The following is a 282,236-nucleotide window of genomic DNA, read 5'->3' as shown; positions in this document are numbered from 1 at the left end:
GCAAGCTCCTAACATATATAGTCTCCGGAAATATTTTACCTATCGCAATACACACATAAAATAACCACTTATGTACACAAAGACGCCATGATTTTCAGTGTTGATAAAGTAAACGGTTCTACGGTTTTTTGTTCTAATGTAATCATCGAATTATGTGTGATATAAAACATTAATCAACGATAATAATAACTCAATTATGTAATTAATAATCTAAAATACAAAGCCATATTTATCAAAATAATCATTGGGTAAAAGTTATAGGTTTTTGTGTCGCCTACAAAGGATGGTAGACAAAGTTTAATCTTGATTACTTTGTTCGTCCGCGACTCACTTTCATTTCCCAACAATAACTTAAGAATGGAATGGCTTGTTAAAGTCTTAAACCTTGGTATGCTCATTGGTCATGGTCAGTAGACGATCGCTATTGATTTCGCGGTTAGTAGAAACAAGGTCAAGGTCATAGTGAAAATTACTAAAACATGGGTGCTCCTGACCGGAGATACACCCAATTCGGCGGGTTCTAGTTTATACCATGCAACAAAATTGATAATTGTATTCTGTTTTGCTAAGAATCATTTATTATATAAGAATGCCTCATGTTAGATAAAATGTAAATTACATCTGTATATAGAGATAAATTGGCAGTAAACGATAACAATCTATAACACGACACAGTGTGTTTGTTTTTTAAACAGAAAATATAGCAACTGTAAATTAAATGGAACTTTCAATTAATGTTCTTATTCCTATAAACGTTAAACAGTATCAGTTTTCGTGCCTATTTCATATTTATGTTTTTGTATGCGTCACATACTAAAGCATCATGGAATTTGGTTTTCATTTAAATGATATCAATATAGGTTGAAATGTGTTAACGCTTTGAACACATGATAAAACCTATTTCAATCTATTTAAGTGCGCGTTTTTTGCTCGTTTTGATATACATTTGTATTTACAGTAAACTGTTTGGGTGCGGTGATACGCTTATCAACCGACTTAAGTCCCGGTAGTTTCTTACTTAAGTTTTCACTGACTGTGCAAAGCATGTCATCTTAATATTTGCTGTGTTACGTTTCTTGTTAACAATATGCCTGAATTTGCCTTTAAGCAAGATAAACATAATAGCTTGGCTTCTAACTATTGACGTGTCTCTAAAAGGTCTAATCTTTTCGTTTTTCATGTATACATGTGATTTATCATGGACTGGATTTTCGATTCCCAATATCTTGTTTTTGTTACACATAATACAAACATATTTCAGATTCCAATGCGCCGCCTTATCGTCCGACATCATCATTTCGTTAAGACGAAACAAAAATCCTTTTTTTTCTTTTAATAGTATCGTTGTTGAAATTTAACCTTTAGTTTGTTTCGCACATATATTTGTAGTATAACTACATGAACAACTAGGGCAACATTTCTGAAAATATATTTCGTAGTAGGGGTTAATATGCAAAACCCGAATTGAAGCCGGATGTTTGCGACACGCTTTCTTTCTAATTTGACCTTGTTTTTCATCGAGTTGAGCCATATTCACACTGGTCCTTAAAACCATGCTGAAAATATTGTGACCGAGTTTCAAAAAGATAGGATAAGCATTTGAGAACGCAATTGTTTTTCTTGATTTGATCTAGTGACCTAGTTTTAGACCCGAGATGACCCTTACTCGCTCTTGTCCTAAAATCATTCTGAGAAATAGTCTGACTGTGATTCGTAAAGATTGTTGAAGTACTGTTGAACCTATGGAAGGAATAAGAACTCAACTCAAAGCAAAATCTGTATTTCCCCCATGGCTGGAGATATTCATCATATATACAAACATTGATAGACATAGAACACATATGCAATACTAATACAGTTCAAAATCAAATCATATTGGTGTCAATATATTTATAAAAAATATTGTAGGATATAGCTTCATATCGAAGTATAGATAAAAAGGTTATGCAAATAACATGCTCAAATAAAATAAGTCTGTTTGACCTCCATGATGGTGTAGTCATATGCAGCTTTGATGCAGAAATCTTGTTGAAACGAAATACTAGTAGCGAGTTAAAGCATACGTAATAATAGTTATGTAAGAAAGACATATGAACATGAATTAATTGATAAGTTAAATCCAAAAATTGCTTAACAGTTCTATATGTATATGTCAGTATGTTGAATGTTACTAATATTTTGAAAAGTATTTGTTTCAGCAGCGTGTAATAAATTTAAAAAAAAAATTAAAAAAAAATCGACGTGATGATCTGTTTCCAGTAGTGGCTCGATTGGATTTGTAAAGTTTGCTATTTCGATTAGTGTAGTTTTACATTCACATAGAACATGTGTGAGTTCTTCCAGGTATATCCCATCACATTTAATGCAAGTTCTGGTCGCAAGCACAGCTGACCTACCCCATTAATTTGCTATAATTCTAAGAGTCTCCCTGAATACACATTTTCTGATAAACAGAGTATATTATAGAAGGCGAGACTACAGGATGAAGAATTCGAAACACTATGAAGTCACAGTCATTTACGGTGCGATTTTCCCAGCAAGTTCTAACAATTTGACTGAGTTTTTAACAATCCTTTTTCCATGTCGTTTTGAGTTAAGTAATTAAAAGGATGCTTAAGGTACCCATTAAGTATAAATTGCAAATTGTACTTTGAGAGTATTCTGCATATGTCTGGGATAAAACCAAGTTTAACAGAGGTCTTTTCTTCTAAATACATACAATATTTTCTGATGAAAATCTCTTTCGTTATACAATGTTAAGACAAATTAAAAAAAAATATACAAAAACACATCAGTTTGCGTTTATCGATCTGGCTACATAGGCGGTTAGGTCCGAGCATAGATTCCGACATACCAGATCTGATTTGCAAGAAAAAGCCTTGCACTTTCTTTGCCACAAGTGTTGAAATAGATCGACTGTGTTTGTGCCATTTACGTTATGTTGTTCCATAATTCAGAGCAGAGCCGTAAAGTGTTATCGTGACTATTATCTTCTGATATAAGCTGCATGAAACGAGAGGACATACTCCATAAGGGTAAACACCTTGCCCCGAACGTGTTTTAAGTTTGAAACCTGCAGTAGATGAGTGACCTTCTGTATTTCTTCCGGTGTGAAGGGAAGTGCAAAAATGGAAAGAGCCTCGATTTCCGCTATTTACGTTAAGAAAGTTATTTAGGTCGGCCTCGGTGATTGAGGGTATCTTGACTGTTTGAACGGCTAAAAACGTTGGAATAGTGGTGCATAAATCCTTTTGTAACCTTTTCGTTAATTTATGACAATTTGTTATAGATAATCTCTGAGCAGACGTTTGACTTTTGGGGATTTTATGACCGAACGAGTTTCCAGAACAGTTTGTAGTCCAGCTCTGCCGTTTTGTTAAGCTCGTCTTAAGTATGAATTTTCGTGAGCTTCAATAGCTTCAAGATGCATTTTTTCTAAACGCAGTTTTCGCTTGCTTGTAGTGTGTATATAATGGCGGATCTTGTCTTAATATTTGACATAGTTTGGATCCAAGATGACCAATGTTCTAACCGCGTTTCATGAAGAGTTCATAAACACTTTATGCGCATTGTTTCTGTATTTGACATACTGACTTAGTTTATGACCCGATATGACCCATATTCACACTGGTCAATAAATATTCCGACTGAGTTTCTTGAAGATAGGATGTGCACTGTTAATTTCAAGACATGAATAAGGAACCTAAACACAAAAATGTTTTCCTATTATTTGACCTTTTTCTGACCAGATATGATCCATATTAACACTTGCAAAAACAGAAACATTAACAAAAATTGCTAACGACACCCGAACGCCCACCATCCTGGGTTTTGTCAATCTCTAAATATAAACTCAGACTAAGACATCAACATCAACAAACAATTTGGTAAATAGTACAAAATTTGAGGTGATCAACATGTAGGAATATATATTTGACAAATTCAATGAAAAAACGCAAGCAAATGCCTTTATTTGTTAAATTAGTTTGAAGAGTTATTTAATCATTATATAAATGGTATATAATATTAATCGGTTTCATACTCATTCCACAAATAAAGTAAGTCTTATAAATACAATAAGAAACTTGACTTAAAACAATGTTTACAATATTATATTATTTTTGAGTAATTTTACACCCCAGAATAATGTGCTTAATATTCATAATATGTTTGTATTCCAAATATTTTAAAGACTGCCTGAATATCACTCCAAAACGTTGAAAATGCCTTATGTAATAACTTTTATTTAAAACTGTTTGACTTTATTGTCCACGATGGATTTATGGGCTGTGCAAATACCAAGAGTTCCGGCAAATATACTCTTGTAATCGTCTTTCACAATAACCATGGATATTTGGCTTTTCATAGAATTGTTCAATATATATCTGATATATCTGCTTATTCGTCATGTTTTCGAGAGATTTGTTTTGTAACCTAATTTAAAGTTTTGTTACCTATATTGAAACGAAAAATCAATTTATAGCATGGTTTCTTTGACCTGTTTAAACTGATGTTATCATAAAATTATAATAATTGAATATTTTGGGAAAGTTTCATATCAGTCTGACGTCAGGAATTTGGAAACGCTGGTAAATTATGTTACATTTTTATTGAAAATAAAGAATTATTGCAAAGAAAAGGCCAGTTATAAAAAGATAAGTTTACAAATTAAAGTGAAACATTTTTGCGCTTATAAATAAACCCATATTTCATTTAAAGATCCTTAAGAAATATTAAATAATACAGGAGGATTGTAAGGAAAAACCTTCAGTTTTACGGTATGTGAATCACAGAATACAGTGAAGATCAGGTTCAATATGTCATACTTTATGACTTAATCATATTTAAACAGCGTCGCATTCTAATGGCCAAAAGTGTTGTCCGGTCTACAAAAACTACAATATCCAAAGGTCTTGTTCGGTCTACAAAAACTACAATATCTGTTTGGTTTTATATCGCACACTCATAAATTTGGTATCGATGGAAAGGGGACATTAATATGCATTCAATGAAAGAAGAATTTTGGAATTTGAGCAAGTACTGCCGGTACAGTAATGTATTGAAAATTGGCAATGAGGATTTGCAAGGCACAAATGAAACATATACCGGACACGACTTTTGGCCATTAGTATATTTTCCGGAGGCTTCCTTTTATGTTATGCTTTCCAGTGGTTTATAGACTTTTATCAGTAAGATAAAATTACAATCTCACTGTGACCGACTTACTGTTTTAAATGAGCGCGCTCAAAGCTTTGACAAAATTTTAATGACGTCATTGTTTGATGTCATCAAGAATTAAGCGCGCTTTTGTCATTTAAAACAATCAGCATAATTTTGAAGCATTGACTAACAGATAATATTTACACTAGTGGTGGTGGCACTCGATGAAATAAAAGAGTTATCCCACTAAAACAGACATTTATGTTTATAAAATAAAGTCAATGGGCCACACATTTCAAAATCACCAATAGTAAATTCTTTCATCGTTTCAGTATGCCGTTTAATGTCTTCAAAATCTGTAATCGGTTCCACAGTGCACCTACCAAGCCAACACTTCACCGTGTGAGAGCAGTTCTCCACCCTCTCCACAAGCTCCCTCAAGGACCGCGCGGACATAGTAACCCTGATCAGGACAACACTGGTGACAGAGGGTGGAAAGAGTAGTGAGTGATTACCGAGGATTGCCTCATCGATCCTCAAATATTTTAAATGATTCAGCTTGGGAAGTTTCTGACAAAAAAAGCTAATGTTTGTAAGATTACATATGATGAAAATCTCCAATTTCTCCCATTCTTGTTCCAACGATTGTAAAACACTACTTTCAACCTTTTCAGAAACATGATTTAACTCCAATGAAACTAATACCTTCGTATTGAACACGATATTCGATGTTTCAGGACCATGAATTTCCAAACATTGTAGATGTCTGCACGCAGAAAGGTCATACTGTCCAGCATGGTTCCATATTTCAACAATGGCAAGATTGTCCGTTGAGCTGTTGAACACGTCTTGGATATCCTCCTCGCTTATTTCAACCTGATGTCCTTCAATACGAATATGACGTATCTGAGACCTGTTCATCGATATCAAGGCCATAACCGTTGAAATATTGGAAGTCCCATGATCAATGTAAGGGTAAAATAGCGACAGTTGAATATTTTCTACATTGTTGGCTTTGGCCTCAGTATAACCAGAAACAATTGTGCGTTGTACTTCGAGATTCACATCGAGCGCACCGTTATCAAAATTCCAGTTACGATGTTCCAGTATACCATTTGACATCATGGCGGACATATCATGTGCAACTTCATTGTTTAGACCGCACATGTAGATAAAATGCTGCGAGACATCAGGCATTTTCATTGACCAGTATTTCAGAGGGCTGTAATCTTCAGCTAAGTACTCCTGTACTGCTTCATGATAATATTGCTTTATTACACTTTGAATCTCTTTTGGATGGTGAGCAACGTAAACTGCAGCAAGGAATTCCTGCACAGTCTTGTGGATGAATGAGAAACTCGATGATTTTTTTATCAAAGATTGAGACTTTGTTTCTCGCAAGATACCCGATTTCAGAACGAACAGGAGCTCTTCTTGTGTCAAGCAGTCAATTTTTTGAAACACCAGGGATGTTTTTCGGTTACTCAAAAACAGCTTCTCAAAGGCAAGTTGTGCCAGCTTCAGGACAATAATGTAGTATTTTTGTACATGTTCTTTTTGCATGAAACATTGGAGAAAAGACTTGCTTTCGGGCGAAACACGAAGCATAGGCAACTCTTTTCTTGCAAACATCATTTCCATCATATATGCGTATATGTCACACAAAGAAAGTGATTCCTGTATTCCCTCAAACAACAGACAAACTAGCAACATTGCTTTGATAGGTACCGAGAGTAGATGCGCGAATTTCCTTCTGACAACAACTTGGACGAAATCAAGATATGTTCTCTTTTCTGCTACTCTTTCATTAAGGCAAGCCAGCGTTTTCTGAACCAACAGCCCGGTATTAGCTATTCCCTGTATTTCGAAGTATTTGCCTATTTTGGTGTCCTTTACACGATTTCGGGACAATCGCCAGGGTCTCGATGTTATTATTACAGTTACATCTAACATGGGCGATAAATGAGGGATAGCTTTGTCTTCTACCGAACATGAACACTTTGTTTCAAAAGGATGCGACCATTCATCTAGCCCATCCGCTATGATCACGCACTTTCGGTTTGACAAAACACGCCGCATAGTGGAGTAGCCTGTGGCCCTCTCTTCTGGCTCGTAAATTGTGTTGATCAGCTGATCTCGAATCATGTCTGACAGTCGGCAAGTTTCACAGCTTTCTCTCAGATTAAGGTGAAACATAAACTCGATGCTTTTTAGAGTGTCTTCATCTTGAAGAAGATCATACATGGGCTTTGCCAATAATTTACGAAATTCCTCCTCATTAGACTCTACATAAAATTTATCATCATAAGACAATGAAATCAAAAATTTGTCATATTCTCCTTGAACATTTTTTAGTAAGGGATCGTTCAATAGTCGCCTTTCAGAAGAATTCTTCTTTTCTTCACCCTGATCTAAACTCTTTCCTCCATTGTCTCTAATCGAGACAGAGACATGTGTAGCCCATTTTAGGGTGGACATAGCCGAAAATGACGATTTTCCCATCCCGGCCTCACCGATGACGAAAACTGTACCTGTCAATCCCTCATCGTTACAGAAAATCTGTTTGTAAGAGGAAATAGGAGAACCACTTTGTTGTTGATCGTCTCCAACCCTTCTGTGGTCTTTCTTCACGATCTTCGGAGGGACGTAAAACCTGTCAAGTCTTTCGTCCTTGTCCGACAGCAGGGGCGATATGGGCGCGCTGTTGAGCTGCTTTTGATAGTACTTGACCAGCCGTTGACGTAGATCTGTGGATATATATTACAAATATCATGCATGTATACTCTCGTTACATATTACCATTGCACTGGAAGTAAATGTCGATAAATGTTACATATTATTACAATTGTATCTAGTATCCTCATTAGCTGTAACGAACGGAAATATACCAGGCAAAAAATCTTTTCGTCACAATGCGGGTTTAAAGTAAAATAGTTTTTAATCGGTTTTAGCGTCGCCTGCCGACTGTGTTCTCTTTCACATTGCAGTGAATCGTATTGTAGGAAATTACAAAAGTTGTATGCTGGGTATTTCTAGTTACAACTAAAAAATCTGTTTTCTTCATACAACATTTACATTACTATAAATCAGGCAAATCTTGAATTGTGACAGTAGTACAACAGTAGACAATACGCTTACATCTGCACATTTCCAGATAATCAGAAATTTCCGATGCACTCAGTTGTAACGAACACCACTTGTATACTAGTACGTAACCACAACCACACTGTTGCCTTATACTTATTTTACACAGAAACCAGAGTCCATGGTTAATTCTTTTCATTTATTGATTTTATTCTAAAAAGAACAAAATTCGGTATTATATCTTCCTTTATTATTCAGATTAACCGTGAAGAACGATTTTATTAGAAATACATTCGTTCAATTTAAAACCATTTTAAGAGGAAAACTAAATTCACCAAAACATTCCTAATATTTCCATATATTCGTTATATTCTAATTGTCATGAATAAGATGATCTAATCTGATATACGTACCAATAAAATGAATAACAATCCGTTTAATATAAATAGTTTACATATGTAACCCATTTTTGATTTTTAGTGATACTAGTTTCCGACAATTACCTTCTGATTGTTCTGCCTCTGACGGAGAAGAAACTTCTTTTTTTAACTGCAAGGACTCCTCCAACTCTGGTTTCTCGACTAGAACAACAGCTCTGCTCTTTGCCACTGCGTTTTCAATCTCAAGTTTCACTCTCATCTTGGCAGTTGTCATTGCGTCTTCTAATTGACGCTTCCCGGTTTCGAGGGCTGTCTGGCACTCGGACACTTTTTGCTCCAGTCGACGAGTTCCGGTTTCGATAACCGCTTTGCCCTTAGACAACGTTTCATCTATTTCACATTTGCCAGTTTCAATGTCAGTTTTACCCTGCGACACCACGCCTTCTATCTCTTGCTTCTCTGTTTCCGCAATCTCCGCTAACTCACGTTTGCAAGTTTCAATGTAAATTTTACCCTGTGACACCATGTCTTCTATCTCTTGCTTTTCTGTTTCCGCAATCTCCCCTAACCCACGTTTGCAAGTTTCAATGTCAATTTTACCCTGTGACACCATGTCTTCTATCTCTTGCTTCTCTGTTTCCGCAATCTCCGCTAACTCACGTTTGCAAGTTTCAATGTCATTTTTACCCTGCCTCACCGGGTCTTCTAGCGCTTTCTTCCCTGTTTCCACAGACTCGGTGAACTCACGTATACCAGTTTCAATGGCAGTTTTACCCTGCGACGCCACGCATTCTAGCGCTTTCTTCCCTGTTTCCACAGACTCGGCTAACTCACGTTTACCAGTTTCAATGACAGTTTTACCATTTGACACCACGGCTTCTAGAGCTTTCTTCCCTGCTGCCACAGACTCCACTAACTCACGCTTGCCAACTTCTATTATCGCATTCGCAACGTCTTCGTCCGAAATTGAAAGGGAGCCTTTTTCAAGCTGCAACCATTCAAATTATTTGTCTATCAAATGTTATAATTGTAAACGAACGATGTTCATTGACTGACAGTTGGTACATGTATGGATTTGAGAATTATAGTAAAACAAATCTCTAATGTAAAACCATTTCCTTAACTATTTATTACGTAAAATAAATACCTTTAACAATTTGTGATATAGAACGACGGGTGCTCAGCAAATAAGTGGAAAAGTGATATTATTTCTTCAAACAAATGTACTGAAACCTTTACATCATGTTGATCAGTATATTTTTTATGTTATGAGCAACAAAACTATTTAGTCATATGTATGTTCAGAAGTAGAAGACGTTTTCTATGGAAACGTCACTTAACGTAATCAGGCCTAAATTGTCAATCTGCCTTGTGTCTTATTGCCTTAGCATCTTAAAGATCTATCTGACATACAATATCCTCATGTTCATCGTCAATAATATCGCACAAAAAGTTCCATAATAAAGTCCACTTTAACACAATTTTTTCAAACCGTGATGCGACAGTCCTTGCCAAAAAATCCTTGATTTGCATTGACGTAATAATCGTCCATGGTCGACTGCGTGGTTTGTCACTTACATGATCTCTGCTCAACGCTCATTTTCAGACTGTGCTCGAAACAAAATGGCTGCCAAACAGTTATATGAGGTCGAAAATAGACTTGACGTCATGAACATCCTCTCAAGGATTTGCACTTTAAAACTGCTGGCGAGCTTGATGAGCTAAGCGTGATACATATATCAATGGCACGCTATGTTACATCCAATCAGACATAATACCAGTTGTCAGTTGGCAATTTAGGCCGGGTTACTTTGAGAAGCGTTGTCATATAGATTGCATTCCAATTACTTACATACCTAAGACAATAAGTTTTGTTACATAAGTGCGCTTTCTGATTAACATATCGTAACATGGTCAGTGTCTTTTGTTTATGTTTGAAGAAATGAGAGCACTTTTCCGCGTATTTTAACATTCGTCGTTTATTCATGCATATGCTAAAATATTTGTTTTAATACATATGTAATCATGTATATGACTGATTTGTTTTCATATAACAAAGACAGACACAGGAACGTGACATATGACCCCGAAAGGCCTCGTCGGCCAGTTAGCCATTAGTATTTTGGCCAACATATGGACAGGTAGCCTTTAGTATCTATCATATTTTCATGACGACCTTCCCGTGAAATTTGGAAATATAAATTCTGGTATCTATAATCAATTAGGTGTCATCCGCTGTAGTGTTTAAACTCCTTACAAAGTATGAAGTTCATAAGCCTAAGTGTTCATCGGTTATAGACCTCACATTTTAACCCACTGACTTCCTACTCAATAGGGGGCATGTGCTGGTTATGACCAACATTCCTACCAAGTTTGAGGTCCGTGAGGCCAAACGTTCTTAAGTTTTTGATCGTTGTTTTTTCATCTCAGGTTAACCACCATCTTGACCTTTGACCAACTAACCTCAAAATCATTCATCTGCTGGTTATGACTTACCTGCCTACCAAGTTTGAAGTTTCTAGGCCCGAGCATTTTTTGAGTCAATGTCACAATGACCGTGACCCACTGACCTCAAAATCAAAAGGGTTCATCTACTAGTCATCAACAACCTGTCTATCAATTTTGAGGTCCATGGGGACGGAGAGTAGAACTGACATACATACGGTCCGATTATTATATGCTGCTCATCGGGAAACCATTTTTCTAACTGTTTTAAAGACCAAATTAAGCTCTTTCTGACAAAGAGCATCAAATACATTTACCTGTTTCAGTTGAAGGACAGCTTGCTGGGCATCGTTGTCACTAACCAGAAATGTAGAGTCTGTCAGAAGTAAGTTCAGAGTGGCGAAGTAGTCAGCTAGATCTGTGTCTGTCACCTTGAGATCTGGGGAATGGCGAATATTGCGGCCTATTTCACGAGCCTAAAATCAAGCTGCTTTTAAATACTCTAAAGTAAGATGATTCCATTATAGAATACATGTATTGCCACATTTTCAAGATTTTATTATAAATGTTGAAATAAATAGTAATTACATTTCTTTAAAATTGGTTCTGCTTACATTTTTGACGATTCGGTTTCAAGGCGCACAATATACAGTGTGTGTATACCACAATGATACAAAGGGCAGTTTATGGCGCTTAAAGAGCCCTTCATTCGTTTCAATACCGGAGTTTGATTAGGCAATTAGTTGACTCAAACACTTCAACAAACCTGTTTCCTAACTATAAATGTTTTGACAGTGCTCCATCGGGCGGCGGTTTTGTAAAAGGTTTGTGGAAGTGTTTTCAGAAACTAAACTCAATCAAACTCTGGTAAAAGACCGATGGCTGGGCTCTGTAAGTGGCGTAGACTGTGCTAGATTTCATTAAAAATGGTAAAGAATTTGTAAAGTTATATTGCTTTAAGTCTTCATTCAGAGAAAAATATTGCCTCCCGACGTAGCATTTATGACATAATTTATCACGTGGTATACACACACGCTGATATAGGTTGATAATAATAATTATGATAATACTTTTAAATGCATTATCACGTTTTACCCATTCGAATTTAATGATAAAAAATCATATAATTTGTGAACAGATAAAAAATATAGCGAGAATTTCGCGCTTTTTTAACTTGGGAATTCTTGGCATCACTATTTTAATTCATCAACCAATATTGTGCCTCTTTAAATATATATTATTAAAATACTCGCCAGGGAGCGCTGCTACAATTGCATGCCATATTAACATGACAGTCGTTAAACATACTTGTATTAATGAATTACCTTAGTTAATACGGTTGACTTGCTGGAGATATTGAATGACAAACTCCTTTGGAACTCGCTGCAGTTAATCATAACGCTAATGATGCCATTGAAGTCTGTCTCCTTGAATGAAGTGACCTCTTTGTAGCCGTCGGGTGGCATAAAACATTTAGTTACTTGCCAATGGTTCGTACTCCATTGGTCGGCTTTGGTATTTTTCCAGGACGGTCCACCATATCTGTGAACAGCGCATATTTTATCCCGAAAATCATCGCATACCTGTGTAGGGCAACATCGGGGCATCTTCAATGGAGAATCGTGATACTTGCAGTTTCGGGGATGTGAGCACAGTCCATTTGTAGGACATCGCAACAGATTCTCTGTCAGACAAAGCTTGCATGTTGTTCCAGCAGTTAATTTCCTGGACTGGAGGACTGAAGAGTGAATCTTTTGCTGGAGGCGACATGAATCCCCTTCGACAAGGCCTCGTAGACCGGCCTTGGTGATCCTGAGGGTGAGGGCACCTTTGAGCCAGTTCTGGTTCTCTTTCTCCTTTAAAATGTCTTTGTATGAAGCCATTTGCGGCTAGGCTGCGCGTTGAAATGCTAGTGACGTTAACCTGACGTCATACTGTCCGACATTGGAGACTCACGGTATTTAACTGAAAAATCATACGAAAAAGTCAAAAATACGAGTACTGTGTTTTTTTCTGTTGTTGAAACAAACTATTGAGATATGTTTAAAAAGATTAATATATTAAATTATTTCAACAAAAAAACTGAGTTTAGTTCTGTTAGCAAACTATCGCATCTTTTAAAAGCAGCCAAACTGCAAAATAACAACTTAGATTTTTCTTATAAAAAGTTTAACGTAATACGGGGAATGCCAAGTTTTTTTAGAATGAAAATGCTACATTAACTGTGTGTACTTAAGAAACAAATATATCTGAAAATGGATCTTTTGATATACATTAAAGCCAAAAGCTGAAATAAACTATTTTTCGGTATTGTTGTTTTTGTGGAATTTAGCCGATTTTGTCTTAGATAAAATAGTGTTACCAGTTATCTATAAATAGATTTATACAACTGGCTATCTACTTATAATTGGCGAATTTCACTTAGTAAGTGGTAACACGAATAATAACCAGTTAATATGTTAAGTGGAATTCGCGAATCATAATTAGATAACCAGTTAACTGCGAGAAGCCAAAAATGCTTGTTTTTTGCTTTCAATTGCTGAGGCAAATAGGCTATTCGAAAACAGTATGTTATGTCCTGGTACAGTTTACCACAACACTGCCTCTTTCAGATAAGCGAAATCTGGTACGTTGGAATGTTAAGTGTTGTTTAAATCATATCCACTTTCAGCGCAAATTATACTCGACAGCGCCACAACTACTCCACAGCGCCACAACTACTCCGCAGCGCTTTTGTTTTGATAACATTCTCAGTGTAAATTATCTCAAATACGTTTCTAAAAATGTTTGCTCATATAACTTTCAGTCTCTTTAACCTTTGGTTTAACTAAATGTGTACTATAATGTATTGCATTGTACTAAATTCGTGATTGAATTAAAACAGTATTTTGTTGTCTAAAGATTATTTTAATTTCGAGATGGTATTTATTTCGTAACTTAAACCAACCTTCTTAAACCCCCGTCAAGAACGACAAACAGCTATTCTTGTCATGATTATTACGACTAAATTAGTAGTAAAATAATATAAGGCTCAAACCTCAAGTGACATTGACATTAAAATGAATAGAAAAAAACAGATTTTAGCTCACCTGAGCACTTCGTGGTAAAAGGTGAGCATTTCGGTGCGATCGACCTTTATCAGTTGTTCGTCTGTCGTCCGTCGTCCACGATTAGTTAGTTACCTACTTAGCTACCATTTTTAAACCAATTTTTTCGAACGTTAACACAATCTTTACGGTCACCAGATCTCGATTATCTGTTCGATTATGTGACAAACCGGTCCAGTAGATCCAGCTTTATTGGCCTTGATTTATAAACAAAATCCATATTTAACATCGTTACCGCTATTCCCTCAATTTATATACCAGTCATTATCATATATGAATGAATATATGGGACCATTTAAGGGATGAATTGCGGGCTTGAAGTTATTATCGGGGTATGAACGCAATTGGGCAGGTCAAAGTGTGTGGAGTCCGAAGAACACATATTAATTGTCCTTGAATTTATCGACAAGATTGCTATCTAATATTGTTTACACTCTAGCACCATTTCGTCACCAATGCTAAAAACATCTTTAACATCATAAAAATAAAAGGCCATAATTTCTCGGCCAAGTTCGATCATGGGTCAAATCTGAGCAGTAGGTCAAGAGTAAATGCCCTAAGTTTATAGAACAATTTCATATTGACATTGTTACCACCCTAGCACCTATAGTGCTATCCCAATCATATTCAAAAGTAAATGTATGTCCCTAAGATCTCAGTCGAGTTGGATGATGGGCCAAATCCTATTAGTTGGTCACTTAATGTTTGCACTTTATATTTGCAATTCAGATAAAACTATGACTTAAGCGTTAGTTAAAGCTCACATGAATCAGCTCTCTACCGCTATGAAACGACCACAGAAATAACTAGCTGCATAGAAGTGAAAATCGCTGTTATCGTTCACCTCTTTGTTGCACTTAAACTTCATGAAAACGGAAGTAGAGTTAGGTTTCATCTATCGATACGCATTTGATGACTCATATCTATAATGATGCAATATTAAAATTTGAATAATAAAAACATAAATACCTTGATAAGAACTATTACTAAAGTAAACGAATCCATTTACCTAAAAGATAGCTAAACTTCAGCGAACACGTTTTATACTAGAATCAACTGTCTGACCTGATCGCCATTATGTTGGTTTACCAAACATCGTGCCAGAAATCTGCCACGCTCTATTTTTTACTATTTACATGCAACGGAATCAGGCAAGAGATGCTCAAGTTAGAAGAACTATTTTCATTTACTATGACGTATCTTAAGAACCCAGTTTACCTTTAAAATGAAAAAAATAGATTTAATTTTATTCCGAGTAACAATTTCAACAACTTCGAACGCCATCTTTCCACTTGTCAAAATTTGTTATTCGGAATACATCGGACTGGTCCTTGACCTTGCGCCAAAACAAATACTTCTTTTTCTACTTTGTATGTGTTTGTTGCATATTTTTATGCTATACTTATAAATCGATAAAACACACTAAAATCGCTCACGGACGCATTTCCGACGTTCAAACCCAAGGCTCTCTTTTTCGACATGCTTGTCTTTTGTGTAAGCAAGCATGTACACAATCACGTGACATTGATGCTGTTTCTAAATTAAGAATCGCATGACTTGTCAGATTGTAAGATGGCCTAGATAGTATACAAAAATTGCATGTTTCCCCAATTACAACGGAGTGTATGAGTATGAAATTTATTGTGAACATACGAGGTATTGCATTTCGTTGAAAGAACATTTGTTAACAGGTTTGTAAATAAATTTGGAAGTATTACAATTTCCATGTGCGAATTTATTGTTATAAAAAGCGACAATTATAGTTATGGGAGCATTACTTACATACACGATTACTTCATTTCAGCCATAGATAGTCAGATTTTGTTTCTACGCAGTAATAACCACTGAAATTGGATTCTATACAGTTATAGCTTTAATCACGGCCACTAAACGCCAGCTCCAACACTTAACGGTGATGTAGACAATATGAGCTATCCACGATTCCGTGGTGCAGCTGTGCCTTTTGTTTGGACCAGAAAATGATTTATATTTTATTTTATCATTTTTAAAGGATATGTTTCGAATGTCCAAGAATGTGGTACCGTGTAACACTTTTACTGCAGGTTGGCAACGATTTCGTTTCTATGCGAACTGTGCTGTCTGGAGCTTTTCTCCCGAATCGGACTTGTTCTCATTTTGACGCGTGTAGAAGTAAACACATTATTTCAATTTCGGACAGCATTTTTGGACGCCGTCACCTAACCCAGTTATTTGCAATTTACGTCAGGATAATCTTCCAGGGGAAGTAAGATATTAAAGGTTAATTGCAACCTACCAGAAGCGTGAAATGAAAAGATCACAACATGGTGGACAGTATGTTTTAGATCTTACAACTGTACGTCTTCTTATATGCATATATAAAAGATTTATTGATTATTTTACAAATAGCAAGAAGAAGTTGTATACTGCATTTGTGGACTTCACTAATGCATTTTACTATGTTATCCAGGATAATATATGTCACACACTCAATAAACTTGATGTTAAAGGTAGAATGCTAGATTTCATTCGCTCAATGTATTTAAAAGTTAATTAAGTTTAGAGTCAAATAATTGTAAGTGATAGTTTTACATGCTTTCTTTGTGTTCGTCAAGGTGACTCATTGTCTCTATTTTATTTTCAATGTCTTTAAATGATAAAGAAAAATATTTTATGACATATAATATGGCGTGACAAACGTTGCAATATTGTATAAAAAATATTCGTTCAAAAAAACACAAAATAATTGTTGTTAAAAAAATAATGATTCAATCCTTGAATCATTAGTTTTTAATAACAATTATTTTTTTACAACAATTATTTTTTGACCACAATTATTTTTCAACAACAATTATTTTTTTACAACAATTATTTTTAAGAACAATTATTTTTCACGCTGCAAAAAAATAATGATTCAACTGAATGCAGAAACCAATAAATGTTGAAAAGTTTTCTTGGAATCTTACCTTCACAAAGCTTGGTTTTGAAGTGTACAATTTTGGTACTGAAATAAGACAAGTTTAGTTTAATTACACACTTTGTTACGAATGTGTGCCAGTTAGAGGGTACACAAAACTTACCGGTATAGAACTTTAATTCACTGCACCTATAGGCCTTCGGATCTGGTTATGTACTGTTTGCAAACGGAATATCCAATCATAAAACAGTTTACCATTTCTACAGAATGTCACAGAATCGTGTTCGGATAGGTTAATAAGTGCTAAAAGCAAATGCTGTAACAAATTTATGATACAGAGTTTTTATTCCAAAATTCAGTTATGTTTTGTCACAATCCCCGTGTACAGGAAGCACATGTATAATCTATAAAACTTTTGATGCTACATGTATATATTAAAATTATTTTTAAATAGGGAAACAATAAATGCATTGCATATTGACACATTGAAAAGGCGAAAAAGACAAAAATTGGATGTGTTCACTTAAATCATAAATGAAATGAAAACAGAGAAAGATGGGCATATTATAATACTTTAAAACTCTGAAGCGTAAAAAGAATGGATTGACACTCTGTTGAAATTAGACACATGATTTAACTGCCTTACCATTATTACGAGGCATTAATTTAAATGTATGAAACAGTTAAAAAGTCTAGTTTTAGTAACATGATGTCATATTACAGAAAGCTGGTATGATACATTTCTGAAACTAATGTTGAACATTTATAGAAGGCTCATGCTAATTTCTATTACATGTAAGTATGCGTTGAAGTGTTTCAAATATACAGGCCGATTTGTAGAACTTTTCATATGCCCCTCATATACTGAAAAGGAGAGTAAACTAGATATAAGGTAAAAAAAGTTCTGTCACATGTAGTTTTAAAACCATTGTGATAAATATAGCATTTTGAGCATCATAGTTCATCTTTAAAATTGTCCATATTTAAAAGTTTGTGTTGTATATTGTATTACCGGTACATGTATTTAAAAAAAATCACTTGGGATACATGTATCATGCTACGTCTATGAAATGCAGACATACGTTTTCTAGTGAGTGTTGACTGGTGATCTAGGTCTTCTCTGTTTAAAATGGGATTCAATACAGTAGTCTTTGAAAACACACACTGGTGTAAAACAATTCCACCTCAAAATAATTTCATAAATATTACTAATTATTGGCACTGAATGGGATATGGGGGGACAATGTTTTCTTTTAAAACACACACTGTTGGAAAACAATTCAACTTCAAAGTATTTGTATAAATATTGGGCAACGATACATACTCATTTCTATGCACTAGACATCAGAACATTTTAAGGGTTATGCAGGATTGACAATAATACTCGAATGAAACTGTAGTATATTTTTAGCTCACCTGGCACAAAGTGCCAAGGTGAGCTTTTGGGATAGTGCTGCTAAATAGTCTATAGGTGACCTTCTACAAAAATGATGATGATATCTCAAAAAGCATAACTGCCAGGGGGTGGGGCTAGTTTTGCTAATATATGCTTTGTAAGATACTTTAACAATCCTCTTCTCAGAGTTCACTGTTCAGATTTGAATGATGCGGACCATGATTACAAGGTGATCATTAAGGGCTATCATAGCCCTCTTGTTTTATATGTTCTAGATAGCTATAGATTAGAAAGGAAAAATTCTATTATTCTCACAGTACCTTTGGAATTTTACATGTTGATGCAAAGTATTGATATAAATGTCTTTTGAAATACATCTGCATATATTGAATATATCTCAAAGGTTGAGTATATAATAAAGGTTTTAGACCCATAATAAACTTTTTCGAACATCGACAAACATCGGAACTCTTCGGCATTTTCACGTATTTTCCGGAAGTAAGCCGAAATAACAACATGGCTGTTCGAACATCGGCAATGTTCGGACAGCCATGATGTTATTTCGACTAGCATCTGGATATTTTCGGCAATGATTTAGTAGCCATAATATCACACTTAAGACCGCTCAGCACGAATTGCATGAAAATGTTGTAGTTTTCTCTCGCTTATAGCAGAACTGAAAAACGATACTGAAGAAGCTGTATAAGACAACCATTGAAAATAAGACGGACATCTTTTTCATGCTGCAGCTGGTTAAACAAAAGCATAAAGCTCCATTTTGAGGTTTCTGCATTCTTACGACTTATACTTAGCAATCATTTGTCTTCAGTTAGCATTGTATTCTATTTAATATGGCTGAATAAAACAGATTATGACAGTAAAGCCATATGTTTGACTATTTAGTTCATTTTTCCAGTAGTATGTGTACTAGTTGTTTTCCGTCTCGGCCAATGAAATCCGCGTTTACAAACGGGCTTTATGTATCCCATGATTCAAATTGTTGAATCATTATTTTTTTGCAGCGTGAAAATAATTGTTCTTAAAAAATAATTGTGGTAAAAAAATAATTGTTGTAAAAAAATAATTGTTGTAAAAAAATAATTGTTGTTGAAAAATAATTGTGGTCAAAAAATAATTGTTGTAAAAAAATAATTGTCATTAAAAAATAATGATTCAAGGATTGAATCATTATTTTTTTAACAACAATTATTTTGTGTTTTTTTGAACGAATATTTTTTATACAATATTGCAACGTTTGTCACGCCATAAGATAAGTATTATGATAATTATAAATTGTGTTCAAACTATTTGTATTGATGCATACTGATGATTTTGTGGAAATGGCAGACTCTGAAGCTCGTTAGCATGAAGTCTTGCTATTACTTAAGAAATATTGTAGTAGATGGAAGTTAATTGTCAAATCACATAACACAAAGGTGATGGTTATTTAGAAGGGGGTAAATGAAGAAGAAATATGAACTTTGAATGCAAGTGTCAGAAATAATTTATTGATGATATCTTGGGACTGTGTTTACACCGGGAGGCTCTTTCACTAAAATGTCTGATACATTATCTGGTCAAGTATTGTCGACTATCTTTAAACTTAAGCAGTGCTTGTCTAAACTTCCTGCATTGTCTGTTAAACACAGATAAGATGATTTTGACAAACTTATATACCATGTCTTAAGTTATGGCTCTGAAGTATGGGATCTTTTTGATAGTCCACAAAGAGAAAAAGTTCATATACGTTTTGTAAAGAATTACTAGGGATAAAAACTCAAACACAGAATAACTTTGTTTATTATGAGCTATGTGGAACGTCATTGTTTCGCAAACGTGTTGTACATGCTATTAGACATTGACTGAAAATGATGAGTATGTAAACTATCAAATTTGTAAGAATAATGTATGATAAAATGTGTGTAGAATAAGAATGAATTGTAAATCGTGTGTATACATGGTTTGAAGTGTAACGTGCGAAGTCAAAGACTCAACAGATCCATTCAGAAAAAAGCCCTGATGGGGTTTGCTGGTCTTTATATACAGTAAATTCTCAATTCGTACAGCGCATAGGCTTTGCTAATTTGCATAGTGCCAACCAAGCTAATATACGTACTATGAACGTACTTCCGTCTATTACGGAATGTTTTACTATGAACGCACATCCGCCGCCTACAGCGGACCGTTACACTAATCCGAAGCCTACAGAGGACCGTTTCACTATGAATGCACATCCGCCGCCTACAGCGGACCGTTACAATATTATGAACGCACATCCACCGCCTACAGCGGGCCGTAACATTACTTTCCCCTCAGAGCAGACTTGTCCCGAGTCTTGGTCTAGAATATTTGTGGGTAAGGCAACTCCGGCAGTTGTCAACATCCCACCGCTGCCACCATTTGAAACGTGCGAAGTCAAAGACGCAACAGATCCCTTCAGAAAAGTATGTTTTACTGCTTGTGAACACATGGGCATATTGCGTAATGTATTTGAAATAATCTCTACAAACTCTATATCATCCATGTCCTCAAAAATATGGGCGGGATGAAACGGTACATGGGAAAGTTTATTAAATGTTTATTAAAAGAGTTGTTGTCGAAGTTCTTGTATGACCTAAAATTACCCTTTGTATCATTTATGTCTCACATTGTTCTCTTATATTAGTTGCTATGAGGATGTGAAAGTCGCTAAGGCCGCATTTAAAGTTGACAGTTATACACATGAAAGACTTTGCATTGGTAAGGATAACATCAATAAATGTTGGTCTGCAGTTTTTCATAAAACATGTAGGTTCAGATGTAATATTTTCCAGGGTAATGTTATCACAGATGTTAAAGGAGGTTTACATTTATCTCTTTTCAGTAAGTCATAATATAAATCTCCTATGTAGATGATATGTTCAAAAGTTATCAGTATTTTGTCTAAACACTAAGAGGTAATTTTCAAAGTCTGTATCTGACATCGACGGTTTGCGATACAAGCACAGAATACCTCATTTACGCCACTGGAGTGAAAACTCGTAGCACAGGCACTCAAGTTGATCTTTTTCCAGGTCCATGCGGCGTTTCAAAGGGAGATCAGCTCGAGTAATGGTCATCTGTCCACCGCCATGGAAGTTGCCATATCGTCTTTCTAGCGTGTATCCGTCTGCAGTGAAAAGGTTGTTGTTGAAATTCTCATCCAGATTGGTTTCGGCAATTACTTTTCTAGGGTTTGGAATAAAAATGAGTCTGGAAACGCAATGATTATATTCAGGCCATATGGCACATAGAGGACATGTAAAAAAGAGTATCATGGATTTATCTTTAATGCTGATTTAAGATCGTGATCCTTGAGTTTAGAACCGCTTTTAAGAATCCAGTGATGACAGGTAGAGCAAAATAAAACTTGATGACATTTACGTACATTGTTATGGCAATCACTGCAATTTTTCATAGAATTATTAGCAGAAGGGTCAGGATTTAGTGAAACGTCGCCGCTGCAAACAAATATTTTGGGCGTATTCCTACGTCCCCTGTATAGGTAAGGCGTACTTTAGAAATAATCTAGCCATTCTATGGACAAACGTTAAATATGTAAGAGGCAGGTTACTCATACGTCGAGATAAGTTGGCATGAAGGTGTACCGTATTCAGAAATATCAGACATATGTCTGACGAAGGAGTAGCTTATTGAATGTGTTTCTACCGTACAGCTACCGTATTATTAGTGTTTTGCCAGCGTTCTGCGGTCATGTGAGTAGCTCCTCTTCAATACCACCCGTCACCACAAAAATGGAAGGTCCAATGAGGCTTCGACAAGAATACCAACTAGTCTTTTGTTCTCCAACATCATTATGAAATTATCGAATTGACATTACACCAGATCTGTGCAAATAGGATGAGGAGTAGAAGAAGTCAACGATGGCGGAAGGTCTCGGTCATATCGAGGATGACGGCACTGTGGCCTGTACGACCAGCTTCTCCGAAACGAGGACCAATCAACTTTCAAGAATTTTATGCGGATGTACCCCCAAGATGTTCGGCGAACTGTTTACCGGAGTGGGGCTCATGACCATCAGGCAATACACCTGGTACATTGAGCCCCTGGAGCCAGGCACAAAGCTTGCTCTGGTATTGATTCACCGTGCCTCTGGGAGCAAGTTTGTCTCAATGAAGTTCAGTTGCAGCGTCCCTCACGCCGGGCACTCCTCGTCCGTATCTGTCAAGCCATCATCGATGAATACATGGACGAGTAAAGTATTTGCCCCACAACTTCTGATGGTTAACAGTTGAAGTTTAAGAAAAGTGTAACTTTCCCCATACATGTGGGACATTTGATGGAAAGCACGTTACAGGGCAATGTCCCCTAAAGACTGGGTCCATGTACTCTATAAAGGATTATACCTCTTTGTTCTGATGCATCAGACCCTTAGATTTACAATGTCTCTGAGCTGAGGGAACGCGCTTGAGATTGTACCATAGGTTTCCCTGACCCCAAGCCTCTTCCCAGCGACTACCAGGACATGCCCTACTTTTTCATCGGCGACGATGCCTTCGCCCTCAAACCGAACATGATGATCATTTTACACTGACATGGACCTAGCAATATTCTTGGCCCTCGTCTTCTTCTCGATCTTGTCATCGGCTGGCGGCAGGGGCTGTAGGCAACTGATATAGCAACCGAGTCAACCGAAGAGACACGGGCAGGCACGGAAACAATCATCGGAAGCAGGGGATGGAGGGCGTGTTGACTGCGGCCGGTTTGTGGCATAGCATTGCTGTCTTCTATGTTATCTTGGATACAATGTGGATGTAGATAGCTTGATGACTACTGTATGATTGTGGTTCTATAGAGACTGACACCGTATGTATGCAGAACGTCATGCGATCGTCGGCAACACGCCAAGTGTAAAAAACACACTGTGTAAACATTCATTTAAGAGTTTAAAATCGAGAGGAGTTTGATGAAGCACCTGGCAATGTGCATGTAGGTGGATAACCCAAATTATTTAGGGGGTCATTATGTCAATATATGTCAAAGATCAATCATACATCTCCTGTTATGGTTCAGTATTTGAACGTCACAGTCATTGTCATTTGTTTATTTTTTCAATGTACATGTCATTTAAACTAGAATTACCATTGGTTACTTTTACAACCTTGAACGTACATAAAACAGCTTCGTCGAGCAATGGAAGGTGATTTGCTTGGAGCAAATTCTTCTGGAATTTCACGGAAGCCATGCGACTGAAGTCCGACCCTTTGGACATACTTATAGACTCCAGACCTAACATAGTTAAGAGAATTATGTCGACCACGTCTGCTCCATATTCACCATAGTCAATCATATTGTTACCTAGACACTCTTTGCGCTAGTTGCAAGATTATGCTAATTAAGTATATTGGTTTCCCAAGTGCTTCTCTATGAGATTTCCAAAATATTAACATTCAAATGTTATTGACTTTGTTGTTTTCTATATGGGAGATTATAGAATGGTATTGTTTAACACGTTGGCTTCGGGCGACTCCCAATTAGCTGGTTATGGCAGCCAGCACTGGTGATCGTCCCGATGCCGACTTATACATCAATATAGATAACAATTCAATTTCTTATGAAATTATATTTGCTATAAGCTTATATGTAAATATCACGATGTGTATCGCTCGTCAAAACTTATCAAGTATGTGTATTCATGATACTACACATTAACAGCACAAAGATATCAATTCAACAACCAAAATCGAATAACAAGTATTATTATGAAATTATTATATCATACACTTTCACATTCTATAGTATATAATCATATTAACACAAAAAGAATAATGGAGTGAGTACGTGCATCAAAGGATGGCCGAATTAAATGTTACATTACAAACTGTTTACTTTAAATACAATGTGGATATGTATAACAGCATTACATTAAATAAACCTCTTGATAAAAAAAAAAACAATTAATAAATTATCGTAAAAATCTGAAGTAAAGGCCCATGATTCCTGCGAATTGTAAAGAAATGTAGAGAGTTGTAGTTCTTCTTGAATGAATAACAGTTTTGGGAACAATGATGCAAAACAGATTTAGTGAGTTTTCTGATTCATATTTTTCAAACATTTAGACATCAACACAATGCTGCCTATCAATCCTTTACAAAATAATATTCGTGATAAGGACTTGGACATACCTTATTTGCAGTTACAAGTGTTATACCGGGAACATGTTTTGCAATTACGCTTGCATATTTATACAGAGGGAAGGGGGGGGGGGGGCGTAACTTGCAACAAACAAAGGGGGTTGGGTAAAAAATATCGTTTGAAGAATATGCCTTTCGCCACATACTGGACGCATACATTGTTCCAGAATCGGTACTTTTTTAAAATAAAACCGACATATTGATAACAACCGAACATATTGCTCACTCAATGATTGCAGAAAAGTAAAATACGTCACCTCCCTGTTTATAGCGGGTTTTAAGCAATATTAATACATAGACATATAATCTACGACGTTTTATATAAATAGTAGGATCTGGTCGTCCCAGGTTGTTGTAAAGCAGTGAAGGCAAAAAAAACCCCCAACCTACAGCATGTTTGCTAGTTGTTTAAATGATTCTGCACACGGCTGCAACTGTTGCAACAATAATGAGCGCCATGGACGCGACCAGACTTCCGGCTCCACCCATGTGAATCTGTGGGTCGTAGAAGATACTTCCGGTAAACATTGGGAACCGGAAACGTATGATCTGCTTGCTTCCCTGAGTGAATACCTTAGGGAAACCGTCCGCCATGTCGACGATTTGGTTGTCTTTTGTAATCTGAAGTATTGCGATTTACCGGTTAAGCATTAATTAATATATATACACATGAATCTAACTAAAGGGCGATGATTGCCTGAAAATACACGAGAATGTGGTCGTGTAATGTGGGTGAAACCGGAGCACCCAGAGATAACCCAGCTGTCCGGCATGGTGACCTCAAACCAGGCTAAAATACACTGCGCTAACCACTACGCTAACCACTGCGCTAATCACTGCGCCAACCACTACGCTAACCACTGCGCCAACCACTACGCTAACCACTGCGCTAACCACTACGCTAACCACTGCGCTAACCACTACGCTAACCACTGCGCTAACCACTGCGCTAACCACTGCGCCAACCACTACGCTAACCACTGCGCCAACCACTACGCTAACCACTGCGCTAACCACTACGCTAACCACTACGCTAACCACTGCGCTAACCACTGCGCCAACCACTACGCTAACCACTGCGCCAACCACTACGCCAACCACTGCGCTAACCACTGCGCTAACCACTGCGACAACCACTACGCTAACCACTGCGCCAACCACTACGCTAACCACTGCGCCAACCACTGCGCTAACCACTGCGCCAACCACTGCGCTAACCACTGCGCCAACCGGAAAACGTTAATTTACATTAGCGGTACGTCTTCACTTGAGTGGCATGAACATGCTTCATTTTTTATTTGCTTTTCTTTCGCATCAACACTTCATGCAAATAAATCATTTATTCATACAAATACATTTTTTTGTCAATTTTAACCAAATGCTATTGCTTGACAAAAAAGTAGTTTGGTGATGCATATTCTCTTTCTAAGATAAGACGGGGTGTTGTTGACGCAATTCTATCGAAATTGATACAGGTATATTGAAAGTGCATTGAAGTATACCTGCATTAAACATACTGCAAATTTAATGCGAAAAGAACCACTGTGCTATTGAGTGATCAGAGCGAGTCGTCAATAATGGATGCAGTAACCATGTAACCGTACATACAGCTGAAGTAAACAACAACCATTCAATTGATTAGCAATTATTCCATGTTGAATATACCTGTCAGGCACGTAATATCTGATGTAAAAACTTCTGGTAAGCAAATTCTTCCACGAGTCAACGTGATCATGTTATTTACCAACCAGAGGCGTAGCCAGACTTTACAGAATGTTACGCACGAAAGGGGGCGGGTGTGGGAGGGGGAATATCCCTGTAGCTGGTTGGGGGTTCGGGGGGTTCGAGGTTCGAGGTCGCCGACTTTGAAGTTAGGCTCAGTAAGCTATCTAACACAGAAAAGCAATACTTCCTTTTATTCTGATATTATTTTTTAGCTAAGCCCTCAACTTTGATGCCATTTTTGGCAATATTTATTTTTTCATTTTTCAAATTGATGTTACGCACATGCGTAAATGCGTAACGCTGGCTACGCCGCTGCCAACTACAATTATGTTAAACTTCATTCGGACAATTATGCCATTCACTTTTTAAAGAAAACAATTACTGCATTTTGGACTATAACAAAAAGCACGGTCACTTAACAAACCCAGGTCAAGATTTACTTTCCAGCAACAAATATTTCTTAGACACCACACTGTAACAAAAAAGCTAGTGAAAACGGTTGGCTATAATTTCGACCATTTCAGTTTCGATTATAATCATGGTCCGACAAACATTTCACCTACCTTGTTTGACAAATATACGTCAGCGTTACCAACAGAAAGCTTGTCGGGTTTGCCAGACTCACTCGTTTTTTCGCCTTTATCATTTTTCCCCTTAATGACGATGTCAAAATCTAGAAACGCTCCAGTCTCGCTCTGCTGGCACGCATTCGTTCCATCGCAGAACGTCCATCCATTCACCTTCGTGTTGAATTTGACGTCGCCTATAGGTGGATGGTAATAGTGCTAATATCGCATATTAAACTAACGAAACCTGACTTGCATTTAATGCGATACACTATAAAAAAAAACTCATTTGAAGGTTGAGTTGTTTATAATAAATTCGTAAACATTGAAAAACAGCAATGATTTCAAGAATTATACATTCGGGCGAATGTTCAGAAATTTTTTAAATTTACCATCGTTGTTAGCTTCCATTTATTTACATCTCTGGAAGTTTAATGGATACACGTGTGATCTACAGAAATTTATAACAAGATTTGAGAAAACCGTTTGAGCTGTATCTATTTTATGGAAATGTATGACATCATAACGTATTTCAACTTATAAAGTAAACAATGATGACGTAAAGACCGTCGTTAACTTAAACAAAGTTCTGACCAATCGGACCATTGGTGCATATTCAAACTTTCAAACTGTGATGCTACCCTAAGAGCGATTCCTAAATCATTTAATATCAATAGCGAATGTTAAGAGGGGGTTCTCGAAACGTCAAATATCAGTGGTAATGCAAAACAGGATGAGACTGAGTGGTGCAAAGAAAATAGGTGAGCAGATAGATGTCGGGTGTGTTTTATGGGAAAGGTGTGAGCCGTGCAGAGAAAGGAAATACCTTAGACTGCGGGTTCTGTGGCGATATTAAAGGGACGAATAAACGTGAAGGTGAAGCAGGGGGCTCGTTCTTTGAAAAGTTACAGAGTGAGGACAGTGGATGTTGATAAAAGACAGGTTGATAGGCTGCTTAGCAGATGTTTGATATCTAAAAGTGCGTAGAAGAGTACCATAAGCAATCAAATTATTTTGTGTATAGCGATTTGTTATTCTATGTTAGTTCAAATGAGTGGTTGTGAAACATACCCTCTTTCACTGAACTAGTTTCGTCGCCAACTGTTACGTTTCCATCTTCATTAAAGAAGTACATTTCGATCTGAAATGTCGCCGAGTTTGACAGCGTTGCGGTAAAGGTAACCTTCTTGGTTCCAATTTCCGTATCCGGGTAGTCGACATCGGTAACGGCCCTGAAGACAGTAAAGCTCTTGATTACTTGTGTGTTTTAGCGGAGTAATTGGAAGGACGGTTTAGGTCATAGTTTGTTTTTAATCTAATAATAAAGATGGTGGGAAACCATATTTGTACGGGTACAATCATTATTATTATTATTATTATTATCGCATCATTAACGCTGTAGTATCCTTTAAATCAGTCTAAATTGCACGGTGAACAGCAAAATTGCATCTTTTATTATGCAATTACTACCTGTTACGCCTTCTACCACTATCTTTATCTTTTTAACCATTGATGCGCATCGTTCCGTTCAGTATAACTTACGAGAAGGTAAAATCTTGGCTGGCAAAGTTGTTGAATTTGTGGCTATTGTCCTTAATGTCAGAACCGTCCGCCAGCTTCTCTTTCAGATTGTCAAACTCAACAGTCACTGAACTGTCATCTAAATGCAAGAAAATGATACTTTTTCTTCAGCGTGTGTAAGTTCATATATATGTGCAAGATGCGTAATAACAACTGTTTTATGGATATAAGAATGGGTTTGTCAGAGTATACATCGTTTTAATTAAATGTTATAGCAACAATGTCTTAAAGGCCTAGTTTAAGGAATGTTTGGCATGATAATCCCCTGCTGTGCATCTCCTGCTAATTGCACAGGTGTCACAGTAGGGGCCAATTTCCTGTGTATTCGTTTATTGGCTCAGGGCCATTTAGGATCCATTTTTATAATAAAACTAATAAAATACAAAACTGCACAGCAGGATACTCAGATTGGTGATCTGATAAGACAATTAGGCACTAAGATTAAGATCAATTAACAGAGGTTGTGTAAAAATACACAGTTTGGGGGGTGGGGGTCACTTATAGAAGGCTTAAACTAGGCCTTGAAGCATATTTGTTCACGTAGGCGCGCTGTGGTTTGCGCACACGTTCCTCACAGTGGCGTCCCGGGTTCGAGTTCCATTATAGTCCTGCGTATGTGGGTTTTGTTGGTGGTCACTATGCCGGACAAAACATATCAAGTACCATCCAGGTACTCCGGTTCCTACTACAACACAGGAACCACATACTCTCGCAACATTGAAACAAGTTAATACAAAACATACGATCACACTCGTTGTAAAATAAATATGTTAAACCATAGCCGGTCATAACCAAGCTGTCGTATACTTCTTGTGGTGTAGGATTCACACGAGTCCCATATTGACAACGGAGTTGCTTATTGTGCCATTATAGTATATTCTAGTATAATTTACTGAAACCAATTGCCCATACTGTAATGTGTGCGATACAGTTCAACGAATCAACCGCCCTTAAAGGCCTAGTTTAAGGAATATTTGGCATGACAATCCTCTGCTGTGCATCTCCTGCTAATTGACACCACGCCGATTACGGTAAGACTACGCCTACAGTGTCACGTGACCCCTGAGTAAGGGTCCTCCGACATGAACACAGAAGCAGATGATAATTATACAGAATTATCAGATAAAAATGCATGGAACATGGTAAAACAGCAATAAAAGCAAGAAAAAAAAATAATTTAGTTAATTATTGTTCATAATTGAATTCAATGTATGATTTAGGTAAAATAAATGTCCGAACTTTAAAATAATTAATTTCTAAATAACACCTGAATTTTGTTACGATAGAAAGGCAGAAACAAACTTAAAAGCAAATGTATATGCTTCGGATTTAAAACTTTACGCACAAGGAGACAAATTTCAAAATAAAAATAAGATATCGTCAATAATATACACTAATACTCATACTGATGTTTCTTGTTTTAAGACTAACGGTAAAGATACGTATATTATGAACGGTCCCTTTTAGAATTTGGAGGGTTGAAACAGTCTACTGAAAAGTCACTTTGTTTTCAAACAAATGCCAAAAAATGCATAATTTGAGCAGCATTCAGGGAAAATGTCAGTATTGTGAATATCCTTAAATGTCTTTACTATCTCTCAGTTATAAGAAACATATTTTGTGTTAAATATATAGAAAACAGAGTAATTACACTACTGAGTACTGTTGATAAGTGCAGATTGTCGGTGGTCATGGTGGATAGCAACAGGCACCTGATAATCCCCGCCTAATATTGACGCTGATTGGTTAGTCGGGTATCGGCCGGCCAGTTTGACTGACAGGCCGCGCTATGTTAATTGCACTGATGACACCGTAGGGACCAATTTCCTGTTTACTTGTTTATTGGCTCAGGGCCATTTAGGGTCCATTTCTTTAATAAGACCTCCAAACCTGCACAGCAGTATATTCACATCGGAGATTTGATAAAACAATTAGGCAATTAGATTAAGATCAATACACATACATTGTGCACAATACACGTTTTTGTTTGATTGTTGTTGTTTTTTGTGTGTTTTTTTTGTTGTTGTTGTTTTGTTGTTTGTTTGTTATTGTTGTTTTTTTTTTTTTGTTTTTTTGTGTGTGTTTTTTTTTTTTTTTTTTTTTTTTGGGGGGGGGGGGTCACTTACAGAAGGATTAAACTAGGAAGGCCTAGTTTAAGGAATGTTTGGCATGACAATCGCCTGCTGTGCATCTCCTGCTAATTGCTCTGATGTAACAGTAGGAACAGTAGGGGCCAATTTCCTGTTTTTTGTTTATTGACTTAGGGCCATTTAGGGTCCATTTCTATAATAAAACCTCCAAAACTGCACAGCAGGATACTAAGATCAGAGATCTGATAAGACAATTAGGCAATTAGATTAAGATCAATACACAGAGGTTGTGTACAATGCACGGTATGGGGGCAAGGGGGGGGGGGTCACTTATAAGAAGGATTAAACTAGACCTTTAAGGAGTGTCTGGCATGATATTTTTATACTGTGCATCCCTTGTTTATTGCCTGTGTCGAAGCAGGGGTCAATTTCCTGTGTATTTGTTAATTGGCTCAGGGCCATTTAGAGTTGACACTTTTAGAGTAATCTCATTGTCTCACTAATACAAAACCGATTCTTGTTTATACATTATGCATAGCCAGTGTATTTATTAATTATAGAGATGGGAAATAAATGATAAACATATAAGAGTAATGATTATTATAATAGTTAAATAAGTGATGTATTTCAATCCGCTTTAAATGCATGGTCACCATTATAATATCCAAAGCTTAAATCATATTAATGAGCTGTTATATGTAACCTATAGAATTACTGTTATTATTAATTAATTTTATTATCATGTGAAAAGGTAAGCAATAAAACTACTAGAGAAGATCATTTGTTCATTTATATAAAAATAAAATCCAGAACTGCACAGCAGGACACTTGGATCTGAAATCTGAGAGACAGCAGACAGCAATAAAGCTTAAGACCAATACACATAAGTTGCGTGCTATACACGGAATTGTGGCGCAGGGGTCACTTATAGAAGGCTTAAACTGGGCCTTTAAAATATATTATCTCACCTTTAGTGAGGGTGATCTTGCCAGACCTTCCGAGGACCTTGGTGGTCACTCCAGATTGGCTCACCTCTACGTCCTCCCCACTTCCGGTCATGACCATGGTGACCACGAGTAGCGCAGTATATGTCCACATGGTATATCCTTTTTGTTGTTATGCACGGGATAAGCAAGATATGCGAATTAAGTAGCGAACTTAACTAGTTTAACCTTGAAGCAGTTTCACCCGCCGTTCCGATCGAAAGCGCGATATATGGCTGTCGGGCGTACAGTGTTTAAATATTCAAGCAGCTGACGCATTCAACAGGCCAAGCGAGGTAATATAATCACTATAAAAGTATCTTTTTCAGGTGATGTGAAACATATTAAATATGGAGAAGTAGATCAAAAATAAATTACTTTGCTTTAAGTAAATAAAGTGATTTTCTTTTTTAAGTTGGTAACGCATCTTTCATTTTTATTAGGCTTATTTACGAAACCAGAGATATACAACTGGCTGCTGATATTGTTTTAAATTTTACATGGTTTTAAGTGTTCTTTATTTGAAGCATTAAACTTCAAGATCGTCCCATGATCAGCAACAAATGCTATACATAGAACTATGTTGATTTGATTAATTAGTTCAGCTATTTATAGTGCACTACTATTTGCTATCAGATTGGGACATATCTTTTTTTCAAGTACGTCACTACTTAAAAAAACTATACGATGGCAACCCTATGAGATTACTTCCAAGTTAAACGCGAAAATCCTCACAACAGGAATATCATATTGAAGGCCTAGTTTAATTGTTTTATAAGTGACCCCCCCAAAAAAAAAACAAAAAACAACAACAACAACAATCTAATCTAATTTAATCTAATTGCCTTATCAGATCTCTGATCTGAATATACTGCTGTGCAGTTTTTTTTAAAGAAATGGTCTTTAAATGGCCCTGAGCCAATTAACAAATAAACAGGAAATTGGCCCCTACTGTGACATCAGTGCAAATAGCAGGAGATGCACAGCAGGGAATTGTCATGCCAAACATTCCTTAAACTAGGCCTTTAAACGATAATAACCTATAAACGACGTGAAACAATTATATTATTACTTGTCCTCGGGTCAACAAGGTTATACTGTTTACACCCGCTGCAAGCAGTCACTTGAAGAGGGCAATTGTAAACCACTTTTATTCCCCACATAAATTAAATTTCAACATAACATAATAAAGCATCTTGCCATAACCACATTATCTTTATCATTAGAGCTTCAACGCCCATATTCAATATGAATAATATTGCATTAAGATTGAGATCATCTATTAACTATCATAAAAGGGTTCTAAATAGTGAATGAAGTAAGATATGTAAATAGTTGGCATGAATCTATCTCAATCCATATACATGTATTATTTATGCAGTTTAAAGATTTTCAAGTACGTGCAACATGTCGCAATAAGATTTAAAATGCATACCCACTAGCGGGTTTAGAAGGAGAGGAGGGGGTTCTAAAATCGTTCAAGTTAAGGTTTTATGTCAATATCGGATTGTGTTTTTTTTTAAAACGCTCAAATATGTCAAAAGCCTGTTCCCTAAGTTAAAACGCCTCATCGAACGTCAAATCATGCTTCGCCATTTCTACATCTTCTATGTAATTACTTTAACCATTTACTGTTAGGTTAGTCAATAAAGTGAACGTTGACTACAACATTTAATATCCCAAACATGAATGATCATTTCATTACAGTTGATTCTTAAATTTAGTGGTCTATTTGACCAGTATCTTGGGTAATCGGGACTAGGGGTTAACCTTGAGTTGCCGTTAGTATTTCATATGTCAATTGAAAAATGCAAGAACTTGTCCCCCCCCCCCCCCCCACCCCTTGGCATGTCCTGGCATCTTTACGCAACGACTGACTCCATTGACTTCGCCCCAAGAAGATGATATTTTGTCCAATAATGTCATTTTCTTTTTCAAATACGCAGTACATGTATATCTATTTTAGTAAATCATCTGTCAGCCGATCTTACGTCTGTATTGGGAGTATGTTTGTTATTAGTCCAAGTAAGATTAAATAAATAATTGCAGTTCATATCAGGTTAAATGTAATTCAAATTAATATGAGACATAAAAGAAGAAGGAGAAGGATTAATTAAATTGGCAAAGAAACTTATACCTTAATGAAATCGCCCCCCCCCCCCATCACCCCACCCCTAATATCGTCCAAAATGGCTTTTTATGTCGATATCGGAGAAAAGTAATACAATATGCTCAAAATGGACCAATTCCGGCTCGAATGGTAAAAATGTCTAAGGAGAGTACCCAAAAAGCCCCCTACCAACATTTAGAACCATATAAATTTTGGTTCTGAGGGAGGGGCGCAGGTCAAAAGGTTGCGCCCCCCCACCCCCTCTAACGCCAAATTGCTAGAGTCACCCCTGGAAATAGGTTTATATCATTATTTTTTTATTTATTTTTTATTTTTATATACTTAAGTTATTCTATCATTGATATACTAATAGACGTATTAATTATTTATGTTGACAAATAATAGTGTAATGTATCCTTTTGCATTATGTAACCTTCAAGTAGATTAATATTAAATTACCTCCCTTATTCTAAATTTTACCATTTTACTTTTTTTTTATTGAAGAATGCTTATCCGAAGATATAGATATTTTGCATCGAGTCTCATCTTACAAACTTTTAAAGCATCCTTATATTAAAGGTACAGTACCTAGTTTTTGTAAGTTTTGGTTCATTATACAAGAAATTTCTCACAAATGTTAACTTGATTTGCAAATCTATTATTGTATTTAATATTATCAATATCAGTTGAATAATATGAGTTAGAGTATGACACAGACTTTATTGGACAAACTTACCATCCGTGGTTAAGTGGAACGTAAGGTTGTTTGTCCTGATAGTTCGGTGGTCAGCTTCTGTGTGCCTTCCAGTGTAAGGGTTGTTGCTGTCTTTTACCACAGGTTCCACCTCCCAGCCAATCATATTGTAGTGTGTGTAGGCTAGAACCAGCCGCCCGGTTAGCTCAGTTGGTTAGAGCTCCGTGCTAGTGTTCTGGCGGTCATAGGTTGGCGCCCCACACCGTGCCCACTTTTCTTCAAGGTTTACCTAACTGGTGGCAGCGTTAAATGACAGGAATGCCTCCGGCGGCTTTGTAGGTTAATTGAGGTAGAGTGTAGTGTGTGTGCTAAAACCAGCCTCCCTGTTAGCTCATTTGGTTAAAGCTCCGTGCTAGTGTTCCGACATTCTTGAGTTATGATTGTTTAAATGAATATTTGCATTTGTTTCAGATCTTTCCGTGACATCAATTAGGAAGGAACACCAAGCAGTAGATGAAAACGACCATGCCAATATGAATACTGTGTTTGACTGCCATGAATGTGAAAATAGCTTCACAAAAGCAGTCTATCTGAAGAAGCATGTTGATAGATGCCACTCCGGGATAAGGCGATTCAGCTGCCTCACATGTTCAATGGCCTTTCAGACAGCTCATAATCTAAGACGACACATGTACAGTCTTCATTCTAAAACAAAAGATGAGTTCCAGTGTACAGAATGTCCGTACGTTTGCCATGACAAGCACACCCTGAAACAACACTCAATAGTCCACAAAACTGATAGGCCTTTTACATGTGAATTATGCAATACATTTTACAAGTCCAAGTATGCTTTAAACACACATGAGAAGCTTCACTCTACATTGCGGGAGTTCACTTGCAATGATTGTGGGAAGGGTTTTTACTCGGCTAGTAAGTTAAAGCGACACAGTAGCTCACATACTAGTGAGAGAACTTATCCATGTCCAATTTGTAGCAAGTCATTTAAGACCAAGGAATATGCTGACAGGCACAGCAAGCGACATAATATACAGAACACCTCTCTAGCAAGAAATGAGGAACAGAGTAGAAGTGAAATGAACTGTGTGGAAATATGTGACTATGGGCAAGAATACACATCTCAGCCTACAACTGACAAAGAACAGTCCACTTCAGGTGTAGAACAGTCCTCTTTAGGTGAAGAACAGTCCATTACAGGCTTAGAATAGTTACCGTCAGGCATGGAACAGTCCATTACAGGCATACAATAGTCACCTTCAGGCATGGTACAGTACATAACAAGGAAAAGTAGCAGCCAATCTAGCGAAAATAGAGGAGTGTATAGGAGCAAGCGTATCTGGTAACCAGGGCAGGGATTAATGATGTATATACATGTATGGGAGCAAGCGTATCTGGTAACAAGGGCAGGGATTAATGGTGTGTATACATGTAGTGGAGCAAGCGTATCTGGTAACCAGGGCAGGGATTAATGGTGTATATACATCTATGGGCGCAAGCTTATCTGGTAACCAGGGCAGGGATTAATGGTGTATATACATGTATGGGAGCAAGCGTATCTGGTAACTAGGGCAGCGATTAATGGTGTATATATATATATATGTATGTATGGGAGCAAGCGTATCTATCTGGTAACAAGGGCAGGGATTAAAGGTGTATGCATGTGTTCTTATGTATGGGAGCAAGCGTATTTGGTAACTAGGGCAGGATAAATGATTTATATACATGTATGGGAGCTAGCGTATGTGGTAACTAGGGAAGGGATACATGGTGTATATACATGTATGGGAGCAAGCTTATCTGGTATTCGGGAAGGGATTAATGGTATATATACATGTATGGGAGCTAGCGTATGTGGTAACTAGGGAAGGGATACATGGTGTATATACATGTATGGGAGCAAGCTTATCTGGTATTCGGGAAGGGATTAATGGTATATATACATGTATGGGAGCTAGCGTATGTGGTATTTGGGAAGGGATTAATGGTGTTAATGGAATGTTGTAATCAGGGCAGGGACTTTTTCCCATATGTCAACATTAATACAGCATTACAGTATTAGCATTAATCCTGTAGCTGCAAATGTATGTTTGTATTTAATTTCTTACTTCATTATGTACATGTACAATCCAGTTCATTGGTAGCAATATCAGTCTGAGATGGTAAAACATTTAGTAAACGTATGTAGTTTATTATATAAAACAATGGTTTTCACTATCTCACACTGTTAATGCCACCTAAGGTTGTGGTAATGAGAACAGATTCGTGTGAACATTTTAAGTTCGCTCTCTTTTGGAAATACGCTTTGTCAAATTTTCTGATATTTTCTTGTTTGTTACACGTTTTCAAAGTTAACAAGCTTTTAAAAATTCAGTAAATACAACTTAACAATAATATTAATGTTTTTCTTTTTTCATCATGTGACTTGCGTTTCAAGTGTGACAATGTTGTTAATTATTTGATGTGATATTATTATTATATCTTAAATTTGTTAAATTAACTGTTGTTGATATATGAAATCTACAAATTCTTTAATATGTATTTATTAACATTTTCTTTAACTAAGTAACTTATCAATAAATTGTACATTATTGTTGTCAAAAGAACCCCATTAAATGAAAGACAAACAGTAAAGCTTTTAAAAGTTGTTGTTTCCCCCCCCCCCCCGCACCACTCCCCCGTTTGTAATCCGTCATGTGGCGTGTATCAATCATTCTTTTTGAAAATGAATAAAAATGTGTATCTATGTAAAGTCGAGTTCAAGATACATGTACCCAACAAATGGAACTGAGACTGTCTAACTTGTAGTAATCATATTTCACCAAAAGTGTAAAGTTAACAGATAACTATTTCTGAAACGTATACCCCTAGCACCAAATGCTGAAATATCCTATGTTGGTTGTTTGTTTGGTTGGGCGGTTTGTTTAAAAAAAATGTGGAGTTAAATACTTCCACGGTTTCAGAGAAATTCTTCTGCATCTAGGGACACATTACCATAAAGTGTACAAGTGCCAATACTTTGCGTTTGTGTCAATTGATTTGTGCAAGAGTCATAGCCCTTTAACTACATTTTCGCTTCGTATCTGTACAGGGTTTGGTGGAGGCAGGAGCGAATTACGGTATTTCCTAAGGTTGTGTGAGATTAGTCTGAAACTTGGTACACATGATCACACTGAAATGTAGTAGTGGTTCAAGTGTTTCTGTCAGATTCGGCGAGATTGTTTAGGCGTTCCATGTAAATGCCTTTTGAGTGCACTCTCTTGCTAAACAGTGTGAGCCATAGTTTCAGATGGATAGTTCTAAAATATAGTACAAATGACCACCATGTAGTAAACAAGTGCGTAACAATGGGATAGTTTTGCTCTGACCTTTATCAGTACCTGTTGGCCTACTTTCTTACTTGGAAGCTAGCATTTGAATTTTTACCATGTATTCATTTTTTTTAGTCAGGAGATCTTCGAGGCCTTTGAATCATGCGTTAGTTTTCCGAAACTTTTATAGTTCGAGTTAATTGATGTCTTACAACGCCGGTTTTAAAACGAGATTATCCTTATTTACGTTTCAGTTGTGACAGTATCAGAAATGGTGAAAGCATGATAAGACATTCATAGTTGACAAAGTGACGTTTGCACAGCGCAATAATTATTTTATTGTTTACAGTTCGGGGCAAAACGCTTTCATTCTTGCTGTAATGGTTACAGAGTTATCTCGACGCGAACTTTGTATTTCTTGAAAACCATTCGCATTTTTCGTTACTTGGAAACAAGTGCAATGAATTGAATGAAATTTTAAACAATGAACATTTCACTTTGAATGTAAACCCATCTGTTCTTTCTTGCAACGTTGCACTCTTGTTGAAAAGTAATCTCCCCCTGTACTCAAACAATATCCAGAAAAGTTTTTTACAAAGCATAACTTGGACACTTCTGAATGGTAGAACATTTATACATAGCAATGTCAGACGCGTAGTTGCCTATATGCGGCTGAATCCACACGATTCTGACAAAATGATTTTAAACAAAACCCAGCCAAAATCACAGTTTGCGTACTTGACTACATGATCCTAAAACTGTCCATTTTCCGGTACTAAATAAAGCACATCAGAACGCCCAGATTGCACTATGGTTTTCAAATGTTCACAATTATGAATCTACATTAATAGAGGGCTAGCTACGCTACTGAATGTGGGGTTGTGTAAAAGTTATAACTATTTGGATTATTGCCTTGAAGTCATCTCCCTTCATACTTTGCCCTTAATGAAACACATGTTGTTCAAAGGTAATTTATAATGTTGCGTAGTTATCTCTCCTAAATCCTTTAACTCTTTCAAATACGTGTGGTATTCAAGTAAACATTTTCCTTCATTTTATCTTCCTTGCCTTTTATCTATACACTGTGCAAATTCTTACGTAACATGTCTTCAAACATGCTTCCGTTAAAGGGACAAGACACCAGATGGTTCCAAAATCCCGGCAAAAACAGTATTTAGTTTTTATTAGGTTGTGACATTTTTTTCCATGCAGTTATATATATCATCTGGTGTCTAGTCCTTTTAAGGGGGTAATCAGTTTTGGATTGTATACCGTATGTATATATCAGACCTCTACTGTAGAATAGAGCGGGCGTACCTGTTGACGTACCAGAAAAATCATCGATTGTCAACACAAAAAAGCAAACACCAAGTATATGCTACCTTTAACTACTGGCACTTCTTTACCAAGTAAGCCTTTGGGGAAAACGGACTGAAATAGACCCTTTGAAACTATTTTTAATTGTTTGCATTCGTCAGAATCGATCTACGCAAAATCATGAAAAGAAAAAAAGATAAAACCTCAAGTGTCCTTGGCCGCCAGAAAAATGCGAACACAAAAATGCAAAAATGGGTTAGAAGGACACACACAAAAACCTTTTTAAAAGTTTTATATATGTTTAAGGTTAACTGTTTCGCAACGGCAATACATGCATTCGTGCAGGCAAATAAAACCTCAAGTGTCCTTGGCCGCCAGAAAAATGCGAACACAAATATGCAAAAGTGGGTAAGAAGGACAAACATAAAAAGCTTTAAAAAAGTTGTATGTATATTTAAGGTTAACTATTTTGCAACGGCAATAAATGCATTCGTGCAGGCATACTGCATTCTTTATCATTCGTGAGGACATATGCAGACCGTGGATCAAAAGCGTTCTATTTTTTTACGCTGAAATGTAACAAGATTAGGAATTGTTTAAGTGACACACTGATATACATAAATGGCTTTGTGGTATTTGATTCCATTTTTAGGGACTCATGTAAAATGCACGTTTATTTTGTATGACGAAATAAAATGTGGCAAATCATTAGGAGTGTTAATACTAAGATGCTGACGAGTGGAACCCTTCAACAAATGTTGATACATGCTCAACTATTGTATTTGAAGTCCACGATTTTGAATAGCGTTTGTTTCGCTATTCAACAAAATGCTAAAGGTAAAGTTATCCTTATGTTTATGCATGAGTCTTTGTGGGCGTGAGGTCTTGTTGTCAGTTGTCTATTTTTTTCCTTTACTGTACCGGCTTTTATTTTTTTCGGTATCAAACAGGAAATTTTCGTCGTTTACTGGGAGTTCGAGCCAACAAAGTTCGACTGCATCACCGAAACAAATCCGGAAAATGCAAACGGATTTCAAAAATTTCTGAAAATTATTCTTATATATGTACAATTTCCTAAACTCCTTATTATATAAAAATAAATGTTTCAAATGCTGTTTGTTTCACCCGAAAATTATTGTACCTCAAAAATAAAATTAAACTTTTATTTGAAACGTTTTTTTCTTTTCTTTTTTTCGCCCACTTTGGTGTTGAGAACTGTACTTAAACTATATGAAATGAAATATTGAACGTACAGTTTCTGATCATTATGGCTCTAGATAGCATTCTGATAGAGAGTATACAAAATCATAACCTTGACATTATATCCTTGGCTTGCCTTTATTTACAAACATTCAAATGAGGTCAGTATATCGCTGTATTAAGAAATGACTCTTATCTCTGTAGTAAAAGTTTCCATTCATGAAGTGCCCCTTGATCGTAATTTATTGCGCTTAAATAGATCAAATATTCAGGATGGCGCCGGTTGCGAAACTGTAGTTTGTTTAATCAATGTACATCGTAATGGAGCTAGCTGGCACCGGTTTCCTGAAGAGACACATGTCATGCAGGCATTTGGTTATGTAATAATTGTAAATTAATTAACAATCGAGTGCCATAATGCTTTTATCGCTTCTAGACATCATTCGGCTCTTATTACCATTGGAGGCAAACGAACCAGATTGAGGCGCACAAGGCCTGATCGGCCATCATTCCACCGGGACTGATCCCCTTTTCTCTTCTTTCTGTTGTGAAACGTTTTGATGTCGCTCATCGTTGTAACGCAACCATATGTTTGGGGCTAATTTATTCTCTTTTACGTTACAACTCCTTCAAAGATGAAGGTAAATCCCCAGACCCTTTAGGCTTTTTATTCCTGTCTAAACTGCAAGGGTGATTCAAGCCATAATGCAGCCAATAGACGCGGCCATTCCTTAACAACGCGTACACTTCAATCTCCAATGCATATTTATCGAGAGTCGAACTCTAATGCAAACAATGGAAGTTCTTATCTCCACCTGATATCAACCCTTCCCGGCGTTCAGTATTTCATCATCCTGTTTATTTACCATAACCATTTCTGTCTCGGTAATTCAAACCGTGTGTGGCTTCCACCGAGTTATATCCTTGATACTAATATACATACATATCGCCATAGTGTTTTAAAGTCCTATATGTTTATAGAGGTTAATTAAATTGACATATTTAACACGCGTTGTCACACACACACACCAACAGTATCACTATTTTACTATTAATTACACTGTAATTTCCAGACAAGGTGTAGGTAGTTGTGTTTATAATTAAACTGGTGTACTTCGGTTTGAATAAGTCGTGATATATTTTGGTGTTGTAAGTATGGATATTATTGAAGACAACAGAACTGCGCTTTTCGAAGAGGGGAAAGAAGATGCTCTACCCACGTAAGTTCTTTCTTGTTATTTTCACTGTTTCTGAAAATGCTGCTGCTGCAGTATAAAAAAATGAGGTTAAACGATCGCATTGGAGGTATGGTTGAGTACTGAAATGATGAATATTAGATTATTCGTCTGATAAGATATGGCAAGAACCCCTGATGCCACTATCCTGCAAGGCGGTTACTCAAACATTAATTGATAATTGATTTTTGTATGATTTTGTATTCTGTGTTTGACGTGAAATGAAATTGTTTGTCTTCCGATGCCTATTAAGCCGGAAGATTGTGTCTTTAAACAAGGTCATAGTTAAAGATACCCTCTTATTCACAAATAAGATGTATCACCATCAATACAATTGTTTTAATTTACCGAACATGGTGAATACATATAGAAAACAATGGTTCTTATGAAGGATACCGTGTTTAATTCGAAAAAAGGTGCAGAAAACACGCTATTTCTACCTTATGAGACTATAGTTGGTCACTGTATTTTTTTTAGCACTCAACAATCATTTAATATTTGTGCATTTTCAGCTATGAAATACACGGTAATGATCTTGTTATTAGTAATCAATATTTTCCCAAAATGCATTTTTTTGTAAGTAGTTAAAGGTGAATCACTCAAAAAATTGTGTTTGTTATACATGTGTATGTATTGATTTTAAAGACGAGTGTCACTTTAAATGTTTGTCTGATAGGCCTAGAAGAGCGTGCCTTCATACAAAGTCATAGTTAAACGTTTGTCTGATAGGCCTAGAAGAGCGTGCCTTCATACAAAGTCATAGTTAAATGTTTGTCTGATAGGCCTAGAAGAGCGTGCGTTCAAACAAGGTCATAGTTAAATGTTTGTCTGATAGGCCTAAAAGAGCGTGCCTTCATACAAAGTCATAGTTAAACGTTTGTCTGATAGGCCTAAAAGAGCGTGCCTTCATACAAAGTCATAGTTAAACGTTTGTCTGATAGCCCCAGAAGAGCGTGCCTTCATACAAAGTCATAGTTAAACGTTTGTCTGATAGGCCTAAAAGAGCGTGCCTTCATACAAAGTCATAGTTAAACGTTTGTCTGATAGGCCTAGAGAGCGTGCCTTCATATAAAGTCATAGTTAAACGTTTGTCTGATAGGCCTAGAAGAGCGTGCCTTCATACAAAGTCATAGTTAAACGTTTGTCTGATAGGCCTAGATGAGCGTGCCTTCAAACAAAGTCATAGTTAAACGTTTGTCTGATAGGCCTAGAAGAGCGTGCCTTCAAACAAGGTCATAGTTAAATGTTTGTCTGATAGGCCTAGAAGAGCGTGCCTTCATACAAAGTCATAGTTAAACGTTTGTCTGATAGGCCTAGAGAGCGTGCCTTCATACAAAGTCATAGTTAAACGTTTGTCTGATAGGCCCAGAAGAGCGTGTCTTCATACAAAGTCATAGTTAAACGTTTGTCTGATAGGCCTAGAAGAGCGTGCCTTCATACAAAGTCATAGTTAAACGTTTGTCTGATAGGCCCAGAAGAGCGTGCCTTCATACAAAGTCATAATTAAATGTTTGTCTGATAGGCCTAGAAGAGCGTGCCTTCAAACAAGGTCTAAATTGAATGTTTGTCTCAAAGGCCTAGAAGAGTGTGCGTTCAAACAAGATCATGGTTTCTCTTTTGGGATTAACTTTATTTGTAGTTTTGTTTTGCATTAATGGACCTTTAGTTTTAATACGACATGTTTTGCATTAATGGACCTATATTTTTAATACGACAGTACTTAAAAGAGCAATATTGTATGTTCACAGGCATATTCAAGACTAATTCATGACATTGGTTTGACTGAAATGCCTTGGCAGGCATTTATGCAAGCTGATCCGAGGTAGAACTTATTAGTCACGTCTATATTCATGACCTTTCATAAAATCAGTGAAGTATTTGCAGGCAGCAGATAAGTACATGCTGATCCGTCTACATCGAATACAAAAATATTTTAATCATTCTGCCGTTTCATCTTACATGTAAGCAATCGATTCAAGTACAAAACTAACCTTGCCTTGGCCTGTTTTTGTCTTATTATATATTTACATGTTTTACAAATCGTATCTTAAAACAAATATTTCTTCTTCACTCCATATATAGACCAGACTTGAGTGTTTTATGTATGTGTCCTTTATATAGGACTTTCACCGAGTTTCAGCAGCGTTTTATCAAGGCCAAAGTTTCAGAAGTGCTTATCAAGGCCAAAGTTTCAGAAGTGCTTTATTAAGGCTCCATTAGATTTAAAGTCAGGATCAGAAAACACGAACTTTAATGCTATTTATTTTCTCACATTGAATAGATCAAATGTAGATAAGAGGCGACATATTAATCTTATGTCTGCCATGATTAAAAACTACTGGTTGGAGACCAGTATCCGACGGGAAGCAGATGCCGGCAGTTGACATTTTGTATTTATGTTTTTCATGGCAGTTGAAGTGCATGGCAATTTATAATAAATAATCATACGAAATTTGACCCCTAATTTGCGTAACTACAAGTATTATTTCCGTCAATACCATTCCCAAAGAGAAAATCTTTTCAATCTTGAACACCTGTCAAAATTGCCGAATTCTGCTTTCCAACCAGTATTTTGAAAGAAGATTGCTTCATAAGTAACTTTCATGGTACGTATGGTTGTTTTAAGGTGTTTCTTATGAGCTTGATAATAATACATGTAATGATAATAAAAAGACCGGATTTTTTTTAAAGATTGTTTTTTAAATAACCATACTATGTTTCATCCAAGCAAGTTTGGACATTGCTCGAATTTGTTTGTTTAGATCCAACGGGCGCGTAAAGCTGCACAACGCCCGCCTCAAATCCATCCAAGACGACCACCTTTACCATATCGCCCTCTCAACCGGAAGTGACGATCTCAGGCGCCTCTTCGGAGATGTCAAGGTATTAACACTGTAATTCAAGCTTAATTGACGTATCAGATTAAGTGGTTTTGATTTATAGACTATGGAAGAACGGCAGGGGCGTAGCTGCCCATACGCGAGTACGCGGCTGAATCCACATGATCCTGACAAAAATCAGCCATCCGCCGAGTTAAGGGTTTATTTGTTGATATATGATCCTATAACTGGCCATTTTCCAGTACTAAATAAAGCAACACAGAACGCCCAGAATGCCCGAGATTGGACCATTCTTTTCAAAACTTTCCGGAAGGGGGGGGGCATGCCCTCAAACCCGCTACGACAATTATGAACCCACATGAATAGAGGGCTAGCTATGCCCCTGAATGGTATCTTTTTCCTTTTAATGAAATATGCCATGGCTTCCGTGAACGACATTAAAGACAGGGCGACCCATCAATCACTTAATACATCTGCCCTAGCACCCAAACAACCATGGTGGTTACTTTGTGTATATTTCCTTTTCAGGTCGTGTGTTTTGGCGGCCAAGCGACACGGATGGAAAAGTTTGCGCGGTTTATCGCGCGTGAATTTGATGTCAGCGACACGGTTCATAACTTCGCTGCCGGCACGGACCGCTATGCCGTGTACAAGGCCGGACCAGTTCTCTCCGTCAGCGTTAGTAATTACGGTCGCTGCGTCCGTCTTAATCTTTAGTTTGGCTTGTGCCAAGATGCATTTCACAAAGCAAGTATCCATTGGCGAAATTTACGAGAAACATGTTCGCGCCCATTCTTTTAACGTTTGTTTTAATACATGTCCTTGTTGATAAATAACAGAAGTGCTAGCAACATAGTTTTGCCGTGTCAAATTACGCTTTTCATGACATATCATACTTGGTATTTTATTTAGTATTATTATATTTTTGTTTACTTAAATTCAATGTTATGTCAACCCTCTCAGTATAGATAATTCCATATGGTCAACAGTGTTCCAAGCGTTGCGATATAGGTCTCATATGTCAAAGGAAATGACGTCACCTTCTTTACTTCATATTTGACACGTATCGACTAGCACTGTTTATCTCCCCTCTCTCATTGCAGCACGGTATCGGCATCCCCTCACTGTCCATCGTCTTTCAAGAGATCGTAAAACTCATCTACTATGCTGGTTGTGAAAACGTCACGTTCTTTCGCATTGGCACGTGCGGTGGTATAGGTATGATGACGTCATTTCCGCAATGATTCTATTTTTTTAACTTAGATATTTAAAAAAAAAGACAAAACCTTTTGCATTATGATTTTACTTTTTCTATTTTTCAATGGCTACTCAAAGATTTGCAATACTAAACATAAAAAAAACCAAACACAAACATATAATTTTATAGTTATTATAGTTTTTTTTTTTGTTTTTTTTTTCTAAAATACTTACGTTTAATTCTGCCTATTTTCTATGTACATAATTGAATCGTGAATCATATCTTATGTTGTTACTATATATGTTTGAAAATCATTTGTAACTTATATATCGAATTATGTTAACTCACTCTTAAAGGTGACCTATAGGCCCATGGGGCCGGGTGTACTCTCACTGTATAAATTATGTTATTTATTTGTATGATACACATGTCAATATAATAAACAATCTACTACTACTACTACAATCTACTACTATAATCAAATAGTAATATGTAGTAGAATGATAATAATGTGATTATCATAATCTAACCTTCTGTTCGTATAATTACTCCCCGACAGGACAAATAGAGCGTTTATTTATAATTATATGCAATTATAATTGTCCATGGAGATTTTAATCCTGCTTCTTTATTTCTCTGTATCGGAAAAAAAGTGTTATTTCTCATATATATTCTCGAGGTCCCGCTGTGAGCGAAATTCACAAGTTGTATGCTTGGTGCAAGTATAATGTGCAGTGTCATTACGGATTAAGATCCAGTCATTGCATGTAGTTGAACTATTTTGAGGTGTGTAAAAACAACTATGGATACTAACAAAATGTGCGAGCAATATCCGCGACTGGATGGATTTGAATATTCTGCAGATAAATACTTTGAAGAAGCTGGTATATTTCATTTAACGGGCAAAAACCTCAAGAAAACAGGTGCGAGTTTTATTCCTGATTTTGACACAATAATGAGTTCCTACACAGTATGTATTTATTTCTAGGACATTCGTTTCAATGATCAATTATGACACGTGTATCAAGTAGGTATGTTCAAACGTATCGTCGTTGTATATCACATACATACTGTACATATGTGTATGTTCAACAGTTTCAGATTATTGGCAATATCCGGCTCACAGGGCCCGTAACTCTGGTTGTTATGCCTTTTGGATTTTTGTTTTCTTTTCGACTGAAACAATAACCACAAAGACTCGCATTGGAATCTGTTTGTAAACAAATAATGATTATGATATGTTTTACATTTCAGGCTTGGAGCCTGGCACGGTGGTCATCAGCCAGAAGGTTGTCAACGGCGCATTGGAACCAGTCTATAAGCAGGTGGGCTCTGCTTCAAAGCAATGACGTGAATGATTTGTTACTAGATGCCTAAAATGAAATTTATACTTTAAAATTAAACTTCACTTAAGCCAAAAATACATTTGGTTCCAGATACCCGACTCTACCTACCGTGTTTATAGTCAGTTGGTATTTTTTTTAAAGTGCGTATAAACCTTTTAAGCTTTTTATAGAAGATTACTTGATCACCATTCTCTAATGATGCCAATAAGATTCTTACATAAGGCATAATGAAGAAAATGAAAATAAAAATAAAAACCTTCCTACCCTACCTGTTTTTGAAATGGATGTACTAGTAACCCTAACCAAACCATTTATCAGAGTACAAGTTGAACTACAGCATACACTGATAGTGTCTTGATTATAACCACGGTGAAACGTCATTTTTATTTTATGTAAAACCTTGTGTAATATTTACGATTTTTTACGCGTTTCTTTTCTCTATCAAAAGAGTTGTATAATATATAATCTATTCCATACACACGGTTTTTAAGAATCACCCTTTTCTATATGTACATTTAGTACCACTGTCACGTCCCCATTGGCGACTTCAAATTGTGTGAACAACATTTTATTTTGCCAGTATATCCTCGGGCGTGCGGTTGAACGGCCGGCGAAAGTGGACAGCGACCTTATCCGCCAACTGTACGCCTGTAGCCAAAACGACGACAAGTTCAAAACCGTGCTAGGCACCACCCTGTGTGCCGATGATTTCTATGAAGGTAATTTATACACGTTGTGTATAGGTTAAAGGTTCTCACTCACGTTTTGTAGGGTCGGAAATCGTTTTATTTATTTGTATCGTGTAAAATATGAGCAATTGTGTGTAATGCTGTGAACACATCTACAAAGGTTTAACTTAGCTCTTATGTTAATGATTATTGAAAAGAAGATGCTCTATTTCGCTGAAACAGTGTTAGTAACCTTATTGAAAACACAATCATTTGGGGCTTTGATTTATAAAATAATGTTTAAATGTGTATCCGGCAGTTAATTTGCTGTTTGATCTATGTCCATTAAAGTTAAGTATTTTAACAAATAACCCAATAATAAAACCTAACATTTTATAAAACCATTTTGAAATTTAAAAGTATTTCAACCGATCTTCAACCTTGAAACTAAATACGTAGTTAGAAACCGTTTTAATAAGAATTTACTCGAAGCCCGTTTTCTCATAAATTTGTACATATAATCTTTAATTCTTGTCATTTGCAAAACTGAATTTATATCGTAATAATTTCAATCACATATATTCACTAGGCGAACATAATTTTAGTTTGTTTCTACTAGGTCAGGGCCACCACATTGACGTGAGTTAATGATTTTGAAGTTGTTGTTTTAAGAATAGTATTTATTTCTAATTCTTTTTACACCACCAGGTCAGGGACGGATGGACGGGGCGTTCTGTGAACACGAGGAGGAGGAAAAGTTTCTATGGTTACGGGAGCTAGCGGACCGTGGGGTGACCAACATGGAAATGGAGTCCCTTGGCTTCACGGCTCTCTGTGACCGCGCAAACATACCGGGTAAGTTGCACGGCCCTCTATGATCAGGCCAATATACCGGGTAAACTTATCAACTCTACGTGACCGCGCCAACATACCGGGTAAGCTTCACGGACCAAAATAACGGGTAATCTTCAAGGCCCTCTTCGACCGGGCCAACATACCGGGTAAGCTTTACGGACCACAAATAACGGGTAATCTTCAAGGCCCTCTTTGACTGGGCCAACATACCGGGTAAGCTTCACGAACCAAAATAACGGGTAATCTTCAAGGCCCTCTTCGACCGGGCCAACATACCGGGTAAGCTTCACGAACCAAAATAACGGGTAATCTTCCAAGGCCCTCTTTGACCGGGCCAACATACCGGGTAAGCTTCACGAACCAAAATAACGGGTAATCTTCAAGGCCCTCTTCAACCGGGCCAACATACCGGGTAAGCTTCACGAACCACAAATAACGTGTAATCTTCAAGGCCCTGTTCGACCGGGCCAACATACCGGGTAAGCTTCACGAACCAAAATAACGGGTAATCTTCCAAGGCCCTCTTTGACCGGGCCAACATACCGGGTAAGCTTCACGAACCAAAATAACGGGTAATCTTCAAGGCCCTCTTCGACCGGGCCAACATACCGGGTAAGCTTCACGAACCAAAATAACAGATAATCTTCAAGGCCCTCTTCGACCGGGCCAACATACCGGGTAAGCTTCACGAACCAAATTAACGGGTAATCTTCCAAGGCCCTCTTCGAACGGCCTCCGTGACGGGGCAAGCATACCGAGTGATATTCACGGCGCACTGCGGCTGGGCCAACAGACCAGGTAATTTTCACGGATCTGTATTACTGGGCCAACATACCAGCTAGGCTTGACGGTCCGCATTGTCCGGGCCTGCAAACCCAAATCTCTTCACGGCCCTTTGTGACTGAAGCAGCATTCCGGGTAAGCATAACGGACCTCTGTGACCAGTCAAACATATTGGTTAAGCTTCACGGCCAAATTTGACCCCGCCATCATACAGGGTAAGCTTCATGACCTATGTGACCAGGCCAACATACGGGTAAACTTAACATCCCTCTGTGACCGCGCTAGCGTACCGGGAAGGCTTCACCGTCCTCTTTGACCGAGCAGACATGCCGGGCAAGCTTAGCGGCCTTATCTGACCCCAAGCATACCGGGTAAGGCTGGAGAAGGAACGTACATGTTTAGAAACATTAATTATCGGACAACCAAAACAGTATTTCTATTCTATTCTCTATTAATAAAGTGGTTAGCTGTTTGCCTGTCAAATAATTGATAAATAATGTTACAATTAGCTGTAAATTCATTCTTCTCCCTAATTTGAGCAATTATAGCCATGTTACCGTTTCCTAAGGACAAGGGTGTTGTGATGTTTCCTTGTAATATATTTAAAAACCAACGTCGCCGTTTGATGTGACGATAAATACATCGATCCAAGGACGTGCTTTTTTAAGTTGATATATCGGACAAATGAAAATCAATATCACCCATTATGATATCAATAATGCTAACCATCCAACCCTCGTCAATCCGTCTGTTCAGGGGCTGTATGCTGTGTAACGCTGCTCGACCGGTGCGAGGGAGACGGGATCACCACTAACCTGCAGCTGTTACACGAGTGGCAGACCTACCCACAGATTCTCGTGGCTCGTTACATCCGGAACCGCCTTGGTCTCTAGCCGCATCACTTCCTCGCTGATCTACTTTGTCCGTGCCTGTCGATCAAGCACTGCATAGGCGTGTCACTCTTCACGCGGACCGATACATACCTCGTGTGCGCACCGCTAAATGCCTCTTGTGGTGATTAAATTAAACATTCTTGTACAAAGATTTGAAGAGTTCACTAGTTTGCCAAATTCAACGCACTGGCGTTTATTTTGCCAAAATATTGTGTTTTGCCATTGATGTGGGTTAATTTTGAGATATAATATGTTGAAAAGACATGTGTTATATAGAACAAAGTGTTTATGCATTTCTTGTATTCAGTGCAGCTTGCATTCGTTCAATACGTTCCGTGCCATTCTTTTTCTGCCCGTCGCTCGGCGGTCGTGATTGGTCAATTATTTGCTGTGATTTGTTTTGATAGACTTTTGAATAATTAACCTAAATTTCGTGTTAAATTATGACGTCATATCCTTACATATATATTTTTTCGTCATGACTATCAACCGTTTTAATGACTACAAGAACATCTTCAAACATCCCCGGTATTCTGTAACCTTCTCATCATCATTATTTATTTACCGTAGGGTGATAAACTGGCATAACCGCACTTTCCAATCAAGTGCATTATTGGGGGAGACTTTTTTAGGAATTGAAGCATTTACTTTTCAGATTTCGTTGCAAGTAGATAAGGTCCTTATAGATGTTGAACCTCTCTGTTGTATTAATAGTTAAGGAAAAACAGATATGTGTAAGGTGCTATCATTTTTTACGACTAACAAGTGTTGTTTTTATATGTATACAAGAAATATACGTCAGTATTACTTTGTGTTAAAAATAACCACGTCCTGACCATTGTATGCATAATTTGTACATAGATTGCTAAGATTTTGATCATAATAAACATACAACTCAAATAATTTGTTTGGTTTATTGTATCTGCACGTGTTTGATAATGTAATGTATGAATCGTTGTGTAGATGAAGTGTTACATATTACATATAGTGTTACTGATACCACACCCCAGGGTCAAGTGTATGCAATTAGATTGCATAACCCGTCTGGTACTTGCATAACCTGTCTAGTGCGGTGTAGTATATAACGGTCGATTTGACTGCTAGTCAGGGAGCTTTTGTCGAAGAGAGCTTTTTGGGCGGGAAGCCTTTTAGCAAGGAGGACGTTAATATCGCTCGGTGTTAGGATCCGGCTGGGAGCGTGACGCTGTTTAGAACATTTAATAAAGCTACTTGAACGGAGCGGGCGTTGTGTTTGAACTATACAACATAAAGTCGCAGTCCCTTCAAAAATAATAAAATGATGTGGTCGTTCGCCCAACATTTCCGAATGAGGCTTTCGCATAATTTGCGTTTTTACTATTTCTTTAAAGAATATTAATAAACCAGTTGTTAGTATTTGTTTTATTACCGTTTCCGCAAGTTTTACAATATGTCTGGTCGTCTGCATTGCCGATTCCAATTTTTAGCTCGAAGAATAAGGAGGCTTTATTACTCGCCCCGGCGTCGGCGTTCGGTTCAAGTTCAGTTATAGAGCAAGTTGGCATTTGCACTTATAACTCAAATACCTTATATTCAATAGAATAACTCTGCAAAATATATTCTTTTTAACATTCAAAAAATCCTTTTTCATCTACATGGTCAGCCTTTTATAAAACCCTTCTTCACCTTTGTCGTCAGCAACATTCCTCTATTATATACAATCAGTTAACTGGTCAGCAATTGTGTACGTGCCGCTTTACAAAGCATTTCTATACCAAATGGTTTTCTGGATTCCAGATCATTTTAAAGCTGCACTCTCACAGATATACCATTTTAACAACTTTTTTTATTTTTTTGTCTTGGAAAGTGCAAATTTTTGCGTAAATATCTGCAAACCAATGATATAAGATTGTTGACAATAAATCCGATCGTAGATTTTCACATTTTTGTTCGAAAATTAATGTTTTATGGCTTAAACCGTAAGTAACGGTTTAAGAAAAAATGCATAAATCATAAATTTTTGAACTTAAATTTAAAAATATGCTACTTTATTTTTTGTCAGCAGTCTTTAATCACTGGTTTCCATGGGTTTTCGCAAAAAAATGCACTTGCTTAGACAAAAAAATAAAAAAGTTGTCAAAACGTTCAATCTGTGAGAGTGCAGCTTTAAGTGGTTATTATACAGCTTCCGGTTAAAAAATAGCAGTGTTTCGGGTGGGGGCGGGGAAGCACCTCCATAGGCAACTCGACCCTTATTACCACTATCGACGTTTTCGGTTGCCATGGAGACCAACAATATAGAATAATCAATAAGATTATATGATAACAAACAAACATTAGCTCAATGAACGTGCTATTTTTCTATATAAATAATGAGCATTACAATAAATTGCTGACTTGAAAATAAAAAGCATGTAGTTTTGAATTGGTTACTTACGGGGAAAAATATTTACAAAAGCCGTTTATATTCATTCAGAACTCACAATTGCAAAAAGTAAGATATATCTGATCTGAACTACTTTTCCCGGCTTTGTAACTATCCGCATGTGCACGGCTCCGGTAGTAGACATACCACTGTAAAATGGTTAGTTCTTTGACTATAATAATGTTAATACAGAATAATAATAATATGTAGTATACATGCATTTTAAACATAAAAATAGTAAGTAGCATTAATCATATGTACATAAGAATTATAGCATGACATAGTAATGTGTAGCTGGTACCACTACCGACGTTTTCGGTTGCCATGGAGACCAACAAGATAGAAGACTATACTAATGTTAATACAGAATAATAATGATATGTAGTATTAATCATATGTACATAAGAATTATAGCATGACATAGTAATGTGTAGCTGGTAAGAAAATGTTATTATTTTTTACTATAGGCTGCTAGAATTAAATGTATTTGTGAAGAAGTGCTAAGACGAGAAACTGAATTTACCATGTTATTTAAAGTACCAGTAGATTTTGCTGACATTATCAAACAGTTATGTACAAAGACAAGGTTGATTCTATGATTAGGACAATCCCTACCTACATGCAACCATCCAAACCTCTGCAGGGCCATTGTCCTGACAATTAATGAAGTAAACAAAAGCGTAACACTAATTATTACCCCCCCCCCCCCCCCCCCCCACACACACACACTACCCATCAGATGATAGGCCAAGCCGAGAGCAGCATTTATAAGAAGGGCAACCTCTGTCCTCCCTCTATCCATCAGATGATAGGCCTAGCTGGAGCAGCATTCCAAAGAAGGACAACCTCTGTCCTCTATCTACCCATCAGGTGATAGGCCGAGAAGTAGCAGCATTCCAAGGAAGGACAACCTATATTCTCCCTTTACCCATCAGATGATAGGCCAAGCCGGAACAGCATTCCAAAGAAGGACAACCTCTATCCTCCCGTCAGACCTTCTACCCATCAGGTGATTAGCCAAGCCAGAGCAGAATTCCAAAAAAGGACAACCTCTATCCTCCAGACAGCCTTCTACCCATCAGGTGATAGGCAAATCCGGAGCAGCACTCAAGGCAGGCCAACCTCTATCCTCCCTCTACCCATCAGGTGATAGGCAGAGCCGGGGCAGCATTCCGAGGAAGGACAACCTCTATCCCCCTTCTACCCATCAGGTGATAGGCAAAGCCGGGGCAGCACTCCAATGCAGGACAACCTCTAACCTCCCTCTACCCATCAGGTGATAGGCAAAGCCGGAGCAGCACTCCAAGGCAGGACAACCTCTATCCTCCCTCTACCCATCAGGTGATAGGCAAAGCCGGAGCAGCACTCCAAGGCAGGACAACATCTATCCTCCCTCTACCCATCAGGTGAAAGGCAAAGCCGGAGCAGCACTCCAAGGCTGGACAACATCTAACCTCCCTCTACCCATCAGGTGATAGGCAAAGCCGGTGCAGCACTCCAAGGCAGGACAACCTCTATCCTCCCTCTACCCATCAGGTGATAAGCAAAGCCGGAGCAGCATTCCAAGGCAGGACAACATCTAACCTCCCTCTACCCATCAGGTGATAGGCAAAGCCGGAGCAGCACTCCAAGGCAGGACAACCTCTATCCCCCTTCTACCCATCAGATGATAGGCAAAGCCGGGGCAGCACTCCAAGGCAAGACAACATCTAACCTCCCTCTACCCATCAGGTGATAGGCAAAGCCGGAGCAGCATTCCAAGGCAGGACAACCTCTATCCCCCTTCTACCCATCAGATGATAGGCAAAGCCGGGGCAGCACTCCAAGGCAGGACAACCACTAACCTCCCTCTACCCATCAGGTGATAGGCAAAGCCGGAGCAGCACTCCAAGGCAGGACAACCTATATCCTCCTTCTACCCATCAGGTGATAGGCAAAGCCGGAGCAGCACTCCAAGGCAGGACAACATCTAACCTCCCTCTACCCATCAGGTGATAGGCAAAGCCGGAGCAGCACTCCAAGGCAGGACAACCTCTATCCTCCCTCTACCCATCAGGTGATAGGCAAAGCCGGAGCAGCATTCCAATGCAGGACAACATCTAACCTCCCTCTACCCATCAGGTGATAGGCAAAGCCGGAGCAGCACTCCAAGGCAGGACAACCTCTATCCCCCTTCTACCTATCAGGTGATAGGCAAAGCCGGGGCAGCATTCCAAGGCAGGACAACATCTAACCTCCCTCTACCCATCAGGTGATAGGCAAAGCCGGAGCAGCACTCCAAGGCAGGACAGCCTCTATCCTCCTTCTACCCTTCAGGTGATAGGCAGAGCCGGAGCAGCACTCCAAGGCAGGACAACATCTAACCTCCCTCTACCCATCAGATGATAGGCAAAGCCGGAGCAGCACTCCAAGGCAGGACAACCTCTATCCCCCTTCTACCCATCAGGTGATAGGCAAAGCCGGGGCAGCACTCCAAGGCAGGACAACATCTAACCTCCCTCTACCCATCAGGTGATAGGCAAAGCCGGAGCAGCATTCCAAGGCAGGACAACTTCTATCCTCCCTCTACCCATCAGGTGATAGGCAGAGCCGGAGCAGCACTCCAAGGCAGGACAACCTCTAACCTCCCTCTACCCATCAGGTGATAGGCAAAGCCGGGGCAGCATTCCAAGGCAGGACAACATCTAACCTCCCTCTTCCCATCAGGTGATAGGCAAAGCCGGAGCAGCAGTCCAAGGCAGGACAACCTCTATCCCCCTTCTACCCATCAGGTGATAGGCAGAGCCGGAGCAGCACTCCAAGGCAGGACAACATCTATCCTCCCTCTACCCATCAGGTGATAGGCAAAGCCGGAGCAGCACTCCAAGGCAGGACAACATCTATCCTCCCTCTACCCATCAGGTGATAGGCAGAGCCGGGGCAGCACTCCAAGGCAGGACAACCTCTAACCCCCCTCTACCCATCAGGTGATAGGCAGAGCCGGGGCAGCACTTCAAGGCAGAGCCGGGGCAGAATTCCGAGGAAGGACAACCTCTATCCTCTCTAAGTGCCGAAGTGAGCTTAATTTAGGGAAACCCTTGCCCTGGTAACTATGAATGAGTAGGTGGGCCTCTGCTGGGTCATAAGGGTGAAATAAGTGAATAAACTAAGCATTCAGGCAAATGTACATGTGAAAAAGTTGACGAGATTGACAGGCCTATGAATCACGGTGATTATTGATAAGACTGATGGCGTGACGTTTGTGGATATTACTGCCAGTACCAGTGTTTCAAATAAAAGGGAAGCTATTCCATCTAAACATATAAACCCCGGGAAGTAATGCACCTTCAAATTAGACCTTTCCCCTACTGAAGCAAAGTAACCGTTTGGGGTCTTACCTCTATTTGTTGTTGTTTTTCAACCCGGAATAACCTCCTTCAGAAGCGATTTAAAATTTGCACGCATAAAAGGTCAAAGTTGCAATTTTAGTATTTTCCAGACTTGCATTAGCCTTTTATGGTTTCTGTTATTCATAAAAACAGGCATTTAACCAGTTCAATCTCAATTCACAACTTTTCCATTTGTAGAGGACATAAATTTTAGATTATAATAGAGACTGTGTTAATTGATTTATTTGATATTAATATATCTTCTGACATGATAATTGTCATAGTTAGAACTGTTTGCTTTGCTCTGGATTCTACCTATTAACCTTTTCCACCAGTAACAAATTATATGTTTCATGATATCACTTCTTGCTTTAGCATATTAAAATTAACATCCTCTATTACAATATTGCTTGTGACATTCATATGGATTTATCAGTTGCATAAAATAATGAGAATTTCTTTCGCTTTGATTTAAATCAAATTATGAAAATGTTATTAAAAGTTCTTTCTTGTATTGCGATTCAAGAGAAATTGTTTCTCGGTGTGATGCCATTAAATACAGTAGCATGTCAATTTTTGTCGACTCGTACACATGCTGTTTAAATCTTTACATATATGTCTTAGTACGACTACTACGAGAATATACGAACTCTTATTACAAACAAATTTGTGAATGTGCTTTCTTGATACTTGATATGCTATAATTACTGTACATGCTATTATTATTAGTAGTAGTAATATCATAATATGCACATCTTTACAAAGAGAAACACATAGCTATAAACCTGTACAAATAGTGACGATATGTTGTTCGACGTCTTAAAGTGATTTTGTCTTTGCGTACAAGAACATTCATTACTTGGTGTGCCAGTAGATGTGTCCTTTCCGTAGGGCTTGTAATGTTTGTTTATTGCATGGCTTATCTTGTTACGTACATGCTTACACTGCCTAAAATACTTTCCTACAGGAAGGCTCAGGTAACTACTGCTTTAAACCGGCCACAAAATCCGAATTACCAGATAAAATGTACCTCAAATGTCAAGTTGGATCATGCATCATAGTACTTGTATCAATTTAATTTTTATACCTACAGATAACTTGTTATAAACCATGGCCCTCGGGATCTTTTTTCTCATAACCCCATACTTATGTCAAACTCGAACAATTTTTACTTTCTCCTTACTCCAATGTGTATTCTTTCTCCCACTTACACTCTTTCTCATGCAACCGATTGGCTTATTTTCGGGGAGTCCCACTGGTTACCGTAACTTGATGGTTTTACATAAGTATTGATATAGGTACATACAGAATACGAGAAGGCCTATTTTATTTACTACAGCAATCCTTTAATGGACTCCAACACATTTGAATTTTTCACTTGGTTAGCTTTAGTTCTCCTATGTTGTGGTGATGTCCATCCTAATCCATGACCTGTCAATTTAGGCAACACGACAATACACTCAGAAGTTATGGAAACTATCTACAGCCAAGTGTCTCTACTTTACAATAACGTTCAGAGCTTTTACCATTAAAAAGACATTTTTACATCACAAGTAACTATAAGAAAATCCCAGCCTCCTTGGACGCATAACAACTTTAGAGCACTCTTTCGTTGACGCAAACGAGCATATGTCAAAGCAAAATCTACACACATTCAGACTGACTGGGCTCCATACAAACACATTAAAGCTCTCCAATTTAAAAAGGGATTGTCCGATCGATCCCAATTCACAAACAGCTTTTCTGCATATTTCATGCCAATTTTGAGTGTTTTTCATTGAAAAATAGAACCAACACAACAACAAAATGAGTTTTAGTCTTTATTCAATAGCATTTTCCATCAAATACAGTAAGATAATAGAAAATGTTAGGACGTCCTAAATTTGAAACATTTAAAGTAACACCTATTGAAAATCAAAGTAAGAAATACCAAAAATGTTAGGACTACCTAACAAATTTGAACCATTCAAAGTAAAAATGATTGAAAATCAAAAATATGAAATACCAAAGTGTTAGGACGTCCTAACAAATTTGAAACATTCAAAGTAAAAAGTATTGAAAATCAAAAATATGAAATACCAAAATGTTAGGACGTCCTAACAAATTTGAAACATTCAAAGTAAAAAGTATTGAAAATCAAAAAAATGAAATACCAAAGTGTTAGGACGTCCTAACAAATTTGAAACATTCAAAGTAAAAAGTATTGAAAATCAAAAATATGAAATACCAAAGTGTTAGGACGTCCTAACAAATTTGAAACATTCAAAGTAAAAAGTATTGAAAATCAAAAATATGAAATACCAAAATGTTAGGACGTCCTAACAAATTTGAAACATTCAAAGTTGAAAATATTGAAAATCAATGATATGAAATCACAAAATGTTAGGACGTCCTAACAAATTTGAATATTCTTAGTTAAAGGTATTGAAAAATCAAAAATATCCAAAAATGTTAGGACGTCCTAACAAATTTGAAACATTCAAAGTTAAAGATATGGAAAATCAAAGATATGAAATCACAAAATGTTAGGACGTCCTAACAAATTTGAAACATTCATAGTTAAAAGTATTGAAAACTAAAAATATGAAATCACAAAATGTTAGGACGTCCTAACAAATTTGAAACATTCAAAGTTAAAAATATTGAAAAACAAAAATATGAAATCCCAAAATGTTAGGACGTTCTAACAAAGTTCAAACGTCCAAAATTAAACGTTTTGAAAAAACAAAAATATGAAATCACAAAATGTTAGGACGTCCTAATAAATTTAAAACATAAAGTTTAAAGTATTGAATATCAAAAGTATGAAATGTTAGGTTGTCCTAACAATTTTCAAAATGATTGCATATCTTAACTATGAATTCTCAAAATGTTAGGATATGTCCTAACAAATTTGAAACCGCTAAATTTCAAAACTCTTAAAAATAATCTGTATTCAAATGTAGTAAATGTTTTGTCGTCTGAATAGATTTGAAATAGAAAAACAATAACTTAAATTTAAAAATGAATAGACACAATTTTAGGTCAAAGAAAATAATTTGAAGCATTTAATTTAAAGCTATTAACTTTAATCAAAATGTGAATTGCCAATATGTTAAGTCACCCTAACGAATTTGAAATGGTCAAATTCCATAACAATTACAAACCAAAATAAATGAAATCACAAAATGCTATGTAGTTCTAACAAAACTTATGACTGAATATCAAAACTATGAATTTTTGTCTTCCCCAACAAATTTGAAATGGTCAAAAATCACAATGTTAAATCACAAAATGGTCGTCCGATCCAAATTCAAATCGATTGAAGATATATATCCACTAACTGTAAGGTCTTAATCTCAAACTTTTCAATATCAGTATTTAAATGTACCAAATATTTTGTTGTCAAAACAAATTTGAAATGAACAAGTTTTAAACTAAAATAACAATGTCATTGCATTACAAATAACATTCAAAACTATTCTTAATCAGTAATTAAATATACTTAATGTTTCGTTGTCCAAACAAATTTGAAATAGACAAAGTTTAAACTAAAATCAAAAGATGAATTCACAAAATATTTGGTCGTCCAACGAATTTGAAATGGCCAATATGAAAATATATAAAACTGAATATATTATTAAATTATGTTCTTCTAGTAGGTGAATCAGATATATATTATATAGAGGTACACCTCTAAACTGTGACATGGATGTCTCTTGATGGTGAACCATCATGTAAAGTTCAGTCAGGACGGATGCACTAAACACTCACTTGTAAAGGCAAGCTTGCACATTTACAGAATCGCCATTAAGACAGCTTTGTTAAGCTTACCACAAGCAGACTCGACAAAAATTCAAAACTTATTTGTGAGGCAATGTGATGGGAAAAAAGTTCCCCCAACAGATTTAAAGTGACCAAATTCAAAATGTGAATGAATGAAAAGTTCACTGGAATAAATTTGAAAAGGTCAAATTTGATTATGCAAAATGTTTGGAAATAGAAAACTTAAACTGAAGCTATCACTGGAAGCGATTAATCCCCCCACCACAGCACCTTATTCAAATAACGATCATCATTGTGAGTGATGTATGCTTCTTGAATGACCTATGTCTTCGAGAAGGCATAAATTAAGTGTATGAAATGTCCAGTCAATAACATTTATAACAAGCAAATTCGTTGAATTGATATCCCCCGCCTGATTGGGCTTAGTCAAGGAATGGAAATCAATTGTTGATGAAATATATATATATATATATATATATATATATATATATATATATATATATATATATATATATATATATATATATATATATATATATATATATATATATGAGTTTGAGTTTGATTGCAACTGTTTGAAATATAAAAAAACCTGATAATGCACCAGTCAATTGTAACCACGCCCCGTCACCCCCACCCACAGGTCCGGGGAATAGCGGGGACTTTGACTTTCACTCTTGCCAATCCCAGGTAAAATCCCCGCCCTTCGGGGACAAACTATTGGTGAAGTCCCCACCAAATGCCCCCGAATCCCCCGCTTTCTCCAGCATACCCCAGACCTGGGGGTGGGGGTAGGGGGTAGGGGGCGTGGTTACAATTGACTGGTGCATTAGATTGTAACTATTACTGTTTAACCGGATTCTAACGCCGGTAAACTACTACGTAGAGGCCGCCAGCGTGATGAATCGGGAGTACATGACCACAATTAAATATTTTTATTCGAACGCCGATGATCATCCTATAGTAAGACAACAAATAACAGCGATTAGTGTACGAACAATGAGCTTTTCTCACGGTTTCACAAATATATTTTACAACCCCGATTTGTTTTCTGCGACAAATCGTAATTGAAATCGCACCAATGTCCAGTTCATTTGGACTTATTAGGATATACAAACGAACAATGCCGATTAAGTTACGATTGTACTAACATTGATTTTAAAAACTGCCGCGGCTTCCCTCGATTTACCATAATTACCATGCACAGCTATAGGAACCATGTAAAAGAAACATCATTTGTTACAGGTTAGAATGATGTTACTGTTTTTGTTATCTTTTAGCGTAACTTGGAATTACAAAAAAACAATATTACCTTTTTTTACAAAGTTTTTACTGTATTTAAAAACATGGCGTCGTTTTTTTTTATTTAAAACACGATGTACGTCTAATAACAGGAATTAAAATAAACAACTCGGCGTTCCTTATGCAGTGAAAAAAGCTGCATTACCTAACAGAGCGTCTCGCTCCCACCAGGCGCCAGTTACACCATTCAAATCAGAATGATTTTCTCCTTATTTACCTGGAAGAAACCAGCAGTTTCTCGCCACACGGATTCCGGCCCTTCCACAATAACAACATGGTCCCACCCGTAAAACTCCAGGAAGTCGAGGATGAAAAAAGTCATGTCTGTATAGATGGCGGTAGTGCGCGCAAACGTCCGGAAGTGATCGTGGTTGTTGAGGACGCTTGAGGAGCAGGAGTAACTGATCATTGGTTTGTCCCACTTGGCGGCCAGCAGCCCCGCGGGGAGACAGACGGAGTCGCACGCTGGGCCTGTGGGTGGTTCATACATAGAGGCTTGGGTTAACGTACACCATTTTAGCATAACAGTATTTTATATGCACACCATAAACACGCGGGCTTTCATCATGTAAATAGCAATACCAGTAGTTCCAGTTTTACAAATGAACCGACTTTCAAGACCAAGAAGCAACAATGACGTAGGAATAAATTCGAAACTGTGAGAAATAAACAAACATATAATAATACCTGATGATTGGGATACAATTCATAGCCAATTAACATTAAAAATATGACCTTAATATACCTTTATAAACGATTTAAGGGTTTCTGAAAATATTGCTGAAAGTTTCTGGTAAGATTTTTTTAAAGTTCAAACACAACGTGCTTCATTATTATGAAGCACGTGTTTAAACTTAAAAGAATCTTATGCATGCTTTTAATTGGAAGATTATTTAAGGAATGAATTGCGGGGTTGATGTCATTATCGGGGTATGAACGCAATTGGGTTGGTCAATGTGTGTGGAGTCCGAAGGACTCCACGCGTACTTTGACCAACCCAATTGCGTTCATATCCCCGATAATAACATCAACCCCGCAATTCATTCCTTATATTTAGACCAATAGATCATTATTTCATTCAAGAATTGTTAAAAATTACTTCATTTCGTTTAAGAAAACCTTTCAGTAATCCGTTCTTACCCATTCTGTAAATAGAACAAGCCGACTATAACCGGAAACATTTTTTTCAAATGACGTCACAATAACGCGGGAAAAGATCAACCACTTGAAATCACTTTGAAACGTAAAATTGAAACACTTTTGGTACCATTATATTTAAAATATAATAAACTAACACTTTTAAAAATGTTGATTTATATTTTACGGGACCTGCAGACACAATACAACCAATAACAAGATCAATAGCTTTCATGTATATTGTTATGCAATGAATTACGATCCGAACATATCCGAAGATGTTGCGTTCATCGATTGATGAACGCAATTGCCGAAAGGCAGTTCATTTAAGGAATGGAAGTTGAGGTGTAAATATATGGAGATAATCGTCTTCGAAAAAATTCAAATACGAAATTCATATTCATAATTCATATTAAAACGATTGTTATCTATATAAAACAGTCTACATTTGTTTTTGTTTTTATCAAAAATATTCATTTTATAACCGCGGATATCTGGCAAGACCAGTCGCATGACACACATCTTTGTAACTGGAATGTAAACTGTGTCTGAGTTAGCAAGACATATTTTACTTGAAATGCCGTCATCTTTTTTATTCTCAAGTCGTTTGTGTGTTTTTTTCTATTAAAGAACACTACTTGTCTATTCAGTTTCTTGACAGATTTTCCATCCACCTAGAACACAATTAAAAACAATGTCGCTTTTTTGTGTTTGTGTCAGTTGGTAAAAAGAACTTAATCTATTTTAACAGCCCTCCTGAGCAATGATACATTTGCACAACAGAAGATTGTAAATCACCGCTATCTTGATGCTTCCATTACGGCGTGCAGTTCTTCAAAGACTGCTGTCAGTAAATAACTTTAAATTACAAGAAATATATTTACGTTGTTTAGAAAACCCTTAAAGCCTTGATGGATATCTTAACACACTGGTCGTAAATACATTTTAATCGCACCGACAAAGGCAGGTTCATTTTTTTCTGAGTAGTTTTCAGTTGGGAGTACAAGTATGTCGTCGATCATGGTCATTCAGATTTTTATGTTAAACGTGCGCAATTTGCATTAAAGAAGTAGTCCATCTGCTCGATAATACTTACTTTAAATACAGTAGCGATTGAAATTAGGTTATTTACCACCACGAAAGTTCCGTGCTAACCAAAGGATGGCTGTCAAAATGATGAGTCAACTTGGGAGGGGAGATGAGGATTTTTGTTGCATTAAGAGTAAAAAAAAAGTCGATTATACAATTATATACTTAGCGCCACTACTTATTAGACTAGTCTCAGACAGTTTTAGATGCATGAGATATGTATTCCAACTGTATAAACTTTAGTTATCAACATATTTTCTGATAAATCGGTTCTTCTAATGTTGACAGTGTTGCATGGCCAGTTTACATGTGAAATAGACAGACCTCCAAGCCTAAACCTTCAACATCCCCCGCCACCATTCGTCACCACCCGTGGCTGATTGCAGAAGGTCAGGCTTAACAAGGGATTGCTCAAGGAAGGCCTGTTGTAAACCATGCTATCAGATTGCTAACTTTTTTAGCTGTGTGAAGTTAGCTAAACATACGACATTTGACATTGGACATTCAAAAGTGAAAGTCGTGCTAGCACGACATTGGACATTCAAAATCGAATGTTGTGCTGGCACGACATTGGACATTGGACATTCAAAAGTGAAAGTCGTGCTAGCACGACATTGGACATTGGACATTCAAAATCGAATGTTGTGCTGGCACGACATTGGACATTGGACATTCTAAAACGATTGTCGTGCCGGCACGACATTGGACATTGGACATTCATAACCGAATGTTGTGCTGGCACGACATTGGACATTGGACATTCAAAAGTGAAAGTCGTGCTAGCACGACATTGGACATTCAAAATCAAATGTTGTGCTGGCACGACATTGGACATTGGACATTCAAAAGTGAAAGTCATGCTAGCACGACATTGGACATTGGACATTCAAAATAGAATGTTGTGCTGGCACGACATTGGACATTGGACATTCAAAAGTGAAAGTCGTGCTAGCACGACATTGGACATTCAAAATCGAATGTTGTGCTGGCACGACATTGGACATTGGATATTCTAAAACGATTGTCGTGCCGGCACGACATTGAACATTGGACATTCATAACCGAATGTTGTGCTGGCACGACATTGGACATTGGACATTCAAAAGTGAAAGTCGTGCTAGCACGACATTGGACATCGAATGTTGTGCTGGCACGACATTGGACATTGGACATTCAAAAGTGAAAGTCGTGCTAGCACGACATTGGACATCGAATGTTGTGCTGGCACGACATTGGACATTGGACATTCAAAATCGAATGTTGTGCTGGCACGACATTGGACATTGGACATTCAAAAGTGAAAGTCGTGCTAGCACGACATTGGACATTCAAAATCGAATGTTGTGCTAGCAGTTAGCACATTCAAATCAATGTATGACATGTTTTATGAATGAATGTTTTTTTACCGACTTTAAATTAATTTTGATGGCATGCAATATTCGGATTTTTTGTTTGTTTGAGATATTGTCTTGAAATTATTTGAAAAGGGTCAGAGATCACAAATCAATGAACCATTATAAAAGTTATTAACACCAAGAGAGCATTGTCATGACGATTCCATCGCAATATTTGAAACTTTAGCATGATTCAGATATATATGATGTCACATATGCAGAGAAAGATTCAAATGAATATACTTATGAATGGTCGTGGATTATATGTAGACAAACAGTGATAATGCTTTCAAAATGGCATATTTTTAATAAGCTTAATTGTTTACACACCACTGCTACACATCTAGTACCATTTATAAAGGAAGTGAAGATAATTATATCCACAGTATATAATGACATATGGAAAATATAGACATGCATTGATGATTCCTACAAGTATAAATGTAATCGTCCGTACATATTTTTTATCTGGTTTTACGTAAACACAAAAAAATATTGTCAAGGAGTCGATAAAGTAACCTATTCCTGCCTGTCGACTTGTTTTTTTATCGACTCAGTCGAACATGCTACGTCGTCTTCATTTGGTAAAGTTTATATGAAATAATTGTGTTCGATAAACCTTTTTGATATTTATAAGTCGACAGAATTACACAAAGCGTTTTATAATCAATCGCATCGACATTAAAGAATTCAAAATGACGCCTTCATCATATACGACATAAGTTCTTATAGGTTTTACAGAATATACAATTTATACATGTAAAATGTGACACCAGAGCCATTGGAAATGGCATCTCGGACAGAACTGACAATGGTTGAAAGGGTTGAAAGGAAACAAAGCGCAAATAATTATATAAACCCACCAAATTAGTGCACTTCAGTATGTGTTTATCTACAGAGCTTTAGAATAATTATATTACATTAATGAATGTGTCTGCCTTTACATGGGAATATGTATGTATATCAATCGAAAGGATTGTTTTAATACAACTCTCAATAACAATGTTGCGGACTTTCAAATACAAGTTTCTTTGTTAGATATGTGTTAGGTACCTCAAATGTATAATATTGTCGGACATGGATGTGACTTAAGGCAACATACACACAGCTAAACTTGTCAATGCATAAACCATTGGCGATAATGCTACATTTTGATGCATGGGGATCCCATATAATTTTGGTATTATTTTAAAGGGTACTCCTGACACATAATTAATGAGTAAAAATGGCCTATGTCCAACAATTATTATTTATATACTGGTTGTCGTTTCATTATATTTTTTCTCTTAATATTTACCACTTCCATTGGATGCCTAAATAATATTTGGTCACTATGAATAGACAGATATACGTTATTATAAACCATATTTTAAAAAATAAAAGCCAAGTTGAATGTCGTTATTTAACACAATAATTTGAATGGACAAATTAGAATTGCAGCCTTATCACCAGTCCAAGATTTCGGATATATATATTTCTGCCACCTCAGAAAAGTAGATTCAAACATTTGTCCATGCGTGAAATTCTTATCTTCCCAACGGGCAAAGATAAACAAGTACCCGTATGGAACTCTTTTTTATTGCCTTCACTTTGCTGCACCCAGAACTATTTTAAAGAACGATTTGACTATTAACATAATCTGAATCACTGCGCGAATATCTATGACAACCAGGAATTGTCATATATCTATGCGCACATTATTTTCACTACGCACAAAAAAGTTCCAGCGATAAAATACATTTTTACATTATTTTGTTTAACTGCGGTGAGAGAGAAAAACATCTACCATAGTCGCTCGTGTAAGATAGGTTCATACCAACCCTCGCACAGGGTGATCTGCGGAAACAAAACCTCACTCACTCACTCACTCACTCACTCACTCACTCACTCACTCACTCACTCACTCACTCACTCACTCACTCACTCACTCACTCACTCACTCACTCACTCACTCACTCACTCACTCACTCACTCACTCACTCACTCACTCACTCACTCACTCACTCACTCACTCACTCACTCACTCACTCACTCACTCACTCACTCACTCACTCACTCACTCACTCACTCACTCACTCACTCACTCACTCACTCACTCACTCACTCACTCACTCACTCACTCACTCACTCACTCACTCACTCACTCACTCACTCACTCACTCACTCACTCACTCACTCACTCACTCACTCACTCACTCACTCACTCACTCACTCACTCACTCACTCACTCACTCACTCACTCACTCACTCACTCACTCACTCACTCACTCACTCACTCACTCACTCACTCACTCACTCACTCACTCACTCACTCACTCACTCACTCACTCACTCACTCACTCACTCACTCACTCACTCACTCACTCACTCACTCACTCACTCACTCACTCACTCACTCACTCACTCACTCACTCACTCACTCACTCACTCACTCACTCACTCACTCACTCACTCACTCACTCACTCACTCACTCACAAGAGTTCTAATGCTGCTGCTGTAATATAAAAAATTGAGTTTAAACAATCGCATTGGAGGTATGGTTTAGTACTGAAATGATGAATATTCGATTCTTCGTCAGAATAGATATGGCCAGAACGTCTGATGCCACTGTCCTGCAAGGCGATTAGTCAAACATTAATTGATAATTGATTTTTGTATGATTTGGTATTCTGTGTTTGACGTGAAATGAAATTGTTTGTCTTCCAATGTCTATTAAGCCGAAAGATTGTGTCTTTAAAGAGGGTCAAATAAGATGTATAAGTTGTACCACCATCAATACAATTGTTTTAATTTACCGAAAATGATGAATACATATCGAAAACAATGTTAACTAGGATACCGTTTTTAAAAGGTGCAGAAAACACGCTATTTCTACCTTATGAGACTAAAGTTGGTCACTGTAATTTTTTTAGCACTCACGGAATCATTTAATATTTGTGCATTTTCAGCTATGAAATACATGGTAATAATATTGTTATTAGTAATCACTATTTTCCATAAATGCTTCATTTTGTAAGTAGTGGTAAATCACTCAAGATTAATCACTCAAAAAATTGTGCTATACATGTGTATGTATTGATTTTAAAGATGAGTTTCACTTTCAATGTTTGTCTGATAGGCCTAGAAAAGTGTGCGTTCAAAAGTCATAGTTGAACGTTTGTCTGATAGGCCTAGAAAAGTGTGCCTTTAAACAAGGTCATAGTTAAACGTTTGTCTGATAGGCCTAGAAGAGTGTGCCTTCGAAAGTCATAGTTGAACGTTTGTCTGATAGGCCTAGAAAAGTGTGCCTTCAAAAGTCATATTTGAACGTTTGTCTGATAGGCCTAGAAGAGTGTGCCTTCAAAAGTCATATTCGAACGTTTGTCTGATAGGTCTAGAAGAGTGTGCCTTCAAAAGTCATAGTTGAACGTTTGTCTGACAGGCCTAGAAGAGTGTGCCTTCAAAAGTCATATTTGAACGTTTGTCTGATAGGCCTAGAAGAGTGTGCCTTCAAAAGTCATAGTTGAACGTTTGTCTGATAGGCCTAGAAGAGTGTGCCTTCAAAAGTCATAGTTGAACGTTTGTCTGATAGGCCTAGAAGAGTGTGCCTTCAAAAGTCATATTTGAACGTTTGTCTGATAGGCCTAGAAGAGTGTGCCTTCAAACAAGGTCATAGTTAAACGTTTGTTTGATAGGCCTAGAAGAATGTGCCGTTATACAAAGTCATAAGTGAACGTTTGCCTGATAGGCCTAGAAGAGTGTGCCTTCAAACAAGGTCATAGTTAAACGTTTGTTTGATAGGCAAAGAAGAGAGTGCCTTCAAACAAGGTCATAGTTGAACGTTTTTCTGATAGGCCTAGAAGATTGTGCCATTATACAAAGTCATAGTTGAACGTTTGTCTGATAGGCCTAGAAGAGTATGCCGTTATACAAAGTCATAGTTGAACGTTTGCCTGATAGGCCTAGAAGAGCGTGCCTTCAAAAAGACATAGTTAAACGTTTGCCTGATAGACCTAAAAGAGTGTGCCTTCAAAAGTCATAGTTGAACGTTTGTCTGATAGGCCTAGAAGAGTGTGCCTTCAAACAAGGTCAAAGTTAAACGTTTGTCTGATAGGCCTAGAAGAATGTGCCTTCAAACAATGTCAAAGATAAACGTTTGTTTGATAGGCCTAGAAGAATGTGCCTTCAAACAAGGTCAAAGTTAAATGTGTGTCTGATAGGCCTAGAGGAGCGTGCCTTCAAACAAGGTAAAAGTTGAATGTTTGTCTGATATGCCTAGAAGAGTGTGCCTTCAAACAAGGTCAAAGTCGAATATTTGTCTGATAGGCCTAGAAGATTGTGCCTTCAAACAAGGTCAAAGTTGAGTGTTTGTCTGATAGGCCTAAAAGAGCGTGCCTTCAAACAATGTCAAAGTCGAATGTTTGTCTGATAGGCCTAGAAGAGCGTGCCTTCAAAAAGTCATAGTTAAACGTTTGTCTGATAGGCCTAGAAGTGTGTGCCTTTAAACAAGGTCAAAGTTGAATGTTTTTCTGATATGCCTAGAAGAGTGTGCCTTTAATCAAGGTCAAAGTTGAATGTTTGCCTGATAGGCCTAGAAGAGTGTGCCTTCAAGAAGTCATAGTTAAACGTTTGTCTGATAGGCCTAGAAGAGTTTGCCTTCAAGACGTCATAGTTAAATTTTTGCCTGATAGGGCTAGAAGAGTGTGCCTTCAAGAAGTCATAGTTAAATGTTTGCCTGAGAGGCCTAGAAGAGTGTGCCTTTAAACAAGGTCAAAGTTGAATGTTTGTCTGATAGGCCTAGAAGAGTGTGCCTTTAAACAAGGTCAAAGTTGAATGATTGCCTGATAGGCCTAGAAGAGTGCGCCTTCAAGAAGTCATAGTTAAACGTTTGTCTGATACGCCTAGAAGAGTGTGCCTTCAAGACGTCATAGTTATATTTTTGCCTGATAGGGCTAGAAGAGTGTGCCTTCAAGAAGTCATAGTTAAATGTTTGCCTGAGAGGCCTAGAAGAGTGTGCCTTTAAACAAGGTCAAAGTTGAATGTTTGTCTGATAGGCCTAGAAGAATGTGCCTTCAAAAAGTCATGTTAAACATTTGCCTGACAGGCCTAGAAGAGTGTTCCTTTAAACAAGGTCATATTGAACGTTTGTCTGATAGGCCTAGAAGAATGTGCCTTCAAACAAGGTCAAAGTTGAACGTTTGTCTGATAGGCCTAGAAGAATGTGGCTTCAAACAATGTCAATGTTGACGTTTGCTGAAAGGCCTAGAAGAGTGTGCCTTTAAACAAGGTCAAAGTTGAATGTTTGTCTGATAGGCCTAGAAGAGCGTGCCTTCAAATACGGTCAAAATTGAATGTTTGTCTGATAGGCCTAGATGAATATACCTTCAAACAAGGTCAAAGTTGAATGTTTGTCTGATAGGCCTAGTAGAGCGTGCCTTCAAACACGGTCAAAGTTGAATGTTTTTCTGATAGGCTTAGAAAGGTGTGCCTTCAAAAAGTCATAGTTGAACGTTTGTCTGATAGGCCTAGAAGAGTGTGCCTTCAATCACGGTCAAAGTAAAACGTTTGTCTGATAGGCCTAGAAGAGTGTGCCTTCAAAAAGTCATAGTTGAACGTTTGTCTGATAGGCCTAGAAGAGTGTGCCTTTAAACAAGGTCAAAGTTGAATGTTTGCCTGATAGGCCTGGAAGAGTGTGCCTTCAAGAAGTCATAGTTAAACGTTTGTCTGATAGGCCTAGAAAAGTGTGCCTTCAAAAGTCATAGTTGAGGTTTGATTGATAGGTCTAGAAGAGTGTGCCTTCAAAAGTCATAGTTGAACGTTTGTCTGATAGGCCTAGAAGAGTGTGCCTTCAAAAGTCAAAGTTGAACGTTTGTCTGATAGGCCTAGAAGAGTGTGCCTTCAAAAGTCATAGTTGAACGTTTGTCTGATAGGCCTAGAAGAGTGTGCCTTTAAACAAGGTCAAAGTTGAACGTTTGTCTGATAGGCCTAGAAGAGTGTGCCTTCAAAAGTCATAGTTGAACGTTTGTCTGATAGGCCTAGAATAGTGTGCCGTTATACAAAGTCATAGTTGAACGTTTGCCTGATAGACCTTAAAGAGTGTGCCTTCAAAAGTCATAGTTGAACGTTTGTCTGATAGGCCTAGAAGAGTGTGCCTTCAAAAGTCATAGTTGAACGTTTGTCTGATAGGCCTAGAAGAGTGTGCCTTCAAAAGTCATATTTGAACGTTTGTCTGATAGGCCTAGAAGAGTGTGCCTTCAAACAAGGTCATAGTTAAACGTTTGTTTGATAGGCCTAGAAGAATGTGCCGTTATACAAAGTCATAAGTGAACGTTTGCCTGATAGGCCTAGAAGAGTGTGCCTTCAAACAAGGTCATAGTTAAACGTTTGTTTGATAGGCAAAGAAGAGAGTGCCTTCAAACAAGGTCATAGTTGAACGTTTTTCTGATAGGCCTAGAAGATTGTGCCATTATACAAAGTCATAGTTGAACGTTTGTCTGATAGGCCTAGAAGAGTATGCCGTTATACAAAGTCATAGTTGAACGTTTGCCTGATAGGCCTAGAAGAGCGTGCCTTCAAAAAGACATAGTTAAACGTTTGCCTGATAGACCTAAAAGAGTGTGCCTTCAAAAGTCATAGTTGAACGTTTGTCTGATAGGCCTAGAAGAGTGTGCCTTCAAACAAGGTCAAAGTTAAACGTTTGTCTGATAGGCCTAGAAGAATGTGCCTTCAAACAATGTCAAAGATAAACGTTTGTTTGATAGGCCTAGAAGAATGTGCCTTCAAACAAGGTCAAAGTTAAATGTGTGTCTGATAGGCCTAGAGGAGCGTGCCTTCAAACAAGGTAAAAGTTGAATGTTTGTCTGATAGGCCTAGAAGAGTGTGCCTTCAAACAAGGTCAAAGTCGAATATTTGTCTGATAGGCCTAGAAGATTGTGCCTTCAAACAAGGTCAAAGTTGAGTGTTTGTCTGATAGGCCTAAAAGAGCGTGCCTTCAAACAATGTCAAAGTCGAATGTTTGTCTGATAGGCCTAGAAGAGCGTGCCTTCAAAAAGTCATAGTTAAACGTTTGTCTGATAGGCCTAGAAGTGTGTGCCTTTAAACAAGGTCAAAGTTGAATGTTTTTCTGATATGCCTAGAAGAGTGTGCCTTTAATCAAGGTCAAAGTTGAATGTTTGCCTGATAGGCCTAGAAGAGTGTGCCTTCAAGAAGTCATAGTTAAACGTTTGTCTGATAGGCCTAGAAGAGTTTGCCTTCAAGACGTCATAGTTAAATTTTTGCCTGATAGGGCTAGAAGAGTGTGCCTTCAAGAAGTCATAGTTAAATGTTTGCCTGAGAGGCCTAGAAGAGTGTGCCTTTAAACAAGGTCAAAGTTGAATGTTTGTCTGATAGGCCTAGAAGAGTGTGCCTTTAAACAAGGTCAAAGTTGAATGTTTGCCTGATAGGCCTAGAAGAGTGCGCCTTCAAGAAGTCATAGTTAAACGTTTGTCTGATACGCCTAGAAGAGTGTGCCTTCAAGACGTCATAGTTAAATTTTTGCCTGATAGGGCTAGAAGAGTGTGCCTTCAAGAAGTCATAGTTAAATGTTTGCCTGAGAGGCCTAGAAGAGTGTGCCTTTAAACAAGGTCAAAGTTGAATGTTTGTCTGATAGGCCTAGAAGAATGTGCCTTCAAAAAGTCATGTTAAACATTTGCCTGACAGGCCTAGAAGAGTGTTCCTTTAAACAAGGTCATATTGAACGTTTGTCTGATAGGCCTAGAAGAATGTGCCTTCAAACAAGGTCAAAGTTGAACGTTTGTCTGATAGGCCTAGAAGAATGTGGCTTCAAACAATGTCAATGTTGACGTTTGCTGAAAGGCCTAGAAGAGTGTGCCTTTAAACAAGGTCAAAGTTGAATGTTTGTCTGATAGGCCTAGAAGAGCGTGCCTTCAAATACGGTCAAAATTGAATGTTTGTCTGATAGGCCTAGATGAATATACCTTCAAACAAGGTCAAAGTTGAATGTTTGTCTGATAGGCCTAGTAGAGCGTGCCTTCAAACACGGTCAAAGTTGAATGTTTTTCTGATAGGCTTAGAAAGGTGTGCCTTCAAAAAGTCATAGTTGAACGTTTGTCTGATAGGCCTAGAAGAGTGTGCCTTCAATCACGGTCAAAGTAAAACGTTTGTCTGATAGGCCTAGAAGAGTGTGCCTTCAAAACGTCATAGTTGAACGTTTGTCTGATAGGCCTAGAAGAGTGTGCCTTTAAACAAGGTCAAAGTTGAATGTTTGCCTGATAGGCCTGGAAGAGTGTGCCTTCAAGAAGTCATAGTTAAACGTTTGTCTGATAGGCCTAGAAAAGTGTGCCTTCAAAAGTCATAGTTGAGGTTTGATTGATAGGTCTAGAAGAGTGTGCCTTCAAAAGTCATAGTTGAACGTTTGTCTGATAGGCCTAGAAGAGTGTGCCTTCAAAAGTCAAAGTTGAACGTTTGTCTGATAGGCCTAGAAGAGTGTGCCTTCAAAAGTCATAGTTGAACGTTTGTCTGATAGGCCTAGAAGAGTGTGCCTTTAAACAAGGTCAAAGTTGAACGTTTGTCTGATAGGCCTAGAAGAGTGTGCCTTCAAAAGTCATAGTTGAACGTTTGTCTGATAGGCCTAGAATAGTGTGCCGTTATACAAAGTCATAGTTGAACGTTTGCCTGATAGACCTTAAAGAGTGTGCCTTCAAAAGTCATAGTTGAACGTTTGTCTGATAGGCCTAGAAGAGTGTGCCTTCAAACAAAGTCAAAGTTAAACATTTGTCTGATAGGCCTAGAAGAATGTGCCTTCAAACAATGTCAAAGATAAACGTTTGTCTGATAGGCCTAGAAGAATGTGCCTTCAAACAAGGTCAAAGTCGAATGTTTGTCTGATAGGCCTAGAAGAGTGTGCCTTCAAACAAGGTCAAAGTTAAACGTTTGTCTGATAGGCCTAGAAGAATATGCCTTCAAACAAGTTCAAAGTTAAACGTTTGTCTGATAGGCCTAGAAAAGTGTGCCTTTCAACACGGTCAAAGTTGAATGTTTGTTTGATAGGCTTAAAAGAGCGTGCCTTCAAACAAGATAAAAGTTGAATGTTTGTCTGATAGGCCTAGAAGAGTGTGCATTCAAACAAGGTCAAAGTTGAATGTTTGCCTGATAGGCCTAGAAGAGTGTGCCTTCAAGAAGTCATAGTTAAACGTTTGTCTGATAGGCCTAGAAGAGTTTGCCTTCAAGACGTCATAGTTAAATTTTTGCCTGATAGGGCTAGAAGAGTGTGCCTTCAAGAAGTCATAGTTAAATGTTTGCCTGAGAGGCCTAGAAGAGTGTGCCTTTAAACAAGGTCAAAGTTGAATGTTTGTCTGATAGGCCTAGAAGAGTGTGCCTTTAAACAAGGTCAAAGTTGAATGATTGCCTGATAGGCCTAGAAGAGTGCGCCTTCAAGAAGTCATAGTTAAACGTTTGTCTGATACGCCTAGAAGAGTGTGCCTTCAAGACGTCATAGTTATATTTTTGCCTGATAGGGCTAGAAGAGTGTGCCTTCAAGAAGTCATAGTTAAATGTTTGCCTGAGAGGCCTAGAAGAGTGTGCCTTTAAACAAGGTCAAAGTTGAATGTTTGTCTGATAGGCCTAGAAGAATGTGCCTTCAAAAAGTCATGTTAAACATTTGCCTGACAGGCCTAGAAGAGTGTTCCTTTAAACAAGGTCATATTGAACGTTTGTCTGATAGGCCTAGAAGAATGTGCCTTCAAACAAGGTCAAAGTTGAACGTTTGTCTGATAGGCCTAGAAGAATGTGGCTTCAAACAATGTCAATGTTGACGTTTGCTGAAAGGCCTAGAAGAGTGTGCCTTTAAACAAGGTCAAAGTTGAACGTTTGCCTAATAGGCCTAGAAGAGTGTGCCTTTAAACAAGGTCAAAGGTGAATGTTTGTCTGATAGGCCTAGAAGAGTGTGCCTTTAAACAAGGTCAAAGTTGAACGTTTGTCTGATAGGCCTAGAAGAGTGTGCCTTCAAGAAGTCATAGTTAAACGTTTGCCCGATAGGCCTAGAAGAGTGTGCCTTCAAACAAAGTCAAAATTGAACGTTTGCCTAATAGGCCTAGAAGAGTGTGCCTTCAAGAAGTCATAGTTAAATGTTTGCCTGATAGGCCTAGAAGAGTGTGCCTTTAAACAAGGTCAAAGTTGAATGTTTGTCTGATAGGCCTAGAAGAATGTGCCTTCAAAAAGTCGTAGTTAAACGTTTGCCTGATAGGCCTAGAAGAGTGTGCCTTTAAACAAGGTCAAAGTTGAACGTTTGTCTGATAGGCCTAGACGAGTGTGCCTTTAAACATGGTCCAAGTCGAATGTTTGTCTGATAGGCCTAGAAGAGCGTGCCTTCAAAAAGTCATAGTTAAACGTTTGTCTGATAGGCCTAGAAGAGTGTGCCTTTAAACAAGGTCAAAGTTGAATGTTTGTCTGATAGTCCTAGAAGAGTGTGCCTTTAAACAAGGTCAAAGTTGAACGTTTGTTTGATAGGCCTAGAAGGGTGTGCCTTCAAACAAGGTCATAGTTGAACGTTTGTCTGATAGGCCTAGAAGAGTGTGCCGTCAAAAAGTCATAGTTGAACGTTTCTCTGATAGGCCTAGAAGAGTGTGCCTTCAATCACGGTCAAAGTAAAACGTTTGTCTGATAGGCCTAGAAGAGTGTGCCTTCAAAAAGTCATAGTTGAACGTTTGTCTGATAGGCCTAGAAGAGTGTGCCTTTAAACAAGGTCAAAGTTGAATGTTTGCCTGATAGGCCTGGAAGAGTGTGCCTTCAAGAAGTCATAGTTAAACGTTTGTCTGATAGGCCTAGAAGAGTGTGCCTTCAAGACGTCATAGTTAAATTTTCGCCTGATAGAGCTAGAAGAGTGTGCCTTCAAGAAGTCATAGTTAAATGTTTGCCTGATAGGCCTAGAAGAGTGTGCCTTTAAACAAGGTCAAAATTGAATGTTTGTCTGATAGACCTAGAAGAGTGTTCCTTTAAACAAGGTCATAGTTGAACGTTTGTCTGATAGGCCTAGAAGAGTGTGCCTTCAAAAAGTCATAGTTAAACGTTTGCCTGATAGGCCTAGAAGAGTGTGCCTTTAAACAAGGTCAAAGGTTAATGTTTGTCTGATAGGCCTAGAAGATTGTGCCTTTAAACTAGGTCAAAGGTTAATGTTTGTCTGATAGGCTTAGAAGATTGTGCCTTCAAACAATGGAAGTTCTTATCTCCACCTAATATCAATCCTCCTCGGCGTTCAGTATTTCATCACCCTGTTTATTTACCATAACCATTTCTGTCTCGGTAATTCAAACCGTGTGTTGCTTCCACCGAGTTATATCCTTGATACTAATATACATACATATCGCCATAGTGCTTTAAAGTCCTATATATTTATAGAGGTTAATTAAATTGGCATATTTAACACGCGTTGTTAAACACACACCAACAGTATCACTATTTAACTATTAATTACACTGTAATTTCCAGACAAGGTGTAGGTAGTTGTGTTTATAATTAAACTGGTGTACTTCGATTTGAATAAGTCGTGATATATGTTGGTGTTGTAAGTATGGATATTATTGAAGACAACAAAACTGCTGTTTTCGAAGAGGGGAAAGAAGATGCTCTACCCACGTAAGCTCTTTCTTGTTACATTTAGTGTTTCTGAAAATGCTGCTGCTGTAGTATAAAAAATTGAGGTTAAACAATCGCATTGGAGGTATAGTTTAGTACTGAAATGATGAATATTAGATTATTCGTCAAATTAGATATGACAAGAACCCCTGATGCCACTATCCTGCAAGGCGATTAGTCAAACATTAATTGATAATTGATTTTTGTATGATTTGGTATGCTGTGTTTGACGTGAAATGAAATTGTTTGTCTTCCGATGTCTATTAAGCCGGAAGATTGTGTTTTAAAAGAGGGTCAAATAAGATGTATAAGTTGTACCACCATCAATACAATTGTTTTAATTTACCGAAAATGATGAATACATATCGAAAACAATGTTAACTAGGATACCGTGTTTAAAAGGTGCAGAAAACACGCTATTACTACCTTATGAGACTAAATGTGGTCACTGTAAATTTTTTAGCACTCGCGGAATCATTTAATATTTGTGCATTTTCAGCTATGAAATACATGGTAATAATATTGTTATTAGTAATCACTATTTTCCATAAATGCTTCATTTTGTAAGTAGTGGTAAATCACTCAAGGTTAATCATTCAAAAAATTGTGTTATACATGTGTATGTATTGATTTTAAAGATGAGTGTCACTTTCAATGTTTGTCTGATAGGCCTAGAAAAGTGTGCCTTCAAAAGTCATAGTTGAGGTTTGATTGATAGGTCTAGAAGAGTGTGCCTTCAAAAGTCATAGTTGAACGTTTGTCTGATAGGCCTAGAAGAGTGTGCCTTCAAAAGTCAAAGTTGAACGTTTGTCTGATAGGCCTAGAAGAGTGTGCCTTCAAAAGTCATAGTTGAACGTTTGTCTGATAGGCCTAGAAGAGTGTGCCTTTAAACAAGGTCAAAGTTGAACGTTTGTCTGATAGGCCTAGAAGAGTGTGCCTTCAAAAGTCATAGTTGAACGTTTGTCTGATAGGCCTAGAATAGTGTGCCGTTATACAAAGTCATAGTTGAACGTTTGCCTGATAGACCTTAAAGAGTGTGCCTTCAAAAGTCATAGTTGAACGTTTGTCTGATAGGCCTAGAAGAGTGTGCCTTCAAACAAAGTCAAAGTTAAACGTTTGTCTGATAGGCCTAGAAGAATGTGCCTTCAAACAATGTCAAAGATAAACGTTTGTCTGATAGGCCTGGAAGAATGTGCTTTCAAACAAGGTCAAAGTCGAATGTTTGTCTGATAGGCCTAGAAGAGTGTATCTTCAAACAAGGTCAAAGTTGAATGTTTGTCTGATAGGCCTAGAAGAATGTGCCTTCAAACAAGGTCAAAGTCGAATGTTTGTCTGATAGGCCTAGAAGAGTGTGCCTTCAAATAAGGTCAAAGTTGAATGTTTGTCTGATAGGCCTAGAAGAGTGTGCCTTCAAACAAGGTCAGAGTTGAATGTTTGTCTGATAGGCCTAGAAGAATGTGCCTTCAAACAAGGTCAAAGTTGAATGTTTGTCTGATAGGCCTAGAAGAGTGTGCCTTCAAACAAGGTCAAAGTTAAACGTTTGTCTGATAGGCCTAGAAGAATATGCCTTCAAACAAGTTCAAAGTTAAACGTTTGTCTGATAGGCCTAGAAAAGTGTGCCTTTCAACACGGTCAAAGTTGAATGTTTGTTTGATAGGCTTAAAAGAGCGTGCCTTCAAACAAGATAAAAGTTGAATGTTTGTCTGATAGGCCTAGAAGAGTGTGCATTCAAACAAGGTCAAAGTTGAATGTTTGTCTGATAGGCCTAGAAGAGTGTGCCTTCAAGAAGTCATAGTTAAATGTTTGCCTGATAGGCCTAGAAGAGTGTGCCTTTAAACAAGGTCAAAGTTGAACGTTTGCCTGATAGGCCTAGAAGAATGTGCCTTCAAACAAGGTCAAAGTTGAATGTTTATCTGATAGGCCTAGAAGAGTGTGCCTTTAAACAAGGTCAAAGTTGAACGTTTGCCTGATAGGCCTAGAAGAGTGTGCCTTTAAACAAGGTCAAAGTTGAATGTTTGTCTGATAGGCCTAGAAGAGTGTGCCTTTAAACAAGGCCAAAGTTGAACGTTTGTCTGATAGGCCTAGAAGAGTGCGCCTTTAAACAAGGTCAAAGTTGAACGTTTGTCTGATAGGCCTAGAAGAGTGTGCCTTCAAGAAGTCATAGCTAAACGTTTGCCTGATAGGCCTAGAAGAGTGTGCCTTCAAACAAAGTCAAAATTGAACGTTTGTCTGATAGGCCTAAAAGAGTGTGCCTTCAAGAAGTCATAGTTAAACGTTGGTTTGATAGGCCTAGAAGAGTGTGCCTTTAAACAAGGTCAAAGTTTAATGTTTGTCTGATAGGCCTAGAAGAATGTGCCTTCAAACAAGGTCAAAGTTGAACGTTTGTCTCTTTTGCCTAGAGGAATGTGCCTTCAAACAAGGTCAAAGTTGAACGTTTGCCTGATAGGCCTAGAAGAGTGTGCCTTTAAACAAGGTCAAAGATGAATGTTTGTCTGATAGGCCTAGAAGAGCGTGCCTGCAAACACGGTCAAAGTTGAATGTTTTTCTGATAGGCCTAGAAGAGTGTGCCTTCAAAAAGTCATAGTTGAACGTTTGTCTAATAGGCCTAGAAGAGTGTGCCTTCAAACACGGTCAAAGTTGAATGTTTGTCTGATAGGCCTGGAAGAGTGTGCCTTCAAAAGTCATAGTTGAACGTTTCTCTGATAGGCCTAGAAGAGTGTGCCTTCATACAAGGTCATAGTTGAACGTTTGTCTGATAGGCCTAGAAGAGTGTGCAATTATAAAAAGTCATAGTTGAACGCTTGTCTGATAGGCCTAGAAGAGCGTGCCTTCAAACAAGGTCAAAGTTGAATGTTTGTCTGATAGGCCTAGAAGGGTGTGCCTTCAAACAAGGTCATAGTTGAACGTTTGTCTGATAGGCCTAGAAGAGTGTGCCGTCAAAAAGTCATAGTTAAACGTTTGCCTGATAGGCCTAGAAGAGTGTGCCTTTAAACAAGGTCAAAGTTGAACGTTTGTCTGACAGGCCTAGAAGAGTGTGCCTTCAAAAAGTCATAGTTAAACGTTTGCCTGATAGGCCTAGAAGAGTGTGCCTTTAAACAAGGTCAAAGTTGAATGTTTGTCTGAAAGGCCTAGAAGAATATGCATTCAAACAAGGTCGAGGTTGAATGTTTGTCTGATAGGCCTAGAAGAGTGTGCCTTTAAGCAAGGTCAAAGTTTAATGTTTGTCTGATATGCCTAGAAGAATGTGCCTTCAAACAAGGTCCAAGTTAAACGTTGGTTTGATAGGCCTAGAAGAGTGTGCCTTTAAACAAGGTCAAAGTTAAACGTTTGTCTGATAGGCCTAGAAGAGTGTGCCTTTAAACACGGTCAAAGTTGATCGTTTGCCTGATAGGCCTAGAAGAATGTGCCTACAAACAAGGTCAAAGTTGAATGTTTGTCTTATAGGCCTAGAAGAGTGTGCCTTTAAACAAGGTCAAAGTTGAACGTTTGCCTAATAGGCCTAGAAGAGTGTGCCTTTAAACAAGGTCAAAGGTGAATGTTTGTCTGATAGGCCTAGAAGAGTGTGCCTTTAAACAAGGTCAAAGTTGAACGTTTGTCTGATAGGCCTAGAAGAGTGTGCCTTCAAGAAGTCATAGTTAAACGTTTGCCCGATAGGCCTAGAAGAGTGTGCCTTCAAACAAAGTCAAAATTGAACGTTTGCCTGATAGGCCTAGAAGAGTGTGCCTTCAAGAAGTCATAGTTAAATGTTTGCCTGATAGGCCTAGAAGAGTGTGCCTTTAAACAAGGTCAAAGTTGAATGTTTGTCTGATAGGCCTAGAAGAGCGTGCCTTCAAAAAGTCGTAGTTAAACGTTTGCCTGATAGGCCTAGAAGAGTGTGCCTTCAAACAAGGTCAAAGTTGAACGTTTGTCTGATAGGCCTAGACGAGTGTGCCTTTAAACATGGTCCAAGTCGAATGTTTGTTTGATAGGCCTAGAAGAGCGTGCCTTCAAAAAGTCATAGTTAAACGTTTGTCTGATAGGCCTAGAAGAGTGTGCCTTTAAACAAGGTCAAAGTTGAATGTTTGTCTGATAGGCCTAGAAGAGTGTGCCTTTAAACAAGGTCAAAGTTGAACGTTTGTCTGATAGGCCTAGAAGAGTGTGCCTTCAAACAAGGTCAAAGTTGAACGTTTGCCTGATAGGCCTAGAAGAGTGTGCCTTCAAACAAGTTCAAAGTTGAATGTTTGTCTGATAGGCCTAGAAGAGTGTGCCTTTAAACAAGGTCAAAGGTGAATGTTTGTCTGAGAAGCCTAGAAGAGTGTGCCTTCAAACACGGTCAAAGTTGAATGTTTGCCTGATAGGCCTAGAAGAGTGTGCCGTCAAAAAGTCATAGTTAAACGTTTGCCTGATAGGCCTAGAAGAGTGTGCCTTTAAACAAGGTCAAAGTTGAACGTTTGTCTGACAGGCCTAGAAGAGTGTGCCTTCAAAAATTCATAGTTAAACGTTTGCCTGATAGGCCTAGAAGAGTGTGCCTTTAAACAAGGTCAAAGTTGAATGTTTGTCTGAAAGGCCTAGAAGAATATGCCTTCAAACAAGGTCGAGGTTGAATGTTTGTCTGATAGGCCTAGAAGAGTGTGCCTTTAAGCAAGGTCAAAGTTTAATGTTTGTCTGATATGCCTAGAAGAATGTGCCTTCAAACAAGGTCCAAGTTAAACGTTGGTTTGATAGGCCTAGAAGAGTGTGCCTTTAAACAAGGTCAAAGTTAAACGTTTGTCTGATAGGCCTAGAAGAGTGTGCCTTTAAACACGGTCAAAGTTGATCGTTTGCCTGATAGGCCTAGAAGAATGTGCCTACAAACAAGGTCAAAGTTGAATGTTTGTCTTATAGGCCTAGAAGAGTGTGCCTTTAAACAAGGTCAAAGTTGAACGTTTGCCTAATAGGCCTAGAAGAGTGTGCCTTTAAACAAGGTCAAAGGTGAATGTTTGTCTGATAGGCCTAGAAGAGTGTGCCTTTAAACAAGGTCAAAGTTGAACGTTTGTCTGATAGGCCTAGAAGAGTGTGCCTTCAAGAAGTCATAGTTAAACGTTTGCCCGATAGGCCTAGAAGAGTGTGCCTTCAAACAAAGTCAAAATTGAACGTTTGCCTGATAGGCCTAGAAGAGTGTGCCTTCAAGAAGTCATAGTTAAATGTTTGCCTGATAGGCCTAGAAGAGTGTGCCTTTAAACAAGGTCAAAGTTGAATGTTTGTCTGATAGGCCTAGAAGAGCGTGCCTTCAAAAAGTCGTAGTTAAACGTTTGCCTGATAGGCCTAGAAGAGTGTGCCTTCAAACAAGGTCAAAGTTGAACGTTTGTCTGATAGGCCTAGACGAGTGTGCCTTTAAACATGGTCCAAGTCGAATGTTTGTCTGATAGGCCTAGAAGAGCGTGCCTTCAAAAAGTCATAGTTAAACGTTTGTCTGATAGGCCTAGAAGAGTGTGCCTTTAAACAAGGTCAAAGTTGAATGTTTGTCTGATAGGCCTAGAAGAGTGTGCCTTTAAACAAGGTCAAAGTTGAACGTTTGTCTGATAGGCCTAGAAGAGTGTGCCTTCAAACAAGGTCAAAGTTGAACGTTTGCCTGATAGGCCTAGAAGAGTGTGCCTTCAAACAAGTTCAAAGTTGAATGTTTGTCTGATAGGCCTAGAAGAGTGTGCCTTTAAACAAGGTCAAAGGTGAATGTTTGTCTGATAAGCCTAGAAGAGTGTGCCTTCAAACACGGTCAAAGTTGAATGTTTGCCTGATAGGCCTAGAAGAGCGTGCCTTCAAACACGGTCAAAGTTGAATGTTTGTCTGATAGGCCTAGAAGAGTGTGCCTTCAAACACGGTCAAAGTTGAATGTTTGCCTGATAGGCCTAGAAGAGTGTGCCTTCAAACACGGTCAAAGTTGAATGTTTGCCTGATATGCCTAGAAGATAGAAGAGTGTGCGTTCAAACACGATAATAGTTTGTCTTTTGGGATTAACTATATTTGTAGTTTTGTTTTGCATAAATGGACCTATAGTTTTAATACGACAGTACTTAAAAGAGCAATATTGTATGTTCACAGGCATATTCAAGACATATTCATGAGATTGGTTTGACTGATATGGTTTTTGGCAGGCATTTCTGCAAGCTGATCCGAGGTAGAACTAACTCACGTGTATATTCATGACCTTGCATATAATCAGTCAAGTATTCGCTGGCAGCAGATAAGTACATGCGGATCCGTTTACATCGAATACAAAAATATCTTAATTATTCTGCCGTTATATCTTACAGGTAATCAATCGATTCAAGTACAAAACTAACCTTGCCTTGGCCTGTTTTTGTCTTAATATATATTTACATGTTAAACAAATCGTATCTTAAAACAAATATTTCTTCTTAACTCCATATATAGACCAGACTTGAGTGCTTTATATATGTGTCCTTATTTTAGGACTTTCACCTAGTTTCAGAAGTGCTTTATTAAGGCTCCATTAGATTTAAAGTCAGTATCAGAAAACACGAACTTTAATGCTATTTATTTTATAACATTGAATATATCAAATGTAGATAAGAAGCGACATATTAATCTTATGTCTGCCATGATTGAAAACTACTGGTTGGAGAGCAGTATCCGGCGGGAAGCAGATGCCGGCAGTTGACTTTTTTTTATTTATGTTTTTCATGGCAATTGAAGTGCATGGCAATTTATAATAAATAATCATACGAAATTGACCCCTAGTTTGCGTAACTACAAGTATTATTTCCGTCAATACCATTCCTAAAGAGAAAATCTTTCCAATCTTGAACACCTGTCAAAATTTCCGGATTCTGCTCTCCAACCAATATTTTGAAAGAAGATTGCTTCATAAGTAACCTTCATGGTACGTATGGTTGTTTTAAGGTATTGCTTATGAACTTGATAATAATACATGTAATGATAATATAAAATACCGGATATTTTTTAAATAACCGTACTATGTTTCATCCAATCAAGTCTGGACATTGCTCGAATTTGTTTGTTTAGATCCAACGGGCGCGTAAAGCTGCACAACGCCCGCCTCAAATCCATCCAAGACGACCACCTTTACCATATCGCCCTCTCAACCGGAAGTGACGATCTCAGGCGCCTCTTCGGAGATGTCAAGGTATTAACACTGTAATTCAAGCTTGATAGACGTATCATATTCTGTGGTTTTAATTCATAGACTATGGAAGAACGGCAGGGGCGTAGCTGCCCATACGCGAGTACGCGGCTGAATCCACATGATCCTGACAAAAATCAGCCATCCGCCGAGTTAAGGGTTTATTTGTTGATATATGATCCTATAACTGGCTAATTTCCAGTACTAAACTAGAACTGTAAGCCATAGGCTAACGAATACCCCCCACCCCTCCATGTCTAGGTTGTTTGCCCTGGAGTTAGGCCGGACAAAGCTAATTTTGCCTACAATGGGAGATAACTCCAGTCAGGGTCATGTGACCTGTACCAAATTCACAGAGGCGAAAGTTTACAACATGGCCATTAATTTCTGAAAGTTTGATAAAGATTTGTTGAATAATAACAAAGATGAATCCCGGACAGGGCTTATTTTGCCTACTTTAACACATCAAGGGGAGATAACTCCAGCCAGGGTCATGTGACCTGTACCAAATTCACAGAGGCGAAAGTTTACAACATGGCCATTAATTTCTGAAAGTTTGATAAAGATTTGTTGAATAATAACAAAGATGAATCCCGGACAGGGCTTATTTTGCCTACTTTAACACATCAAGGGGAGATAACTCTGGTCAGGGTCATGTGACCCGTACCAATTTCACAGAGGCGCAAGTTTACATCATGGCCATTAATATCTGAAAGTTTGAAAAAAATTTGTTCAATAACGACAAAGATGAATCCCGGACAAAAAAAAAACGGACGGACAGACGGACAGACAGACAGACAGACGGACAGACGGACAACCCGATTCCAGTATACCCCCCCCCAAACTTTGTTTTGGGGGGTATAATAAAGCAACACAGAACGCCCAGAATGCACGAGATTGCACCATTGTTGTCAAAACTTTCCGGGAGGGGGTGCATGCCCCCAAACACCTTACAACAATTATGAACCAACACGAATAGAGGGCTAGCTGTGTCCCTGAATGGTATCTATTTCCTTTTAATGAAATATGCCACGACATACGTGAACAACATTAAAGACAGGGCGACCCCGCAGTCACTTAATACATTTGACCTAGCACCCAAACAATCATGGTGGTTACTTCGTATATATTCTCATTCAGGTTGTGTGTTTTGGCGGCCAAGCGACACGAATGGAAAAGTTTGCGTGGTTTATCGCGCGTGAATTCGATGTCAGCGACACGGTTCATAACTTCGCTGCCGGCACGGACCGTTATGCCGTGTACAAGGCCGGACCAGTTCTCTCCGTCAGCGTAAGTATTACGGTCGCTGCGTCCGTCTTAATCTCTAGTTGAGATTGTGCCAAGATGCATTTCACAAAGCAAGTATCCATTTGCGACAAACATGTTTACGCCCATTCTATTAAAGTTTGTTTTAATACATGCCATTGTAGATAGATAGCAGAAGTGTTAGCAACATGTTATTGCCGTGTTAAATAACGCTTTTCATGACATATCATACTTGGTATTTTATTTAGTATTTTTTATAACATTTGTTTTCTAAAATACAATGCATTTTTCAACCCTCTCAGTATAGATAATTCCATATGGACAATAGTATTCCAAGCGTTGTTATATAGGTGTCATATGTCAGAGGAAAAGACGTCACATTCTGTAGTTTAACTGTGACACGTATCAACTTGCACTGTTTATCTCCCCTCTCTCATTGCAGCACGGTATCGGCATCCCCTCACTGTCCATCGTCTTTCAAGAGATTGTGAAGCTGATCTACTATGCTGGTTGTGAAAACGTCACATTCTTTCGCATTGGCACGTGCGGTGGTATAGGTAAGATGACGACATTTCCGGAATGATTCTATACTTCTACCTAGATAGTTTAACACAGTCAAAACCTTTTGCATAATGGGTATTCATTAACAACAACTACTCAAAGATTTTCAATACTAAACTAAAACACACACACACACGCACGCACGCACGCACGCACGCACACACGCATGCACACACATTCAAATAATTCGTACATTAATATATCTATGAATTAATAGTGTTGATAATGTTGTTATCATAATCTAATGCACCAGTCGATTGTAACCACGCCCCCACGCAGGTCCGGAGAATAGCGGGGACTTTTACTTTCGGTCTAGCCAAGCCCGGGTAAAATCCCCGCCCTGCGGTCACGAACTGCTGGTAATATCCCCGTCAAATACCCCCGCACCCGAGGGACCCTAGGTAAAGTATATTCCTCGCTATTTTTGGCGCGAAGACAAAACCACCGCATTCACCCGGCACTGCGGCCCACCTGGAAGGTAAAAAACGGCCCATTTCCCCGACTATCTTCGGTATACCCCCGGATCTCGGGGGGGGGGGTCGTAGTTACAATTAACTGGTGCATTATCATGAGCTAGCCTTCTGTCCATATAATTACTCCCCGACAGGTCAAATCGAGCGTTTATTTATAATTATAATCAGATGGTATTATAGGATCTTAATCCCGCTTCGGTATTTTTCTGTAGCGGTTGTGTTATATCTTATATATATTCTCGAGGTCCCGCTGTGAGCGAAATTCACAAAATGTACTGCACGTATATAATGTACAGTGTCAATACGGATCCAGTCATTGCATGAAGTTGAACTATTTTGATTTTAATGTGTGTAGAAACAACTATGGATACTAACAAAATGTGTGAACAATATCCGCGTCTGGATGGATTTGAATATTCTGCAGATAAATATTTTGAAGAAGCTGGTATGTTTCATTTAACGGGCAAAAACCTCAAGAAAACCGGTGCGAGTTTGTTTTTCAACACAATAATGAGTTCCTACATAGTATGTATTTATTCCTAGGATATTCGTTTTAACGATCAATTATTACATGTGTATGAAGAAAAGTAAGTTCATACGTCTTGTGGTTGTAGAAGACATTTTTTCCGCCTTAACACCTTACATTTTGGCCATAACTAAACAACCCTTAAATTAAAATCAACACGATACACATTTAAAATCAACACGATACACATTTAAAATCAACACGATACACATTTTGCCATGGACAAGTTTCTGCATATAGATTTCTGCATATTATGTGTATGTGTAACAAGTCCCACAACTCTGGTTGTAATACCTATTGAATTCTTTTTCTTTTCGACTGAAATAAAAACAACCACAAAGTCTCTCAATGGGATCTGATTGTTCTCTGTAAACAAATGTGGATTATGATTTGCCACTATTTATTTCACATTTCAGGATTGGAGCCCGGCACGGTGGTCATCAGCGAGAAGGTTGTCAACGGCGTACTGGAACCAGTCTATAAACAGGTGGGCTCGCCCGTCACTCAAAACCGAAACTTATTTGGTATAAAGTGTTGGCATGGGGGTTTGGAATTTATCTAAAAGTTCTTGTCCGAAATGCTGCATTTTCGGTGTATTTTATAACTTTTTTTCTACATTAAAGTAAAAACTAATCTTTGACGGTTTTAGAGACGGATCCGCTAGTGAACTACAACATCTAGCTGATTGTGTAAGACCTTGTTTAAAGCTGCACTCTCACAGATTGAACGTTTTGACAACTTTTAAAAAAAGCCAATTTTTGCGAAAATGCATTAAAACCAGTTATATAAGACTGCTGACAAAACATTAGATCGCAGATTTTTACATTAAGTTCAAAATGTTTTATACATTTTTCTTAAACCATTAACATCAGTTTATGCCATAAATCATTATCATTATTTTTCGAACGGAAACATGAAAATCTGCGATCTGATCTTTTGTCAGCGGTCTTTTATCGTTGGTTTTCAGATATTTACGAAAAAACTTTGCTCTTTCCGAGACAAAAAATAAAAAAGGTTGTAAAAACTGTATATCTTTGAGAGCGCAGCTTTAATAAAATTCATATCTTATAAATTTCACTCGTGCAATAATTCATGAATCTTTTAATGCTTTATTTTCTCAATCAAAGGGGTTATGTGGTATAATCCATTTCCTACGCATTGTTTTTAAGCATCAACATATTTTATATGTAGATTTTGTTCCACTGTCATGTCATTTCATTAGACAATTTTACTACATATTTTAAAGCTATTGATAACCCAGATGATAGATTTTTTCAACCAGATGAAGATATCTTAAATTTTAATGAGAACATTATGAACAGTGAAATGAAAGTTATGTTTAGGGAATTAGATTTGCCGTTTAGCATTGATGAGCATTTTAAGGAATATAAAAGATTTAAATATGGGTCGCAGCTCAGGACCAGATAAAATTATAAATTAGCTCCTGTATCATGGTAAAAATGTATTAGGCCAAATATTATTGATTCTTTTTAATAAGATTATGCAAATTGGTTATTTTCCAGATAAATGGAGTGAAGGATATATTATTCCAATATATAAAAAAGGTTCATTAGATGATGTTAAATTTTTTAGAGGTATAACCTTGTTAAGTGTTATCGGTAAATTGTTTACAAAATGCATAAATGAACGCCTAAGCAAATGGGCAGAAAGTAACTATATTTATGTTGAAGCACAAGCTGGTTTTCGGGCCAAAATGGGTACAGTAGATAACATTTTTGTGTTAAACAGCCTTATTAATCATGTGATTAATAAAAAGCAGCAGCTATATTGCCTATTTGTTGACTATTCTAAAGCGTTCGATTATTTTAATAGAGAAAATATTTGGTATAAACTGTATAAGCTAGGTATTAGAGGTAAATTATTTGATGTCATTAAAAGCATGTATCAAAAGGTGAAATCTAGAGTAAAGTTACTAAAAGATACTGGTGAAATATTTGAAAGTTTACTTGATGTACGACAAGGGGAATGTCTATGCCCGTTTTTATTCTCCTTATACCTTAATGATTTAGAGGATGAGTTATTTCTTAAGGGGTCTAATGGTATTGATGCTTCATTGTTGAAATTATTTATGTTAATGTATGCAGATGACATTGTAATTTTGGCATAGATTGCTAACATTTTGATCATAATAAACTTACACTTCAAATAATTTGTTTGGTTTATTGTTATCTTGGAGTAGTCATGACGTCAGGTGGCTCATGGGTAGAATGTCAAAAAACCCTATCAGATCAAGCCCAAAAAGATGTTTACAAGCTTAAAAGATATTTGTTTAAATTCACGAACATATCTGTTGATCATGTTCTTGATTTATTTGATAAGTTGGTTAAACTTATATTGTTCTATAGTTGTGAAGTTTGGCGGTTTTCCAAGGCCAGTGGTATTGAACGAATTCATACTATGTTTTGTAAAAGCTTGATGTGTATTAAAATAACGACGCAAAATGACTTTAAATATGGAGAATTAGGTAGAACTCGCATCGACTTACTTCTATAGTTAAATACTGACTTAAGATATTACAATGTGCAGATAGAAAATATACGAGAGTTATGTACAATGTTTTACTGCAAGATGTTGAAAACAATCCTAGATGTATCAACTGGGTATCTATGTTACGAAATATGCTATGTAATTTTGGTTTTAATGATGTATGGTTAGCACAGGGAGTTGCTAATATTAATAAATTTGTTAGTGGGTTTAAACAACGTGTTAAAGACACATTTGTTCAAAGCTGGTACAGTAGAATTGAAAGCTCAACTAGGGCCTCCTTTTACAAGATATTTACAAAATTTGAGCTTAGCAATTACCTGAAGAATGTTAATGTGAAGAAATATAGAATTGCCCTCACACGATTGTTAGTGTCATCACATAGACTAAATATTGAAACAGGAAGGTGGTCTAACATTCCACGAAATGAAAGGCTCTGTAGTATTTGTAACACATTAGAAGATAAATATCATTTTCTGTTTGAGTGCAAGTTATATGATGAATTACGTGTAAGATATATTAAGAAATACTTTAGATTAAGACCAAGCATGTTCAAATGTACTGATATGCTACAGTCTAACAATGTATGCATACTTAGAAATCTTGCTGTTTATACATATAACACCTTCGAATTACGACGGCAAGCTACTACTGTTACAGTTGATAACTGATGCAACAATTAGAAAACTATAAACTACGAATTACCTTCAAATGTATAATTACATGAGACAGCAGACACAGGGACTGGAACTGAAAAGAAAACAAGACACAAAGAAATGCATTCAAATCGGATTTTACAAAAACATTTTCTTATTTACATTATATTTTGTTCTTTTACTGGTTATAACAACTGGGATCAGTCCTACTCCCAATTAACTTTTAATAAAGACTGGTAATTCATTATTAATAATAAATGAAACTATTAAATTATCCATTCAAATCTAAGTCATTTATTCTATGTCTACCATATCCTTCGATTCTGAAGAATCTCATCATTAAATGTTGTATTAAATGAAAGACAACTGTACTAAATTTCTTTTATCAGCTAATTATCAGTTAATAAACTTATCTGATTATCCATCGTGTACTGAACTGTTTCTACTGTCTCGAATCGAAAGTAACGTTAATCCTTGTTCAAACAAAATTGCATATGTCACTTAACTTCATCTGAAATTCAATTTTACACTTTCCATATTTTTGCATCTATTATATACACATGACACTTATTATTCGGTATTATTTGTTGTGTTTTGAATAATCTTTACCTTCACTCGTGTGTCAACGTCGTAAATGTAAACACACTATGCAACCCAAAGAAATACTGACGAAAAGAAGGTCGAAGATAACTGATTGTTAACCAGATTTTTCTATAAAGAACAAATCACACACTGTACAACTACGAGGGGGAGTCAATAGGTTCGTAAACGAGCGTTTTAAAAAAAACAAATGCGCGTTTGCGTGTAATGAAATTTAATATACACAATAACCAATATGTTTTCAAAACATGTACAAAAAATAAATGTGAATACAATAACAATTACTAATATAAATAAAAAATACAAAATACCCATCTGCAATACCGCGGCGCACTTCGGAACAATGTTATGACGTTGACGTTATGGGGGTTACTGTTTCTCAAAATACTCTCCACTCTCTTGGACACATTTCTGATGGCGGACGACCCATTTCCGGTACACCTCTGTGAACCATGTCTCGGACAGGGACGCGAACGATGACTGGACTGCGCTGCGGAGCTCTGCCAGACATTCGACACGTCTCCCGCGAAGATCGGCCTTCAGTCTTGGAAAAATCGCGAAGTCCATAGGGGCGAGGTCAGGTGAGTACGGCGAATGATTGAGAAGCTCAAATCCTAAAAAGTCAATCGTCATCAGTGTTTCCTGTGCACGGTGGGCCGGGGCGTTATCTTGGTGAAAGATGAGATTCTCGATCTCAACATCCGGGCGCTTCTTCTGGATGGCGTGAACGAGATCACGGCGCAGAACCTGTGAACAAATTAAAATAAAATTAGGGAATTAATCATAAAAGAAACAAACATGAAACACTTTATTATTTTTGTAAATAAGCATTTATTTAAAATATAATATTTAAATCCAACTTATAAAACAATATTTTTAGACTTTTAATACTGTTTACCTTCTGAACATCACTTTTTTCGCTGACTTGATGACCTTTGCTTTCTTTGGTGGCGGTGAAGAGGGTCGTTTCCATACCATTGACTCAGCTTTTGTTTCAGGGTCATAGAAGTGTAGCCATGTTTCATCGCACGTGACGATTTTATTTAAGAAATGGTCGCCTTCTCTGGCGTGACGTGCCAGAAAGCACTGTGACGTTTCCACGCGCACGTTTTTTTTTTCATTTTCCGACAAAAGTCGCGGCACCCATCGTGCTGAGACTTTCCTCATTCCCAGATCGTTTGTAATTATTTTATGCATTGTGCCGTGCGATGAATCAAACATATCTGCAAGTTCGTCGATGCTTCTTCGTCTGTCGGTAGAAAGCTCGGATGCAACAGCTAGCTTCAATGAGTCACTGGTTACCGGTCTTCCTGCTCGTTTGTCATCGTTGATGTCCTCTCTCCCATTTGAAAATCTCCCGTGCCACTTGTAAACTAAACTTCGCTTACATGATTGTCCGGTGTTTCCCTGGTTCATGAACTTGAGCGTGTCGGTGGGCGTCATTCCGACTCTAACGCAATGCTTAATGACAGCCCGCTTCTCAACGTTATCCATTGACGTCATTTACTAGATAAGCCTAGTGTGGGTATTTTAAAAGGTCAGCGCACCGTTTTGTTTATGGTATGACGTCAAAACTTCTTATATACATGATCGACACGTCAAAGTGACGTCAGTAAAAGTCTCGCCTGAATCACACGCTCTTTTCCCGCAAAAATGACGTACTTTATATAACATTGTTATGTTAGATACAGCGCCATTTCAAAGTGCGCCGCGTTGTTGACAGTGTATAATAATAAATCAATATAAAATATTTAAAATATGAAATAAGTTAGTAATTAATTTCCATATTTATTAAATCACATGTGAAATATGATGTTAAAAACAATACAAGAAAAAAAAGATGTACAATAAGCGACAAAAAGGGGTCGTTCACGAACTTATTGACTCCCACTCGTATTTAATTTATAGAAAAATATTTGGAAAAAGAATTTTATTTCAGTAAGGCAAAAGTTCCATGCCGACATAAGCTATTTAATCGAGTCCTGTAATAGTCTAAATAACTTTCGCTTTTGATTTCAAATTTAGACTACAGTATAGTGAATGGGACGTAATTCGAAAGTTATCAAATTCTACAAATGTACTATTTTAGAATTTAATTCATTTATTTATTATTCATGATATGTGAGGAACTCAATAGATGCAGTTGCTATTTATTTATCTATTTGATACAACATACTTGTTATATAGTTTACATGTTCACTATTTGTAGTTCTATACGTACACCATTACATATTCTATGTTGTTTTGATCACGGGTCATGTTGGCCTATTTCAAATATATATTGTGTGTTATATTTCCATGAATAAACCTTCTCTCTTCTCTCTGTCCTCATTGGCGAGTTCAATTTGTAATAAAAACACATTTATTTTGCTAGTACATCCTCGGGCGTGCGGTTGAACGGCCGGCGAAAGTGGACAGCGACCTTATCCGCCAACTCCATGCCTGTAGCCAAAACGAGGACAAGTTCAAAACCGTGCTAGGAACCACCCTGTGTGCCGATGATTTCTATGAAGGTGATTTATACACTTTTAGTATACATGTTAAGGGTCTCGTTCACGTTATAGGGTCGCAAATCATTTTTATTTATTTATTGTAAAATGTGAACAAATTGTGTGTACTAATGATAAAACATCTAAAAAGGTTCAAATTAGCTCATTTGTTAATAATTATTGAAAAGAAATTCTCTATTTTGCCGAATAGCGTAAGTAACGTTAATGAAAACACAATTATTTGAGGCTTGGATTGATAAATTGCATGTATGTTTAATTGTGTATCTGGTAGTTGCTGTTTGATCTTTGTTCATGAAAGTATTTCAACAAATAACATGTTGAAAACTTAAAATCCTAAAATCTGTGGGCAAGGGCCTTTAGCAGCATGAACTATGTTGACATTTATTAGTGTTTTCACCGATCTTCAACCTTGAAACTAAATACGTAGAAGGTAACCGTTTTTAGAAGATTTTACTCGAAGCCCGTTTTCTCTTAAACTATTCAATATATACTCTTTAATTCTTGTCATTTTCAAAACTGATTTTATACTGTAATTTCAATCACATATAGGTTCTCACTAGGTGAACATAATTTGATTTTTAACCAGGTTTTCACATAGTGAAACCTGGTTATTAGAATGGCGAACGTCGTTGTTCGGGCGGGCGGGCGGGCGGCCGGGCGGCGTCAAACTCACCTATGAAACTGAATAACTTTAGTAAGGGTTAACATATCTTGACCAAACTTGGTCTATAGAAAGAATTTATGGGTACCTTTCATGGGATTGCGTTTGGGGTCCCTAGAGTCAAGGGCAAGGTCACTGTTACTAAAAATAGAAGAACGGTTGAAACTGAATAAATTTAGTTAAGAATGTCATATCTTATCTAAAATAGGTCTAAAGGAAGAGTTTATGGATACCTTTCATGGGATTGCGTTTGGGGTCCCTAGGGTCAAGGTCAAGGTCACTGTTACTAAAAATAGAAAAACAGTTGAAACTGAATAACTTTAGTTAGGGTTGACAGATCTTAACCAAACTTGGTCTATAGAAAGAGTTTATGGGTACCTTTCATGGGATTGCGATTGGGGTCCCTAGGTTTAAGGTCAAGGTCACCGTTACTTAAAATAGAAAAACGGTTGAAACTAAAGAACTTTAATTAGGGATGACATATCTTGACTAAACTTGGTGTACAGGAAGAGTTTATAGATACCTTTTATGGATTGCATTTGGGGTTCCTAGGTTCAAGGTCACTGTTACTAAAAATAGAAAAACAGGGCCACCACATTGACGCGTGTTAATGATTTTGAAAATGTTGTTTTTAGGATGGTATTGTTTTCTTTTTACACCACTAGGTCAGGGACGGATGGACGGGGCGTTCTGTGAACACGAGGAGGAGGAGAAGTTTCTATGGTTACGGGAGATAGCGGACCGCGGGGTGACCAACATGGAAATGGAGTCCCTTGGCTTCACGGCTCTCTGTGACCGCGCAAACATACCAGGTAAGTTGCACGGCTCTCTATGACCGGAGTGACCGGGCCAACATACCGGGTAAGCTTTAAGACACTATGTGACCAGGCCAACATACCGGGTAAGCTTCACGACACTATGTGATCGGGCCAACATACCGGGTAAGCTTCACGACACTATGTGACCGGGCCAACATACCGGGTATGCTTCATGGACCTCTTTGACCGGGCCAACATATCGGGTAAGCTTCACGGACCTCTTTGACCAGGGCAACATACCGGGTAAGCTTTACGAACCAAAATAACGGGTCAGCTCTTCGCCCGGGCCAACATACCGGGTAATCTTCACGGTCCTCTTCGGTCGGGCAAACATAACGGGTAATCTTCATGACCCTCTTCGGCCGTGCCAACATAACGGGTAAGCTTAGCGGCCCTCTGGGACGGGGCAAGCATACCGAGTGAAATTCATGGCCCACTGCGACTGGGCCAACAGACCAGATAATTTTCACGGCTCCGTGTTACCGGGCCAACATACCGGGAAGGCTTAACGGCCCTCAGTGTTCGGGCCAGCAAGTCCAAAACCCTTTGTGACCGGCATTACGGACCTCTGTGACCGGTCAAGAATATTGGTTAAGCTTCACGGCCAAATTTGACATAACATACAGGGTAAGCTTCATGACCCATGTGACCGGGCCAACATACCGGGTTAGCTAAAAAGCCCTCTGTGACCGCGCTAACGTACCGGGAGGGCTTCACCGTCCTCTTTGACCGGACTAACTTGCCGGGTAAGCTTAGCGGCCTTATCTGACCCCATGGTTATCGGGTAAGGCTGGAGAAGGAACGTACAGGTTTAGAAGCATTGATAATCTAAAAAAAACAAAACATTTTTATTTTTTGCTTCCTCTTCTTTAATCTGGTTATAGCTATTATCTTCTTTCTATCTCTCCATAATCAAAGTGGTTAACTGTATGCCGGTCATTTACTTGATAAATAATGTCACAATTAGCTAAAACTGGATCCTTCTCCCTAATTAAACAATTATAGCCATGTTACCTCCATGTTTTCCCAAGAACAAGGGAGTTGTCATGTTTCCCTGTATTAAAGTTAAAACCAATGCCGCCGTATTCTGTGAAGAAAAATACATCCAGACGGATTAGCTTTTCTTAAGTTGATAAACTGCAGTATCGGACAAATGACAATCAATATCACCATTTATGACATCAAAAAATGCTAACTATTCAACCATCGTCTTTCCGTCTGTTCAGGGGCAGTATGCTGTGTAACGCTGGTCGACCGGTGCGAGGGAGACGGGATCACCAACAACCTTCAGCTGTTACAGGAGTGGCAGACCTACCCACAGATCCTCGTGGCCCGTTACATCCGGAACCGCCTTGATCTCTAGCCGCTTCCCTTCTCCGCTGATCTACGTTGTCCGTGCCTGTCGATCAAGCACTGCAATGGCGTTTCACTCTTCAGGCGAACCGATACATGCCTCGTGTGCGCACCGCTAAATGCCTCTTGTGATTAAATTAAACATTCTTGTACATATTTTTGCCAGAATTATTGTGATTTGCCATTGATGTGGGTTTGTTTTGAGATATAATATGTTGAAGACATGTGTTTTTATAGAACAAAGTGTTATACAGACTGAGTATGCATTTATTGTATTTCCGTTTCATTTTCTGTCTGCCCGTCGCTCGGCGGTCGCCTTTGGTCAATTATTCGCTGTGATTTGTTTTCATAGACTTTTGAATTATTAACCTAAATAATTTTCGTGTTTAATCATGACGTCATATCGTTACATATATATTTGTTCGTCACAACTATCAACCATTTTAATGACTACAAGAACATCTTCAAACATCCCCGGTATTCTGCAACCTTCTCATCATCATTATTTATTTACCGTAGGGTGATAAACTGGCATAACCGCACTTTCCAATCAAGTGCGTTATTGGGGATACTTTTTTAGGAATTCAAGCATTAACTTTTCAGATTTCGCAGCAAGTAGATAAGGTCCTTATAGATGTTGAACCTCTCTGTTGTATTAATAGTTAAGGAAAACAGATATGTGTAAGGTGCTATCATTTTTTACGACTAACAAGTGTTGTTTTTATATGTATACAAGAAATATACGTCAGTATAACTTTGTGGTAAAAATAACCATGTCCTGACCATTGTATGCATAATTTGTACATAGATTGCTAACATTTTGATCATAATAAACATACAACTCAAATAATTTGTTTGGTTTATTGTTATCTTGGAGTAGTCATGACGTCAGGTGGCTCATGGGTAGAATGTCGTGTTTGATAATACAATGTATGAATCGTTGTATAGATGAAGTGTAATATATTACATAGTGTTACTGATACCACACCCCAGGGACAGGTGTATACTGTACTTAGATTGCACATATCCCGTCTGGTACTTGCATAACCTGTCTAGTGCGGTGTGGTTTATAATCGTCGGTTTGAATGCTAGTGAGAGAGCTTTTTGGGCGGGGAGCCTTTTAGCAGGGAGGACTTTAATATCTCTCGGTGTTAGGATCCGGCTGGGAGCGTGACGCTGTTTAGAACATTTAATAAAGCTACTTGAACGGAGCGGGCGTTGTGTTTGAACTATACAACATAAAGTCGCAGTCCCTTCAAAAATAATAAAATGATGTGGTCTTTCGCCCAACATTTCCAAATGAGGCTTTCGCATAATTTGCGTTTTTACTATTTCTTTAAAGAATATTAATAAACCAGTTGTTAGTATTTGTTTTATTACCGTTTCCGCAAGTTTTACAATATGTCTGGTCGTCTGCATTGCCGATTCCAATTTTTAGCTCGAAGAATAAGGAGGCTTTATTACTCGCCCCGGCGTCGGCGTTCGGTTCAAGTTCAGTTATAGAGCAAGTTGGCATTTGCACTTATAACTCAAATACCTTATATTCAATAGAATAACTCTGCAAAATATATTCATTTTAACATTCAAAAAATGCTTTTTCATCTACATGGTCAGCCTTTTATAAAACCCTTCTTCACCTTTGTCGTCAGCAACATTCCTCTATTATATACAATCAGTTAACTGGTCAGCAATTGTGTACGTGCCGCTTTACAAAGCATTTTTATACCAAATGGTTTTCTGGATTCCAGATCATTTTAAAGCTGCACTCTCACAGATATACCATTTTAACAACTTTTTATATTTTTTTTGTCTTGGAAAGATAGATCTGATCTGAACTACTTTTCCCGGCTTTGTAACTATCCGCATGTGCACGGCTCCGCTAGTAGACATACCACTGTAAAATGGTTAGTTCTTTGACTATAATAATGTTAATACAGAATAATAATAATAATATGTAGTATACATGCATTTTAAACATAAAAGTAGTAAGTAGCATTAATCATATGTACATAAGAATTATAGCATGACATAGTAATGTGTAGCTGGTAAGAAAATGTTATTATTTTTTACTATAGGCTGCTAGAACTAAATGTATTTGTGAAGAAGTGCTAAGAGGAGAAACTGAATTTACCATGTTATTTAAAGTACCAGTAGATTTTGCTGACATTATCAAACAGTTATGTACAAAGACATGATTGATTCTATGATTGGGACAATCCCTACCTACTCTGCAAGGCCATTGTCCTGACAATTAATGAAGTAAACAAAAGCGTAATAACACTAATTATTACCCCCCCCCCCCTCACACACACACACATTTATAAGAAGGGCAACCTCTGTCCTCCCTCTCTCCATCAGATGATAGGCCTAGCTGGAGCAGCATTCCAAAGAAGGACAACCTCTGTCCTCTATCTACCCATCAGGTGATAGGCCGAGAAGTAGCAGCATTCCAAGGAAGGACAACCTATATTCTCCCTTTACCCATCAGATGATAGGCCAAGCCGGAACAGCATTCCAAAGAAGGACAACCTCTATCCTCCCGTCAGACCTTCAACCCATCAGGTGATTAGCCAAGCCAGAGCAGAATTCCAAAAAAAGGACAACCTCTATCCTCCAGACAGCCTTCTACCCATCAGATGATAGGCAAAGCCGGAGCAGCACTCCAAGGCAGGACAACCTCTATCCTCCTTCTACCCATCAGGTGATAGGCAAAGCCGGAGCAGCACTCCAAGGTAGGACAACCTCTATCCTCCTTCTACCCATCAGGTGATAGGCAAAGCCGGAGCAGCACTCCAAGGCAGGACAACCTCTATCCTCCTTCTACCCATCAGGTGATAGGCAGAGCCGGAACAGCACTCCAAGGCAGGACAACCTCTATCCTCCCTCTACCCATCAGGTGAAAGGCAGAGCCGGGGCAGAATTCCGAGGAAGGACAACCTCTATCCTCTCTAAGTGCCAAAGTGAGCACAATTTAGGGAAACCCTTGCCCTGGTAACTGTGAATGAGTAGGTGGTCCTCTGCCCGGCCATAAGGGTGAAATAAGAGAATAAACTAATGTACATGTGAAAAAGTTGAGGCCTATGAATCACGGTGATTATTGATAAGACTGGTGGCGTGACGTTTGTGGATATTACTGCCAGTACCAGTGTTTCAAATAAAAGGGAAGCTATTCCATCTAAACAAATAACCCCCGGGAAGTAATGCACCTTTGAATTAGACCTTACCCCTACTGAAGCAAAGTAACCGTTTTGGGTCCTACCTCTATTTGTTGTTGTTTTTTTCAACCCGGAATAACCTCCTTCAGAAGCGGTTTAAAATTTGCACGCATAAAATGTCAAAAAAAAGTTGCAATTTTAATAATGAAAACAACTTAAGAATTTAGTATTTTCCAGACTTGCATTAGCCTTTTATGGTTGCTGTTATTCATAAAAACAGGCATTTAACCAGTTCAATCTCAATTCACAACTTTTCCATTTGTAGAGGACATAAATTTTAAATTATAATAGAGACTGTGTTAATTGATTTATTTGATATTAATATATCTTCTGACATGATAATTGTCATAGTTAGAACTGTTTGCTTTGCTCTGGATTCTACCTATTAACCTTTTCCACCAGTAACAAAATATATGATTCATGATATCACTTCTTGCTTTTAGCATATTAAAATTAACATCCTCTATTACAATATTGCTTGTGACATTCATATGGATTTATCAGTTGCATCAAATAATGAGAAATTCTTTCGCTTTGATTTAAATTAAATTATGAAAATGTTATTAAAAGTTCTTTCTTGTATTGCGATTCAAGAGAAATTGTTTCTCGGTGTGATGCCATTAAATACAGTAGCATGTCAATTTTTGTCGACTCGTACACATGCTGTTTAAATCTTTACATATATGTCTTAGTACGACTACTACGAGAATATACGAACTCTTATTACAAACGCATTTGTGAATGTGCTTTATTTATACTTGATATGCTATAATTACTGTACATGCTTTTATTAGTAGTAGTAGTAATATCATAATATGCACATCTTTAAAAAGAGAAACACATAGCTATAAACCTGTACAAATAGTGACGATATATGTTGTTCGACGTCTTAAAGTGATTTTGTCTTTGCGTACAAGAACATTCATAACTTGGTGTGCCAGTAGATGTGTGCTTGACATAGGGCTTGTACTCTTTGTTTATTGCATGGCTTATCTTGTTACGTACATGCTTACACTGCCAAAAATACTTTCCTACAGGAAGGCTCAGGTAACTAGTGCTTTAAACCGGCCACAAAATCCGAATTACCAGATAAAATGTACCTCAAATGTCAAGTTGTATCATGCATCATTGTACTTGTAACAATTTAATTTTTATACCTACAGATAACTTGTTATAAACCATGGCCCTCGAGATCTTTTTTCTCATAACCCCATACTTATGTCAAACTCGAACAATTTTTACTTTCTCCTTACTCCAATGTGTATTCTTTCTCCCACTTACACTCTTTCTCATGCGACCGATTGGCTTATTTTCGGGGAGTCCCACTGGTTACCGTAACTTGATGGTTTTACATAAGTATTGATATAGGTACATACAGAATACGAGAAGGCCTATTTTATTTACTACAGCAATCCTTTAATGGACTCCAACACATTTGAATTTTTCACTTGGTTAGCTTTAATTCTCCTATGTTTTGGTGATGTCCATCCTAATCCAGGACCTGTTAATTTAGGCAACACGACAATACACTTAGAAGTTACGGAAACTCTCTACAGCCAAGTGTCTCTTCTTTACAATAACGTTCAGAGATTTTACCATTAAAAGGATATTTTTACATCACAAGTAACTATAAGAAAATCCCAGCCTCCTTGGACGCATAACAACTTTAGAGCACTCATTCGTTGACGCAAACGAGCATATGTCAAAGCAAAATCTACACACATTCAGACTGACTGGGTCTCATACACACACATTAGAAATCTAACTCTACATACAATAAGAGAAGCACAGTACCAGCACACAGTTAAATTAGCAAACAAACCCAGAGAACCAAATATCACATGTACAGACTTTTGGAAAATACTGAAGAAATTTAGTAACGCAAACCTTACATCTCAGACGATACGGACAAGGCCTATCTCTATTTTTTTAAATAACTTCTTTTAGTCCCAGACAATACTTGACAACGCCGACGAAGATCTACCTCCAATTGACCATTTTTCTATTCCTCAACACTTATCCTCAATCGATATTTTACCGGATGAAGTCCTTAAGACACTAGCAACTGGTAAACGACAGGTTCAAATAAGGTTAACAGCATGATTCTGAACGAAATTGCCTCTGAAAAACTACAGAAACAAGCTCAGTAGCCAAAAGTTTAAACATTAATCCAGTTTAATGGCACTGGGTAAGCGCCAAAGACATAGAACATAAAACAAAACAATCACAAACAAGAAACATGGAAGAACAGCATAAAACTGTACAAACAGCACCGTACATTTATACTCAATTAGCGATGCCAGCGGATCGATACGATACTATTGGCCTATCTGCCACAGTGGTAAACCTCTGCTGATAAATAGCTGTAATTTCGCTTTTAAGTAGAAAGTTTTTATCAGAAAACATATACAACTATTCAAAAAATTATTCTCTTTTGTAGTTTTTGAAATAAAATTCATATCAACATATTATTTTGCCCATGATTTGATAAATTTTATAAAATATTCGGCAATATTTCCATTCAACCATTGACAAATTTTCCCCACCTACATTTCAAACAAGCTTTTAAATCGTAATTGCTTTCGTTAATTAATTTCTTTTTAATTTACAATGCTGTTAACATGGCTATAAGACTGCAATTTTTCTACGTAGACTAGTATGCAAGTTCCCGACGAGTTCAGTGTTATTGAAATATCTGATGCAAACAGTGACTGTTCAACCCAGCCTCCTGAAGAACTTGACCTAAGCCAAGACCTGTTTGACCCAAGCCAAGACCTTTTTGACCCAAGCCAAGACCGATTTGAACCTCAGGTAAGTTTATTGTCTTGACTTTTTCATATTTTTTTCTTGTTGGTAAATATTCACATAGTTCACATAGCCTGTAAGCCGAATGGCGCATTGTTGCTCATATGTTTCCCCTTACTTTTAACTGTCCTTCATACTGTGTAAATATAAACATTTATCATTGCTATGTATATATTTTGAATGATTATGTTGATAATTACATTTACTATTTTTGTTTCAGACTGTGCTAGGAGTTTTCCAAATATACTAGCAGACCTAACTTGATAAGATTTTGTTTATTAGATTATTAGATTATATTTTCATTTCTTTCAGGGAAACCCAACATTTCCTAGAAAGAAACAGCAACAGAAACATTCACAAACTGAAAGTTGTTTTATTTTAAGTATCTGTAGTAGCAGAGCAACTAACCCATGTATTAACTAATATGTACACTCGCCACTACAGAAGAATAATGCAGTTCATATTTGCATGAAATTCCACCACCGAATAACGCGTTTTAATTATTGCCGCCAGAATGGAATCCATTTGTCGCAACGTCTGCGCTGCATCATTACAAAATTATGAGAAACCTTCCTCATCATTTTTCTCAAATATCTTTGATTAAAAATGATTTTGGGACCATAATAATTTAGCGGTGTGAAGAATAAATGTAAATTTAAGAATGCATTTCTTTTCGGAGGCAATTATGCGATCTTAAATGCTTTGATCGAAGTGGCAATTCACAAGAAAAGCGCACACACGCATTATTGAGATTGCAAATTTTTCCAAGGCATTTAAGATAGCATAAATGCCCCCGAAATAAAATTAATTGCTTAATTAATTTCTATATTCTCTGTGCTAACTTTGCTTAAAACCCCCCTATGTGTAACCACTTATATGATTTCTGTGTACTAAATCAGTTAATGTAATCATGACCTTGCTACTTTCTCTTAGTGCTTGAAAAAAAGAGCTATATTTTAGGTGAAGAGTTTTGATATATTTATGGTAACTAGTGCTAATGTAATGCCTTTACTGTTTTATTTATTTACTAATTTGATTATTTTATTGTATATACACTAAATATTTTAGTTTAATACTAATATCCTACATCTTACTAATTGGATTCTTAACATCTATTTCTAATTATAAAAAGTAATTATTATACTGAACAAATGTGACTAAACTTTCATTATCAAAGAATGTTATTAATTTCTATCTGACTGTGTTTAAATAATACAATGACTTCACTTCCAAAAATTAGTGATTGATTGATTGATTGATTGATCTGGAACATTCAACATTGATACAAAGTAATTACATTTTATTATTGAAATCATGATTAAAATGTTTCTTTTCATCATTATCTCATGACAGGTTCCAGGCTATCATAGTTGGTATAACGTCAAGTATGTGTGGGATGCAGCCATCTATACCTACACACTGATGGATGACTACAAGCAGGGGGACCTCGTGATTGCTTTGTAGAACTTTATAGTAATTAAATCTCTCATGAATTTTAGCTTTATTGATGTCTGAATGTTTAAAACTTGATGAACTCTATTTTTTTATCATTGTGGTCAGTCAGTGCCCGTCTCAATAATTGTGAACATTATTTTTTGTAATGACATCCCTTTTTAACAAAGTATTCTTATACTGCAATATAATAAATAAAACTAGCATCATGCCTTATATCAATGACAAAATACACACAAAACTGATTGAATCAGGACTTATTTTGTGTTATAGTGTCAGACATTTTGTGTGACCAACTACGTGGGTGGGGTATCACCCACATGTATTATATTGGACAAACATTATATGAAAAATGTATATGAGAAGATGTTAAAACTTAAAACAACTTAAAATAAACAGAATATAACATTTTTGGCAAGAATGACATTAATATTGATTTAAATCTTATTGTTTGTCAAAAAGTTATTATAAGGTAATAATGGACTTTTTCGGCAGATTCTAAAACACAAAGCAGATTCTAAAATTTACTGTGTTTTTATTTTTTGTTCAAATTGAAAAATTTAAACAGATTGTATCTAGTTATGACTATTGTATTTGAATCTACAATGATATAAAACCTACATTATTTTTTTACAAAAACCACTTTCATCGCTAAAAATTAGGTATGTTTATCAAGGATTGTTAGGTACCGCCTTTGAACGGTCAGTAAAATGTAAATTTATTGGGGGTTTTAACCAGTTTACGTGCACAAACTTCACTCTTATCGCAACAATCTTAAATAGAGAAAAAAACCGTAAAAGGTAAAATAATTTTCCTATTATTTGACCTGGTGACCTAGTTTTTTACCGCACATGACCCAGATTCAGACTTGACATAGGGCTAATCAATATAAACATTCTGATTAAGTTTCATAAACATACAGTCATAAATGTGACCTCTAGGGTGCTAACAAGCTTTTCCTATGATTTGACTTAATGACCTAGATTTTGACCGCACATGACCCAGATTTGAACTCGACTTAGAGATAATTAATATAAACATTCTGACCAACTTTCATTAAGAAACATTTATAAATGTGACCTCTAGAGTGTTAACAAGCTTTTCCTTTAGTTTGACCTGGTGACCTAGTTTTTAACCACATATGATCCAGATTCGAACTTGGCCTAGAGCTAATCAATATAAACATTCTGACTAAGTTTCATGAACACACAGTAATAAATGTTGTATCTAGAGTGCTAACAAGCTTTTCCGATGATTTGACCTCATGACTTTGTTTTTGACCACAATTGACCTAGATTTAAACTTGACTTAGAGATTACTTATATAAACACTCTGACCAACTGTCATTAAGACACATTTATAAATGTGACCTCTAGAGTGTTAACAAACTTTTTCTTAAATTTGACCTTCTTTTTGAATGCACATGACCCAGATTCGAACTTGGCCTAGTGGTAATCAATATAAACATTCTGACCAAGATTCCCGATGATACAGTCATAAATGTGTCCTCTAGTGTGCTAACAAGCTTTTCGTATGATTTGACCTTTTGACCTAGTTTATGACCGCGCATGACCCAGTTTTAAACATGACTTAGAGATAATTAATGTTAATATTCTGACTAAGTTTTATGAACACAAAGTCATAAATGTGACCTCTAGAGTGCTAACAAGCTTTTCCTATGATTTGACCTGGTGATCTTGGTTTTGACCGCACATGACCCAGATTTAAACTTTACTTAAAGATTATTAATATAAACATTCTGACCAATTTTCATGAAGATTCAGTCATAAATGAGACCTCTAGAGTGTTAACAAGATTTTCCTTCAATTTGACCTGGTGACCTAGTTTTTGACCGCACATGACCCATAATCGAACTTGACCTAGAGAGTATTAATATTAACATTCTGACCAAGTTTCCTGAAGATACAGTCATAAATGTGACCTCTATCGTGTTAACAAGATTTTCCTTTAATTTGACCTGGTGATCTAGTTTTTAACCCCAAATGACTCAATATCAAACTCATCCAAGATTTCATTGATGGTAACATTCTGACCAAGTTTCATTAAGATAGTGCCCAAACTGTGACATCTAGAGTGTTAACAGTCAAATTGTTGACGAATGACGACGACGACGGACACAGGGCGATCACAATAGCTCACCTTGAGCACTTCGTGCTCAGGAGAGCTATAAACTAACAGGTCTATCTGCAGACGGAATAATACAATTCAGAGCAGCTAATGCAAAAACTTTTCCAAGATACGATGCAGTCATTGTTTGAAACTATGAGCATCAAACACAGTCTGCCTGATAAAAAAGGTTTAAAATTGTGTGAACATAGAGTTTCATAATAAAAAGCATCATTGTACTAAAAATGGGAACAAATAAGGAAAACATTATTAAAATAAAAGCGACATATATTCACTAATCTTTTCTTTCAAATAATTACCTATGTTAAATATTTGAAGTATCACGTCACATGCCAAAACACTCCGAGCCAGCCAAAGACGGTATAAAGATAACATGAACTTGAAAAGTTTTCAAAAAATCAGAGGACTAAAAGCTTAGTAGCCAGTAAAAGACGGTTTTAAAGATAACATAAATTTGCAAAATTTCATAAAAATAAAAGGACTGAAAGCTGAGTTATGTAATTATGATATATTAAACCCTATATTTTGTTTCAGGAATTCATCTTCAAAAACTAAAAAGTAAGTACTCTTCAAAGTATTGCCTTTATATTCACGGTTTGAATTAAATCCAAGTAATTTAATGAGTCTATCTGTCCAACCGAAACTTATTTCGCTTTGTTCATAAGTTCATCTCAGCCTCGAAAAGGTTTCTTAATTTATATATAAAGGCCTACTCGGGAGAATCCCCGGAACACGAGCGCAAACCAGTTCACATACCCTACTTCCTACTACAACTTTCTCTCCTGCCATCTCCTTGCTCTATCACAACCGGTCAAAACTCCGCATAAAGAATCTTTATACCTACTCTCATTCTCCCTTTTATCCTTTCTATCGTTTTTATCCTAATTAAGGTAATTTCACTTTTGAATATTTTTTTTACTGAATACGCTATTTTTCTACATAACGATACATTTGTGATTTCCGACAGCCTTACTACATGAATTTTTCTGTATTGCTATAAGTTGTCTATACAATTTTCGATGTATTAATGATATAAATAAGGAGAGAAGTCTTATTATTAGCTTTAAGCTATCTCTTCAATCCTTTTTCCTGGGTACTTGTAATATGCTGATATACTAACAAGATATGAAAAATTAGTGTTCAAACCAAAGTACAGTATTACTCGAAGATATTTACTATGCAAACAGTTATATCCGACAAAATGTCAAAGCCTAAGTATTAAAGTGGAAAGTCATAAATGATTATGCTTGAAAGCATGTAAGTTTTAAATGTGCAATAAAAATGCAATTGAGAACCTTTATCCTTACATGTATGATAACCAGTATTATCATGGATGAAGCTCTGATTTGGACTTGAGCCTCTGACCCTTTGATTAAAAGTATGTTACACTATCCACTCCGCAGTCGCCAACAAGCACCAGATGGAAAAAGACAACAAATGTAACCTTTGAACTTTTATGTCAAAACCATAAAACGTATGGTTATAAACAGTTTTTACTGTGTAAACATGAATACAGTTCGTCAACACACAAAATGGTTTATTGAATAATATGAACTAAGGAGCTGCCTCTACGGGCTTGGAGTGTTATTGCCGGAATCGTAGTTCTTTTTATGAAACACATGTTGTACAATACATCGCGGCCGGCATTTTTGGCCTCTGAGGCAATCAAGAACAACTAGCTTTTTTATATAAACAAGTCGCAAACTTTTCAGTACATGTTCTTTCAAGTCAAGCACAGAGCCTTAATTTATGAATATTCATATGGCAAGGACGAAGAGGCTTTTTTGAATGTGCTTTTCAGCTGTATAATTATTTTTATATCGGGTCTACAGTCCATACTTTCAGTGTGTGTATACCACGTGATAAATTGCGTCTTAAATGCTATGTCGGAAGGCAATATTTTGATTTGAAAAAATACTTTTAACAAAGATAACTTTACTATTTCTTCACCATTGTAAATGAAACATAGCGCAGTCTACGCCGATTACGGAGCCCTACCTTCGTTCTTTAACCAAATTTTGATTGCGAGTTTAGTTTCTTAAAACACTTCGACAAACCTTTTCACAATATAGCCGTCTGACGGAGCACTGTCAAAACATTATTTTGGAAACAGTTGGTATATACTAGTGATGGGCCGATGATCGCCGATAATCGATTATATCGGCAGACATTCGTAATTTGGCGATCGGTGACCTCATCGTTCCTTAATCGAATAATCGAAAAAAAAAAGTTTGCTTGAATCCAGTAAATTTCCAACTTTATATAGAGCAGTAACTTGGAGCTAAGGGAAGTAACCGATACTTTGAGTTTTAACAGTGCTTTCATTTAGTTTTTCTTTGCGTTCAAATAGCTTTATGATGGCGGACGGCCAGGGGGGACATCAATCTAAAAATATTTGATTACCCTGGATATCGGTCGTCCAGGTGCTGGACAAGTGCAAATTATTCCAGCGAAATGGTTAGGGTCATTCAAGCCCAGATTCTTATGAAACTAAGTTTGATCGACCCCAGCTGTGCTCACATATTGAAATGAACGTCAAGATCAATGTAAAAACTGTTTGAAGAATGGAAATGTTTGCCGTCCAACTCCGAAAATACGTGAGAAAAGTTTTGCTTATTTAATTTCCAATTACTCGTTATTTTCAATAGCTAATGCCATCGGATAATCGATCAATCAGGGTCTCCGATTAATCGATTATGAAAATCCAAGCTGATTGCCCATCACCAGTATATACACACTGTACTTTGCATGGTCTCTTAGTATTTTAATTAGTAATGCACCAGTCAATTGTTACCACGGCTCCCCAGGTCCAGGGAATAGCGGGGAGGTTGAATTTCGGTCCAGCCAACCCCGGCTAAAATCCCCGCCCTGCGAATACAAACAGATGGTAAAATCCCCGCCAAATGCCCCCGTACCCTAGGGACCCTAGGTAAGGCCCATTCCCCGCTATATTTAAAGCGAAGACAAAACCACCGCATTCAACCGGCACTCCGGGGCCACCCGAAAGGTAAAAACACTGCCCATTTCCCGGGCTATCCCCGGTATACACCCGGACCGGGGGGGGGGGGGGCATGGTTACAATTGACTGGTGCATAATTAAGACTATAGTATCCATTTCATAAAATATATAATGTTGATTTAACTGCAACATTAGTAAAACATTCCTTTGAACAAATACACCCGAAAGGTAAAAACACGGCCCATTTCCCTGGCTATCCCCGGTATACCCCCGGACCTGCGGGGGGGGGGGGCGTGGTTACAATTGACTGGTGCATAATTAAGACCAAAGAGAAGGAAATCGGCTAAGTAGTGTGAAGGAAATGGTTCCTATTACCAGATGTAAATCCTTATAAGTATTGGTCTTTCACACCTTCCATAAAGCAAGCAGTAAGTATTTCACAGTTTATTTATGAGTCCTTAATTTACATAGATACACTATCTACATACATTTATAAACTAAAGCTATAAAATATGAGATAAATATGCACATGGCCATTGTAAATGAGTAATATGAAATGCATACAGTTATGTTGCAGTAGACAAATTATCAATTATTATAAACAAGAACTAGGTAGCATATAATTATAATGAGGATAAAACATGAGCATTCAGTTGATACTGAAGACAGTTTTTTAAAAAAAGTAAAAGATGAGTATATATTCTTGTAACAATAACAATCAATACTTATATTTGAAGATTTAACTTCAACACTATCCATTTCATAAAATATGTAGATTTAACTGCAACATCAGTAAAACATTCCTTTGACCAAATGCATGAGTATAATCCCTGATTAACAGTAAATAAAACAATTATTTTTAATATCACATGTCAAAACCATTATCACATTTGAAAAAAACTATATTGTTTACACAGAAAAAAATACAAATAAAATAAAAGTTAAGGAAGTTTTTTATAAAAAATATGAATGCAATAAATTGCCCATTGAGGGAAGGGTCAAACATAAGAACATTACTCAACTTTTATTAAAACTTCATTTTTTTAAACCAAAAGATTTAAGGGGTTTACTTCCATTTTCAAAAACTATAGTAACTAGTATATTTTTTAAAGCACATTTCAATATCTGCAATATATTTCCATCACATAAGTGTTTCGTTTATAGTATAATTGTAGAATAAGTCTGTAATTAGAAAATAAATATATAAAAAAGTAACAAAAAAAATGCATGAATTTTTTTTAATTGAAAATGAAAACAAAAGTGAGCCTTACAAGTTTCAAATGTTTTATCATTTGAATGTGGAGGGCAACATAAGTGAATGAATAAGTTAATGCTAAAATATATTTAAGGCTTATAATAAGAATAACTGATAATCTATTGAAAAAGAATGGATTGAAAGTTACTACTACATGGTCTTAATTAAGCAGTGTAATGTGTATGATTGTCAAGTTTAGAAGTGGTTAATAACTTTCCTGCTTGTACATGAACTAAAGCAAGTACTTTTTGCTTTTGATTGTTTTCCTTTAAAGCATTGATATAAAATAAAGAAAAATCCACGTATTTGAGGTTGTCATTTTTGCACACATTTGATTATGGAGGAAAATATCAAAATGCAGTAAAAGTTTTGCTGTTACTTAAAGCTGCACTCTCACAGATTTACTGTTTTGACAACTTTTTTTTAAAAATTTTGTCTTGGAATTAGATTTTTTTGTGTGTAAATATCTGCTTACCAGTGATGAAAGACTGCTGAGAAAAGATCAGATCGCAGATTTTCATATTTCCAATCCAATTTAATGTTATGGCTTAAACCGTTACTAACGGTTTATTAAAAATGCATAAAACATCGTTTTTGGGACGAAAATATGAAAAGCTGTGATCTGATCTTTTGTCAGAAGTCTTTTATCATTGTTTTGCAGATATTTCCGCAAAAACTTGTTCGTTCGAAGACAAAAAATAAAAAAGCTGTCAAAACGTTCAATCTGTGAGAGTGCAGCTTTAACATCAGAAATCACAATAAATGAAAAAAAAAGGTATCACACACATGTCAGAAAATAAATTACATAAAAAGCTGTTTAATTTCTGATAAAAATAGGATATAAACTCTATCCCAAACTATGACAAAAACAGTGCTATTACTTTGATACAAAGTCTTCTTAAGCATATATACGTACAATGTTTTTGTCCTGAGTAATATCCCAAAATATGTCATTATATAAATATTTACCCAAATGTTGACCATATGTACTGTCACACTGGAAGCCATGCAATATTTATTTTATTATACAGAACACAGTTACATTTATATACATATATAAGATTTTTACCATAACACAACTTTTAAGTTTAATCAATTTATTCTGTAATTATTGTTTGTTCACATTTAATAGCTGTCATTTTGTTGCAAATGTCGTTTAGAAATAAGGCAAACACGGGTTGTAACCAGATTCACAATACATTTTAATAAGCGCTTACCACCTCAGACTTGGGGAAACCAAAAAATGCCTATTTTCAGAAGCGCATGCTATGTGGCGTGAGACCAGAGTTATTTTTAATATATGTTTCATTTAGACACTAACTTGGCTTCTTACTTTTAAACAGTCCCAATTGAAAAACAAGTAACTGGCTGCTGTAGAACAATCCAAGACACAAAATTTAATAACAAGAAAACATAGGGTGGACTATTGCGTTTTCTCACAAAATTGAGTAGTAAGACATGACTCTGAGGTCAAGACGGATTAAGGCTACAAACAACCAATTTACAAAGTTCCACAGGCAATGATTTTTCCAATTTTTACACTGAAAACTATCAGTTTTTGCAATACAGTGTCAAATTATGTTAAGCTCTATGCAAAAAGGCCACCTGTTTCTTCTCTTTCATTCAACTTTAATAAAATTTTGATACTTGAACACAAGCACTCTTTTTTCCTATATTCACATCCGGATCTTTGTCAACGGGGGCAGATAACTGTGGTCTTGAGCCTATTTAAGCAACATTTTTTCAGAAACAGACTTCAAAACTCCTATAGTTCAACTTAAGGCTATATGCAACACATACTGAGAGTTTGGCAATGATATATTAAAAACTAAATGAATGAGAGTATTAGCACCTGTGGTATTTTCATAAAAAAGCAGAAACAGCCATTTCCCTCAAATGGTAAGCCGCAAACCTTTGAAGAGCCATTATTTCCTTATGCATTGGAATAATTTGACAAAGTAAAGTTTTCCTTGTAGCTTTAAATAGTGTCTATAGAACAAACCACAAAATATGGCCTGCCTACTCTTTTAAGATTTTTTTTCTAAGCAAAATAAGGTTTTTCCACTTCATCGGCTTAGTGTTTTATATAAAAAATGACATAGAGCCAAACTGAAATGCTTCAACTTGTCAAAATTTTGCATTTCTGGTCCACTTATATACAAAGGTAACAGAACTGTTCAGTTTAACAAAAGAAATTTAGTGATCATGTGTTTATAGACAGTCTAAACACCACTATATGCCAAATTGTATGCTTCTGGGACAAATGGCGCAACAAAGGAAATGGAAAAAAACCCCACCAAAACTGAAAGATTCATGACAACTGCTAGTGTTTTCATTATTGAGGTGGCTACATGATGTAGAAAATGCAGAGATAGCATTATTATGCCCATTTTTAAAAACTTTTTACTTTAAGTATCTGTTTTGAAGGCTAGATTTGGCATTAAATTCAGAGTACAGCACTTCACCATTGTCTATAAGTTGCTTATTTGCTATAAATCTCACTCTTTGGAATCATTTACACACAAACAAGTACTACAGAGTTGACTTACATCTTCATTCTTCTGAAATATTGGATTCAGAGCTGCATCTCCTGGATTCAGATTGCAGGACTACCGCCGGGGGAAAAAGCCGCAGCTAACTGGAGCTTATTGGCACATCATGATCTGCAAGCAAGACACAAAAGCAATGTTTTACACTAATAAAACTATCTGCCACTACTGTTAAAGTTTGAAAAAGGCCTGTAAACACTCATTTGAGGCATACACAACCTTTTATGTAGTCATCAATGTGATAAATATGCAGAAATTAAGTTAATGAATTCAAGGATTTTCAGGACAAATTTTATGAAATATATAGTCTTTTGGACATTTTGCAATCAGTTTTCAACAACTCAAAGTTTAATCTCATCTTATTGAGTACCCAGATGCATTTTGAAAGGATTAAAACCAGACATGCTTAGAATTTCTTCTTACTTGGAGACGGTATTCCTTTCTCGGAAATCCTTGCCGAGAGCCGGTATGGAAAACCACACGAGACCACATTTTGACCAGCACTGGTTCTTGTCCATGAAAATTCCTCTGTGGCTACAGCAACCAGGCTGGCTATTGAAATAAGCAATAAATTAGGGTTTTTAAGACATTTATAATGAATTAAGGTTGTTTTTTAATGCATGAAGGGAAAAGGCTCTTATCTTTATGAAAGCGGCTCACTTTCTTATTTCTTTTGCCTTAAGAAATGTCTTTCAATGTATAAACTGAATAAATGAATGAATTAATGAATATATATGAATGGTTGATAGAATTGATTAATGAATTCATGAAAGGTGGCATTATTTCTTTAAAATAGGGATCTCATTGTGTTGCTGTGATTGTTGAAGTAGATGTTTTCTTGTCCATAAGCTGAAAATCATATGCACACTAATGCTTCAGTCAATTGTACCCACGCCCCCCACCCCCCAGGTCCGGGGGTTTACCGGGTAAAACGGCCGTGTTTTAACTTTCCAGGTGGCCCCGCAGGGCTGGGTGACCGCGGTGGTTTTGCCATAGCGGCAATTTTAGCGGAGGTGCGGGGGCATCTGGCCGGGGTTTAACCATCAGTTTGTCCCCGCAGGGCGGGTATTTTACCCCGGGTTGGCTGGACTGAAAGTCAAAGTCCCGGCTATTCCCCGGACCTGGGTGGGGGAGGCGTGGTTATAATTGACTGGTGCAAAAATAAAACATCATTCTGCATCAAATGTGTAGTAAGTTTTGATTAATTGCTTATAGAATTTGCAATTAATGTAATGTTTGCTTAAAAGAGCAAACAAAATGTGCAAATAGATGCACAATACAGACCAAAGACTAATACAAGTCAGCAGTTTCATTAGAAAATAATATTATTATCAAAGCCGCACCAGAAATGATTGACAAACAACATGAAAGAAATTCATTTAGGAATTGAACAAACAGTATCAATGGGCTTATAACTTACTCACTGTATACTTCAGTTTGGATACAATTTTCCATTATTGGCGCCGCTCTGGAGAGCGCGCCTATTATGGAATGGGAATTTTTATTTTAGTTAGTGGTAGGAGCGGTTTTTAAGTTGATTGACAGTTGGGTTTTACTGTTATTTTATTATGATTGAAAAATGAAAATGGATGGCGATTGCATGGGTGTTAAAAATGCTATTTGTGGTTGAATAGATTGTCTTCAATTTATCTTCAAAACATTATATTTGAAGAACGACAAATAAGTTTAATAACTGTTCCCGTTTCGTTTACGTTTTCCGATTGGTTAACTGTGATATCATGTGCCGGAAATGTAAATATTCGGAGGAGTTCCGAATGAAATGTAAAATGTGTGGACCGGTAATTATGTGAATGGGAATAATCATGTTTTATGTTGTTTTGTTATGTTCATTGCATTAATAAACAATGAGTTAAGCTGTTTTCTTTAATTTAATCGATATTGGATTAAATGTTCACCTAACTTTGTTTTTTAATGTGTTGAAGGTGACATTAGTAAAATTGTATTACGATTGCTCCCGAGTTGTTTTATTTTTAGAACACTACACATATCCGGATGTTGCTATTTTTAGAACCAGAAGGTATTTCCCCGCTATTCATAGGTCAATAATGGAATTTCTACATCGTCGATTAATAGTTGGATACTCGGTTTTGTCATGAATATACGTTTAAAATAAGTAAACACTAAAAGTGCACACTGACATTTGATTACGATACATCTAACAATTTGAGTCATTACAGTAAAACATGGATTATAAGTGAATTATACGCGTAAGAGAAGATTTTCTGTCGAAACAACTAATGTCAACAATCAGCATGGAATTGGGATATTCGTATCAAAGGGCCATTCATGTAAGTATCCTTGAGTAGTTGTGTAAGTTTATGTGTTCAAAAATGTTTGTTTTTTAATTTCTTTGGAATTCTTAAATCATTTTTATTTGCTAAACGTTAAGACAGCGTTTTAATATTTCTACATGTACTATAAATATACATGTTACATACTTTACATCTACTTATAATGCACCAGTCAATTGTAACCAAAGCCCCACCAGGTCCGAGGAATAGCTGGGACTTTGACTTTCTGTCCACCCAACCCCGGGTAAAATCCTCGTCCTGCGGGGACGAACTGATGGTCAAATCCTCGCCATATGCCCCGTACCCCAGGGAGCCTAGGTAAGGCATATTCCCTGCTATATCTGGCTCAAAGACAAAACCACCGTATTCACCCGGCACTGCGAGGCCACTTGAAAGTTAAAAACACAGCCCATTTCCCCGGCATATCCCCAGACCTGGAGGGCCGTGGTTACAATTGACTGGTGCATTATGTACATGTTACATATTTTTAAATGTACTTATGCACATCATTTATGTATATGATATGAGTATGTAATCTTTTATTTGATTGTTTTATCTTAGAAAAATATTAGACTAAAAAATACCCATTATTTGTTTACAAACTGCATATTTTCAAAATAAACCTGTATTAAAAGCATACATGGTTTCGGGCTGGAAGCCACAACAGCTTGGACACAAGCGACATTCATTTGCTTGGTGTAGGTCTCGTTGAACGCCATACTGTTGTGAATCATTATCAACCATATGCACAACATCTACACATTTGTGCCTACCAACCCTTACTCTTGGCTAAAACGGATATTAGTGCAGAATGTATAATTAATACATGTGCATTTGTATTTTACGGTTGTAGTTTCTGTTGGTTGATAATCAGAAGTCTAATTTCTTTCAGGCAGGAAAAGGACTGAATATTACTATTATATGAAGAATTCCAGCCTGCATTAAATACTTTGTTGGATCATTGAGACAGATTTGACATCCATGTCTATCCACATCTGATAGAGATGATGTGAGTATTTCATATAAAACATATTTGAGTTGGTGTTTGTTGTTTTATAAACTCACTGTTTTCAATAATCCAGTGGTTGTGGTGGTGGTGATGATGAATTTTATTGATAAATTTAGTAATTTTCTTTATATTATATACATGTATGTATCAGCTTATTGTTGTTGTTTTTAAATAATGTTGAGAAATATTAAACTGTTTATATTTTATTTTGTATATGTATGGCAGTATTATTATCTATACAAATTAGTTAGAAAGTACTTTTTTTTTCTTTTACAGCACTAAACATTCTAGATGGGTAAAGACCTGTTAAATCAGCATTGACTCAGCATTGAGTAATTTTCATCTGTACAGACACTACAAGTACAAACGCATGGGAACAAACCAAACTTCAAATGTTGAAGAGTGAAGAATTATTGTGAAAAGTTCTAAATGTTAGAATACCATTGACTAAATAAAACAAATAGACATCGATTACCAACAGAGACTGTTTACATGTTATAATATTCAAAAGACATTAGTTGAGAACTTTCACTCTGACATTTTTGGAGGGGCATTACCGCCTACTTAGTGTTCTTGTTTCTTTACATATTTTAATTTAAAAGTACATTCATTGTTTTTAAATCTGAATTCTGAGTTAGTATCATAAGTAAAATTCATTTTTGAATGATTACATTTTATGAATAAGTCCAATTGAGCTTTTTACAAGAAAAAGGTTGATTTTTAAGCATTTTATTAGTTATAAAAATGTATAGTTACATGACATTATGTATATTTTCTTCAAAACTGAACGGTAAACTATCATAAATTGTCTTTTGAATTGTTCATTAGACATCATAGAAAATATTTAAATGATTTCAGCAGGTTGTCTTATTATTAACTATTTTTTATGAATTTATAAAACTGCTATATATTTTCAAACATCGAAATACTGCTCTGTTCCGAAGACTCACAAGATCAATCAAAATGATTTTTTTCCATGTGTATCAATAATATGTTCGGTTGAACGTAATTTTTCTGTTAACTGAAGTTTATTTTACCAGAAACTGTTGTGTTTATTTCATAATCTCTGATAATGTGAAAAAAAATCAAATAAAGACAAAATATTTTTAATTAACAGTAAAAAATCTTCAAAATTTGGATAAAAGTCCCATAACGTACCATGATAATAACTATGTTGTCCGTAAAAGCTTATAAAAGTGTGTTTTACTTATACCTTAATTCAGTTCAAATAATTATGGCCTTTAAGGATTTGTGTTTTCATAATATAGATTTCCTGTTATATTGAGCTTTGTCAATTTGTGTTGATGTTTTGATTTATGTACAATTACTACTTCTATTTCCTAACTTTTGTCTCATTTGTCAAATTGAATTGTTACATATTTAAGTGAAAAAACACACACACTATTTTTAAAGATGCACTCTTACTCCCCAATAAGACTTATGATAATTAATATTATTGTTTTCATTTTTCAAAATGGGTTGATAGATGTCAACAACAATGTTTCTAATGAAGGATCTTGAGTTCAATTTGCTAATAAGAATGAACTTAAAACATGGTATTTCTGCCTTACATATTTAAGTGAAAAAACACACACACTATTTTTAAAGATGCACTCTTACTCCCCAATAAGACTTATGATAATTAATATTATTGTTTTCATTTTTCAAAATGGGTTGATAGATGTCAACAACAATGTTTCTAATGAAGGATCTTGAGTTCAATTTGCTAATAAGAATGAACTTAAAACATGGTATTTCTGCCTTGTGATACTATAGTAGACCACAGTAAATCTTTTCCCGGGTCTGTTTAAAATAAGAAAGGAAAATAACACAACACCTACCCAAACATACAATCATTGACACCCTTATAGTATATACAACATACTCAATTAACACATCCCTGGCCTACCAGTTTAAATTGATGGGATCCAATATTTATTTGAGAGCTGGCTGAAGTTTCAACCAGTGAAAAATATCTCAATATGTTTGAAACAGTGAAAGGTTGTTTTTATTGTTTATAAATGTCTATAAATCACCACAAAGCATAATATATAATATTAATAAAAATGTTTTGAATTTTGCTATGCCTATGCTTTACTATATTAGAGCTCTCATTGTAAATGTCTTGTTAATTTTACATAAACAATATCCCTTTTTAATTAATTCATATACAGTAGACTGTGTTTTAAGAACAAATTGAGAAGAAAATATTTCTCGACCATATTCTATCTCAAGTCGAAACAGCTGTTAGGAAGAGTAAATTGCACACTGCATCAAGAAAAATCAGTGATCTACAAGCAATTGTTAAAAACTTCTGAAAAATATTGCAAAAACCGCCACTGTTTTTGTGCTGAACTGATGACCCCGCATTTTCTGATTATATGCAGAAGAAAAAAGGTATTATTAACATTGCTTGTCGGGTCGGGAGAGGAAACCCCTCCCGAACCCACCCCATTTAAATAATTAATTACTTAAATGTCATTTTTTACTTTGAAGGAAAGAGTTTGTCTTAAACTGTCTTGCATGCTTATACATGCCTTCAGCTGAATAATTTTGAAAAGAGGTTATTTTTTTTACATAAAGAAATTCTGTGCGGAAATATGTGCCAGTTTAAGCGAGACATGTCAATACATTTCATCTCGCCTAAAGGTATCCTTCTGAAAACCTTGTTAAAAATCACCGGTAAGACGCTGTAAGCTCTGATAGTGTTTTTCATGTAATTCTGCCAAAAAGAAACACTGCCTTTTATGCTTAAACCTCCCCCGGGTTCATAATATATAATACTCACATTATAATGCTTGTTGAAATCAGGTCAAACATGCCAAATTTGATGGTTGTCGGGTGGGGTAACCCTCCCCTGTAAATCAAATTATGAATTACTAAACATTTGATTTCATTGTTTGTGCTGAAGTGGTTTTTCTGTAATTTCATTGATACATCTTTATCGCTTTAAGTATTTGCGAGTCATCTGCCCCACTCCGCCATGACAAAAATATTAATTCAATAAACATTTTTAATTTTTAAACTGGGCATAATTACACTCAGGTTACCCACAATCGTGGCAGCAGTAAAAGAGCAGGAGTGCCTACATGTCGCCTTAATGGTTAAAGGGACTGTGTCACAGATCGATGCCAAATTTATGATATTTTTCGACAATTTTATTTTTTTCACTCTTTTATCATCTGTGAGACAGCCCCTTTAATGGACGGACGAGTCTAGTCTGTGTGAGTTGGAACCAGCTGCCCGTTTAACTCAGTTGGCAAGAGCGCCGTGCTTGTGTTCCTGTGGTCGTGAGTCTGAGCCCCACACCACGCTCAATTTTCTTCTCAGGTTTACCATATATAATTTCCGGTCAAAAGAAGTACCCTTTAGACGTGTATTCATTATATGTGTTCTCCACTCCTTTTATGGAAGTGCCGAAGGTGGATTGTACATGTACTTCGGGTATTTCCGTATTGATTTTCATTGGTTAACGGATGTCAAACCCCGCCCTAAACATGTACAATTTGCTTGCCGGCATGCATGCGCTTTATATAACAATGTATGACGAGCTTTTCTGGTTCTCATTTTCACGGTTCAGTGGTGCCCAATTTTTTTAATGCCTATCACTCCGGCAAAAAGGAAGTAGTCCCTTGCATACACGTACCAACCGTATGATGGCTTGTACAGACAAACGCTTCGCGTTTGTCTTCAAGCCCGTATTAACATGTATTAAGTAATGTATGGTATGACCAAAGTATGTTTTGGGACTTTTTAACAATTTTTTAACTACAGGATATTAAATAAAAGTGTCAGACGCCATTTACGATCTAAAGACAATTAAAGTTCAGATTTCAAAAATGGTCACCATTTTGAAAGTAGCTCAATTTCTCAGACACTGCTTAGCAATCTGATTTACTTCATTGGACGACATTTGTTCCCTCTCTATTTATTTCTGGCTGCATCTGCAGTTGAAAATCAGTTCCTGTCCGGATGTTCTTGTATTTTTCAGAAGTCTGGTTATGAATGCACGAAATTGTGGACTTTCACTAGAGAAGCTCCCCCTCCTTTTACTCGTGTTTGAGTGATTTCAACTGGTCCAATTTGCGAGATATATGTTTATTCTTTCAGTTGACACACCGTCACAAATTGATATGTGGTGATGGCCAGAGTCTTCGCCAACTTTTTGCCCAGTCATGGTCAAAATAGCGAATTTTTTCCCATATTTTTAAGGCGTTTGCACTACTTCTACATCTGCATGAACCAATGCCTTGACATTTTTGGCCAAAAGCCCAACCGTTTTCGCTGAATCGAATTATAAGTGTAAATTGCAACGCATGCATGGCATAGTTACTATTCACTAATGGAGCACTCCTGTCGCATGTTGGCTTTTGCAGTGCAATATCTGGATTTACATTTTTCCCTTTATGGTGCAGCTTAGCTTGCTGTGATTTTGACCGAAAGTTTTGGGTGTAAGTATATGCTGCTGATATAAATATTCGAATACCAAAGGCTTGCTGCATAATTGACACTGCTCGTGGCATGTCCAGCCAGCACTTCTTACCGACGAAAAGTGTTTCACAGATGGGTCGCGTATGAGCTAACCTTCACCTTACGTCATCAAACAATGACAGCATGCAACTTGTTTAAACTGGATATTGTCCCGCAAGCAATGGTCATCCAGAGCCTTTATGGTGTACTGCTATTTCTTTCTTTTTCTTTTTGACTTCATACTTCGTTTCACATATTTGTTTACAATTTTCCAATTCCTCAAGAGCAGAACCCATTTCATTATCTTTGCGCATTAGCCTACAATTTTCACTTTAGGTCATTCATCTTCTGGTTCATGTATTTTTAACTTGTGTTCTTTGTTAGAATAAACTTAATGAGGTTCCTGTCCTTTTCAGTTGAAGCAAACTCAGGTGCTGGAACAATGACTTCAACTTTGATCCAATATCAGATTTTACTATTTGATCCTTATGTTGCAACTGTAAAATGTCATTCATCCGACTCCAATCGACACCTTATAATCTCTTTGTCAAGTAATCGGGCCATATTCACTTCTTTTGTAACGATTACGACAGGTAAATTTCTCATAAGGAAATCTATTATTATTGTATTTAAGATTTGGAGTCTTAGGTCAAACTGCTTTATACTCTTATTTGCACTAGAGTCTCGATACAGATACCAAACACATTTTAACTTTGAACATACCTCCAACTCGAGCGCATCAGCTACTATAAGAATACCTATTGATCGAACTGCGGACTGTTTCTCTTATTTTTCACAATTTATTAGCCTTTTTACAGCTTCATCCTAATTCAAATGGCATGAATTGGTGTCATACCAGTTACATTTTTGTCTACTAAATTTCTTTAAGCATCTCTTTTCAGATTTTTCAGTTTTTCATTATCTTCTTTTAGAAAATCATGTCTGCCTTTGTATATAACAAAGGTAAACAGTTCGTGCCTAGTTTTTTTGAAACAAGAACTGTTGCTTGACTTTCTCCTCCATCACATTTGATCATCTTGCAATACTCGCTCATCAGGAACTTCGAAAATTTTACATCTTCACAGCACAGAACTGCAACTCCATTGCCTTTTTCAATTTCAGTTTGAAATTCTGTGTCAGCTTGATAGTGGATGTGTGAATTACAAAGGACCTGAGTTCCATTTTCTATTAGGACGACATATGTTTGGGCTGGTCTAAGTGTAACAATGGCTTCTTTCCTTTCTGCAGACTCCAAACCATCCTGAAACAGTCCATATACTAGTTTCTTTTTTCCTTCAGTATTTTCACCTCGACATATTTCCTTTTAATGCTTTAGTGATTTATAAAACAGCTCTTTCACCTGCTCCAGTTAGCAAGGAAGGACAAAATTTGTGTTCATGCCATGTGTTACATTCATCCTGAATAGTAGCTACAAACTGGTGTACGGTCCCAAGCAATTCTGTGGATTTTAAAGAGACCCTCCCTTTGAAAAACTATATGACCTTGGCAAATGAAATACCCAAACAGGTGCTCGACCCCTCTTCAATACTCGCAAACCACATTGATATTGAGACATAGCTGACATGATTGCCTATATTTCGATGTTTGTCCTGAAAGAGAGTTACAGTTGTTTATGAGCTTGAAATGTATACTCGTTTGTTTCCTCTGAAGGATTTTCATTGTCTGTGACGCATCCCTCATGTTCTAACATATCCCGTTCTGCCATATCCTGTTCAGCTGTGTCCTGTTCTGCAATGACCTGTTCTGCCATATCCTGTTCAGCCATATCCTGTTCTGCCGTATCCTGTTCTGCCATGTCATGTTCAGCTGTGTCCTGTTCTGCAATGACATGTTCAGCCATGTCCTGTTCTGCCAGAACCTGTTCTGCCATGTCATGGTCCATGCCCCCACTTGCTTCTTTTTCTAATGATCTGTTATTGTTGATTTCTCCCAGGGCAGTTTTCGTGGCGTCATTATCTGGAGGATCAGGAGTGCTCTCAATGTTTGTGCCATCCAACGATTCATGACTCTTTTTCTTTTTTAATTCTTTTGCGTGGTTTTCTCCCCCTTAATTTTGGCGGGCCTTCACTAATATATTCTATAAGCTCGTGTCCCAGTTCTTCCCGATAGTATCTACCTCTGTCATCAATAAATCTCGTCTTTTTATGAGCATCTATAAGTTCATTTAGGTTTCTTTTAGATTGCAAATCCAGATGTCCTCTTTTTATTCTTTTTTTTTTCATTTTTTTTCACTTACATATGTATCTTGTTATTTATTTTCCAACTTCTTCTTTGATATTTACTATTGTTATTTTCGAATGGAGCCATGTCTTTTTAGGGTATCTTTGTAATGGACATCTGTTGTAACGCTTCTCTCCGTTGTTTATAACTATTCCATCTATTTGATATTTGGGGGTCTTCTGTTTTACCAATTTTAAGGATTTTTTATTCAGAAACCTATGGAATTTCTTGCGTACTGGAGGTTGAGCTTTTATAAAATCTTCTTCCTACACATGTACCTTATTAACTCTCAGGAGATGGTACCTGTGTAACAAAACAAACAAAATTTAAACATGCGAATATTTACTAAATTTTCTTTTCGAAATGTTAAGAAACAGTTTATTTACAAAGAATTACCCAAACCTTCATCCACGTTTCAAATTGAAATATCGACATGGCCATGCTATTTACTAAGTTTCATCACTGTATTTCATTTTTTTACAAACACATATGGAGCGAGAATCGTTTTTCGGGTAACAATAGCTTTTGACCCAACAAATCCAAAAGGCATCCTATTAAAGATAAGTATATGAACTGGCTACATGCCAAATTCCATAACAATATGACACTCTTAACTTTAATAAGATATTGAATGGAAACTTCCTCTTTTACACCAAGAAACACACTTCCTGCCAATGACATCCTTATTCCTTATTTTATTTCGATGGAAACCTGGTAAACAATGGCCGCACAAGGAACATTTGCAAGGTGGATTAAGTTAACAAGAGGGCAATGCTGCACTTAAGTCCTCACCTGGTGATCATGTACTTGTGGCAATAATCTATGTATGTATTTGAAGACTTAAATACTTACGAGATTTTTGAGATAAGACCATAACAGTTAAATGGTTCAAATATCTGCAAAAATAAGATAGAAGGTCGAAAAGGTAACAGTAAAGGTCATCTTAGCACAATATGTTTTTTTTTTTAACTGTACAAAATGTTGACAGGTCCATATTTCATTGCTGCGCTTCAAGAAGAGTAAGTCAAACGGGATTTGCTTTTATCCAAGGGCATATTTTAAACAATCTCTTGAGAGAACCAATAGACTTTCTGGCTAGTAGAGGCCTACTAGACAATGTTAGACACCAAATAGTTAAGCTCTAGGTCATATGATTGTTGTCAAGAAGATTTTTATTATTTTTCAGACCTACCCTATTTTTCACCTCGTTGCTGAATATAGTATGTTTTATTAGTTTTTAGGGTCCATTTAGTTTCTCAATTACACATGGAATGTTCAAGGTATTAAACTCACTAATGCTACAGTAGTACCTTAAAAACATTTTTACCTTTTCATTCGTTTATTTACAGCTGCCAGAGGTTATTAAAAACTAATAAATCAGAATAAAACGATTCGCACATTTTTCAAACTGTTACGAAAACGTACGAGTTCTATACGAACAACAGTGTATCTGTCAACGATGATATTATTGATAAATTGTATTTGACAGCGTTTCATTAATAACTAGCATCACATCGAAAACTTACCCTTCAGTTTTTCTGCAGAATGGGCAAACCATCTTTCTTCAAGGGCGTTCAAATGACCCTGGACGTCTAGCAGCCGCCAAAATCCGCCATCTTTGTTGTGATCAGACTCAAAGAAAAACACCGAAGAATTCCCAAATACGAAAAACATAATATCAAGGGAGAAAACACAAATATTCTGTTCGATCGGTCTGAAATTTTCCACTCTTGCATCATATGCGATTTTGATTTCCAAAGCAAATTTCAAAATTTGGCAACCACCTATAGATGCAAATTTGCCAGAAAGACACCCCAAAAGATCTGGGCACAACAATATTGACTGCTATTCTCGATTGATGGTCTTCTTTGCAACCAGTGTAGACCCAGATATAACCCAGCTCATTAGTGCAATCTAATCTGGGACTACATGTTTGATATTCACTCTAATTTTCATAACAGATTTATTGACTATAAATGGACTGAAAAAGCGTGGAAATTTATACCACAAATCAAATTTAAAAATTCTAGGTTTTTTTTAACTGTACGAGGGTCACCCGAAAGGTTCGTGGACTGCCATGATTAACATTGATAAAAACATGTTATTGAAGGAAACGTCTACAAGTAAGCAGACTATAATTTAATTCATATATTTCAATAAAAACATATTCATTATATTGGCATGTACTTAAATACATGCTACCTAGAAAACGGATGTCAGGCGTTACGGAGCACTTTGAATAATTTCTATCACATTCATCGCCGTAAACCCGAAATATCTATTTTAAACATAACGGCATTGACTATAAAATTCACTTGACGTCAATTTAAACTTTAAAGACGTTTACCGCGAATTTTCAACGTCATATCCGGTATACTGATGATGTGTATCACTGTAATTTCAACGCTTAGCGTCACGGAAACATAAATCGTCAACGGTGTCGAGATCACTCATTTTTCAATGGCACAGGCGTTTTTTTCCGACGGTCGGGAACCAGTAGCAGATGACAAACGACCTGAAACACCAGAGGTAGATGGGGCTTAGGTAGAAATGGTGCGACAAATCGTGCTGAAAGACCGTACCTGAAATGCGGAGGAAGCCGACATTGGACATAGCTGTACCCATCACATACTGACTGACATGCTTAGCATGTGTAAGGTGTCGGCGAGGTAGGTCACTCGTTTGTTGAAAGAAGAAGAACGCACTAAATTGAGTGACACACTAAGCAGTGTGATTGTGACATTGTTTTGTCATATATAATTATATGTCTGTCATATACTTGCTTAAAATATAAAAGATTCTTATATCAACTGTCTATGGAAACAAAGATTGCAAAACAGGCTTTTAGTGTGCTCATGGCAAGAAGGCGAGAAGTCGGCAATTAATCTTTGAAAAACTGCTTTTCGTTATAATGAAATAGTTTATGATTTTCGTCATACGAAAATACAAACATTCAATATTTCTATATAGTATGTGTCTCATTTAAAGGTATGAATATACCCTAAGGATAGAATATGCATTTCGAGACTTCAGTTTAAAAGGAAACATGGTGAATACATATATATATATATAAATAGTTTTGGACCAGAAACGTAATTTGCTTTTCGTTATAATAAAACAGTACTTTGTACATCCTCAGCATTTGTCCTTAATTTTTGAAAACATATATATTGGTCAACATATCTCTCTGTAACCGAGAATAGTGTACACTTTTTTTTCCTTAACCTCCGCTATGTTTCATAAACATTGATATGAAAATAACAAACTTACATCGATAATTCTTTCCGAATCGAGCTGTATTTTGCTTCATGCTATAACCGTTTGCGACGTCACAAACCACGTGGTATGTTCACACTGATGTTAGGCACTTATTGAAAATGCGATTTGTTGAAACACTCCTCGTGAAAACAACTTAATACTTCTCGGCAAAGACGCTTAAATTGATACTAACGAATAAATCAATTGAGAAATGTTAGAAGTCGAAACAAGAAGTTCAAAGATAGAAATATTTAATATTAAAAAACATGTATACAGAAAATATGCATGCGTTGTATCTATAAGGTATAAAAAATTCGAAATGAAAATCTGGCCAAATGAAACTGCTTTTGTGCGGTAAAGAGTATCTACCAAGTCCTTGAACCTTGCACACGTAAACGATATTCATATTTAATTATTATATATACCGAACATCTTTGAAAAAATCCATTTTGTATCCTTTACGAATGCAACAAATCAACTATCAGCAATGATAAACTAACCCTGACACAATATTTATTTGAAGCGTAACAGTAAAGCATGCCATACAAAACCACATGACTAAACGTTAACTACACAGTATTTGGTTTTCCTCAATTCAGCGGATAACTGTGAAACAAGTTATTTTGCGCAAGTTAGTACAGAAAGTTAGGAAATGCATGCAAGTTATATTCTTAATGATAAGAAAATAAAATTTATTTACAAAACAGTATCAAGCACACCAATATATTTGCAAATGTTTAATTATGACTGATAAGTCATACGTCTTTAAACCACACCCTGTTTTGAATTTTCATTATTTTCTTCTGTTCACTTCAAACATATCAATGATCATTTCTAGACTGGTTAGTCGATGATCCAATGCCCCTGTATTCCTGAATCGTTTAACACTCCTCTAACAAGGGCACAGTCATCATTAATCATATAAATGAACCATTCCGGCCATTTACGAGGTGAAAGCATGTATTTTCCATCATCAAATCTTACAATTTTCCATTCCCCATCAGGTCCAGGAACTTCAGTACCAAAACAATATGCTTCTTCTTCGTCAATCATAAATACAAACCACTTTGGCCACTTTACGGATCGGATATGAAAAATATTGTCTTTCGGTTGTATTGGATCAAAGTAAAACCTGCTCGCTTGTTCTACATTTCCATCTGTTCCACCTATTGTCCCATACCTATCGTCCCACATGAACATGTTCCGATTTCGCCATTTTTCAGTTCTCAGAGAATGTGATCCATGAGCCAGATGGTCATATCTTTGATAAGAAAGACCTTTCTTTTCCAAAAATGTTATAATTACCGGCCACTGAGAAGGGTTAAAGTACGCAAAGAAAACAGCCTTGGAATAATAGGGTTTAGTTAAATATTCAATGAAATCTTTGTCATGTTTATCTTCCAATAGTGCGACCCTTTGAATGGCGTCTGCTGACCAATCAAAGTCCGGAACTGTCTGTACTAATGCATACATTTCCCAGAGTAAAGCCGATCGGAGCACTGCTAATGTAATGTAGAGTTTCGTGTACTCCATAGCCTGCTTAACGCGGTCAGCGTTGTTACATTCTGAACGTTCTTTTACACCTACCTCGGTAATATCACGTGATAACACCGACTAGCCAATCACGCATAAGGAATGAATTATACCTGGAAGACATACCCAGTAATCTTTTTTAATGAAAAAATACGAAATGACTGCTAAACTTAAATAAATTGCAATCAATGTGGTACTTCAGTTAGTAAGTTTAAATGCATTGTACACATCGATGCCAAGTTTATTTCAGTTTTCGACAATTTTCTTTTTTTTTTCGCTATTTTATCATACGTGAGACAGCCCCTTTAAAACATTGTGTTTGAATGATTAATTGACATACGTGCCTAATGCGTCTATTCGTATAAAAATTTAGGTAGTCTCGCGATTTCAAGGCTTACATGTTGAACCTTGGTTAAGGTTAAGTACATATAGCTATGCTACCAGTGAATGCAAGGTGCTCAAAATAGCTTAGTATCACATAAAAATAGAATGCTGCAAAGATAAGCACTTTATATCGCAAAACCACTTGTCATTGTATTTACTATTTAGCAATTACTCGCATGATGTTACAATTAAATACCACAAATAAAATCAAAGATTATGATAGGGCCTAAAAAATAAATTGTGTGGTTAGGGTAACATGGCCCCCAAAATAGGTAGGGTAGGTAGGGATTTTTTTTATTGATTTTTTTAAGGTTTTTAGTTTGGTACAGGTTTGTTTTTGGTTTTGTTTTTGTCCTTTTTCAACAGTATTTCAGTTATATAAGGACATTGCTGGGGCTAAACATTCGGTAACTATGATCCCTGGATAAAATCAGTACTGCCGCCCGCGGTGGGGATCAAACCCTTAGATTAATAGACCGGTGCTCTCCCAACTAAGCTAGCCGAGTTTCGTTGTCATTCGTCACACGCCTTCCGAAAGCAAAACATATTGATAATAAAATGTGACAATAATGACCTGCTTCAGCATCACAAAAACATTTATCTGCCATTCTCCAAAAAGTAACGTTAGGAATATTTTATAAACTGTACAAATGACAACAGACCCAGGTTTCAGTCCCAGTTTAAAATAAAATCACATTTTGTCAGTCACCAGCCTGGGTCAGAACTCTCAGTATTTTATATTTCCTTTCTATACTAGTAGTATGTTTGCTCTGCTGCTATTTTATTACATCATAGGAGTAAAAACATGACAAGTGAAAAAGGTCATGCCTTGTCCTGCAGTGGTGGGTGGGGTATATTAAAATTAGACCGACATTCAATCTTATGTTTTGGAAAACTTATATTATTATCCATTTTGTTCCATTGTATTTACCTTACTCTGAAGAACGAAAAGTCGGAGAATTTCGTGATAAACTGTACGACAGGAATGTCGTACAACTGTTCTTCATACAGACGGGTCCATGCGGGCAGGGGCCTATATCCGAGATTGACATTTCAACATCCATGGCCCCTTGTCGGATGTTGACATGGCAATCTCGGATAAAGACCTTGGCTCGTACAAAAAGATTATCTCTATATCTTCGAAACTCATCTTGGTTGTTATGAGCTTAAACTCCCGTCGTTCTGGAGTGTTATGGCGACCACACGCCATTTTTACGATGTTTATGACGGCGGAATTGGTCGCAATGTTTTTGTTGTGTATCGATTCACACAACTTATTTTTTTTTAAGTTGCGATTCGCACAACTAAATTTTTTTTGCGACACGCCGAGCATAACGCCCGTACAGATCCGTACCGGGCACAAAATGGTCGCACCAAAAAACAGTAGGGTCGGCGGTATTTTCCAGGTAGGGTCGGGTGACCCATACCACACAATTATTTTTTTAGGCCTAGCTGTTTTAAAAAATGAAAACAAAAATGGAATCGATCAAATATTGGTAAAATTACTGTACTAAAACGCTTTGCATCCCCAAGCCTAGAATATCCCATCACCGTACTTAACAATCCTCATTTTCATACAAAAAATGCATAACTAATATTACAGTTTGTCCTACTTTGAAAGCCAATGAGATTGCTGCATTTCGTTTTAAATTTGAAAAATATTTCCCATATTCTGCAATTCGTCCCTGATATGAACTCCGATACAGAGAAAATACAGTGATATTTGGCCTACGTGACTTTTCTAGAAAGTAGGCGGAGCCTGTATTGTTTACTGTAAAATGTTGATGTTTTCCATAATACGGGCATTCTAAAGTGGCCGACCCCTAGATTTGCAACCAAAATTAATCAACAACATATCTTGTGTGTTCATTTGCAACCAAAATTGCTGAGTATCCAATGTAAGAAGTTGTGACACTGTAACATCATTATAACTAGAATCAAAATTCGACATTTCTTCAAATAAAACGTTTTTAAAGAACTCATAATCACTATCCGGAATTGTAAAGTCCATGACGCTAACTTTTTAGAACAAAAGCCAACACGAGACTGCGACAATTTAATTCTTAGGTCTGCATGTACCGCACCAGACATCACGTGACATCAAAGAACCGGTGCCGCGCCACTAGATTATTTCCCTGGCTTGTCAATCAATTTTTGGGTGGTGTCGGCGTTTGTCAGTCAACGTTTTGCCGGGTGTGCGGACGTGACAAACTGTAAGCAAGTTATCTTTCATATTTTTAAAAATACGGAACATATTGCTGCGCTCGCCTTCGGCTCGCTTTCAATATATTCAGTATTTTTAAAAATATGAAAGATAACTAATACTTATTTTCAAGTTTCTGTTGAATGGAAAACCCGACCAAAACAAACAAACAAATAATATAAGAATTTAAAAATAGAGTTTTGAAATTGCTAGACAACGAACTGTTTTTAAAAAGTTTGAAAGCGAGTTGGGTACAGCGTTTGTCAGTTCAGAAATTTTCAAATCGTGTAAATCAGTCTATGTTGCCAAATGATGGTAATTACCTTTTCTAAATGTAATATGCATATTGATGATATAAATAAACTACACTTGAAGTCAGATTTTTTAATCAACTTCCTAAATCATGTGCCACTGTGCAATAATTCGAAAATAAAAGGTAAGAACAGGGTAACGTATTTTATAGTGATTGGTATGAAAAGGGAATATCATTTGTAGAACACATTTATGACCATAGATCGAAATCTTTCTATTCGTTCCAAGATATCAAATTCTTTTATATCACCAAGAATAGTGATTATCTGATGTTTTAGTTTAACAAAGTATACTAAAACCTTAGAAACAAACCTAAGACAAGAAAATATGCGATTTGAACTATTGATATCTGAAATAAATAAGAAAACTACCTAAAATAAATTCGAAAACCAAAATGTGCAAGTAAGTTACATCACTACATACAGGTATTCTACAAATAGAATAAATACAGTTCACATATATAAGTATTTCTTTTTGAAACATTTAACTAGAATGAGAATGTGAATTCTTTAGATCTAAATACACTGTGCTGGTTGCAAATTACTTTCACTCTAAAATGTCGTTGCGAAAAATCTTTACCAAATATATTCAAACACATTCTCAAAGAAAGAATATACGTAGAAAGTCTAATTGCGAACAATAAATTCCATTAAACATGTATTTCATTTTTTAAAAGAATGGGAGAAAATATTTTACACAACCACACTGAACCATAAATCAAACATGAACCTTTAATTGCGTTCAATCTACTTTTACCTTTTCATCTTCATGTCCTCTTTTATAATATCTATCTCCCATTCATTTCTTTTCTCTCTTTGTTATCCCTTTCTTCTCCACCCAGTTAACTCAAATAATTATCTTGACCTTTTTTAGCAAAAACAGTTTGTAATTGTTTTGTTTTCAAATAATGCTTAAATATACACCATCTATAGTATAATTTCTTAATATAATGTTTAGAATGTCTTGATTATGCACGGTATGCATATTATTTTTGACTTATCAATGTTAAACCATGTTTGAATATTTTGGGGAAAAAATGAAACCCGACGAATAAACATCTCACACATTCTAAGTTTATGCTTGGTACGGTGTGTGACTGAATGCTTGAACGGGTTAAAATTAATACATATAAAATTCATTATCTGTCGGCTCTTTTGTTTGAAGAAAAAAATCTCGTGCACTTAATCAGCATCAGATTTTACTGCAAAAAAGATTTTGTTTTGCTGTGTTACACGATACTTTGATTATTGTTTAAGACCAATCGGTAATTGGCACGTTTCAGCTTTAAAATGAAATGAAACTAACCTGAATTTTCAACGCTTACATTAAATCTTCCTCTCACACCGCACCGTCAAGTAAACTAATATGTTTTTATGCAAACTTCACCAGTGGACATGAGTGACAATGTAACTGTTTATTTATACAGATGCTCGGACGTGTCGAGGCATTCGCGTCCGTGTTTCAATCCTCTAAATAAAAAAAACATTGGATAGTTCTAATGTCTGACTACAGCACTTAACATTATACGGTCATGTTATCTCATAAGTGGTTGTTCTGCAAATGCAACCTCATGATTAAATTAGTTGTTCATGTATTAACGCAGTATATTTTTTTTACTTTCTTTTAAGAAAACAGTACTTAAGAAGCAGACAATTTATGACATTTTCAAGTAGTTTATTTTGATTCTGCACACTATCTTAAAGTCTCTTAGCGCAAGCAATGGTCTAGTGTCCCAAAAAATGTAATACACATGAATATATTTTGGTATTAAGGAGTGCAATGAAAATCTATGTTTAACCGAATTAAACATATTTTTCTAAGCTTTTAATGCCGATTGGGTTAAAAGTATGTATAGATTTTCATCCTACCGCAAATCATGTCAGAACAGAATTAAAATTCGAAACAAAAGAAAATCGCAGTCTTATTTTTTATTTGCATAGAAAGTCATGGCGGTATGGAAGAGATCTATTTTCTATTTTGTGCGAATAAAGTTAGTAGCCTTTAAGTGCCTCTAAAACTTATACCGCTATATACTTAATTGATAGTTTCTTCAAAAAGACATTCTGATCATCTCGAAATCAAGCCCCGTTTGGTCACTTCAATCGAATTGTTATTTTGCAAGGTCACTGAAGTTTTACATTTGAAATCTGGATGGGTTTTTGTGATGATTAGATTCAATACATTTTTAATGTCATTTTCGTGGGTAGTTGTTGTTTGGCGCAAAGTTTCGGTTTGCGTGTTTATTAACTTATGTGACCAGCAGCAAATTATATTCAGTCTATAGTTTGATAAGGCATAGTGCACTGGAATCTGTTGCATGTATTTGTGTCTGACAACACTCAAAAGGAACCTACCATACCCACTTCAAAACAGTATATAAAACGCATATGCATGCATCTGTGTACATTTTAAGTTTCCCTCACTGCTTTTTGAATTACTAAAATTAAATCATTCCTTGATGACTATCAATAATTAATATGAATCTGAAAAGCTTTAACAAATAATGAAAATTAGTTTCTTTCACGGCGACTCATGGGTAAAGTTGAGTCGAATCTCATTTTAAATTGTGATTCAAGTGGCCATGTAGGATCATATATCACGTGATATCATATCAAATGATATGGAGTACGTCACGGGAAAAAGTGTATTCGATAATCCTTGAAATGACGTCGTAAAGTTAAGCAGAAGACATGGATTAATATGCATTTCTCGTTAAGAATAACATAAATTGTTAAATGTGTAAGACAAACATAGGGCATGTTAATCATGCGATAACAAAGGTCAATCGCGTGATATTAAATGTTAATTGACATATTAGTATCAACCCGAATTAGATTGCATATATCTGAGATCTGAATTTGAAACGTCTTACCTGTACTGTATACATGTTTGTAAAGTAATACACTTTGTTATAGAAAAATATTTCCCAAATATGAACAATAATCAATATGAAAGATAATGGAAGTTTAAATTTTACACGCAATATATTCATATTTTCATCCCGTTGATCTTGACATTGATGTAGCGACATAGATTTCAATAAGTTTTATCCGCTTCGAAGGGTAAACAATATAATCAAGTTCAATTTGATAGTTGGAGTTAAACTGCAAATGAGCTGATAAACATAGCTAAAGGTTTTTTCATGTAAGAGAATATAGGCATTAAAATAAAATCACTTTCTTCAATCGTAATATACTTTAATCCTTTGTTCTTTATTCTCGGATAGGTCATAGATTACCAGGACGGTGGGCTCGACAGTGTTTATTTCAACTTGTTCGTGTTTACATGCTTTTGCAGGAAGTTTTGACATACTACACCAAAACAAGAACTAGGTTAAGAAGCCAACTGGCAACTTTTTTTTACCACAGACCGTTCAAATGCCGTAAACACGCGGTCTCTGCCCGGGCTGCTCAGTGAGAAGGCAGTGATCCCGGATCAGGCAGGCTAGCAGAAGGAACGGCAGTCAAGCTAGGCCTGGCTTCTCGCAGAGGAGCTGCGAGCGAAGCAGACAAGTAAATAGGCGGAGACCGAGGATGGGAAGCTCAGCTGCGCTTACTAGAAGGCAGATGGCAGCCGGTGGGTGTGGCCCAGACAGCCGGGCCAAGGTCTTTAGCTCGGCCGAACTTCTCAAGGAGGAAGCACGGGAGCGCTGTTCGGATAAGAATATAATTAGTTAGAATTTTATGAATGCTTTACTACTAAATGAGTTATTTTCTATATCTAACCATTTAAAAGAAGATCAGTGTTAAGGTTATGGTAAGGGGTACTGAATGACTCTCGTACAGTTTTGACTACCAACCAATATGGCCGGACAGCAAGCTGTTTCTCGAGACAAGAACCGGCGATTAACCAAGTAGCAGAGCAATCATTGCAGTTTCTGTTATATCTGGCCAAAACATATCTAACGGTGTCTCAATCGCCTATTTACCTCTACCTTTTTCATGTGAACGAGAGGGTTTTGGGCTATGAGTGGTATGTGTACTGAAATGCATTTGCGGAAATACCTTTGTAACCCATTGGCCGATGCGGTACGGCTGAAAAGGTCTAGACGAGATCTGTCCACAGTCGTATAGTGTTTTGACTTCCAAGTGCCTGGACATCTCCTTCTCGAGCCCAGAAGTAGTGATTGACCAAGTCACTGGGCGAATGCGGCAGTTTCGTTTATGTCTCGAGGTGCGCATGTTGATGTAGAGTAATAAGGCAGGCAGGTCGCGGAGGTTGCCCGGGCAGGCAGGCATGCAAGACATGCGGAAGGTACGAGCAGCCAAGTCTTGGTCGGTATCTCGACTGGGCTCACCACGGAGGAGGAGAGGCGAACCAAGAAGCTAGACAGACCCACAGAGACCTGGCCTAAGAGCTCGGGCGTGCTGTTCAGTGAGCAGGCAGACGGTCCGGGCCAGGCAGACCCGTGGAAGGTACGGGAAGCCAAACCTTGGCCGGGCTTCTACCCGAGGAGGCGAGGCGAGCCAAGAAGGCATGTTGGGCCGGCTGAGCACTGACAGGCGGGCGAGGCTGTCAGACGTTTCGGGGAGGCCAGCAGAGAAGCAGACAGGCAGCCAGGATCCAAGAGATCGGGCCAGTAGCCGAGTACGTAGCTTGGACATGCTCTATGCAGACGGTCCGATAGGGATCCTGGTATCTCTTCCGCGGTTAGAAAGTGCGCGGCTTCCCTTTTACTTTGTTTTCTATATTTGAACTTTGTTGTTTTTTATTCAAAGTAAAACCACGGCACAAACCCACTAAGGGAATTGCTGTTTAAGAAATCCCAGCTGCTTGACAAAAAAGTCGTCCACATGGAAATCGCTTAAAGCTCAGAAGGCTGGTTCACTCTACTGTACTCGTCGTATTGTCTCCTCCGGGGCGCGGCGACCCTTTACTTTTTATAAGTTCACAGCTTAGTATATATTTCATTTTGAACCCTTTGCAACTCTGTTCTAAACTTTTAGTCAATACGGGTCGCTGTGTCTCCACTTTTGATATATTTGATTCAAGTTTTACGTCATTTAAGCACTTTATCAAAAAGTCATAGGAACAGTGTCTTTTTGTACCACAAAGTTAAATTGTCTCTGAGTGATCTATAAAGCAGAATGTGTATAAAGGCGATCATTTTCGGTTTCTGTTTTAAGGGTTACTTAGTATTAGAAAACGGGTTTTATTATTTTATTGAGAACTAAATTCATATATGTTAGATACCACAGCGTGTGATAGGTGGTCGTGGACATCATTTGTTTCACCTCTTCTGTGGCCGATGCGTACATCTACAATGCCACAACAGACCACGAGCACACACATGCTTCGAACACGACTTCCAAAGCACCCATAGGACGATGACGTTATATAATTCTATGAAACATTTTATTTGTGATAAATAGTTCCATTACGAACAGTTATTTTGTTTATTTGTTGACTATTATAAGGCCTTTAAGTATTAATAAGTTAGACTATTTTTTGTAAGTTAGGCTTTAGAGGTAAACTATTTAATATGATTTAAGGTATATACATTAATGCCAAGACAAAAGGTTCAGATTTTTGGAGAAGCATGTAAACTATTTAACGTTGTGTTCGGTGTTAGTCAAGGGGAATGTTTAAGCCCTTTTATATTTTCTATGTATCTAATTTACTTAAATGATGAACTATTTTGAATGGAACCAACGGTGTAGATGTTGAGACTATTTTTATTCATGTATCCAGATGTATCCAGATGGGTTTTTTTCAAGACAAGTGAAGAAATGCAATATAATTTAAACATTAATAAAGCTTCTGCAATAGATAGAAGCAATCTGTTAATGAAGATAAGACAAAACAAATGTTGTGTTTAGAAAAGCTGGTAGATTACGGCTTGGCATGAACATATTTTTATTTAGGTATTGTTTTTAAGCTTACATGCTCATTTATGACGGGTCAGAAAGACATCAGGTCAAGCCAATGAGGCATTTTTTTAACTGAAGATGTATCGTCAAAAATACAATGATAACTACATGTACAACAATGCAATGTAAAAAACAAAGCCTCTAATGCTAATGAAATAAAGACACAAATGTATAAACACCACATAAACAAATACAAACACAACGAACAGACCACAACGGCATTATTATAGCTTTACCGATAAATAACGGGTATACCGCTTCGGAACGATCAGTGATACTGGGTTCTTAAACTGATCTGTATGGTTATAACCTCACACTTGTCCCAACATAGTAGTTACACAATTAATAATAAGCCACACCACTGAGAATAAAGATAAAAAACCAACATACAACCTGATAAAGTAATTTCAAGTAGTCAACGACCTGATACAAACATCACCCACAAACGAATGAGACTCTTAAAGGCCTAGTTTAATCCTTCTAAAAGTAACGCCCCCCCCCCCCCCTAAACCGTGTATTGTACACAACCGCTGTGTATTGGTCTTAATCTAATTGCCTAACTAGCTTATCAGATCTCTGATCTGAGTATCCTCCTGTGCAGTTATGGAGGTTTTATTATAGAAATGGACCCTAAATGGTCAATAAACAAATAAACAGTAAATTGGCCCCAAATGTTACATCATTGCAATAAGCAGGAGATGCACAGCAGGGGATTGCAATGCCAAACATCCCTTGAACTATCCCTTTAAGGGGTACGATAAAGTGATGCAAATGGGCCTTGTAAGCTTATCAATTGAACATGTGTTATATTTATTTGATACATTAGTTTGGCTATCCTACTTTTTTAGTAACGTTTGGGGATTTTCCCGAGCTTTATCTGTACACAGACAACATCCAGCGTTGTATAAGAATATACTCGGGTATAAATGAGTTTATGTTTTTGTATTGTATATGTTGTATTACGGGTCAGAAGCCATTCTTTACGTATCAGTTTTGAATTGACCTGACTTGACATATGGAGAACCTATCTATGCGTTTGACATGTTTTAAAATGTTGGTCCATACATTAGTTTTGATAGAAAACACAGATGTTATGTACGGAATAATTTGAAATTATATTAATCCAAGAAAGTATAACTGCAAAGTTATTGTGTAACGAATTTTACCATAACCGTGTTAAACTGCTGACTGTAACCTAAAAGTTTTTCCCTTCTTTTTAATTGCCAAATCGTCTAACCTGTTTAAAGTCATACTATAAAATGTTTAAGGTAATTAGCGTCGTTATTAAATATAAAAGAAACATATAAAGGACTAAAATGCTATGAATAAAGTTTTTATGAATGCTTTAAATCGATAGTTTGTTTGTTTAACTTTAATAAGCCCTTTGCACAGTAGGTATAATGGACAGTGAAAATCGCAAGCTAGAATCATCTTTGATAGTCAATGATTTAAAAATAGTTTTGATCAATCAGAATGCTGATTGCGACCAACCAAAGAGCTTGTTGTTTTAACCAATCGACGCTGAATTGAAATAACCAATAGACGTAGTTACCAACCAGTAATTTAAACATCAAGATGTATGTGTATCCACTAACTTAAACGGTGTAGTTGCTCATCTAAAACAATAACTTTATTAACTGAAAAGCTTGACGTATTGTTTAGTTAAAAGCTGAAGAGTTGGACCGGGTTGTTGTTGGGTGGTACGGCAATACATGTAAAACCTACACTTGATCATCTTGCTCGAAAGCTAAGCTTTTCTGTGATGCATTGTAAGTTCCACGATCTTTCAGAAAAGGCTCTGCTTTCGTGTTAGACGTAGTTGGAGATTACTTAAAGTGATTGAAGTCGGGTACTAGAAAAGGTCCCCGTAATATAACAATAAATAGCTATTAGGCAAGTGACATCAATTACTTTCGGTAAACTGCTTATTATAGCGTTTCAGGGTATATTTGCTCTATAGGTGTAAACTAGAAGAGTCAAAATCCATATAGTTTTCGTTTGGTTATTTAACTAGTTCCAGAGTTGGTTTGGTGTTTCCATAGTTATGTTTAGTAGAGGTTAATCCCAGAACGAGGCTGCTCGTCCGTTTTCGACACCTAACGCTATTTGACCAGGAATCTAATTTCACATTGTTAACAAATATGAAGGCATAATAATTAAAAATATATTTTTTGTTATGTTCAAAATGTCTTTTTTTTTCTTTCTGAAAATGGGGATTTTCAGAGGCTTATTTGGGGAAGTCAGGGTCCGCCACGCGTACTGGCTACGACAAAGTATGGTTAAAATGATCCGGCTATTACTTTGGCGAATTTTAAAAATAGTTTACTACAAATTCTAAAATAAGTATTTTCGTAATCGAATATTCGAATATTCGATCGAAAGAATTAACGAATAATTAGAATATCAATTTTGCCATTCGTTTGCATCCCTAATAATGTTACGTGAAAAAGTGACCAACTTTTTTACTATATATGTCAAATAAATATCGAACCAGAGCCTTGTTTACTCGATACAGCCCTAAGAGATGGCACCATTTAGCAAATGTTCTTAAAATTTGTCAAAATGTTTGTTCCTGTCTGATGTTGCTTAACCTTGAAGTTAAGGCTAGATTTGGACTAGACATGATACACAAGCAAACATGGCTTGGATTTCAGACACACGTTGGAGCCAAGTTTAAAAAAGATGAGTTGAATATGAGTCTGAAATACGTCGTATTGATAAGGCACTACTTAATGAGAATTTTAGATAAATGTTCTTATAAACAAACGGCAAGGCAGTTCATTATATCTACAGATTCTTCTGCATAATTCATGTAACTGGTACTACAAAACTGCCACAATGTTGGTTGAGGCACCCAAAACTACCATACTGTTTGTTGAAATCACCAATTCTGACCATATTTGGTTCAGTGCACCGAAACTGCCATTTTGTTGGTTGCATGCATCAAAACTGCCATAATAATGTAGGTTGGTTAAGTATACAAAACTGCCACAATGTTGGCTGAGTGCCCAACACTGCCATAATGTTGGTTAACTACACCAAACTGCCGAGACAGTGTAATCTCGGTACACGTATGAGCGAACGATGCAATTGGGCTCAACCGTAATTCTATTATCAGGCGTTTTGACATTTTCCTTGTGTTCTCTATTCTCAAGGTAATAGGTATGTAAATGTTGACAAAATAGCCAACACGAACATAAAATCCACCCCCTGTCTGTAAAAGTCATATTGTTAATATGATTTTGGAGGAGACACGGTAAAAATGTTTACAAGAATCGTCTGTTAACGTCTTTTTTAGCTCTTGTGTACTATAGGTCAACTTTTAAGGGGTTTTTTTAAGAAATTTTGTAAGTGAAGTACATGCGAAAAAACAAACAACATTGAAAGTTCATTCAGTACCGTATTGAAAATCTTCCAAATGACGCTCTTAATTACATGGGTATAGAGTTGACAGCTTAAGTACGAATGGATCTAAATAGAAATATATATATGATTTGTTTTATGAAGAATTATTATACAAATTACGCTTAATATTATGTTGCAAATAACCTTATTCTTGGCAATGTGCTATTTTTGATATTTTACCAGGTATGCGGACTACTATCCGAACAAACAAGACGAAGTCATCGAACTCCTAAGATTGGTCATGACACAAGACGAAACAACACGGAAAGAAACCAAAGCCGGTGTTGGTGAAAATGCAGAAACAACCACTGACTCCTCAAAGGGATCGAAATCTACCGATACGACCAAACTGGGAAACAGTCCAACCAAAGACACATCGAACGAACTTTAGCATGCAGATCAAACCAAACAAGAAGATCTAAACAAAGAACCATCGAATGTACTGATGTCTGAAGATAAAAGTAAACAAAATAAATACGCAACAAAAGACTCGTCCAAAGAAATGAAGCCTGCTGACACAACAAAACAAGAGGAATCAACCAAAGAAACGTCGAAGGAACTGAAACCCGGCTCACTCTGGAGTTGGAGAAACCATTCGGGCCTGAACCCGTTAGAGCTAGCGACAATGTTTGGTCTATGTAAAACATTTGAGATGATTTACAACCCGGAGGTAAGCATTGATTCGTTTGCTCCTAGGTTAGATTACTTATGGCCAGCGAACAGAGGTGTTTGACAGATTCTAAACATAATACCGTACATGGTTGTGTATTACTTATCGAGCATCTTTGCTTAATACACATCTGCTTCGAATGCTGTCATTATTAAAGCTTTGCAAGAAAACTTTAAGCTAGAATACATAGTAGCGCTTGCTTCATGAAATAAGTATGCAATTAAGTTCATAACGGACCATTATAGACCAAATTCGTACTTTAGTCATGCTCGCACTATTTTCAGTAAGCCATTTAAGCGTTTCATCGGTTAAAGTGGTAATATCCCGATAAAAAAAAGGTGTTTTATCTTGCAAACGTTTAAACCGATAAAGCAAAGAACAAGTTAACAATGGTCTTCCTGGTAACTCAAAAAAGTAATTTAATCACTTCATGTTTCAATTTACTTATATTATGATTTTTCGTAAGACTTTAAAAAAGTGTTCGTTCCCTTTTCTGCATTAAACAGCTCAATCAATTAAAAAGGAACACTATTTCATCTGAAAGTAGTTGTTTTGGTTTTGATTTGTTTTGTTTATATATACACACACACTCAAGAGGGAATACACTCAAAATAGTATTGAGTGTATGTTGTTTGAATAAATGTACTTGCCCTGTGTAGATTACTGTTTAAAGTACCCCGTCTGTGGCCCACCTATATATGTGCTGATTGTGTATTATTATCCTTTAGGTAAATAGTAAATTGTTTATGTTTGGTATGTAATGAATAAAACAGAAAACATATACTCCTGTTTAGCTCAACTATTCGAAGAATAAGGGGGCGTTAATGCTCGCCCCGGCGTCTGCATCGGCATCTGGTTTAAGTTTTCGAGCAAGTTACCCTTCATTCCATTCACTTTATGCTTCACAAAGTTGTTCAGGACCATCACACGATGAGGTTACATAAATCCATAATATCATAAGTACAAAGTATGGGCCCTTATTTACTTAGGCACTTGATTAAAGGTTTAGGACATGTTGTGTCTGGTTAAAAGTTCAAGGGCAAATTGGGATTTTCACTAAATAAATCATTTCTATACCCGTCATTCAGTTGACTTAATACATCATACAGTTGTGTACAGCTATCACACAATTAGGTTACAGAACAAATTATGGCCATTAATTGACGTTTGTTCTTCTTTTTTTAAATGCATTTGACAGGCAGATTGTTTTTATAATTTTAACCAAAATGAACCCTGGTTATTAAAATGTTGTACACCGTTTTTTGGGAGGACTGGCATACGTGCGGCATCAAATTCTTTGATGGTATAGAATAATTTTAGAAAGGTTTGACAAATGGTGACCAAACTTGGTATATAGGAAAAGTATATGGATTAAGGTCATGGGATTGCGTTTTGGGGCCCGTAGGGTCAAGGTCACTGTAAGTAAAAAAGAAATGTGGTTGGTACTGAATTAGTTTAGTTAGTGTTGGCATACTGCAACCGAACTTGGTATATTTGAACAGTTTATAGGGACCTTTCATGGGATTGTGTTTGGGGGCTCCGAGAGTCATGGCCATGGTCAAAGTCAGTTACTAAACATAGAAAAATGGCTACTACTGAACAACTTTTGTAAGGGTTGACATATTATGACCAAACTTGGTATATAGGAAGAGTTTATGGAAATTATTCATGGGGTTGTGTTCTGGTGCCTTGTGGCCAATCTTTATAAAATCGAAGAAAAAAACGGTTGAACTGAATAATTTTAGTAAGGTTTGACATATATTGACTTAACATGATATTTAGGAAAAGTTTATGGAGACCTTTCATGGGATTGCGTTTTGGTCCCTGTGCCAAAGATCAAGGAACATGTTACTGAAATAAGTAAATCGGTTGAAACTAAATAACTTTAGTCAGGGTCGACATATCTTGGCTTAACTTGGTATTCAGTAAGAATTTATGGAGACTTTTCATGGGACTGCGTTTGGGTCCCTGGGGCAAAGGTCATGCATGGCCACTGTTACAAAAAACAGAACAAAACGGTAGAAACAGAATGATTTTAGTTAGTGTTGACAAATCTTGACTAAATTTGGTGTTTAAAAAGAGTTTATAGAGAGGTTTTAAATGGTTTGGCTTAAACCAGGATTTGTTGCATTATTATCAAGATTTTGAATATAGCTTAATCGTAAACCTAATCTACCATTTTTCATTAGAACAAACTGGATGTCATTTGGTAATAAACTACCCTCTGATAATAACAATAAGATTAAAATTGAAATGTCTGACATTCATGGGCAGAGCAAAAACGTCAGCAATTATCAATTTTCATGCACCACAACCAGTTGATGATAGAATTGAACATTAAAGAAATGTGTGCTTGTTAATGAGTTCAAACCCATTCCGAAGCACCACCAGCATGCCACTATATTAGTTAGCTACATCAGTAAACCAAGTGCGCAACATCGTTACACACACGCACGCACGCATACATGCAAGCACGCACGCGACCCTCCCCCCCCCCCCCTCCAAACACAATAATGAACTTGATAAATAAATATTTTTAACTTAATATGACAGTTGTCACTCAAAGATTATATTTGGAAAAGAGGTTTGTTCAAGCAATGCCATATAAACCATATCCGTCCCTTTAGTTCCTGATAAGGGCCTGTAATTTCAATAAAATATTTCAAGTATAAAAATAACACACACAATTTAGTGGTAATATTAATATCCTCATTCTGTATTTGGTCTAACATATATCGGTTTGTTGTTTGAACATCTTCTTGGTCGGCCATGATGGACTACTTTCTATAAACCCGTATTAATTCCGAGGCCAAAATGTTGGATAATGGCCGAAGTGTTCCGATTGCAGAAAACGGTAGGAGCATTCTCGGCCTGCAGCATCGCTGCACTTGCTCCATATTATGTAGATCGCCAAAATGAACTCGTATATAAATATAAATACAAAAGGTAAGGCCAAAATGCACAGCAATTCACTGACAATATTAATCCTTAAAATGTCGCTGAAATGGAATTACTTTTCCGTACCTTAGATGAAAATGAGAAACCCACGGAAATATTTATAATATAACACAAGCAATATCTAATATCTTTAATGTAAGTGTGCTAAAAATCTAAGCCCTTGAAAATAACCACGTGATAATTTGCCTTATAAATGTTACGTCCGAAGGCAATATTTTGCTGTGAATATATACTTAAAATAAAGTTAACTTTACTTTTTCTTCACCGTTTAAAATGAAACAAAGCGCAGTCTATGCCGCTTACAGAACAAAATATTATCTAAATGATACCATGATTTTGGTATTGAAGTTTTAACAGTCCTAATGATCTACAACACTTTAATTAATCTACAGAAAAATGAATAAAAAACAACAACATCAGTCTCGAATCCTCTCAAAAAGAGTTCGGTTACTGCACAGGTACTGTTCGCAGTTTGCCCACTTTTCTATCTTATAAGCATATATAGTGAGTTAGTGGCAGAATTAGGGATTCCTTTGATATAATATTTTTTCTGTTTAATAAAGCATCATGAGAGCGTCCGGGTTTTATCAAATATTATTTGAGATGTAGCATAGTTATAAACCCACGTTTACTTTTTATCTCTAATTATTTAACCTTAATTGGCACTGGAACTTAAAGGTCTATATCACAATGGTATGATCCGTGCTCTTAATTCCTCGGGATCGGAACATCCATGCACTATTTATTCCCTATATGTATTAATGCATATCAATATTGCATTTAACCTATGTCACTTGTGGACAAAATGAACATATTTATTTCATTGGTTTATAAATATGCATAGGCAACATGCTCAAATATCTGAGCTGAATTACAGGAGACAACTGGAAAATATTCCCACGCTTTCCGAGTTTCCGTTTATTCGGTATTACATGACTACACTCACTAAACGTAGCAGGCCGACAGCCGTTGAACTCTTTAAGCGCTTTGATTTATATTCACAAATGAAATACTTGTACTTCGAACATTGTTTATGATAAACACAACAATTATTATCCTAGTAATATTTCATGTGAATTAAGTTTCAAGGCAATGAATGCATTTTAATTCACAGTTGGGTTAACAGGGGCGTAGCTAGCCCAATTTGGTGCACCCTGGCGTTCAGGGGGTTTAACTCAGCATTTTTTTTCCTCTAAAAAAAGCAAGCAAATAAGCCCCGTTTATGTTCATAACATTCAGATAGTCTAACAGAAGTCTAATTTTCTGTCCTTTTTGCCATTGAACGGTATAATTAAATTGAAATGTCAATGTCGGTATGTCTGCAACAGCAGGTATACTCAAGTACGAATACTCTTACTTAAATTGTTTTATATTTTGTCAGAATGATGTGGATTCATCCGCGTACTCGCGTATAGGCAGCTACGTGCCTGGTTTACAGAGCTGATTTTGATTTTTGATTTACCAAAATAAGTTCGTACATGTGTTGCGTACTGTCTCTCTGTGTACTAAGTTACAAATAAAACGGCAGCACGAAAAATGTTATTTTGTCCAGCACCACACCGGCTTAACTGCGACATAACGTAGAATGACTCGTTCAGTAAAATGAGATGGATTCGTTCAAAAATGGAAAACAATTTGCTCAGATTGTATCTTACAAGTCATTTATTATTTGCATACGTTTTATTGAATGTTTGTTAAAATGAAACTTATTTCACTTAATGAAAATATAAGGGAACATTACATTTAAATAGTCCCAAGGTATGACTTCCAGAACGTAACATATCTTAACATTAACATAACGTTAAAGTTTCGGTTGAGTGGTATAGATTATTTGCGTATATGCTTATGCTAGCGATATAGTTCCGACCAGATCATGGTGCCGGTGGTATACTAATTTGAACCTCGAGTAAACTAAGTCAAAGTTTTCATTCAGCTATTTAATGTTACAACATCGTAAACAAGGTTCAAGACTGACAGATACATGCGCCGCCCACGCAGGCGTCGTGGGCATCCGGATGTTGGCAGTGACCTATGCAGTCGTGGGTGCTCTGGCACGCTCCTGCACCCGCTGGAACAACAAGTGTAATTCAAAGGATCAATAACGCCCTGATTGATGGACCGTATATAGATTGATTTCGAGGATAAAGGAACCTTGTGCATCGGTTGAAAAAAATATTTAGAGCATAAATACAGGTTCCCTAATTTATCGTCTTTCCAATATTGATTTAGTTCAAATTACTTTCTTACATGACACAAAATTAAAACAAATATTTTCGGTAGGTGCATAAATAAGTCAGGATGTCGTACGGTTGCAGACACAAAGCCCATGCCCAAGGCAGTTGTACGTTATACATTGGACCCGGTACCCACTACCACACTGGGTGTGGCCACAGTCGCTCCTCTCAAAGCATTGCTCCGTCAGGACACAGCCTAACACATTTCTGATGTTACATGGTTGTGATTCTACACGAACAGCACGTATTTCTATAGATTATACGTTAAAGCTCATGTACATGTATTACAAAGTCAAGAAATGAATTGCGAAGCAGCATACCTTTAGTTTATCGTTCAAAGAGATGTGAGCTGACCAGTATGATGCCGCATCTTACAAAATGCACCCATTCACTCACGTAGACTTACAAAGAAATGGAAGACATGTCACCTTGGCGCTTGGCAAATGATGAACTCTAATCAAATTTTGATATATAAAATCTTGCATGCGCGTTTACATATTAACATATCAACCATGTGTTATTACCATACGACATAAATAAGCTGAATACAAATGAAATACCTATGACGGTTAAAATACACCATACTGCCAAACACCTGTTTCTATCCCTGAGCATATTTGATTCGCTTATTTTAAATGTATATCCAACTTGTCTTGTATAAGATGTATGATGGTAGTTTTTGAACTTACATTAAGACACGGTAGATAAGAGAAACAGCCATTGCCATGAACAAACCCAGTGTTTACAAGTGACCCGTTTTGGCCTAAATTAAAGCATGGAACGAGCTTTGAACGAGATAAATTAATACTTAGGCCAAAAAGAAAATGGTTTGGTTACGGTTAGATTTTTTCATAAACAGGGAAGGAAGGTAGGCATTTTAAATATTTTTTATAAGGCTCTATATAAGAACGCTATTGTCATCATTGGAGAATGGTGTAACAGTAATATTCTGAATACAGTGTTAAAAGTTTCAAACTAGATATTAAAACATACACTAAACATTTTATTTTAGCAAATGACTATAAAACGGTAGGGTTGGCGCATATTTCGTAGGTAGGGTCGGGTAACCCGAACCAAATGTTATCTTTTATTAACAAGCCTTAATATACAGATTTACTTTACTGTTTTAACATGTTTGTACAACTAGACCACGCCATTTGAAACTACAGCTGTGAAAATGCCTTTCGTTAAAGTGACACTCTTATTCAACATCAATACATACACATGTATAACAAACATCAATATTTACTGATAAACCTTTAACTACTTACTAAATAATTCATTTATGGAAATTATTTATTACTTATAAAATTATTGTAACCCTGTATTTAATAGCAGAAAGCGCAAAAATATTAAATGATTGGTGAATGCTAGAAGCTAAAAGATTTGCTGTGGTCTACCATAGTCTCATAAAGCAGAAATACCGTGTTTTATGTTAATTTCTTTTTTGCATTCAACTCTGAATCCTTCATAAGAACCATTGTTATCGACATTTATTCATCCTTTTTGGAATATTAAAACAATATTATTAATTGTGGTAAATCTTGTCTGGGAGTAAGAATGCATCTTTAAATGTTACACACTGACGCAGCATATTTTGTCTCTAAAGGCTGGAACAAAAGAAAACAAGAAAAAAGTTGATGCATAGCGTCAAGTCGGCGCAATGAAATTAGAAGGAAAATGTGAATGCAGATAACCAAAAAATAGTTATTATTTCAATGATAATATTTTGTTTTATGTGGGGTGTACATTATGGTTAATAATATTGTTACAATAGTTTGAGCCCGGAATTAAAGATATTTTGTTTTTATCCCCAAGCTAATCCTCCGGTTAAAACTAAATGATAACCAAAATATTAGGGATGCAAACGAATATTCGAATATTCGATCGAACGTTTTGTATTCGAATGTCAAAATCGGTATTCAAATATTCGATTTTTTAATAGATATAAAATAAACCTTTTTGCTACCACTGCCATATTGGGTATAATTTTCGTTTCTCTTGTTTTTACAACGAATGTTCCCTAGTGTCGGAGGCGTATTTTTAAAATATACATACGTTTCTCCGGATGAAATAGAGTCAATGGTATCTAATACATAGATTTCAATAGCATGAAATTCACCTTTTATTTGTACCGGCATGTTATGTTATATCCTTGCTTTATATTTTGTATATGTTTTTGTAACACATTTCACTCATTATGAGTGTAAAGAACGGGGATAAAAACACTATACAGCAAAGGGGAATTATCTGGAATGACACAACAAACAATTAAGCTCAAGATTATTTCTTCAAAACTCGGCATTTTTGCTGTCACCAAGGGAGATTACTGCGTAGGAGGTTTACAAACATAAAGGATATTTTAATAGTACCGTGTAACCTTCATCTATTTGATATCAATCGGAACACCTCGGCCTGTATCTTTCTCGGAGAAGGGCGAGTTGTTATGATTGAGTTGGTATTTGAAATCAAAATTTTCAAAATGATAAGCAGGGCTGTTATTATTTAAGGTTTCATTATCAATTAAAGTGTTAAGTTTTATAAAACAAACTAAACTTCATATTTTATCATGCGACGTGGAAACTATTGAAAGCATTGTTCTGCAATTTATGAACTAGTCCCCAAGTTGGAATATTTCTAAAGTAATATCAAATATAGTCGGCGCCCTTCTATGACTTAAAAAGAACACATATCACATTCTATCATTTAATAGATAAATAGATAAACATGACATATGTACAAGGACTTGGAAAAATTGAAAAACATGGAATGCATAAATTAAATAAACGTAAACATATCATGGGAAAATGGTCATGGTTAATGCCGAACTCATTTCTATATAGTTTTTTTTTGAAATGACGAAAAAGAAACTATTTTACGTACATGCCAGATCTTCGCCGCAATTTATTGAAAAATTAAAGAATAATAATGTTTGAAATGTGTTTCTTATTAAAAGTCTTGTCATAATCAATACACCTCGTTTTGAGACTGTAACTTTAAAAATAACTTGGCAAAACAGCGAACAATATTCCTAATTGATCGGTTGAAGTATTTACAAAACATTTCTGTCATCGTTGTATTTCTGAACACAAAATACACCATTCACTTTCTCGGTACAGTTTTTTTTTATCACCCCCTCCCCCCCCCCCCCCATTTCAATGAATAAGTCATGACTTTGCTGAAGTCACATAACCAAATGACCCGAATGTCGATTATGCGGCCATTACGAGGCCGTGGTGCTGTCATGGTTATTTGAATTCGTGTTCCTCCACGGGCGCAGCCAATGCCAGGTCGGGAAGGGGTTTACTGAAACCTTCCTTGCTCAACAGAAAGTAGGTCTTCACTTCGCCTTTACCCTGTGGAAATGAAAACCGATGGAAATTAAAACTTAAAAGTTTATGCTAAAATGTTAAATAGCAGAGATGAAGTCAACTTGCCCAGAATGTTCATTAATCGTATATAATTCATTTGATCAGTCAGGAATAAACCAGAACAAATCCTTGTTCAAACCATTCTGAAATAACCACTAAATGGTAAATATTTTGCAACGTACACACCTTTAATAAAGACATCACGATCAAATCAGTAACAATGATGGACATTATATCACTCATTTTTATCAAAGTACACTTTTGACAGACGAATCTTTCCAAGCCACTTTACAATAATTCAATTCCAGGAGTAGTAATTATCCAAAGAAAAGGAAAAGGTACACATTTAAATCTGAAGTGTTTTAATATAGATTCAGTGGGTACGGCATACCGGTGCCAATCCATAAGCCACCGAACTTACTTTCATCATGACCAGTCCTCGACAGTGGAAGTGGTAGCCGCCCAGTTTGTCCAGGATGTGTTTGGTCTCCGGGCTCACGTGAATCCGCAACGCTGAAGTTAGAAGAGAAAGGTGAGCTTTAAACCGAATAATTAGTATAATATAAGTAATCGTTGGAACATATTATGCAAAATCTTATTGATTAAGAAAGATGGTGAGAGCCGTTATAACGTAAATTCAGCGGTTGCATTCAATACGCAACTAAAGTCAGTCTTAAGGTCATACATCATTGACTCCATTCATTGTGTAGGTCCTTTATTTATGTATTGCAATCCGATTAGCTACATCGTTCTTAGATCCCGTTTAGATCAGTACATTGAATACCACCCCAACATGCGGGGAACCTAGTTATGACGTATTGTCTGTTATATTGTTAAGCTTGAAGGTCTATCGATATAGCGTGATGGAGGTCGATAGTCGATTTCATTGATTTTAATGTTTTATTTTGAGAACTATCCCACTCCAATCCTCCCCTTTTTCTAACTCACTTGAGCCCGGATAGAAAACACATTCCAGACAATACATTTAAAGGCAATGAAATCAGTTATCCGCCTCCAATACATACCAAGCTTAACATGAAATTTAATATACAGTCGTTAAATAAATTTGTAAATTGATAACGGTAAGCAGCTTGCTGTGAATATATCAGCTTTGTAGACTTTAAATTTACCACTCAGTCGAATGATCATTGACATTTTGAAAAGTGTCCAAAACTATATAGATTTATATACAAAACCATTTTGGCGACACGAGAATTGTCTAAGACATGGACTAACTATGACAGTTCTCAATAATTGTGTTCACAGTGTAGTTAGTGAACTAAATACGACAAGGAGTTTCTACATACCGAGACTGCTGGATTCCATCCGTGAGGCGTAATTGACCGTATCCCCGAACAGACAGTACCGCGGCATACTGAGGCCGACCACGCCCGCGCACACCGAACCTGAAACAGTAGGTATACATGAACAGACAGTACCGCGGCATACTGAGGTCGACCACGCCCGCGCACACCGAACCTGAAACAGCAGGTATACATGAACTTTGTCCTAGAAATGCGAATGTTCAGAAGTTGCAACTTACATTGGTCGATTGTTCTTGATTTAATAAAGGTAAGCTGAGAGTAAAGTACCATAGAAGGTCTAGTCGGTATCGGGTCCATTTTACCACGTTGAAATTTCGACCTGGTCCATCTAAAACTGGTCCTATCTGGTCTCCTAATATTGTACTTTGGTAATTCACGTTAAAAAATGTGTAATTCTAGAATGTAATATCACCTTATATATACGTCTTAAAGGTGAATTAAGTCCTTTGGTATTTTTAGTTCTCGAATAATGCATATTTACTAACAATATGCCCGTGTAAAACAACATGCTTGAGTCTTAAATAGTACTGACATTATGTATAAATCAAATTATATGGCATTATATATATATATATATATATATATATATATATATATATATATATATATATATATATATATATATATATATATATATGCTCACCGCTATGAATGCCGACCCTCATCTGAAGCTGCCTGTCGGGACGGTGTCGGATACGGAAAGTGGTGACAGAGGACAAGAGATCGAGGGCCATGGTTGCGATCTCCCCCGCGTGCCGATCACTGTTCCGTTGGGGTAGGCCACTCACCACCATATACGCGTCACCTATAGTCTCAACCTTCAAGAAGTTAAACACACATCAATACACATGTTACAGACGATTATATATATAAAGTTTACATAATTAACTACCATTAACATAAATGCAAGGTGCTGTAAAAGGCTCATCATCTGCAGTAGTGTAATGACGGACGGGTCACGTGACCAATAAGGAGTAAATGGAATCGTCTACACTTGATGTTTAAATAAAATCAATTTCTTTTTAGTTTTGACGTTCAATATTTAACAAGCATGATGCATATATCCGTTGCAACATGAAAAGCTGTAAGTAGGAATTGAGCATTTTTTCCAAATAATATTTTATCAGATTTACAATCAAAAAGCATTTACTATTTCCCGGAAATGTTATAATACAAAAAGAATATGTTTATGAGTCAAATGTATCGCATCTGCCCAATCAACAATGTGTTCGGGCTTTGTGTAGATTGCAACTATTTAAAAAAAGATATATGCATTTTTGTAACCCGGAAATAAATTCCATCAACATTTTTTCATTATTTTTCTGAATAACTTTCCTATTTGACAATATATCATTAAGAACTCTCAATACATTGTTGAATGTATGCTTCACTCACAAAAAAGATCGTTTCTCAAAACTAGATAAAACATGAACTTTTTTAAACTTTTTAGTTTTTGACCTTCCCCACCTACTTTTGCATCGCTGCTGGCCGTTTCGTTATGAGAATTCGGAGATTTTACTTCACGGAAGTCGTCTTTGATTAAGACTTATTTCTTATTTAACTTTAAACTATGGGGGATAAGGTAGTATACTTAAATATAGTTTCAAAACGAAAACAATGGGTTATTGAGGTATCATTTTACTGTATTGAATGTCTTTTTTTCATCGATTATAATGTTTTTTCAACTGACCTTATATACGTCGTAGTCTTCGATAATTGTGTCAAAACATGTATAGAGATCATTGAGAAAGTTGACAACCTGAAATATAAAATACATATGTCATTAATGAAGGAAATCTTGATCATTTTTGGAATCTGACAAGGCCTGTTAGTGCGTTGATCTATAAACTGTAAGGTAAGATCATAGCGATAACAACAGAACATAATTATCAAATTTAAAAAAAATCTAAAACCTGATATACTCTAACTATTTCAAACAATTTCAAACAATTACCAATAACCTTTATATTAGTGCCACAAAAAAAATCGACCATTTATCTAAAAACATAGTATTTGCATCGTTAACAAATCTATTACACTACCAGGTAAACACTGAATAAAATCAGCGACCATAGTTCACCTCCATTGGTGTGCTTTCCGAGGAGAGCGCCGTAAAACCGACAATGTCCGAGAAGAAAACCGTCACACAGTCGTATGTCTCCGGGGCGATTATTTTACCGACCTTTAAATCGTTGGCTATGGACCTGAAAACAGTCAAAATGGCCGGACATCAAGATGAGAGAGTGAGAGATGCAGAATTTGACGGACAATTGAGTTCTCGCTATACCAGTTATGCTTTTCGTCTAACAACAGCCTACACAATTATGACAACACATACTAGGCTTTCGAAAATAAGGATTGGAAGCGCTTGCTTTTCTGATGTCATGTTGATATATATTACTCAAAGATGTCCTATATGCTTATAATCTGCTGCTGATGCTGCTACTGCTGCTGCTGCTAATAATAATAATAATAATAATAATAATAATAATAATAATAATAATAATAATAATAATAATAATTATTATTATTATTAATGGGGATGAAGATGAGGAGGAGAAGAAGGAGAAAAAGGAGGAGGGGGAGGAGTAAAATGGTGGTGATGGGGACGACAGAGAAAGGCATTCGTCTGACATCAGAAGATGTTTACAAATTTAAAGCGTGCTTTCTTCACCGACATTGCGCTCAAAAGTAAATCATATTACTTAAAAATGATGATGATGATGATGATGATGATGATGATGATGATGATGATGATGATGATGATGGATGATGATGATGATGATGATGATGATGATGATGATGATGATCATGATGATGATGATGATGATGATGATGACGATGATGATAATGACAACGATGACGACGATTACGACGATCTTACCTGGGTAACATCCTACACAACAGTTCCTCCGTTCGTTTTTGTTCTATCTCTAACTCTTCTGTCCGGTTGTTGACCAACTCCTCGAGGTGGTCAGCGTACCGCTCCATCATGTGAATCATTTGGTCAACCAGGTTCGTTGTCCTAGAAAGGAGAGACGAGAATAAGAATAGGGTTATCCTTGAAACCTGGAATTATCTGTTTTTTGGGGGGTGAAATCCCTTATTTTTTTATTTTTTTGTTAAACCTGTAATTCACTCTCAAAACCGTTACATCTTTTTCAATCAGTTTGCTGCGGGTTTTAGGAACAAATGAATATTACATTTTTTTGTAATATTGACTGTAAAATATGCAGCCTTTTAAATTGACTTGGGTATTTCAAAACAATGTTGTTTTTTCATGCTCTTGCTCCATGAAATCAATTCCTTATCCATATACATTTTCGTGATACCAAATCTTTCAGTTTAGGTGAGTGATTTTTCACACTTCCCGGGTACCCTGCGATTCATTCGCAGTGCTAAATAGTTTTGACCGGTTATGGATATCCGTCTAATACATTAATACAAAATATAATATAATACATTATTAATACAATATACATATTATATAATACATTACTATATTGTATTATTTACATGTACTCACTTTCCATTATTGAATTTCTTGAGAGATTCTAGCACCGAATCAAATGACGGCCGGAAGAGCGGGACTTCCTCCCAACACATTCTCATGACGTCATCAATTTCTGAGATTCCCTCCAAAGGAGGCACTTCCGGTCTGAACGGTGGTGTTTGCTTTTCTATCAAACGCTCCAAAATATCTGTGAAATGAAAGGGTTATTATGTGTTGTAGTTTATCCTTTCGACGCCTTAACATCAACAGTTTATATTTGTCGGACGACAAAACACGAAATATTAAATACAGCAATTATCAATTCAATTTAATCATCTTTTCAGAGTAAGAATAAGTTTATCAATCGTGTTCGTCATAACAAAATGTAAGATATATTTAACTAAAAGAGTAATGTGTTATTATTTAGAATGACGCCTTCGATAAAATCAATCCAAGGTGTCCGACACGGATACTAATCACCTACATCACTATTTAACTTGTTTGCTATTGCAAATAGTACTGAGATAACTCAATATCAGAAACAATAGGCTAGTTTAGTTTTCTAGCCGCTTAAAAACCACTTGAATTTTAAATGAATAAGAATTTTTTTGTATATGATCACCCACCCTCTGGGTCGAAGTTGTTGTTTCCGAACGGACCAGTCCTGAGCATGATTTCCTGGAGGATAATCCCGTACGAATAAACGTCCCCCTTCGGTGACCCCCGGGCAGGGCGGCTAGGGTCCCTCAACAGCTCCGGTGCCGTCCATAACTGTTCTAGTAATGTTCAAAGTCATATATTGTGAGTGCAAATTATTCTCAAGGCTGACAACGAGGAAACGGTTTTAATCAAAATCAATAGTCTCATTTAAAGTGACTGTACACCGGATTGGCACCAAAAAACGTTTTTATTTCTGTAAAGAATCACAGGGCAATTATTTAATGACAGGTTTTGCTTTTTGATATCATAACTGTAAAAAATATACCAAAATGTAAACAAAAAATTGAGTCGGAGACCGAGTTCGAACCGGTGTCGCCAAAATTGCCATCAAGTGTTGTATCCACTGTGTTACGAAGGCTTTCGCTAGGCGGTTGGAATATTTAAGCTATATACCTAACTTGGTGATATCACGTGATAACATCGACCAGCCAATCACGCATAAGGAATGAATTCTACTAGGTAGACCTACCTAGTAATCTTTTTAAATGGAAAAAAATACGAAAAAACTGCTAAAAATAGATAATTTTCTTTTCGCTATTTCATCATATGGAGTACACCCCCTTTAATGTATGAATCGACCGGAAAGCTGCAAATGATTCAACAATAATACCCTTTCAAAGATTGGTAGAACGGAAAATGATTGGCATTTATAAATGGCTATATTATCAAATGTCTATCTATTTAATCTGTAACTGCTTCCCTAAATCCCTTACGATAATGTTCCCTGAGTTCCCCGCTAGATGGCGGCCGCTCCGCATCACGGAAGACGGGCATGGCGATGTCTCCAATCCTGCACGTCCAGTGTGGGTCTATAAACACGTTGGAGGATTTGAGATGCCCGTGGCTCCGTACTGCTGACGAGTGAAGGTAGCTCATCCCCTACAATGCATTGGCAGTTGGATTTGTGTTGGAGCACCATGTTCATAATCTGACAATATTGATTTTAGATAACAAGCAAGGAAAGCACAGTCAAAGGCAATTGCCGACCGTATTGCTTGAAGTATACATAAATTATGTGGCTTAACTCAACGTCGTCATCATTCGGAACTCCTCGGCCATTTTTATCGAAATCAACCTCGGGTGTATGCCGGTACCTAAGTTGAAATAGTTTGCAACTTTTTGAATAATATCACGAATTAAATGTAGTATTTTAGAGTTGTATTTGTTTAATCTCAGTTTAAATTGATTGCCAGTGAAGTGCATTATTGCAAACATAATTAAGATTCCCAAGAGTCAAGTCATAAAGTTTAACTGCTTAATAAAATAACTACGCGATCTACTGGCGCGGACTTAAACGTACCACTTTTTGAGTATGTAAACCGCTGAAATACATCCGAAGTTGTTTAATATCGATAAAAATAGTGGAGGAGTTCCGAATGCGTCGTCATATCACGAACTCTAGCAAACAAACCGTTCTCGAGCGTTTTACAACATGTTGAAAGAACACACTTGTATAAAGACGAGCGTCTGGCAATTGATTTTGTGTATAAACTATGTTGATGTCTGACTCACCTTTGCAATGTCAGTAGCAAAAGCGACCTTAAATATCTGGTCGAGTTTTATATTGTCATTCTCAAGCACGTCCTGTAGGCTGCCTTTCGGACAGTACACGGCCAGGAGGCACACCTTCAATGGCTCCACGCATGCGCCAACCAGCGGGTTGATGTTACGGTGATTCAGTTGCCGGATCTGAAACATTTTAAAGGACTTTAGCGATCGCAAGGAAGGAAGCTTTCGTAAGAACGCTAGCTTTGGGGGGAGGAGTTTAAAATACGCTGAAACGACATTGGCAATAAGCATGTAAAAACAACGACAAGAATATTTGTTCAACAGCTATGGTCGTATAGGGTCTTATTTCAAACTATTTCACATAACCACTCCTTATAATCGGTAAGTTAGATTGGAATTGAAACTTTAGTGATATTATCTGCTTTATGTATCTGGTTCAAAATGCCATTTAGATTTTTGCATGTTTTTCAGAACTAAGTACATATTTATTTAGAGGAAGAAAGGATCTTTGATTTGTTTAACTTTGCATGCGAAAGAAATATGTGGCAAACGACCTCTTACGATCTGTTTGTTTGCACTTAAATACACAGATAATAGAGGTTTGTAGAGAACCTCATACAGAAATTCTTCCATGCAGTTACGCTTGACATTTTGCGTAATGGTAAACCAAATAATAATATACATGTAGGTAAAATGGCTTTTCGAGTTTTCTAAAAATGCCTTTGTTTTGATAGAGTTGGGATTACATCGTATCTTTACATTTTAAAGGCTAGAATTCCTGTTAGTTGGTTTGTTTCTTTCTGTCTGTTTGATATCTCTATGAATTGAAAGAAGTTCCTTTAATTTCCCTGTACATATTTGTTACCAGGGGTCCGAGGGGAGTGATTTGAGTGTGAGTAGAACGTAAACATTTGAAACATATGGTGATTTCATGCATAAAAGTGATTAATGCACATAATGATTAAACTATTTCGAGAACAGTCAGCACAATATACAAAACTATTCGTTTCGCTCTCTTCGCTACATGGTGATTTAGTTTGACACAATTGGTTTTGTAGTGTTTTAAAGACGATAACTTTGAATTTGATAAGGTTATTTTTATACCAATTGTAAACTTCAACGATTAACAGTAAATAAAGACGTAATATTTAAACCCATGTTTTTTCATCACACGTGATTATAATCCCCAAAGAAAATTATCTTCAAAACTTGGATTAAAATATAACGTCTTTATTTACTGTTAATCGTTGAATTTTATAAATTTCAACCTTTTCAAACCAAAATCGTTCACTTAAATGATGATTAAAATAAAGAGATATTTTGTTAACAGATTGATATTTTTACTACATCAATACTTGATTTATTATAATTTTAATGTATTTGGTGGCAGTGCATCGTTCGCTATTTGGCCCTATAGTTCATTGTTTGAATGATTACTCTTATATTCCATCTTTATCTGAAATACTTGTTCATATTCAGTAATACTTCATATATTTGCTCCTCGATGGCCGGTTTCTCCCTCGAGATTTAATATTGCCACAAGTGTCTTTTTACCAATCCATATAACGTTTCTGATTATTTGTTCTAGTTCCTCTGAAAGTTTTTTTGTGGAATTCCTCTTGATTCTATTTCGAACTCGATTTTTGAATCCACATTTTTAGTTAGATTTCTTGACTTTCATACTTTATTTTATTGGTAATTTGTGCGTCATAAGTCATTTTTTATATCATATCATAAATATTTCCTTATTTCCTTGTGTTTTTGTATTTTGTCTACCTGATATCTTTTAATTTCCCAATAAATATCCCTCAGGCAAATGTTTTATTCTTGATCGTTTTTGCACCAGCTGCTATTTTCTAGAATCTAAGGGCTTGAATTACGTATGGTAATGAGACTTCATTCGTGAAGCTGTGTCATCAACATATCGAGTTAATTTGTCATGGCATGTCTTTGACTTGTGTTCCAATTAGAATTGTCTGGATCATAAACTTTTAAGAGGCTACAGACAGACAGGACTTGATAAACGCAACGTGATGTTTTAAAGAAATCCGATACAAATCCGTTCGTTTGGAATGCAACATTTGCTTTAGATGTATTGTAACTAAACCATTGCATTGAGATTCGAATCCATTGAATGGGGTAAGACACACGTCAATATGTGGTCATAAACACGTATTATTTTCTTTGGTTTGTTCGGAAAATATAATAAAGTCTTCTTTTTATTGTGATCGGTATGTTCTAAGCATTATGTTTATATTTGCCATTTTATACTATTTCTTAATGAGGATAAAAAATATAAATAAAATGTGTTATTTTGCGAAGTCCATACTTTCCAAAATTGAGGTCAATCGGCTTAATTTATTCTGAATGTCCGAGTATTCTATTTTTCATTTACGATAACAGTGTGAGTTTACCACGTGATAAATTGCGCCATAAATGCTACGACGGAGGGCAACATTTTGCTTGGAATGAAGACTTTGAACAAAGATAACTTCACTATTTCTTAACCATTTTAAATGAAACATAGCGCAGTCTACGTCGCTTACGGAGCCCCGCCTTCGGTCTTTTACCATATATACATATGTATATGATCCTTATGGAGGACAAACCTTTTCGCCAATCTTAAGGCCCGTACCTCATTCATTTCCCGTTTCAACGCCGCCGTTACGGCCACGTACGGCTTGTTGATGTGTTTCACGGCCACCAGTTTTCCGTCATACGAGGCTACCTTCGTGAACACCTGCCCGGAGGAGATAGCCGAGTCCATGCTATTGACGCGTGTTGTCTTTCCCATGTTTAGCGTGTCATGTGACCGAGATCGTTTCGACATAAATGTTCCCTGTAAATGGTGGAATAAAAATATATATTACATTATTAACATTACCATGGCAATGATTTCTCCTTGCAAGTAATGTAAATATTACTGATGCGGGAAGTTATTGCCGTGTACAATGTAGATAAATCCTGGCGCAGGTGATTATGTTGAACATATTATTAATATTAACTTCTTACGGAAGAAATGGATGTTCAAGCGTTGTATTTAAAGATATTTTACGACAGTAAAACTCATCTTATTATCGAGTACATAAATAAAACGTTATGCATCAGTCAATTGTAACCACGACCTCTTTCCCCTCCCCCAACCAGGTCCGGGGAATAGCGGGGACTTTGACATTCGGTCCAGCCTAGCTCGGGTATATTCTCCGAACTCCGGGGACGAACTGATGGCAAAATCCCCTCTAAATGCCCCCGTACCCAGGGACCCTAGGTAAGGCCTGTTCTCCGCTATATTTGGCACCAAGATAAAACCACCACATTCACCCGGCACTGCGTGGCCACCGGGAAGGTAACAATACGGCCCATTTACCCGGCTATCCCCGGTATACCCCCGGACCTGGGGGCCGTGGTTACAATTGACTGGTGCATTAACACAACACATTTGCATGAACATGTATTTAGTGTTAACGCTCAGGACTGTTTTCGCCAAGGGGATCGCCAAATGTAATTATTTGGAAAACCTCTGACAAAATCAACCGTCATTTTCCATTAACAAGGTATTAAGTGAGCTAAGCGCGTTATTCCAGTGTGTTATTTAGCGGTCACGCCAACAGTTAAACTTCATGTTTGCTTTACTAACCAAATAATTGGTTAGCCGGGATGCGCATGGGTTATGCCGATTAAAGTTCAAAAAGGAAAAATGAACACATAACTTATATATATAATAATAATGAACACAACTTTATATATATATCTAACTTCTTATTGATATTTGAGGAACAGGCATATCTAAGGAAAACAAACCATAAATGTGCAAAGACTAAAAAATTATTACTTGCTTTAACTTTGTTTTTAAGCACTCGCCGCATATATCAGCGCTCAATAATTCACAATGTCAGCTTTAATGTGCGCATCCTGACAAAGTGACTGGCCAGAAAGATAATGGTCGCAGAGAATTGCTGTAAGTAAGCATTTATGTAAGCGAAAAAGACATTAGTCATTTAGTTACTCGCAACAGGCATAAGCAAGTAGCTATTCCATATACAAAAAGAAAAGAAAAGTCATTTGAGTAAAGAGCTCGAAGAACGAGTATTTCGTTTCTTAATGTAAACTTGAAATAAAATTCATAGATACGATGTAAAATGTACGACAAAATGTGATGAATTGTGTAGAAGTTTTAACATATCAAACTCTTTTCGTGCATAGAAAACTAGAGATGCATTTTTTAAAGTATACATTAAAGAATCAATATCATAATTATTAAGAACAATAGTTATACAATAGTTTTACTCTCGTCACGATTTAATTGATGAATTGTATTGCATCTTTAAGTAAATTGTTAAACTCGTACGTATTTTACTTGACATTTGGATGACCATTGACTATGAAATATCACATATATGTTTTACTGCTTGTGTACGCATGGGCAATAATGTCTTATGGTTTCGAACTAAACACAAAATCTCATAAAGGGAATTTTCTGGCTTAAAGCTGCACTCTCACAGATTAGCCGTTTTGACACCTTTTTATTTTTGTCTTGGAACGAGCCAATTTATGCGAAATTGCATGGAAACCAGTCAATTAAGACTGCTGACAAAAAAATAGATCGCAGATTTCATATTATAAATTTAATGGTTTAAAAAAATGCATTAAACATCAATTTTTGAACTTAAATATGAAAAAACTGCGATCTAATATTTTGTCAGCAGTCTTATATGACTGGTCTCCATGCATTTTTGCATAAATTGGCTCGTTACTGGTGTGCATATATTTACGCAAAAATTTGCTCATTCCAAGACAAAAAAATAAAAAAAAACGTTGTCAAAACGGTAAATAGGTAAGAGTGCAGCTTTAAAGGATGTAGGGCAAGGAAAAGGCGACACGGTTGTTTAAACCCAATTAATCTAACAATGAAATACCAATGAAGATTAGGTATATTTTTTAAGTTAGCGGGTTAGAAGGTGACATGATATGGGATATACGGGGAAAATGGTGAGGCGAAGTTCGAACCCAAATAAGATTTCCTTCGCCCATATTACATCCTCGGCACCCTAGCGTATCAAAACCTTTATCATATAGGTTATGATACGCTGGGGTGCCGAGGATGTATATCATGATACGCTGGGGTGCCGAGGATGCCCATATTAAGCCACCTACTAAGCCCGTAACGTAAATATTACGTCGACAACCAGTTAGCGTTGATCAATAAATGGTAAATGTTTCAATTAATCATCAAAATCGAAATATAGACGCCATTTTTTGTACGTTATAATTTAGTGGCTCAATTTGGAAAACATATCGGGTCACGCGCGTGACCAGTTCTGGATGAATGGCGTTGTGTCATTTATGTTGGAGGCGTACCTTTGCTCACACAATGAAATGACTTCAAAACGATATAACATTCCGGGTTTGAATTCATAACCACGTTTAAATGACAATATATTTGGTGTTCGATACTTATAGTTATATTTCGTGGCTGAAATAAATACACTACATACCGCACTCTCTCATGAGAATACTAAATGATATATCGTTCAAGTTCAAGGCGACCGGTTATTTAAGAAATTAGTAAGACTCAGAGAGAATAAAGATGTTTAAAGTACAGCATACATTTTAAGCCAATGAAATTGCAGATAAATTAAGTACTAGACTTAATCATTATATGGATTTCACCTTTCGCGTCTTTTTAACGGTCCGCTTTCTGCCCCTCATCTGAAACACAACTCCTGCGTCAAATTTTGCGTTGACAGTGTGTCAGGGAATGATTGTGTATTCTAAATCAGTAAGATGACCCTACGCTCTCTCCGCCCATTCTTATTCATTAAAATTTACTTCATCTCATCTAACTATTACTTAAACATGAAATGAAAGAACATATGAAAGACATAGTGGGCCCATGTTGTCAAGGACCTTATTAAGATTCCGTTTTAAACTTTTTCCACTTTCAAAGTATTGAACAAGTACAACACACTTATTAAATACACACAAACAAATTGAATGATTGCTTTAAACACGACCCAATATGAATTATACAAACGCACTGTAGCACCTAAAATGATATATGTGTGTTTAGATGTCCCTTGTTATGACAGCCTTGATAAACACGATGCGATGGCCCATCCTTGGTATAACCTTATGCACCAGTCAATTGTAACCAAGCCCCTCCCCCCCGGAACCGGGGAATAGCGGGGACTTTGACTTTTGGTCCACCCAAGCCAAAATCCCCGCCCTGCGGAGACGAACTGCTGGTCAGATCTCCGCCAAATGCCCCCGCGCCCCAGTGAGCATAGGTTAGGCCCATTCCCTATGTTTGGCGCGAAGACAAAACCACCGCATTCACCCGGGACTGAGGGGCCACCTTGAAGGTAAAAGCACGGCCCATTTCCCTGGCTAACCCCGGTATACCCCCGGACCTAGGGGGGGGGGGGAGTGGGGGCGTGGTTACAAGTGACTGGTGCTTTACAGCGCCTTCCCACGACGTATGTTTCGTTTGGCTATTATATTGCTTCCAAAAGCGTGGTCATGGTTTGGAATGTTTTCAATTTCACGCATTTACGGGGACATAAGAGCCAAGGACATTCGTAAAAACAATTAAGGTTAAAATAAGTTGAATGTCCGTACCACGCTTCCATAGGCGCTTCCCTTGTTCTTGACCTTGAAGTCAAGGTCATCGAAGGCCACCTTCCACGCCATACTCTCCATCTGTTCGTTGTGCTTCCGCCTTCTGCAAAGGCAAACAGGGCGTGAATATTCATTCATTGAATGTGTTCACTAGTATCTCCATTCAAATAACTCCCAGTTAATTGGTAAAAATAAAGATCTACGCAATGAATCGTACTTTTTATCATAATTAATTGCTTGTAGATAAGGTTTCAATATTCATATCACTTCTCCCTCGTAAAGTTTGAGAAAACATCTTCTATAGTGCACCATCAACTTGTCTTATTAACTATTCTAACACATATAAACAGCGATGCCAGCATTTCCAAGGACACCTGGAACAATATATAATGCGTCTGTCGAAGCTGATCTTTAATCAAATTGTTGATCCTTGTTTTGAAACAGATATTACAGAAAAAGTCAAGTCTGGAAGGGTGTTTACGGCTTTTTTGGGGATTTGGTTCCCCGCGTTTAAATGCAACATGGACACAAATAATAATAGTGTGCTAACGATAGCTAATCGAAAACAGGACTATAACATATTTTCATTTCGATTTGGATTACATAGATCTGTGGCCAACGAGTATAGAATAGAAATCATCTTCAATAAAATATGAACCGTTCCGTTTTACCTGTACAGGTACGCTCCAAACACAGACGCCATTGTCAGGATGATAAGCACTGCCACAGACATTGCTGTAAGCACGACTGTATCTGGAAAGGAAACAGTAGTATTTGAATGTCCATAAATTTACCAGATATCATTACTTTTTAACAAAACAGAGGTTTACATTTAAAGTTAAGTTACCGACAATGAACCTTAGTGTACCAATATAAGATTTTGTATATCGGCTCGATATCCCCCGATTATTCGATGTATAAACCATTGTAAACATTTATGTAACCTTACATATTGGTTAAGGAACTTGTTAATAAGAATAACGTTCGTCTACATTGCGCAGAAACTGTAAAACTGCACGGCTTAAAAGTAAAACACTTTGGGTACCGTAAGCCGTAATGTAATGCAACCATTAGTAAATCAGTAAAAAAAGATTCGCTTAAACATCAGCCAGTAATGCCCACGTACTTGACCGAAACCAATGGTCAGCCATTAATGCCCACGTACTTGACCGAAACCAATGGTCAGCCAGTAATGCCCACGTACTTGACCGAAACCAATGGTCAGCCAGTAATGCCCACGTACTTGACCGAAACCAATGGTCAGCCAGTAATGCCCACGTACTTGACCGAAACCAATGGTCAGCCAGTAATGCCCACGTACTTGACCGAAACCAATGGTCAGCCATTAATGCCCACGTACTTGACCGAAACCAATGGTCAGCCAGTAATGCCCACGTACTTGACCGAAACCAATGGTCAGCCAGTAATGCCCACGTACTTGACCGAAACCAATGGTCAGCCAGTAATGCCCACGTACTTGACCGGTAGTCCCACATGTCAACTGTTTATTAAACTGTAATGCCCACCTATATGACCGGTAGTCCCACCTGTCAACTATTACTAAACAGTCATGCCCTCGTATATGAACGGTAGTCCTATCAGTAAACTTTTGATCAAACTGTAATGCCCTCGTATATGACCGGTAGTCCCATCAGTAAACTTTTGATCAAACAGTAATGCCCTCGTATATGACCGGTAGTCCCATCAGTAAACTTTTGATCAAACAGTAATGCCCTCGTATATGACCGGTAGTTCCATCAGTAAACTTTTGATCAAACAGTAATGCCCTCTTATATGACCGGTAGTCCCATCAGTAAACTTTTGATCAAACAGTGATGCCCTCGTATATGACCGGTAGTCCCATCAGTAAACTTTTGATCAAACAGTGATGCCCTCGTATATGACCGGTAGTCCCATCAGTAAACTTTTGATCAAACAGTAGTGCCCTCGTATATGACCGGTAGTCCCATCAGTTAACTTTTGATCAAACAGTAATGCCCTCGTATATGACCGGTAGTCCCATCAGTAAACTTTTGATCAAACAGTAATGCCCTCGTATATGACCGGTAGTCCCATCAGTAAACTTTTGATCAAACAGTAATGCCCTCGTATATGACCGGTAGTCCCATCAGTAAACTTTTGACCAAACAGTAATGCCCTCGTATATGACCGGTAGTCCCATCAGTAAACTTTTGATCAAACAGTAATTCCCTCGTATATGACCGGTAGTCCCATCAGTAAACTTTTGATCAAACAGTAATGCCCTCGTATATGACCGGTAGTCCCATCAGTAAACTTTTGATCAAACAGTAATGCCCTCGTATATGACCGGTAGTCCCATCAGTAAACTTTTGATCAAACAGTAATGCCCTCGTATATGACCGGTAGTCCCATCAGTAAACTTTTGATCAAACAGTAATGCCCTCGTATATGACCGGTAGTTCCATCAGTAAACTTTTGATCAAACAGTAATGCCCTCTTATATGACCGGTAGTCCCATCAGTAAACTTTTGATCAAACAGTGATGCCCTCGTATATGACCGGTAGTCCCATCAGTAAACTTTGGATCAAACAGTAATGCCCTCGTATATGACCGGTAGACCCATCAGTAAACTTTTGATCAAACAGTAATGCCCTCGTATATGACCGGTAGTCCCATCAGTAAACTTTTGATCAAACAGTAATGCCCTCGTATATGACCGGTAGTCCCATCAGTAAACTTTTGATCAAACAGTAATGCCCTCGTATATGACCGGTAGTCCCATCAGTAAACTTTTGATCAAACAGCAATGCCCTCGTATATGACCGGTAGTCCCATCAGTAAACTTTTGATCAAACAACAATGCCCTCGTATATGACCGGTAGTCCCATCAGTAAACTTTTGATCAAACAGTAATGCCCTCGTATATGACCGGTAGTCCCATCAGTAAACTTTTGATCAAACAGTAATGCCCTCGTATATGACCGGTAGTCCCATCAGTAAACTTTTGATCAAACAGTAATGCCCTCGTTTTGGACCGGTCAACTATTTCATCAACTAAAGGTACATAATCCTATACAATCCCTAAGGTTACATACATTTATCTTCTTCTTCGTAACAAAGTTCCCCATTCCAGCCACATACGGGTCGACCAAGGGGCGGGGTGGTGGACCCCCCATGCCAGTAGATCATAGCGTCCTCATCAAAGTATAGGCCCCCGCGGCTAAAATGTTAAGTGCAACAAAAACTGAATTCAACAGATTAAACGCACGGTAGTACATTTTAAATTAAGTAAAAAAACTATATTATATTATGCAAACGAACGATGTTTGCATAAACACAACTGACTCAAAACAACAAAATATTTGTAATGGATAATCAATGCTATGTTTGCCCGCGATGTTGCTTTGATGTACCAAATATTTAAATGACTTTCCCTTTCCAGGAGATTGCAATCGGTAACTCATTAAAGAAACAAATCCCATTTACAGAAACGCGTTATTTATGTGAATTGTATCAAGCTTATATTGGACACATTTTTGTATTATCCGCATTATACCTGGTTTAAGAAAAACATTATAGTGACTGACCTGAAATCACCATGGTCGCATTTAAAAATGTTGGAACGTTTTCATGTTGCATTTTGAGAATAAATAATTGTTACAAAAGGTACTGACCTCGTGTTGCCATGGGCAACTGGCCTGTATGTTCCCATGAAAACGTTATGCATGGTGAAGTTGGCATTCCGGGTCCCGTTGACATTTATTCTTACCTCACCCGTGATGCCTGTAGGATCAAAATCTAGTCAATGTATTGGCGAATAATATTCATTGTAGGATCAAATCCTATTCACTGTAGGTTCAAATACTATTCATTGTAGGATCAAATACTATTCATTGCAGGACCGAATACTATTCATTGTAGGATCGTAAACTATTCATTGGAGGATCAAATACTATTCATTGTAGGTTCAAATATTATTCATTGTAGGATCGACTATTATTCATTGTAGAATCGAATACTATTCACTGTAGGATCGTAAACTATTCATTGTAGGATCAAATACTATTCATTGTAGGATCGAATACTATTCATTGTAGGATCAAATAATATTCATTGTAGGATCGAATACTATTCATTGTAGGATCGAATACTATTCATTGTAGGATCGAATACTATTCATTGTAGGATCAAATAATATTCATTGTAGGATCAAATACTATTCATTGTAGGATCGAATACTATTCATTGTAGGATCGTAAACTATTCATTGTAGGATCAAATACTATTCATTGTAGGATCGAATACTATTCATTGTAGGATCGAATACTATTCATTGTAGGATCGTAAACTATTCATTGTAGGATCGTAAACTATTCATTGTAGGATCGTAAACTATTCATTGTAGATCGAATACTATTCATTGTAGGATCAAATACTATTCATTGTAGGATCAAATACTATTCATTGTAGGATCGAATACTATTCATTGTAGGATCAAATACTATTCATTGTAGGATCGAATACTATTCATTGTAGGATCGAATACTATTCATTGTAGGATCGAATACTATTCATTGTAGGATCAAATACTATTCATTGTAGGATCGAATACTATTCATTGTAGGATCGAATACTATTCATTGTAGGATCGAATACTATTCATTGTAGGATCGTAAACTATTCATTGTAGGATCGAATACTATTCATTGTAGGATCGAATACTATTCATTGTAGGATCAAATAATATTCATTGTAGGATCGAATACTATTCATTGTAGGATCAAATATTATTCCATGATCAATTATATTTAATGCCACTAAGGATCAAATACTCTGCAATTTAGGATAAAATATTATTCATTGAAGAATCAAAGTACTATTCAAAGAAGGATCGAATATTATTTAATTTACGTTTAAATACTATTCAATATAGAATCAAATACTATTCAATGAACGATTAAATTCTACTCAATGTACGATCAAATACTTTTTATTATATGGTCAAATACTTTTCGTTTGCGAGTTGAAATAAATCACACATGACCACTTCTTTGAATATGCTACACATATGAAATAAGTTCAACCAGTCATGGAAATCAAAATTGTTTTAAAGAATACTAAATTAAATCGTCGAGTATTTTGAAATCACATCTGGGTTACTGGTTTTATTAAGTATATAAAGAACATAATACTTACTGAAAACGCACTAAGGAACATTCTATCTCATGAAACATACTACAAAGAGTTTATACATTTATGAAGGGTACACCAAAATAATTTTAGAATACATTTTCTGTTATATAACGCAATATTTGAAATTGCACTTAAAACGACCGTAGAATGTGATACATAATTATACATCTCGAGGCCATGTTTTTCGATGATCAGGAATGTGAGTGAATTCGCTTGTAGAGCAGGCAAATGTGTTTTTATAATGTCATAGATCAAGTTCATGTTGTTATCTGCCCTAAAAAACAAGTTATACAAAGCAGACCTCTTCACAACAGATTTATTCACAGCTGTCTTAATTTTAAACATTCTTATTCACTGCAGACCTCTGTTAAACGTTTTTTCTACACTACATGCCACTTTAAAAGCAGACATTTTCATTCACTACGTGCCTCTGTTAACGGACTTAACCACCACATTCCTCTATCAGTTATGAACCAGGCGTTTTGTTTTCCTGTTTAAAATGGGACATTTTATGTCGAACTTAATAAAACAGAACTGCGACAAAAATGTCAATTCCGTTAAACTTGCCAACTAACTCCATTGACATTTATTGCGGTACTTCTGACAGAACTCATATTCACCGCTTACCTACTGAGAATGTAAGGTTATACATGACACACCCATGCCGGCTTGTATCGTCCTTGTAGAAAACGTACCTTGGAATGAATGTAAGAGAAGCTGATCGATGATCTGGGAACCGTTTCTCTCGTCCAGCCCGAGCTCGAGGGTCTTGTCCAGCCCCAGGGCGTACAGGTACACGGCGTCATATAGCATACCCATGTGAATCCCTATCTGAAAACAAGAGCGGGTATGCAGGGAGATCTTGTATGTATGTGTGTGTCAACCGCGACAAGCAGAAATGGGTCTTTTTGTAAATATGACGTTTAAACAAACATTATGACATCATAGGTTTTTCTGTTGCTTAAGTCAGAACTGTGATATTACCATGTTGTGATGTATATTAAATGCCATGAATACTTATAAAGGGGCACAAATTAGGTTCATGCAAAAAAAACAATCATTTAATTTTAAAGTATCATTATGTTTAACATATTTGACTTTTATGATCAATACAGAACATATGATTTGTGTACAGACAAATATTATATTACATAGATATTAGCTTTGATTGATTTGTTGTTGTTTTTTTTTCAATAAAAAGCTAAGTGGCCCAAAGTTCCACAGTGTAAAAAACGCCAACATATTGCTGGTATTTTTATTTGTTTCAGATGGAATCAAATAGTTATTTGTAAAGTTAATCCGTGACTTTTAATACTTTAAGAACTAGATAAATTATATTCTACTAAATACTGGACGCCAGATGGCGACATGCTGAGTTCATTCAGAGAACCCTTGGCACAGACACAATCTTTTCCATGCATTTCAAATACAGAATAGCATGGAGTTGAAATTGCGATACTACGTCGCAGTATGGTGAACTTCCTATAGTTAATCCTGTAATGCATGCTCAAGATACAGCCTGCAAGGATCATTTCAACCTATGGTCCCTAAACGTTAGCTTGACCGTTAAAGTATATACCTGGGTCTTGTGCGCAATACGCACTCTTATCAAAGTGAACTTTCGTGGCCAGTTTTGTTGAAATCCTATAATGCATAGTAAAGATACAGCCCGGACAAGGATCATATCAACCTTTGAACATTAACCTTGACCTTTTCTTTTGAGATAAAGACCTTGGTTTGGTGCGCGTGACGCAACTTCATCGTGGTGCACCTTCGTTGTAATTGTTTTGAAAATCCTATAATGTTTGGTCAAGTACAGCCCGGACAAGTATCATATCAAACTTTGACACCTAAACTTGACCTTGATCTTTGACGTATATACCTGGGCCTTGTGCGCGACATGATATCTCGCCATTGCGAACCTTCATTGCAAGTGTGTTTGTTTTTATAAATCATATAATGCATGCTCAAGATACAACCAGCACAAGGATCATTTTGACCTTTAACCTCTAACCTTGACCTTTGACGTACAGACCTTGGTCTGTAGCACGACACGTCACCTTATCATGATGAACTTTCGTGACAAGGTTTTGAAAATCCTTTTATGCATGGTCAAGATACAGCCCGGACAGATTTAGTCCTGACGGTCGCGAGTAAGCAGGTATGCACACACGCACGCACGCACGCACGCACACACGCACACACGAACATATAATGAACCCTTACTATGGCTTGCTTATTGCAATCGGGATCGATAAAAAACAAAAGGAAATATTACGTTTATATTAATCCAAAAAAATGAAATTCAGAACAAAACTCTCTTTTTTTGCAAATGTGAGTGATTGGATTACCGATTCACTCATTTGGTTAAATCAGTTTCGCTAATGTTAATGCATAGTTCTAACAACGATAGTGGCGACTATAATGACGCGTAAAGAAAGAATTATTAATAATTCATTAAGTTAATATCATAGAGATTGCCATTAGAAGACATAGTTCATGCAGCGGACAATACGTATACATTTCTTTATTCGCCATGATGGAAAAAACTAACCATCCATTCCTTCAGAGTAACACGGTAATGAGTTGCTAAGAAAAATATCGTAACATGTCATTACTGTAATACGGATTTTAAACTGTTCACTATCACAATGAATGAATCGCTAACAGCCTAAACAAATCATTCGAAGTTTACTGAAGAAATCGCAATCATTTTACTGAACGAGTCGTTTTACCGTTTGTCTGAGTTGAGCGGTTATATAAATGCCGTTTCACCCTGAAAGTGTGTTCTATAGTCAAATTGGGGTTGTAACATTTACTGAAGTCACACCCGACAAGGTAAATCAGGCACAAAAAGCTATTTTAAAGGACATGAGCATGCTCACCTCCACGCCGTGTATTTCGCTCGTGCGCAGATTTAGTTCCTGGACAAAGGTTTTGTAACCATCGTACTCCTCATCCAACTGTATGGTCACATCAAGCATACCTAAAACATGTAATCACGAAATTATGAATATAATATCCAACTGTAGGGTCACATCAATCATACCTAAAACATGTGATTACGAACATATGAATATATAATATACAACTGTATGGTCAAATCAAGCATACCTAAAATATGTAATCACGAACATATGAATATAACATGTATGGCCACATCAAGCATACCTAAAACATGTATACACAAACATGAATATAACAGGGATTTGAGTCCGTTTGGTAACGGGCATGTCTCATTAAATAAAAAAATACACGTGTATTCTTAACATGTGAGTTTTATACGTTGTAAGAGGGTTTTTTATTTGATACTAGCATGATAAAGGCAATAACCAACTTTCATTTTAATTATCAATCTGAATGAAATTTTCACCTCTATTTCACTAAAATGCCAGCCCTTCGAAAAAACACTCATTTGAGACGATTTCTTAGCTATACATTTACAATGTGTTTTACACACATTACACACATGTTCGAACTCATATAAAGCTGTTCTATGTCAGTGAGCTCTAACCTATTTTGATGGTAACAGAGGCAAAGAAAACGTAAAATAATCGTGGCCAACGGCTGACCATCACGAGAAACCTTCACGTTATTATTACTTTATTTTGATATAAATGTTCAAAGGACACGTAGATTGTATTTGAAGTACATATCTATTAGCCATACACATGCAATGTTCTTTCCTGAATGCAGTGTCTGTCTGGCACGGTAGCTAAAAATATCTTGTCAACGCAATTATACAGACAAAATAATGTGTCTAAGAGTATTTAGGGACAAAGGTGACTTTTCCTAGTGAATAAGTTTAATGAATAAACATGTTTTGGTTTCTGCGCAGTTTGGAATTACACAGGCTCTTTCAAGTTTGATCAGTACAACATTGTAAGTATAGGCTGTTCTTCATGTATTACACATTAACCGAATTTATTTCACGGGAGCGGTAACCGTTGTTTAAATGAATAAACTCAGTTATATAGGCTAAAAAACGAAATAAATGGCTCTGAATGGCTTGTTTGACGCGATGAGTCATTTACCTGAATGTTGACAAATTACTAGCAACCAAACTAGTTCATTACCATCCATACACACGGTCAAGGCAGATCTTAGACGAACGCGTTCTATATCAGTATTGCGATATAAGTCTCAAGGGAAACATGGAACCAATTTGTCCAATTGATATCATAAAAAAAACTCAATATGGAAAAAGTGACCACAAATCACTTCTGTAGTGTGTTGCATGTGTCTCATATAATCCAGTCAAATTAAACAAAAATTGATCAACAACAACAACAACAACAACAACAACAACAACTTTTAATGCATTCAGGCAATCATGCCTATAGCATACAAACAGTTTACGAGCAAACAGGTAAAATTTAGCGAGAAGCATAAAAATAAAATGTGAACAAAAAAAGATAAATGATTGTTAGTCAGTAGACGTGAACTATTTTGCAATTAAAGGTAAATCGGATGGTTGCGAAAGACTGCGTGTATGGCTGCGTGTACCTGTTTGCATATGCACGTTTTGTAAACTACGTCATTAAGGTGTGTGCACATCGTAAACTCAAGATGACTTGTACGTTAAAGCTGCACCCTCACAGATTGAACGTTTTGACAACTTTTTATGATTTGTCTTGAAACGAGCTAATTTTTTGCGAAAACCATGAGAACCAGTTATATAAGAATGCTGACAAAGAATTAGATCGCAGATTTTTATATTTAAGTTAAAAAATTGATGTTTTATGCATTTTTCTTAACGGTTTAAGCCCTTAAACATTATTTTCGAACGAAAATATGAAAATCTACGATCTGATATTTTGTCAACTTATTATATCACTGGTTTGCAAATATTTACGCAAAAAAATGCTCTTTCCTAGGCAAAAAATAAAAAAAAGCTGTAGAACTGGTAAATCTGTGAGAGTGCAGCGTTAACACGAGGAAGGTGATTTATGAGAGTATCAGTGAGCCTACACCAATGGTAGGAACGTACGTCACGCGCACTTGCTGAAACGATTCCATGTGGTTAGTGAAAACGTAAGCAAACCAGGTATTTTTCACTGTTTACACTCTTTTCCGACATAGTTCCGTAAAAGACAACAAATAACTCTATATTTAACCACGGTGGTGGTTCATTCTAAAAGTAACTCTTCGTATAAGCATGAAAATGAAAAGCAAGTGCGCGTGACGTACGTTCCTACCGATGCCATTCGTACAAGGTTAAAGATCCTTTTATTGAACTCGCACATATGTTATCTATAATTCCCGGAAAGTTTTCGATTGTTTCGTCGTTTCTCCGGATACACAATACACACACACACACCTTGATAACGTTGTGCCCAAACGTTGAGGTCATGCGCAATGAGTTTGTTTTATGAAATTAAAAAAACAACTACATTGACATTATTTGTCGTAAATTGCTTAAACAGATAGTAAAAATGAATTTCGAACCCATCGGAACTCACCCTCAAGGTCTTTCGGCAAGGTACATGGTCTGTCGGCGGCACTCTTGAATGTGGTCATGTACGCGAAGTCGATGGCAATAAACACGTGGTTACCGTCCAGCAGCCCCGCCGTCTCGGCCGCGCACATGACGTACAGTGTGTCAAGCCCGTATGTACATAGGATGAAAACTGGGATAAGAATAGATCGGATTAGATACAATAACACCTTTTAAAGCTGCACTCTTGGAGAGTGTACGTTTCGACAACATTTGTGTCTTGGAACTAGCCATGATTTTGGAAAAAATGCATGGAAATCAGTGATTGTGACTGCTGACAAAAATCAGATTTCATATTTATGTTAAAAATTTGATGTTGTATGCAATTTTCTTAAAGCGTTGGTAACCTTTTAAAAGCCATAAAACATTTATTTTCGAACTGAAATATGACAGTCTGCGATCGGATCTTTTGTCAGCGGTCTAATATCATTGGCTGTAAGATATATACGCAAAATAAGGCTCATCACGCAGATTTAAATGATACCAAGATTGTATGGGATTTCCCGACATAAACTTAAACATAAAAAGGGAGCAATAAGAGAACTAGCTTATTTTGAGCTGTGTTCTTATACGTTTTTGCCTGAATATTAAGTTTATTCAGTAACATTCAGTATTTTATAACTACACAAAATTAACAAAATTTTAACATTCAGGATTTAACCTCATATGGTAAAACTAACATATTTGTACGAAAGTGCAAAACCAGGATAAGGTACTAAACAATCCTATAAGACATTCACATAGCTTCGTTTTAATCCTAAGACTTTTTACTACTTTTGTTTTATAATCCTCTAAAATAATGTGGCATTTTTTGTGAAGGCATTATAATCCGACGATTACATTCCCATCCCATTAGCTGTGATAGTTTCTTAAGAAAAAGAGTAAATGCTTCCGGAACAGTTTCTTAATGAAACTTCTAAACATATTAAGTTTCGCCAGTTCGCAGCATATTGCGTTTCGACTGAAACGAAATAGATTATTATTCCGCTATCTTAACAAAATCATACCAATAAGCGAAAACATTGATTGCCATATGTAGGTGTGGTTGAACTACCTCCCCCCCCCCCAAGTACGGCCTTAATTTTGTTTGATATAGGTAATTACCTTTTCCTCCTAATAAACGTACACATTCATTGCTAATTTACTTCATTACCTTGCCGTATTGCAGCGTATACACTGAGTGCCATATCTAGCTGTATTACCTTGCCGTATTGCAGCGTATACACTGATTGCCATAAGTAGCTGCATTACCTTGCCGTATTACAGCTTATACACTGAGTACCATAAGTAGCTGTATTACCTTGTCGTATTGCAGCGTATACACTGAGTGCCATATGTAGCTGTATTACCTTGCCGAATTGCAGGTATAAACTGATTGCCATATGTAGCTGCATTACCTTGCCGTATTACAGCTTATACACTGAGTACCATAAGTAGCTGTATTACCTTGCCGTATTGCAGCGTATACACTGATTGCCATAAGTAGCTGCATTACCTTGCCGTATTGCAGCGTATACACTGAGTACCATATGTAGCTGTATTACCTTGCCGTATTGCAGAGTATACACTGAGTGCCATATGTAGCTGTATTACCTTGCCGTATTACAGCTTATACACTGAGTACCATAAGTAGCTGTATTACCTTGCCGTATTGCAGCGTATACACTGATTGCCATAAGTAGCTGCATTACCTTGCCGTATTGCAGCGTATACACTGATTTCCACATGTAGCTGTATTACCTTGCCGTATTACAGCGTATACACTGAGTGCGATAAGTAGCTGCATTACCTTGCAGTATTACAGCGTATACACTGATTGCCATATGTAGCTGTATTACCTTGCCGTATTGCAGCGTATACACTGAGTGCCATAAGTAGCTATATAACCTTGCCGTATTACAGCGTATACACTGAGTGCCATATGTAGCTGTATAACCTTGCCGTATTACAGCGTATACACTGATTGCCATATGTAGCTGTATTACCTTGCCGTATTGCAGCGTATACACTGAGTGCCATATGTAGCTGTATTACCTTGCCGTATTGCAGCGTATACACTGAGTGCCATAAGTAGCTATATAACCTTGCCGTATTGCAGCGTATACACTGAGTGCCATATGTAGCTGTATTACCTTGCCGTATTACAGCGTATACACTGAGTGCCATATGTAGCTGTATTACCTTGCCGTATTACAGCGTATACACTGAGTGCCATATGTAGCTGCATTACCTTGCCGTATTGCAGCGTATACACTGAGTGCCATATGTAGCTGTATTACCTTGCCGTATTGCAGCGTATACACTGAGTGCCATAAGTAGCTGCATTACCTTGCCGTATTGCAGCGTATACACTGATTGCCATAAGTAGCTGTATTACCTTGCCGTATTGCAGCGTATACACTGAGTACCATATGTAGCTGTATTACCTTGCCGTATTGCAGCGTATACACTGATTGCCATAAGTAGCTGTATTACCTTGCCGTATTGTAGGTATAAACTGATTGCCATATGTAGCTGCATTACCTTGCCGTATTACAGCTTATACACTGAGTACCATAAGTAGCTGTATTACCTTGCCGTATTGCAGCGTATACACTGATTGCCATAAGTAGCTGCATTACCTTGCCGTATTGCAGCGTATACACTGAGTGCCATATGTAGCTGTATTACCTTGCCGTATTTCAGCGTATACACTGAGTGCCATATGTAGCTGTATTACCTTGCCGTATTGCAGCGTATACACTGATTGCCATAAGTAGCTGCATTACCTTGCCGTATTGCAGCGTATACACTGAGTGCCATATGTAGCTGTATTACCTTGCCGTATTGCAGGTATAAACTGATTGCCATAGGTAGCTGCATTACCTTGCCGTATTACAGCTTATACACTGAGTACCATAAGTAGCTGTATTACCTTGCCGTATTGCAGCGTATACACTGATTGCCATAAGTAGCTGCATTACCTTGCCGTATTGCAGCGTATACACTGAGTGTCATATGTAGCTGTATTACCTTGCCGTATTGCAGCGTATACACTGAGTGCCATATGTAGCTGTATTACCTTGCCGTATTGCAGCGTATACACTTAGTGCCATATCTAGCTGTATTACCTTGCCGTATTACAGCGTATACACTGAGCGCCACATGTAGCTGCATTACCTTGCCGTATTACAGCGTATACACTGAGTGCCATATGTAGCTGTATCACCTTGCCGAATTGCAGGTATACACTGATTGCCATATGTAGCTGTATTACCTTGCCGTATTGCAGCGTATACACTGAGTGCCATATGTAGCTGTATTACCTTGCCGTATTACAGCGTATACACTGAGCGCCATATCTAGCTGTATTACCTTGCCGTATTAAAGCGTTTACACTGATTGCCATATGTAGCTGTATTACCTTGCCGTATTGCAGCGTATACACTGATTGCCATATGTAGCTGTATTACCTTGCCGTATTACAGCGAATATACTGATTGTCATATGTAACTGTATTACCTTGCCGTATTGCAGCGTATACACTGATTGCCATATGTAGCTATATAACCTTGCCGTATTGCAGCGTATACACTGAGTGCCATATGTAGCTGTATAACCTTGCCGTATTGCAGCGTTTACACTGATTGTCATCTGTAGCTATATAACCTTGCCGTATTGCAGCGTATACACTGATTGCCATATGTAGCTGTATTACCTTGCCGTATTGCAGCGTATACACTGATTGCCATATGTAGCTGTATTACCTTGCCGTATTGCAGCGTATACACTGAGTGCCATATGTAGCTGCATTACCTTGCCGTATTACAGCGTATACACTGATTGCCATATGTAGCTATATAACCTTGCCGTATTGCAGCGTATACACTGAGCGCCATATGTAGCTGTATAACTTTGCCGTATTACAGCGAATACACTGATTGTCATCTGTAGCTGTATATTATCCTTGCTGTATTGCAGCGTATACACTTTTTGCCATATGTAGCTATATTACCTTGTCGTATTGCAGCGTATACAGTGATTGCCATATGTAGCTGTATAACCTTGCCGTATTACAGCGTATACACTGATTGCCATATGTAGCTGTATTACCTCGCCGTATTGCAGCGTATACACTGATTGCCATATGTAGCTGTATTACCTTGCCGTATTGCAGCGTATACACTGAGTGCCATAAGTAGCTGCATTACCTTGCCGTATTACAGCGTATACACTGATTGCCATATGTAGCTATATAACCTTGCCGTATTGCAGCGTATACACTGAGCGCCATATGTAGCTGTATAACTTTGCCGTATTACAGCGAATACACTGATTGTCATCTGTAGCTGTATATTATCCTTGCTGTATTGCAGCGTATACACTTTTTGCCATATGTAGCTATATTACCTTGTCGTATTGCAGCGTATACAGTGATTGCCATATGTAGCTGTATAACCTTGCCGTATTACAGCGTTTACACTGATTGCCATATGTAGCTGTATTACCTTGCCGTATTACAGCTAATATACTGATTGTTATATGTAGCTGTATTTCCTTGCCGTATTGCAGCGTATACAGTGAGTGTCATATGTAGCTGTATTTCCTTGCCGTATCACAGCGTATACACTGAGTGCCATATGTAGCTGTTTAACCTTGCCGTATTGCAGGTATACACTGATTGCCATATGTAGCTGTTTAACCTTGCCGTATTGCAGCGTATACACTGATTGCCATATGTAGCTGTATTAACTTGCCGTATTGCAGCGTATACATTGATTGCCATATGTAGCTGTATTACCTTGCCGTATTGCAGCGTATACACTGATTGCCATATGTAGCTGTATTACCTTGCCGTATTGCAGCGTATACACTGATTGCCATATGTAGCTGTATTACCTTGCCGTATTGCAGCGTATACACTGATTGCCATATGTAGCTGTTTAACCTTGCCGTATTGCAGCGTATACACTGATTGCCATATGTAGCTGTATTAACTTGCCGTATTGCAGCGTATACACTGATTGCCATATGTAGCTGTATTACCTTGCCGTATTGCAGCGTATACACTGATTGCCATATGTAGCTGTATTACCTTGCCGTATTGCAGCGTATACACTGATTGCCATATGTAGCTGTATTACCTTGCCGTATTGCAGCGTATACACTGATTGCCATATGTAGCTGTTTAACCTTGCCGTATTACAGCGTATACACTGATTGCCATATGTAGCTGTATTACCTTGCCGTATTGCAGCGTATACACTGATTGCCATATGTAGCTGTATTACCTTGCCGTATTGCAGGTATACACTGATTGCCATATGTAGTTGTTTAACCTTGCCGTATTGCAGCGTATACACTGATTGCCATATGTAGCTGTATTACCTTGCCGTATTACAGCTTATACACTGAGTACCATATGTAGCTGTATCACCTTGCCGAATTGCAGCGTATACATTGAGTGCCATATGTAGCTGTTTAACCTTGCCGTATTGCAGCGTATACACTGATTGCCATATGTAGCTGTATTACCTTGCCGTATTACAGCTTATACACTGAGTACCATATGTAGCTGTATCACCTTGCCGAATTGCAGCGTATACATTGAGTGCCATATGTAGCTGTTTAACCTTGCCGTATTAGAGCTAATACACTGAGTGCCATATGTAGCTGTGTTACCTTGGCGTATTGCAGGTATACACTGATTGCCATATGTAGTTGTTTAACCTTGCCGTATTGCAGCGTATACACTGACTGCCATATGTAGCTGTATTACCTTGCCGTATTACAGCGTATACACTGATTGCCATATGTAGCTGTATAACCTTGCCGAATTGCAGGTATACACTGATTGCCATATGTAGCTGTTTAACCTTGCCGTATTGCAGCGTATACACTGATTGCCATATGAAGCTGTTTTACCTTGCCGTATTGCAGCGTACACACTGATTGCATCATGTAGCTGTGTAACCTTGCCGAATTGCAGGTATACACTGATTGCCATATGTAGCTGTTTAACCTTGCCGTATTGCAGCGTATACACTGATTGCCATATGTAGCTGTTTAACCTTGCCGTATTGCAGCGTACACAATGATTGCCATATGTAGCTGTATTACCTTGCCGTATTGCAGGTATATACTGATTGCCATATGTAGTTGTTTGACCTTGCCGTATTGCAGCGCATACACTGATTGCCATATGTAGCTGTATTAACTTGCCGTATTACAGCGTATACACTGAGTGCCATATGTAGCTGTATAACCTTGCCGAATTGCAGGTATACACTGATTGCCATATGTAGCTGTTTAAACTTGCCGTATTGCAGCGTATACACTTAGTGCCATATCTAGCTGTATTACCTTGCCGTATTACAGCGAATACACTGAGTGTCATATCTAGCTGTATTACCTTGCCGTATTTCAGCGTATACACTGATTGCCATATCTAGCTGTATTACCTTGCAATGTTACAGCGTTTACATTGATTGCCATATGTAGCTGTATTACCTTGCCGTATTATAGCGTATACACTGATTGCCATATGTAGCTGTATAACCTTACCGTATTACAGCGTATACACTGAGTGCCATATGTAGCTGTTTAACCTTGCCGTATTAGAGCGTATACACTGAGTGTCATATGTAGCTGTATAACCTTGCCCAATTGCAGGTATACACTGATTACCATATGTAGCTGTTTCACCTTGCAGTATTACAGCGTTTACACTGATTTCCACATGTAGCTGTATTACCTTGCCGTATTGCAGCGTATCCACTGATTGCCATATGTAGCTGTATTACCTTGCCGTATTGCAGGTATACACTGATTGCCATATGTAGTTGTTAAATCTTGCCGTATTACAGCATATACACTGATTGCCATATGTAGCTGTATTACCTTGCCGTATTACAGCGTATACACTGAGTGCCACATGTAGCTGTATAACCTTGCCGAATTGCAGGTATAAACTGATTGCCATATGTAGTTGTTTAACCTTGCCGTATTACAGCGTATACACTAAGTGCCATATCTATCTGTATTACCTTGCCGTATTACAGCGAATACACTGAGTGTCATATGTAACTGTATTACCTTGCCGTATTACAGCGTATATACTGATTGCCATATGTAACTGTATTACCTTGCCGTATTACAGCGTATTCACTGAGTGCCATATCTAGCTGCATTACCTTGCCGTGTTACAGCGTTTACACTGATTGCCATATGTAGCTGTATTACCTTGCCGTGTTACAGCGTTTACACTGATTGCCATATGTAGCTGCATTACCTTGCCGTGTTACAGCGTATACACTGATTGCCATATGTAGCTGTATTACCTTGCCGTATTACAGCGTATACACTGAGTGCCATATGTAGCTGTATTACCTTGCCGTATTACAGCGTATACACTGAGTGCCATATGTAGCTGTATTACCTTGCCGTATTGCAGCGTATACACTGAGTGCCATATGTAGCTGTATTACCTTGCCGTATTACAGCGTATTCACTGAGTGCCATAAGTAGCTGCATTACCTTGCCGTATTACAGCGTATACACTGAGTGCCATATGTAGCTGCATTACCTTGCCGTATTACAGCGTATACACTGAGTGCCATATGTAGCTGTATTACCTTGCCGTATTGCAGCGTATACACTGATTGCCATATGTAGCTGTATTACCTTGCCGTATTGCAGCGTATACACTGATTGCCATATCTAACTGTATTACCTTGCCGTATTACAGCGTTTACACTGAGTGCCATATGTAGCTGCATTACCTTGCCGTATTGCAGCGTATACACTGATTGCCATATGTAGCTGTATTACCTTGCCGTGTTGCAGCGTATACACTGATTGCCATATGTAGCTGCATTACCTTGCCGTATTACAGCGTATACACTGAGTACCATAAGTAGCTGCATTACCTTGCCGTAATACAGCGTATACACTGAGTGCCATAAGTAGCTGCATTACCTTGCCGTATTACAGCGTATACACTGAGTACCATATGTAGCTGTATTACCTTGCCGTGTTGCAGCGTATACACTGATTGCCATATGTAGCTGCATTACCTTGCCGTATTACAGCGTATACACTGAGTACCATAAGTAGCTGCATTACCTTGCCGTATTACAGCGTATACACTGAGTGCCATAAGTAGCTGCATTACCTTGCCGTATTACAGCGTATACACTGAGTACCATAAGTAGCTGTATTACCTTGCCGTATTGCAGCGTATACACTGATTGCCATATCTAGCTGTATTACCTTGCCGTATTACAGCGTATACACTGATTGCCATAAGTAGCTGTATTACCTTGCCGTATTGCAGCGTATACACTGATTGCCATATGTAGCTGCATTACCTTGCCGTATTACAGCGTATACACTGATTGCCATATGTAGCTGTTCATTTTATAACCTTGCCGAATTGCAGCGTATACACTGATTGCCATATGTAGCTGTTTAACCTTGCCGTATTAAAGCGAATACACTGAGTGCCATATGTAGCTGTATTACCTTTCCGTATTAAAGCGAATACACTGATTGCCATATGTAGCTGTTTAACCTTGCCGTATTAAAGCGAATACACTGATTGCCATATGTAGCTGTATAACCTTGCCGAATTGCAGGTATACACTAATTGCCATATGTAGCTGTTTAACCTTGCCGAATTGCAGGTATACACTGATTGCCATATGTAGCTGTTTAACCTTGCCGTATTACAGCGTATACACGGATTAAATGAATTACCTTTCCCCTCTTGTACTGAGTGTTTGAGGTTTTTTTCTATGACGTAGTGGTCCTCGTTACTTGAGATACTCAGCAACTCTGTCACCACCCCGGCACGCTCAAACGTGGACTGGAATAGAGAATAGTTACGAGGATATAGTTGTACAAAAAACATAAGTCACATATTAGTCTTGGCAAGAATGCTTCGCTTCCTGATAATGCATCATTCAACTTTAACCACGCCCCCCAGGTCAGGGGATTATCGGGGACTTTGAATTTCGGTCCAGCCAATCCCAGGTAAAATCTCCGCCCTGCGGGGACAAACGGATTGTAAAATATCCTCAAAATTCCCCCGCACCCCTAGGTAAGGCCCATTCCCCGCTATATTTGATACGTAAACAAAACCACCGCATTCACTCGGCACTGCGGGCTACCTGGATGGTAATATCAGCCTTTTCCCCGCTTTCTCCGGTATATCCCCGGACCTGATGGGGGCGTGGTTACAATTGACTGGTGCATTCGATTTTTACTATTACTGTCTAACCGGATTCTAAAATTTAGAACAGGAAACTGTATTCTATTCTTGAAGATCCGTGAAGCTGGCCCTTGTTTGTATATATTCAGGTAGAAATTGACGAACGGTTAAAAAACAGAAAAAAATGCCATGTGCTTCACGTTGCTGTTTTGACGGCGACTCTGGCTTCACTTCAATGACATCAAAGTCTGTCTTAAATGGATTGGTTATTGTGAAATATTACGATCATGGGTATGATAACCTGGGGCCGTTTCCATAAAAGATGTAAGTCGATTTGAGTCGTAAATTGAAATTATATTAGTGCCATATTTTAGTTATTTAGCTACATATATTAGTGTATTGGACATTAGCATGTAAAGAAATGAACACAACGTTGAGAAAATAAAAGGTTATCAATGTGTTCCATTTGTGACGTATTTATAGATGAAAAACTTTTGAAGTAACGACTAAAATTCTTTACTGAAACGGCCCCTGGCTCGCACTCTCTTCTTTTCAACGCTGATTGGCCACGACTTATCGTAGAAGCCGTCAGCGATATGAATCGGGATTACATGGCCACAATTATATATATTTTTGAATGAATGCCGATGATCACCCTACAGTATGACAGCAAATTGCAGGGATAAGTGTACAGGTAATGAACATTCTTACGGTTGCACAAATATATGTTACAAACTAGAATTGTGTACTACGGCAACCGTAATTGAATTGCAGCAATGACCTGGACCAGTTCATTTGGACTTATTTGGATATACCAACGAAAAACGAGACCGGGATGTGGATTACGTTACGATTGTAATAACATTGATGTTAAAAACTGTCGTTGCTTCCCCCGATTTACCAGAAACATCATTTGTTAGAGGTTAGAAGTTATTAGTTTGCATTATCCTTCAGCGTGATTGGGAATTACAAAAACAATATTAACTTTCTTTGCAAAGTTTTTACTGTGTTTAAAAACATGCCAGTATTTTTTTAAACACGATGTACGGCTAATAACATGAATTGAAATAAACAACTCGGCCTTCCTTATGCAGTGAAAACCTGCATTACCTAACAGAACGCCTCGCTCCCACCAGGAGCCAATTCGAATCAGAATGATTTTCTCCTTATTTACCTGGAAGAAACCAGCAGTTTCTCGCCACACGGATTCTGGCCCTTCCACAATAACAACATGGTCCCACCCATAAAACTCCAGGAAGTCGAGGATGAAAAAAGTCATGTCTGTATAGATGGCGGTAGTGCGCGCAAACGTCCGGAAATGATCGTGGTTGTTGAGGACGCTTGAGGAGCAGGAGTAACTGATCATGGGTTTGTCCCACTTGGCGGCCAGCAGACCCGCGGGGAGACAGACGGAGTCGCACGCTGGGCCTGTGGGTGGTTCATACATAGAGGCTTGGTTTAACGTACACCATTTTAGCATAACAGTATTTATATGCACACCATAAACAAGCGGGATTTCATCATGTAAATAGCAATACCAGTAGTTCCAGTTTTACAAATGAACCGACTTTCAAGACCAAGAAGCGACAATGACGTAGGAATAAATTCGAAACTGTGAGAAATATATAATAATACTTGATGATTGGGATAAAATTCATTGCCAATTAAATTAAAAATATGACCTTAATACACCTTTATAAACGATTTAATGGTTTCTGAAAATATTGCTGAAAGTTTCTTGTAAGATTTTTTTAAAGTTCAAACACTACGTGCTTCATAATTATGAAGCACGTGTTTGAACTTAAACGAATTCTTTATTTTTCGCATGCTTTTAATTGGAAGATTTTATGGAGATAATCGTCTTTTAAAAAATTCAAATACGAAATTCATATTCATAATTCATATTAAAACGAAGTGTAATGATTGTTATCTATATAAAACAGTCTACATTTGTTTTTGTTTTTATCAAAAATATTAATTTTTTATAACCACGGATATCTGGCAAGACCAATCGCATGACACACATCTTTGTAACTGGAATGTAAGCTGTGTCTGAGTTAGCAAGACATATTTTTACTTGAAATGTCTTCATCTTTTTTTTATTTTCAAGTCGTTTGTGTGTTTTTTCTATTAAAGAACACTACTTGTCTATTCAGTTTCTTGACAGATTTTCCATCCACCTAGAACACATTTAAAAACAATGTCGTTTTTTGTGTTTGTGTCAGTGGGTAAAAAGAACTTAATCTATTTTAACAGCCCTCCTGAGCAATGATACATTTGCACAACAGAAGATTGTAAATCACCGCTATCTTGATGCTTCCATTACGGCGTGCAGTTCTTCAAAGACTGCTGTCAGTAAATAACTTTAAATTACAAGAAATATATTTACGTTGTTTAGAAAACCCTTAAAGCCTTGATGGATATCATAACAAACTGGTCGTAAATACATTTTAATCTCACCGACAAAGGCAGGTTCATTTTTTTCTGAGTAGTTTTCAGTTGGGAGTACAAGTATGTCGTTGATCATGGTCATTCAGATATTTATGTAACAAACGGGCGCCATTTGCATTAAAGAAGTAGTCTAATACTTACTTTAAATACAGTAGCGATTGAAATTAAGTTATTAACCACCACGAAAGTTCCGTGCTAACCTAAGGATGGCTCTCAAAATCGAGTCAACTTAGGGTGGGGGAGGGGGGGGGAGATGAGGATTTTTGTTGCATTAAGAGTAAAAAAATCGATTTTAATTACAAATAGATACTTAGCGCCACTTCTAATTAGACTAGCCTCAGACAGTTTTAGATGCATGAGATCTGTATTCCAACTGTATGAACTTTAGTTATCAACATATTTTCTGATAAATCGGTTCTTCTAATGATGACAGTGTTGCATGGCCAGTTTACATGTGAAATAGACAGACCTCTAAGCCTAAACCTTCAACATCCCCACCACCATTCGTCCCCACCCGTGGCTGATTGTGGAAGGTCAGGCTTTACAAGGGATTGTTCAAGAAAGGCCTGTTGTAAACCATGCTATCAGATTGCTAACATTTTTAACAAAACATAAAACAACCTTCACTGGCTTCAGAAAGGGGCATACTCACCAATAAACGCGTCCGCCACATTGTTCATCTGCACGAGTTCATACAATCCCTGTCCGATGTCACAGTGGGTGTCCGCGCGCTGAAACTCGAACGTGATGTTGTGCGCGCGCAGGTTCATCAAGTCGTCTGCTGCGTTCACCTGAAAGTAGACCAAAACGCGCATTTAAGTAAAAAAACCCAGAGCATCGATAAGGTATAACAAGAGTGTAAAAAGAACAAAAGTAGTTTGTCAAAGGCAATTGTTTCGTTTTGTTAACTGTGTCCGACGGAGGGAGTTTAATATAACTATCATTAATACAGGACAACGGTTGTATTATTAGCTGTATTATTCATAAATACACAAAGTAAATTAATAGGGACAGCACAAACGCACATGCATTATGAGTGTTATCTTTTTAACGCACAGATACATTATACTCGTGTAAGAGATACAGCTTCATGAACTTGTTATGCGTAATTAATTATCAAATTGTAAAAAATGATACATTGCTTTGTGGATTGGGAGATCGTCAATGTCAAAATATGCTTGCTTTTTATAGTTCGTTTCCTACAAAGCAATAAGGAAACAACTTTTTCGGATGGTAAAAATAGAGATGTTTCTTAAAGGGACTTGTTTGTGGTTTGTAAAATTCCCCTTTTACGGATTTTTTTATCACGAAATAAAGTGTGGCAAATCATTGGGAATTTTATAAAACTGAAACACGTCAACAATTGTTGATATCTGCTCAAATATTTTCTTTGAAAACAAAAATTTTGAAATGCGCTTCTTACGCGATTTAATAAAATGCTGTAGCATGATTGGTTGATTGACATTATCACGTGTTCCTACCAATGTTTTAAATAAAGGTTTAGATATCCGTCAGCTTAGTTTAAGTCGAAAAGATATCGGTTCTCTATTTTTTCCTTAATCGTACACCAGAGCGATAATGCTATGCATGCAGTATTAGATTTAGCATTATCAAACATCTTATAAATGTAAATGCGTTATCATCAAACCTCTGATGATTGAGAATGATCTTTTTGACTTGCTAGCGTGTGTTCGCTCCCAACTACAACAAGGATTTTAAACTTTAATTGTTTAAAAAAAAATCTGAAATTTCGGCATCAGAGTGTAAGATAAGTATGATAAAATGGTTTTCAGATGCATTACCGGGAAAAATATGTTTTGTACCGAAACATGAGCAAGTTCGCTTTTGTCTCTATCTAACATCTCATGAAACAAATGTGTGTTATACCAGGGGCGGATCCAAGATTTAACATTAGAGGGGCGTAAGCTTTTGACTTAAATTGTTGGAAGGGGGTCATAGGGGTACTTACACAACATAGTTTTAACAATTACATTTTTCCTGTATTAAAATAAAAGGTAAACATGGACGCGAAATGGGGGGGGGGGGGCGAATTAAGGGGTTTCCCTTCCCCTTTATCCGCTAGTTAATACGTAGTTAAACTTTATTGCAAGGTCGGTGTTGCTTAGGTCAAGTTAACTCTCGGATGGTACTTTGTATGTCATTACCGGTACCATTTTTTCACTGACTTCATTTAATGAATCCAGTGTATTAACAATTTCGTGAAATACTGTCAATCAGCTGGGGAAATTGTTCATTACAGCACCAATCCCCAATCGTGGTTATTGTTAACTAGGGTACTGTGGGTAACATAGACATGTATTTTTTGTAAATGTCAAGTATGTTACTTAAATGATATTGAAGATAATATCACTTTCTTCTTTCTTTTTTTTTATTGATACATCGTTCCAATAACTAAACAAAATATGTATTAAACGTTCAATAAGTTAATACAATATGGTAATAAGTGCTGCGTTTGAATCGCGGGGGGGGGGGGGATTTGACTCGAGTAATTTTGCAATTTTGGAATTTAAGCCGAGTAGAATCAAAATCTGCAAAAAAAAATCATAATAGTCGAATATGACATTTCGGATCAAAACGCAGTACTAATAACTCTTTAATTATAAACATAACTGGTTAAACTACCTGAAAGACACACATTTTCATAATAAATGTTTTAATGAAGCACTGTATTGTTTAATGACGTCATTTTAACATCGCGCAATGATTCGTTTATGATGTGCATTTAGCAGAGTCAAGTACGGCCATATTGCATTGCAGGGATTTGCAAATAGATGTGCATGTGGATTTATGATGGGTATGTGATAAAGACAAATATCGCTCTGGTATTTGGTACATATGACCACCATGATTATTAGTAGTGTCTGGCTTTTTTTCTTGACCAATGGCGATTTTGTCTTTAAGTCATGTGTACTTGAATATGTGTTTCACTTTGGGTTATAATGTAGTTCTTAAGCAAGCTTTGCCCACAATTTGATAGGTGTCAATCTGATTATTGGGACTCTTTGCCACAACGGTGTTTAGTTATACCTGGATTATTTTTGTGACATACGGCAATTTCGTCTTAGAGATATGCGCCATTGATTACGATGTTTACACTTATAACTATTTTGAAGTTTGTGGAGCGACGTTAAAGAGATATCACTGTTACTTGGTACACATTTCTATTATGAAGAGTATCTTTCCTGACCCATGGCTAGTCTCGGTTTCTTTTTCCCATGCCAATATCTAATTAAGTTAGGTGCCCTTAAACATAACTTTAACACTTTTGCTATATTGACAACTTCTGTTCATCTTGTGGCATATACGATTTATTTACCTTTATATAATCTTTTAACAATATATTGATTTTTATTTCATTATTTGCCTGAGTCAGTAAATAACATCCTATGCCAAAACGGCGTATGAGAACGTAAGTATCTTCCATGGCCGAGAGTCTAAGATATATTCATCCTAAGTGTGTTTTGCGAAAACGAGGTTTACCAAGTTTCCGCAAACCTCGTTTCCGCAGAACACTTTGCTCGCAGGTTTGGATGAACTTACCTTCCACAAGCGGCCATGGAAGATGCTTTTTTCCCTTAAGGAAAATATAGTAAAAAGTGTTTTAATTTATTTTTTTTACATTCGGATACTTTTTGGATATTTCCCTTGGGAAAGATTATAAGTATCCTCCATGGCCGAGAATGTAAGATAGGTTCATCCCGACCCGAGCGTTGCGAAAACGAGGTTTATCGATACATTCGAAGCGAGAAATAATTACATGTAATTAGCATTCTAAATATTGCCACAAGACTGGGTTTCTATAATGCTGCAGACGACAGTCATCAACAAGGGAGGTTATTGTGATGACCATTAAGAAGGAGTTCCATACGGGTACTTTGTTTTATCCATGCCCGTAGGCAAGAAGATAATTTTTAGCATGGTCAAATTGTTGGATCTACTTATCTGAGGTGGGAGAAAAAGATGTCCAGCATGGCCAAATATTTGAATCTACTTACTTAGGGTGGGGGAAAAGTTATAACGACCGTGTTAGCTCTTATTTCTTTTGGTTCGATTAATTATTCTTTAACATTATTATACCAATTTCAAAGTTAAGTACGTATGTACTCAATGTTCAATCAATATTCGTTCCCTTTTTGTCAACATCCATTACTCCCCAGTTGATAACGGTATACAATTTCACAATCTGTTTTAATGTAATCTCACTATGGTCTATTAAGGCAAGGACAGATGATACCAAGAAATGGAAATTGCTAATAAAAATATGACGTTATTATGTGGCAAAAATGCTGCATTAGTTTTTTTAATTAACGAAATATATATATATTGAAGACGTCCATCGTTGATATGATAAAATATGAACAAAACGTCTCCAAACATATTGGAGCGTATTTAACGATATGTTCTTAAGAGTGACATTGAAAGTTAAATATGTTTTAAGCAATTGATTTTAGTGATTTCATCTTTAATTTCATGTCTTTTGTTCAAAAAGTATTTATTTATTTTTACTCTAAAAACTTTTATCCTTGTTTAAGAATGTATTTCAGACATTTTTAAGAATGTGTTTAACTCTGCATCTCCATGCTATTTCGGGTTAACATATCTTTACTAAAACACGAATTTACAAGGTTGTTCAGAATCAAATCCAGACATTTTTTCGCGATCATTACCTAATGGTATACCAGATGATCTAGATTTAGTTTTTTTTAGATATTATAAGTATGATTTGAAATGACTTTGATTTAACGGTTGTTAACATTCTGTTGTTGTTTTATAGATTCTGGTTACCACCGCCCCCTCTTGATTTTTTCAAAGGTAATTTATTGTTTATACATATATACTCAAGTTTTATTCAAATTTTCAAAAAATGAAGGATCAGACTTTTTAAAAATAAAGTTTTATTAAAAACTGGTCGACCTTCACATTCGGCATTGGTACACTACCAACCACGCACTTTTTGCACATTTCGCACGTCGCCACGATATTTTATTACCGCGGACGTTATCCTTCTGATCTAATGTTCACTACAAGCGGCGATTAAAGCATAATTATGCCCACCGCATTCTTCCACCGCGATCCACCGCGTCGAGCCACCGCGATACGCGGCGGTGCAGTGTTAATCAACGGTAATTAAGGTACATGTCAATTTTCTGAAGGCGTTTTCTTTGGTCCCGTCCTATATACATAGTTCAATTCAGTTTTATTAAACGCATACACACTTGATCCGTTATCTAAATATCTTTGTTCGTACTCAAAACGTAGTTTGATACCTAAAAATATGCTTTGCAACTGTAAAAGTATTACGACGCTACTGTCAGCTTGTTCGAAAACTCGTGGTAAGTCGCATCGCGGCGATTCGACGCGTGCTTATTTTCGGAATTTGTTCGCAGTAGCAGAGATGAACGCGGCGATGACGCGCACCACCGCATTGGCTACCGCGTTTCCCGCGATGACGCAATATCTCCCGCGGTGGCAATGCTTTCTTTGCAAAAAAACACTCGGTTGGTAGTGTAATTGCAAAACAGGTAAGAATATCAGGACCTTAACACGACAATATATGTACAAAACATAAGCCAAAAGCTTTACCTTCTTGAAAGCCCTAGCTATACTAGCATTGATCGCTACTGGATTTAACGTTCTTGAGCCACTAAATGGTACAAGCACTCCAAGGCTTACAGTCCGTCCCTGTCCTATAGTCCATAGAGCAACAGTGACGCATACAAACAAACATGAATTGAAACTCAAAAACTGGCTGCTATGTGCAGTATCCCTCAGCATTTTTGTGGTCTTATGCCTTTTCACGTCGTCAGAAACTTTAACAACCTCTGTTAGAAACAGTCTTAGACTGAAACTGCAATTTATCTGCTTGTTTCATCTCTTTTATATGTCTGTAATCTGTGTTCAGGCGTTCAATTATGGATAAGTAATATACTGGATATGGAATTAAATATCAGTTACATGAAACTGTCATCAACATGTTTTTATCTTGTCTATTTTCTGAACGAACACTTTACCCGCTGAGAAATCTATTATTCCATTAATAAGGGAAGACCTAAAACATTTTACGACATTCATATATGTTCGTTTTCATCCATTTTACCTTTCACGAATCACGATCTCTCCTTGTCACTCGTTAATGGTGTCATTAGAGCTATTGTTTGAAATAAATCCTTGACATGTAACCTGCTGTTTTTTTGTTTACAAATATTGAGGTAAATGACTTGGCAGCTTACCTGAAAAAACACACGAAAAATGCTCAACAACACCATCATCATCATCACCACCATCATCACCACCATCATCATCATCATCATCATCAACATCATCATCGTCCAATCATAATCATCATCATCATCATCATCATCATCATCATCATCATCATCATCATCATCATCATCATCATCATCGGCATCACCGTCATCATAATCATCATCATCATCATCATCATCATCATCATCATCATCATCATCATCATCATCATCATCATCATCATCATCATCATCATCATCCAATAATCGTCAAAAATTCTCGAAAAGTTTTAAGCATATCAAGCCTAAGTCTCTAATTTCCTTTAGTTAAAAGGCGTACATGTACTTAAATTGTTTTTTAACAAAATTAACAAAAGATCACCATGATCATCATAAAGATGTATTTCTTAAAAAGTCTTAACACTCTTCAACATAACAATATTACAAAAATCACCCAAAAACAAAAGATCGTGAGCTTAGATAAATCCTGTTCTTTCATCTGATGTTAATAGTGTAAAATTTCTGCATGAAAAACTCGATCTGCTGTACATAATCCAGTTTAACCGTTGTTACTATAGTCTCCTAAGCGTTACAATATTAAAATATTTCATTGTATGAGCAGAATGTGTGTCTATCGTCTCATATCTGTAGACCTCTCTGTATTTTATAAATGGAACAATGCATCAAGTGGCCAGTCATTGGACCACCATTGACGTGTAAGGCTGCCGTTCTAATTTAGGGTGCGAATATTATGACCGGATTGTAAGCCTGGAGTTGTTTGGCTATTAGAAGTTACGCTGAATATTTAGATGAAAGCACAAACGAATTGAGGTTTATCAAAATTCATTATGAGGAATTCACTAAAAGTAAACAACAAATAATGGTTGTAGAATACGCCATTGCCAAATGCGCCAGGTTATATTTTCTTACTCAACCTTACGTCCTTAACTTTAAACCATTCCGCGCAAAAGTCACAGATTCATAACCCTGATTGAGTTCAAATTTGCATTGAAAACTCTCATCACAATGAACAACGTATTGGTCACCACACTTCTGATGCCACAAAGAGTTAAATTACAATTCCTTTTTTTCAAGTGACCTTTGATGGGTATTTATTGTTTTGTCTTTTCAGTTTGCTATTTGTTTTTATTTCATCTTTTTGTACGGTTCTTAATACGAATATATTGAAATGCATAGGTATGCATCGCCATATTGACCTATGGAACATGAATAGTTACATATATAAATTCCAATCATATATATATACGATGAGTATTCATGGTCCAATATAAATGGTTTATTATTAAAAGCATTGCGAAAACTCATAATCAAAAGTTAATCTCAGAAATATTTTTCTTCCAATAGGAGAATGCATTTCTACATTTCAATTTCGTGTGTCTTAATCGTTCGGACATTTTAATTGGAGTGTCATAATATTTAACATAAGCCATAGCATCACTTGGATGTTGAAAATTTTGAATAAATCAGGGAGGGGCCATCACTGTAATGAGTCAGGGAGGGGCCATCACTGTAATGAGTCAGGGAGGGGCCATCACTGTAATGAGTCAGGGAGGGGCCATCACTGTTATGAGTCAGGGAGGGGCCATCACTGTTATGAGTCAGGGAGGGGCCATCACTGTAATGAGTCAGGGAGGGGCCATCACTGTTATGAGTCAGGGAGGGGCCATCACTGTTATGAGTCAGGGAGGGGCCATCACTGTAATGAGTCAGGGAGGGGCCATCACTGTAATGAGTCAGGGAGGGGCCATCACTGTTATGAGTCAGGGAGGGGCCATCACTGTAATGAGTCAGGGAGGGGCCATCACTGTTATGAGTCAGGGAGGGGCCATCACTGTAATGAGTCAGGGAGGGGCCATCACTGTTATGAGTCAGGGAGGGGCCATCACTGTAATGAGTCAGGGAGGGGCCATCACTGTTATGAGTCAGGGAGGGGCCATCACTGTAATGAGTCAGGGAGGGGCCATCACTGTAATGAGTCAGGGAGGGGCCATCACTGTTATGAGTCAGGGAGGGGCCATCACTGTTATGAGTCCCTGATGCAGTTTTCAATGAGGTCAATATATGTTTCCGGTGTGGAGTATACAGTTCAACATTCGATACAATATGAAATAGGAATGACCAGGACGGACAGTACACAGCTGCAACTGTTACTTGGTGGTGTGTAAGCTTATTTATACTCAAACTCGGGCCTTGCCCATTCGGCGAGTGCTCCGTTAAGATTGATAGTCATTTTAGTTTTTTTGGAGCAAAGTGCACAGACAGAATATAACCCTGGTTAGAGCTACCCTGGTTATTTAACATGTACCAGTGTATAGCACTGTCACACGGGTCTCCAATTTAACGTCCCTCCCGGAAGACGATTAATATTTTTTAGTGATGCGACGGGGATTCGAACCTGCGGCCCCTGGATTGTTAGTCCAGTGTGTTACCACTAGACCACGGATCCGCCACAATTATTACTTAATATATAGATATTGTGAAGGTATAACCCCCTTCTGTGAAAGAGGCGTTTATTGGTTGTTAAAACTAGTTGATGGGCACATTATCGCATACTTGTCCGAACATTTATCTTAATACAATGTACAGCACTTTTAATGCGGAGTGCCGGAAAAAAGAGGTACTGGTACGAAAGATGTTTACGTCTTTTGGAATGACGCGGTCGGGGATGTGTGGTCTGTTCTTATCTTTGCCAGTTTAAGAAATGGCGACTTCTATGCCATAAACACACTTTGCGGTGAACAAAGTGGTCCGGAATAACAAATATTGCATGTATATTAAAACAATTGTTCTAATTGTGGTAAATCTTATTTGGGAGTAAGAGTGCATCTTTAAATATATAACAGCAGTTAGAAATAAAAACATATCGTTGTTAAGCTATTGTCAAACACTCACGATTTTAACTGCCGTCATTAAAAGGACAATTCCCGACTTAAAGTGTCAAAGTCTGATCAAGATCCCGTGATCCTGGCTTGAAATTAAAACGTTATAATAAAACATTTATGAAATCACGATAACAAGCAGATATTATTCAGGAAGCGTCCCGATCTAGCCGTTTAAAGCCAAATTTGTACCGATTATCCCGTTTTCAATTCAATTCAAATCCGATTTTTTTAAATTATCTTTTTATGGTAGAAAACGACTAAATAGGCCCAGACAGCTTTCCAATTCTCTCCAATCGCATTTAGCAAAATTAACACGCAAAATGGACTCGGCAAAAAATGGCAATTAAAAAAGATCTCCAGATAATGCCCGTTCACTGGACACCGTCCAGACAACATGCACAGGCCATTTTTGTTACGAGTTGGGTTCGACAAAGCAGAATCTGTCATGGCATAAGCATTATTGTAATCCGATTAGACAAATTCGGCTGAGTTTGAGTTCAGGCTGTTGAGAGGAGCTTTGCCGCCCTCCATGTACCATTACCGATCCATTGGACTCTATAAAGAATTTATAATAAACAATGATAGAACATTCAAGATCATTGAGATAAGTACTTTAGTCGCTACATTTTACTACTGATTATTGTATCGTTTCAGTTAAAACCTACATTTCGGACACCATCGTGTACTCACGTGTTCTGTCGCCATCAGCGCCGTTTCTGCTACCATAATGTCGTCACATATGCGCTTTCCACTGACTGGAACCAAAACTCCCAAGTGTATTGTCCGTCCGTACGCGCACTTAATAAACAACGATAACACCACAAGTCTTAACGCTGTCATGTTAAGCAACAGTTTAAAGATATGTGTGATGATGTCCATATACCTTCCAGTAATCGCACTGACATTTGTAATCATGCTTTGAATACCCACACTGATTGCACGTCTTGATTGCATGGCCTTTTACCAGCGACCTTTTTATGAGATATAACGATCTGTTTTTTCCCCATGTAATGGACACAAGCATGCTAGAAGTCAATATGTTCCAATCCCTAAGCGCCGTTCTTGTGTTTGTGACAAAAATGTAAGCCAATATGTTCTTATCCCAAAGGGCCATCCTTGTTTATGTGACCCAAATTTTCTAATTATAAAAAAAAATGTTATGAAATGTATACTTCCTGGGACCAATCACAATTCCTCCCAGATACTATCATGGAATGTTTGATGTCTTAGATACAACACGGTTGTTTTTTCTTTCTCTTGCCATTTATAATTATTCATTTCCATAATTCATAAGACAATGATGTACAACCTGTATATATTTATGCTCTTTAATTAACAAAAGTTTTGAAAAGTAATAATATCAGTGTTTTTTTCAACGGTACGAAACAACATCTAGACAAAACTCAGGTGTTCAACATTTGCATGTAAAATTATAGAAGATTTTCGCTTTAAGTCAAATTTAACTGCCCATAAATCAACCGAATACGGGGGTATAAAAATATGTTATAATTATATGGTCACAAACTTTCGTTGTTGTATTATGCCCTATATACAAACAATATTTTTTGTTTTACTTCTAACATTTGTCTAAAACCGTTAGAGTAATCTGTCATAGTAAATGTTTAAGACACTGACATATTTTTCATTATACATCATCTCTAATAATATTTAGCCGCAACGAAAGTACTTTTTCGAGTTTAAGATATAAATGAAAATATATTACAAGCTTACCCTTGTGAAAATAATAAGTTTCAGAGCAGTTTCATTTGTAAGTGTCCTTAAATTATTATGGGCTTGAAAATAGGTATATACCAGGAAAAGGCCCTTTCTTAGTTCAGTCCTTAGTCGGAAAAATGAATTTACTTCTTTCTGAAATCCTTAGGTCAAAAGCGATACCGTAAGCAATTTATCGCAAAACTTCTTCAATCATCCCCTTTACAGCAACAACATACTTTACAGACTAGGGTGTTTTTGCAGCCCATAGCGGTGGCCATCTTTTATCCTTCCTTGACGAATATCTTAACTTGTTTAGACGTTTTCATCGTCGAGAATAAAGCTCAATTGATATCTCACAACTCTTCTGAACGTGTGTTGTTTGAATTGAAAACGAAAATAGTTGTTTTTAATTCAATGGCGAAATTCTTACTTTCTTACACAAACAAGATATTGACAAGTGTATATGAGATATCTAAATTAATTAATATATTCATTACTTTATCATTTTTTACAAATATTTGTCTTGAGTGAAATTGCAAATGTAATCAAAGCTCGAGGCGCTGAAAGACTATCTGCGGGCAAATATGCGAGAGTTCAAATTTTATTTGAACATAAATAAAAGGGAAAAATGTGCCGAGAGCGCTTGTGCCCACACTGGGCGAGGAAACAAACATATCTATATCTTTATGGCGTCTTGTGTCATTTTGTTTTTTGTAAATGTCACTTCAATCGTCGTAATCCCCTATCACCATGTATTTATTGTTACAATGCATGCCCCATTTCAAGAGTTTCTTCGTTGCTTTGATTAGATATCATACGATAGGAAAATACAATATATCATATATATATATATATCATTTCCTTTTATTAACATACACGTTTTGTTTAGGGAAAATCATTTTTTTTACAGAAAACTTCAGCAATAATTCCATTCAAAATACACAGCTTATCACTTCAGTCGACGTATCTCCATGTATTTGAAGTTACGTAAATGCTCTTTTCAATCGCGTCTAAAGGTTTTTCGGTGTTTTGATTAGATAGCATACGTTAGACAAGTTTTATGAACTTACACGTTTTAATTATTTAAGGAAAATGATTCTATTTTTACGAGCAACTTTAGCAATAATACCTTTTAAAATGCAGAACTTATCAAATGGCCGTTTTCCCGCGGTGAGGACAAACATGTGGTCAGTTAATGTATGTAGAAACTATGTTTAGAATACCGGTCAGTTAATGTAGTTGAATCTATTTTTAGATTATCGGAACTTGTCTGTTTTATGAATGAGAATATGATTGTGCTTTTTAAAGTTTATTGATAAATTTAATGTTATTAATGTTTAATGTAAGTACCTGTGTAGAAATAGTACTAGTGCTGTTATGAATGCTTCGTACTCTTTGGATGTTAAACAGGTTTAAACCGAACTACTTTGCTTCACCAAACGTATGGATGACTCACTGTCGTATCAGGGCATGTGTGCTTATCTAAACTGAAAGCCTAATGTCTAAAACTATGCCAAGAATACACCGGAACGAAGCTTTTATGCAAAAAATGAAAACATCTCATTTGAAATATAAACGCCTAAAATCAGAGAATGAATAGCATCTTGTTATTGTGTTGCAGGTAAATTACAATGTATAGTAATTGAAGCATTATCAATGCGAAACCTGAAATACAACTATTTTAAACTTAGACAATAATTTTTGTTTCTTATCTCATAAAAGTCAAATAAAAAGCACCATTACAAATAAGCGTGCTTCAGGGTCACGTCAGGTTATAATAACAAATCTTGCAGGCGATGGGACACTTGCGGTCGGTAATCATTTTCTTAAACATCATGGGCTAAACTCAGAGTGAATATCAATATGTTATCTTCCTACCAGAGCCTCCTATCTTGACCCTCATTAATCTGATAAATATAACGATCTAAAAATAGTTATATTCTGCTAAAAATAAAACGCCGGGATACATAATTACAGCGCGGAAATAGCCGAACAAGCAAATCTCATACTCGGACTGCAACACAACCAATCTATTTTTATGGTTTCGACGTCATTCTGCTAAACATAGAGCGCATTGAGACAAAAAAAATGGTTAAAACGACATGAATAGAAGTAGTTCTTTGGAGTTTGTGGTCTTAAGACTACCTGCGCGCATGCGCAGATAGTCTAAAAATGGCTTTGGCTGTAACAAACACTGACCAATAATAATACTCCGAGCTGTATCTCCTTATAGGCCTATGCAATGTACCGAGCTATAATAATTGATATATATATATAAGGGTTACACCTTTAAACGGTCTAACGAACCACTACGGATTTTAGTGAGGGTTTGAATTCGTTTAGCAGTATTTCACCTCATACGTGTATCAATAATTGCAGAAATAATCAAAGTGCTGAAAGCACTGATGGACTAGGGCTTCATTCAGGGGAATGTTGACAACCATGTTCTAAGCATTGAAAAAAATCGGCTCACATCACAAGGGGTCACTGTTTAATGGGCTAGCTTAAACTTTAGACTAAAACTGCTTGCAAGCTGCAAAGGAAATTTGAAAAATCTAGTTAAGTGTGCGTAGAGTGAGGGGGTTGGGGTATGGAGGCTATTCGTTGCCAAAAGTCCAGACGTGTAATTCCCACAATGTGCTTCTTAATCGTACTAAATATCTCTTACATTTGTCACTGTAGACGTGCTATTTGTTGTTTCGATTCGTCAGTTTTTCCGTAATGATTTGTCATTTATCATTATAGTAGTCAAAATGTATATTTGTCAGATCGACCCTGTATAAACTCACTGAAACATAGATCGTATAACTTGCCTTTAATAATATGATGATGTAATTTAGAAAGCCGAATCATGCATATGTAAAACTGCAATCCTACAGTCGACACTCGCATTTGTAAAATGAACATTTGCAGTCCAACAAGTCCAGGTTTACAAAAGTCAATTGACAAGTTCAGAATTACAAGGATAGACGATTTCGCCTATACCTTATATGGTAAATGTCACCGGAAGAAACGAAGGTGAATGGGCGGAGCTAACGAATCAGATTTTCTTTCGTTTATTTCCGTCGAATCAAGCAAGGGAGATAACATCTTCGCCTACCGCCTGTAAATTCCCGGTTGTAAGTCCGAGTACTCTCTCTTTATTTCACAATAAAAACTAAAATTAACTTCATCTTTTATTTTATTTTGACGATCAATGTTCCTAAATGGGTTATAAATCACCATATTATTTAGTATATTGCAGTTGGGTGTATCTGAGCTGGGCTCACGGACCCAGATTTATACTGCCACTGTCAGTTGTTTTTTTTTACTTATATACCCAAGCAAGCAAAAATTGTCCATTTATTTTATTTACAAGTGGACCATGGGCGGGTCGTTCAGTGTGTGTGTGGGGGGGGGAGCTGTAGGGCCTGTGTCCCCCCCCAGTTGGCCCGCAAGTAAACTTAAAGGTTAATTTTTTTGTCAATATTTCTCAGAAAAAAAATTAATTACGCCATAATGCACCAATTCAGACTAAAAATATTTAAAATATTCTAGGGGGAGTACCCCTAAACCCCACTACCCACATTTTAAACATGTTAATGTCATGCCCACTCGAGGGATCATGTCCAAAAAGTTGTGCCCCTAAGTAACGCCCCTCTAACGCAAGTCCCTGTTCAAAACCTGCTTCAGCAAACCCACGAAACTTTTGATGGACATCATAATGATATCCACCTAGTTTTGTCTGATGTTATACATTTACTATCTTAATAAGCATGTATGGTGTAAGCGTGTAATTTCAATACATCATTGAAACAAAATATCCATGTGGATGGAAGAACAGCCCTCCAACCCACTTGTGTCCCCCAGTTATGAATTACGGGATCTGCCACTGTGAACCATAACAATCAAGTGGGGGATTTCAAGAACATGAAAAGATAGATATCGTGAGTCTTAGATTAGAAAAACAAACGCGCGATTTTTCCCCTCCAAAAGGGCTAGGTCCGCTTCACCTAAATGTGAAAAAAAGCCCTGACTGTTGAGTGTGGGTGGGGTATAAAAGGTTAGCAGCAAGTAATAATTGTTTATTAGCAATAAAATGACTTCATCATTAAAATACTTTATTAATTACCTATAAAATAATATTGGTTACAGTATAATGTACGAGTTATATGAAGTTGTAAACTAAGTGTATTTTATCCATACAGTTCCAGCTACCAGGTAATAAACCTCTGGGGCATCTTAGTGAATAATTTCAACTTAACGAAAATTTAGATTTTTTTCTTCGTAAATTTTAAATTATCTAATATTACTTGCAATCTTAAACATTGCAAAAAGGCAAGAAAGTGTCCTCTAATGGTAGAATTTAAAATAGTGTTTATAGTAATTTAAAGCTGCACTCTCACAGATTGACAGTTTTGACAACCTTTTTTTTGTCCCAGACTCGGCTGATTTTGGCAGCAATGCTTTCTATACAAATAATAAGATTACTCACACTAAAACAGATTTAAATTGTTTGAAAAACTGCCGACATTTTTCATTTTTCTTAAAACGTTACTGTAGTATCACTTTTAGCCATAAAACATCAATTTGCGAACGTAAAACTGAAAAACTGTATCTGATCTTTTGTCAGCAGTCTTATACCACTGGTATTCAGACATTTACGCAAAAATTGGCTAATTCCAAAACAAACAAAAAAATAGTTGTCAACACGGTCAATCTGTGAGAGTGCAGCTTTAAAAGAAAAATAAGACAATGGGACTTTTCATTCTTGAAGTATAATTTAATGCTAATGACTTACATTTTGTTGTGTTTGAGTCAAGTATCATTTTGCATACATCTCATTTCATGTCATATGTGCGTATTAATTACTATTATATAGACAAAAACATGTTGTTATAGCATATATTATTTTATTCGACATGAAATAATTTATAATCCATCCTGTTTCCAAATCATAGTCCATAATGTCATAATATAGATGATTCGTAATGTCCATAATAAGGTTCGCAATGTCCATAGTCCAAAGTATCCATAATTGGTTTAAGTAGAGCCGAGTGATAGCGGAAATTTCCGAAAGACGTAAGGAGGAGTTAAGACATGGTTAAGGCGGAGTTAAGACATGGTTATGGGGGAGCTATCTATAAATAAAATTAATTTCATCTCGTAAACATGTTCAACTGCGAATGAAAAGTCACCACCATACAATGTACTTTGTAGAACTACGAACTGAAATCTGTCTTCTACACACCGCAATGTAAAACTCGGCATGTGACTTTCACAGTATGACGTCTGTTGAATAGATGCAACGAGAATAAAACTCCAATTGGTACAATGAAAAATGAAAATGTGCAGTGTAAAATGTAAACATACAACCGTACGTACAACAATGTTACAAACCTAAAATACACACGTACACGTGTGGACTTTTGGCAACGAATAGCCTCCATGGGGGGGGGGGGGGGGGCTAAAGCGTTAAATCAGATAAAGTCATAGTTCTTTTGAATTTCTCAAAGTCGTTAAATCAGACTTGTACAAATTAATTTACGTGGTTGGCACACATACTTCTTTAATTTGATCCAAGGAGAGCTTTAAACCATAGGGCCATATTTTGAACAATCTTTGTAAAGACATCTACATTGTACACCTATGTCAGACTGCATACACAGTGCTATTAGGAAGTAGTTTTTATTTTAAAAGTGAAGAATTATTTTGTCCCTCTTAATCTGTGCTTGGTATTCAATTTAGTGTTTGAAAATCGGACTCTAATTGGTATCGATTATCGAATCGAATCGGACCAAGCATTTCGATTAACTATCGAACTATAATCGAAAGTTCATAATATCAGTAAGCAATACATTCTTTATACATAATATTTTTAAATGGATAAACCTGAGATTAGTACGTGTGATGCCATTTGCAACAGTAAGTAAATTTCCATAACCTTTTTCTGTCTTTTATAACTCAACGAAAAAACAACACAACAAATACTAATTAATTATTAATTGCAAAATGATGCACACCGCATCAAGTAAGTTATCTTATCATATTATCCATGTAAAAATATTAAATATTTGTGAACCAGCTTAACATTCAATAAACTGTTATATTGAAACTTTCATTAGAAAATCTTAATTTCATAAAACTTTCACAAAAACGTAAATTAATGAATTACAAACGATTCTTAAGAAGGTTTTAAAAACAGAATTCATCGAGCCGAGATCACCTGTAAGACCGGACCCACTATACCATAGAGACAGATTATTGAAGAAGGTTTTATGATTTATATAAACAATTAAAAACAATTTGTAATTTTGGGAGGGTTTTTACCAAAAGTCTTTACATGCACCGCATTTGTGTAAGAGAGTGACCTCCAATGTTAAAATGACTTCAACGAAAATTTACCGGAAAGAAAAATTGACATTTACTCGACATTTACCACAACAAAACAATACGTAGCGACATCGATTTTGGACAACCACTATCGATTGTTGCCGACATAGCATTGTCAGCGACGATTAATCGATTGTACTCGATTATCGTTTTATCTCTAATTCAATTCATATAACATATTACCATGATAACTTAGTGCTGTTGACAAATATTAGGCACTGCCTTCTGTCTAATGCTATTCATATAACTGCTGCAGACTTTTGTACATAGCAAAGCAAGTTGAGTAGACTAAGATGAGATGAATATCGTTTTTAAAGTATGAAATATTGAAATGTCTTTTAAATACTTTGACCATCAAATTTCATAACATGGTGTCAGCAGTTCATCACACTGCTAGTGAGAATGGAATACCAAACATAATTTTATTCTTTTTTTATACACATCATCAATCCACATGCAAAACATATCACAAAATACTTTAACCCATATTCCGCTCCAGTGCAATACGGCCATATACCACTCTTGTGACGTCACGTCATAACAAGTATGTTGCGCAATATTAAATTGACGTCATTAAACCAATGAGTGCATCCTTAAAATGAAATGTATTATGCAAAGATGTGGTTTCTAAATGATCTAATCTGTAATGTATATAATAAAAGGGTTATTAGTACTGCGTTTTGATCCGGATATGGCGGAATGTCATATTTTTTTCTGGTAGTTTTTTTTGTAGATTTTGATTTTACTCGCTTGTGCCTTGTGAAATCTGAATCTGCAATAATCTACTTGAATACAACCTCCTGGATCAAAACGCAGTACTTATAACCCTATTATGTACAAAACCTGTTACCCCGTGGACAGAGAATCTTTAACCCACAGGGTCATTGTAACTTTGAACAATCATTGTAAAAGACAACAAAATACATGTACACGATGCTTAAGGAAGTAGTTAGGAAAAATTTAGAATTATTTTCTCCGTCTTAATTTGTATGCATTAGATAACTCAATAAATGCAGCAGTTGGCCATTCTTGTATTGTCCTCTGTCACTGTCCTGATAGCTCATTAGATGCAAAAGGTTGTAGGTTCATGATTCTCCTGGTCCAATATGTCATACAGAAAGATGTTGAATGTAGAATCAAGAAGCTTTCTTTTCAGGCACTCCAAATTGAATAGTACTGTAACATTTGGAGTGCCAAACATTTGTTGGATTCCTAGGCAACAGGTATCAGGTGTTGCAGTACATTTGGCAAATACTTTTCACCCGTCCTTGTAAATCTGAAAAAGCTTTCATTTCGCAAAAGTAGTTCATATAACTATATTAAGATTGCTAAATCAGAGTTTGAATAATTCTGAAAACTAGATGTGCCTTTAATTGCAGCAATTTGAACTCCAACTCATAATGTCAATTAAGCTGGTTATGCAATACTGCAGTTCCTTGGTGTGGGGATTGCTTTATTTACTTGAATAAACAAACAGTTCTTGCGTTGGAAAGTACAATGTATTAACATGCATTTTTCTTGCCCTGACTCCATCCAAGCCTTAAATCTTAGATCAACATGTACTTGGGGCTATGTGTAATATCAATGAGAACTATAAATTATGTTCAATTTAGTGCCACTTATGATATTTTATTCCATATACAAAAACACTAACATGTTCTTTAAAACCAATATCCTATGTTATGATAAAACCATTGCCAAGTTGGTAATTTGAGAAGACAAGAAATTATATCTGGTCAGGGTTTGACATAGTTTTTCTAGACAGCTGGACTTGTTTTGCAGTTACTTTGAAAATCTTCAAAAGCTAAATTGAACAAGACTGGAGCAAAAAACTCACAACACCAAAGGGGGTTTTAAAGACTTACGAGATCATTCTCTCATCACCTATACCATTAGTTCTTATCTACAAACTTAAGTCAACATAATAATTAATGTTTTACATAAATATTGCAATGAATAAAACATATTGCAATAAGTGACAATAACATAGCAATCAAGTATGATCCCTATAGGCCTAAACATGAAATTTCAACATTTTCCTGATAAACAATAAATAATTTTACTTAACATATTTCTCATTTTTTACACAAGCTGAAAAAATGGTCTCTTTTTCAATACTTCACATATTTCATGGCTGTCATCATTCAAACTAACATTTCGCTTGTTATTTCAATATTCAATGATTGTGTAAACATTCATAAATGATGGTTAAAATTAACATTCATGCTAATCATGCTTACCAAAAGCACCTGACTGACCAATCAGTATCCAATTTTGGCAGGGCTTATTGGTGGTTCATTGAAATCGACCATGACCCCCCACAATCTGCACTGATCAACAGTAGTTAATGAATTGTTTCAATTGTTCTTATTTTCATAAACTTAGAAAACAACTGCAGTGAATAAAATTTATTCCTCATCACTGAGAGAAAGTTTAGAAAAATGAACGAAGCCAAGTTACATCTAGTAGGATATCAAATCCTACAAATGTATTCATCATTTTATATAACCGTATTTAGTAAATGTTTAATTTTTGAAAGTCTAAAAAGTTTCATTTTTTTGTATATCAAAGAACATTTGTGTGTATAATTTTGATGATATTTTGTGATTCATTTAATTTCATTCTTGTTTCATTTAGTGTTCAATCCCAAGCTTTCTTGTTCACATTTAAGTGCAAGGAAAAAGTCACTTAATTATGATCTGAATAAATTCATTATAATGTAAGGTCACATAAAGGATATATTGTGCTTTTTAAAAACATTTTTTCATCTGTTTAAAATTATGTCAAATGTAGTGCATTGAAATTTAATTATGAGTTTAAAGCTGCACTCTCATTTTGACAACTTTTTTATTTTTTGTCTTGGAACGAGCCAATTTATTGTGAAAATCCATGGAAACCAGTTATATAAGACTGCTGACCAAAATTTAGATGGCAGATTTTTATATTAAAGTTAAAAAAATGATGTTTTAAGCATTATTCTTAAACTGTTAATAACGGTTTAAGCCAAAAAACATTAATTTTCGAACGGAAAATATGACAAACTACGAGCTGATTGTTTGTCAGCAATCTGATATCATTGGTTTGAAGATGTTTACGCAAAAATTTGCTCTTTCCAAGACAAAAAAAGTTGTAAAAACGGTAAATCTGTGAGAGTGTAGCTTTAAACTATGACAGGAATAATTCAAGGGAATGATTTTTGTGATTTCTAGCATTAAAATTGTCTGGATCACAGGAAAATTTATAAATTATGTAAGGTATTCTCACATTGGTCACACTTTTTGAACTTTGTGCTGTCTTCTTGTTGTTTGTCTCAAATTAATACAGCATTGGCTTCACTTGTTGTTTATGAAAGGGACTGTACACCAGATTGGCACCAAAAAGTTTGTTTTTTCCTGTAACGAATCTAAGGACACTTTTTTAATAAAATATTTTACTCTTTGATATCGTTATTGTAAATAAAATACCAAATGAAAAAAAAATTGCAGTGAAGTGTCGTATCCACTATGCTATAAAGACTTACTTTTACTGGGTGGAATTTTCCAGATGTATACCTAACTCGCTAATATCATGTAATAACATCAACGGCAGATCACGCATAAGGAATGAATTCTACTCGGTAGACATACCTAGTAATTTTAGTTTATTTCAATTTTCTACAATTTTCTTTAAATTTTTGCTTTTTCAACATTAACTGAGTACAGCCCCTTTAAACTGTACCTTATAATGTCTGTGACTTATCAAATATATAATAGTAATGGTCTACAACCAAGATTTGTTTTAATTATCCAGGTTTCAAACTGCATTGTGTATGCGATTGGAAAGGTAATCTTGAAAGCTCACTTAGTATAATTTTTACAAATAACATTCACTCTGCAAGGTACTCATATTTGGATGATACATAAAGATTTGCTCAGTCATTTATGTATACTTGCATTTATTGATAAAGGATACCTTTTTCAAATCTTTGATTTAGATTGCAAAGTATAACTTATATAAATAAATATATATTCTTAACTTTATCTGAATACACAAGCTAATGCATCAGTCAATTGTAACCATGCCCCCCCCCCCGGTCCCGGAATAGCGGGGACTTTTACTTTCGGTCCAGCCAACCCAAGCTAAAATCCCCGCCCTGCGGAGATAATCTGATGGTAAAGTCCCCATCAAATGCCGCGCACCCAAGGGACATTAGGTTAAGCCCCATCCACACTGTATTTTCCGGGAAGACCTGGCACTGCGGGGCCACCTGAAAGGTAAAAACATGGCCCATTTCGCCGGCTATCCCCGGTATACCCCCGGATGTGGGAGCCATGGTTACAATTGACTGGTGCATAATGATCCATAGTGATCCAATCTCATGCCAAGATGATTTCTGGTCTGACATCGCGAGGTTAGTTCTTCTTAAGCATAAAAAAGCCTGGACAGCATTTGAGAAAGACTGTTGTGAGGTTAAATCTTCATTACTTTACTATTCCACAACATTGGGTGATAAGGCAACTTTATTGAATATTTTGATTTTAATTTTGTTCCCTAAATGCCACAAGTCAACTGATTAATTAATAGAAATTCAATTCTATCTACACAATATTCGGCACTGCATTGTTAAATAAAACTCAAAAGTTACACTTGTAAATTATTAAACCAAATACCTTTCCCTCAAATATTTCACAAATTTATATTGATCTATCAACAACAATGCATCACCATACTGTATCTCTGACTGATTTTTTTATTTTTCATTCTTGGCTAGAAAACAAAAAGTGAGCACAAAGCGTCTTCAGAAAAAGAACTTGTAAAGTATGCACCAGTCAATTGTAACCAGGCACCCCCACCCGCCCCCGACTTTCTGTCCAACCAATCCCCGGTAAAATCCCTGCCCTGCGAGAACGAACTGGTGGTAAAATCCCGTGAATAACCCCGCACCCCACGGATCTAAGGTAAGAGCAATTCCCTGATATATTTTGAGGGAAGACAAAGCCACCGCAATCACCCGGCATTGCAAGGACACTAGTTCTGGCTTCCATAACTTTAATGTTGATATTTATATTTTTGATGTTTACAACACGTCCAAAAAGGTAATATATAATGTGTTCGGGGAAGTTCCTTAGCTACGAGGACACCTGAAAGGTAAAAACACAGCCCTTTTCCCTGGTATATCCCCGAGGGAGGCGTGGTAACAATTGACTGGTGCATTATAAGAGAGGAAATCAAAATTGAGCAAGCAAGATTGTTTTATCAATGACGATGGTTTATCACAATGTCATGTACTTACACTGAGAGTGGCTCCAAGACTTTTTTATGCACATAGGTAAACAATCATCTTATTCACATATGCTGTGCACATATTCATACATTTGGCTTCATTTAGAATGAAACTTCATAAATAAGTATATTTGATATTTTTTTTATCTCCATTTTGCAAAATTGAAATCACATGATTTTTTCAAACGAACTTGTATTGCTCGAAAATGTACGTGTAAAATTAAAAATGCTACCCACGGTAAGATGAAAATAAATCCGTTTGATAGTGGAAATCATTCAATGGCGGCTTTATTGATAAATTTCCTCAATAAAACACTATGAAATTCACATCATCAGCATCCGGAAGTAGTGATATTATACATGTCTGAATCATTCGGCCGCTCTGATCAGAGTAAATTTTGAGGTTAATAAATAGACTGGTACCCTGATTTACTTTTCCTCAAAAATATAAAGTTATACAGGTACGCGGCATATGGTTTTTAGTTAACATTAATAGTATTTGAACAATAAATACCAAAAATAATGTATTTAAAAAAGTGCTAAGTGCCATGCGACGAATAGTTAAAAAAACTTTGTATCGAAAAGAAAATATCACGGAAACATGCAAATTATGTCGAAAAAAAAGAACAGGGACCGACTTCGGAATACCATTGTATACAAAGGATAACAATACTTTTTTTAAACCAACTTTCCTGGTTGTTTCTACTTAGACCGCACGCTTTATTCGCTTTAAGTATTAATTCACAAGACATTTCGAATTCGCGACGGGCACCGCGGTTAGCTGATACTGGTTTCTTTTCGGATAAAAGAGAAAGAGGGTACCAGTCTATCAATACAGAGCATTGAACGGAAAAATATTGATGCGTACTTTTCCAATATGTTCATATTCTTATTGCATATAATCTGACCTATGCAAGAACATTCATGTAGTTAACCCGATTAACTCGCTACGTATGAATTTCTTGTGCTTCATTAAAAGAACATACAGTTAGCTTGAATTGTTAGGAGAACTATTTTTATTGGATGTTTTCATTGTAATCAGTTCTGGTACTACTTTGATTATTCAAATTCGCTAACGGCAATCCAATCAAAATACAGCGTATGAAAACATTACGTCAGTGAACCCCCAGATGCGGCTTGAGAATGCAGATAGCGTGTTTATTGCTATGAACTAGGCCACAAGTGCCCTAGTCCAAAAACGATAACTTTCTCGGAGCCAGCATCAACTTAGAGACAATGGAGAATGCCGTGAGACTAATAAATAAATTTTATTCACTCATTTGAATAAATAAAACAAAAACATCAGACAGATATTCGTGTGTATTGTCTTTTTAATTCACGCTCAACACATATCAATTTAAATTTAACGATTTTCATCCAAGAAATGAACAGTCGATTCCGTATTCGAAGTTCTGATGTCATTGTACGTATTTCAGCATATTTTCACATTCCACACAACTTATAGTGTTCAACCCCTGAATATGAGACCGTATATGGCATGAGTCAAACCTTCAGCCAATCAAAATATCATAATATTGTTTTCATTCCCCCTGACTTGTCACCTATTCACAAATATAGTTATTACAATTTATTGTATTAGTCATATTGTTAATCCACAGAGAACACATATATTAACAGACTGTTCGTAGCGGTGACACAATCATAAATTTATCGTAAGCGATATTTTAAAATATTGAAGCGCTCTGTGGCATATGTCTTGTGATGTTGGGTGTCCCGCGTTGTGTGTCTTTAATCATTGATTGGTGTGCCTTAAACAGGGTCAACATATGTTTTGGGTTGGTAAGCATTGCTAACTCTTCATGTGACACATTTCCACCAATCAATATAGTGTTGACTTGACAGGTATCTCAATTAGAACTACAAGGCAAGTATGATTATCGCATCGATGTATTTACAATGTTACGTAAAACATACTGCATCTATTTGTTTTCAAAATTAAACAGGTATAATCACATTATTTTCACTGTGGGAAATTGCACACACTGTTTCCGAGATGTACCAAAGACGATTCCAAAACGATGTAAAGTAAAAAAAAGTGCATCACGTTTAGATTTTTGTTGGCGACTCACACGATGTGTTTATTTACATTTGGAATACATTTTGATTTTTTTGGCATTCAGTTTATATTGAAATTTCGGATATCTGTTTAAAGGTATAGTAGTTTTTTATGCACAGCTGTTAAGTTTGGACACATTGCAATCTTTATTAAACAGCATCCGCGTAAAGTTTGCCAATCCGGATAGTTTGCAAATTTATTTTCTATGTTTACCAACCGATCGTTTTGCACCATGGAATTCGGTTCGGTTATAATACAACAAAACTTCATTTTGGATCTCTGAAACAATATAATATATAGTGTGATATTTGTTTTATTTCAAGTCTTCTTCCCAAATGGGACTCAAATAGGATAATGGTAATAGTAATAATACTCAGTTTGTTTTATTGGTATTATATTAACATAATTTCAACTTTGATGCAATCACTATGATGCTTAACATAATCAACATAATCATACATTATCGTGCTGTGTGGAGATGCATTCATCACATGTGTGCCATTGCTTGTACCATTTGCCAATGCACGTTTTGTTTTTATCATTACATGTTCCTTACTCATATCTTGCTGTAAAATGAGTGCTTCATTTATTTCTGATTCTTTTTCGGCCGTAAGGCCGTCTGAAATCATTTTGAATTCATGTGAACTTCACAAGAAAGGACTTAAATAAAATTTCAACTTTCATTGATCATTATAAACTTCAGCTATAAAGATATACTGCCTTTCAGCCGAGTATCTTTTTGTTTAATATTTAATTTGAATCTTACTGGACAACTGGAAGATATTTCTAGACGACCTTTGATGCTTATTTCTAGACGACCTTTGATGCTTTGCATTAGTGTTTTTTTTCCTGTGTAACATTTAAAATATGTAGATATTTGGAGTAGCTACGGTAGTAAAGAGGTGACACATGTATATTTTTATCTCGTTCTATCGACTTAAGTATCTCGTTCAAACGATAAGTATCTCGTTTAAACGACTTGCATTTAAACGAGATACTGAGTCGTATAAACGGGACACTGAGTCGTTTCAACGAAAAAAGTAACGAAAGCCGTTAAAACTAGTTACTTAATTGTTTTAACGAAAAAACAACAACACGTATCTTACATCTATGCGACGATACTTAAAGATGGTCTCTTACTCCCAAATAAGATTTACCACAATTAATAATATTGTCTTAATATACCAGAAAGGATGAATAAATGTGAATGTTCTTATGAAGGATAACGAGTTTAATTTGAAAGAAATGAGCATAAAACACGGTATTTCTACCTTATGGGACTATAGTAGATCACAGTAAATCTTTTAGCATTCACCAATCATTTATTATTTTTTGCGCTTTCTGCTATTAAATACACGGTTACAATCTTGTCATCAGTAATAAATATTTTTCATAAATGCATTATATAGTGGGTAGTTAAAGGTTTATCAGTCAAAACTGACGTTTGTTAAACATGTGTATGTATTGATATTGAATAAGAGTGTCACTTTAAGGGCAATAATATCATCAAGACTAAGTTTACCTAGTGTTGTGTAAACGTCAAACGATCCTACTTCAGCCATATATAAGACTGGTTAATTCTTTGGTTTGGTTAAAGTTGAAATTTTATCTTATTGTTAGTATGAACCAATGAAATCATTTTAACGAGCAAGCTAGAATAATATACCCTGTGAATAACAAAGTTTTACATAATCGTTAGCCAAAGACGGACATTTTAGATATTATTTTTAACAATATTTCAGTATAATAAACTAGTTTGATGGCTAGAAATTACGTTACATGTGTTGCATATTCAGTTTAAGGCAGCGCATTTTAAAATGAAAGATATAATTTGCATTACCCTTCAAGTTCAATGTTCCAACATTTACGAAAATGCATTTGCCTATGGAAATAACAGTTATTAAATCATATTAAGTTAATTCTAAATGTCTTTGATGATATTAAGCTTAGATATCTTGTTATTAAATGTTAACGCCGCAATCAGAAGACCGTTTTTAGATAAATGTGTGAAAATGAACTACAAAAAAGTGCACAATTCCAGTACACAGACATTTAAACTAATGAAAGGCCAATTGCAGTGCAAAAAAAGGCTTAAGATATAGTATGTCGGTCAAATCATGGAATGGTGTGCGAGTCCGAGATGTGTTAAAACTTATTTAATAATAAAGTTAATTTTTATTAGCTATACAAAACATACATAATACGATTTTCGAGAAAACCTGCTTGTTATCCGATTTTTATCGTGTTAATTATTAAAGATGCACTCTTACTCCCATATAAGATTTACCATAATCAATGATCTTAGTAATATTCCAAAAAGGATGAATACATGTCGAAAACATTGGTTCTTATGAAGGATACCGAGTTTAATTTGAAAGAAATGAGCATAAAACACGGTTTTTCTACCTTATGAGACTATAGTAGACCACAGTAAATCTTTAAACATTCACCAATCATTTAATATGTTTTTGCGCTTTATGTTATTAAAAACATACTTACAATATTATTATCAGTTATTAATATTTTCCATATATGCATTATTTAGTAAGTAGTTAAAGGTGTATCAGTCAAAATTGATGTTTGTTATGCATGTGTATGTATTGATTTTGAATAAGAGTGTCACTTTAATAAGTCTATCACCGTACATTTTGATTATGATAAAAACATAGTGATAACTCCTTCCAAAACTTATACTTAAAACAAATAATAAGATGTACCTGTAAAGGAGTGTGTGAGCATACAAACACGTGCAAACATTTGAGCCACAACATGGTATTCGTTTAAAATGCTCGAACTCATGGTCTTCCGATATAGTGCGAATGAGTTGGAAATGGACGTAAACAATGATTAACAATAGCATTCGGAGCTCCTCGGCCATTTTTATCGAAAACAATCTCGGATGTATTTGGACGGTTTACATACTCAAAAAGTGGTACGTTTAAGTCCGCTGCAAGTAGATCGAGATCGTGTAGTAATTTTATTTAAAAGTTAAACTTTATGACTTAACTCTTAATCTTAATTATGTTTGCAATAATATACTTCACTGGCAATCAATTTAAACTTAGATCAATAAATACACAACATTTAATTAATGATATAATTAAAAAAATACGAACTACTTCAACTGATGTAACGGCATACATCCGAGGTTGTTTCGATAAAAATGGCCGAGAAGTTCCGAATGTTGGTTAACGTAAACCGTTCTGAAAGCTGGTGCAAAAGCCCAGTAACCGGAAATTCCTGATATTATTTTTAGTCTAAATTCTGCAAACTCCGAAGAACTTATTTTCATGCCCGTTTTAACCAATTGTTAAGTGTCAATGCGCTGTATGTTGAGCAGAATGACGTCGAAACCATAAAAAAAAATTGTATTGCGGCACTGGTTTGGCTATTTTAGCGCTGCACGTTTGATTCCCGGCGTTTTATTTTAGCAGAACATACCAATTTTCAGATCGCTAGATTCATCCATCAGATAAATGTTGGTCAAAACAATGGAGGGTCTTGAATAAACAAAAATGATTGACTGAATGTCCAACGTTTTTTTATCTATTGCGTTGCTTATGCTTCATATACCGATTTGCCTGCTATACAACAACGACATAGTATGTATTCATTCAATGACCTTTCAAAGAGGTACTGCCTTACAGAAGTATATTGCATAATAGCTTTGCTCTGGTGAGTTCTTGGCGTAGTTTTAGACATTCGACTTTCAATTCATATTACAACACTGTCATGATATCTACGACAATGAGTTTTGCATAAGTTTGGTAAAACAACCCAGTTGTTCGATTAAAACCTCCAAAATATGCAAAGAGTGCGAATCATTCACAACTGCACTATTTCTACATTCTTAAATTAAACATTACTTACATTTATTTATCAACAAAACTGGGAAAAGCACAATAATATATTCAATTTTCAGGACAGACCATTACCGATAATCTAAAAAAAGTTTCTACATACATTAACTGACCAAGGGAAAACGACCGTCTGATAAGCTCTGCATTTTGAAATGAACTATTGCTGTATATGTTTGTAAAATAAATGATTATTTTTAAAACGAAAAGTGTATATTTTTATAAAAGGAAATACAGTATATGATGTAAACGTGTTATACTTCCCTATTGTATGATATCTAATCAAAGCACAAAAAAAACTTAGGAGCGATTGAAAAGGGCCTGAATTGTAACCTTGAGTATATGAGGATGGGGGGTTGCGGCCAAGTGACAATTACATCAACAAAATGACACTAGCCGCCATAAAATAGATTTATATATGTATGTTTCCATTGTAGCTCTTGGCCACTCACACAAGGCACTTTTTTATACAGACATTGATTTGATCCTCCGTACAAATAAAATCTACAACATTCACATACGCAGACAGTCTTTCAGCGCATTTGTGCTTTGTGTATCAACGTTAGAAATGAGGTTTTGCGGTATTTGTTGCTTTTGCTATCGCGAAACGCAAATGAATTTGGCAAACAGTAAAGTATGTTTTTTAATTATTGAGAGACACAGACAAAACTTTGGCAAGTATTTCTTTATGAAGAAATTAAGGCAAATAAAGACATGACTGTAATACACCATAATATTATAAATATTTAAAATGTTATCGATATTTTCTCAAGTATTTTTCTAGAGAACCAGCGAAAATACTAATATTGCGCTTATACGGATGAGAGGCTGATGATCCATGTATGAATATTCTCACCTTTTGTATTAACATCAAACATACGAAATAAGAAAAGTCGCTTCATTTATGTTTCTCATGTTTAGTATCGTTATATAAGATGAAATAATAATGCCGACGTTCGAGGAATGGTAGAATTTTCTAAAAAAGGATGAACTGCTGGATTACAAATAAAGAGAAAAAACATTCTCATTTGATGTATGTCATGTGATGTATGTTGAAAGCGTAAAAAAGATCCAGGCTATAATGAATGGACATTTGCCGACACACCATGTAATTAGCTGACCGTGCTTACACAGCATGTGAAATAACCCAAAGGTTTCAATGACCCTTTCACGTTGTCGTTGCATATCAACATAATTTTTACTGAATAAATTATATACTGCGTTTTATTTAGGTGTGATGTTTTGCAAGAGAAATCTGTTAACGGCTACGGACGAAGTGCATGTAAAATATTGATTTCATCAAAGTCTCTAGTGATCAGAGCATCATGTTTTATATTAGAATGTTATTTGAAAAAAGCTAAATCAATGATTTAGATACCATTAGAAAACTGCATAGAGAAGTGGTATATTTCTTTCATTAATGCTTTTGCATAGATAGCGTTCGGTGAAATATGCTCGCTCACCTACAGCCACATCTGAGATGTTCATGGATTTTACTATAATTATGTGATTGTTCTTATAAATATCTTTCTTCTTGCATCATGGGTGTTCTTATTTTTGTGTTTCTATAAACAGATACTGATGAATGCCAATTATTGTCTAATTGTTTATTACGCTATGTTTTTTTTTCATCTTTAAATTAAAATTCGCATACAGTTGTTTTCTTTTAAAAAAAATTGAACATTTTCAAACGAAATTTCACACGAAAATAATTAGCACCTGTTTCTTAAATGAATGTGATGCAAGCATTTTCGAATTATTTTTTTTTTTTTTAAATGTTGTTTAGTTAAAAATCGAATATGTTTTCTCCCTCCTCAGATAAGTAGATACAATAATTCAACCATGCGAGAAATTCTTTTCTCCCACCTCAGATAAGTAGATTCAATAATTTAACCATGCTAGATATTCTTATCTTGCCCACGGGCGAAGATAAAATGCCCGTATGGAACTCATTTTTTAATTGGTCACAACATTGTAATTACCTCCCTTGTTGAAGACTGTCGTCAGTAGCATCAAGGAAATCTTGTCTTATGGTAATATTTAGAACGCTAATTAATTATTTCTCGCTTCAAATGTCACCATAAAACAGTTTTCAAGCAGCATTCAAGAAATAATACTTCATTCTCCTTAGAACTATTTAAAAAGACCGATTTGACTATTAACATTAACTGGATCATTGCCCGCATATCCATGTCAACCACGTGCTATCGCATATCCATACGCAATTATTTTCACTAATCACAAAAGAGTTCCAGCAAAAAATACATTTTTACTTAATTTTGTTTAACTGAGATGGGAGAAAAAGCATCTACCATAGCCGCTCGTGTAAAATAGGTTCATCCCGACCCTCGCGCGTAAACCTCGTTTCCTCATAACACCCTACGCTCGGGTCGGAATGAACCTATCTTACACTCTCGGCCATGGAAGATACTTATAATCTTGCCCAAGGGCGAAGATAAAATGCCCGTATGAAACTCCTTTTCAATTGTCGCCACATTGTAATTACCTCCCTTGTTGAACACAATTCATTATTTCTCACTTCAAATGTCACCACAAAACAGTTTTCACGCACCTTTCAAGAAATAATGCTTCACTCTCCTTAGAACTATTTAAAGACCGATTTGACTATTAACATAATCTGAATCAAGCATCTACCATAGCCGCTCGTGTAAGTTAGTTTCATCCCGACCCTCGCGCAGGGTGTTTTGCAGAAACTCGGTAAACCTCGTTTCCGCAAAACATCCTACGCTCGGGTAGGAATGATCCTATCTTACACTCTCGGCCATGGAAGATACTTATAATCTGTCAATACTTATTGTCTAAATACTCACTTTAGCTTTCAAGTGAAATAGTTTATGAAAATAACAGTGATAACAAAAATACAGCAATTTTTTTTTTATATAAACCAATTTCACAAAGGTTTTATTCAAATAAATAATAAAACATCAAGAAAAAAGGAAACAATTTATTGTCATTCTGTCAGTTAGACTTACTCAAACAGTAGCAGTATGGCCTATATTATTATCGCACTGTCACGGACACAGGATACAAAATGAGATAATGCCATGAGATAGTCAAAATTGTCGACCACTGTAGTTTACTAGGTATTTAAGAGTAAATTGAGCGAGTGTTGTATAATAATGTTTTGTTGGTTTTGTTGAATTTTTTTTTAATATTATCGTCAATTTTGAATCTTGTAATTTCGGAAATTGTGTTTTTTGTTGTTGTACTATATCGGGTAATGTGTCATTTATCGATATGTGTTATTGCTTTCCTGTAGTTGAACTGTGACCCGGTCAGCTGTTTTAATTCAACGTAAGCGCGCACAAAACTTGGGTAAAATATAAACATACGCACTTTTCGGAATGACTTGAGGTCAACACGAATCATGCGCTTTTTAACAAAATACCAATTGATGAAATTTAAAATGAGTTTTTAAAATTAAAAGAAAACAAAAAACTCGAGAACCAAAAAAATGCTAACATAACATTATTTTCTGTGCTAACTGAATGAACAAAATGATATGCCTATGAAACAAATAATTATTGTTTTGTAAAATTGCCTTGTCCCATTTGAACATAATATTTCAAGGACAAATTTCATTGTTTCTTGTGAGCCAGATATCAAGTGAATTGATATTTCGACCTGATATGTATTATCACTATCCAGATTATGTTTGATAGAAACACTTGCCAATTATAACGTAAATAAACAGATATTAATTCCGCTTTCAAACAGGTTTCATCTAAGATCACGAGTGTTCCTATAAACAAACATTTCAAAAATATCAACTCTATCAACGGTTACCTTTGAAAGAACATTCATAGATTACATTATAACTTTTTTTAACATTGGTGTTGCAATTTCATGCTCAAACGCCGTTGCAAAAAGCGCTTTATTTGATCAACGCTCGTGCCCATTAAAAAAAAAGTAATTCGATAGTTTAAAAGCCGGTTTCTGAGATTGCGAGGATAAATACGCACTTAATAAGTTGCGATACATGCTTTTTATCGAGATGAGCGTTTATATTGATCGAATTTAATTCATTAAATGAAAATAGAATCATTAGATAGATTAAAAAATGTATTTTGTCCTCATTACAACTATTTTAAATAAAGTTTTTACAAAATGCATTTTTTTCGTTTCTTTTCAAATCATTGTTAAACATCTGTAAAATGTGAATACTTATACAGATTAAAAGTGATATTATATTGTATTGGTTATAACTGGAAAAAAATGTAAATTATGCATATTGACGATTCACTATGTACAAGTCTAGGACAAACACCTCTGTATATCTGTCTGTCTGTCTGTCTGTCTGTAATAAAACATGTCCTCTGCATAACGTTTGTCAAGTCTTTTTAATTATCACACATATAATATAAAGAGTGTCATATTACGAATCAGAGACATTTTCTAGGAACAAATTTCTACTTTCGATGTACTTTCCGTAACATATATCTTGCTGCGTTCAACAACTTTTATAGTGTGTGTTTGACCAAGCGCAGACGCCCAAGGTACATATATATTCATGATAACCAGTTCTACAATCATGTTGTTAAAGAAAGTCTCATCGTTTAACTTTAAATGAACAGTATAACTCTAGCTCAACAAACGTCAAACTGTTGCCAACCTGACAACCATGGCTTTTCGATGTTATTATCATTTTATCGATTTTATATAATCAAAGTGAATACTTCAGCATGATATTGCATTGTCCAATTGAGCAAAACCGCAGACATGTTAGCGTTCAAATCTTATGGATGCACACTGCAAAAAGAAAAGCAAATAGAAGAATTCAATGTATTGGCTTGTCCTGTTAGCTCAATGATTAGCGCATCAAGGTGGTCCGAGTTAATTTTCCGGCTTAGGCGAATGTTAGTTTAGTTAGTGGTTTCCAAGCCGGACAGTTGTGGTTTCTTCGGTTAGTCCTGTTTACCCCACAAAATTACACTCCAGTCTCCTACAACTGGTGCCAACGAGTGCTACCGAACATAACTTAATATAACTTTGTTCAAAATCGTTGTAAAATAAAAAATAAGGTTTCACATAAAGTGGTATTAGCATATTCAACTAAACCTTCCAAATATATAAAAAAACATTCAATATGGAAGATTATGATTGTGAAATAAATATGATACCATTAAAAATCAGTATTACAAATTATGTCGCAATTGCAAACGTACTAACCACAACTACTCGTGGCATATGATTAGACATACATGTATTAATAAATAAACAAAAATTAGCGTTTTTTCGATCTTAATGACAAAAGATAAAATATTATTTATATGTTATCATTATCGTAAGACAGAACGTTGTTAAATCTGATGCTATTTTGCCAGTGAATGTAAATTGAAAAATATATATTTCAATAATGTTTCACACTTATGGCTTGTTAAATAATTAGCTTGGAATTATGAGATTTAAAAATTAATTTAAGTTTGAAAATCCGGTGCCAAAGTAAATAACAATCAAACACTATTCAAATAACAGCAAATATCGTCACACATGTTTATATGTATATGAATAAAAAAGTATATGCAAATTCAACATCTGTTTCAAATTAATGTTCATTCAGTATTAAGTATTCATATATTCACCATTAACATCTATAGTTCATATTCAAAACCTAATATATAACAGAGACATTATTGTACTTCCCTGAACAAATACATTTTTTCCTTGAACGCTTGAGCCAAATATTCCAACTGCCAGATAAGGGTTATTTTAAAAACAAACAATGCACCATAATTACACCGGCTATAGGAAATGGTTTTAAATTTTTAGAGCAATAAAGAACTCATTTAAAAAAAATCATCATTATTAAAACAACATTAGGGAAGTAAAACTAACATTTTTTAATCTTCACAATTGTTGCAATTTCTGATGGACTTACAATTTCAAATCTGGAACGTCTTTTCTCCTGTGAAAACCTTAACAATGGTTTCGTGAATATCTCAAACATATTAGCATGCAAATGGGAAACGGAATTGGAAGACATGACTATGCTCTCTACTAATGGACAAACCGGTAACCTTGCAAAGAATTTAGCTTTATTATCAACATTTATGCCATTATTCAATGCAACTGTTCCGTCTGGGCTTCTTGACCTTTGGCCTACAAAAACACATACATTTAACAAAAAACTGCCAAGTACTTTTTTTTTTAATTCAATACAAAATTAAAATACGCACATATATGTGACAATTGATACGCTAAAGTTCTGTTAACAATGTTGTCTTTCTATCGGCACTTTGATATCGATGTGCAGTCAAGTGTAACACGCAATGAGTGTAAAGCCTCGATTTGAGGTAAGTGGCACGTGCTGCACGGGCTGTATACACTTAATGGCTGCTGATAATGTGTGTATACCGTTTTATTGACAGTAAAAACAGATATTTACCGTGTAAATCACAATTTGCGGTCCATAAACCCTGAGGTACACCGATATCGTCAATCTGACGTGTGTTTTATTATAGATTTAAAGAGACAATCTTCATAAAAGCGTTCTTTCATTACATTTATGCATTACGTCAAAACAACGGTTTGCTTCTTAAATTACGTCACTAGCATTTGTTCCACACCCGGTAGAATTGTTATCAAAGCGTACAATGACGTCATATCATGTTCCACACACTGATTTGTTTAAAAATATACCGTTTTGACGGCGAATACCACTTCTATTGTGTATCACATGGCAGCATTTTAAACAATGCAAAGGTTGGTGAAGGACAAAGCAAGTAAAAATTTCAAATGCTAGGTATATTGTTCACAATCAAATTGGGAAACTGTTATTACAATGTCGACCATGCTAGATCTTCTTCCTCGTTATCGTCGTAGAAAAAGCAACGCAAAATCCAGTATAACATCATCAAAGCAATAGTGCACGACATGCAGGGGAATATGTACGAGTTCAAATGACTAAGTTTAAAACAATTAACGACATGCTTTCATGTGCTTCCTGTGCGAAAGGGAACAACAACCCGAGGATACTGGAGAAAGCGGCTAACGAGATTTATCAGTTTTTGTCGGAATTTTCCATTCGTATCGGAAACACATGCTTAATAGTTTTTCTTGCGTCCCTTAAAAATTAAATTGGATAACCTCGACGTTAAAAAAACAATTAGCGACAGTTCACCTAATACACATTTGTTTATTGACGTCATGGTGCGCGATGGTTTTAGTTACGGGTTGACGTCAAAGAGTTCCAATCATCATCTTATTTTTAAACATTATTTATTTATTATTTATTTACTTTTGCTATTTTGAAAATTATAGTTTGTTTTAGTGTAAGATGATAACATATTTCATTGAACGAGCATCATCACAAGCAATATTTAACGAGCATGAAATGCTATATTTCACTTGTGGAGTAAGTAACAGAATTTATATTATCAATAACGTTACATAAATGAAAACAAATAGGCAAACATTACACATACATTAATAAATAAGCATACATAATATGTATGGTATACTATATAACTTGTACAAACGCATATATACGTTGAAATGATATATAAATAATATATGTACATGTAGTATAGACAATGTACGTTGTACACGTCTTGTTGTAATGCCTGTTCGGTTATGTTCGTTTCGGTTTAGCACCAGTGAACTGTAACCACTCCCCCAAGGTCCACAGAAAAGCGGGGACTTTGAGTTTCGGTCCAGCCAACCCCCGGTAAAATCCCCACCCTGCGGAAACAAACTGCTGGTAAAATCCTAGACAAAAGCCCCCACACCTCAGGGGTATCCTATGATAGGCCAATTCCCCGCTATTTTCGGCGCGAAAACAAAACTACAGCAATAACTCGGTTCTGTGGGGCCACCTTAAAAGTAAAAACACGGCCCATTTTCCCCGCTCTTCCCGGTATACCCCCTGACCGGGGGGGGGGGGGGGGTTGCTGGCACATTAAGACTATAAAAACACAAACATTTTGAGTGATTAACCTTTAACTCCTTACTAAATAATGCATTTATGAAAAATATCAAAAACTGATCGAACAAGATTGTAATCGTGTATTTACTGGCTGAAAAAACACAAATATTAAATGACTGGTGGGTGCTAAAAGATTTACGGAGATCAACGATCGTCGCGTAAGGTAGAAATACCTTTAAAAACTTTATGTTTGGTAAAGATGTGTATGTGTTGATTTTGAATAAAATTTAGTAAGTAGTGAAAGGTTCATCACCCAAACTTTATGTTTGTTATAAATGTGTTTGTATTGACTTTAAATAAGAGTGTCACTTTAGATAAACGGCAAACTTCAATTCAACTTCTTGCTGTGTTGCTTTAGTATGCATTCTGTGGAGTAAAATGAGCTCGAATTAGTGGAGCACATTTAAAGACTTTTATTATTATATGACTAAAATTCTAGGAAAGGTCGGTCTGATTGTTATGAAATATTTATTTTATTATTGAATTTACCCTGACTTCCAGTGAAAAGAACGGAAATGAACAGAAAATAATTCAAATTTTTCATTGGTCATTATAAGATAAAACCGGAAATAAATCCCATTGGTCATTGTATCGATTGTAAAGAGAAACTAAAAAATTTAGTTTAAACATATTTTTTTTACAACACAAAATTATATTTATCACTCTTGTTGACACGATTTTACGCGAGAGTGTGGTCTTGTGTTGTGGGGAGACCGGAAGACACGGAAGAAAACCACTTGTCCGGCTTGATAACCACAAACCAAGCTTGAAATCTTATTGGCCATTGTAAATAAAGTCGAATAGAATAAAGAAGAACCGAAAAGTATCGTACACGATCTATTTAGCGCGGTGGTTGTTTTAGTGTTGAAGGTATTTATTTTTCGCGAACGATTTTTCCTAAGAAGGTAAGATAGATGATGTTTTGGAGCTCTGTAAGACAACCAGAAGAATGCTAAAAATATGATACAATTTCGGAATTGATCTGCCTGACCGAAAATCATCGCTTAAGGTCATCCTACGCCGTATTGGACATAGACAAGTCGGAGCGTCTCAAAGTGTAACGAGTCCGGTTTCCGAAAAAGTGTGCAGGTTATTTTAGCCAAATACTGAAAAGCATTGCTTTCCTTTTCCCTGAATAATCAATCATCAATGTCGAACTATCCATTACCGTTCAATAATTAAACCAGGAATAATCTCTAGTCAGGTCAAATATTTAAACCACCTTCGAACACTTTTAAGTCAATAAGTCAATTACTGGTTACCAAAAGTTATTGCTTATTATATCCTCGCGTTTCTACATGCCGGCACTTGGATAATTATAACAGGCTTTGAAACGCAGCCTTTGAGGACAAGTTAGAACATATCAATGTTTGAGGTCGAGTGACCTTTCAACGCCTGACGTAAAATAACATGCAAATACAACAATGCTTCGGGCCGTCAATAAACTAAAACAAATACAACTATAATTGCAAAATGCGTAGAGTGTGACAGGTAATCGCTTTTTATATCTGATATAAATGCAATAGGATATCCACGGTTTATTTCTAAAATGATATTTCCGTGTTTTTTTTGTGTTTTCCACAGCATCGTCAACATTTAATGGCAAATAGCAATGAATTAGTATTATTATTTTTCTTCATCCTTTTTTTCAGAAATATGTCAACAACGATAAATTAATATTTGCGGAGAAAAATGATTGGGTCTAGGCCTATTGCATGAGTAACCCAAAACACACCTGATTGCGCACTGTGTCAGATAATAGGTTGACAAACTGGACAAAACAAAACATAGCGTTCTAGGTGATGGTAAATATACACCAAATAATGCATTGTTTGGGGAACTATCCTGGGAACCCACACATGTAAAACAATGGAGGTATGTTGGGCAAATGTGGTAAATGTGGTATAGATTTGTGGAATGAAAGAGAATCGAGTTACTTACAAAATATTAGATATTGTTGCAATAAGAAGAGAAATGGTTATGGTAGAAATTGGCAAAATATTGGCAACCATGATTAACATAGTGTTTACATACTATAGTACAACGAACTGCTTTCATCTCTATGATCATATAAACATGTTTTCCTGTTATTTTTCTAAACTAATGGCTGTATTAATTTGAAAGAAGTAATTGATGTAGTATAAAAGTCCATTTAAATGAGATAAACCCATACTTATTACATTATAAAGGAACTGACAGGGAATACACCACCTTTTTAATTTCTGATTTTCAGTTTTAATTAACACTCAGCACAAACAGCATGTGAAAAGAGGTAAAAACATTTAATACAAATAACATTTGTTATATAGAACAAATTTCGTATTCAAGGTATCTAAATACAGCTACCAAAATCTAACAAATACAAGTAGGAATCAGTCCTTTTTCCATTGAATATTATGATTGCAAAACGAGTTGTAGGGTTTTGGTACAAGTTAACAAATAGCCAGTATAACCTGTCATCTGTATTGTATAAAATAGTTTTTAATTGTTAAGAAAATGCTTGATGACCGCGGCTTAAGCTCCAATGAATCAATGTTAAATCTAGTTGAAACCCCATTAAGAAACCAGTATATACAAACTTGGAATCGCAAAGTAAACGAATCCCTAAAATGTTATAATTATCGAATATATAAAACAGAGCACAAACTGAAAGAATTTTATTGTACATTACCTGACTTATATATACAGCCCCTTGTAAACTTGACTATGTAATAACCATTTACCTGTTGAAAATGGAAGATGGCTTGGACTAAATAAAAATGATCGTAAATGTATATTTTTTTAACCTAAACGAAATTGGAGACGAATTCTAATTTTTGTGTTTTCTTCACATTCAAAACATGAAACACCACATTTGTAACACAAAAATATTATCTTCAGTGCTATGATTTCGTCTAAAACCAGCTTGATTTTTAACATTTTATACATTGTCTATATGGTATATATGTAAGATTTTAAACAGATTCTGTATAGGCAAATCATATAAGAAATGTTTTATGTATGTATCGACGAGACTATAATAAAATATGAAATACCTTCTCAATGGCCATACCAATGACAATCTCCGCTTCCGTTCCGACTGACCGGGAACCACTATGGGGAACCAGCAGCCCTATGGTCAATATCCGACCGTGGGTCACACCTACTATTGACCCCACGAATGTCACAAACGTGCACAAGCGCACTGTAATTCTTCGATCCCATATTAACATAAGAGGCACAAGGTGGTAAATCCATGGTGAAAGATATATCATCATCAGTGACCATCAATTATTGTAGATATGGTAATAATTGTTCAGTAATTAAAATCGCCAGGTACAAAATTAACTTAAATAATATGTTTATAAAATTAACTTCTGGTTATGAAATCGCAGTGTAAAACACGTATCCGCATTGTAAGCAGTCTCCCGTTTGTATACTAGTATTTTCTAGAAGTCAATGTTGATCATTAGCATTTTAAACCGATTATTGAAATTTCCTTGGCATCTGTGAAAAGAAATTGTTCTTTGCCAGTTGTGAGCCCGCCCGTTGGTAAAAGCAATACAACTCTTGGCGAGTAAGCTCTTGAGCCAATATCCGATAAGTAAAAGCTATAGGTTTTGAAAGACTGGCAATCACCGCAGCTTATAACATCTGTACTTTCCACTAGTTATTATTCAACTAGTTATTCAGCTCTATTATGCATTGAATATTGAAGCAGATTGTAGGTGATGACATACGAAACGGCTTCTAATCACAAGGGATTTCCAATGCATTAACATTCACAATTTTTCTCTGCTTTCAGATTTATTGTTTTACTGTTTTAAATAACTCTAATTGTGTCTTTCGTTATTTGTTGTTTAACTGGGGTCGTTCTATCAACAGTCCCATGTGTGATTTCGTAACAAAGACTTAAACCAGGCAATGTAGCTGCTGTAAATCTCTCCTACGCATTATTTGCTCCTAGAATATTTGATGAAATGGCCCTTGAGTAACAAAACTACTCGGTTGATTAAACCAATAAAAGGACCGATCATTTAACTTAAGGGCAGTTCTTTAGAAGCACCAAACGCCTGGATTTACCAATGGTTCATTTATCTCAAAATTATAATCAAGGTTTGGTCGAGCTTTCCTGTGTAATTTCATATCATGTAGTAATTGTGTCCTGTCTGATTGAAAATAGGGTCAAAGGAATTTAAAATTATGATTAGTACATTCAGTCATTAATACTTTTCTATGGAAGCCAGAGCGATGATACTATGTGTATAACACCATCATTAACTGTTGGTATGGTAATGAATGTTCAGTGATTAAATCTGTTTTACCATTGCCAAACCTCTCATAACTGAAAATGAGGACGATTAGTGCAAAGATTATACTTGAGTTCAGAGCCTAGTGACTAAATACCAGGTCATATGCGTACACAGAAATGTAATAACAGACTATAGAACGCACACTGGTATTGGTTGTGTCAGGGCATCCACAATGCCATGACAATTAAGTTGACATTGTCACATAGCTGTTTTTTAATATATAAAACAATAATTGCAGTTTAATTCGGTGACCCCATTCTTATTCATGCGTAGTTATGCGTGCTTATGCGCCTCAGCTAGTTCATGCGATTTAATATAGAAGTCAAATCAGAACGTTGGCAAGAGGCGTCAAATCTGATTTAATATTTCTATCGGGTACTATATATATCCGTCAACATAAGCTTTGTATAGCTTATCACTGACATAACGGCAACATGTGTCAAATAAAAATTTGAAGAGTTAATTCTAAACAATACAATATTAAACAATCGTTGTCGCTATTAATTCGTCAAATTTGAAAAGTTGTCGCCATTTTTGCGAATTTGTCGCAAATGGCGACAATGGCGATCGCAAGCGTGAAGCCTGATCAATAAACTAGACGTAGTTTATTTCGCATAGAAAATGCACAGCTTATAGCGATTACAACCAAGATGGTATTAAAAATATAACATTCTCAGAGTAAAAAAAATGTTTGACATTAACCTTTTGCATATTTAAGATTTAGTGCATTTAAAAGTGTAAACTTAAGCAAAATATTGTACAAATTATCAAGTCATGCTTTTTTTCATTGCAAAATATATGTATCGAGAAATATTGATAAAAGCCGGTCTTGATATTAATGACATTACTTTTTTTTAAATTTTGTGCAATGAATGCAATCTACAATAATAAGATTTACATTAAACGAATATTTTAAGCGTAAATTTTCTACATACTGTTCATATTTGTAAAATAATACTCTTTAACTTGCATATTACACTATCTGAGTATGGTTATAGTGTAAACTCGTGTTTATATAACAATTTCGACTTTGGATTTCTAGAATTGTTGATATATGAGTGCCCGTATTGGTAATACATTTCTAATAATCTTAGTTTTAAAATAAGAAAGGAATATTGATTTCAAATCTGCTATCCTTGTCTATTCTAATCTTGTTACGCTGTCCTTATTTGATGTGCCAAGTTTATGTCATTGTGTGTATAATTTAATGCACTATTTTCTAGCATCATAAAAACCTTTCTCAAAGTGCTATTTTCGCTGCAGATCACTTTTGCGATCAAGTATTAAATCATTCTATTTTTCCAAACAATAATCACTGGTATACACTTCCTAGTTCTACACACAGTCCGGAAAGGTTAGTCGACGGTTTTACCTAAAATCATTCGTCTAAAAATACAGTATGTATACGGTCAAAATCTACCACAATGAAGGATAGATCATACAAGTGTATCAAAGAGTGTGTTTTTTTTTTGGAAAACAGTCAATTCAACTTTGTTAAAAAACGAATTGACTTTCTTTAGCTTTGTGTCCTATAAATAGAAATCCTTCACTGTTTTGTGTCTGTTTCAGATAAGATTATGGAGATTTTGAAAAACAATTTGATTATCAGTATATTAAAGTAGAAATAGCTTAAATTCACATAAAGATACAAGGTTGTCAATATAACATCAATTGTGTCCATGAAATCATAAATAACAACGGAGAACTAAGGTTATCTTGTTTCAGGCCTTGATGAGTATCTTAGAATTGAGATCATTGTCCTTAAAGTCGTACACATGGCCGTATGGATTAATTCATAGATTTTACGGCTTTGGCAATTTTACAACGATTGTTTTGTGATGATAACTTTAAATTTTGTCAAAACAACCATCATTATCGAAATACACACACTATACATTTTTCTCAAAAACAGCTCACATTGTCTTAAAGCTATTTAGTAAGCAGGCATAATCAAATAATCCACTTAAGTACACATGAATGGTTGAATCTTGAGACCAACTTTTGTTATTCTGCCCGTTAACTCTGTTATACGTTTGCCAAATAACATTTCCAACTCATGAACTACACCAAATTCATTTGTGTTCATAATGTTAACAATAAAATAAGATATTTGTCTAAAAGGGGTTGGTGGTTGTAGTGACGGTTGTCCTGAGAGCCACGCCATCACTCATATGAATAGTTTCAAATATTCAATAAAAGGAATTATCGCTCAAGTCGTTCAGAACTATCAGTGCTTTGATTGAAGATGGGTTTAATAATTAAACAGTCAGCCTAATGGTGTACCGTTCATGAGACCTGGTGGACGTTTCAGGAAAACATTAGCGAGGGAAACGTATTGGAAAACTGAAGTTTGTTTATTACAAAAAAAAAAAATATGTTTTTACACACAAAATGCATGTTGTAGAGTTCCATTTATTGAGGAATCCGTAAGAAAACAACAGAAATGGCGTCACTTTCTTTCATCATTGTGTATAGTATAATTTATGTGGTAAGACAAATACATTCTTTTGAAGATGTATTCATTTTAATTAATTTTAGTTCCAGTTTCAAGAAAGTATTTTTCTACAGGCGTTTTGTTTAATCATTAATTGTTTTCATTGTACCATAGAACGGATTTTATAAATGCCACAAGTTATTGTTTGATATTGTTTCATGTTGTTTTGTATAGAACCTTCTCGTTAGAAAAATACTAAGAATTACTTCAGTATAAAAGTCATAAATATTCGTACTACCTGTGCTGTTATTTACACGGCAATGTAAAATAGGAAGTGATCATTTTAAGTTCTGAGTACAAAGAAAGTACTTCATATCGGCAATAAAAGGACTACATGTATATAACCATATATAACCATTTTAAACATAACCATGTACTAAAAAATATACATTTATAGAAAAGTTCTCGGGAGGTAAATCGTTACAAAAATCAAATTAAATCAAAGTTTATTGACAAAGTCGGCGTTTTTGGCGATCGATTTTTATGGGTTCGATATGACGGCTTCGATGTGCCAAACGATTTCTCATAATTAAGAAACCGCCTTACTCAGTCCGGTACCGTTGTTTTACATGGTCCGCTGCTGACCGTGATTCAACGTTTAAATATGTTTGATTCTAATTCAATTTGATCTGTTGTGAACATTCTTTACTTTGTGATCATTCGTGATAGGGATGACATGTCTGGTCAAGTTTCGACTCCGCCTCCCGATGTCCTTAAAAAGCCGTGCAATCATCTGCCAACACTTGGTAAGATTAAATAACATTAATTAATTAATACATAGATATTTTCATTTTTCGGCGATGATAAATTTGTGTAGCTGCTTACTTAACCGAGAAGGTATTGTGATGTTTGAGCTTATATAATAAATACCTAACGAGGCGTAACGTGAAAAGTCTTGATTCCTACAGTGTTCATAGTTTAGCGTCTAGAAACATAATTTGAAACCGTTGGTCAAATAAAATAACCTCTACGTTTAATAGTACATACTAGATGTCCGTCAATTATCTGATCATGAATGATGCCTGATGATAATAATCATTAATAACAACAAGGTATTAATAATCTTATTTTGGTTGACTATTTAAAGTTGTGTTCCACTCCTGTGTAAAGTGTTCACACACTCTTTGTTCAACCAGAGGTAATTAATTAACATCAACATTGATTAATTATGTTAAATATTAATAGTAAACTATGATAGGCTTTCAGTACTTGTTCGTGCAATGTTTGAACACCATATTTCATATTCCCAGTATTGTAGAATTTAATTCTGGAAAAGATTCAACCAGGTCAATGATTTCGTTGTTCACGGTACACACAAATTTCACGGGTAGCTTTGTAACAAATGTGCATTTTAAAACTCGACACTCGTAAAATGAAATTTTACTGAAATCTACCACATTAATTTACTCTCATACATCATGATTTTTAAAATGATGAACTGTTTTATCGTCAAAAGTTAAAACTGGAAATTTCAATTCATCTACTTGCTAATCGTATTAGTGAAGAAACTTCATTTTTATTCTAGATATATGACTGAATTTCTTCGTTCAGTCGGTCAGACTGTTAAGAAATATTTAATATTTTACTATTTACCACATCTTTGTGCATGTACATGCTTGTACTTCTGCCGGGGAATTATTGTAACAAGCTGGGAAACGAAGCCCTTGGTGACAAATAAATACATGTTATATCAATTAGTGGGTTGGAGTTAGCCAAACAAATCTCGTATCGCCTGAAGTAAGACAACATGCACACGCAATCAATGCTTCAGGACGTCGACACACACAAAACAATTCCAGCAGAATGCATAGAAATGGATCAGCGCTTTGAAAAATTATCAAACACAATAGGATATCCACTTGAGAATCCCCTAAATGTAAATGATTCTGTGTCAAGCACAAAAAGCATGCAAGTAAGATATATCATTAAAATTTCAATGGAAACATTCCCAGTAGTAAATATTTAACTCTCTGTTCTCCATTTAATATTATTGAATGACTCCGACAATTGCGATAGCGTTTTAAAGGATGTAATTTGATGGTAATATATATGCAAATAACGACTTAGTTGCATGTTCTTCCGGTCAATGAAAGGTTTTATACGGTGTGGTTCTTATTAACAGACGACACAATTGTAGGTAAATGCGGTCGAAATGATCAACCAACTATTCATTATTTGACTATTTGTTATACAATATGCCTATGCCGTCCACATGTTTGCATGTCCGACTGTGCGCAGTTATAACACGCTGGGGACCCCTGTCCTTGATCACAAATCTCAACAAATCAACATTGGTATTTGTCATCATCCTTAATTTCACTATTATAGTTGTGTAATCATCGCGATACTAACATGTACGGTGACAACTGATCGGGTCTCATTCAGTAGCTTGAGTAATTCGAAACAAACTTATGAACGCCTTGTGTCGAACAAAATGGAAATTCAAATTATGAATCAGAACGTTGACAAACTGGACAAAACATACCTTCTCAATTGCCATACCCATGACAATCTCCGCTTCTGTTCCGATAGAACGGGAACCACTTTGAGGAACCAGCAGCCCAAGGGTCAATGTCCGGCCGTGGGTAACATCCCCTCTGGACGCAAAAAAGGCCCCAATCATGCACAATCGCAGTGTAACTCTTGACATAAGAGGCACAATGTGGTTAATCCATGGGGAAAGATATTGCATTATCAATGAGCATCAATAATTATTGATATGGTAGTAGTTTTTCAGTAATTAAAATCGTCAGATATGAATTTAAATATGATGTTTAATAAAACTATTTTCTGACGATTCAATCGTAGTTGAAAACACGTATCCACATCGTAAGAATTCTCCGGTTTGTATATTTTCTAGAAGACAATGTCGATAATTAGCATTTAAAACCAGTTATTGAAATTTCCTTGGCATCTGTGATAAGAAATTGTTCTTTGCCAGTTGCGAGACCGCCCGTTGATATAAACTATACAACTGTTGGCGAGTTTGCTCTTGAGCCAATATCCGATCAGAAAAAGCTATAGGTATTCAAATACTGGGAATCACCGCAGCTTATAACATCTGTTTCTTCTACTTGTCATAATTCCACTAGTAATTCAACTCTATTATGCATTGAATATTGAACCAGATTAATGGCGATGATATACCGAACTGCTACAATTAACAATGGAAATCCAATTCATAATCACCCATTGTTTTCACTACGTTTAGCGGCTATGCTTTTTTGAGATGTGTTACCCAACTGTTAAACATTAAACTTTTATGACTTATTTATGTAATTACAATATTGATGATCTATAACAAAATTCAGATCACGGATAAGGGAAGCTGTCGTGTGATACGTTTTATTATGTAAGAATTGTGTCCTGGATGATAAAATATAAGGTCAAACGCATTGCGAATAATGACACATAATACACATACATACGTACCAATAAATGAAATACCAGACTACAGAAGGCACAATGGTACTGGTTCTGTCTGGAAATCCACAATGTCATGACAATTATGCTTACACTGATCATTCCATTGTGTTTGTTTTAAATAAAACACCAGTCTGGATCATCCCACCAGTAGTTATGAGTAGTCAGGCTTGCGCCTGCGCCTCCGTCAGTAAATGTGAAAGAAAATGGAAAATCATTCAGAACGTCAACAAATATGACAACTCAAAAAAAGTGTTAACTTACAACAGACAGTTTGATGGTGTCCGTTAACGAGAATTGATCTGAGTTTCAGGAAAGCCGTGGCGAGGGAATCATATTATGAAATTGCAGTTTGTCTCTTTAATACATATAAAACATTGAGAATCAGTAATTATAGGCAAGAAGCATGTTGTTGAATTCCATTCATTTCCAAACCCGGAAGAAAACAAAATCTATTGTGAATTGACGTCACTTTCTGTCATTATTTTATACAATGATGTGGTAAGACAATATGTTGCTTTGAAGCTGCATTCATTTTAAATTAATCAGAATTCCAGTTTCAAAGACGTTTTTTCTACACATAACAACCGTATTGTATTATCATTTCGTATTTGTGGTACCATATAAAGAATTTAACTAGGATATGTTATTATGGCCACAAGTTATGTTATTGTTATTTTTAAGTTGTTTGATGTTGTAACTTCTTGCTAGAATAATATTGCTTTTTCACATTAGCATAAAGAACCTCAGCATATTAAAGTCGTAAATATTCACAATTGCTGTGCTTTCCTTACTCAGTAAGATAGGGAGACAATGAACGTACCATTTCAAGATCGAAGTTCAAAGTGTGTTGCCGCATTGCCAATAAAAGCATGAACATAGCAATTTCAAACAGGAACATGAAACTGTACATAATCGTAAAAGCATACACATGTATACAGTTACAAAGAAAATAACGGCTGATAACTTGTTACAAATTTAAGACACATCTGTGTTAATATATCTATCCGGAAATGTGCCTTTAGTCAGTAGGCAAAAGTCATAATCGATAATACCGTTTCCCGATTTAAGAAATAAAAGTATATATTTAAACACGATACAGCGGTTACTCCCCTTTGTTGTCCATGTATGATAGCGAAAATATGTAATCGACTTTCGACGGCATCGGGCGTAAATATTCGACTTCCGAGTATACTGGATCCCTCTCAATAAGTATTATGTGAATACCTCCCTTCTGTTTACACTACGTCTAAGTGAGATTGGCAGTGTTAATGTTTTAAGGGGTACCATGATATAGATGTACACACAAAAAAAATATTTTTAACTTTAATACATTTTCATGTTTTAATCATTTTAATTATGATCAAAACAAAAAACGCAAATGATTTGTGTTAAAATAGAAAATAGCATTTATAAATGTTTTTGGTTTTTAAATAATAGCTATGTGGCCACATACTCCCGGGCAAAAGGTGCCAAACAATCGCTTACATTTTTTATTTGTACACAAATTATATGCTTGTTTTTTGTTTTGTTTTATTTTGGAAATTTTAGTCATCCGTTTTGCATCAACGTTTAGTGTGCGCCTTTATTTTCTTCACGCATGTGGCCGTTCTTCGCTTCCCGATGAAGCAGTTTGGTATGCTAATAAATATTCATACGAAATACTTTTCAAGACTTTACAACTTACTTACAAAACATTACTTCAAAGGAATCTTCAAAGGCTGTATCAAGAATAGTTTGTGAAATGAAACAACTTAATACTAATTTATTTTTTGTTAGTATTTCTTTAGTATGATTAAAAAAATACAATTTATCACATAATGCTTGGAAATTAAAAAAAGATGTCAAATCTGTTCACGTATGATTGTTTTCGGAAAATGTAAGAAAAAGTCGCTAATGATAATCCTACAAATACATTTCCGTCGAAAGAAATATTTATAAAACATTTATGAAATTAGTTACAAACCGAAAGAACAGTGGACAGCAGCGCTCCAAAAACATAAACATTAAAAGTATGATTGTAAAATTTTATTAAATTCAGTGTTTGAATACGAGAGTAAACATGTATATCAATTACATTTAATTTGATAACATAAGATTTAAGAACAAATACAAACTGGTTGACGATTTATCAGATTTTTTTATTTTAAAAACTGCATGTTAACTTACAAGCGATATTTTCAACAAAGAAAATCAACAAACGTATACATCATGGTGCCTACTTAAATAATTCATCTTAATCAGGAGAAAACTTCGTGTAGATAAACCAATTCGTTCATTATAGAACAGGTCGTGTATTTATAAAACAGTTATCTTCAAATTGTGCAAGCAAATGCAATGAAATATTCAAATGAACGCACAGCGTGCGCAGTGATATTGTATCCTGGGAATACGAAAAACAAACAGAACACGGTCGATTGCGGCCCTAATAAAATATAAACTAGACAAAATATAATCATTACTTGTTATTATAAAATTGAACATTGTTTTTTTTCTGTTTTCCATTTATGTATGAACTACTATCAAAGGTGTTAATTTAAACGTCAGATGACATGAAGTAAAATATTAATGATTAAGAATGCCTTGAACTATATGATTGCCTATCTGCAATTTCATTGGCTGAAAATGCAGGCTGTACGTAAAGTATAAATTAGGCGTATTTTCCCTGACAGGTAATACCTCAATGAAATGCAGGAAAATGGCATGAGGTTAGAATTACCTACATAAAAACATTATTTATGTTAGACACATATGTTGGTATTTTAATCTTAGCGATACAACCTCTTACGTACAATCCTTAATTATATGTGTAAGGCACGTCGAATAAATATAATCTCCACAAAAGAGACTGAAAAACAGTAATAAGGACCAGGCACAATTGTGTTGTTTTTTCGTAAATGCCATCACCGCCTTATTTATGCTGGCTGCTGAATATTCATGGTACAGGAAGATGACCTCTCCAAGTTCCATTTCTATATTCAAGATAGTATAGAGTAGAACCCCATTGGCTCGAACTCGCTTGGCTCGATTTCCTCGATTGCTCGAACTCGATTTAAAGGATTTTAAGGAATTATTTCTTTCTACTGAATGTAAGATTCCAGCTTGGCTCGAAACCACGAGGCTTGAGGTATATTCACCTGTACCTGGAAGTTCGAGCCGCAACGGGGTTCGACTTAACTTTATACTAACTTCTGGAATGACATATTCATAACCCCTATCTCTAACCAGCTATCTCCCATCTTCTTCCAACTCGTTCACTCCAGCAACATGCTTTAAAGTGCGGGCTGTTATTGAAATCGGAACTCCTCGGCCATTTTCCATCGAAACAACCTCGGTTGTATGCCGGTCCATCAGTAGATGTAGTTCATAACTTTAAATAATAATAATTAAGTGTAGCGTTTTCACGTGTTGATTGTATAACTATGTTTAAATTGATTCCCCGTGAAGTGTATAATTGCATAAATAGTTTATATTCCCCAGGGTAAAGTCCTAAGGTTTAACTGCTAAATTGAAATTACTTTACGCTATCTACTTGCAGCAAAGTTTCATGTAAATGTTTTCAATTGAAAATGGCCGAGGAGTTCCGATTGGGTGTTTTTGCCGTCCATTACGGTAGCCATCCACAAATGCCGTGAATGAAGTCCCATTTGTATCAATTGCCAATACAAATACAATACAAACATCTTCATTTCACACAGGTCATACATGCATAACAACATGGGGTTATAAACGATTGAACAACTGTGTCAATAACAGTTTGATAACACTAATACGAAACCGTATATATTTGTCTGTAACAGTTACCGCTTCATGTTTTTATTAAACGTAAGGTGCAATACGATTTTGTTTTAATGACTTAAAGTGCTTACTCTATCCAAATATTGGCCAGTGTTTGTGAAATTTAATACTTAAAACTTGAATAGATATTTCATTTCTGTATCTTTTCCTACGAAAAAATTCATATTTGATTCATAAGGATTTGAAGAAAGAAATCACCTTAAGGATGAAGTATCCTCCTTTTATTTTCCGCATGAAAATGACAGCAGTTGCACTTTTTTAATAAGAAACTGAACAATTTGTCATTCTTTGTCCAAATACAACGTACCAAGGTTCTGAGTATTTCAGCAAAACTGTTATTTGCTATCATTTCTCGAACAGAACATTTATAATGTGTGGATTTGAATCCAAGACAGAAAAATAAAATACACTTAACTATGATATTGTCTCAAACAGCCACAGCAATTTACATAACAGTCACAGTAACATCAGCTATAATGTAAGTTGTTTATTATATTTCATTAAAGTATTACCGTTTATTTACCCCCAAATTGTCCTGTGTTTACCCCAAATACCTTTTGTTTCGTTTTGTGAAGATATCTATCACATTGGACGTATACGTTTCATATTTAATCATTTTACAATAGTTTGTATACATCTTATGTATATGTATATGTTTATTTTCCTTTTCTGTGTTTACCACATTATAATTATCTAATCATTTTCAACATATCATCATCATTGAAGGGCAATAAAGTACTGAATTGAATTTAGCTTGGAGATGGAATCAACCGTATTTTATATGTAATAATCATTACTTGCGTCTTCTTTTTAAGGAGTACAAAAATGACCTTTTAAGTACTATTGATCGCTTCATTTAGTGCTTACTTGTGCTAAATGTAAGTAGTTCATTCATGTGGACACTCACTGAATAATACAATAATTATATGGTATGCTGGCTAATGAATTTGAATTAGATCCATTTGCTCTTACGATTGTTTTTCTTTGTCATTAACGACTTTTTTTAATCATAATCATACTTTATTTCGTGTTAATAATTTCATAAGTGCGTCATCAAGCTCGTCAAGTTAAGTATTTAATTACAGGTCATTGAACTGTTCTTTTAAAACCGATGACAAGAGCCCTTGCCAACACATGATAATATGTTCGTGTCTTAGATAAATCAGTTGACACATATAAAGTACTTATAAGAACTTAAAAAACTAACAACATTAACTTCTGATTATTTCGAAAAACAGAAACAACTTATTAACTTCTATGTTTCATTGTGCCCTATAAGATAAGACCATCGTAAATAGCAGGACATACGATTACATTCTTTACAAAAAACATCATTCAAATATTTCTTATGACATGTCGTCAAAATTTATGGAAAGGTTGGTGCCGCTAACACACACACTGAGGTAGATCTCTTCATGAAAGCATTGATCACATGTTTTACATATTTATTACAAATTACATTTGTGCATTGGCCGAGCCATATGAATACCTTCTCCTTAAACTATAAAGGCGAATCAGTCACGAAAGTGAGATACTTACTGATAGAAATGTAAGCTATTGAATGGCAAAATCAATGTCAGCAAAAAACATTTAAGTAGTTGTTAACATTTTCTTCAATTTGTATGATCCAGCAGTAATTGCATAATACAAATAAAAAAATGTTATTATTGCGTAGACCTTGCTCTCAGAAACGCAGCGCATGTAAAGAAATGTCAAGGAATAAGTGCGCAATATCCAGTCAGAATTAATAGGATTCAAACTTTTTTAAAACACAAACATCTGCACTAAGTGCTTCTGACAAAAACAGACCGAAACATGAATATTATGTTTCCTTTCAACAATTGTTTGTGTGCAATGAAATATCTCAAGCTATCCATCTTTTCAAAAATTGTAGGATTATTTTTATAAATGATATGAAAAGAACAATAATATGATTCAATGATTCAGTATCTTATTAGAAACATTGAAATTCAACAACAATTAACGACTTCTTCTAAATACACGTAAATTCATTGCAACGCGATATTATGAAATTTTATTGTCTTTGATATTGGTTAATTCCGCGCCGATACTGGTAGCTATACTGTTTATCTTTGGCGACTGCAAACAACATTGCAGAATGCGTAGCAAATTAATCAGTGCCAAACCCCACCCTTAACATATCTGAGATACATACAGTAGAATATCCAAAGGGTCGATTCTAGGGATGATGTGTTAAAATGCTTGTATATAAACTATATTATTACAAATTAACTGAATACGATGCCCACATCCCCAAGAAATGCGAGAGAGTAGCAGACAGTACACACCTTTATATCATTGAAAATAACAACCTGTAAAAATTAGTACAAAAAGGTGTGACTCAATTCATATTCCATGAAGTTTCAGACACTTTCTGTCGGAGTGTTATAATAAATATCAAGTATGTTACTTTGAATATGAAATATTCGCCTGACTTCTGCATATTTGATATTTTTTCGCCAATACATGTAGGTGTCCATTAACATCACGCTTGAATGCAAATAAGAACATATCAAGGACGGTCACCGTTAAATCAAAAGTTGACTTTCATCGTCTCATCCATTCCATATCAGATTTTAAGGATCAATAGAGTATTTTCGTGGTCGGGTATAGTAACCCGAAACAAAACTTTTAACGGTCTAAGACAAATCACAGCTCAAAACAAATGCATCAGAACGGGGACACACTAAACATAAATAAAGCATTCTATCTCAATTGCTATTTTCATGACAATCTCCAATACTGTTCCAAGCAGCCCGGGAACCACATTCGGGAACCAGGTCAATTTCAGGCTCGGATTCGGGCCACAACGAAATTCCTCTTGGTTGGTATATATGCCTTAAAGTTACTTAAACAAAATAGTTCTATTTATGTAGCATCGATTTAATATATCTATATTGCGACAGTGTTACGTACCTGAATGTTTGTATAAAAATTGTATCAGATATATATATATCTTCACCATGCAAACTCACTTATTTCATTGTAATTCGGTAGTGCTGTATTGGTAATACAAATGCAAATGGCTATTTATTAGTAATACATGATTCTAAGGGTACTGACTTCAATTAGTGATACAACACTGTTCCATTACATCTTCTGCAGTGATTTATTTCAAATTTACGCATTTGGCCTAGAACGCTCTTTGGATTTATCCATGTTATGGTAAATCACATATAAATAATAATACAAATGATAGTTTATCAAGTTAACTTATTCCATTCCTGCTGGACTTGCCATTTAAAATCCTGTGTCTGTGTGTGCGTGCGTGTGTGGGGGCGGTTGGGGGAGGCTTAGAAGTATAACGCCTTTCACGCGTTGAATATTTCTTATTCAGCACAGTATTAAGTATTGTTAATACAACAATGGAAACCATTTAGTATAATTTGGGTCCGCATTAAAATAATTATGAAAAAAATGAACTGTTTTAGGTCGAAATAATTTAAATAAAGCTATAGACTACTAAACATGAGCAAACATAAATCAAATATACAATGCACAACTCCCATTTCGTAATTGCTCTATATCCACTAGAGTGTAAGATAGGTTCATCCCAACCAAAGCGTAGGTTTATTTTTGTGGACACGAAGTTTAAAAAAGTGTTTCTTGACTCTCGTTTCGTAAATTAAATCCCTTCAATACTCCAATATCAAGACATATTTTTCACCTTTCAGTACCACACGATGCCATTTCCAAAAATAAACGGTACCAATTGAAAGGTATAATTAATGTATATCCCATGCATATTATACTTTATTGGCATATTTAAAATGCACTTATTTTTAATTCGAAAATTGCAGCCGCACAATTGTATTCGTGAATACTATTGCTCAATTTACCATCTTGTTAGATACACACACCAACAGGTTGTAGATCTCGACCCGGTTAGTGTTCAATTGAACATAAACGGCAATGAACAGTTTTATACGGATATTGGGTACCAAGCTCATGTTTGAGTGTTTAATGCGATGTCGGCAATCTAATGCATATGTATATTTCATTGTGATATTTGAAAATATAAGCATGACTCACGAGAAATCTGATTTAAATATTTATATTTCTAGAAGCTTAAAATACAATAACGCTCATATCCAACAAAAGGCGATAACTCGTTAAAGAAAAAGAAAACCAATCGCGCTTACATCTTTGCAATTTATCTTTCCGGAAATAATCAGACCGCGGATGTCAATCACAAGTTTACCGCCCCTCCGTAATTTAAGTCAACTGTCCATCCGTGCATCATTAAGATCATACCAATCCCAATAGGTTCCTAGTAATCAAGGTTAGACAAGAAATGATTCTCGTTAGCGCTGATGTCATTACCGGTACAATAAGTAGAGCAGGATACAGCTAAGTACAGGTAACAGGTACAAATAAAGAGGTACAGTATGTTGACCTTAGAAACTCTCTTACATGTGCAAGCTAGTTAGTGGTTCAGGTTAACAAATATGTATTATGAGTCATGTTGATTGATTAATTCATAATTTAAAAAAAAATGATTTCGACTATTTTAACATTCAAAGTACTAACATTTATCACGCCTCCAACATAAATGACGTAACACCATTGGTCCAGGACTGGTCACGCGGTGACCCCATATTTTTCAATATTGGGTCACCAAATTTATATCGAACCAAAATGGCGTCTATTTTCAGATTCCGATGAATATTCCGATGAATAAATGAAACATATACGCTCTCACCCGATACTGTTTCTTTCGCCCCGTATATCCTATATCGGGTCACCTACTAACCCCGTAACTTGTAATATTAACTTCATCAGCAAAGTTGTTAAACCATAACATATTCCAATTGAAATTCAGTGTTGAATATGAAAACATTTTACTACGTAAAACAGGAAGTACACATAATAAAGTACAATAACACGGTTTCATGTTTTATCGCTGATTTTAAGATAAAAAGCTTCTCGTCATATAATCTCGTTCAAAGGGGTAAAGTATGTCGGTTGAATTCGGTGACCCGTGTTCGTAGATGTCTCAATCAGTACAATGTGATGGAAAAAGGAAAACCTAACGTAACGACTGTACGACAACTGCTAAGGAAATCTAATTGTGTACGTCCATCTACGAGAATTGATCAGAATGTAAGTAAAACGCCGGTTCTTATCAGTATGTAAGTAAAAGGCCGGTTCTGATCAGTATGTAAGTAAACACCGGAGCTGATGAGAATGTAAGTAAAACGCCGGTACTGATCAGAATGTAAGTAAAAGGCCGGTTCTGACCAGTATGTTACTAAACACCGGAGCTGATGAGAATGTAAGTAAAACGCCGGTACTGATCAGAATGTAAGTAAAAGGCCGGTTCTTATCAGTATGTAAGTTAACACCGGAGCTGATCAGAATGTAAGGAAAACGCAGGTCTTGATCAGAAAGTAAGTAAAACGCCGGTACTGATCAGAATGTAAGTAAAAGGCCGGTTCTTATCAGTATGTAAGTAAATACCGGAGCTGATCAGAATGTAAGGAAAACGCAGGTCTTGATCAGAAAGTAAGTAAAAGGCCGACACTGATCAGTAAGTATGTGAAACATCGGTACCGACCAGAATGTACGAACTCATTGTTGTGATCATTACAGAATGTGTTTATCTGTTGGATATAACAAGTAGATGGACGAAATGGTCCCGGTCGGTTAAAAGCCACAAAAACTTTGTTTTCGAGAGTTTGAACACATTTTGTCATCAAGCATTTGACAGGCAAATCTTTCAGAAAAAAATCTGGTAATGTTTTTTAAAAGCTTTCTTTTTATGATCTTAAGGTCAATACTTGAAGGTCAAAATCATGAGTTTGAATCAAATACTAAAATCTAAACACAGTGTTTATTCATTCTTTGTATTCATTGGTAATATTTTAACGAATTTGTTACTAATTAAAGATTTCAAATAATGGGTATTAGAAAGGTCAGACCTTAATGGTAGGCAGCAGACTTTGTTTGTCCTGTTTTGAACATAAATCGAATTGTTTTATTTTAAAAATTGTACCCAATTCCTGATTTGTTTCCGGATGAATGAAAAAAACAAAAACATGAAGTCATTTAACGATATATTTGCATGTCTTGTGCTTACTTTTGATGATGATACCCTAAATAATGGTTTAGTGAGAGTATGATGGATGTTGAATTCGATCAATTTGCTTTTAAGTGATTTCCAATAAACAGCGAATTATTTATGGGTTACATTAGAGTGACACTCGCTCTTTGGATATATTAAATATACGGTGGCGTTATTTGTGGGTAAAATAGTAATTATAGTGTTTGAGAAGTACGTTCCTTTATCCCGGTACCCTACTATCTGCTAATGCAGTATCCAACTCCAAATGCCACCAAAGGTCAAAGATAGAAGAAAACGCCATCGCCAAACCAGAAACACCTGCATAATATATTCTACAAACTTTACAGGTCAAACAGCGCCTCAGACCCCGAGTCTGCAGGCGACAGCATTTACAGTGCTGGTTCGGTCACTGATTCGGGTCCGGGCATGTGTTTAAAACAAGATATTGATGCTATTATGGCCCAATTTAAACAGATATTGAAGGTTGAACACGTCCACGAGTTAAAAGGGCTGTTTTAGACTATATTCGATGATACATTTAAACAGATTCATGCCGAGGTCTTAACTCTCCGAAAAGACCATAGTGAACTTAAGGCTAGTATAAAGGCTGCTGACGAGGCTTACGACGACCTTGAACAGTATGGTCGGCAAAATATGCTCGATATATCAGGAATTTCGGTTGAGACTGGAAAAATCACTGAGAATGTTGAACAGAAAATTATCAAGCACGCTCAATAGTTGAAAAATAGATCTCAACCAATAGGACATAGACAAAGCTCACAGACTTGGCAAGTTCCCCGCAGGATCTACAAGTTATAAAATAGTGATCATTAAATTCACCAAATCGAAGGCCTGTGACAATGTTTTTAATGCACGAAAGTTAATCGTGGCTGGACTATTCATTCAGAAATCACTCACAAGACAACGCGCATCTATAAATTGTGGCTCGAAAACTTAACCGGAAGAACAAACTTATTAACACCTGAGGTAAAGTATGGGGTCTTATATCCGTTCACAATGGCCAGCATAAAGTACACATCCGTGACATGGAGGCAATCAAATCGGTGAAAAATGTAATATTGCTATCAAACTAATTCTAACATCTAGATCAAAATATATGTCGGTTGTTTATATTTCGTGCACAGTTTTTTAACAAATGTATGTCTAGAAACTCATTTTCTTGTCAACCAAAAGAAAAACTGATAAAATAAGTTAAAGAAATGGTTATTTATATCTTATCTTAAAACCATTTTTAATTACAAAAGATAATTGACGTCGCTATAGTCGTCGTACTCTTAATTTTCCAGCTATTTGTATGATGCCTTCACATGCAAATACTTAGATAAAACTCTTATTGTTCAGCGTAAAACTGAGTGATATGTACAGCTTCACCTTAACCCAGACAGTATTACCACTCAGAAAAGATCACATATTTAATTTGCCTTAAGATGATATTTGTCTGTCGTATACTAAACTTTATGTGTATGTATAAACATATATTGAGATCAATGTTTCGGACAGTTTTAACTTCGTTACTTAAGCCGGTACTGGTCAGAATGTACGAACAAAAGTTAAATGTTTGGAGGTATAATAAAGCAGATTTTGATAATTAAAGAGAATAACGGATTTGTAATTTCATTAACAAAAAAAAATGACAACTCGTGTTATCTCTTTTTACATACATTTATGGAACTGTGTACAACATATATACCATTCGAATTTGTATCTTAAAGACCAAACGATAAACCATGGTACAACACATACATTTGACGGACAAGTCGCCAACGTGATAGTCATAAACAAAAAGCAATACATAAGGGTAAACCATGTGATTGGCAGACAAATAGTCATTTTAGGAATAAAGTTAATAATACGAACAAATATGCCAAGCAAACGTTTTATTGTAGTCTTGAAACATCTGTAAATGATTTAATCACGAAAGATCTTAAGTAGTATTGGAAAACTTTTAGATAAGAACAAGTATCAACAATCAGATGTTAGACCTCCTTTAAATAAAGCGAATGTTGCTACTTGTATTGAAGAAAATGCAAACTCGCTGAACGATTTCTCCGTGTCAATATCAAACGTTGACAAATAGAATGTCACACGCCCCTTGTTTACTTATAGAACACACTTTAGGTTATCTTTGCAGACCTGAATGTTACTGATGTTAAAGTAAACAACAACGTTAACAAAGCTGTTTGTCGGATGTTATTAGCTCCAAACTGACAAAAGTAACATCAGACACGCTATATTACCTAATGTTTTTTTCATTATTTTATTATAAAGATAGAAAATATCCCGAGTATTGGAAAAAAAACTTGAAATATAGACCGATCTAAGTAATAAGCTTTGCTGGTAAAGTAATGGAAAGAATTATGTTTAACACAAAATTGTATAAATTTCTTCATGCAAATGACCTAATATTCAAAAAGCAATTTGTATTTTGGTCAGGTCATTCGACAAGATCATCTGGTTGACATTTATTAGCAAATTTGTAAAGCATTTAATGACACATAATCAGCATGTAGTGTTCTTTTGCGACACATCCAAGGTAGTTGATAAAGTTTGGTACAAAGATCTCATTTCAAAACTAAAACAAATAATGTATTAATGGAAATTTATTGGATAAGCTAACAGATTACTTAAAAGATCAAAGTCAAAGATTTTGTAAAATCATCTGTTTCGGAACCAATGGTATAAGGAGGTGGTGTCACTCAAGGATCCGTGTTAGATCCTCTACTTTTACTTATCTATGTAAATAGCATAGCAGATTCTCTACTAAGCATTACTCACCTCTTCGCAAACATCAGTTCTTTAGCTGTTTCCTCCCGTGACGTAAGTATGATATTAGTCACAGTAAACCGTGATTTAAATTGCATCCTACATGTTCTAAACAATGGCTAGTTAACTTAAATTCCTCTGAAACATAGGCAATGTTTCCGACCTATTGTCAAAACACAGTCCAACATCGTTGTTCAAAGTGTTGATCACCAGCATCTTGGTTTGACACTAAAAATGATAGGTCTTGGCGCAATCATATTACTCATATCATCGCAACAGCGTCAAGAATTCTTGGTGCTTTCAAAATTATGAAATTTAATCTACACACCTAACCCCTATATTTGTCGTATCTTCGTCCGCATCTACAATACGGGTCACTTCTCTGTGAAAATTGTGCTTAAAGGCCTTGTTTAATCCGCACAAAATCTACTTAAAGAAATAGCCTGGTGTCCCTTATCGATAGAAAAACACTTCAAACGCTGGCATTAATACATAAATACCAGAGGCGGCCCCAAGATTGGACTCTAGAGGGGAGTAACTTAGTTGAGTAAGCTTTGGTTTTGCGCCCCTCCATCCGAATCGGAATTTATTTTGTTTAAAATGTTTGCATGGATGTTTCGGTGTACGCCCGCCAAATATTTGAACACTTACTAGTCCAAAGTGGTGGATTTGGGGAGTATTTCTATTGAAGTAAAAAAAATATATTTGAACGAGTGTAGGGGGGCGTGCGCCGGTTGTTTCCCCCCCCCCCCCGATCCGCTAGTTAATGCACACATATTATCTTGAACAATTATTCCCTACAAGTGTTCAAGCGTTTAGTGACAACACGCACAATTTACGGAACTCTCAAGATAACTTCCAAACGTTACATAGAATAACTCAAATTTAGGCAGTTTTTACTTCCATATGCATTGAGGAAGTAGAACTATCTTGACACCTCCATTACAGATGCAGTTTCACTGATGTCGTAGGAAGGCAAAATGAAATATATGTATATAGTGTGCCCAAAATCCCTTCTTTTTATTTAGAAGGCAAAAGATCCGCCTCAGCGCAACGTACTTTATTCGCTTAAATGCACTTGAACATGAACGTGTCAAATATGAAATAAATAAGAATTGCTATCTAGTAAACTGAAGCACATTATATAAATTATCGTATTATCAGCATTTAAACTTTTTTTCAAAGCTAATCGTTCAGTAAAATGATCTCGTTAAGCATCATATAACACGTCATGAAACTGCCATTTTACTAATGAGTCGAGATAAAGGAAGGGTGCCCACAAATTTAAATGTGACACTATTCGCATTTTAATAGATAAAAACAACACGAAATTCCCTTAATTTCCGGCGCAATGAGACAGATACTTTTAAATACCTTTCATATTTCCTTATGACTTGTAAGAACGAACGTTCTCAGTTTTGACAAAAACATAATTGCAGATTGCATCATCTTTTCAAAAATGTAAAAAATTAAAAACTCCAAAAACGTTCTGAAAATACGTGAGCTAAAGATAGAATAAAACATTTACAGCTGCCTTTTTAATTAAACTGATCACTTGAAATCGTTCATAAGATATCCGAGAGTGTGGTCTTTGGACGCCTAAGGGCCCAATACATTTTGGTATCATTTGAAAGGGCTTTGTAAGTAGAAAAGAATATGTGTAAACAGTACTGTAAATGATATTGAAAAGGCTGCAATGATTGCTAATATGCCATTTTGACGTCCGATATCAGTTGAATAAAGATAAAAAGAACCTAAATAACTGTATGAATAATGTAAGTTTCTCTCGGAATTTTATTATACATAAATGTTATCGGTATGCAATTGCCTTTCAAATTATACTAAATTTGGGGTCACAAGGCACCAAAACCGATTATTGTTGCCATTGGCTCCATGCAATGACAACTTTTATTGCACATCAGATACTTTAATAAAGTGAAACAAGAATCACTAAATTCAAAAGTCAGATAATACAAATCATAGATAATGGCAACACGAATTAAACTGAAAATCCAAAAGTGGTGGTTTATATTCGCTTCCATCAGTTCAATTTTCCCAGACATATAATTTTCGAACATTTTCGTGATAAGATAGTTATAGTTATCATGGCTTCGTGCTTGCTTGAATAAGCGCAACTCAGAAACTGTAATACAATAATGAATCCAGTCAGAATTCAGATTTAAACGATTAAACTTTATATTACACACAAGTCTTGTGGCAAAAATGATGATCATTGACTTTACAGACATTCAACGAGAGGCACACACTGTCTCAAGCATCTACGTTGTTAGCTTGAGTAAATTAATGAATGTCAAGACAACCTTTATGTTTTGGGGATATTGATATTACCCATAGAATCACAAGCAGTTAAGTATGTAGAAAATGTTGAAAATGAAACCTTTTACATTTATATTTATTATTATGTTATTCATATATAATATATTGTATTCTTTCAAAAGCTTTATATCAAGACCATTACAAGTACTTTCTATTATGAATTCATTCTTCTGACAGTGGAATGTGATTAAATAAATTTCCATGTAGCTTTAATTATCGCTGCCTTTGCGCAGATGCCGACAATAATTCCCGTTATGATTTTATTACCATACATATTACTCAAAATGCAAAGGTAGGTGACAACTAGAAAGAAGTGCGTAGTGTCAAAGGTATTTTTTTATCTATTGATAAACCTTTAGTTAATCAACTATAGATTTTTGAATTCCATACAACAGAAGGGTCTGCTTAAAATGAAGCAAATTGTAAAGCTGGAATTTCGGTCTTATAATAATATATATTTTTTATTTCATTGTGGATGACAACTTGTAATTTTATGGATAAAATACCACATACAATATATATACAAAGAACTGTAACAATAACAGTTTAGCCATTGGCCTAAATTGTAAATATTTGGATAGTTGCTTTAACATTTTATAGCAATATTATAAAAAATCGTTCAAAAACTTATAGAAATGCTATTTGTTTTCAAATCAGTTTGAAGAAATATCAAGATCGTCACATAAATGACACATACTATATATCGGTTTTGATCTCCTTGCACAGATAGAGTATGTCTTATAAATACAATAATCAATTTGTTTTACAACCATGTTAACAATATTTAACTATTTTTATCAGGTTTGAAACCTATGAATATATATCTAAAATTCGTTTCTGTATTCAACATATTTTCCAAATCACATATACAGCATTCCAAAACAAAAATCAAAGCTGGACTTTAAACATTTTCTTATTTATATATAATAATCTATGTCATTGTTATGAGTTGATAAATGACCATCCATCAACTTCACGTAAATCATTCTTAATATGTTGCTACAAGCTAATGCCATAACTTTATTTTGAAATGTTTGCCTTTGTTATCCACAATGCATTTTATGAACAATGAAGTACAATGAGTCTTTGTTTCACGAGTTCTATAGAACATCGTTTTAGTATTTTAACTATGAAGCAATTAATCCAGTTCTTAAATGAAAGACTTGTAGTTGTTGGGTGTTTTTTAACCGGAAGTTTATAAACTGAATCCATATTGATAACAAATACATACAAAACAAAGTTATTTTGTTTGTAGTGACAAGAGGATATTATTTGGTCTTATATAAATGATGGACTAATTTTCAAATTTGCATCAACTGTAATAGTCAGATAGTGAATACATTTAAGAGTGTCGTTGTTGTAGAAAATATATTATCAAAATCTGACGTCTTTAAACCACCTTTAAGTCTAATTACTATTTACGCCTAATTTTATCTCACGTTTCACTCCAAAGAAATTCAAAACCCTATATAGTCTTTATTATCAGGGGTTACAAAAGTTGGAGGTAGGTAAACAAGTAATCAACTATATCATATTGTTCCCTTATGTAAAATCCAAAAGTCCTATTTGTAATGTATCCTTTTTGGTCTTGACTTATAATGTTAGGTGAAATGGATCGTAGACGGCTATTTTCTAAAACCTTTGCTGCAAAGTTTTATTCAATATTTAATAGAAAATAGGTCACAAGTTTTTTAGTAAAATATATTTCACACTTATAACTTTTCTGGGCAGAAGTTCAATCGTTAGAATTTTTATTATTTGATTTATATAAGCGTTTAGGTTTTTGTTTTCTCATTCCTTAAGACAGTTATGGTGCGTTCGTGATTTTTGTATGAAAAATTTAACAGTTCTTTTTCTTATTTCGTTTTTATACATTTCCCATTTTATTTGAAGTTTTGTTGAATCATTGTATCTAGAAGACTGCAGATAAAGGTTTTGTACTAGTTATTTTTAAGAAGAGAGATTTAAATTTCCATTTTCCATGGTCACGTTTAATTGGTATTTTATTAAGCTATATGATTCAGAAGTCTATTCTACTTTTCTCAAAAATGATATTTATGGCTCCAATTATTATTTATTATATCTGTATTAAGTAATTTCCAAGCGTCACACAAGTTATGTATAAGGCTGTTCTCGTTATATAGGCGGTCTAAGATAGCAGCAAATATTTATTCCTTGACAAGTTCCTACATTGAAAAAAATAATTAAATGATGTAAGTCCAAAATACCTTTTTATCGTAACCAAAACCGAAAAAGTTGGAAATTCTTTGACACAATACAAATAATTATATCAAATACACTAAATAAACAAATCATATAATTCATCTTATTGTATATACGGAATCTTGTCTAAAATGCGTGTAGATAGAATGAAAATGAGAGGTTGAAAGTCGGTAAACCGTAGTTTTGTTGCGCCTCTTTCCAATTATAGTGATTCTAAAACTTGTTCTCCGTCTCGCAGACAAAACATCAATGTATCGTTAACAACACCACATACCTTGTTTTTCGCCATCTCCAGGACAATCTCCACTTCCGATCCGAGAGAGCGAGAACCGCTTTTGGGAACCAGCAGGCCTAAAGTCACTATACGGCCATGTGTCCCTCCCACTCGGGGCGCCAAAACTACCAACACCATCCACAATCGCAACATTACTTTTCGGTTCCATAATAACACTAAACACTTGTGTTTAATCCATAAGGAGAGATTCACCATCATAAAGTCACATCAATGATAATATTCTGAAGCTGTAATATTAAACTGGTAGGCATTAATATAATATCATGTATGACGACATTTGATACGATATTTACCTAAACTCATTTCCGTTGTATTGCATGATATATTGTTAAACACGTATCCACATCGTAAACAGATTCTGTTTAACATAGTTTTAAGACAATGTCGATAAAAGCATGTACACCCCAGTAGTGAAATAAATGCTTTAACAAGTTGTTGGCCAGTTTTGAGCCCCAAATCAGCAGTATTTGTCTTTAGGCTGTAGGCCGCTAGGTCTGCTGGCTTTTATAACCGTAAATCGGAATCTACCACCGGCAGATCGAGACTTTCAACATTGACGAATTAATGCGCGCACGATCGTATCAACACCAGCGCTGTTAGAAATGCATGTTTACAAATCTGCTCTAAAAGCTATAGATATGCGTTCTGCATAATAAAAAATTTGCTACAAGAAGCGCTATAGTGATTATTAATACCATGTTATGCGGTTTATAAAGTGGGAATTACGCAATTATAATCACAGAACATGCAATTATTGTAATATAGACGGGTTACAAAACGCAATAAACATTAAATTTTAAAATGAACGCGTACTAATTAAAAATAAAAGCATGTTAATATCTGTGTTTACATTTTGGCCGCAGCCGGGGAATTAATAAGTATCGATTTAAAATAAAGGCTGGCGAATCGGATTCGGACAGGTTTATTCTCCGTAATTTAACCGGGAGAAATCGTTAAAAACTCGGAAAACATTGCTCGTTTTGAAAATGCCATTAAATGCTCAATTGGCTTAAGATGATTATAAATTGTTATATATAATGTTTCACTTCCTCCTATAATCAGTTTTTCGTGGGTGTAATTTATGCATATGTATATTTGCTGTGTTTAATATAGCATTAAATGGTTATACTTGATTTTTTTAAGGTAGTACTTACACAAAATAAATGTTTATGCGAGTGGGTCACATCAAAACATTTACTTGTTTTAGAACATACTTACAACCTTTACCATAACTTAATGCATATTATACACTTTAACAATTAAGATCAAAGCGCTTGGAGCATGGACAGGCTTACAACCTGCTAAAATTTGTGAATATAGTCATGTAAGGACGAATGGAACGGAAAGTGTGTGAAGATTTTTAGTTTGTCTCAGTAATTTTAGCCCAGAGTCATGCGCATGTTGCATATGTCTATTTATACACCACTTATATAAATCTGTTCAGTTTGTCCCCAATTGATATAGGTCGATGGCGATATTAAGATACGTCAGTATAACAGGACCCTATCATTGTAGAAAGAAACCTTAAACATAAATTTATTTAGATGTCCAAAGCATTTTGTTGGGTGCATTTGGTTTAGCAAATTAAACACGACTCAGTCATGTTTGACGTGTAGAGTAAATTTTACTTAAAATGCCTATCCGTGTCAGTGCATTGTTTATGAAACCAAAGTTTAAGATAATGTTTCCTATTTCAAGCTACGGATACTCCGTAGATTTTGATGAAATTGACTATCCACAACAATATTATATTATAATGTTATTAATTAGGTGATTTCATATTGGCCTAGTTATTTATCCGAGGTTAGCTCTATTTGCCTGAGCCCATTCATGGTGTCAGTCTGCTTTTCTAGGCTTGACTTTGCTGATTTTGACATGCATCCTTAAAGTGACATTGCACATACTTATGAATACAGCACTGTACATTGTTAGGAAGCATGTCATTTCGTCTTAATTTCGTAAATCGTTTGCCAAAACGTCAAATGTATCACCTTCGTCGTCCATTTTGTCGGTATACAAAATTATAATAGTCGTAAAATCCACAAACGGGTTAAATACAACTGTAATATCAAACCGTACAAAGTGGTTCAATCATACAATAGGTTCAGGTATTCCAAATAGGTTTATACGAAGCACAAAATTTCCAGTCGGAAAACAAAATGGTTACCTTTAAAAATAATTTCCTGCATATTTCTCATATGAGGCGAGTTTCGACAGCCAATGAAAATGGCCCATTTCTCAAATCCTATATTAGGCGATTTTTGCAGCCAATCAAAACGGAGAAAACTCATATTAGCCGAGTTTTGTTGCTATTGGCCGAGTTTGGTCGATATTGAGCGAGTTTTGGCATATATTGTCTTCAATTGTCTGGTATTGTCCCCGCACCTCGTCAAATACGTGATAGTTGATTAATAATATAGTATATTATAACATAACGGCGCAGGAGTGATATAACCCCATGCAATATAATTTATATGTCACTAGTGTAATAACTATGCAAATTAGGTAACCGTATCACAGAAAAATATATTCATACGCGCTGTCAAAAAACGTTAACAATCATCAGAAATGATCTTTCAAAAAAAAATCTTATCGGTGTCAAAAAACTTAGAAAATAGCTTCACTATGAAACGAATGGTGAAAAAGGCTGGGATTAATCGAAATAAACGAGTCCCTGATCACAGTGCCAGAAAATAACTCGTCTAGAAACTGAATGACAACAATGTTCCTACGAACCGGATCATGCAAATATCGGGACACAAGAACATTGCATCTACATGTATAAACATCCATAGCCACGTTAATCCCAATAAACACAAGGACATATCCAAAATCCTGCACTCCAGTGATATTACCCCGTCATCCATGCAAAATGCTCAATCTATGCAGTTCGCCAGCAATGTTCAAGTTCACACAGTCACTGATTCCACATTAAATCTCACTCTTCTGGTTTACAATAATTTTGGTGCTCCAATTCACAGAGGTAATATCCATTTGCACATCCGCCAAAATGATATAAGTCCATGCTTTAATTCACCTGACTCAAAGCGAATTGGCACTATTTAAAGCGACTGTGACGCTGACCAACGATCATTTTAAAATTAAACCGCCGAATGACATGTACACATTCGCGTGATTATTAATGATGTCACGCAGTTATGACAATGCTCTTATTTGCATGGTTGTAATGGATTGAAATATGTATTTTTGCTGTTTTTAAGTGAAATCTTAGAAATGTGTTGATCATAGGGACACAAACTATGTATTTTTTATTGTAAGTATTTTTTTATGTGGGACTATTTTTTTCTGCGGATGAACCATCCTTATAACACGCAATGTAATCCACACTACAACACGAGAATATGAATTGAAGGAACTTTGACCTAGATTTCGACCGTAATTGAGTTATGTTATTATGAAGTATTTGCGAAGGAATTGAGCATGCATGCATATTATATCTTTAGATGTTTATGTAACAATAACATGACTATACTTACAAAACGTAGCAGGACGAAAGTCTTTCAACGTTTCAAGCGCTTTGATTGTTATCCGGCATGCCATATATAAATTTGATGTTCTTGACATGCGCTTTCATGTTATATCCTACTGTTTAAAATGAGCTCAGTGTTACATTTTACTCCTCTGATTCTATCAAGTGAATTTAAAATCAAAGGCAATTTAACATATTAGAAACGACAGCCGCCATTGGCGATTGTGCGAATACGTTTACGTATCGCACATAACTAACAACTAAAGAGGTGGGATCAAACCTTCGCAAAAAATTATAATTTCAATCGACCATTAATTATAATAACGGCCATTCAATTATAATTAATTTGAATTTATTTCGTAGATAATTTATAAAGTTTTTGAAAACGTTAACAGCGTTTCAATGCCGTTCAACAATATCTTAGTAATCATGTAAAATGTTTATAATAAAAGAACGATTTTAATTAGTATGAATATTTCGCTCTTTGAAATATATTGATAAAAGTGTAATATATACGAATTATCACTAAAAGACATAGCCGCGATGAAGTGCATGTTACCAATGTGTTAAGATGCTAGCAGGTGGCCTTTAAAATGATCGCCAACCATAACCAATATATACCGACACTTACAGATCACCCTCCAAAATTCCATTTTTTTTACAATAACAGTACAACAAATAAGAGTGAAATCATCCCATTTGTTATAACGTAAGATGTAATCAGAATTGTATTAGCAATTTTGGACATTCTTTTTACCCGGACATGTGTGTTTTATGCGTATTAAATGTCATGATTTCTCTTAATTTAACCCTGCTACAAACCCATTAAGAACCATTATGTAGCTCAAGCAAAGGTTGTGTCTTATAATTGTGTCAATGTCCTAAGAAAGTAAGGTAATTATGCCAACTCGATCACAAGAAACTGTCTTTCCGTTCATCTCTAAGATAAAATCATATTCCTTTAATAGTTAATCAAGATAAGTGAACATGGAATGGTCGTTACCGACTTCTGCGTTACTGTTATGGTAAGTTAGCAGGTAACACGAACACTTATAAATGCATACAATTCATTTTAGTCTAACTTGAATTCCGTTTTATTAAAAAGAATAATTCTTAAAATGCAATTCGTTAATGTAGTCGACCACTGTTAAAGTGGTTTGGGGAAATTCGAATATACGACAAATAGTCCCTTGAGAGTAATAATCCGCATTGTCTCCGACCAAGCTTTCGCGTATATCATGATCTGCTATCAGTATCTTATAAGAAGATTATAATAACAGCCTCAATCTTGTTCGAAGATTATTGTAGACACGCGATATAAATAATCATAGAGAATAATATATCGTATTTTATTTGACGAGTAGTCTTAGAAAAAGTATTCCATTAGCGGAGGCAGCCACGAATGCAAATAGTTTTTTTACTATGTCATAGAGTGAAATTAAATACGATCTTGCACTAAAAGTCTTGTTTGACGACGAACCCTATGGAAAGCCTTCCTTCGCGGAGAAGTACTCGCTGCGTGTAATTTTCTCTAAAACGTGCGAGAAGTAGGTACATTCACATTAAATAGTTTCACGCTCATACTTCGTGTTTCAAAATAAGATAATTATTGGAAATTCAATATAATAAAATCCACAAAATTGACGGTTTCATACCTTTCCTGGCAGTGAAAAAACAAATGTATTTGCTATCTTAAAAAAAATGTCATCGTTTATGGCGCAGTTATAAATTGTACATTGTACACAAACTTTGGATTTCCAACGATCCTATTTAGTTTTCAATTAGATAAATTTATCGTTTTTCTGAAACTTCATTGAACAACTGGTAAAATGCCATTGAGTTATGCTTGCTTCTGTCCTTAAGCGAACTTTATTGTGAGAAAAAAAATATTCCTGTGTCATAAAAATAGTAACTTAAAGATGCACTTTTACTCCCAAATAAGATGTTTTGATTTTGAATACGAGTGGCATATACGATTTATATTGGATTAGCGATTATACGGTTATTTTCATAAACGTGGTTTATTCTTGTAAACTTAGACTTCTTATGAAGTAATTCAACCATCACTTAAAGTAAGTGTTCAGGAATACAACACAAACAGATTACAATCGACATAACGTCTAGCTCTACAGTTAAATGAGGAAAATCGGCTAGGAAACATTACAGATCACCCTCCAACATTACATAGGCAATATAAAAATCCCAATATTTACAAAAAGCAGTAACAAATAAGAGTGAAGCCTCCACGATATACATCCCTTTGAATTTTAGTAAATTGTAAACTATTTTTGACATTTTATTTCACACGGACATGTGTTTTATGCGTATTTAATGTCATGATTTCTCTTAACTTAACCCTGCTACAAACCCATTAAGAACGATAATGTAGCTCAAGCAAAGGTTAAGTCTTATAAGTGTGTCAATGTCGTAAGAAAGTAAGGTAATCATGCGCACTCGATCACAAGAAAGTGTCTTTTCGTTGATTTTTCCGAAGACAGAAAATCTTCTTTTAATAGTTAAGCAAAATAAATGGACATGGAATGGTCGTTGTCTACTTTTGCGTTACCGGTATGGTAAGTTAACATGAAACACGAAAACTAAATATGTATGAAATTATTTGTAGTCTAACTTTAAATTCAATATAATTCAAACATTATTCGTATATTTGATTCGTTTATGTATTCGACAACTGGCCTGCGGGGTTTAGTGAAATTCGAAAAAGCGACGAACTGTCACTTGAGAGTAATCATCCGCATTGTCTCCGACTATGCTTAAAGGCCTAGTTTAAGAAATGTTTGGCATGACAATCCCCTGCTGTGCATCTCCTCATCTCCTCCTTATTGCACTGGTGTCACAGTAGGGGCCAATTTCCTGTGTATTCGTTTATTGGCTCAGGGCCATTTAGAGTCCATTTACATACCAAACATCCCAAACTGCACAGCAGGATACTCAGATTGGAGATCTGATAAGACAATTAGGCAATAAGATTAAGATCAATTAACAGAGGTTGTGTACAAATACACGGGTTTTTTTTTTTTGGGGGGGGAAGGCTTATAGAAGGCTTAAACTAGGCGTTTAAGCGTATATTATGATCTGTTGTTGAAAATTTCCTTAAGGAAATTCTAATGCCCGAATGTGTTTTGGGACACAGAGGGTTGAAAAAGATCATTGGTCTAAATAATTGCATCCACTAAGTGTGATGCGCCTCAACTTCGTACTCTCCTGTAGAACGCTTACAATAATCAGTATCTTATGAGAAGATTATAATTACTGCCTCGATCTTGTTCGAAGATAATTGTAGAAACGCAAAAAAAATCATACAGAAGATATAGGCCGTATTTTATTTCACAAGTGGTGTTAAAAAAATATCCCACGAGTGGCGGTAGAGTGATAAAAAAGATCTTGCAATAAAATCAACAATTCTTCTATTTGTTTCATGCATTTTTCGCTCTCTCTTAATTTCCCTCCCAACTCGAAACACTCTTATTTGACGACAGACCCTGTGGAAGGCCTCTTTTCGAAGGGAAGTACCTGCTGCATGTAATAATCTCTAAAACGCGCAAAAGTAGGTATAATCACATACAAAAGCTCCAACCTTATACTTCGTGTTTCCAAACAAAAGAATTATTTGAAATTTGATATAATACAATCTACAAAATTGACGGATTCCTGGCAGTAAAAACAAATATATTTGTTTTCTTATTAACGTCATCGTTAATGGCGTAGAAATTCATTGTACATTGTACACAAACGTTGTATTTTCAACGACATTATTACATTTACAATAGATAAATTTATCGTTTCTTTTCTGAAACTTCATTGAACGGCCTTGGGTTATCGTTCTATCTGTCCTAAAGCTTATATAAATTTTTGAGAGAAGATTCTTCCTGTGTCATAAAATTAGTCATTTAAAGATATATTCTTTCTCCCAAATAAGATGTACCACAATTGTAGAAATTTACCGAAGAGGATAAAATTGCAAATAACGTTTTTTATGAAAGAATCCATGTTTCATTTGAAAGAAAGATGCAGAATACATGGTATTTCTACCCAATGAGACGATACCCAGCAAACATGACCATATAGGGCCGATGTCGGCTGAATATCGGCATATCGGCCAGTGTTTGACGATATCGGTCCGACATCGGCCCGATATGGACATATTGACTGAAACATTGTATGCGTAATAATACTATATGATTTAATTTGAATGTTTAAACATAATGACATAAACAATAGCTTTTTTATGAACATTTTTTTTATTTTATTAATATGTCAATATCGGACCGATATTGGCCCGATGTATACGTGGTATTGCTTCGAGGGAGGGCAATGCGTATGTTGCAACTTTCACTAGCAGTTCATTCCCCTGGCAATTAATAAATAATTAAATTCATTATCATTAAATAAAAATAAAAATAAGTTTATATGGTTATCTTAAATTAATTCTATAATTGAAAGATTCAGTTCATGTTTATTTTATTTTTAATCTATGAACTTATTTAGTTTTATATTCACTGCGGAATTTGCGCCATTTCAAAGAGAAGATGAAAGTCAAATAATATTTTTGGTTTTTATCAATGGTAAGTACTGTTTGAAATTGAATCGTTGTTGAGCGTATGAATATAAGGATTTATTATAGTACTATTCTGTTAACCTATAGTTTTATTCTCGAAAGTAATAAATACTTTTGTTGAAAAAGAATTCGTGTAATATATTTTCGTGACTAGTTATCTTTGTTGTTTTATGAGTTTGATTAAAATCAACATTTAGGTAGCATGTGCTCACAAAAGCAAAGTATTACATTGATGATTTGGTTGGGTTTGAACGATTAATTTATCTGGTTCCATTGTAGACAAATTTAAAAAGAACATTTTGTTATCAATTACATGTATGAATCATAATTAACACCGTCTTTTTTGGAAAGGTCAAAGTTGCAGAGAGCGGAAAACTGCAAATTGAGACTCTGAAAATGAGGAATAAAGGCGATCATAGGGGAGGTATGTCTTTACGTCCCAATGTAACCATTTATATTTAACGTATTCATACTATGTTAGTTACAATCAGTCTGTCAGGATGGTATGCATTTATATAATTTTTGGGAAGCAAATTAATTTATGATACATCTGGTTATGAATTAAGATCTAAAGTATTGATAAAAATCAGGTGAATTAGGCTATTTCACACTTAAGAAAAAGCATGTTGACTATGCCAACCTTTAAATTTACCTAAAGGGGACAAATGATCAGGATAACTGATTAATGCATTTGTTACTGTAACAAAATGTGATGCATTTTTTAGAGGAAGAGTATTTTAATCAGATGATGATGAATCAATGTCAGTGACAACACCACCAAGGCAATTGAAGGTAACAGTGGCAATGGCAGAACTGTTCTGCAAGCACCACAACAGTTACTACAAGGTCCTCCAACAGTTGTACCATCTCTACAGGTATATTCCGTTCTTAACCTTTGTTTACAAGCATAGTTCAAGTATATAATCCCCAAGAAATGTGGGATGGGATGTAGGCAAATTCTATACGAACAACCGAAAAAATAATTCACATTTAACAAAAACCCAATTAAAAATTAAGAGTACCATGCACGTTGTTCTTAGGCTGTCGTAAAATTCCGTCGTTTCTCACAGGACAGGTACGAGAGACATATGCCGTCTGGATGGGGAGAATATCGGACAGAGATGGTAGGAGGGAAATGAGGCAGGCGCAGATGTCTGAATACATCCTTGGAGCGCCGGAATGAAAAAAAACAAACAAACAATATTATGTTAAAAAAAACTTAATGTTTAATGCAGGAGCTTTACCTTAAGTATTGTTCAATGAAATAACTTTTATTTCAAGTCTTATTTTGTTTGTTTATTTATACAGTGACAGTCTGTGTGTATTATGGCATGTCTATGTTTTATAACTTGTACATTTTAATAATGCTGTTCAAGGGTATAATCCACATTCTGTGATATCCCTAAAGTTTAAATATCCAAAGCACTGATAATAATAATAATAAAAAATTGTAAGATCAAATGGTTTATTTTCTTATGTAGGAATTTGTGAGTAAATAAATATGTTTGTAGGTTTACGGTAGATTTTCCTTGCATTATTATCTTTTTCTCTCTAAAGACAAACTAAGACAACATCTTGTGTTTAGCTATCATGTTATGTTGTCATTGAGCACGACACTCCAGCTGTATATGAGAAAAGGGACGAAATAGCATCTCGGCATCATACTGGCTAAATGTCGGCTAACAAACATATGCCGACATCGGCCCGATGTCGAGCCGTATTGCACATCCGATATCGGACCGATGATAATGCCGATGTCGGGCCGATGAAGTGTTCCATATCGGCCCGACATCCGGTCGATATAAAATGTTTGCTGGGTAGTTGATCCCTGTAAATCTTTTAGGACCCATCGGTCATTTAATAGTTGTGCGTTTTTAATCAAATAAATACAATGTTACAGTCTTATTATTATCAGTATTTAATATTTTCCATGAATGAATCATTTCTTAAGTAGACAAAGGTGTATCACTCAAAATTCATATTTGTTATTTATGTGTATGTATTGAATTTAAATCCGAGTGGCCTATGCGAGTTAAATTGGATTTGCGGCTATAAAACGTGCTGAATCACCCTGAACTTACCGATAGTAATCCTTGTTAATAAAATTAGGAATGCAAGCTAAAAGGATTATCAAAATAATTACGATATGCCTTAGATAGTACAGTGCATGTGGCTGTATGCATGAGTCTGTGCCTTATCGCAATCATGCATATCAAAACCAGAAACGTTCCAGAGAAATGCAGGATCCATGAATGAAACTAGAAATACGTTTAAATAATTAAGTAAGGTAGATACTAGAATGTGGTTGTAATAAAAATGGCGCTATCTTGTAAATACACGAAATATGTTTCTGCACATACAACATCATTTAAAATGAGTTTTAACCCATTCAAGGATTAGCGAATAATTATCTTGTCAAAAGCATTCAATTACAGCATCAATAGACCTAAATATTTAAAAAAAAATAATATCAATCTCTGGCAATGCATCGCTGCCATTTATCCGTGTAGGGTTTGGTTTCTGCAATTGAACGATTATTTATATTAAATGAAAAACAACATGACAAATACTAATTGCAAAATACATAGAAAATTAACCAGCGTGTAACCTCAACTATCTAGATAGATTTAAAGCTGCACTCTCACAGATTTACCATTTTGAGAACTTGTCTTGCAATGAGCGTCAATATCTGCAAACAAGTGATATAAGACTGGTGACCGCAGATTTTCCGTTCGAAAACTAATGTTTAATGGCTAAAAGGGTTACTTGGAAAAAAATACATAAAACATCATTTTTGAACCTAAATATGAAATCTGCGATATGATTTTTGTCAGCAGTCTTATATCACTGGTTTCCATGCATTTTCGCGTAAATTGGCTCGTTCCAAGATAAAAAAGATAATAAACAAAGTTGTCAAAACGTTCTATCTGTGAGAGTGCAGCTTTAACTATGACCAGGATAAATATAAATACCTTGGTAATTCCGAATGTTGATATCCTAATAGCATGTCCCTTCCGACACGTGCATTACATATTGAGGGAACGTGCGAAAGTTGTTAACATTTAAGCCATTCATGATAGCATGTTTAACAGATGTTGGTTGAAGGAAAAGGCGCAAAACAATTTATTTCGACTGGTTTGTTTTAGGAAAATCCTATAAAGCCAGTTGGTTTGTTGTGGAAAGATATTTAGTTTTCTCTAGTTTTCATATAAATATTTACTGGTTTGTTTATACACTATCATTGGGTGTTCCGCATGATGTATCAATCAGATAATTAATCCATGTAAATGTCATTGTTCTAAAGTAATATCGAAAATCTGGCATCTATTAACCACCTTCATACCGAATTTCTGTGTTTCGCTTAATGTTGTTGTTTTTTTTCCGCCCCAAAGAAATTCAAAGACCTATATTATATTTAAATTAGATTTACTATATTACGACCGAGGTAGGTAAACAAGTAATTAACTATATCATATGTTTGCGTTATGTGACAAGCAATAGTCTAATTTGTTATGTATCGTTTTTGATCTTGACTAATAATATTTGGTGAAACGGATTGTAGACGTCTTTCCAAAATCTTTGCTGCAAAGTTATATTCAATATTTAATAGAGAAATAGGTCGCAAATTTTCAATAATTTCCAATTTTTTAATATAGAAAAAATACACTTTGTTTTTTGTGAAGTTTTTTACACTTTTAACTTCCCTGGTCCTGCAATTATAGGGTAATGCGGGCCGAAATGTCATCATCTGGACTTTTTTTCATTTGATTGATATAAGCTTTTAAGTTTTTTTTCTCTTTCCTTAATAAGGTTATAGCGTGTTTGTGATTTTTGTATGGACAATTTAACTGTTCTCTGCTCTGCGATCAATTTTACCATTTCATTTGTGGTTTAATGTTTTCTTTGAGACATTGTATCTAGAAGACTGCAGACAATAGTTTTGTACTCATTATTTTAAAGAAGAGAGATTAAAATTTCCCATTCACAGAGCCACGTTAAATTAGTCATTTGTTAAGCTATATGATCCAGATATCTTATATATGTATTAAGTAATTTCCAAATGTCACACAATTTAGGCATAAGGCTATTCTTATTATTATATGAGTGAGTTAAAACAGCATCACATTCTTTTTCTCTCACAGGTTTCTAAATTAATACAAAACAATGATCATAATATGATATAAGTCCGAAACACATTTTCATAGTAACCATTTAGGCGAAAATAGCACTAATCCAAATGACAACATACAAATAATTGTTTCTTATACAAAAAATTAACAAAGTGTAACATTTATATTACATTATTATTCAAATATTGTCTTCAATGCATGTTCGTATTGATATGATCGAAATAAAACGGTGAAAGTCGGTAGAGTGGTTCTGTGGTACCTCTCTCCCCTAATAGTAATACTAAAACGTGTTCTCGGTCTTGCAGCCAAACATCAATATATCGTTAACAACACTACATACCTTGTTATTCGCCATCTCCAAGACAATCTCCACTTCCAATCCGAGAGAGCGAGAACCGCTATGGGGTACCAGCAGGCCTACAGTCACTATACGTGCCCCTCCCACTCGGGACGCCAAAACTACCAAAACCATCCACAATCGCAACATTACTTTAGGGTTTCATAATAACACTACACGCAGGTGTTTAATCCATACGGAAAGATACACCATCATTAAGTCACATCAACGATTATAGTCTGAATCTGTAAAGCTGTATATTAAACTGGTACGCATAAATATGATAACAGGTATGACATTTGATACGATATTTACCTAAACTCATTTCCGTTGTATTGTATGGTATATTATTTAACATGTATCCGCATCATAAACAGATTCTGTTTAACATAGTTTTAAGACAATGTCAATACAAGCATTTAAACCCCAATAGTGAAATAAATGCATTAACAAGTTGTTGGCCAGTGTTGAGCCCAAACTCAGCAATATTTGTTCTAGGCTGTAGGTTGCAATGTCTGCAGAATTTTATCATCGTAAATCGAAATTCACCATCGGCAGATCGACACTTTTTACATTGACGAATTAATGCGCGCAGAACCGTATTAACTCCAGCGCTGTTAGAAATGCGGTGGTCCGAGACATAATTTACGTTTACATTTGTATCTAAATTACCTAGTTATCAATCTGCTCTTATAGCTATAGAGCTGCGTTCTGTATGATAAATAGCATGCTACAAGTAAGCTATAATGATTGTTTATACCATGTTATGCGGTTTATTAAGTGGGAATTAGAAAAACAAACGTAGACGAACTCGTATAATCGATTGAGTGCCCATAACGATATTACCTCCATGAATATAACTAATATTTTATTTTTACTTTTATTAATTTCGTAGATATTTAATAAGATTTATGAACACGTTAACCGGGCTACAAGGCCGTTTAATAATATTTTAGTAATCATGTAGAATGTTTAGTATAAGAAAACGATTTAATTTAGTATGAATAGTTCGCTATTTGAAATATCGTGATAGAAGTGTAACAGATGTATGGTAACAAAAATACACAGGCGCGATGTAATGCATCTTACCAATGTGTTTACATGCTAGCGGCAGGCCTTTAAAAATGATCGTTCAAACCTCCGGACACACGCTGTCATATATCGCAAAGCTCTAACACATCATGTACTCGGCTTCCGGCAACACAAATCGACGTATATGCCATGGTCATTGCCAAACATACCCAACAATTGCCCAAACATTACAGATCACCCTCCAACATTACAAAGGCAATATAAAAAATCCAATATTTACAACTAGCAGTAACGAAAATAAGAGTGAAGCCTCCACGATATACATCCCTTTGAATTTAAGTAAAATGTAATCTATTTTTGACATTTTATTTCACACAGACATGTGTGTTTTATGCGTATTAAATGTCATGATTTCTCTTTACTGAACCCTGCTTCAAACCCATTAAGAACCATTATGTAGCTCAAGCAAAGGTTACGTCTTATAAGTTTGTCCTAAGAAAGTAAGGTAATTATGCGCACTCTATCACAAGAAGGTGTCTTTCCTTCATCTATCCGAAGACAAAATGTCTTCCTTTAATAGTTAATCAAAATAATTGAACATGGAATGGTCGTTGCCTACTTTTGAGTTACCGGTATGGTAAGTTACTAGTAACAGATATCACGAGCACTAATAAGTGTATAAAATTATTTGTAGTCGTCCAACTTGAATCAATATAATTCAAATATAATTCATAGATTTCTTTGGTTATTGTAATCGACAAAGTTCTGCGGGGTTTGGTGAAATTCGAATATGCGACGATCTGTCCCTTGAAAGTAATAATCTGCATTGTCTCCGACTAAGCTTTAGCGTATATCATGATCTGTTGTTGAAAATTTGCTTAAGGAAATTCAAATGCCCGAATGTGTTTTTGGACACAGAGGGTTGAAAAAGATCATTGGTCTAATAAATTGCATCCACTAAGTTGACTGTGCCTCAACGCTTACAATAATCATTTTCTTATGAGAAGATTATAGTTACTGCCTCGATCTTGTTCGAAGATAATCTAAGAAACGCGAAAAAAATCATACAGAAGATATAGACCGTGTTTTATTTCACGAGTGGTGTTAGAAAAAATATTCCACGAGTGGCGGCAGAGTGGTAAAAATGTTGTTTTTTTAAGTTTCACAGTAAAAAAAAAAAGATCTTGCAATAAAATCAACAATTCTTCTATATATTTCATGCATTTTTCGCTCTCTCTTCATTTCCCTCCCAACTCGAAACACTCTTATTTGACGACAGACCCTGTGGAAGGCCCCTTTTCGAAGGGAAGTACTCGATGCATGTAATAATCTCTAAAACGCGCAAAAGTGGGTATATTCACATACAATAGTTACAACCTCATACTTCGTGTTTCCAAACAAAAGAATTATTTGAAATTTGATATAATAAAATCCACAAAATTGACGGATTCCTAGCAGTAAAAACAAATATATTTGTTGTTTTTTATTAAAGTCATCGTTAATGGCGTAGTAATTATTAACAAACATTGTATTTTCAACGACATTATTACATTTACAATAGATAAATTTATCGGGTTTTTTCTGAAACTTCATCTGTCCTTAAGCTTATATAAATTTTTGAGAGAAGATTCTTCCTGTGTCATAAAATTAGTCATTTAAAGATATAATCTTTCTCCCAAATAAGATGTACCACAATTGTAGCAATTTACCGAAGAGGATAAAATTGCAAATAACGGTTTTTATGAAAGAACCCATGTTCAATTTGAAAGAAAGATGCAGAATACATGGTATTTCTACCCAGTGGGACGATAGTCGATTACTGTAAATCTTTTAGGACCCATCGGTCATTTAATAGTTGTGCGTTTTTTATCAAATAAATACAATGTTACAGTCTTATTACTATCAGTAATTAATATTTTCCATGAATGAATCATTTATTAAGTAGACAAAGGTGTATCACTCAAAATTCATATTTGTTATTTATGTGTATGTATTGAATTTAAATCCGAGTGGCCTATGCGATTTAAATTGGATTTGCGGCTAAGAAACGTGCTGAATCACCCTGAACTTAGCGATAGTAATCCTTGTTAATAAAATTAGGAATGCAAGCTAAAAGGATTATCAAAATAATTACGATATGCCTTAGATAGTACAGTGCATGTGGCTGTATGCATGAGCCTGTGCCTTATCGCTTTCATGCATATCGAAACCAGAAACGTCCCAGAGAAATGCAGGATCCATTAATGAAACTAGAAATACGTTTAAATAATTAAGTAAGGTATATGCTAGAATGGTTTTAATGAAAATGACGTTATCCTGTAAACACACGAAATAAGTTTCTGCACACACAACATCATTAAAAATGGGTTTTAACCCATTAAAGTATCAGCGAATCAAAATCTTGTCAAAAGCATTCAATTACAGCATCAATAGACGTACACTTTTTAAACATTTGATATTCATCTCTTGCAATGCATCGCTGCCATTTATCCGTGTAATGTTTGGTTTCTGTAATTTAACGATTATTTCGTTTAAATGACAAACAACATGGCATATACTAGTTGCAGAAGACAAAATTAACCACTGTGAAATGCCAACGATATAAATAGATTTAACAATGTCCAGAATAATGTTAATATCCTAATAGCATGTCCCCTCCGCACATGTATTACATATTGAGGGAACGTATGAAAATTGTTAACAGTTAAGCCATACATGAAAGCATGTTAAACAGGTGTTGGTCGAAGAAAAGGCGCAAAACAATTTATTTCGACTTTTCTGAGGAAAATCCTATGAAACCAGTTGGTTTGTTATGGAAAGATATTTAGTTTTCTCTAGTTTTCATATAAATATTTACTGGTTTGTTTATACACTATCATTGGGTGTTCCGCATGATGTATCAATCATCTAATTAATCCATTTAAATGTCATTGTTCTAAAGTAATATCCAAAATCTGTCATCTCAAAATAACCTTCATACCAAATTACTGTGTTTCGCTTATTTGTATATATTGTCCACTCCAAAGAAATTCAAAAACCTATATAGTCTTTATTATTAAATTAGGCGTAACTATATATAACCTAGGTACGCTTTTCTTCTTTCGTTTTACAGATTTCCCATTTCATTTGTGGTTTTATGTTTTTTAGTCATTGTATCTGGAAGACTGCAGATACAAGCTTTGTACCCATTATTTTCAAGAAGACAGATTTAAATTTCTCATTCACAGAGCAACGTTTAACTAGTCATTTGTTAAGCTTTATGATCTAGATATCTTATATATGTATTAAGTAATTTCCAAATGTCACACAATTTAGACATAAGGCTATTCTTATTATATAAGTGAGTTAAAACATCAACACATATTTATTCTTTCACAAATTTCTAAATTAAATCAAAACAATGATCATAATATGATATAAGTCCGAAATACATGTTCATGGTAACCATTTAGGCGAAAAGAGCACAAATCCAAATGACAACATACAAATAATTGTTTCTTATACACGAAATTAACAAAGTGTAATATTTATATTACATTATTATTCAAATGTTGTCTTCAATGCATGTTTGTTTTGATATGATCGAAATAAGACATCAATATATCATTAACAACACTACATACCTTGTTATTCGCCATCTCCAGAACAATCTCCACTTCCAAACCGAGAGAGCGAGAACCGCTATGGGGTACCAGCAGGCCTACAGTCACTATACGGCCATGTGCCCCTCCCACTCGGGACGCCAAAACTACCAAAACCATCCACAATCGCAACGTTACTTTAGGGCTCCATAATAACACTTCACGCATGTGTTTTATCCATACGGAAAGATTCACCATCATTAAGTTACATCAACGATTATAGTCTGAATCTGTAAAGCTGTATATTAAACTGGTACGCATTAATTTAATATCAGGTATGACATTTGATACGATATTTACCTAAACTCATTTCCGTTGTATTGTATGGTATATAATTAAACACGTACCCGCATCATAAACAGATTCTGTTAAGCATAGTTTGAAGACAATGTCGATACAAGCATTTAAACCCCAATAGTGAAATAAATACATTAACAAGTTGTTGGCCAGTTTTAAGCCCAAACTCAGCAATATTTGTTCTAGGCTGTAGGCCGCAATGCCTGCAGAAATTTATTATCGTAAATCGGAATTCACCATCGGCATGTTATGCGGTTTATGAAGTGGGAATTACGCAATAAAAATCATAGAACCTGCAATTATAGTAATATCGACGAGTTACAAAACGCAATATAAAAGGCAGAATATACAAATAGTTTCAAAATGAACGCTAACTAATTCAAATAAATACATGTATTTATTATATACCTATAAATATTCTGTCAAAAATACTGCATTTTTTAACTGAAAAATACAAATGACCGGACAAAAGATCCCGTATTACACACTGTAGCTTTCTGTTTCCGTATTACACACTAGACCGGGACTACTCTTTTCGATCGTACATGTACGGTAATTTCGCGCGTTCCGGTTCAATTGTTATTTTTACATCGTTGAAATGGTATTATTGTTCAGTTGTATATTACAGCTATTCTAAATAAAGTAGATATCTTTAGCATTATGACGTTGGCATTACCGGCTCAAACAGATGACATTTCCGCCCCAATGCAATCCAATATCGCAAACCACATGTCCGAAGTAATTTCCACAAACACTTCAAAACGCTCGGCTACTCAACTGTTACATCACTATAAACAACTATAACAGATCGCCACAGAAAAACAAACGTAGACGAATTCGTGTAATCGATAGGGACAGTGATTCAGTGGCCATAAAGTTATTACCTCCATGAATAAAACTAACATTTACTATTTCAACCGTTTACTTGTTATCAAATGGCGGACGTTTACTTTCGTTTTAGTCAATTCATAAGTGACGTCACACAATGTCGCGTGAATTATCTATATTCATACGCCATTCATAATTTGTATTGTACATGTATACTTGGTATTATTTTGTCTAGTTGCTAACGTGGTTTGGGTAAGATGAAATTAAAACGTTAACATAATTTACTATTTTATTCCAAAAAAGTTTGTAGGTATACAATAAAAGGAACATTATGTGTATCATCCTCACTTCGATTCCCTTCCTATACACTATGCCGTTCAATCGTATATTTATAAAGTCAAAACAGCCACGTCCGATGATTCAATTTTTATTGATAGCAATTATTTATTTCTTAGTTGCCAATTAATTTGTTCTATTAAACGAGAGCAAAGCTGACTCTCATATCTTTACCTGGCAAACTACCTAAACTCGGTCCGTAGACCTGAAGATTTAAACCCAATTACATGATCTCAGATTTTAACTACTTTGTAGAATATAACCCACACTCTTAACCAGAAACACCCTTAGACTCTCACTCTAAACTTCCTTCTTATTAAGCTCCGGATAAGTGTTTTATACTTTGCAATTGACCCTAATTCAGAAGTGTGTCTTAATCCCCCTAAATAGTTTAACGACATCATGTGATACCTTTAAGCTCATGTGACAATGATCAAAGGATTTTACTGTTTATCGTCACAAAAGGAGTTTGTCAATCAATAGCTTCAGTGACGTAAAATTTAGCTAGGCCAAACCCTTTTGACAGAACTTTAGTAAACAATGTCATTAAACTAATTTCTGGAAAGTACTTAAATAAGCCATTAGCGGTTGCCCTATGGTAGTTCTAAGTCAATTGATCTTCGACGGTACCAAGTAAGATATGAGTATAGCAAAAGGCAGGTCCTTTGATAATTATTATTCAAGTCTTAGGGCCATTCTTAGCACACGCTAAAGCGATTGTCTGTTCCATCATTCTAAGAATATCTAATCGACACCTGTCGGTAACGGTAATGAAACTCCAATGAAAAATAAAACGGAATGGCATCTTGACCACTTAGTACCTAAAGATAAAAATGATGACTTAAACAGCGATGAATTAATACTGGCGAGGGTCATTGTGCTACACATGTTAGTCGGTTGATCCGTGATGTTGTATCACTTCGAGATGCTTGTGAAAGAATTCGTATGACACTCGACCTTCGCTCTCGATGATTGTGGAATAATCCGTATCGCACTCGACGATTTCGATACGGATTTTTCCACAAGGAACTCGAAGTGATACGACACTATGGATCATCAGACTAACATAATATTTCCTATAATCTGTATATACATTTTGGCCGCAGCCGGGGATTTAGATAGTATCGGTTTAAAATAGAAACTGGATCTACGGATTAGGACTTTATTTTCCTAAAATTAACCGGGAGAACTCGTGAAAACCCGGAAAAACATAAGTCGTTTTGAAAATTCCATTAAATGCTCAGTTGGCTTAAGATAATTATAGATCATTTATTATAATATTTCATTTTCTCCTATAATCAGTTTTTGTGATTGTCAATCATGCCTTAGTATATTTGGTATATTTAAAAAAGCTTCAGATGGTTCTTTTTTCTTTGGATTTTTATTTAGATTGTTAGGTTGTACTTACTCAAAATAAATGGTAAAGGCGACTGTGTCACATTAAAACATTTACTTGTGTTAGTACATACAACCTTTAATAATTTCTAAAATCATATTGTACAGTTAAAGAATAAAGATCAAAGCGCTTGAAGCGTTGGCAGGCTTTCAATCTGCTACAATTTGTGAATATAGTCATTTTATGCCGAAAGGAAGTGAAAGGTTGTGAAGATCTTCAGTTTGTATCAGTAATTTAAGCCTAGATTATTGAACATGTTGCATATGCGTATGAATAAACCACTGATGTTCATCCGAGTGACATAGGTTAAGGGCAATATTAAGATACATTTATACACACAGGATCCCATCTTTTTAGAAAAAACCTTAAACATAAACTAAATTTACATGCCCAACGCATTTTGTTTGGTGCATTTGGTTTAGCCGTCATACCATTGTAGCAAATTAACACGACTTAGTCATGTTTCAAGTGTAGAGTATATTTTACAAAAAAAATACCTAACTTATTTATTCGTGTCAGTGCACTGTTTGAAACGAATGTTTTAGTTAAGGTTTCTTATTGCAAGTGACTCCTTCGGTTTTATGTTATTAAGTATCAGCAAAAATACATAAGTATTTGCGAGGGAATTAATGAGCATGCATGCATAGTCAATCTTAAGATGTGTATGTTCAATAAAATGACTTTACTTACAAGACGTAGCAGGCCAAAAGCCTTTCACCGCTTAAAGCGCTTTGATTGTTATCTAACATACCGTATATAAATTGTATATACTGCTATTTGAAAATGACCTCAGCGTTACATTTAACCCCCCTTAAGATACAATATGCAAGATACGATAATCTTTATTAAAGTCGGGTATGTGTTAACATGAAACATTAGCTCAATGAGCTATTCTCCGACATGAATAGCAAACATACATAACATATCAAATAACAATAACAATGAGCTTGTGGCCTGGAACTAAAAGTATATATGTTAAAATGAACACATAGTGGAGTATGCATACAAATACAAATAGGAAAATAGGATTAGAGCATCCTGAACAGTGATAACATCCACAAGTTTCCCCGGCTCTACGGCCAGTCCACACGCGCACGATTCCACTAGTTGATATACCACTGTAAAATGTTTAGTTGTTTCAACAGTATTACTTAAAGGTAATCTGAATCTATCTAAAGCCAACAACTCAATTTTAAATGAAAGGCAACATATCTATAGCCTAAAAAACGACCGCCACCATTAGCGATTTTGCGAATACTTTTACGCATCGCAGAAACTAACAACTACAGAGGTGGGACCAAACCTTCGCAAAAAATGTATCATTTCAACCGATCATTTAGATGGTAGCTTCGAATTAGGTTCACAAAAAGTATGACGCGGTGACAAACGAAACTTTTTGAAGTGTTTAAAGTTTGAAAGCTACTGATCGAAACCGCTGTTGAATTAACCGTATATAATGGACCAAAAATGACTAGCACGTTAAACTAAGTTTATTTGAAAACAGAAGAAACTCTTTTGGAACTTAAATTTCACTGACCAATTTTTATAAACTCCACTTAATTTTTACTTCAATTCATTTCGTAGAGATTTAATGAGGTGTTTAAATACGTAAACAGGGTGACAAGAACAAACAAAGATAAGCGATTTCAATTAGTAGGAACAGCTCGCTATTTGAAATATCTTAATAAAAGTGTAATAGATTTGTGGTCACTAAAATACACACCGCGATTTAATGCATATTACAAATGAGTTTACATGCTAGGAGAAGAAGGCCTTTAAAATAACTGTTCCTACCTCCGGACACATGGTGTCATATATCGCAAAGCTTAAACACATCAAGTACTCGGCTTTCGACGACACAAATGGACATATAAGCCAATTTCATTGCCAAACATACCCAATAATTGCCCCAAAATTACAGATCACCATTCAACATTACAAAGGCAATATAAATATTCCAATATTCACAAACAGAAGTACCACAAATAAGAGAGAAACCTCCATGATTTACATCTCATTAATTTTGTTCAATTAGAATTGTATAAGCTATTTTGGACACTTTTTTGCGTCCGGACATGTGTGAACCCTGCTAAGCACTAAGAACTATTATGTAGCTCAGTCAAATGTGTGTCCTATAAGTGTGTCAATATCCTAAGAAAGTAAGGTAATCATGCCAAATCGGTCACAGGAAAGTGAATATCCGTTGATCTTTAAGAAGGAAATATATTCCTTAAATAGTCAATCAAGATAAGTGAACATGGAATGGTCGTTACCGACTTCTGCGTTACCGGTATGATAAGTTTACAGGTAGCACGAACACTAATAAGTATATACAAGTAGTTGAAGTCTAACTTGAATTCAATATAATTCAAATATAATTCGTAGAATGCAATTCGTAAATGCAATTAACAACTGTTAAAATGGTTTTGGGAAATTCGAATATACGACCAACTGTCTCTTGAGAGTAATAATCCGCATTGTCTCCGACTAAGTGTTTGTGTATATGATGATTTGATGTGGAAAATTTGCTGAAGGACATTCCATGGCCCGTACACGTGTTATGACACAGAAAGTTAAAAAAGATCATTGGTCTGAATAATTACATCCACTAAATAGGCTGCGCCTAAACTACTACTCTCCTGTAGAACGCTAACAATGTGCATTGTCTTAATATAAGAAGATAATAATGACGGCGTCGACCTTGTTCGAAGATAATCGTCGAAACGTAATAAAAATAATCATGAAGAAGATATAGATCCTATTTTATTTCATGAGTGCTCATAGAAACAGTATATCACGAATAGCGGCAGAGTGTCATAGAGTGAAATAAAATACGATCTTGCACTAAAATCAACTATTTTTCTATTTATTTCATCCATTTTTTTGTTCTTTCTTAATTTCTCTCCCCACTCGAGACAATCGTTTGACGACAGAACCCGTGGAAGGCCTCTTTTCGAAGGAAGTACCAGCTGCATGTAATTTTCTCTAAAACGCGTAAGATTTAGGTAGATCCACATAAAGTAGTTCCACGTTCATACTTCGTGTTTCGAAATAAGATAATTATTAGAAATTTATCATATAAAAACCACAAAATTGACGGATTCATACCTTTCCTGGCAGTAAAAACAAATATATTTGCTATTTTAAAAAAATGTCATCGTCGATGGCGTAGTAAATTGTACACAAACATTGGATTTTTAAGGACATTATTTAGTTCTCAATTAGATAAATTTATCGCTCTAAAATTTCTAAAACTTCATTGAACAACAGATAAAAATTAAATTGAGTTATGGTTTTATCTGTCCTTAAGCTGCATTTTTTGGAAAAGATTCATCCTGAGTGTGTCATAAAAATAATCACTTAAAGATGCACGCATACTCCCAAATCAAATCAGATGTATCACAATTAATACGATTGTTTTAATTTACCAAAAAGGATAATAACATGCCGAAAACAATAGGTTTTATGAAGAATGCCGTGTTTATTTGAAAGAAAGGTGCAGAAAACTCGGTATTTCTACGTTATAAGACGATGGCTAATCACTGTAAATAGTTTAAGACCCACCAGTCATTTAATATTTGTGCGCTTTCAGCTAGTTCAAACAATGTTACAACCTAGTTAGCAGTAATTAATAATTTCCATAAATGCATTCTTTAGTGAATAGTTAAAGGCTTATCACTCAAAAATTATATTTGTTATTCATGTGTTTATATTACTGACATATAAGATGTATATTTGATTTGCGAGTATACGTTAATTTTCCTATACAAACGAGTTTATTCTTGAAAACATGGACTTATAGTCATTAATTTAACCAGCACTTAAAGTTGGTGTTCAGGAATTTAACACACGCAGATTACAAACCCCACAACGTCAATATCTACAGTTAAATAAGGGAAATTGACTTAGAAACGTGCTGAATCACCCTGAAATTAGCGATAACCATCCTTGTTCATCAAATTAGGATCGCAAACTGAAAGGATTATCAAAATAATTACGATATACCTTAGATAATACAGTGCATGTGGCTTTATTTATAAGTCTGTGCATTATCACTATCATGAATGCATGGCAAAACCAGCAAAGTCCCCCAAAAAATAGGATCCATGAATGAAAAATGGAAATACCTTTCAGTAATGAAGTAAGGTTGATACTAAAAAGGTTTCAATGAAAATGTCGTAATCATTTCAGCACAAAAATATGTTTCTGCACACACGACATAATTTAAATGAGTTTTAACACATTAACGGATCGGCGAATCAATACCTTGTCAAAAGCATTCAATAGACCTACAGATTTTAAACATGTAATATCAATCTCTTGCAATGCATCGCTGCCATTTATCCATGTAATGTTTGGTTTCTGTAGTTGAACGATTATTTATATTAAACTACATGGCAAACACTAGTTGCAGATTACAGAGACTTTTAATTAGCGTGGAACGCCAAAGATCTTAATAGATATAACTATCTCCAGTAGGATAAATATGCATTGGAATTTTCGAATGTTAATACCCTAATAGCATGTCCCCTCCGACGCATGCGTTACATATTGAGGGAACGTTTGAAAATTGTTAACATTTAAGTCATTCAATATAGCATGTTAAACATGTGTTTGTAAAAGGAAAAGACGCAAACAATATATTTCGACTTTTATGAGGAAATTTCTAAGAAGCCAGTTAGTTTAAGTTATGGAAGTATATTTAGTCATAACTGGTTTATTTATTGGGTCTTCCGCATTCTGTACATACTAAGAAAATGTTAGGGAATGCAGTTCGAGTTGACTGAAATATCGTATAAAATTTTAGCAACAGCATCTTACAATTATCGATTTCTCAACATCATAAACAGAAAACTATTAAATTTTAGGGTAGGAACGAGTGACTAAAATAAACTCTGATAAATCACAAATGAAACAATATCACAGAACATGGATAGGTCAAACGAAAAACACGTACCTTCTCAATCGCCATTAGCATGACAATTTCCACCTCCGATCCGAGGGACCGTGAGCCACTATGAGGAACCAGCAGCCCTACGGTCAAAATTCGGCCGTGTGCCCCACCTACACTGGACTCCAAAACTATCATGAACAGACACAGGTAAAGCGTTGCTGTTTGGCTCGGAACTATCATATGTAACACTGGCTGATTAATCCACAAGAAAATGAATCATCATCAAACAACTTTTATAAACTATAATTAGCATTTTTTGTTCAGATTTGTTTCATATTTTATTGCTTCTAGATTAAAATCCAGGGGTTTCGAAATTTAATAGGATATTAAACTAAACTAATTTCCGTTTTTGTCTTCATGGTTATACTTTTAAGAAATGCAATCGCGGTGTAAAACACTTATCCGCAGTGGTCTCTGAACGGTATATTTTGTCGACGACAATGGTCTGCTGTGAGTTGCGAGTCACAAGCTTGACTGCCAGTCTCTGAGGTTATAAGATAGGATCCGCGTAATTTCAAGCACACAACTTTTAAAGTTATTATCCGCTAACCCAAGGCACTAGCCTAAGCATAGGTAATGAAAGATGAGAATCATCGACGATTATACCATCTCTACTTTAAACATTATGTATATTGTTTTTGATAGTTATTTACTTTTTTGCATTGAATAGTTAACACAATCGTACGATATGATCTGAAATGACTACAAAGATAAGTACATGATGCAGAATCTCAGACGTTTTATAAGCAAATATTATTTTGTTTTTATTTCCGCACACCATGTTTATGGGACGCATTCCATGCATTGTACTTTTAATGTTAAATATAACTGAGTATCAAAGAATTAAAGTCATTTATTTGGGTTCAATTGGTGTTATTGCCCACCCCCTCCCCCTAAACACATCCACGGTTCACTCTCTTGCAGAATATCGTGTCAACGAGAGTGACTAACTATAAGTTATTATGCATTAACACTCCTTAAAAAATCAATGACGTTTAATCTGGAAAGTGTGTAGAATGTCATATGTTTTTGTTCATTTCTTTCATTTTGTCTTTAACTTGGATATTGGCTGAAGTTCAATCCAAACACCTATTATAGCCATAGTTAAAGAAATATGATACAAAGATCATTGCATCTTTCGACTAAGGTATTTTTAAAATCGGGTCTCAGACGAATTAACATGCATTACTATGAAATAAAGATAACTACCATTAAACATGACATCAACTGTTAAACAAACAATGTGCTATGTCTGGAGTTACTACATTATCCAAAAGTTTCAATTATCGCGAACACCAAATTATGAATACGGTATTTTTCTTTGTTCTAACATGTTATTTTGTTAAACTTCACATCATATCAAACAAATTGTAAGGAATATTGTGTAAATTTGACACTTATTTATATTATAACGATTGTGAAACAAGTTATGTCACCTTCATGTCTATCACTTTCGTTTGCGCTTACAATAGCAAGAGTGTAGTCTTGTGTTATGGGGAGCACTGAAGTACCCGGGGGAAACCCACTTGTCCGACTTAGTGACTACAGACGATACTAAAATGTTTGCGGGAATCCAACCCGGAAAGCATTTGTGAATCAAAACGCGATGCGCTGAAAGACTATCTGCAGGCATATATGTGAGTGTTGCAAATTTTATCTGAACAATGGGAATGGGTGAAGGGCACATAGATAAAAGTGAAAACTATGCCGAGGGTCAAGAGAGCTTTTGCCTAGATTGGGCGAGGAAACAAACATATCTACAGTAAAACTACGGTCGTTCGAACAAGCGGTCGTTCGAGAACCAGCGGTCCCTCGAGGTCGGAGCTTGGTCCCGAAAATATTTCCTTCTATTTTCATATTAAATATACCTACGCTGCATCGAAACCTAAATAAGTCGAGTAGTCGAGCACAATCGTCGGTCCCAAGTACATAAATCATGTACAAACCCTTATGGCTCCGTCGAGGTCATAATTTCACACGTTTTCCCGAACGCGTGTTCCAAAATAAACAAACAATTGCTAGGTGTAAAACATTTTGTAAGTTGTAAAAATTGCAATGACAGTTGAAAGGTAAGGTGTGAAAACCCATTGATCACTGTTTACGTATGACCGATATATATATAATTGTATATCTATTTTATGGTGTCTGGTGTCATTTTGTATATGTAAACGTCACTTGTTCACTTGTTAAACGTCGTAACCCCCATCCCCATGTATTTCATGTTACAATGCATGCCCCTTCCAATCGTTTCTAAAGGTTTTTCGTTGCTTTGATTAGATATCATACGATAGGAAAGTATAATATATCATATATACCATTTCCTGTTATGAGCATGCACGTTTTGTTTACGGAAAAGCATTTGTTTAAAACCAACTTCAGCAATAATTCCGTTCGAAATGCACAGCTTATCACTTCAGTCGACGTATCCCCCATCCCCATATATTTGAAGTTATAATGCATGCCCCTTTCAATCGTTTTTAAAGGTATTTCGGTGCTTTGATTTAATATCATACGCTAGGCAAGTTTTATGAACATACAAGTTTTAATTGTTTAAGGAAAATGATTTTATTTTACGAACAACTTTAGCAATAATTCCTTTCAAAATGCAGATATCAAGAATACAACGGAACGAAGCTTTTATGCAAAAAAAATATTAAACATCTCATTAGAAATATAAACGCCAAAAATCATAGAATGAATAGTGTCTTGTTATTGTGTAGGAGGTAAATTATAGTATTTGAAGCATTAGCAACGCGAAACCTGAGATACAACTATTTGGACACTCAGACAATCATTTTTATTCCTTATCTCATAAAAGTCAAATAAAAAATGCACCATTACAAATAAGCGTGCTTCAGGGTCACGTCAGGTTATAATTACAAACCCTGCAGGCGATGGGACACTTGCGGTCGGTAATAATTTCTGGAACATCATGGGCTAAACTCAGAGTGAATATCATTATATTACCTTCCTACCAGAGCCTTCATTAGTTTGACCCTCACTAATCTTATAAATATATCGACCTAAAAACAGTTATATTCTGCTAAAAATAAAATGCCGGGATACAGAATTACAGCGCGGAAATAGCCGAACAAGCAAAAACTCATACTCGAACTGCAAAACAACCAATCTATTTTTATAGTTTCGACGTAATTCTGCGAAACATAGAGCGCATTGAGACAAAAAATGGGTGAAAACGACATGAATAGAAGTAGTTCTTCGGAGTTTGTGGTCTTAAGATAGTCTAAAAACGAGTGCGCTGCGCTTACCTTAAAAACAAGGGTGTCAGAAATACTATCGGAATACCGACCCAGTTTCATGATAAAACGCTATACTAATCATGACATTTTAACCACATTGAGAACGAACAACAATCAACATTGTTTGTATTAATGCAATCTTTTAATTAATCTACTTTCGGATGTTGCACATTGATGAAATACAATCTCGGTTGGTTGACTACGATATGGGCAATAAACTAAGTTTTTGATACCATAAAACCCACAAATAAGTGTTGAATACGCATATATGAAAATACAAGATAACATTTACCCCTAACGTTATATTTGATCATTTATATTGCTCTTTTATTGAAACTTATTGTTTTACGACTCCTTGTTGTTGTTGTTTTTGTTGTTGTTTTTGTTTTAGCAGCAGTTGCAGCATCAGCGACAGTAAAGTAGTAGGAGCAATAAAATCAGCATAATCATCATCATCAATTTGCACCAAGACCTTGTAAATTTGGGCCAATCGAGACAAAATGGAGACCGGTAGAGCTTGTACTACATTGACCATATACTACACTTTTAGGTTAAACATTATTTCATGAACATACATTGTAACACATATTATACGGGTATTATCGTAAGAATATAGGGGAGTTAAAAACTTATTTCATTACTTCCTACTTTTTTAGCATGTTAGACGAGTGTTTATCAAATTGAAAATGGCCATGCATAAGATAACTGTTGTTAAATTACGTTTCATTTCATTTTAATTGTAAATATTTAGCTAACGGCGATAATTTAATTCGAATTTGATGTTGATGGTAAATAGGAGAGAAAAGAGATGAAATTTGATTATATCTTGTGGGTTTTGAATGAAAGAAGAAATATGAAAGTATCTGTGTGTCTGACCTGGTATTTACTCGAATGGGGTCTCGAGTTGGGCTCGGAAGAATTAAGAAAATCTCTTTTGGTAGGTAATGTATCTTTTAACATGGATAAAAATCGACGTTTGTATTACCTTCGTAATGCGTTTTTTTTCCAAATAGGTGGGTTTGAATTATGATTTCCATCGAAATATTACAAACATATTTTCTGTAAATTGTGATACACGAGGCATCAATGCCAACAATGGTGGCGCTATCCCATCAATCGGGTTCTTCCATCAGGCCAATAAAACTGATCCAAAATGATGACAATTACATATCCTTGTCAAATGTCAACAACGATTATTTATGTCGAAATAGCGAGCTTATGCAGACGTTTGAAAGAAATTCAACACGTTGGAACATCTTGGCGGCCATCTTGGACGCCGTTTCGATGTTGATCTTGTTGCAATGGTGTTTGTTAGCAATACCATTAAGTAATAAGTTTGACAAACTATTTAAGAAAATGAAGAAGTTCATAAGTCATAATTTTCGTACATTTGATAGAATCATGGACCCCATTTTGAATATTAACCATCTGTAATATTTAATTGATACACATTTACACATTTCGTTTATTTTAAAACTTAAAATATCATGACGTACGACTGAGTGTTAAGGTTCATGCACATATGTGTGTGAAACTGTACATGTCGCCGAAATTTGGACGCAATCGTGCATAAAAAAACTCCAAATGTGGCACAAGCCCATCAATCTGGTACTTATATATTATATATTATATACTGATGATTGGATTTTTTTTATTTTATACAGAGTCAAGTTTCCAAGAAGGGTTGTTGTTATTTTTAGTTTATACTTTATATATTGACAAATTACTGCCAGAGTGTATCTCTAGTCTGATATCGCATTGTTACCTTAGGAATTGTGTATTTGATACAGTATATACCATGGTTCCATTTGGGGGGGGGGGGGTCTCAACTTGAATGTCTACATTCACGAGTTGGTTTTGGCGTCAAATTGAATTTAATAAAATAGGTGACATCTACACTCAATATTGTTACGTTTTGCACAATGAACTCTGGAACCCTGGTATTTACGTGAATTATAAAATTAGGACTTGGGTGGCTCAAATGTTAAGTGGATGTTTTTCAAAGGTTGTATTTACAAAAGGCGGAATGTTTAGTAGAGTGTATAAATTATGTATACGGGTAGAGAAATAGACATAGTGAATAGATGTTCTTACCTTTGTAAAGTTTTAACACCTAGAGGTTCTTTTACAAAAAAAAAATGATGCATTGTCTGGACAACCGTTGAAGGCAGTTTTAAAGCTTAGAAGTTGAAAAATATCCCTGCATTTTAATTAAGCATACATTGGATCTTTTTGATAAACTAATTGATCCAGTGCTTAGTCAGTTATTGTCCTTAAACTGAAGAATGCATTTACAGTTAAAGAAAAGTTACCTTACAGGCCAAATATACTATTCTCTATTATGAACTTGAAAGAACCTCTTTATTCTGTATCAGGTCAGTAAATGCCATAACATATTGGTTAAAGATGGACACTACTCAGTATGTTAAACATATGTATGATAATCTGTGTATGCAATAAAAGGCAAGCCTAAATAGTAAGTGTTGGGCTAAACGTGGTAAGACATTTGTAACAAACATTATTTTGAAATGACGTATGGTTAAGTCAATGTGTTAGTGACATGAATTTATTGATATGTATGTTTTAAAAATAGATATTTTGGTAATTTTATACAACCTTTTCAATCTGAGCTTACATAGTCTGGTAGAGCCAGAACTTATGTACATGTATCTTTATTTGAATTACAACCATAGTTGTCTTGCTGGTCGCTCAAATAACTGTTAATTGAATATTGATGTGTTAAGCGTGACGATAGTTATGATGATAATGACTTTTATGTTGATACTCAACGCATCAAACTTCATGTGACATCTAACCGCTGCGGAGATAATTTATTTCATCATTGTTATTCTAGAACAAACCATTTTGAAATATGGAAAAATGACCGTGGAAAATGCAAATACATGACAAATAACATACAACGTGTTAATGAGTATTTGGTCATTACTCTCAGTATTTTCAAGGAAGAGGTGTTCTTTTTTTCTTATTATTTTATTTCACAATTATGGTTCATTTCAGTCTCATTCGTGTACAATATAATACATTTACATGTCTACATATAACACACAAAGCACACAGCCATTCTTAAAAATAGTTAAAGGACACTATTTTAAAAAAGTTTTCTTGTACGTACATTGGCTTGATAAAACTATAACAGGAGAAGTCGGTGCGGTTTGTTTTACTCTACAGATCAATTTCATGTTATTAAATTTAATAATTGAAATTTTGTTTCCTTAAATGCGCCAAATATATATTATAATAAGTAATTGTTGATAGTGTAATGTGTTCAATATGGTAAAACATTATATGTTGAATATATAACTATTATATAATAGTATTACAAGATATAACTAAATTATAGCTGAAACGTAAAATTGTATAATTTTGTTTCATAAATTTAATTTTACTGAATTAAACATTGTTTCTCGTTTTTAATACTTATATGAAAAACTACAGAAACAAGCTCAATAGCAAAAAATTTAAACATAAACCCGGTTTAAAGACAATGGGTAAATGCCAAAGACATAGAACACACAAAAACAAAATATCACAAACAAAAAACATGGAATAACAACACAAAACTCCACAAAGCGCACAGTGCATACATACTATATAAAACGGTCAGTTAAATGTATATTTACTGGGGGTTTAGACCAGTTTGTGTGCACAACCTCACTCTTATCCCAATAATCTCGAATAAAGTAAATAGGTAAATGGTAAAACTTATCAAAGTATACACTAGCTTGAGAAAACATAAACCCCGTTTAATGGCACATGGTAAAAGCAAAGACATAGAATACAAAAACAAATCAGAAACATGGAACAATAGCACAAAACTCCACAAACAAATCAGTACACATATACCAATCAAAAAAAGAAGCGTTGTTTATCAAGGATTGTTAGGTACCGCCTTGGAACGGTCAGTAAAATGTAAATTTACTGGGGGCTTAAACCAGTTTTATTTTTTTAACAACAGGCTTTCGCTAAGGACCACACTCAATGTCGATTGAGTTGGTTAACGTAAAAAACAACTTTTAACAGTTAAAACTTGTGTTCATTGGTTATTGCAACGTTAAACAGTGTTTGCTAAATTCTAGTATACATGGAGCATACTTTTATACATGTAACTCTTTTTCAATGGTTGCTGGTAAAAGGACAAGTTCCTTGAAGCTCAGGTTAATGCTCATATCAGCTAGTTGTTAACCTTAAAGGTGCAAAGCCACATTTAAACTTTGCCAAATCAGATATATGCGAGGGTGGTAGAACTATCTTACAATAGGTTTCAGTCTCATATTTATGCTTATGTAATTTGTTAGACCTTCGATTATTCCGGCAATGCCAACTTGAACCTTCAGTTATTTTTATCAATACATCCCACTGAGCAACATGAACATTTAACAGCAATCTATTAACAATAGAAACACTTCGTTTATGACTGAATGGCAATTTTGTGCAGTTATTAAAGCCAAACGTATGGCCAATTGTTGCAATTATTTCTAGCTTTGTTGAATGGCAAGTAAAATATTGTTCTATTAATTCTATGCCAGTGGTAACATACATATTTCCACTGATCAACCAATATTGGCGACCAGCCATTTTAGCATGCACAGCTGCATTTATTATTTATCGACACCCACGAAGAATCTCATACACTTCAATCCTTATTACAATGCACACTAGACACGATGATGTCTTTTTAAGTAACACGATATATTATAAATGGAATCTTAATTATAAGGATAATATTTTAGCGGAGTGCAAATATTCTCAATTAAGAAATGGATTAACATTATGAAATTTCTCAGGAAGGAAATGTAGTCGCCCTACGATTATTTTAAAGATCTTTTTTGAGTAATGAAAGTCAAAAATCCTTTGAAAGAAACTCCATTTTCCTCAACTTATCTTGGTTCTGCACAGTATAATTTTAAGAAATGTATGATTAAGAGCGCAAGCGATAAAATATTGTTTACATTTCAAGCACGCGCATTCGCAGTAAAGTATCTCATTATCTGATCGCATGGGGGTGTAGATTAGCAGCTATTAATGGAAGGAAGGAAATTTAAATATCAGTGTAAACAAATCAAAATGATTTAATATATGCAAACAAAAAAATGATAAAATAACGTCTAGATAATTTTGGTTGTAACTCTTTTAAAGTAAGGTAAAGATGTACATTAAAACACTTAATCAGATATATTGGCTTGTTTCAACGGTAAATAACCTCCCCAATTCGCTTCTTACCCTCCCTTGATATTGAATTTTACAATAAGGTCTAAATGCGTGTCTGACTATTGATATAAACGAAGTATGTTTATTGTTGAGAGACGAGGAAGGGCTTAAAAGAAACATCATATAATCTAAGTTCGTATTGTAGTTAATGGAAATTGACGGTCAAAAATGAAAAAAAACAAAGATAATAGTGTTGTTGTTTTTTAAAAACTGTGCGTTTTACTATTAAATTCGATAGATTGGTTTATTTAATCATTATGACCTTATCAGTAAATTTTTGGCATTGTCAGTTTATTGAACTATGTCGGCGTGGCATGTTTCAGATGTTGGATCTTTCATGCAGAGAGCTTAAACCTTGGGGGATTGTACTGTATGCTATGAATGTTGTTACCTTTCTTTATTTAACCTGTTAGTCTATTTTAAGATATAATTCAGAAGTATGGGGTTGTCGTCAAATGCTCTAAAATGTTCTACTAGCTTTATAGCTATGCTATTTCAATTATATATTGAGCAAAACATTCATATTATCACTCTTTTCTGAAGTTATGCAACGATAAACAAGATAATGTTTTTTTCAGGGCTATCATAGAGGACCAGTAAGAGATCTACCCACAAAAAGTATAAACTTGCCCTGTAAAGTAAAATCTATTCTTCAAGCATATGGTTTTACAGACGTGTGGCTATTTCGAGAATGTGTTAATATTTGTGAATTTGTGAACTTGTTCAGATTGATTGGGTGTATCTCATGTGGAAAGTGTCAACTCGCATTGTTTTACCAGAACATAAAACTGTAGAAATATGTTAGCTGAACTCAGATTGTCTTTCATAATATAATTAT

At 35.9% G+C, this 282,236-nt stretch overlaps 7 protein-coding genes and 2 long non-coding RNA genes across 18 annotated transcripts; 4 read left to right on the top strand and 5 right to left on the bottom strand.

The window, feature by feature from the left end:
• Positions 1–1,817: 1,817 nt before the first annotated feature.
• Positions 1,818–15,465, bottom strand: LOC128235204 (uncharacterized). 3 transcript variants are annotated; one of them, XM_052949963.1, is made up of 7 exons: positions 15,395–15,455; positions 14,941–15,099; positions 14,159–14,373; positions 12,395–13,034; positions 11,387–11,545; positions 8,748–9,612; positions 1,818–7,907 (listed from the first exon to the last, which is right to left on the bottom strand). In XM_052949963.1, exons 4-7 carry the CDS (start codon positions 12,950–12,952, stop codon positions 5,407–5,409), a joined length of 4,083 nt encoding a protein of 1,360 aa, XP_052805923.1. In that variant the 5' UTR covers positions 12,953–13,034; positions 14,159–14,373; positions 14,941–15,099; positions 15,395–15,455; the 3' UTR covers positions 1,818–5,406. The 3 variants fall into 3 exon arrangements, with proteins under 3 accessions (XP_052805923.1, XP_052805925.1, XP_052805924.1); XM_052949965.1 differs by lacking the exon at positions 14,941–15,099 and having other exon boundaries at positions 14,159–14,644; positions 15,395–15,442; XM_052949964.1 differs by lacking the exons at positions 14,159–14,373; positions 14,941–15,099 and having other exon boundaries at positions 15,395–15,465.
• An 8,725-nt stretch (positions 15,466–24,190) lies between these two features.
• On the bottom strand, positions 24,191–31,844 carry LOC128233892 (skeletal aspartic acid-rich protein 1-like). Its single transcript, XM_052947760.1, has 5 exons — positions 31,572–31,844; positions 28,475–28,592; positions 28,004–28,164; positions 26,930–27,129; positions 24,191–25,262 (listed from the first exon to the last, which is right to left on the bottom strand). The coding sequence occupies exons 1-5, from the start codon at positions 31,699–31,701 to the stop codon at positions 25,050–25,052; spliced, it is 822 nt and encodes a 273-aa protein (XP_052803720.1). The 5' UTR covers positions 31,702–31,844; the 3' UTR covers positions 24,191–25,049.
• A 2,339-nt stretch (positions 31,845–34,183) lies between these two features.
• LOC128235136 (gastrula zinc finger protein XlCGF49.1-like) lies at positions 34,184–37,009 on the top strand. The gene is made up of 2 exons (XM_052949872.1): positions 34,184–34,275; positions 34,862–37,009. The coding sequence occupies exon 2, from the start codon at positions 34,924–34,926 to the stop codon at positions 35,614–35,616; it is 693 nt and encodes a 230-aa protein (XP_052805832.1). The 5' UTR covers positions 34,184–34,275; positions 34,862–34,923; the 3' UTR covers positions 35,617–37,009.
• Positions 37,010–40,233: 3,224 nt separating this feature from the next.
• On the top strand, positions 40,234–50,933 carry LOC128233940 (uridine phosphorylase 1-like). The gene is made up of 8 exons (XM_052947839.1): positions 40,234–41,453; positions 44,231–44,351; positions 44,837–44,986; positions 45,412–45,526; positions 46,761–46,831; positions 47,433–47,571; positions 48,229–48,375; positions 49,915–50,933. Exons 1-8 carry the CDS (start codon positions 41,389–41,391, stop codon positions 50,049–50,051), a joined length of 945 nt encoding a protein of 314 aa, XP_052803799.1. The 5' UTR covers positions 40,234–41,388; the 3' UTR covers positions 50,052–50,933.
• A 24,873-nt stretch (positions 50,934–75,806) lies between these two features.
• Positions 75,807–96,021, top strand: LOC128235065 (uridine phosphorylase 1-like). Its single transcript, XM_052949773.1, has 8 exons — positions 75,807–76,121; positions 83,125–83,245; positions 84,383–84,532; positions 84,951–85,065; positions 86,485–86,555; positions 92,204–92,342; positions 93,666–93,812; positions 95,045–96,021. Exons 1-8 carry the CDS (start codon positions 76,057–76,059, stop codon positions 95,179–95,181), a joined length of 945 nt encoding a protein of 314 aa, XP_052805733.1. The 5' UTR covers positions 75,807–76,056; the 3' UTR covers positions 95,182–96,021.
• Positions 96,022–113,621: 17,600 nt separating this feature from the next.
• Positions 113,622–116,897, top strand: LOC128235412 (uncharacterized). The gene is made up of 3 exons (XR_008261209.1): positions 113,622–113,863; positions 114,759–114,875; positions 115,152–116,897. It is a non-coding gene; the product is annotated as an uncharacterized LOC128235412 (long non-coding RNA).
• Positions 116,898–125,687: 8,790 nt separating this feature from the next.
• LOC128235760 (toxin CfTX-A-like) lies at positions 125,688–127,971 on the bottom strand. Its single transcript, XM_052950559.1, has 2 exons — positions 127,812–127,971; positions 125,688–126,427 (listed from the first exon to the last, which is right to left on the bottom strand). Exons 1-2 carry the CDS (start codon positions 127,969–127,971, stop codon positions 125,688–125,690), a joined length of 900 nt encoding a protein of 299 aa, XP_052806519.1.
• A 16,143-nt stretch (positions 127,972–144,114) lies between these two features.
• Positions 144,115–145,073, bottom strand: LOC128234039 (uncharacterized). The gene is made up of 3 exons (XR_008260849.1): positions 144,974–145,073; positions 144,487–144,609; positions 144,115–144,247 (listed from the first exon to the last, which is right to left on the bottom strand). It is a non-coding gene; the product is annotated as an uncharacterized LOC128234039 (long non-coding RNA).
• A 2,514-nt stretch (positions 145,074–147,587) lies between these two features.
• On the bottom strand, positions 147,588–272,998 carry LOC128234746 (atrial natriuretic peptide receptor 1-like). Of its 8 annotated transcripts, none has more exons than XM_052949214.1 (24): positions 272,913–272,998; positions 184,416–184,554; positions 182,487–182,740; positions 180,859–180,967; positions 172,088–172,255; positions 169,511–169,611; positions 167,321–167,456; positions 165,107–165,215; positions 164,528–164,652; positions 162,121–162,202; positions 161,450–161,552; positions 160,502–160,540; positions 157,467–157,670; positions 154,835–155,011; positions 154,036–154,201; positions 153,229–153,378; positions 152,636–152,810; positions 151,994–152,134; positions 151,190–151,313; positions 150,800–150,868; positions 149,753–149,927; positions 149,092–149,190; positions 148,206–148,297; positions 147,588–147,769 (listed from the first exon to the last, which is right to left on the bottom strand). In XM_052949214.1, the coding sequence occupies exons 1-24, from the start codon at positions 272,931–272,933 to the stop codon at positions 147,662–147,664; spliced, it is 3,066 nt and encodes a 1,021-aa protein (XP_052805174.1). In that variant the 5' UTR covers positions 272,934–272,998; the 3' UTR covers positions 147,588–147,661. The 8 variants fall into 8 exon arrangements, with proteins under 8 accessions (XP_052805174.1, XP_052805173.1, XP_052805171.1 ...); XM_052949213.1 differs by lacking the exon at positions 272,913–272,998 and adding an exon at positions 260,429–260,584; XM_052949211.1 differs by lacking the exon at positions 272,913–272,998 and adding an exon at positions 247,872–248,290.
• Positions 272,999–282,236: the final 9,238 nt, after the last annotated feature.

The sequence above is a fragment of the Mya arenaria genome, chromosome 5 (genome assembly GCF_026914265.1).
Source record: "Mya arenaria isolate MELC-2E11 chromosome 5, ASM2691426v1".
Taxonomy (NCBI): Eukaryota; Metazoa; Mollusca; class Bivalvia; order Myida; family Myidae; genus Mya; species Mya arenaria.
This window is presented reverse-complemented; position numbering and strand designations above follow the sequence as displayed.

Coding starts and splice junctions, on each gene's coding strand:
- LOC128235204 (XM_052949964.1), bottom strand. CDS start 12,952: ATGGCTTCATACAAAGACATTTTAAAGGAGAAAGAGAACCAGAACTGG. Junction 11,546..12,394: donor AGTCAACCGTATTAACTAAG/GTAATTCATTAA, acceptor GCTTGATTTTAG/GCTCGTGAAATAGGCCGCAA. Junction 7,908..8,747: donor AGAGGCAGAACAATCAGAAG/GTAATTGTCGGA, acceptor ATATATCCACAG/ATCTACGTCAACGGCTGGTC.
- LOC128233892 (XM_052947760.1), bottom strand. CDS start 31,701: ATGTGGACATATACTGCGCTACTCGTGGTCACCATGGTCATGACCGGA. Junction 27,130..28,003: donor AACTAGTTCAGTGAAAGAGG/GTATGTTTCACA, acceptor ATCCACCTATAG/GCGACGTCAAATTCAACACG. Junction 25,263..26,929: donor ACGTATATTTGTCAAACAAG/GTAGGTGAAATG, acceptor GCAATACTTCAG/ATTACAAAAGACAACCAAAT.
- LOC128235136 (XM_052949872.1), top strand. CDS start 34,924: ATGAATACTGTGTTTGACTGCCATGAATGTGAAAATAGCTTCACAAAA.
- LOC128233940 (XM_052947839.1), top strand. CDS start 41,389: ATGGATATTATTGAAGACAACAGAACTGCGCTTTTCGAAGAGGGGAAA. Junction 41,454..44,230: donor AAAGAAGATGCTCTACCCAC/GTAAGTTCTTTC, acceptor TTGTTTGTTTAG/ATCCAACGGGCGCGTAAAGC. Junction 48,376..49,914: donor TGACCGCGCAAACATACCGG/GTAAGTTGCACG, acceptor CCGTCTGTTCAG/GGGCTGTATGCTGTGTAACG.
- LOC128235065 (XM_052949773.1), top strand. CDS start 76,057: ATGGATATTATTGAAGACAACAAAACTGCTGTTTTCGAAGAGGGGAAA. Junction 76,122..83,124: donor AAAGAAGATGCTCTACCCAC/GTAAGCTCTTTC, acceptor TTGTTTGTTTAG/ATCCAACGGGCGCGTAAAGC. Junction 83,246..84,382: donor GCCTCTTCGGAGATGTCAAG/GTATTAACACTG, acceptor ATTCTCATTCAG/GTTGTGTGTTTTGGCGGCCA.
- LOC128235760 (XM_052950559.1), bottom strand. CDS start 127,971: ATGGCGTGTGGTCGCCATAACACTCCAGAACGACGGGAGTTTAAGCTC. Junction 126,428..127,811: donor GGGGCCATGGATGTTGAAAT/GTCAATCTCGGA, acceptor TTACCGAGGTAG/GTGTAAAAGAACGTTCAGAA.
- LOC128234746 (XM_052949210.1), bottom strand. CDS start 223,418: ATGATGATATATCTTTCACCATGGATTTACCACCTTGTGCCTCTTATG. Junction 150,869..151,189: donor CGGAAAGCACACCAATGGAG/GTGAACTATGGT, acceptor TTTATATTTCAG/GTTGTCAACTTTCTCAATGA. Junction 147,770..148,205: donor GAGGACTGGTCATGATGAAA/GTAAGTTCGGTG, acceptor TCATTTCCACAG/GGTAAAGGCGAAGTGAAGAC.